A 243,793-nucleotide genomic window follows, 5' to 3' on the forward strand; every position below is an offset into this window, starting at 1 on the left:
ATCACCATGCCAGTGTATGGGGTAAGGCGACCTTGCAGTTAAGCTTCCAAATTATGCGTCCAAAACCATTTTCAGGTTCCTTGACTGTGTTTTCTTGAACAGGTGGTGGAGACACTGCTACATGCTGTGCCAAATGGAACACCGAGGATAAAGTTAGTCATGTTAGCACTGGAGGTGGTGCCAGCTTGGAACTCCTAGAAGGTAGTGTGTGTTTTCCTCCCTCTTCCTTAGATGTCCAGGGGATTAATTTTGCTTGTATGTTTTTTTGTACCTTGGTCATTCTTACAGCTACCCACACACATGATTACTCTTCAAAGACCAGGTGGCTAAAGAAAATCAATGTCATGTTATACTACTGTTTGTTTCTTTAGAATTGTAAAGTTGGAAGGGACCTCAAGGGTCATCTAGTCCAATACCCTTCAATGCAGAAATTTGTATAAAATAATGCAAATACAATACGAATGCATATACAATACAATACAAATAAATCTTAATATTTCAAAAGTATTGATACATTCATTTTCCTGACAAAAAGGCAGCAGATTATTCCCAGTGAAAGACTTGAAAGCAAGAGAGAGCAGGAAGAGCAGTTCCTCCTCTTAAGGTTCTTGGGCAGGGAGGTGGGGCAAGACAAGTAGAGTAGCTGGTGCCTATGATGGTTCCAGCAGACTCCACATAGGGACCATTTTCATGACAGCTGCAGTTTTGCATAATGATGGTGACCAGAAAAAGGTCTATATCTCTCAAGCGCTCGGACTGAGGCCTCCATAAAACCCAGACCCAGGACATAATTTCTGGCCACATGCCTTGACTAAACAAAGGGGTGAAACTAATGTTTACTATGTGTCGTCCCCCCCCCCCCCGGCCAAAAAAAGGCTTATGCACTTAACCAAATTCATTCCCTACTCTTTCGTATGGCTCGCAATTCCAGGACTAAAGAGTTGCCCTCATATTTGCAGCTCTTTAAAAGAGCTGTCTATAATAGAAACAGTTTAGGAAATTGCTTTATATTGAGTCAGACCCTTGATCCATCTTAGCAATGTTTACACTCACTGGCAGTGGCTCCCCAAGATCCCAGCCCCACCTGGAGATGCCACTGGGGGATCAAACATGGGGCCTTTTCCATGCAAAGCAGATGGTTCACCACTGAGCTGGATTACTGTCCCGTGTCGATTTACTCAGTGTTCAATTAGCATTGTCAATGGAAGTTTTTTGTGGGTGCTGTTGTTTCATGAATGACTCTTGGGAGCTTCCTCTGGTAATTAGCTGTTTCTTAATGCATGTACATTTTCCAAACCCTAGTGCCTTCCCCCTAAAAAAGAAAGAGGCGGCACTGTGACTCGTCAGCTGTTGTTACCAAAAGTTATGTTCTGAAAGGGCTTTGTTTCTGTTGCCTAGGAAGTAGTGGAGAAAGGAAAAAATGCAGACCAATAAAAGGAGACCTGCAATGGTATACACACTAAAGGAAGACATTTTGGGAAATGTAGGCTTTGCTAAGTGGCACTAAACTTCAGAGTTTTAAATTGCACCAAACTCCTTTTCCTTAACTGTAGAAGAATTGTTAGGCAGCTTCAGACGGGGGAGAAAGGAATTGGATAAAAAGTCACAGATTGTAGAATTCGTTTAAAAAATAATTTTGTATTGGAGTACATCAAGCAATACAATAAAAATAATGGGTTTTACAAATACAAAAAAGCAGTGCAGTATATCTGGAGGAGACTTAGGTAAATAGAGTACTTAAGGCCATTTGGAAAGCCAAATTTCACAATGTACCATGGAGAGGGAGTCGTGTGTGTCTGTATTCATTGTAAATAAGATAAAAGTGAGTCTAACCTACCTCACAGGGTGGTTGTGAGGATAAAATGGAGAGGGAGGAGAACCATGGATAAAATTATGAACTTTGTTTGGACTGATTTGGACATTAAGGCAGTAGCAAGAAGAAGATCAGAATCCCCCTTCAGATCTTGAAATATGGGTTCCCTCAACAAAATTTAAAATTCGGCTTTGTAATTCGTAATTTATGTGATGTGATTTGATTTGATGTGATTGGCCGGTTAATAAAAATTATTAAAAAAAAAAAAGAGAACCATGGAGGACAGAGGGGATAGAAAGGCAATAAATGCTAACAGTGACCTGCGTTTGTCAAAAGGCCTTGCTCAAAATCTCACTAAGTGGCTTTTAGACCGGCTACTGCTGCCTCATTCTTACCCCCAGCCTGCCCCAGAATGATAATAGGCCTCTTTAAAAGCTTACTCAGAGGGTGCTCATGGAGAGCTTTCAGCACTTGAGGCAATTTTAATACTTTATTATCTGTCCACCTTCAGGACTGTTACTGTGCTTTCTATACAGATCAGCATTTAAAGTTTTTCACAATCCTGACTAATACCCTAGCAGCAAACGTAATGATATTAACTAAGTTGCACAGTGCAAGATGTGTATCAGAAATTCAGAGAAAAAATAAAATAATCTTAGGGTTTTAAGATGCAGCCCCAAGCATATTTATCTGGGAATATGTTTAATTGAATTAAAAGAGGCTTACCTCTGAGAAGTCTGGCACTGGATTACTCCGCTGTTCTGAAAAGAACTGTTTCTGGTTCTATGTGAAAGCACCTGTCAATTAAGCTTTTAAACCTATTTTAGTAGAAAGGTGAAAGTGTTGGCAGAAGTATGGCACGATCCTAACCACATCTACTCAGAAGTAAATCCTGTTGAACTATGTGGGGATTAGGATTGCAGCTTTAGACTGCTGATGGGTTTCAGGCTTTGTAGATGTAACATCTCTGTTAACCTTTATTGGGTACCAATTAATTTCTGGGCAGAATTCAATGTGTGGGTATTTTTCCTTTTCATTAAAAAAACCACTCGTGTTCTGGGTCTTTTGTTCAGCTCAAGAGCTGTATTCTCCTGGACAGCCTTCCAAGGGCCACATGGAAACCATGGGCAGCACCTGAGGCAAAACTGGGTGGAGATATTCATAGAAATTTTGCTTCCGTGCCTTAGGCTAGTTGCTCTACACACACACACACACACACACACACACACACACACACACACACACACTTTCTATCCTCCTTCCAAGAAAACACTGCATTATCAGAGCTCAAAGATACATTAAAGTCAGGCAAAAACTCTGAAGGAGGGTGTGAAGCAGAGGAGTGTAGGTGTGTGGCCTGGGGGAGGGGGATTCCCAAGAGTGAGACGGAGGCTGGGAAGAACGACATTGGGGCCCCTGTCATGTATAATACTATTATTTGTATGCTGCCTTTCACAAAAAGAATCATGCGCAGATCTACAACCACAAAGAAGTATGTCCCAGAATCAACCATCATTAAAATAATCTCATAGCAACATAATAGCAAATATCTATCGATAGCTAAAATAACAAGGGAGCTTGGCAGTTTCACCTTGGTCCTATGAAGACTCCTGTGATGTTGCTTAAAACTTCCAAAGGTGCAGGGGTGTGTGATTCCTTGAACACCAAAACACACACACACTGTAAGTCTCCAATCTGGAGGAAAGGTGGCGTACAGAAAATCTAAAATAAATTATTAAAAATAAACTATATTTTATGCCATAAAATTTAAATATTGCTTGACTGTAAAAAAAGTCAAAAATCTGAAGGCTGTTTACAAAAAAATAAAAACAATTATCAACAATATTTTTCCCCCCATTTAAAACCTTCCACGTTAAAATAACAATAGACTGAAGACAGGTTAAAATACACATCAACTTTCTGAGCATCTGGACAGGCTTGTCTAAACAATGTTTTTAGCAGATGCAAAAAAAAAGTACAGCAAAGACACCTGCCTGATATAAGGCAGTCATGAAAGTGTCAGCCAAAGTCAGTTTCCATGTACCATCCTTTATAGATTCTTTATAGATGTGTTAAAAGATGTTCCATGATGCATCATCTTTATATGTGTTTGTGTCTCTTACGCTTTGCAGGTAAAGTTCTTCCTGGTGTGGCTGCTCTGAGCAACGTGTAGCAGTAGATGGAGAACGTGGGATGAATAAGAGCTCTCCCCTGACATGTTCCTGTGCACAGCCCTTAAAGCAACCACTGCAGCGCTTCTGTATTCATACTGGCAGCAGAGTCAGATAAAGTAACCTGGAAGATTTACAGCAGCGTTAAAATAGCTCTTGTTTGCAGTTTACCTAATGTTGACTGTTGCCCCACCTGAATTTAGTGTTAAATGGTTTTTGTGATATTTAGAGTGGATATATTTATATATTTTTGCCTTCTTACCAAGGCCAAGTTCCCCTACTAGTTGTCAGTACCTCAAAGCAAGTTTCTTTATTCAATCTCAACAGCTTGTTTAGCTACTGCTACTTCTCACCTTTGCACAGTACCACAAGGTGGAGGGAAAATACAGATGTCAACTGCAATGTTAGCTTCTAAATAAATGTTTTGAGATGCAAACAGAGTTGAAAGTGTGTTTCTTCTCCCCCCGCCCCCAACCCCTGGGCTATCATGCACATTATCTTCACACTGTTTTGTGTTATTCTGGTTATTCTTGTATACTTCTATAGTCTTGCTTATATTTCTTACCCTTTGGAGGACATGGTGGGGACGTATGTTAACAACAGGCAAATTATCTAGCACTTGTTTATTTAAGCCTGGCAGATAGATAAAAGACAACCAAAAAAGATGATCTTATTAGTATTGGGAAATTGCAGGTTTGACCCGTTACTAGGACAGCTTGTGCCCTCCAGATATTTGAGACTGCAGAAATCCTGCTGCCACATATTTGCTGGATGCAGGTCTGGCAGCTGGCTTTGGCTGAGGGAAGTTGTAACCTTAAAACATCAGGAGAGCACCAGGTTGGGTGCAACTATTTGAAAGGGCCTCTTACGTCTGCTGTTTGGAGTTTGAATGAATTGCATAGGTACAATTTTCTGTTTTAGACTGGGATGAACTAGAAGAAATATATTTTTATTAGTTTTTCAATTGTATAGAGAGCAAACCAGAACATAAAGTCTACATAAAGAATTCCCCCTCCTCCAAAGCAGAACGGGAGAGCAGGAGCATTAGCACAGTATATAAGATAATTATATATCAATGAGAGGCAAAAATAAATACCAATGCAATAATAAAAGCTGGACCTTGATAGAAGACCTGAAGTCAAGTTATCCTGGTGGTTTCCAACAGGTTTTGTGACAAAATGTGGGCTGGATGAGCTTAACTTTTAGGTGAATTTGTAGCTGGTCAACTGGCCAAACCCAAAGATTGCTCACTAATGGTTCCTCCTCATCCTGGAAAAAAAGGACAAGTGGGATGCTGCAGGGTTCTGTCCTGGTCCTGTTGTTCAGCATCTTTATAAACAACTTAGATTGCAGGTAATGAAGCTATGCTCATACAATTTGCAGATGGCACCAAACTGGAAGGGGTAGCAAATGCCACTGAAGACAGAATCTGGATTCAATATGACCTTAACAGGTTTGAGAGCTGGATGCAAACTAACACAATTTCAGTAGGGACAAATGTAAGGTGCTTCACTTAGGCAGGAAGAACCGGCTGCAGAAATATAAGATGGGGAACACATTGTTTACCAGTAGTACATGTGAAAAGGATTTACGGGTCTTAGTAGACCACAAGCTGAACATGAATGAGATGCAGCAGCAAAAAAAGCTAATGCTACCATCAACAGTGTCCCAATCAAGGGAAGTAAATAGATCTACAGTGGTACCTTGGGTTACATACACTTCGGATTACATACGCTTCAGGTTACAGACTCCGCTAACCCAGAAATAGTACCTCGGGTTAAGAACTTTGCTTCAGGATAAGAACAGAAATCGTGCAGCGGCAGCAGGAGGCCCCATTAGCTAAAGTGGTGCCTCAGGTTAAGAACATTTTCAGGTTAAGAATGGACCTCCAGAATGAATTAAGAACTTAACCCTAGGTACCACTGTATTCTACCTTGGTTAGACCACACCGAGAGTACTGTGTGCAGGTCAGGGTATGACCGTTTAAGAAATAAATATTTAAGTCTGGTGTTTAAGAAGGATATTGACAAGATGGGACATGTGCAGAGGAGAGGTTCAGGAAACCAAGCCTTATGAGGAATGGTTGAGGCCGTTGGGTATGTTTAGCCTGGAGAAGAAACTGAGAGAAGAGATGATAACCACATTCAGATATCTCAAGGGCTGGCTGCTACATGGAAGATGGAATAAGGTTTTCTCTGCTCTGGAGGGTAGGACCCAAACCAATGGATTCAAGTTACAAGAAAGGAGATTTTGACCAAACATTGGGAAGAACTTTCTGACGATAAGTGCTGTTTGATAGTGTCTTAATCCAAGGCTGGATGGCACTCTGTCATGTATGCTTTTGTTGAGAGACCTGCATTTCATCCCTTGAAGTCCCTTTCAACTCTACAATTCTATCATTAAAATAAAGTCCCAGCATAACACAGTAAAAGATTCTGGCCCCACAGCAGACCTAAAAGGCAAAGGTAAAAGTATCCCTGACTGTTAGGTCCAGTCACGGACCACTCTGGGGTTGTGGCACTCATCTGGCTCATCTCTGGTGGGAAGGGAGCTGGTGTTTGTCCGCAGACAGCTTCCAGTTCATGTGGGCAGCATGACTAAGCCACTTCTGGGGAACCAGAGCAGCGTATGGAAACGGCATTTACGTTCCTGCCAAAGCGGTACCTATTTATCTACTTGCAAGCCCAAGAGTGGTTTAGACCACCGCCACCCGCTCTTAATCTCTTAATCCTAAACTTTTAAGATTGCCTTGAGGTTACCCAAAATTTTAGGGTAAAGATCTCAGATAAGTAGGTGGTGTTTTGCACGGTTTAGAATTATTCAGAATTAACAGTTTTCCTAATCCTTAATTTAATATTTGTTTTACTTGTATGAGTTTTATTGTTTTGGATTTGATCATTGGACTAAACTTGCACAGCCTCTGCAATAACGCCCCCCTTTTAAATTTAGTACAGTATAGTATGTATAGTATGTATTGTAAATCTTTCAAAGTGCTCCTAAGTGAGCATGTGACATTTTTTAAACTCTCTATAACAATTATCAGTAGTGGGCTGCAATTTTTAATGCTTATTCAGAGACAAATTATTTAATTTCTTGTTTATGGTGGGAAACAAATAGCTTCTATTCCTTCCTTCCCTGAATTTCCTAAATTTAAATTTATCTGAAATACTATACATGTACTCCTGAATTTGCTTCAAGTCTGAGGGTGTAATTCTCCATGTATTATATTATATTGCATTAGCTTTCCTGATTATAATCTTCTGTCCAGTTGCTCCATGATTCACCCAGAAAATGGCAGTAAAGGACTATATGCCTATATTCTGCCTCAAATTTTATCACTTTACTCCTGTTTTCTGGGTTAGGGTTGCAAATAGATTGTTTCTGGAACCAGTTAACACAGAAATTAGTGCCAAGTTTTCACTATATTCCACTAGATTTCCAGAAGTGCCTTTTATGACACATGAAAGTTCAAATATAATACAGAAATTAACAGTTAGGGAAACTGAATAAATTGCCATACTAATGCAGCCTGAGTTGGAGGATAAAGAAGAACTTGCTATTCACTACTTCAGAGAAAGGCTAAAACATGAAGAGTGCTGATATGAAATAAGGTTTTTGGGGGAAGCAATAGATTGAGAGGAGACGAGAATCCCTTGGGGATACAGGATAAATTCTACACTTTACCAATAACAGGATATAGCCACTGAGAAGTTTGAAGATATTTTCCTGTTACAGGAAATCCAATTATACTCTTTCGGGGGGCGTGTTGAATCTTTGCAGGAGCAGCATAGCTGATTTTTAGTCCAAAGCATGAGCTTTGGACTTAAATGCAAATACATGGCTGAAGTTCAAATAATTGGTCTAGCAATGGAGGTGGCAGTTGGAGAGAAGGCAGAGGAAAGCAAACATTTGGAGTACATTTAATAAGTAACCGAAGATAAAAGGGTTAAAGCAAAGAGTGTTGCACCTTAAAGGCAAACATTACAGAAGCTTTTTGAAAGTTTAAGCCATTGTAAATGTTTTGGTCTATAAGCTGCCTCAAGTCTTAGTCTGTGGCAGCAGAAACAATATATGCTGCTACTCTTACGATGTATAAAGGCTAAGCTTTGAGAACATTAAGTTGTTTGAACAGAACAGAGGAACCTGGCTTGTGCCAAATAAGCACATGGGTCCACCAAGCTCAGAATTGTCAACACAGACTACTAGCAGATACCCCCTCTCCAACATTCCACATGGTATTTATTCCTCTGCTTTGCTTAGGGAAGCTGGAGCTTGTTTTGAACCCAGGCCTTTCTCTGTGCAAAGCCACAGGTTCTACTTTTAGAGCTGATTTGTTAACTGTTTGCATTTCTGTCCCATCATCTTTTCTCCAAGGAGCTCAGTGTGGCATACAGGCAGACCCCCATTTATGCATCATGTTCAATATGTGTGTGACCATGTATATGCACATCACACCGAACCCAAAAGTGACCTTGAAACATCACTAAAGGGGTGGAACAGGGTGTTTGCAGGCTTTTCCAATTGGTTTCAATTGCATGTGATTTCACTGATGTGCATGGTGCCTCAGAACATAACCCCCACATAAATGGGGGGGGGCTGTACATAGTTCTTTCCCCCTCCTCATTTAATTCCCACAACCACCCTGTTGAGATAGGTTAAGCTGAGGGTAAGTGGCTGGCCCAAGGTCACCCAGTGGGCTTCATGGCTGAGGGTCAGGATCTCAACCCTAGTCTCCCAGGTCTGACACTCACTACTATACTGGCTCTCAAGACCAAAAGGGGAGACAGGCGTGAGAGCTTGCATTGCAGCCAAATACTGTATTCAGGTTTTGAGTTTTGAAATGCACTTTAGGCATCAAAAACTGCTGAGATAGAGAGCGCATAACCGCCCTTATAATTTTATCTCCTTTCACCAAACTTTCCATAAATGTTGCAGAAAAGCTGATGTAGCCAGCAGGAGCTGCTGCACAATCAATTTCTGCCCTTGCAGCCCTGCTGCAAGACAGCCACCACTTTCTAGGCTATGAAGTGTGAGATGGTGGTAAGAACCTGTGTCTGCTGGGAGAGCATACATGTCTGGGCTGCAAAACAAGAAAAACCCTTAACCACCTAGAGTTATCGCAATTCACAGGTGCAAACTCAAAAGGGTACGTTTGGGCTGGTTACCTCATACTGGCATCTCCTACTGGGACCTTCTGCATACAAACAGATGATCTGCCACTGGGGTAAGATCCTTCCCAACTATGTTTGATTCTTCAGCTCTTTAGAGCAGTGCTTCCCAAACTTGGGCGTCTCTCTCTCTCTCTCTGCCTTGGGACTACAATTTCCATCACTGCTAGCTAGGGGTGATGGGAGTTGTAGTCCAAAAACAGCTGGAAACCAAAGTTTGAGAAATACTGCTTTAGAGGAAAAGTGGAATAGAAATTTTATAATAAACGCTCTGCAGAAGCAATGCCTCTTACTTTTGTTCTTGAGTGACAGCATTATGCATGTCTGTTCACAAGCAAGTCTTATTGGGTTCAATGATGCTTACTCCCAAATGTGCACAGGATCACACACACTCCATGTGTGCTTAGAGCAGTCTTGTAACAAGAGCCTTCTAGAGACCCTGTGGTGTGGTGTGCCAGCTAGAACTAGACCTCAAAGTGACCTTGGGCCCGTCACTGCCTCTCAGCCTAACCTACCTCACAGGGTTGTTGTGAGGCTAAAATGGAGAGGGAGGAGGGGACCACGTACACCACCTTGAGCTCCTTGGAGGAAAGGTGGGATGCAAATGCAATGAAATTAATAATCATTATCAACATTCTACTGGCCTCCAGATGTTTTGGGTTACAACACCCACAGGCTGATGTGCTTGCTGACAGGGGCTGGTGGGAGTTGTAGTCCATCCAAGACGTCCAAAAGACACCTGGGTTGGTGAAGTCTGCTTTAGAATGCACTTCTGGTAAATAAGAAGTGGGTCCTGGTGGAGGTGCTGCTGCGATGCATCCACTGCCTTGCCATAATCGAGGAGACAGCAAAGGTTGTCCTGGGCAATGGACTACATTTCCCAAGAGCCTTTGCTGCTCACCGTATCTTCTAGCTGCACGCTGAGGATCGTAGCTGAAGTTGGCTGATAAAAGTTAACGAGAGGAAGAGGGCGGCTGCCTGCCCTCGTTAACCATGCTGGCTTCCGAGGGCGAAGGCGCACGGTAAGGTGTATAGGAGGTAGCTAGGCGCCGCGTGGTGGGGGGCTTTGTCCAGCTGCTGCCCTTGCAACAGCCAGTTTCCTGGAAGGGGGAGCTTGTGGGAGTCGGTGAGCTGCCGTGCATGGCTGCTTTGCAACCCCCGTTGCAAGCGGGGTCTGGGGCAGCTGCGGCGGGAAGGGAGCAGGGAGGTTGAACCCGCCGCCTCTAATCCGCCCTCGGAGCGGCTTCGTGGCTGCTGACGAGTAAAACAGAAGGAGCCTGTGTGGGAGTTGGAGAAGGAAGGTTTGCCTGCCTGCTGTGGGGAGAAGTGTTTGGATGGGGCGCAACCTAATGGCAGAGCTTCTGTCCCTGGACTTTCTCCAGGTAGGTCTGGGCCTCTGGGGGACAGCCTTGGTCTGAAACCCTGGAGAGTTTCTGCCGGCCAGTGTATACAATACTGAGCTGGGTGGACAGATTTGATAAAAGGCAGATCGGGGGTAGGGCTAGCTTAGCGCAAGAAGGTCTTGTTTGCATGCAGAAGGCCCCAGATTCAGTCCTTGGCAGCTTCAGGTAGGATTGGGAGAAAAACTCCAGAGAGCCGCTGCCAGTCAGTGCAGGCCATACTGAGCTGGATGGATTAATGGCAGTGCCCGATATCATTCCCGTTCCAACACCTGCTGCACCAAGGCTGGCTGCAAGATCTGCCCGTAAATTATATCTTTAAACCATTTCCTTCAAAACCAAGAAAGGAACGCCCACTTTGCTTTAGCTTTATATTACACCATTAGTGAACATAGTGTAATATTACACCATTAGTGAACATGGAATTTGTATACACACACACACACATACACATATGGTTGCAAGGTCCCTAGGGTTGGAGCAGGTCTGTAGCCAGATATTATTAGTAATATTTTGCAAGGGTAATTGCAGAGCTTTGTTTTTTGTTTTCATTTAAAACTGGCCCATGATGGCTTTTCAAAAAGGCCTGTGGAGCCACATACCACCCGTAGGGGGTGCTACATTTCTATTTGCATTTACCTTTTCCAAGGCATAAAAGTGACAGGATGAGAAGAACCACCTTTAGTTTTGCTTGCCTGCACTTTGTATGTAGGGTTGGATACATGACAGAAGTTTATAAAATCATGCATGGCATGGGGGAAATGGGTAGAGAAAAGTTTTCCTCCGTCTCTCGTAATAACCCTGGTGGGCATACAATGAAGCTGAACGTTGGAAGATTCAGGGGAGTTTAAAGAAAGTACCTCTTCATGCAGCACATAGCGTTAAATTATGGAACTTGCTCCCACAGGAGGCAGTGGTGGCTGCCCGCCAACCTAGATGGCTTTAAAACAGGATTAGAGCGACTCATGGAGGAGAAGGCCATGATGGCTGTGCTCTGCCTCCACAGATGGGAATTGCTTCTGAATACCAGTTGCTGGAAACCACCAGAGGGGAGAATGGCTCATAGGCTTGAATCCTGCTTGTGGGTTTCGCCTTGGGGCATCTGGTTGGCTCCTGTGAGGAGAGGGTCCTGGACTAGATGGGTCATAGGCCTGACCCAGCAGGGCTCTTCTTTTGTGTTGTTATAAATGCTGTGTTTCTGATCACAATAAGCATCTGCATAAGTGGGTCATTCTCTCGGCTTGAATGGGGTTTGAATTCAGCAGAGACTCTCCGAACTTGTTCAAGGAGGCTTCCCTTGTGATAGCAGCACTATCTGTAGAACCAAGAACATCTAGCATGGCCTGTACATGGCCGAAGCAAATTTATGCCTCCTCTGAACTCCTTGTTACCTTCTCTGGTTCCAACAAAGTGACTTTCAAAACAATCAAGAGCCACTTCATGGTACTAATCGTAGGCATCATTATAGCATCATAGTAGCATCATAGCACCATCAATGTACATGACATGTTCTGGGGAAGAGCCACAGCTTAGTGGAAGAGCTTTTCCAATGTGTGCAGAAGGTCCTGCTACCTGACTACCTGACATTTAGAAGACATCTTAAGGCAGCCCTGTTCAGGGAAGTTTTTAATCTGTGATATTTTACTGTACTTTGGTTTCTATGGAAGCCGCCCAGAGTGGCTGGGGAAACCCAGCCAGATGTGCGGGATACAAATAATAAATTATTATTATTATTATTATTATTATTATTATTATTATTAGATCAAATAGCTATCGAGCATTCTGTTCCAGGGATGCGGGTGGCGCTGTGGGTAAAACCTCAGCGCCTAGGACTTGCCGATCGAATGGTCGGCGGTTCGAATCCCCGCGGTGGGGTGAGCTCCTGTCGTTCGGTCCCAGCGCCTGCCAACCTAGCAGTTCGAAAGCACCCCCGGGTGCAAGTAGATAAATGGGGCCACTTACTAGCGGGAAGGTAAACGGCGTTTCCGTGTGCTGCGCTGGTGCTGGCTCCCCAGAGCAGCTTCATCACGCTGGCCACGTGACCCTGAAGTGTCTTCAGACAGCGCTGACCCCCAGCCTCTTAAGCAAGATGGGCACGCAACCCCAGAGTCGGTCAAGACTGGCCCGTACGGGCAGGGGTACCTTTACCTTTACCTTATTCTGTTCCTAAAAGTGCCAGCCAGGCATTTCTGGGAAGCTTACAAGTCTGGCACAAAAACAACCACCTTTTGTGTGGTTTGTCCCCAGGATCATGCCTAGAAAGCGTTGATTTGATCCTGCCATGCTGGCTAAGGTAGATGGGAGCTGACCACCAAATTATCTGGAGGGTATCAGGTTGGAGAAGATCAGTCCAAATCTCCAATAAAGTCATACAAACTACTGAATTTGTTTTCCTTGGACCTAACACAAGGGTGTGTGGAAGGTAGATTGGGATCTGCTGATGGATCTCTTGAGTGATTTATCGTGACACCCAATCATTTTATAAGAGCAACAATGAAACAACTTTTCCCACCTAAGATACAGACGACCACATTTATTTTTTATTTATTTCACTGCATTGCTATCCTGCTTTTTTCTCCAAGGAGCTCAATGTGGCATCCATTGTTCTCACCTTCTTCATATAATACCCACAACAGCCCTGTAGCCCTGTGAGGTAGATTAGGCTGAGAGGCAGCGACAGACACCCCCCCCCCCGCAAGGTCTCCCAGGACCACTGGGAGATTTGAACCCTGTTCTCCTAGGTCTTAGTTCAACATTCTAGTCACGACACCATGCTGGTGTAATGAGGAATGCTAACAGGGGGTGGCCTTTTGTGTCAAAGGGCTGTATAAGTTCAGTTCAGTTCTGGTGCATAAAAATTCCTCAACTCAGAATATGTATTATTCTGCTTATTTATTAGTTGCTTTTCGGGCCAAGAACTCACGAAGCTCAGAGAAGGGAGATAAAGCAACAGAGCATTAGGCAGAACATGGAGTATGGATACAGACAAAGATGTGTATGAGAGAAACCGAACTGGATCACCTAAACTCTCTTTAAGGTAATAGTAACAAATGCACGTGTTTAAGGCTTTGTTGAATGTTAGAGCTGGAGGGGCCAATGAATGGTAACAGAAAGAGAGTTGCATTACTGCAGAGCCACCACCAAGAAGGCCTTGTGTGCTTGCCAGCCTAACTGACTTCAGCACTGTTTTTTCAATCTAACTGTGTGTTTTTTTACACCTGTCTCCAGCTGGTAGATTCTGAGGTTCTAGTATAGGCTGCACATCTATATGGAGAAGTATTTATTGAACTGCTGGGTATTTGAATGGCTCTAGAGATGCAAGCAGGTCATAGGTCTCAGACTTCCTTAATCCCCACCAAGAACCTTGAAGGTAGCATCCAGATGTGCTACAAGATTTTGCAGCTATGTATATTAAAGCCACCTGATAATTGTCTTCACCCACTGGGGAGACAGGAAGAAGAGAATGTAAAAGTGCTTCCCAATGACCTGTATGTGGAGCCTTTATCCTGATTTGTTTGCAGGGAGGTTAGACAGTGTGGTGCTAAGTAAGTGTAGTCCCACACTCTCCAGTGCATTTTTCTGCCACCTTCCTTATCGCAAAATGTCTGATCTTTTAGAGAAGCGGATTTGTTGCACAAGACCTCCCAATCAACTGTAACTGCTGGTACTGTATGTGTTTGCATCCTACCTGAAAATAGTACAGTGTTCTATTATTATCCTGGTTGTCTTTGATATAGACAAATAGGGAGTGGTGTATTGGGAATTTATGGGTTATTTCTGTGACTTTTAATCCATTTTAACAAATGAGCTTGAGTTAATCTCTTGTGGCATGTTTTTGAACTAGTGAAGATTCCCATGCACTTTGCAGCTCCAGGGTTTTTAAGGAGAAAAATTCTGCAGATCCTCTTTTCAGTGGTCTTCACTGTGCAACAAACATCCTTCTATGGAAATTTAATACAGATAGCTGCAGTCTCCTGTTCTTTCACTGACAGAAGACCTTTAGGGTACCCTTTTGTTCAGCACCATCCCTGTTGCACAGCTTCTTAATAACCTGAGATAGCGCTCTTTCCAGCCACATTCCTATGGGAGGCAATGGCAACAAAAAAGGCATTTTGGAGCCTTCCAATTTGTTTGCAGAGTAGCCCTTGTGTTCTCTGTTCTTTCCGTGGACCAGAAGTAACCTTTTGCTCAGTTGTGTAACTTGGCTTGAGAAATGCACTACAATTTAGTGGCTTTTACTAGCTCCTTTCCTGCGCTGTTTCCTGTATTCTGACATTGTAGTGTGATCTATTCATGGAAAATCGCAAGCTTCCTTTATCTGGCAGGCCCTCAAGAGTGTGCTGCTGCAGCTCACGGAGTGGGGGGAGGGAAGGAGGAACATTTGGCAAAGGGAACCTGGGATGTCCTGCTCTTTTCCTTGCTCCTTTCCTGTTCAGCTCAAGTTGTCGTGTCTGGCTTTGTTTGGTTAGAAAACGCAATGCATTCCTGCTCTCCTGAAATTAAAGGAAACTGGTCACACAAGAGCTATTACAGTACAGTACAAGAGAACTGTTTCTAAAAGGGTAAAAGAACCAGTGCCTCTTTTCCAGAACTTCCTAGAGCTGTCTTTCAGTCAGGGCTTTCCTGACCACCACCATCATTTTAACCTAATAATATCTTTACATTACCAGTGGATAGCGAAAAGTTTTTCTCCCTCTCTCATAGCACTAGAACGCGTGGACATCTAATGAAGCTGGATATTAGAAGATTCAGGACACGAATGAAAGAGAGTCATTCTTCATGCAGAGCAGAATTAAACTATGGAACTCTCTCCCAAAGGAGGCACTTAGATGGCTTTAAAAGAGGCTTAGACACATTCATGGGGGAGCATAAGGCTATAGGTAAATAGTAGCCATGAAGACTATGCTCTGCCTCCATGGTCAGAAGCAACAAATGCTTATGAATACCAGTTGCTGGAAACCACAGAAGGGTAGAGGGCTTTCTTGTGGGCTTCCTTTTGGGGAATCTGGTTGGCCACAGTGAGAACAGGATGCTGGACCAGATGTTGACTGGGCCATTGTTGGCTTGATCCAGGAGGTTCTTCTTATGTTCAAAGTTCCCAATTTAAGACCAGGGTATGCATTTGTTACACTGGCCACGTGACCCGGAAGTGTCTCCGGACAGCGCTGGCCCCCGGCCTCTTAAGTGAGATGGGCGCACAACCCTAGAGTCGGACACGACTGGCCCGTACGGGCAGGGGTACCTTTACCTTTTTATGCATTGCAATGATACCAGATTCAACATTCAAATGATCAAAGCTCACAGATTTTCCACCAATCTTCACCAGTGCCTGCATGAGTCATGGTGAACAGACTAAGCCAACCAATTCCCAAAGGCCAAGCAGAACAAGTACATCTTCAATGATTGTTGAGGAAACATTGGTGGGGGAGTCAAGTGTCCCTTCAATGGAAAGGATTTCTACAGCCATAGTGCCTATACAGTATAAGCAAGAAGGCCCTGCTGTGAGCCGCTGCAGAATAAGCTGTAGCAGCCCTCCCAGCAGATCTCAAGGCATGGGTTGACAAATGCTGGTTAGAAACACTCCTTGAAATACCTTGTTCCCCCAGGTTTATCCCAAATTTCATTTTTTCCAGAAAATATGCAAAACACTTTGTACAAAGTTTTGATTGTGCTATTGGTTAACTGTAACCAGTCTGAAATGATCAACCGCTGGAGGTTGTGGACTCTCCTTGCTTGGAGGTTTTTACGTAGAGGTTAGGTGGCCATCTGTCACGGATACTTTAGTTGAGATTCCTGCATTGCAGGGGGTTGGACTAGATGACCCTTGGGATCCCTTCCAACACTACAATTCTGTGATTCTATGATTCCATTGAAGTTGCGCACCACTGGAGGCCTCATGCCCATTTTTCTTTGGCAGGGTGGTGGAACGGGGTATGGCAAATGGCAGTGAAACTTACAGGACATAGTCCACAAATCTGGGGACTTAAATGCAAGTCACCTTTTTCAGTCAAAAGGTTTTCATTTGTGTTACATCAACAAGGAGCCCCCCTCCCTCCAGATTCTCACTGTACTTTGCGTGCGGGATTATTCCCAAACTATTTCGGTTCTTCATGTGTGTTTGTCAAATGCTTTGGTTCTAAGCAACTACCTAAACACTGAATGTGTCATTACTTGCCTCTTCCCTGAGGTGACCCTTCCCCCCCCCACCCCCAATTCTTGATCCTCTGCCCTTTGTTGATTTACCTGCTGAAATGTACCCCAGTTGTGGTTGTTGATGTGTTATATGTACTTTAACATTTTTCTTTATTTAAAACATATCTCAATAAAAAAATAAATTACAGTGGTACCTCGCAAGACGAATGCCTCACAAGACGAAAAACGCGCAAGACGAAAGAGTTTTCCATTTTTTGAGTCGTTCCGCAAGACGAATTTCCCTATGGGCTTGCTTCGCAAGACGAAACGTCTTGCGAGTTCTTGCGAATTTGTTTCCTTTTTCTTAAAGCTGCTAAGCTGTTAATAGCCGCTAAGCCGTTAATAGCCGCTAAGCTGCTAATAGCCGTGCTCCGCAAGACGAAGAGACTCGTGGAATGGATTAATTTTCGTCTTGCGAGGCACCTCTGTACCAACAAACATATCAGCCTGGATTCCTAGCCAGTCAGGGATGGGGAACCTGTGGCCCTTTAGATGTTGGTTGGAATTCAACCCTGATCAGCCTCAGCCACCATGATAAATGGTCAAAGACGATGTAATCTAGCCCAGCAACATGTGGTGAGTCAGAGGTTTCCCACCCCAGGATCAGGCAGAGTGAAGTTGAGGGTCAGGGAAAGGTGTGCCTAAGCTAGACAGCTGTCCTTGGGTGGAGAGGGGCAGACCATGCTGAAGTCTGATACAGCTGCCAGGCAAATTGGCTTCTGCATATGGAATGGAAAGGGCTGGCATCCTGTCGCTCACCACAGAGCACAATGTCTTCAGCCAGTCCTGGTTTTTTGTTAAGAGCAACATCCAAAACTGTCCCATTGGTACATCTCACTAGACCAGTGGTTCCCAAACCTTTTCAGGCCACTCCTCGCCTTTGGTTCCTTAAACCTTGTTCCCAGTGGCCCTTGCATTATTCAGTTTGACCCTGATGGCTGTGGAGGAAGTAAGTGGCGGAGCATGAAAGGTGCTGAAAAGCAAACTTTTTGAGTTTCTTGTCCATGGTCTCTCCCAGCTTCAGAGGCACCATTACAGTTCTTTGCCAAGGGCACAAAGGAGCCTAGGTACACCTCTGATTCTAGTATACTTGGGACTGTAGCTCTGGGAGGGGAATTGGCGGGGAGGGTCTTCTAACAACTGTTCAGTGCCCTTCATAAATTCCATCTCTCAGAATTCTTTGGGGGAAGCCATGATGGTTTAAAGTGGCCTCCTAGTGCTTTAAATGTATGGTGGAAATGTGCCCTTTGTTTCATTTGGGATTGAAAAGGGCACATCATGGGAACTTGACAGGACATGGCAGTGAAGTACTGTGCTGCAGAGTCCTAATTGCAACTCCAATCTTTGCCAGGACTTCACTGTGTGGCCTCAACTGCACTTGGCCACAAGGGGCCTGTCAGTAGGTAATGCTTGCCTACCCGGCAGGGTTGTTTGTAAGAATTGCTGAACTTAATGTGTGTGAATCCGTGCGAGGAAGATGGCTTTGGGTCTTCTGTGTGAGATCCTCTGTGTCCTTGTGGAACTTAATTCTGCGTTAACGCGGGACAAGATCCTGCAGCAAAATCAGGAGCCTTTTGCAAACCCTACTCCGGAGAGGCGCTGCCTGAGACCGGGCTCTTTTGCAACTCTTTCTGCTGCAGAAGCCAGAGATGACAAAAGAACCGTGTCTCGCCTCCCTCCCTCTCCCGCTTCGTCAATGAGCGCGACTGGCAGGCCGGGCAGCCAACGGAAATCTGCAGCTGGGCCGGCTCGGGCCAGTGAGCAGGCGGCGTGTGGCTTTGGGCAGACCTTCCTGCCTGCCTCTCCTTCCAAGCCTTTGGTTTCCAAAGCGGCTGCTGTTGCTTTAAAGTCTTCGGGAGGAGGGCGCGTCCGGAGCGCGCAAAGGCGATGGAGATGGGGCGCTTGGCAAGGCTGCGGCGGCGCTGAGCGCGCTCTCCCTCCTTGGTTGAGGCTCCCCTAGGCAAGCGAGGGGCTGAGTCTCTCCGCTTCCCGGAGGCACTCCGCTCCCACTGCTCCCCCCCCTCCCCGGCCATGTTTCCTCGTTAGCGGGCGGAGCGCTGAACGCCTGCGCGCAAGGGAAGAGCGGCGCTCTGGAGTTTGGCACCAGCAGCAGGCAAGCGAATCTTTCTTGCCGCCCCGGGAACGCGGGGATGGGCCGCCTGCACGCTTCTGCCTGTCCCCCGGGCAGCGGCAGCAGCTCCCGCTGAGACTGTGCAGAAGAAGCGCCCCTTTTCCAGCCTTTTCGCACGCGACAAACTGAGTCGTCGGGACGGACGCCCCTACCACCCCACCCTTGCTTTTCTCCAGCGGCAGCGTTTCCGCCCCTTTGGACCTCCGCCTCCTGTGATGCTGGGACGCGCACAGGTTTGGTTTCTTGGGCAATATATATGTTATATATATTAACCCAACTTTTTGAAAACAAAAGTATATAATTCCTGCATGTTGAAGGCAAAAGGCTGGTGAAGGGGTTTTGCAACTGGGAAATCAAGTTCCTTCCAGTATTCCTTCTCTCTCACGGGCCTGTGTGTGTGCCAGGAATGAAAAGTTATGCACTTTTTGTTTCCCTGCGACAGCAACACCCTTAAGACGAAAGTGGCTTCTCTGGCAATTCGTAATTTTACTTAACATGGGGGAAGATATGCAGGAGCTACCTGGTGTGGAACCTGATGGATTTTTAAAGTTTTAGCCCAGTTAGATTTATCAAGTTATTCTCCAAGTGGGCTTGTCAGTCTTCACTGCCCAATGACAACAATGACAACTAATACTTTATTTTGCCACTCTTAACTTTTTCTGTATTATTTATTTTATTGCATTTACATCCCCCACTTATTTATCCAAGGAGCCAAAGGTGGCACACATAATTCATCCCTTCCTCATTTAATTCCCACAACAACCCTAGATTAGACTGAGACTGGCCCCCAGGGGTCAACCCCAGTGAGCTTCATGGGCAAGTGGAGATTTGAACCCTGGTCTCTCCCAGGTCATGATCCAAGACACTAACCACTACACCACACTGGCCAATATGTAAACTGAACCACATCATCCTTTCTTGCAATAATATTGGGATGGAAAGTAACATTAGTTAAAGGGGCAACTGGATAGTAGAACTTGAGTGCTGATTTTGAATTTGAATTGTTTATCATTAATTCCTGGCTTCCTCTGTTCCAAATCAGTTCCATCTATAATTAAGCAGAGGGCCCAGTTGTTCTTGCCTCTTATACTTCTTCAGAAACTGCTTTCTGTGCTTTGCTGTCAAGCAAACATAAGTGAGCAGTATGACTTTTCAGTACCTCTTTAATGGGCATTCTTTAAGTGGGTGGAAATAGACCCAAGCATATATTTTGGTAGTGCTGTGTGTCAGGTCAATACTGGAGCAGAGCAACCACATTCCTTGCAATTATGTATTATTTCGTCTTCAGTTTTTCCAGTTCATTTTTGTCAACTGTTTTCAAGTACAGATGAAATTAAAGTACAACTGAACAAATAACCAAACACTTCAGGCTTTTCTCCAGAAACACTGATCTAAAGAGTGCACCAAGCCTAAGAGCATGAAACCATATTCACTTGCAATTAGATGTTTTATTTCTTTTGCTAACAGTACTGATCAGCCACAACTCAATGTTCACCTGAAGTAGCACCAATACATTACTTGGCTGTGTATATAGCACACATGGTGCCTGCATACACCATGCTGAGGCAAAGCATGTCTGCCTTTACGTCCTGTGGTTCCATCTCTTATTGCTCCCAGGCTGTGTCACAGGGCAGAGGAGGAATGCCGTGGAACGGGTGCTCCACCCCTCCAGTTAGCTTCTCAGTTTCCCACGGTGGGGTGTGACACAAGCTGGCTCCTTCCAGTGCTGTGCTCCTGGGATTCTTGGACAGGATGGGATTGGAAGGGTCTGGCTGGATGGGCGGGATGGAGGCATGAGCATCCTCATTTGTTTCATGTGGTTTGTGTGCAAATCATTTCGGTTGCAGAATCCAGACTGTTGACCCTTTGCAGAGCCAGTAAACTTCCAGGTCAAGCCTATGTGGTCACTTGCCTCGTCCCATTGATGGTGAAGCAGTGATGGTACCACCTAACTGATACCAGCACTAACGGTGAAGCATTTTACAACTTAAGTCACTGGTTTCCAAAGTGAGTGGTACTGCCCCCAGGAGGTGGTGGGATTACTTAGGGGGCACTAGGAATGCACTGGAGGTGTAAATGACTTATCAGGCTTTGAAAAGCTGGCATCACTTGTTCAAGTTCATCAGTTTTATTGAATTAGTTAAACTCAGTAGTTTTAACTGGATTTTGAATCAATGTGTAATTAGTTGTCACTGTTTGGGATTTCATTGTGTTGCTATCTTCCTTAGTGGCTGCTGTAAACCGCTATTCTGAATAATGCTTTTTATAGGGTAAGGAGCCTTGGGGATGAGCTTATGGAATCAAGGGGGCAGTGGCCCAAATTAATCAATTTTAAACTATGGAAGGTATCCCCAATCAACTGGGAAGCAAAGAAGAAACAAAATGGGTAAAGAGACTGGGTTGTATCTGAAGGCAACCCTGTTTAGGGAAGTTTTTAATGTTTTTAATGCTTTGGGCTGGGTTGTCATCAATATGCTGATGACACCCAGCTTTATCTGTTGATGGATGGCCGCCCTGACTCGGCCCTGGACAACACTGACCAGATGCTTGGAAGCTGTGGCTGGATGGCTGCGTGGGAGCCGGTTGAAGTTAAATCCTTCAAAGACAGAGGTCCTCTGGCTGGGTCAGGATGACATAGGGTTGGGGGGCCAACTCCCATCTCTTGCGGGGGCCCAATTAGTGCCAGCACCTTCTGTCAAGAGCTTGGGTGTAACCTTCGACGCCTCCCTTTCCAGGGAGGCGCAGGTTGCAGCCACAGCAAAGGTGGCATTTTTCTATCTCCGCCGTAGTAAGCAGTTGGCCCCTTACCTTTCTCACCCTGATCTGGCCACAGTGATCCATGTGATGGTCATCTCCAGGCTTGCTCATTGTAACTCGCTCTATTCAGGGTTGACCTTGAAGTTGACCCAGAAACTCCAGCGGGTGCAAAATGCCGCGGTGAGGCTCCTTACGGGGTCCTTGCTGCGGGATCACATTCACCCAGTGCTTTACCAACTGCACTGGCTCCCGGTGGAGTACAGGATCAGGTTTAAGGTGCTGGTTTTGACCTTTAAAGCCCTACGCAACCTAGGACCCATGTACCTATGGGACCGCCTCTCCTGGTATGCCCCGTGGAGGACCTTAAGGTCCACAAATGACAACACTTTGGAGGTCCCAAATCGCAAGGTGGTTAGATTGGTATCAACTGGGGCCAGGGCCTTTTCAGTACGGGCCACGACTTGGTGGAACGCTTTGTCACAAGAGACTAGGGCCCTGCGGGACTTGATATCTTTCCGCAGGGCCTGCAAGACAGAGCTGTTCCGCCTGGCCTTTGGTTTGGACTCAGTCTGACCCTTATGTTTTCCCTCCCCTTACGGTTTTGATCCATGGGCTACTTTTAAAATGAACCTGTATTTTAAATTGTCCCCCCCCCCCATTATGTTTTTATTGTAATTTTACTGGTGTTAGCAGCCCTGAGTCTGGCTCTGGCCGGGGAGGGTGGGGTATAAATAAAATTTATGATGATGATGATGATGATGATGATGTTTTTAATATTATGTTGGGAGCCACCCAGAGTGGCTGGGGAAGCCCAGCCAGATGGGCAGGGTATAAATATATGATGATGATGATCAGTTATACTCAAAGTAGACCCATTAAAAATAACAGGCAGGACTAACAAGTGCATTATTTCCGGTGGGTTTATTCTGAGTAGAACTTGGTTCAATATAACTCATAATTTTTAATGCAGATATTAAAAAATAGAGAGTGGAAGTATCATTGAGAGAACCATTGTCCCTTTTCTCTCCCAGAGGAGGAAACACCTTATAAAAAAAAAATCATTGCTACAACCTGCTTGTATGATCAAAAGCAAAGTATGTAGGCAGAAATATTTTTACACATGCAGATTTGTGTAAACATTTTTTTTAAATGGTGCAAAATTAGCCCTACATAGGCATTGTTAACTGTGTTAAAATCTTTGGTTGGGGCGAGTTCTGCTCCCTGCCCCCAATGTCTCTTCAGCCTCACTTTGATTTTTTCTGATCTTTTGTATTCCACTGAAGTTTACAGCAGGGCTGATACTTCCCTCTCATATCACCCCACATAGGTTAATTTTTAGTGCGGTACGGATAACAGAATGATCTGGTTTGTATATCCTGATAAGCCAAACCATGACTTATTTCGTGTGCAGGCTCCCATAGAGGAGAATGTGGCCTCCCTGCTTTTTTTGCTGCTGTGTTGAATCATAGAATTGGAAGGAGTTAAGCTATGGTTTAGCTTAGTGTGCCACTTAAATCTGGGCTTTTGGTTTAGTTTCCTTAGGTAAAGGTAAAGGTACCCCTGACTGTTAGGTCCATTCGTGGACAACTCTGGGGTTGCGCGCTCATCCTGCTCTTTAGGCCGAGAGAGCCGTTTTTTGTCCGCAGACAGCTTCTGGGTCATGTGGCCAGTATGACTAAGCTGCTTCTGGCGAACCAGAGCAGCGTACGGAAATGCCGTTTACCATCCCGCCAGAGCGGTACCTGTTTATCTACTCGCACTTCGTGCTTTTTGAACTGCTAGGTTGGCAGGATCATGGACCGAACAACAGGAGCTCACCCTGTCATGGGGATTCGAACCGCCGACCTTCTGATCGGCAAACCCTAGGCTCTGTGGTTTAGACCACAGTGCCACCTGCGTGGTGCAACCAAGGCTTATCCTATTGTTTGTGGTTCATGGTTTGTTTTGGAGAACTACATCACAAGTCCAAAGTAAGACCACATACCATGGCTTAGCTCAGTGAGGCATAATGGCAGAACAACCAGAAAGGAATGAAGTGACTGCAGTCTGCTCTCCCTGAGTCCATATACTCATGCTAATCTCATGGTTTGACTTGGTGTGGTGTCTGAATATCAAGTGTGTTTATGACCCTTATGTAGCAGCATGGTAGGCCCTGCAAAGGGATCAGTCTGGGCGTAATACACACTAAATTTATTTCATTTCATAAAATTTACATGCCACTTGATTGTAAACAGCAACCCTCAAAGTGGCTGTTGCATCCAAGATATTTGAGAACTGACATTAACATCTCACTCTTGCTTACAAGACTAAAATGAAACTGCATTGGAATGAACAGATTCCACCTTTGCAGTTCAGTGCAACCCATAAAAGACTTAAACACTGCATGTTCCTGTGAGTTACAAGGCAGGTTGTGCATGAGTTTGACCCATTATTTTTTCTCCCTTCTCTCAGAACAAACAAGTGAAGAACTAGACCAGTGGTTCCCCAACTTCTTTGCACCCCCACCCTGTTGGTTCCATAAACACATCCCCAGAACCCACTACGCAACACATAAAAAGCATTATTCCCCTTGCACAACCCACTAAGGAAGATAATAAATGAAATTCAAAACAATAACCACTAATTGCACTTTAATTCACAATCCTGTTGAAACTGTTTAGTTTAATCAGTTCAAGAAAACTGATGAACTTGATCCAGCGATACCAGCTTTTCAAAATCTGATATTCATTTACACCTCTAATGGCCCCCCTTTGGCCCCCTTGCCTCTTAGAGCCCCCTAGGTTATCCTCCCCAGGGGGCAGTGCTACCCACTTTGGAAACCACTGAGCTAGAGTGCTAGGTTTCGTAGTTGCAAAGATCTCTGATTAAGACAGAAATTAGTTCCTCCTGTTCCATGGTTATGCTAGCATGTGACTAATCAGATCTCTAGAACTGGTGCCATCAGTCCAATCTAATTCTAGTTTAAGGACTTGTTAGATTCAAGTGATGGGGAATAGAGAGTTTGACCCTTTAAAAAATGTAGTTTACCCTCAAAAAAAAATTCACGAAGAGAAAATTGCCCTGAGCACACCTCTCTGCCCAGCAGTACGCATGGGAAATCTCTGGCCCTCCAGTTGTGGTTGGGCTCCAGCCCCCTTTCTCTTGGGCAGTGCTATGGGATAATGGTAGTTAACTACAACTAACATTATGTTGTTGAACTACATCTGGAGCAATGCATGTTCCCCATCTCTGGCCTGCAGCGAGGCTTGAAGGGTGTGTTTGTGTCTACTGTAACATTGAAGTCTGCCAACTGGAGCCAGATGTAATATGGTGACTCAAAAGGTAGAACTAATTGCTTCTTGGCCTGCCTGATCCGCACGCTGGGATGACCTGTATATTTCAAGTACTGTACAACATTTTAATTACTACTTATTTCAGTGTTTCCCAACCTTTTTTGGGCAAAGGCACACTTGTTTGATGAAAAAAATCTCGAGGCACACCACCATTACAGCCCCGTGACGTCAGCGCGCAGCGTCACGCCGGGAGGGACGCACGAAAGTGTAAGTTTCAATTTTTTCCCCTCCCCCTTGCCGGGGAACCTCCAAGCTTTGGGGGTGGGGGGGAGGAGGCAGCAAAGCGAGGCAGGAAGGAGAGCGCGACTTGGCTGGGTGAGCTTTGGCAGGGAATGAGAGCCGCGAGGCGGGCGCTGCGGACGGAGGCGCTGCCCGCCGAGCTCGCAGGCAGCCAGGCAGCCAGACGGCGAGAGCCCCGCGCTGGGCGGCCTCTCCTCGCCGCCGTCCCGCCTCTCGCCGCCCGACTTGCCCGCCTCCCTCCAGGCAACATCTCGCGGCACACCAGGCAACATCTCGCGGCACACTAGTGTGCCGCGGAACAGTGGTTGGGAAACACTGACTTATTTGAATGTAGGAACAAGAGCCCTGCTGGATCAGGCCAGTTGCCCATCTAGTCTACCATCCTGTCCCTGCAGTGCCCAACCAGATGCCCATGGGATACCTGCAAACAGGACCTGACCACAAGAGCACTGTCTCCTCTCCTGTGGTGTCCAGCAACTGGCATTCAGAAGCATTGCTGCCCCCAACTGTGGAGGCAGAGCAGAGCCATCCAGGCTGGTAGCCGTCGGTAGTCCTCTCCTCCATGTATTTATCTAATCCTCTTTTAAAGCCATCCCAAGTTGGTGGCCATCACTGCCTCTGGTGGGAGTGAGTTCCCTAGTTTAACTATGTACTGCATGAAGAAGAACTTCCTCTTATTTTTTCTAAATCTTCCAATATTCAGTTTCATTGGAGGTCCGTGAGCTCTAGATTAAGATTGAGAGAGGGCTGGGATCCCAATCTCCCAGGTCCTAGTCCAACACTCTGAATCACTACACCACATTGGCTCTCTCTCTATGCATAACTACTTGATCCTGATAAGAACAGGAGTGCACACCCAGGTCATATTAGTACTCTTCCTAGACTCAGGAGACTGGGAGGTGTCAACTGGTGAAACATCCCAGGGCAAGCAGGTCAACTCCCAGTATTTGATAGTGCTGGGATGGGCATGTCAAGAGAGTAGGGCCAGGCGATATATCGTCCAAAGCTGGTATGAAGTCCATATTGTGACATCAGTTTCATAATTTTTGACTTGGCAATCATGATGCAGGAAAAACCGTGAAGCCAGTCAATGCCTCTACGTAGCTCCATCCTTACTTCAGACATCGTGATGTATCAGTGTATTGCAATGTATAGCTGGTGATATATCACAGTGTTGAAAACCGGATATCGCCCAGCCCTATTGGAGAGAGATTGTGCAGATGGAGGAAGCTAGACAGCATCTGCAGTGTCCTGACTCAGTCAGTCCCTTTTGAGAGTTTAGTCTTACTGCCATGCCTCTTCTTAGGTAAGGTAATTCGGGGGTAGTTTTATTAATACAGTGGTACATCGGTTTTCGAACAGCTTAGTTCACGAACAACTTGGAGCCCGAACGCTGCAAAACCGGAAGTAGGTGTTCCGGTTTTCGAGCTTTTTTCGGAAGCTGAACATGCTCCGTTTTGAGTCTCCCTGTTGCGCTGCTATTTTGGATCCCCCCATTCTAATTCAAGCCTTCCGTTTCCGTGATTTCCTGTTGCGCTGCTAATTTGTGCCCCCTCCCATTGTAATTCAAGTTCCATTCCCAATTGCAGTGTTCTGTGGTGATATTTGGAGGTTATATTTGGTGCTTTTGTTTTTGCTATTTATTTTGCATTTTTTTGTTTTGAGGCTTTTTCAGTTAATTTGTTTTTGGGACTGCGTGGATCCCAGTTCAGCTACTGATTGATTGATTGATTGATTGAGTGAGTGACTGCGGAAATTGTTAAAATCATAGAATCATAGAGTTGGAATAGACCACAAGGGCCATGAAGTCCAACCCCCTGCCAAGCAGGAAACACCATCAGAGCACTCCTGACATATGGTTGTCAAGCCTCTGCTTAAAGACCTCCAAATAAGGAGACTCCACCACACTCCTTGGCAGCAAATTCCACTGTCAAACAGCTCTTACTGTCAGGAAGTTCTTCCTAATGTTTAGGTGGAATCTTCTTTCTCGTAGTTTGGATCCATTGCTCCGTGTCCACTTCTCTGGAGCAGCAGAAAACAACCTTTCTCCCTCCTCTATATGACATCCTTTTATATATTTGAACATGGCTATCATATCACCCCTTAAACTCCTCTTCTCCAGGCTAAACATGCCCAGCTTCCTTAGCCGTTCCTCATAAGGCATCGTTTCCAGGCCTTTGACCATTTTGGTTGCCCTCCTCTGGACACGTTCCAGTTTCTCAGTGTCCTTCTTGAACTGTGGTGCCCAGAACTGGACACAGTACTCCAGGTGAGGTCTGACCAGAGCAGAATACAGTGGCACTATTACTTCCCTTGATCTAGATGCTATACTCCTATTGATGCAGCCCAGAATTGCATTGGCTTTTTTAGCTGCCGCGTTACACTGTTGGCTCATGTCAAGTTTGTGGTCAACCAAGACTCCTAGATCCTTTTCACATGTACTGCTCTCAAGCTAGGTGTCACCCATCTTGTATTTTTTGCCCAAGTGCAATACTTTACATTTCTCCCTGTTAAAGTTCATCTTGTTTGTTTTGGCCCAGTTCTCTAATCTGTCAAGGTCGTTTTGAAGTGTGATCCTGTCCTCTGGGGTGTTAGCCACCCCTCCCAGTTTGGTGTCATCTGCAAATTTGATCAGGATGCCCTTGAGTCCATCATCCAAGTCGTTGATAAAGATGTTGAATAAGACCGGGCCCAAGACAGAACCCTGTGGCACCCCACTAGTCACTCTTCTCCAGGATGAAGAGGAACCATTGATGAGCACCCTTTGGGTTTGGTCAGTCAGCCAGTTACAAATCCACTGAGTGGTAGCATAGTCAAGACCGCATTTTACCAGCTTCTTTACAAGAATATCATGGGGCACCTTGTTGAATGCCTTGCTGAAATCAAGGTAGGCTACATCCACTGCGTTCCCTTCATCTACCAGGCTTGTAATTCTGTCAAAAAACGAGATCAGGTTAGTCTGACATGACTTATTTTTCAGAAATCCATGCTGACTATTGGTGATCACAGCATTCCTTTCTAGGTGCTCACAGACTGTTTGCTTAATGATCTGCTCCAGAATCTTCCCTGGTATTAATGTCAGACTGACTGGGCGATAATTATTTGGGTCCTCTCTTTTCCCCTTTTTGAAAATAGGGACAACATTTGCCCTCCTCCAGTCTGCCGGGACTTCGCCTGTTCTCCAGGAATTCTCAAAGATGACTGCCAGTGGTTCTGAGATCACATCTGCCAGTTCTTTTAATACTCTTGGATGCAGTTCATCTGGCCCTGGAGACTTGAATACATCTAAACTAGCCAAGTATTCTTGTACTATCCCCTTAGTTATTCTGGGCTGTGTTTCCTCTGCTGAATCATTTGCTCCAAATTCTTCAGGTCGGGCATTGTTTTCTTTATCGGAGAAGACTGAGGCAAAGAAGGCATTGAGGAGTTCAGCCCTTTCTGTGTCCCCTGTTTGCATTTCACCATCTTCTCCTCTGAGTGACCCCACTGTTTCTTTGTTCTTCCTTTTGCTACGGACATACCCATAAAAGCCTTTTTTGTTGCTTTTAACCTCTCTAGCAAGCCTGAGTTCATTCTGTGCTTTGTATCTACATGTGCTGGCTATTTGTTTGAATTCCTCTTTGGTGGTTTCCCCCCTTTTCCATTTTTTGTACACATCCTTTTTAAATCTTAACTCAGTTAAAAGTTCTTTAGATAGCCACCTTGGCTTCTTTAGGCACCTTCCATGTTTCCGTCTCATTGGTATTGCCTGAAGTTGTGCTTTTACTATCTCCCTCTTAACAAACTCCCAGCCATCATGAACTCCCTTTCCTTTTAGTATTACTGTCCATGGGATCTCACCCAGCACTTCCCTAAGTTTTATGAAGTCGGCTTTCTTAAAGTCAAGAAATTGTGTCCTAGTATGCTTGGCTGCTCCTTTCCGCTGTATAGTAAACTTCAGAAGAGCATGATCACTCGCGCTTAATGATCCTTCCACTTCTACCCCACTAACCAGGTCATCAACACTGGTTAGGACCAGATCTAAAATGGCTGTTCCTCTGTTCCTCTTGTTGCTTCTCCCACTTTCTGGCCCTCCAGACTGGAGGAGGGCAAATGTTGTCCCTATTTTCAAAATATTTTCAAAAAAAAAGTATTTTCAAAAAGCCCTCATCCAAACAATGACTATCACCAGTTAAATAAATTGTTTAAATGGTTATTAAGGAAATGATTATTTTTCTCCTTCCAAAAAAGTACAGCAGAAATATTGTCCAAATATAAACAGTTAGCTTATTAAACCTCACCATAATTTCATAATTATCTGTCTATGTATTTCTAATAGTATATCAAATCAGTAATTTTTGATATAACTGTAAAAACTACTCTGAAAATTTATTTTTTCAAAAATGAAACCTTCATATGGTTGTAAATATTAAGATTATACCAGAAACAATCTTTCTGTAAAAAAAAATGATTTAAATCAAGCCTTACTGACTAGTGATTTAAATCGTGATTTAAATTGATTTGATTTAAATCAAATCCACCCTGTACAGTACATTGATTATTGCTTTCATTTTATGGATCAATGGTCTCGTTAGATAGTAAAATTCATGTTAAATTGCTGTTTTAGGGGTTGTTTTTAAAAGTCTGGAACGTATTAATCCGTTTTGCATTACTTTCTATAGGAAAGCACACCTTGGTTTTAGAACAGACTAAGTTTGAGAACCAAGGTACCACTGTGCTGTTTTATCTAGACCGGACCAATTACAATATGTGGCATCAATTTATTAGTATATAATAAAGAGTTATACTACGATAAAGTAAAATTAAAAAGTTCTGCTGTGTGCCCTTTGAAACCCTTTCACATACCCTGGGCAAGGGATACGCACACTACTCATGGGGAGACTGCAACAAGTAATTGATTACTTGAGACAGGGTGTGTATCCTGCTTTTCAGTTCTACAACTTCACGGTGGTGTAAGGGCTGAGTAAAAACTAGGTCACAAATATAAATTTGAAAATTGAGAGTTATGTGACCAAATCCAGCAGAGTCATCAAAGAATCCATTCACCACATTAGGGCCAACCTAAATGCCACCCTGTGCTAATAGTGGCTGAGAACTTGTGTCCCCTGTTCAAACCTTGCCTTTGCCGTCCACTCATTGGGGGCCTTAGTTAAGACTAGGCTCCTGCCCTGTCTTTGACTCACCTGACAGAGCAGCCCTGTGTCTTACTTTACAGAGGTCAGTTCTCTACAAACATTTTGTGTGTGTCTGGCAAGGCTATCTACTGCGAATCCAGTTTAAAGATCACCAAAAGGAGAGATCAGGGAGGCCTGATCCCTAGTTTGCAGCTGGGCATCAGGCTGAGTAAGCAACACAGGTCACCTGTTCACAGCAGAGCTAAGGTGTGTTGCTGCTCAGATCATAGCTATTATTACAAAAATTGTGGGGTTTTTTTGTAATTAGCACATGCAAATTTTATGTAAATCTGCACCCTCTTCTCTTTTTCCCTTTTTGGCGATGTACAAAGGGCCACCCTATCAGCAGGTCATCTACAATAATTATAATATTGGTCTCCCTTACAGAGCAGTTGTCAGGATTAGTGAGATAATATACTGCGAAGCACTTCGGCCATAATAAAAGGGCTTTCAGTGCTAAGCACAATTATCATCTCAGCTGGCATTTCTGCAAAAGTATATTACAGTGGCTGGGACAGGGGAGAGGGGGCATGGATAGGTGGATAAATTTGTGCGCTTATCTAATTTCTGTTCGCACTGCAGCTTGACATTTTCGATCCTTGTTAAAAACGATATGCTAAAAAATGCTCCCCCCCCCCATTAATGCAGATGACATTGATTTGAGCACTAGGCAAACTCACATTGTGATCTCATGTGGTTTTCATTAACTGGGACCCCAGAGCAGAAAGAGAGGCCTGGGCTAAATAAGCAGAGGAATGGCAAAAACCACTCAAATAAATGAAGATGACGTTGAAGCATTCTTGGGATATTTGTGGGATGGGGCTTCTAACAACAGAGAGGAAAGAGCAGGACCCGGATCGCTAAGGAGCAAAGCAAAAGGAATGGAGCTGAACTATAACTCCTAAATTCCTGCTTGTGTTGGGTCACTGGCTCTTGCGATAGGAGTAGAACTGTACTGGGTAGGCTTTTGGGCCTGCCTAGCACTTTCACAATGGGTGTGTAAATATTATCTAGGTTTCCCAAGTGGGCAGCGCTGCCCACTGGGGCATAGGTGTCAACCTTCCCTTTTTTTGCGGGAAATTCCCTTATTCCAGCACTGTTTCCCGCTGCTATCCTGGATTGTTAGATATCCCGTAGACTGACCCCGGAACAGGTGAGGCTGCTGATCCCTTATTTTCAAATCTGAAAGTTGACATCTATGCACTGGGGAGGCAGTGGGATTACGAAGGCGGGGGGCACTAAGAGGCAAGGGTGTGGCGGGGGGGTCCCTGGAGGTGTTAATGACTACCAGAAGTTCATCCGTTTTGTTGAATTAATTTAACAGAATAGTTTTAATTGCATTTTGAATTAAGGTGCAATTCATTGTCTCGGTTTTGAATTTTATTCCTTAGTGGGTCGCTTAGTGAGAACTGCTATTATGAATAATAGGGCGGAGGCGAGTTTATGAAACTGCCTGAAAAGCTTTGGGAACCACCAGGAATCTTTTGCCCAACATGGGGCTCGAACCCATGGCGCAGAGATGAATGGTCTCATGCTCTAGAGAGAGTGAGCTATCTCAAGTCCACTTGGGGTTTCCTGGCTTGGAAAGAGCTTTTAAGCTCTCTGCCTTGCTTGTTGGGCAAGGCCCACTTAGCACACAGGGTCTAGGAGTGCTGGGGAATCTCTCTCTTCCCATCACATGCTAGCCACAGGGGTGGCTCAAAGAGTTTGGGTATACATGAATTTTGTGTATATGCAGAACTCTTGGAATTGAATTCCCCACATCACATGTGATCATACTGTGTTTGGTTCACTTTGGAGAATTTGGCCAAGCAAATTATTATTATTAGATTATTTTTATTTTTATTTCTGTCTGAATGTGTTCTGGTGTTCCAGTTTTGAACTTCAATTGATCACATGGGCTGCGGTTACAGCTTAAACTCCTTTCTTAAAATGGCAAGTGGTTGCTGAAAATGAGCTTTTGCCTTGCATCACCGGGTCATAGGAGCAATTTCCATTATGCCTTTCGCCTGTACGACTCCGTTGCCTTAGGAGCTGGGAAGCTGAGCTCATGCTAAGAATATGTGTATGTCTCCCGCAGTCTCACTTCTTGTTTCTAATTAACAGGAGGTGGTGGTGAGGGTGACTCTCACTCTCTGGAATGAGGATGTGTAATACTGGCCCTTGTCCATGCACCTGCTTGGTGCCACACCTGTGTGATCACCTGAGACACAGTTGGTAGGCAACTGGGATAGGGGTAGCTAAAGCAGCATAATTGTCAATGCGGCCCATTTCTTTGTCACTGTATTTACTTAATTGGAACCAATTGTGTACACTTCAGTATAATTGACTTTTAACTCTAGTTATACAGAAAGCTGAAAAATCGTTTTTTTGTAAACATTCTTCTTAGCCAAGCTTTCCATTCCATGCCTTCCTCCTGGTCATTTCACTCTCCTGTCAACATGCTCCTATTTTTTCTGCTCCACCTCAAGGGTCTTAGTTACTTGAAGAAACCCCAAAGAGTTCCACAGGCTCTGAGTTGGGTCCTTTAGGATTTCTGTCCCCTCTGCTTTTGATCTCTGTTGTTTGCTTATGGGAATTTTTAGTTCTGGGCAGAAGCCACCTTTTGAAGTTTTCATTATGTACTGCACAGCCTGATGACAGTGATGCCTCAGGCTGAACAGGACACTGAGCATTTGTCCTTTTTGCCCAGCCCTTTTCTAATGGATTCACTTTCACAACTCTTCCCCATTTTACTAAAGGGGGGTTCTTTCAGGAATAGCTTTCAGTGTGGTGTACACTCAGAGGTTTACTGCTGGGTTGAGGGCAAAGAAATGCTTCTGATTCTCAGAGACTTCTCATAAGACTGTCAACACAGTTTTCTTCCTCTTGCAACTCAGGTGGATGCTTGTGTGGTGCCTGCATTTTTCAAACATAATGAGAGCCTTCTGAGAATAGTATGAACCTTCCACTGTGAAATAATAGTCTACTAGCCCAAGCCTTTGAGCCCTCTAGTTTTATTTATTATGGCTAACATTGGATTACTCATAGGGGCAGGCCTGCCCTGGTACCCTCCCCGCAAAAGGAGGTGAACTTGTTCTTTCCAATTAGGAATATTTCCCTATTAATTTCTTGGCTGGGCTCTCTTTCCAGGGCAAGTTATTGCAGGTTACACCAAATCTTGTGGCCCACTTTTCTTAGTTTTGCAAGCAGAGGAGAAGCACTTGTATGTGCCTGTTACTGTTTCAGTTGCAGCTGACAATCTGACAAATACCGTCTTTTTCGCTCTATAAGACACACTTTTTCCCTCCTAAAAAGTAAGGGGAAATGTGTGTGCGTCTTATGGAGCGAATGCAGGCTGCGCAGCTATCCCAGAAGCCAGAACAGCAAGAGGGATTGCTGCACAGCGCTCCCTCACGCTGTTCTGGGTTCTTGGGATAGCTGTGTGAAGCCTCCTCAGGGCAGTGGGAGCCTTCATCCCGCTGCCCTGAGGAGGCTTTGCACGGCTATCCCAAGAACCCAGAACAGCGAGAGGGAGGTTCTAGCTTCTGGCTTAGCCCCTCAGTCCCTTCCCCCGTCTCCTGGAAAAGCCCCCGAGCTGCGCTCCCTTTAAAGAGCCACGTGGAGTTCTTGGGGGCTTTTCCCCGAGGAGTGAGAAGGGCAGCCAGTCAGTGATGGGCTGCCCTTCTCCCTCCTCGGGGAAAAGCCTGCAAGCACCGCACACACGCTCCACGTGGCTTGTGAAATGGAGAGCTGAGCAAAGCCTGGGGTGCATACAGGCTCTGCTCAGCGCTTCCTTTAAAGAATATTTTCCTTGCATTCCCCCTCTAAAAACTAGGTGTGTTTTATGGTCAAGTGCATCTTATGGAGCGAAAAATCCAGTAGCTTACAGCACTCTCTGGAAGTAGTATGTGGCATAATTTGCAAGTACTTGATCCCCCATGTGATCACTTACATCTTGCTTATTTCATTCCATATTTTTCAAGTGGCCTTTTTGACATTTGAAGTGTGCACTGCATGGAATTAGGATAATTGAAGCGGTTGTAGGATGAGTTTGTAGCCCTCCAGAGACTGCCCCCCAGGCACTGTGCTCCATTAACAACACCTTTGCTTCAAAAACATGAACCCATTCCTCAAATGCCCTTGATACTCTTCCAGTCCCATGGCAATGGATCATGTCTTCTGGTTTCCATTCCCTAGCTCTGGTTGACGTGACCATCAGACACTCTCTCCCTGTTGATGAGGCACCACTGCAGGTCTAAGCAGGGTGAGATGCCTACAGGGTCTCTGATATGAGGTGAAGGTGCTGTGGCCTGCTTCTTGAGGGCCCCAGCCAGGAAATAACCATGCAAAATGGAGGAAATGGGGTGACAATATATATATAGGAAGGAGAAATAAAGGAAAACACTACATCAGTAAAATGAACAGGTGAGCAAAAATAAGTAAATAAGAATGAAAGAGTAGGATGGTGAATAAAATGGAGGAGAGATAAGATCAGGTTAGGGACTACAAGCTTGTGTGAGGCATGACTTTTAAGCATGTGGGTCATTACACTAAGGAGTACCTTGGACTGATGCAGGCAGGTAAAATTGTGCTGTTGCTGTCGATCGATTGAATATTGCTGGAATTTAGGCTTGCAGAAAATGGTGATGACTTTGGAGGTAATTGATTTTGAACTTGGTCATACAGTCAGGAACCAGTCTTTGTCATCTTAATCATCCCAGTCAGCATGAGAGTGGAATTCCTGGGCATTGTGGCTTATTTGTAAATATTCATTGATTCCACCCATTGAAGTAATCTCCTCTACCACCACCCCTTAAATAGATTTTTAAGATTGAAAACTAGGATCTGTGGAATGTTTTTGGTGACCAAAGTGTACTCTGGAGAACAGAGAAGTGTGTGTCTGTTTAAAACAACAGCATGTGGAACAAGTAAATGGGATTATCCAGTTGACACTGAGAGAATATGGCAGCGAAGAGTCAGGAATAGACTTTCACGTTGTCTAATACAAATAAAACCCCTCTTTCTTTCTAATAAAAAAAATGATTTGGGCTGCTTACAGCTTGGCAGAAGCAATTAACAGTAAGACTTAGGAGCCTTCACTTTAGGATTTGTGGTACCTCAGCAGGCTAGGGGGAGAAAGGTTGGAAAGGTGGAGTCAGATTACTTTGTCACAGCTGCATTCCTCTATTCAGGTACCCCATCTGGCCTGTGTGTGTGTTTCTTTGAAGGTGACTGCATAGAATCCCCACTGCAAAACAGTCTCCTTGCCAAGGTGAACAGCCTGCTCTGACTTGGATACCATAGTTGGTGCTCAGCCTGGGAATGTAACATTGGATGCAGTCATGGGCATGGTAACACGCATGCCTTTGTTCACCTCAACCAATTGCACCTTCTGCGCATTTAACACGCATTCAACCTACACAGTTTCAGCCACATGCGTGCTGGATGAAATTGCACAAAGTGGACAGCTTAAAAGCCGTTTTTGCACCAGGTCTGCTTGGGCTCACCCTGTGTGAAAAGAGGTTTTAAGCTCTTTGCACTACTTTCTGGGCAAGTCCTGCTCAGTGTGCTAGCTCTGGGAATACAGAGAGCTATCTCTCCCCTCCCAAACTAGGCATTGGGGCAGCTCCAGGGGTTTGGGTATATGCGATTTTCATGTATACATAGAACCCTATGAACTGACACCCTGTGTGAGATTCAGTCATACTGTAGTTTAAGTCGGGCTACCTTTGGAAACTTCAAGGAGTTTGCTGATTACAGCCAGTTTTGAGGAGCTTGTGACTCGCTACCTGCCACAGCTACACTGATTCCCAGTCTGTTTTCAGGCCAAAATCCGAAATGGGGGCTATGACCTTTTGAATCATTAATGACTAGGGACCAGGGTTCTTCAAGAACTCTCTTTCCCCTGATGAACTTGTCCTTAAGATTTTCTGGAAAGGCTGCCCTTTGCATCCCACCAGCATCTGAGCAGTGTGTCTGTTTGGGATGTGGGCTCTCTCTGTGGCCATTCCAAGCCTGTGGAACTGTCTTCCTAGTGCAGTGATGGCAAACCTTTTAGAGACCAAGTGCCCAAACTGCAACTCCAAACCCACTTATTTATCGCAAAGTGCCAACACGGCAATTTAACCTGTATATCTCATTTCCCCCCCTGTGTGTTTCATGTTTCTTCTTTATGACTGCTGTTGTAATAAATCATCCTTCATAAAAGTTATTGCATTACATTCTTCATTAAATTTTCTTTCCATTGATATATAATTTTATGGTATAACTCAGTGCTATTTTTCTAAAAAAATGTTTAGGGGTACTCCCATATTGACTCAAGAAAATCACCACTGGGGGAAAAATAAATACAGTTCAAATTGGGAAAAATAAATACAGTGGTACCTCAGTTTTTGAACAGCTTAGTTCTCAAACTACTTGGAACCTGAGCACTTTAAACCCGGAAATGCGTGTTCTGGTTTTGGAACGTTTTTCGGAAGCCGAATGTGCTCTGTTCTGAGTATAACTTCCATTTTGAGTGCCACACTTAATTTTCCTGGTGAGTGAAGGCAGGCTGGGCAGCAAGCAAGCAGGCACCTGCCGCCCACCAGCACTGTGTCCCTCCACTGCCACTGCCACAACAGCAACCACCCTCTCCTCCTGCTCTGGCGGCCCCAGCGCTGAGTGAGGGAAGGCTGGTTCAGCCCTGCTGGGGCAACTGCGCGCGTGCCCACAGAGAGGGCTATGAGTGCCCTCTCTGGCATGCGTGTCATAGGTTCGCCACCACTCTCCTAGTGGGTTCTGCCTGGCCCTCCTTTCTTGTGGTCCTCTGTTGCAAGAGGAGGACTTTTCTTTTACAGCAGATATTTGACCAGCTGCTCTGTTAAGGTTTTAGTCTTTGTATTGCAGTCTGAATCTGTCCCCCGCCCCCGTTTCCCTTGTATTTCCCTTCACTGCTTGTTATTTTAACTATGTTTGTGTTGTGAGTGGCTTTGGGCATTTTTTTAAAAAAAATAGACAGCTGAAGTAAGAATGGTTTTAGTAAGCTCCTTGTAAAACATGCCAGAAAGGTTCTGCTTTTCTGTTGTTCTAAGACTTGGATTTACCTTTGCTGGAATGTTTGTTGGCAGATGTGCTTAGGAAGCCTTTTCCCGGCAGTTGTGCTGGCTGCGGCTGATGGGAATTGCAGTCCAAAACATCTGGGGGGGGCAGCAGAGTGCCAAACACTGGTACATCCCTCTGAAATCTAGCAGGAGGAGATCTGTTTTAGGAAAATAAGAAGAACCTTTGGGTTCAAGGCAGTGTCCCATCTACAGCATCCTCCGCCAACTCATCTTGCTTTATAGCATATCTATAGTTCAGAGTTCCATCATTATTCAGAACAGTTTCTGTAAAGTCTTAAATGAGCCAGGCATTTGCATATTCTGGTGGTGCTGAGTGACTGTCTCCCTCAATATTTGAATAAGAAATAAAACAATGGCATATTGTCATTCAACCTATGTCCTTTAGTTACTGATTTTGTTCCTCACAATTTGCTAGAATGTAGAGAAGGGGTGTCCAACTCAAATGGGTTATGCAACCAAATTACACCCACCCACCCCACCCCATCCCCCCCCACACACACAGAGAGAGTTTTGTAATAAATCCTTGATCAATTTTGGCAGAAGAGTAGGGTGTTAGGAGGACTGGTGAATTGGTCTTCCTCCAAAGACCAAATGCATACAAACAACATGCTCCAAAATCCTTTCACGTTGCAGAAACAGCTGCTGTTATCACATGCTTGCATACACACACGGATGCACTCCTGCCAGCCAAAACAACCCCTGTTGCACAAGGCTCGGCTGCCTGTTCCCATAGCTTTCATTTTTGGTTGCAAGTGACAAATACATAAGAACAGAGGGAGAGCCTGTGGGATCAGACCAATGGCCCATCTAGCCCAGAGACCTCTTCTCACGGTGGTCAACTAAATGCCCCAATGAGAAGTCCACAATCAGGATCTGAGGATAAGAGCACTCTCTGCTGGCTTCTGTAATTATGTAAGAAGAGCCCTTGCTGAATCAGTGGCCCATCTAGTCCAGCATCCTCTTCTCACATGGCCACCCAGATGCCTTGCGGGATCCTCTCTAGCAGGACCTGAGTCATTGGTGGCACTCTGTTCTTTCTGCTGGACTGCTAATAATTTAAGTGCAATGGAGAGAGGCTAATGCAGTTATCATTGGGAGACCAGCCCCCTTGCCCTACAGATAACGTGCCTCTCTAGCATTGAAGTCAGCTCTTTTATTGTCTGGGGTGCTATGGGCCACTGGGGGGGGGTGTCCGGAAAGGCTCTTGTGCGTTACAGTGGACATTCGGGTTGCGAACGTGATCCGTGTGGGATGCACATTCGCAACCCGCAGTGTTCGCAACCCATGCCTGCGATTTGGCACTTCTGCGCATGCGCAAAGCGCAATTTAGCTCTTTTGTTCATGTGCGACCACCGAAACCTGGAAGTAACCCATTCCGGTACTTCAGGTTTCGGCGGTCCGTAACCCAAAAAAACGCAACCTGAAGCATCTGTATTTGTGTCAGCACTGACACTGGCAGCATTCATCTTACTTAGATTGTAATTTTAACGGATTCTGATCTGCTCAGTTTTATTTCCCTTAGGGTCGGAACTTAAGAAGAAAGTGTGCTTCTTTACCTAGAAATAGGTGCTCTTTACTGCACTTCCTTTTGCTTAAAATAATATATTTTTAATGCAGCATTTTAATCAAGCATGTCAGAACTGGATGCAGTGTTGTCAAATGGCCCAGATGAAAGTAGGAATGTTTCCTTAAAAAAAATCCCAACAATTCTTAACTTTATTTTTCAGTTTCTAAAAGTACACGTAACAAACATAAATATGTTATCCCTAACCCCCAATAAACATTCCATGCATATACCATGTAAGTAATGCAGCCAAACATGAAATTTTTAAATAGTTTAGAGTGGATCACATCAGTTAAATGTCTCCGTTGTCTAGAGCGATGATAATGCCAAGGTTGCAGGTTCGATCCCTGTAAGGGACAGCTACATATACCTGCATTGCAGGGGGTTGGACTAGATGATCCTCAGGGTCCCTTCCAACTCTACGATTCTACTCTCTGTCTTAACAGATTTGCCCAGAGGAAGCTGTGGGCAGCTGTGGGTGGGGGGCAGCACTGCCCTTTCCAGCACACTGAATATACATGGGCCAGTGGCCATACAGTTTCAAAATCACCGTTGGCCTTTGTGTTCCTGAGCACGCTAAGATGCTTCATTCATTTCTCTATAAGGGCTGTGTTGCATAGCCTATCTCACCATGCCTCCAGAGTTAAGTTAGTAGCTGTTTTCTAATACTGCCTTATTTAATCAGTTTCCACCATTTCTTGTTTTTCAGAATTTTCTAAAGTGTCAAGGAATTGCCAAGCTAACCCAAATTTCAAGGGACGCTGCTACTCTTGACTAAGGAAGAGGGACTATCGTCATCTCTCATACCAGAACTCCCACTTCATGCTGCAAGAGCCAAGGCTGGAGTCGCCAATTTAAGTTTGTTTTCTAAGGTACATCAAAGGCCTCCACAATCTTTTCCAAGCAAGAAGATAACTGTGGGCAGCTTTCATGTGGCTGTATAAATCTCTGTTGGAAAATGCTTGTATCTTTGCCAACCGCGGTAAGATAGGTTTGACCGCAGGCAGAAGGAGCAGGGGTGAGCCAGGAGCTCTTCACTGCCCTCCCTTACCGGGTTTCAGAGTGAGCTTTTAAAATGCAGTGTCTTGGCATTCTTTTTTACGTATCGCAAAAGTTTATTGCAGTGACACATTTTTAATATCACATTTTTCATAGCATTGTTAATTGGACCCCACAAACAAACAGGATTCAGCTTTAGGAATTGGTGCCGACCACAAGTTATTTGAATAATTAATATTTATAAATACTGGTGTGGGGGTATGTGTTTAACATATTGTTCTAGATTAATATGAAACACTACTTGATATGACAATAATATTTTATGTATTACTTGTGCTAAAGCCATAAACCAATTATAAGAAGGTAGCACCATTATCATTACAGTAGTGTGTAATACTAATTTATTTGCTAAATGGACTGTGCAATTTGTTTTCTAATATTCCCTCTAGCAACAGATCCAGGAGTTGGTTCTTAAAATATTTTCAGGAGCAGTCACAAATAGATGGATCCTCATCAAATTACACACATTCAGCCTATTCATTTTTTACAATATTGTTTTGAAATCTTTCCTAAAATATCCCAGCAGTGTTTTGGCTTTCTTGTGATGATGGTGGCACGGTCCTGTTTGATAAAATTTGTATGGAGGTCAATCCATGAGGTCTCTCAATTATCCCTCTATATATGAAAGATCCAAGGATACTTTGCTGGAGAAGCTGGAGAATGTGATAAACCTACACATGGTTTTAGACAGCTAAGTCGCAGTTGAACTCAGGGACAGAGGCATATCGAGGGTTGTTTGCACCCTTGGCAAGAGGCTGTATCGTTCTCCGCAACCCAAAAACCCCCACTTCTCCCATGTTTGATCTCACCACTTATTGAACATACAATTAAGCTGTAATTATCACTGGCCGTATTTTTTGCATCTCATTCCCATTCAGCTACCATCTTATAAATTTCTCCTTTGTATGCCTTGGGAGGGGAGGGGAGAGAAGATTAATATTTCAACCCATGCCTTCTGGAAATGTGATATTCAAGAGTAACGACAACAGGATTGAGGTTTTATGCCCTTTTCTAAATTTTTCCAGCATTATGATATCCTTTAAGAGATGTGGTGACCAGAATTATAAACAGTATTTCTAGAGCAGTTGCTCCATAGACTTGTATAAAGCTGTTATGATATTGCCAGTTCTGTTTTCAGTCCTTTTCAAAATGATCCCTAAACTTTAATCCCCCCTTTTTTTTACCGCTGCCACAACTGGATCAACATCTTAATTGATCCATCCACTATGACCATAAGATCTCGTTCTTGGTCAGTCACCACCAGCTCAGACCTTAATAACTTATGTAATGTTAGAATCAGCAGGCATCACTTTACACTTGTGATTTAAATTCTCATTCACCCAGTTTAGTTCAACAACAACAACAACAACAACCCTGTACAACTTAATGTCATCAGCAAACTTTGCTGGACTAGATGATCCCATAGCTGTCAACTCTTCCCTTTTTTTAAGGGAAATCCTATTAAGAATAAGGGAATTTCCCTTTAAAAAGGGGAAACGTTGACAGTTATGGATGATCCTCAGGGTCCCTTCCAACTCTATGATTCTGTGATCTCCAGAAAGGACTAGAAAGATGCTGTGTCTCATGCTGCAAACCTAGGTTCAAAAAGCAGACAACATGCATCCAGTAAATCTAACTCACTATCACAGATGGGTAGGACCGGAACGATGAATTAAACCAGAATGGTTTTCTTATCTATTTCAAGATATAAGAATATTTATCCTACTTTCACTCCCCGCTCCATACCAAACACACCATCAGATACACAAAATAAAACTTCAGAATGGGTAGGTATACAGAAAGGTTAAAGGTAAAGGTAAATGACTCCTGGGCAGTTAAGTCCAGTCAAAGGCGACTATTAGATCAGGAAGGGAAACCCAAAAGAAATCTTCCTTTTTCGCCATAATTTCCAGTCTTCTCTCCCCAGCCCCGCATTCCTAGAAAAAAAAGAGATACAGCAGAACCCAAATAAAGGGGGGGGCGTTATTCTGCAGGAAAGCCAGCAAAAATGTTATTATTAGAAGAAATGAAAGCCAAAGCAAGAGAAGAGAGGCACTGCTTTGCTGCTAAAGCCGTTTTGAGAAGCAAAACCAGAACCAATTAGAAACCCCTTAAATAATCAGCCAGCACAGCAAGAGGTCCACAAGTAAAACTTGCAAACCTCAATGGGTCTCACACTGAGAGACTATCTGAAATTCCCCAGAAGATACCATCAGTTGCTACCTGCAAAGTTAGTGATTTAAGGGGTGAAAATCAGCCAGATCTCACCTCCTGCTCCTGGCCCAAGAGAGAAGTAGTCCATTTTACAGCGTAAAAGCAGTTTGTTTGCTTGCTTATGCAAATCATACAACAATTGAAAGTTTTCCTCTTCAGCACAAAAGACTTCCTGGGGAGTGGGCTGAAAGGCTGTCTTTGGCTCTTCTACCCAACCAGAGGAGAGTCCCAAATCTCGCAGCAGGAAATCTCAACTTGGTTGCAAGGGGGTGCTCCTGAGTTGCAGAAAACAGCTAGAAACTGGGGACTTTTTAGTGGCCATGACCTCTGGATCTTTGAAGATTTAATCTTGGATACAAACTCTTAGAAATAATTGCATCCTCTGGAGAGTGTGGATGATTGGTATATTACTTTTAAAAAAATCTTTTTACTGTGTTAGGCATTATTCTCTCTCCTGCTTAGTTTTAAGCTGTTAAATCAGATTGGTTTATTTGTATTGTTTTATACAACCATATACCATTTTTTTGGTATTTATTGATTGATGACATTTCTAATTGTTTCTAGCATACGATCACAGAAATTGCATATAGGCAAGCCTTTGGAACTGCCCCACAAATAGCGAATGAGGGTTAGAGAGAGAGAGAGTTCTCCCAGAGCCTGTGTACAAATTGAGTCTTGCCCAGCAAGCAAGGCGGAGAGCTTAAAATCCGTTTACACTCTGGTTCCTCTTGGGTTACCCAGTGCAAAACAAAGTGTTAAGCTCTCCACCTTGTTTACATTTAATAATCATTTCTATGCTCCTTCTCTACTCCTGCTGCTGCCAGGAAACAAGTCAGAGCCTAGTTCAGTGGTTCCCAAAGGGTAGAGGTGGGATTATGTAAGGGGGTTCTAAGAGGCAAGGGGACAGCAGGAGGCGCTGAGGGTGTAAATGACGCTCAGACTTTGAAAAGCTGCTGTCACTGGATCAGGTTCATCAGTTTGGTTCAGGGGTCAGCAACCTTTTTCAGCCGTGGGCCGGTCCACCGTCCCTCAGACCTTGTGGGCCGGATTATATTTTGAAAAAATGAATGAATGAATGAATTCCTATGCCCCACAAATAACCCAGAGGTGCATTTTAAATAAAAGGACACATTCTACTCATGTAAAAACACGCTGATTCCCAGGCCGGATTGAGAACACGATTGGGTCGCATCTGGCCCCCAGGCCTTAGGTTGCCTACCCGTGGTCTGGTTGGATCAATTAAGCGGAACAGTTTTTGTTGGATTTTGAATAAATGTGCAAGTAACTGATACTGTTCCAAATTTTATTATCTTATTATATTCCTTAGTGGATCATGAAAAACGCTATTCTAAATAACATTCTTTATAAGGTAAGGTTGGTGGGGAATGGGCACCAGCTTATTGGAACCAAGGGGCTGATGGGCCAAAACTGTTAGGGAACCAGTGGGCTAGCTTGTTGCGATGTCCAAACTTGGGCTTTTGGTTTGTTTTTCTCCAAACAAGGAGCAAATAAGGAGCTTACTGCTTGGAAGTTTGCTTTTTCCAAAAGAAACCGCACAGCCATGAACTCTGTCCCTTTTCCTGGCAACATAGCAGGAGTTGTGGCAGGGGGGGGGGAGGGGAGAGAGAGCAAAGTGGGAATTTTTTAGCCATGTCTGAAAATGAGGGGTTTCAACCATGGTTCAACATGATGATGTGAACTTGACAGTATAGACGCTGTCTGTATTTTAGCAATCAAACCTATGGCTAGACTCTTGACGCTCCTTGTGGGAGGTGGCTCTTATTTCAGACCACCTTCTCAGATAAATCCCTTTCTCTGAATTTATTTATTTATTATTTCACAAAATTTAGACATGGCTTGATTATTTAAAAAAAAACAACCCACAACAACCCTTCAACGTAGTTTACAAAGGGAACAAAGCAATAAAATTATCACTAAAAACAGTAAAAAAAAAACTCTTATAAACATAAAAAAGATTAAAGCAGCAATAAATGAAAAACAGATTAAAACGTGTGTCAGCATTCTACATGTCTGCGCAGGTAGGTCTAAACAAAAATGTTTTTACCAGGCACTGGAAAGAGTGCATTGAAGGTGCCTTGCCTGATGTCAATAAGCAGGGAGTTCCAGACTATAGGTCTAGCAACACTAAAAGATTGATTTCTTGCAAATGTGGAACAGGCAGTGCCCGTAATAGTGCTAATGCCACAGATTGAAGCAGTCAGGGTAAGGCAGTCTCAGACAAACTGGTCCCAAGGTGCTAATGGCAATCTTTTTGTTAAGCCCCACTACCTGAATAAGGAAAGGTATGGGGTTTTCTGCCTTCTCCACCTGGACTTCCACCTTTCTCAGCTTAAAATGGAGGCCAACAATCCCCTCTTTTCTTCCCCTCCTTTCCAGGTCACGGGCAGCCTGCGCGCCCCCTTTCGCATTCCACCCCCGAGGCCTCGCAGTTGAGATGAGGAATTCAGACGAGCAAACGGCCACGACAGTTTTACAGCGCCTGCTGCAGGAGCAGCTGCGATATGGGAACCCAAACGACAGCCGCAACCTCCTCGCTTTGCACCACCAAGCTACGGGCAACGCACCCACTTTCGCCAGCAACGGGAGCCCAGGGGCTCCAAGCGAAGGGCTGAGCCCCCAGGACCACCAGGCCGGAGCCCATGTTGCCCGCCAGGAGCCCCAGGGCCAGGAAATACAAATGGACAACAGTGTCATGGAGAAGCAGCTCTCCCCAAGGCTCCAGAACAGTGAAGACCTCCCAACCTATGAGGAAGCGAAAGTCCAGTCCCAGTACTTCAGGGGCCAGCAGCACGCCAGCGTTGGGGCAGCATTTTATGTGACGGGGGTCTCCAACCAGAAGATGAGGACTGAGGGGCGCCCGACAGTCCAGCGTGTGAGCCCTGGGAAGGTCCACCAGGATGAAGGACTCAAGGACCTAAAGCAAGGGCACGTCCGCTCCCTGAGCGAGAGGCTGATGCAGCTGTCTCTGGCCACCAGTGGCGTGAAGGCCCACGCGCCCGTCACAAGCGCCCCGCTCTCCCCACTCTCCTCCCAGCAGACCAATGACTTCTACAAGAACTCTGTGACAGCTCCTCCCCAGCCAAATATGAAAGGGATGGAGCACAGGGGGCCTCCTCCTGAGTACCCCTACAAAAACATGCCCACCCCTCCGATGAGCTGTAAGCAGATGGACCCCGGGCATTTCTACAGCGACCACCGTCTGGGTCAGCAAGGCCGAGCTGACGGGCCACTGATGAGGTACCAGCATCCTCCTGAATATGGATCTTTCAGGTAAGCAGCCTGCCTTTCATGCACGAAACCAAAGAAAGGGAGCAAATCAGCCCAAGGTCCTCAAAGGGCCCAGAATGAGCTACTGTAAGCCCACAACAAACACAGGGCTTATGTTCCAAGGATAACACCTAAAGCTAAAATCGCTTATAATCAAGACACATTGGGTTCAGTGGTGAGCCGGATTGCCAAAGTCATTTTTCCTGGAACCCTGCACTCTGTCCACCCCCTTTTAATTTTTCTTGCAACACACATAACTGCTGATTGTGCACAAGTTAAATGCACATAAGTTGTGGGCTTACTGTATTTTGCTGGCGCTTTTGAGAATTTCTTCTTGGCTTTTTCCTTACCTGTCTGCACAAACCATCCTTGGGAACTTGTGGTATTTTCAGGTGATGTCTCGGTTTTGTACTTTGCTAATGGGAATCAAGAGAAAATAAGGAGCCTGCAGGATGCAGGCCAATGGCCCATCTAGTCCAGCATTCTGTTTTCACAGTGGCCAACCAGATTCTCAAGAGCCCTTTTCCTTACTGTGGTTTCCAGGAACTAGTATTCAGAAGCATTTCTGTCTCTGACACTGGAGGCAAAACATGGCCATCATGGTGGCCAGTAGCCATCCTGATGTGAAATTGGCTTTCCTTAAAAACAGCTGGAGGAACAAGAGGACTTCCTGATAGCTGCACCTGTCACTGAAAAGTGCTGTAGGCAGAAAGGGATGTGAGAGGCCTGACCCTTCCAGGATAGAGGTTACCAGAGTGGTAATTCTCCTGCTGGTGGTTTTGCATAGCAGTTACTGGGCCATCACTCAGGCTAGCAGCAGTCAGCTCAGTCAAGCTTCCCATTCACTTAGATCTGTGCATCAGGCCTTCTTGGTTGCTTCTATTGACTACCAGTGTAGATCTTGTGGCAACCAGAGACCGATATTTTGCTGGTGTTGCACATTTGTTACTCTGGCTCCCTGCTGGAGTATGTTTTAGAGTTTGTTAGAGACTGATATATATAAACAAACACTTGCTCATCTTTTTACCAGCCTCTTGAGTGACATGTTTTCTGTTTGGCATTGTTGCAGGGAGGTTACTATGGGACTGTTGTACAGCATTTGTGTTTTTTTGTGTACTACTGTTTCAGTGTGTTTTTTGTAAACCATCCTGGAATTTGATAACAAAGATCAGTTATATTTGTAAGTTAAGCAGATAACTAAAATAATAGACTGTAGAAAGTTGTGATAGTCAGAGCTGTTGCTCTGTCTATCTCAGTATGGTCTACACTGAGTGGCCGTGGTTCTCCTGGGTGTTGGGCATAAGATACCTAGGGATCCCATTGAGAATTGAACTTGGCACCTTCTTCATGCAGAGCAGACGCTGTACTGCTCAGTTAGCTATGGCTCCTGCTGTGGACGTCTGTGGCTTTCAAACTTACTTCCCCCAGGGCAGAAGTGCCACATCAATTTATTCACTGCAGAATGCTTGCCCATTGCAGAGGATTCGGGGAAATGTTCCAGGGTACCATCTTCCATGACTTCCAACTTTTGGTCTCCATGAACAGATACTACACTCTGCAGCAGGATGCTGTCAGCTCTCTGTGGCTGCTCTTGTGGTGTACTGCATGGTTGAGCAAGGGTTTCGTTGAATATAGTCTGAATTAGAACCTGGTGGTGTGTTCAGCAAGCCCAGCCCTCTCATTAGACAGTGTGAGGCAGATTCTCAGGGGCAGCTGCAGCTCATAGTTCTTGCTCCAGAGCCTCTAGCAACTCCCCTCTGTTGCCACATAGCCTCCTTTTGTCCCGCCACTGCAATTTGGCCTGGTGCCTCAGGGTTGGTGGAGGATGCTCTCCCATTGCTAGTGTTTAAGTAAGATCCATTTGCTAGTCCGGTGGGATTCCAGGACCTGGAAGAGAGCTCCATCTGGCCCAACCTTCAAACCTTTGAGAGCCAGTGTGGCGTAGTGGTTAAAGTTTTGGACTAGGACCTGGGAGGCCAGAGTACAAATCCCCACTTGGCCATGGAGCCCCGGTCACTGCCTCTTATAGCCTAACCTACCTCACAAGATTGTAGTGGGTGTTAAATGAGGAGGGGGATAAGCCATGTGTGCCACCTTTTGCTCGTTGGAGGAAAAAAGAAGGGATCTAAATGTGATATATAAATAAACTATCCTTTCTGTCTTCAAATCTTTATTGTTATGATCAATGTAAGAAGCACACAAAACATATTGTCCAGATATGCTGAGTAGGGTTTAAAATAAAACAATCAGTTCAGTCATTTGTTCATTGCATTTCCATCCTACCTTTTCCTCTTAAAGAGCTCAAGGTGTGGTGTGCATGGCTCTGTCCCTCATTTAATGAGATTCACGCCCAAGTGGGTAGGTGGGTGAGATTTGAGTCCTGGTCTCTTCCAGGTCCTCATCCCCACACTGGCTCTTGCCTTCTTGACAGCAAATAGAATCTCTAAGCATTCTACAGAAGAACAACGCATTAAAACACTGGACATGGGACAAAGTTGCAAGCATCTGTTTGTTTGTTTGTTTGTTTGTTTGTTTACAAAAATAATAATTCAAAATACAGTTAAAATTGACGATTGAGCTGAAATATAACTAAATTGCATTTCAGCATTCCACATATCTAGATAGGCTTGCCTAAACAAAAATTCTTCTAGCCTTCGCCAAAAGGAGTACAGGGAAGGCGCATGCCTGATGTCAGTTGTTGCCTTGACCGTGTACATCCCCCTTGGTATGTGTTCTTGGAGAGGCACTGAGATATCTCTGTCTGTCTGTCTCTCTCTTGTTGTATGGACGCATAGGCGTTTTCCTTCCACATTGGTTCCACACTTGCCTCACTTGCTGAGGGAAGAGTCTGGTGTTCTTGAGTCTATAGGATTCTTGCTGTGCTTTTGGCTCAGGCATTGATGATGGAGCGTTTTTTTTCCAAATCTGGTGCCTCCAAAGATTGGAAATGTAAGCCTAGGCTTACCGGCTGCTTTGTTTCACTGAAGAAACGTGTTCTCCCATCCAGGAGTGACTCCGTTACCTTCTACACTTCACGATACGACATGTGAGTTGTCCCAAATATCAACAAAAGTTCTGTGCATTTTTCAGATTGCAGGTAGACCATTGATGGGGTTTTGCTGGATGAATTCTGTGCTGCTTCTCTGTTTTAAGCTTTGGTTTGCATGCATGATTTAAAATTAGTTGTATAATACCTCTGAATAGAGATTGAAGAGCAGCAGGAAAGGACCCCCCCTCCCTTTCTGATTGTTGGTTGATGTATTCTAAATTTTGTCTTTGCAGAAAAGTTTGCATTGCAGAGGGGGTTCGACTGGATAATCCTTTGGGGGCCTTCCAACTCTTCAATTCTGTGACTCTATGGAATGAGAAATATGATTGCTGCCCAGCTTGGACCAGAATTTATTTATTTGTCCCAGTCAGCAAATTGTGTCCAATATTCTAGCCAGTGGGAATATTAAAAGAGTTTACCTGAGCACATGCAGAGTGCCTTTTCCTCCCATTGAGCAAGGGAGCCACCAGCTGCTACTGCTACTGCTACTGCTGCTGCGCTGACAGTCAGCTTTATTGAACACAGCCAAAGGCATTTCCAGTACAAAAATTATACAGTTTTTAAAGCAATGCATGAATTAAAGGAGATGCATGTTGCAGAAAATCACAGGACCACCATTAGTAGCCATGTGTGCTATCCAGCAAGGGTAACGAAACATTGTGTTAAGATTTATAATACATGATAATTCTTGACAGTGCAAGTTTAGCTACCGAATGTGTAATGTGTTTATCAGCTAGACATTCTGAATACAGCTGAAGAATAGGGGATAAATATCTCTCTTTGGGCTCCAAATGGAAAGGACAGAACAGCAAATTTTATTTCTTACGCAAATTTTATTCCTTAAGACTATATATAATCTTTATTCTCAATAATGAGAATAATATTATTATCCATAGGTGCATAATACTTTTATTTTTATAAATTTTTATTATTTGTAAAAGGAATATTTGTATAAGTTAATACTTTATTATTTCTTTGGACCTGTACTATAGCTTTGCACTTTTGTCCTTCCATGCTGCGGCACTTAATGGCTTAAATTTTTGATTCTTTGTTATGTCTGCACTTCGTTGCAATTATCAAATCAATAAAAGAAAAGCAGATATGCATGGAGATATGCATAATATTTTAGATCTGATTACAACTGAATATCCATATCCATTCTGCAACTGAGATTCCAAGGTGTCTCCTGTCCAAATATGCTGAGGGCATCTGCCAAAACCTAGGTTTTGTAAAAGCTCCGAGGAGCTGTGAATAGAAATAACGGCACCTTGAATGATTGATCTTGATTTTAGGTGTACCAGATGGGGGGGGGGAGCATCAACCACAGATGCTTTGTCTTGATTAACATCATGATCCAAAATCTAGTTCCTAAGAACATGGGGACTAAGATATTTCCGCATGGGGAGATTACAAATCCTTTGTCTATCTTTTATTTAGGGCTGCCATTTATCTGGGGGGGGGGGGATTTTGGATTCTGAGGTTTTCCGTAAAAGAAAAAAGCTCAACAACTTTTTTATTATTATTTTCATTAATTAGTTTATTTTATTTATTGCCTACCCATCATCCTAAGGTCCCAGGGGGGTTTGCAGTAGGAGTACTATTTAATAGATCTCTTACATGGAAGAACTTATTCTGCAGAATTTCCAGCTCAGATTTGGCTCCTATTCCCCAAGCTTATGCCCCACGTAACATTTGTGCTATGATTTTAGCCACAAAGATCTCAAGAGCAGTATCGATTAATTAGCCGCCTTTTGTATGGACCTGGCATGCAGTAATTTAATCGCACCCATAAGAGTTTCTCATCAAGTGGATCTGTTCAAGGGCATGCCCATCTAATGACCACCTGAACTTAGGTGCCTTCTTCCTAAGTCTAATGGCCTTAGTTTTCCTATTGTTTACTGCCAGCTGAGCTTCTTTTACAGAGTTGCCCAAATTTGGTTAATGTTCCTTTAAAGCCTGTTCTGTTCAAGGAGAGCAAGACCAGGTCATCAGCCCAAAGCATTTCAGACAACTCACGATTTCCAATTGAAGGGGGAAAGTAGGAAGGGGAAAGCCATACAATCATACCTCAGGTTGAATGTGCTTCGGGATGAGCGTGTTCGAGTTGCACTCCGCGGCAACCCGAAAGTAACGGAGTGTGTTACTTGCAGGTTTCACCGCTTGCGCATGCGCAGACGCTCAAAATGACGTCATGCGCAGAAGCACCGAAACGTGGCCCGCGCAAATGCGCGGACACGGGTTACGTTTGCTTCTAGATGTGAACGGGGCCCTGGAACGGATCCCATTCGCATCTAGAGGTACCACTGTACCTGGATTTAAATAGTTAATAGTTACTAGAAATTACGCCAAAATATAGCCTTGTTTCATTCCTTGCTTGATAAGAAATGCTCGTGATAAGGCAAATAATTCTCTTGATGTTGTAACTGAATAACCAGAGTATTATTTTATCAATGTTTATGCTATAATCACTCTCTGCTAAATCAAAGGCTGATGAACATGAAAAGTGGCTATAAAAATGAACTTGTTTGGATTGTTGGTGTGTTCACAAATTTGCTGATAAGTCTGGTCTACAGTACTCCTGCCCTGCTTGTTTTGCACAGATTTCCCATTCTTGTAACTTATTTAGTTAACTTATATAGTTTAGAGACTACATCTAAAAGACTGGTAGGTCTGTAGCTCCAAGGCTCTGAGCAATCACTTTTCTTAAGGATTGGATTTACGGGAACGCCATCTTGAAGGAAAGTGACCAGTTGTGTTGCTAAGTTTGCCAGAATTGGAGACCACCAACCAACAGCTAAAGTCATGTCTTCTGCTCTGCTCTGGAAGTCAGTCCTATGAATAATTGCCTAAACCAGATGCCTAACTCTGTGTGAGATCAGGCAGTGAGCCTTCCCGATGCACGGGGTCATCAGAGCTTGAGGCATTCAAACCCACAAAGATGAAAAACATCCTCTCTCCTGGTATGTAGTTGAGCAGCTTTGTAGAAGTCTAGGTCTACTTGCCAAGAAGGTGGTGTCTGGCTCTGAGGAGGGGAAAAAACGCTATTTCACATAGTGTATTTCAAAAGTGGTGAGCACTTTGCTCCTAGGTTCTTTTTTTGCGTAAAAACATAAGTTGGGTTTGTGCTAAGTCAGTAGTTCTGTCAGCGCAAATATTTCTCCTTGCACAGTGGAGCTATCCTACTTCTTCTCTCTTCCCCCCCCCCACCTCCTAAATCTATTCGGGGGTTCCTCCAGTCCTCTGGAGCCAGTGTGGCATAATGGTTAGGGTGTGGGACTGTGACCTGAGAGAGCAGGGTTCAAATCCCCACTCAGCCATGAAGCTCACTGGGTGACTTTGGGCCAGTCAGCATCTCTTGACCTAACCTACCTCACAGGGTTGTTGTGAGGATGAAATGAGGAGGAGGAGGAGAACTATCTACACCACCCTGAGCTCCTTGGAAGGTAAAGGGAGTATATAAATGTAATAAAGAAATAAATAAAATAATGATGCAGGGCAGGGAACATGAGACATAGAGAGGGAGATGCCTTGTTGTGCTAACAGTAGTCCTAGAGCCGATGGGACACTTTAGTTTAGTGGTTCCCCAAGTGGGCAATAGCACATACTCACACCCCAGGGAGTGCTAACTGGCAGGGAGGCGCTGGAGGTTTCAGTGACTGTCAGACTTCGAAAAACTGGTATCACCAGATCAAGTTCATCAGTTTTGTTAAATTAATTAAACTGAATAGTTTCAATTGCATTTTGAATAAATGTGCGATTAATCATTGCTGTTCTGAATTTTCATTGTGTTGTTACCTTCCTTAGTGGAATGTGCAAACTGCTATTCTGAATCATGCTTTTTATAGGGTAGGGGGCATTGGGGCTGAGTTTACAGAGCCAACATTCAAAAGCAGTTCAGGAAGCCTTTGGTTTCTTTCATGCAGGAAAATCAATCCCTGTGTTTTCCTAAATATTCTGCTTTTTGGTTCCTGTTTAGGACCCTTAAATCAGACCACCCTGTGACTCTCAGTGCTGGCTGGAGCTGATGGAGGTTGGAAGGCAACAACTTCAGGAGGGCCACAGGCTCCCCACCCTTCCTTTGATTATTCAAAGACCTGAACCTCTCATGTATTATTTAATCCTTACCCATCTCATCCCAATACAGTATTCTTATTTTTCTGCCCTAACCACCAGAAGACAGGGTGATTAATACATCCTGCACTTCATTTGCAAATAGCATCCCTATAGAATAGCATCCCTGTAATCACCAACTGCCTGCACTTTCTATAAACAATCAAAAGATATCGTTGATTCAAAAGGTTTTCTGTTAGGGTTTTAGTCTTGTTCTAAATGCACTTGCTGTTTTTAACTTGTTTAAATAACTTTGAGACGGTGGTTTAGAAACTGACAGATTGCTCATGATTATCATAATAAAATATACTACTACCACTACTATTGATGATAATAATGTCCTTTCCTAGAGGCTCATTTTCTACGGGAACTTCAACCAACAGACAGCCTTTTGGTGTTAAAGTATACAGTACAGTGGTGCCTCGCAAGACGAAAAGAATCCGTTCTGTGATTCTCTTCGTCTAGCGGTTTTTTCGTCTTGCGAAGCAAGCCCATTGACGGATTAGCGCTTTTAGTGGCTTTTAGCGGCTTATCTGCTGATTGGATCAGCTGATAAGCAGCTTAGCGGCTTAGAAAAAGGGGGGAGGGGGAAAAACCAGCAGGAACTCGCAAGACATTGCCGTCTTGCGAAGCAAGCCCATAGGAAATTCGTTTTGCGAAGCACCTCCAAAACAGAAAACTCTTTCGTCTAGCGGGTTTTCCGTCTTGCGAGGCATTCGTCTTGCGGGGCACCACTGTATTAGAGTTAGAGTTATTTCTTGTCTTGGGGCATTTTTTTCTGCATTGGGGTAGCGCAGTCTCCTCTACTCCCCATGGTCAGATTCACCATATTTTTATTTAAATCATAGCAATCAATTCTAAATCTGTCTCTGTGCTTATAAATCAGCATGCCGATTTAATGCGAAATCTGTATCTTCTGGTGATGCATTTCTTCCTTTTGGGCTGTGAATCCCGTTCTGCATATTTGAATTTAACTATTCACATGACTTCATTTCCCTCTTTTTAAGTTAGGAGAACTTTAGAATGCTTTGTTTGCCAGAAGCAGCTAAAATTCCACTTCTGTAATATGTACAGGGATTCCCCCCTCCCTTCTTTTTAACCTGAATAACCCCCATTGTGAAGACAGTTATAACAGAAAAACAATAAGAAGACTTAAACACATAGTTCCTAACTTGTAATTTGTGGAGGGAGACAATAGCAGCAGCAATGGGGGTGTGGAAGTGAGACTCGGATGGCAATTAATTAATTCAGATTATATTACAGAATGGAAGCAGGGCAGCAGCGGACTAAGAACACCTAAAACTTACAAATAAATTCGTTGCCCTCCAACCAAGAGCTCAGAGCAGCTGAGAGCACTTGTAGGCTGCATACTTTTTGCCATTCAGTTCATTTTCATTGTTGGTTATTACTGTACTAGAGGTTGTTTACAACCAAAATACTAAAAAAAACCCACCACCCCATATTGCCACCCTATAACTACAGTACAGTTGTATTTTATGCTGTGGTTTGGTTCCAGGGGTTCAATATGTGCACAAAAATGTGTACAGTTGTACCTTGGTTTTCAAACAGCTTGGTTCTCAAACGTTTTGGCTCCCGAACGCCGCAAACCCAGACGTGATTGTCCCAGTTTGCAAACTATTTTTGGAACCCAAATGTCTGACGCGGCTTCCGATTGGCTGCAGGAGCTTCCTGTAGCTAATTGGAAGCTGAGCTCTGGTTTTGGAAGTCAAAAGGGCTTCCGGAACATATTCCGTTCGGCTTCCAAGGTATGACTGTATACTCAAACCTCCTCCATATGAGCATCTCAGCTTTCCAGAGTGACTGTGCTGAGAGGGCCCTGCTAATTTGAAATCTCCTGGGATCTCAAGGCAGCCCTGTGAGATCTCATGAGTGCATCCCAGAACCAGTGTGACAAGGAGGGCCTTGTCCCCCGAAACAAAGCTGAGAGCTGAAAGGATATTTTTGCGCCAGGAAAACCTAGTGCAAAAAGAGCTTTGAAGCCCTCCACCTTTAACTTGCAGAATTTCAACCCGTCGGTCTTTAGCTGCGTATGATTGAAGTCACATTACTTCAGTGCCCATAAGATGTACACAAAACATAGCTAAAAGCGAACAGAATCCAGTAATTCATTTTGCATAGGGTACTTTGAAATAATACTGTGCTCACAAAATATCAGCAAATGTGAACGTTACTGTCCCGCAAAGCAACTCCTTAGCATTAATATTAATAATAATAATAATAATAATAAGTATCAGACTTCAGACTAAGAAGACAAAGCTTGCAAAATATGTAGGACAGGGTTCAACTGTTCAAGACAGCAATGAACTGCTAAGCTATTATGTATTTATATTTGGTTCAGGTCAAGCTGATCTTCTCTCGCCGATCTTGCCTAATAAACAGCTGGCTAGTGGTTGTTGTTCCTTCGGCCAATGGACAGGGCAAGACTGTCCTTTCGCCTCCTTTCTGCAGTCCCAGGCCATCTGTCACGGCTATGAATTCAGCAGGGTTGAGTTTGCATATAACACTTAATGTGGTTCCTGACAAATTTAAGGGGAAATACGGACCCTTTTCTCTTTGCTGAAACCACACCCACCTCTTCCTCGTTTACTGTTTGGAGGAGAAATTGAGCCAGTTGTGGTGTGGTAGCTGGAGTGTCGGACTAGGACCTGGGAGACCAGAGTTCAAATCACCAGTTGGCCACGAAGCTTACTGGGTGATCTTGGGCCAGTCACTACTTGTCAGCTGGACCTACCTTGCAGGGTTGCTCTGAGGATAAAATGGGGAGGAGAAAGACTATGCATGTCACCTTGAACTCCTTGGAGGAAAGGTGAGTTATAAATGAGATAATTAGATCAATAATGAATACAATAAACTGTGTCTCGTTCTCCCTCCCTTTTTGGGAGTTGGAGGAGTAGCTTCCATAGACCAGGCCAGGCACTATATGGTTTTGTGGAAGCCTTTATGTTTTTCTGACTAGAACCCTGTGATCCACTAACTTGAACCAGGTTCCACATAGTGGCTTTTACCTGATGCACTTTTATGTGATGTGTGTGCTTTGTGTGTGTGCAGGTGCAGAACATAGATTTAAGGACCAGGGTTCCTTTGGGCATTTGCTTAGCCCACAAATCATGACTAGGTCACAGAATCTGCTACTGCTGCTTAGTCTTTAGATGGTTTGGGCAGGATTTTTGTCAGTTGATCAGTCATTAATGGTTGAGGGTGTGGGGTTTGTTTAGCCTGGAGAAGAGAAAACTGATGTTCTAAGACATGATAGCCATATTCGATTATCTAAACGGCTGTCACATAGGAGATGGAGCCAGCTTGTTTTCTACTGCTACAGGGGGTAGGACACAAACCAGTGGCTTCAAGTTACAAGAAAGGAGATTCCAGCTAAACATCAGGAAGAACTTTCTGACAGTCAGAGCTATTTGATAGTGGGATGGACTTACCTTGGAAAGTAGTAGGCTCCTCTTCTTTGAAGGCTTTCAAGCAGAGGTTGGATGGCCATCTTGTTAAGAGATTCTTTAGCTAGATTCTTGCATTGTAGAGGGTACGACTGGATGATCTTGTGGTCTCTTCTGACTTTGCATCATTCTGTGATTTATTATCCCGTCACAGATCCAGAGCATACAAAGAATGGAAACGTTGAAGATTAATTAAAACATTTCCTTGTTTAAAATTCAGGATTATGCAAAATATAAGATATGCACATATTTAAAATACTATATGATATGGAAAATAAAAACATGAGATACAATTTGCAATTAACGTGAAAGTTTCATCTTCGGAGACCTTTCAGCTGAGAAGCAAACCTTGGTCATTAACGTTGTTATTCTTTTTATCCGCCAAGAAATATTCCATTCCTGGGTCTTGCCAGAGTGTTTCTTCATAAGGGACAAAAGCTTTTTGTTGCTTGGAGATCTGTTGGTAGATCCCAATCTACCTTCTGTCCTGTCCTGCCATATATAGTGGCCATCTTCATGTGTTCTAGTCGCATCTTGTGGTGTTAGGGATAATCCTTGTTAAAGGTACCTCCGTTGTTAATCCTCTTCTTGTTCTTAAGGGAAATTCAAATATATCTTTTTGTAGTGTTTATTTCCCAATAAACTGAGTCCCTTCCTCCAACTCCTTAGAATCTGCATCTCGGAGTGGCAGATGACTGTCATATCTCTCTGGCATGCATAGACGCGTGTAAATGGACATGCATGATCTCAGAATGTCAGATTGCTATTTGCTGTGGACTAGCATACCCAGTACCACCCGTCCCACCCTGCCTGGACAACTGTCTGTCCAGATAAGTAAATTTATTAGACAGATAGACAGTCTTTGAGTAGCATCTCTTCTAGACATAGAATCTCTATTGTGAGATTCAAACCCTCTTGCATGTGATTTTAAAAAATATTTTTAAAAGAACGAACTTAGCAGGGGGCATTTACCAGCACACATTGCTTCAAATCCCACGGTAGGACAGACTGTTCTGAGATAAAATTGAAACCCTCTTAGAATCATAGAGTTGGAAGGGACCCTGAGGATCATCTAGTCCAACCCCCTGCAGTGCAGGAATATGTAGCTGTCCCATGCAGGGATCAAACCTGCAACCTTGCTTTTATTAGCACCACACTCTTGTCAGCTCTAACCAACTGAGCTATCCTGTCTTGCAAGGTCTCTGTTCCCAATGCTGTTTAACATCTCCAAGGGCTTGCAAGGCCTCAGACTTGAATTCTGGTGCTTCACGAGGCACCGGAAGATGTATCAGGGGTCCAGCAATGTGGGTTCTCAGCACCCACAACAAATTTTTGTGGGTTCTCAGGCCCCTGGGGCCCCCTATGGTTGGCACCCCTGACCTGATCCAGCAGGGCTTTTCTTGTGTTAAGCAGACAACATGTTAGCAGGTGATTTCTGGTGTTGGTGACAGAGAGCATCTAACACGTGGGCTGATGTGAGCTGCTCTTGCTAACCAGTTTGTTACCAGGTGAAATTCAAGGTGGTGAGGCTCTGCTTTTAACCTAAGCATTGATTGCTGAAGGTGTGTCTTCTTCCATATGAGACCTTCCCATTCTTTAAGAACTTGCTTAGATTATTTTCTTTGTATGCTGGTGGTCATTGTGGAGAGGGCTTCCTTGATGGCGGCCTACAGATCACAGAACCAGTGACCTATTCATTCATTCATTCATTCATTCATAGCATTTCTACCCTGTTCATTAGCTGAAAGGGCTTCCAGAACTGCTGACGAAAATGAGTAGTAAGGCAGTCTTTGCCCTTAGGTTTACATTCTTAAAGTTAAGGTTCTTGTAATGGACAGCTGGTATGGAGAGTTCAGGTAGCAATTGAGGGAGCACGTATGTCTTTTTCCATACCCTAACGGAACAGCACCCAGCAGATTCAGGGCTGTGTCTCTTCAAAGGAAACTATAAACAAGCTTTTAATGTTTGCCACATCTTTGGGGAGAGGGAATGCTCATTGTCTCCTTTACATAGTTGTATTGATGTTTTCACTGCATATTTTTTTTAAATTATTATTCTCCATCTGGAGACCAGCAAGCAAAATATTTTTTACAAATAAATATAAATGCAGAATGCAGCAGGTAAGAAATTTTTGGGAGGTTCAGGCAGTGAACCTTAACATGAGAACAAAGGTTTTTGCAGTGGGGCACATTGATCACTCTTCTTTTCCCCTTTGGTGTGCTAGAAGGAATTTTCTTAAACCAGCCTCAAAAAAAATTATTTGCTTCTGAAATGGTTATGCTTTCAGGCTAATTTGTATTTGATGGAAGATTGATATACAGTAGCTGGGCCAAACAAGCATCTAATTCTCACTGAGGTTGTCAGTCAGTACCAACTAACTGTACCAATTCAGACTGCACATGAGGGCCCATGTGACTGACATTTCCTCCATGTCAGGAAAAAAGGACAAAGTCTCACACATTAAAAATGAGTTCTCTGGGTTGAAGGCTTTTTACCTGACAGTTAAATCGGCTATGATTAAATGGGCACAGGACATTGGTCATAATATCATGTTTGCTGACTGGGAATGGTTGTGGAACACCGGTATAAAATTTACGGCATGTAATGCCTTAAAGGAAAATATTATGAAAATGATTTACAGGTGGTACATGACCCCAGTCAAGCTAGCAAAGATTTACCATTTGCCTGACAATAAGTGTTGGAAATGTAAAGAATCTGAAGGTACCTTTTATCACCTTTGGTGGACGTGCCCAAAGATTAAGGCCTTCTGGGAAACGATATATAATGAAATGAAAAAGGTACTTAAATGTACTTTCCCTAAGAAACCAGAGGCCTTTCTCTTGGGCATTGTCAGCCAATTGGTGTTAAAGAGAGATAGAAATTTCTTTATGTATGCAACTACAGCAGCAAGAATTCTCATCGCAAAGTATTGGAAGACACAAGATCTACCCACCGTGGAAGAGTGGCAGGTGAAAGTGATGGACTATATGACATTGGCTGAAATGACTGGCAGAATCCGTGATCAGAGGAAAGAGACGGCGGAAGAGGACTGGAAGAAATTTAAAGTCTATCTTAAGAATTATTATAAAATTGAGGAATGTTAAAATGTCGAAGTGTTGAGAGAAAAAGGGATACAGTGACATAAGATTAAGTCAAAGAAAAGAGTAAGAGAATATATATTTGACAAAAATGGTTTAGAAGTTGCTGAAATAATCTAGCAAGTTGGGATGCAGAAAGGGGAGGTATGGGGAAGTCTGAGAAAGGAGGGTCATGGAAAAAAGGTCATGAAATTATACATGTTTGTTTGTCTTTTTATTTGTTTGTATTGTTTAAAAAATGTTGTAAAACCAATAAAAATTTTATAAAAAAAAGAAGGCTTTTTACCTGACCTGCTTCATACGTAGGAACCATTTTTGGTCGGGTACCATTCCATGGGCAGAACTATCACCTGCAATCTGAAGTAGCACAGTGCAGGTTCTAGGACAGACTACAATGCCCACCAGCCCCTGCAGGCCAGACTACAACTCCCACCAGCCCCTGCGGGCTGGACTACAACTCCCATCACCCCCTGCATCATATGGCCAGGCTGTAGAGGCCTTGACCGCACACCCATCTCTGTTCATATGACTTTGTCTCTTTGCCAGATCAGCCCAATGAGCCACTGGTGTTTGTTGGTCTTTGCAGGCAAAACCCAGAGCACCAGCTGCAGCAGAGGCCTCCTCACCACCACAGCCCAACGTCTTCACTCACCTCCTTGGGCTCCATGACGCTCCTGCAGTCGCTGCCTCCCTCCAGGGTATCTCCTTCCCAGCCTCCAAACACTCCTGTCCAAGGAGACCCTTTCTCCCAGCAACGGACCCAGCAGCTCTTTATGCCCAGCCATGTCCACCAGGGAGAGCTTTACCGGCTCTGCCAGCCTGTGGTTGGGCAGCCACAGCAGCATTTCCAGCAGCAGCAGCAGATGCAGATGCAAATGCAGCAGCAACATCATCAGCATCAGCAAGGGGACTCCTACTCGGCCCTCAGCAGGCCCCAGCCGACCCCTTCCCCATACCAGCAGATGCCTGTCGACCCTTTCGCCATTGTCTCCAGGGCCCAGCAGATGGTGGAGATCCTCTCTGATGAGAACAGAGCTTTGCGCCAGGAGCTGGAAGGATGCTATGAGAAAGTAGCCAGGCTCCAAAAGGTAAGAACTGGTGAAACCTCCCCATCCCACCCCCATTTAGTATTTCATTCTTAGGAGTGTAAGAGGTGCCCTTCAGACCGCTGCCCTTCCAAGTCCAGCATCCTGTTCTCACAGCGGCCAACCAGATGCCTGTATGGAATCCGCAGGCCAGGCCTGAGCACAAGAGCCCTCTCCTGTCCTGCAGTTTCCATCAACAGCATTGTTGCCTCTGACCGCGGAGGCCAAGCGCAGCCTCCATCATGGCTAGTAGCCCTTGATAGCTTTATCCTCCATTAATCTGCCCATTCCTCTTTCTAAGCCATCCAAGTTGTCAGCCATCACTGCCTCCCGTGGGAGGGAGTTCCACAGTTTAACTATGCACTGAGTGAAGAAGTACTTTCTTTTATCTGTCCAAAATTCTTCCAACATTCATCTTCATCAGATATCAGCAAGTTCTAGTTTTATGAGGCAGGGAGGAAAACGATTCTCTATCCATTTTCTCCAGGCCATGCATAATTTTATGAACTCCTATTGTTTGGCCTCTTACTCGCCTTTGCTCTGAAGTGAGAAGTCCCAAATGTTGCCACCTTTCCTCATAGGGGAGTGATGGCATTCCTTTCAGCACTTTGATTGCCCTTTTCTGAAGCCGGAGAACACCACAGTTGTTGTATGCAAGCATCTACTGGGAGCACCTTTTTATGTCTTGGTTTAGCCTGCATGTATACTGTTGGACCACATTTGCTTTTACGTACATCTGCTGCTGTCTTGCTTATGGCTTCAGAAGACCCTTGGCTGAGACCTGCTTTGTACAGAGAGAGTCCTGGCTTCAGCCCCCAGCAGCATCTCTAGAGAGGGCTGGGCAAGTCTGGCCTGAATCCTTGGAGAACAACTTCCGGTCAACGTGCATAACACTTGAGCCACGTTGACCAAGAAGGCAGCTTCCTATTGCACATGTCCTAGAAATTGTGGCTTTTGTGAGGGTGTTGAAACACCTCTCGTTGACCCACAAAACTTTGCATTCTTTGGAAAGGTGGAGGAGACTCATTTCATAGAATTGTAGAGTTGGAAGGGACCCTGGGGTCATCTAGTCCAAGCTTCTTGCAATGCAGAATCTCAGCTAAATCCTCCATGACAGATGGCTATCCAACCGCTGCTTAAAAATCTCCAAGGAAGGAGAGTCCACTACATTCTGAGGGAGTCTGTTTCACCATTGAGCAGCTCCTACCACTAGAAAGTTCTTCCTGATGTTTAGTCAGACTCTTGAAGCCATTGGTTCAGGTCCTACTCTCCGGAGCAGGAGAAAACAAGCTTGCTCCATCTTCCATGGGACACCCTTTTAGATGGCTTGTGGGCATCCAGTGAAGCTGAATGTTGGCAGATTCAGGGCAGACAAAAGAAAAGACTTCTACACAGCACAAGCTATGGAGCTTGCTCCCACAGGAGGCAGTGATGGACACCAAATTTGATGGCTTTAACAGAGATTTAGACAAATGGATGGAGGCAAGGGCAATTGATGGCTACTAGCCAGGGTGTCATGCTCTGCCCTCCACAGCTGGAGGCAGTAATGCTTCTGAATACCAGTTGCTGGAAAGCACAGAAGGGGAGAGGGCTCTTGCTTGTGGGCTTCCTTTTGAGGCATCTGGTCGACCACTGTGAGAACAGGATGCTGAACTAGATGGGCCATTGTTCTGATCCATTGGTCAACCTAACTCAGTATTGTCCACACTAACTGGCAGCAACTCTCCAGGATTTCAGACATGGGGTCTCTACCAGTCCTACCTGGAGATGCTGGGGCTTGAATCTGGGACCTTTTGCATGCAAAGCAGATGCTCTGATCATTGAGCTATGGCCCTCCTTCTCCCATCCAATTTTGTCAGGACCAGACCTGCTTGCTTCAGTACCAGAACAGTATCATGTGCCTGTGGCTCACTGAGTGAAAGGTGTTCTGTTTGCAGCATGGTTGTGATCTGCTTTCTTTTGCATGAGGTCTAGTCGTTCATTCCCCCACTACCACCACAAAGCCTATATATGTTCATGGTAAATACTGTTATATAGTGGATAGGTAGGTAGGTAGATAGATGATGATAGATAGATAGATATAGATAGATAGATAGATAGATAGATAGATAGATAGATAGATAGATGATGATAGATAGATAGATAGATAGATAGATGATAGATAGATAGATAGATAGATATAGATAGATAGATGATAGATAGATAGAGAGAGAGATGATAGATAGATAGATGATAGATAGATAGATAGATAGATGATAGATAGATAGATAGATATAGATGATAGAGATAGATAGATAGATAGATAGATGATAGATAGATAGATAGATAGATAGATAGATAGATAGATAGATAGATGATAGATAGATAGATAGATGATAGATAGATAGATAGATAGATAGATAGATAGATAGATAGATATAGATAGATAGATAGATGATAGAGATAGATAGATGATAGATAGATAGATAGATAGATAGATAGATAGATAGATAGATGATAGATAGAAAATGCATGCATAGTTTTCTTTTCTTGTTTGCTCCAGCTGGAAACAGAAATTCAGCAAGTTTCAGAAGCCTACAATAACCTGGAAAAGTCTTCCACAAAGCGGGAGACTCTGGAGAAGACCATGAGGAACAAGCTGGAAGGAGAGATACGAAGGCTGCATGACTTCAATAGAGACCTCAGAGGTAAATTTCTGTTTATACATGAGTTTAAAGCAGGCTTCCCTGGGTTTGGAGTTGCTGGGCTCTAGCTCCCATCAGCCCCTGCCAGCAAAGCCTATAGTCGAGGATGATAGGAGCTGCAGTCCAGGAACACATTATGCCAATGTTGTTTTCTTCTAGGTACAGGTGTTCCAGTTAGAGCCATGGCTACTGTGCAGGCTAATAAAAATCACCTTGGCCACTAAGACTACCAGCATTTCTCTAAACATATGGTTCCAGGAGTGCACACACAGGCATGAAAAAGACATTTAAAATACTCTACGTGTTAGCACTGATAGCTGATGACTGACTAATGTATGTAATTAAGATTAGTACCATGATAGAAAGATTTTTGATTCTAATACCACACTATTTATTTCCCTTGTAAATACAGTGGTGCCCCACAAGACGAATGCCTCGCAAGACAAAAAACCCGCTAGACGAAAGGGTTTTCCGTTTTTCGATCCGCTTCGCAAGACGAATTTCCCTATGGGCTTGCTTCGCAAGACGAAAACGTCTTGCGAGTCTTGCGATTTTTTTCGCTCCCCCCTTTTTCTAAGCCGCTAAGCCGCTAATAGCCGCTAAGTCGCTAAGCCTTTAATAGCCGCTAAACCGCTAATAGCGCTAATCCGCTAAGACCCTAATAGGGTTGCTTCGCAAGACGAAAAAACCGCTAGACGAAGAGACTCGCGGAACGGATTATTTTCGTCTTGCGAGGCACCACTGTAATTTTTATTGGCTTACAAGTCTTAGCACGCCTCCCCTTACAACAGCTCTGTGTAGTAACTTGGACTGGGAAAACATTGGTATCCTGCTTGCCTGCGAAACTTGCTGTATGGCAACTCTGAGGTCTCTGAGAACTCAGTCATTCATTCATTTTATATCCCACCTTCTTTCCCCCACAAGGAGCTCAAGGTGCTATACATGGTTCTTCTCTGGCTCATTTAATCCACACTACAACCCTGTGAGGTTGATTAGATTGAGAGGCAATGACTAGCCCAAAGTCACCCAGTGAGCTTCATGGTTGAGCGGGGATTTGAACCCCAGTCTCCTAGGTCCTAGTCGGACACTCTAACCCCTACTCCACACAGGCACTCTGTTCTGCTGAGAGCATGTGACGAACTCCAGGTTGTCTGATAGGCTTCACAGCTCAAGGGAGATTTCTACCCAAGTGCAGCATTCTCTGTCTTCTGACTCTGTTGTAGCGACACAGATGTTGAATTGTGCCATTGTGGCAGTTTGCCATACCTAAAAGCTCTCTAGCCTATTTTGAGAAATTCTATGCTTAAAACTTTTATTTATTTATAGCTTTTTCTAACTACACCCTTCAGCTGGAAAAGAAGTCTTGGAGGGTGATTTACAGATCAGTTTTTTAAAGAAAGAAAGAAAGAAAGAAAGAAAGAAAGAAAGAAAGACTGTCACTGTCCTCAGGCACACCATCTAAAAGACACAGCAGAAAAGGCAAATGAGTGGGGAAGGAGGAGAAAATAAGCAAACTCAGATACCAGATACCAGAAGAGATCTTCTAATAAGCACCTGAGATATTAGCCCTTCCTCCCCCTTGAACTGTTTATAACAGCTGGTTTCTCAGGTGCTCCAGTAAAGTGACCCTGCACTTCTCCTCCTCTCCCACTGCCACCTCACCACCCCTGGTTGCCTGACAGTCTTCTTAAAATACTGTTGCACTTATTTTTTCAGCCATGAGAAGTAGCCTCCACTGTGGCCAGTAGCCATTGATAGCTTTACCATCTGTGAATTTATCCAGTCATCTTTTATTGCTATCCACCTCACTGCAACTTGGTATCAGCTCCAGCCGGAGCACCAGATTGATTGAGGAAGCTTGGTGTTAGAAAAACGTACAGTATGCTAGCTGCAATTAGCTGTGCGGATTCTGTAAAATGTATTTATCCTCTCCTCTGCAGAGCGTATGGAAACAGCCAACAAGCAGCTTGCGGAGAAGGAAGGCTCTGAGGATAACAAGAAAACCATCTGCCAGCTCTTTGCACAAAGTGAGTCTGAATTTCTCCTTTAATATGGTAGAGGCCTGTTGCAAAGGTGGGGTTGAGGTGACAGCTGTTCAGAAATCACTAGGGCAAACAGTGGGTAGGCTTGGGCATGGCTCAGCATTGCATAAGATGGTGAGATGCTGGGGGTGTCTTAAAAAAAAATTAGGCGCAATCAGTGCTGCTCATAGTGATGAGCAGTTTCTCTTTCCCACCCTTTACTCACTACAGGTCTTGACTTCCACACGTTCACACTTCCCCTGAACATTTATTTTTCTACCCCTTGGTTCTACCCCACCTTACCGCTACCTTTCCTAAATTGCACTGGATATAGTTCTATAGTGCAGAACAAAGTGAGAGATTATAGGACTCTCCCAGCTCTTCCTGGAGATGCCAGCAGGGATTTCTTTTCTGGTTCATTGAACTGATGGTGCAGGCTATGGTTCTTCCCTGGCCAGTGGCTGCTAGGCTGCCTCTGAGCCCAGCCATGATGACGATCACTGAATGCTCGCTGCAAGGGAGTAACTACCGGGGGGCGGGGGACTTTTTCTTTCATGCCTCTGTTTGTGGACTTTCTGGAAGCATCTGACTGGCCATTGTAGGTAGATCCAGGACCTGTTGGGATAAGAATCTAGGAAGACTCCTGCTGGAGCAGACCCAAAGCTCGTCTTGCACCAACATTCATCTTCCTCTGGTTTGCTCCTGAAACATAATTGGTTTTGAAAGGGGAAAATGCTGCAGATACTCCTTAACGCCAGTGCCTGCAATCTTTTTAATTACTGATGGATATTCCAGTGCTAACTGAATGAGATGCACCATCCCATTCCCCATCGGTAGGGTGTGAAAATACTTCACATCTATAGGTTCACTTTTATAACATTTATAAAGAGAGCCCTACCACTAAAATCTCAATGTGAATACAGTGTAAAATTCTGTGTGTGATTATCTTCTGCTTCCATTCTCTCCACACCTGCAAGACTGGCACTGCTTAGCCTGTCTGCTGGCTGGATAAAATCTGGTTCTGTTAACAAAATGACTTGGTGTAATTCCTTAGGCATGGGATGATGCTGCAGCTTGGAATGTGCTTTCTCCTGTGTTGTCAGGGCTGGATGTATTTTATTCAAGAGGTGTGTATTCTGCAGCTGAGTCAGTGTTGGCATCCAACTGGTAGAATGCTGAGAACCACAGCAGCTCCACAAAAAGCAGCACCCTTGGTGAATTCATTCTTCATTTCTGCCGCGCCACCTCATGCCTTAGGCATGCCTGGATTATCCTGTTTGTTTTGTTTTGCTTTTTAACATAGTAACCCGTAAAATGGGTCTTGTTTGGACACCTCACTGCAGAGGTTCCAGATAGTTCATTCTTCGTAGAACACTTCTTGTTGGATTAAAGCAAGCAGTGAATCCATTCCATTTGGGATTCATCTCGTGTGTGTGTGTGTGTGTGCGCGCGCGCGCGCACGCTTGCTTCAGCCAAATCAAAGTCCTTAGTTGAAGTCCAATTTACACAATTCCCTTGTGTGGGGGTAGACTAACTTCTCTCCCTCCAATTACCCAACCCAAATCACACTAGGCATATTGTGTGGAAGTCATCCAAATCCTTGATCACTAGCACGAAATGTTGTTTTTGCACACCAGAATTGACTTTCCTTAATACGAACAAGGAATTGCACAGTTAGGATCTATGTTTGCATGGGTGTTGTCTGTCTCATTTGTAGCAAACTCCACTGTGTAGTTCATGTAGCTAAGGAATGGGGTGAAGGCTGGACTTGACCAAAGCAGTCAGATAATCTTCCTGGAAATTAGGTGTGTGAAATCACTCCTGCTAGCTGTATATTGTCCTTTTCTGTACATGGTGAGGCACTGAATTCGACATCTGCTGCAAGACCTACGGTTTTTGAGGCTGTTAATATATAAAATACAGGTGGACAAACATCAGGCTTGCAGAATCGTAATTTGTTTTTTTACTAGAACTTGAGATCCACCAGTGTCACGGCCTGTCACATGCTTGTAGTAGGGATAAAAGTGTCAGGGGGGAACCATGCCAACTGCCTTGCACTCCTTGGAGGAAAGGTAGAATGAAGAAGGGTGATACGCATTTTAAAAGAAACAGAGATTTTAAATGGATTTCCCAGAAGACAACTCAATCTTTCTCCTTGCCCTTCTGCCCATTTTCTTAAAAAGTTTTCCTTCCACTCCCCTTTTATTCGGACAGACAAAGAAACCCAGAGGGAGAAGGAGAAGCTAGAGATCGAGCTAGCTGGAGTTCGCTCTGCTAATGAGGAACAGAGGAGGCACATTGAAATTCGCGACCAGGCTTTGAACAATGCTCAGGCCAAAGTGGTGAAACTGGAAGAAGAGGTAAGGCCCCATTCCCCAGCGCAGAGGAGCTGCTGGAGGTTCTCGTCACGTGTTCAGTCTGTTTCTTGTTTCACACTTTTGTGTTTGCATTCTGTCATCTACATTCACTTTTAACGGAAAAGCAAAGAAAGTCATATCAAGTTGTGCAGTAGCATAAATGATTCTTATTAATCCATACAAATTATCCAGATGCCCATCATATAATGTCCTGGGGGCAGCACAAAAGCTTTTTTCATCTATCTCAAGAGAGTCATGAAAGAATATAGTTAAAGCTGTATTTCTCAGTTTAGTCATATCTGCAATCTGGAAATTGGACTTAAAAACAAAACATTTTGAAAAGGAAAACCTCCACTGCTTTCATCTCAAATAAGTGAGATCCCAACCAGCATTTGTGCTTAAAGCTCTTGCGAAGGGCCAGGTTGGTGCTTTTCATTCCTCTTGCAAATTAATGTGGATGCTTTTCCATGAATGAGCATCAGTTAAACTTAATAGGATCTGCACTGCTAAAAGGCAGTAAGAATGGAATGTCCTTAAGGATGCCAGCTTGACTGCCGGACCCCCTTTCTTCAAACACTCACTGAGCATTATTAAGGAAACTAAAATCCCTAAAATCCCTTTTCTTTTTTACTGTAATTTTCCAAAACACCATTGTGTGAAGGGTGTTTGAGTTCTGAAAAGGAGAACTAGGCCTATGATTTTAGCACCGACTGGTTATCAAGCTGTTGTAGTGGTTTGGCCAGATCCTTTGTGTGCTTAGTCCACATTTCTGAGCCCGTAATTGTAAATAATTTCCAATCTAGCCTTACGAAAGAGGAAGGATTTTGCCAAGTGGTGTTCTTGGCACATGTAGATAATTGGTGTGTGTGTGTTGTGCACGCTGCTTCTTCGCTTTTCTTGCTCCCTTGACTCTCCTCTGCTTGCTTAACCTTTTCCAGACTCCTTTTTAAGAGGATGATTGGGCATAGTATTGTGAAGGCTGTTTTTATGCAAGTCCAGTTGGGCCTCTGAGCTCGCTTTTGGAAATAAAGTAGGGTGGGGTGGCTTCATTCCTGATGCCCAGATAACAAAATTGGACGGTGGCATGCTTATTCTTCAGTGCGTCTGAGACAGCGGGATTTCAGTCTTTGCGCAGCTGGGTATGTGGGGAATAAAATGGGGAACTATGCTCTCCTCCTTTCTCTGTTTTTTTTCTTTCCATGCTTCCAAAAGTAGCAATGGGGGGCGGGGGGCTTGTAGATGGGGTGGGCTACATGAGCTCATTCTGCAGGTGGGGGAACTGGGCTGGCCAGGGACTGGTGGCTGTTGTGGTCCAGGGTATCTTGGGGTCACCAGGGTGACCAAGGCTGTAAAAGAAAAGAAAGAAACCCTCATGCAATGGAATGCTGGTGCTATTGTGTTTTCAGTACAAATGTTGGAGGATGGTCGCAGCTGCTAGATTATCTGATTTCAGAGCAGCTGCATTAAAAATGTTAAAACCTGCTGGATCAGACCCGTGGCCCACCTAGTACAGCATCCTGTTCTCCTAAACAGTTGCCTGCGGGAAACCAGCACGCAGGATTCAGGCACAAGACCACTCCCTACTCCTGCAGTTTCCAGCAACTCAGAAGCATTCCAGATACTCAGAAGCGTTGCTGCCTCCAGCTGTAGAGGCAGAGCACAGCCATTGTTGCTGGTAGCCCTCTCCTCCTTCATGAATTTGCCCTAATCCCCTTTTAAAGCTGCCTTGGTTGTCTTCCCATCTCCTTTGAAGAGAGGGGTTGTTTTCTGTGTCTGCGCCCTGGAAGTCTTCTCTCACCCAGATTTTAATAGGAGCTAGAGAAGGATTCATCTCTGTTACGAGACAAACATTGCCAAGCGTCTTGGGACTCATTCCCAAACTGTGGCAGCTCTAGAGTTATGGCTGAATGATTGCTTGGAATTTTTGACCCGCTGGGAAGACATCTTGTGCTTTGGGTCACTATGCAGAATATGCACCAAAAGAATTTTTGAAAATAAGGGAAGGTTCCTTGATCAGCATCAACAGGGATAATATGGCCATGGTTTTCTAATTTGCTTTCTTTCCGCCGAATAACTATTGTGGTGATCAAATCCAAGCTGCTAATAGTATTTGTTTCAAAGTATACTTTTCAAATTTTGGTTTTCTCCGATAGTCTGCAGTTGTTGTAGCCAAGCTTTTCCCTTTGTTATATGGGAAGATATGAATTCTGTTTCTTTCATCAAATTCCTTAAAACAAAAAAGAAGATTTTTATTAAAGTTTTTCACAATACAATAAGATAGCCGCTACTATAACTACAAGCAGAACAAGTAGAATATAGATTCCTCTCCCAAAGGCAATTATCAGCCCCCCCCCCCGCCCAACATATCAGTCCCTCTCATCTCTCACCTGGGATCCTTCCTTTCTCCTCCCAGCCACTCACCCTGGGAGGAGGGACAACATTTCCCTGCCTCCCACCCAGGGTCCTCCATGAACCACCCACCACCCACATGAATACTTAATTCCCTGGACCTTAACAAAGGCCCAAGCATAGGATTCCAAAGAAAAAATAAAAAGAAGGAACAGAGAGAGAGAGAGAGAGAGAGCGAAAGAAAGAAAGAAAGAAAGAAAGAAAGAAAGAAAGAAAGAAAGAAGAAAGAAAGAAAGAAAGAAAGAAAGAAAGAAAGAAAGAAAGAAAGAAAGAAAATATTAAAGATAGATAAAACGAGCTTCCAATTTTCCATTTGCCAATTACATTTAAAAGAAATAATCAGTCAGTCCATGATAACTTCCATCTTCTCCACTTTCTGTTAAACAGTATTTCTTTTAAGTCAAAGCCTCTCAGAATCATTCTTTTCTTTTCCCCCACCAAAGTCGAAGTCGGGTTCCCAGATTATTATTATTGGTAAATATCAACTAAGTTTTTTCTTTAATATTAACTTTACCTCCATTAATTCCCACCACCAGTTTCCCCTTTGTTCTTAGAGACAGGAAGTGGCTGTTACAAGTTTTCTGATTGTAAATTTTAATCAGCAGAGAAATCTCTGTAATTTGCATTTTTCTTGTCCCAGAAGTATTTAAGAAAGAGAGGATGCGGGCTTTCTTACCCACAGAGGGTTGTTACGTGGCGTTTGGGCACAGTGTCAGCTCCTCAGCTTGCTGTCTCATTCTGTCACCCATCCAAGCCCCCAGGTGCAGGAAGCAGAGAACAGCCTTGATCAAAGCATTTGAGGTTTCTCCTGTTTGATCACTCTTATCTCCCAAAATGATTTAATAGTCAGACCATCTGTCTTACTATCATCAATCACCACATAGTTATCTTCTGTCAGCGGAACTGATAGAGAAGGTTAGTCCGCTATTCCTTCTCTCGGAAATGCTGGGTGGGGGGGATATCACCAGATCAAATTCCAGTTTCTGTGAAGGCTTTGGGGGTTTTGTGGGGGTTTTTGCAGTGTGTGTGTGTGTGTGATTATTTTACTCCCCGCCTCAAGTGCAATATGGTTGATGTGCTCACCCAAGAATATTCATTTTACTCATCTTTTCCACCATTTATTGCACTTCTATCCCAACGTTCCCTCCAAGGAGCTCAAGGTGGCATACACGGCTCTCCCCCATTTAATCTGCACCAACAACCCTGTTTAATCTGTTTAATCTACCCCATTTAATCTGCACAACAACCCTGTGAGGTAGGTTAGGCTGAAAGGCAGTGATTTGCCCCAAGGTCACCCAGTGAGCTTCATAGCTAATTGTGGGGAACTGAACCCTGGATTCCCAGGTCTTAGTGCAACACTCTATGACTAGGACACCATAGATATAACATGTCTGTCTATAGTCTGTGTGTGTGTGTTTCAAGGGTCCATGCATATGCAGTGCCACAGAAATTGCTGGGTTGTTTTTAAACTGTTTTAAAAAAACAAAAACACTCCATTTTGGTCTGTGAGTAATTTTCCAGAGGTGCTCTTTGAGGGTTATAACTTATTTTAAAATAAGCAAACAGAAAGTGGGAAAGAACTGACCAGATGGGTTTGGCTTGAGTTGCTGTTGAGGCACGGTGGCACTTCGTGACGTCTGGTTTTCAAAGGTTCTGTGCAACAACTCAGCAATGCTCAAAACCCTCCCATTCAGAATACAGGTTTATTCTCTAATCAAAAGATAAGGAAGTACATACATACAAGAGAAGGAACATATAAGAGAAATAAGAGTGTATGGAGAATAGCACTTGCAGAGAAAATAACTCAAGATGTAGCATTATTGAAGGGGGAAAAGAAACCGGAAACTTTCTATGCCAGTTGGTGGCTATTCATTACGTATGTATCCAGAATGCGTTGGCTGCATCAGTACAGATCTGACTTCCTGATTGCTTTCCTTTTGTTAAAGTTATGTTTGTGCGTGTCCTTTCTCCTTCAGGTTTCGGAGACTATAATGATTTGATGCATAAGATCCCTGTTGTAGAAATGGCAAAAATAGATACTAAACAAACACGAGTGATGATCATGCAATAGAATATAAAGGAGGCAGTGGGAGACTTTAGCATTTTTTCTTTGTATGGATATTATCGTGTCCATTTAATGTATATTAATGCAAAATCAATAAAAAGATTTGGAATGAGGAGAGAGAAGTAATGCTGGACCAAAGCACTTGGCTGATGAAATACTTTTCAGCCATAGCAGGCATCTCCTTGAAGCAAAATTATTTCTGCTCTTGGAGAGGCCTGTGATGTTTAGCTGGCTCGAATCAGTCACTTTAGTTGGTTTAAGAAGGGTTTGATCAATTAAAAGTGTGTCTGCAATGAACATCAGTTTACAAAAAAGATAAAACAATAAAATTAACAATACAAAAAATCACCACCCATAATTTAGAATTTTCAGAAAGTTAAAATAACAATAGACTAAGAACAGATTAAAACTTGTCAAGTTTTAATGTCAAGTTTCTAAGCAGTTGGGTAGGCCTATCTGAATAATAATGTTTAGCATGTGCCAAAAAGCACTGTGAAGGCGCCTGCCTGATGTCAATAGGCAGGGAGTTCCAAAGTGCAGGTGCTGCCATACTAAATTGTTTGAATTGTTGTCATCTGCTCTGAGACCTCTTGGTGGTGGTGATGATCATCATTATTAATGATGTTTTGGACTGCAATTCTCATCAGCCCCAGATAGGATAGCTGTGTTCCCATCACCAACCCCACCAACATAGGACTGTCCTGGCTGGGGATGATGGGAACTGTAGTCCAAACCACCTTGCAAACTCTCCAGCTGGTCAGTGGGTGTGAGAACAGAGTCCTGGGCCTTTGACCTGACCCAGCTGGTTCTTCTTGTGTTCTTATAATGTCCTGCATGCAGTGCCTTACCACTGCGCTACAGCCCTTCCCCTGATTGGGGGAGACAGCAAAAGGGTGGTTGCTGCCCTCCCCCTGCTGTGCTTTTGGGATGACTGGGGGGAGGGGGAATCTGGGTTGCTGCTCTTGACGAAGGCTTGCTGGAGCAGGTGCTGTGATGCTTCTGGATGCTGAAGGAGCTTCACCACCTACACTCCCCCCACCCTTTTTTTTCTTTTAGCTGAAGAAGAAGCAGGTTTATGTTGAGAAGGTGGAGAAAATGCAGCAGGCCTTGGTTCAGCTACAGGCAGCCTGCGAGAAGCGCGAACAGCTGGAACACCGACTGCGGACACGGCTGGAGAGGGAACTCGAATCCCTCCGGATGCAGCAGGTAAGAGGATCTTAAGCAGAACTCCACCTTCCAACTGAGTATTGAAAGTGTTGGTGCTGCCCTTTAAAGCCCTAAACGGCCTTGGCCCAGTAAACCTGAAGGAGCGTCTCCACCTCCATCGTTCAGCCCAGACACCAGCTCCGAGGGCCTTCTGGCAGTTCCCTCACTGCGAGAAGCCAAGTTACAGGGAACCAGGCAGAGGGCCTTCTCGGTAGTGGCGCCCACCCTGTGGAATGCCCCCCCCCCCAATCAGATGTCAAGGAAATAAACAACTATCTGACTTTCAGAGCACATCTGAAGGCAGCCCTGTTTAGGGAAGTTTTTAATGTTTGATCTTTTATAATGTTTTTAATATTCTGCTGGGAGCCACCTAGAGTGGCTGGGGCAACCCAGCCAAATGGGCAGGGTATAAATAATAGGAGGAGGAGGAGCTGGGCTTCTGGTTTTTAAAAAGCCCTAGTGAAACTTATTTAACCGACTGCTTTTTTGAAAGGAGGTGAACACACACAGGAACCTAACCCTAACACCACGTCAGCTGCTTCGTCCCTCTAGCTCAGTATTGTTTACATTGACTGGCAGCAGCTCTCCAGCATTTCAGGCAGGGAATCTTTCCCAGCCCTACCTGGAAATGGGATTGAACCCAGGACCTTCTGCATGTGGAGCAGACACTGTGCCACTGGCCCTAGTTAGCGACTCAAGAGTGAGCGTTTGTTTTCTGTTAGGAGACACATCACAGGCGCCTTTCCTTCTGCTGCTTCCTGCACTGTTCATAAAGTGCCTCTCTTATGTAATGAATTTAATGTGTGTCAAAGCAGAGCTTCCAGCTGAACAGTTGTCAGGTTGTCCCACTGCGTGGTTTTCAGTGAGATGTGTGCATTTTTCTTACTAGGGGATAAAAACTGTTCCGTCCAAGTGACCCACAGAACAGCTTGGTCCCACAACTGATAATTAGCACACTTCAAACTTGCCAAGCAATCCAACATTTGGCTGACTTAGGTGAATCATACTTTATTCTCCAGGAAGCCACAGAGTTAGCAAGTGTAATAATAATGTGATCAGTGGGACAGTTGCTCAGTGTCCCTGGCGTAGGCAAATGTGTGACACACCTATGATTTTAAATAACCTTTACTTTCCATAATGACGGAGCTTGCAGGTGGAGAACACTTTTATATTTGCATTTCTTCAATACTTCTAAATGGTATATTTGTATGAATCAATGCCTTATTATCCCTTCTGGAGCTGCACTGTACAGGCTATGATGTCCCATGGTTTTTCTTTATCTTTATTTATATCCCACCTTTTCCCCAGACTGGAAAAGCCAGCTTACATGAATTAAAACAACTCTGATAACATGCAGAAGGCTAAAAACATGAAAGATGATAGTTTAAAAATAATTAAACTGTAATAGAATTAAAGCAATATAAAGACAGGTCTATTGGTAAAGACAGCACAGTCAGTCCCCAAGAGACTGTCAGAATAAAACAGTTTTCACGTGCCAGTGGAAAGACAACAAGGAGGGAGCCAGTCTGCCTTCTCTAGGAAGGGAGTTTCAGAGTCTAGGAGTAGCCACCAATAAGGCCCTCATGGCTTACATTTTCAGTTCATTGTATTCTTTCCCTTTGTATTATGTTTGCACTTTTCAACGAATATTTGTCCTGAAACAAAAAAATAATGTGTTCAGTGGGGATTTCTGATACGGCAGCAGCCTTCATTCTAAGCAGCTTATTGGCTTGTTTTATCATCAGCGCCAGGGGACTTCTCAGCCGGCCAGTGTCTCTGAATACAACGCCACAGCACTTATGGAGCTCCTGCGGGAAAAGGAGGAGCGGATTCTTGCCCTGGAAGCAGACATGACAAAGTGGGAACAGAAGTACCTGGAAGAAAGCGTCATGAGGCAGTTTGCATTGGATGCCGCAGCTACAGTTGCTGCCCAGAGGTAGGAAGTGGAGTTGATAGTACAGAAACCGGGGGAGAGGAAATAGTATCTATAGAGCCCACGTCCCCACAGTGTTTTTATTTATTCATTTCATTTCATTCATGGAGTATGGCTCCGTAGACTGATGTGCAAGTAAGGTGTGTCTGTTTCAAGAGCTGAAGCATATTCTGATGGAAGCCACTGAGGTCACCTGAGCCTCAGACGACAGCAAAGGATGCAGAAGCTGCTTACCCACTCCTTTAGAGAAAGTGTTGTTTTCCACTGCTTTTTAAAATGTTTTTAAAGTTTTTTTTTGCCCCTTTTGTTCTTATTTACTTTAATTCGCTGTTATACTCTTAGTAAAACATATTTAAAAAGAAAAAGAAAAAAAGAGCGGTCAACCTCCAGGATCTCATTATTATGAACCTGGCTTCTAATAAAAGTTTGTGTGCTTTTTCATACAACCACAAGGGCTAGAATTTCTAAATTTCTCAATAAAACTCAATCCTTCAGCCACCGAAACCTTGCGTTGTGTGGCAACATGAGATTCTTCCGATACAGGAGTTTGGCTAGCATTTGGATGAGATTCAGCTCCACTGGTTACACGCAGGAGCTCCGCTGCAATGGGTTCTGTTGGGTAGGGATCCTGCTAACACGCTGCCCAGCTACTAGTCCTGCTTGTTTTTCAGGGACACCACTGTCATCAGCCACTCGCCCAATGCCAGTTATGACACCTCTCTTGAAGCCCGCATCCAGAAGGAAGAGGAGGAGATCCTGATGGCTAACAGGAGATGCCTAGACATGGAGGGAAGGTAAACTGCAACTTGAACATTTTTCTTGTGCTGTTCTTTCGTATCAGTTTTTAAATACATAATTAATTAGGATAGGAAACGTTTCTTCTCTTCACACACACACACACACACACACACACACACACACACACACACCCTTTTTCCTGGAGTCAAAACTGATATGCTGCACAATCCATAGGATTGCAGAAAACCTTTTTTGTGGGAATGATACTTAACACAAGCAGGCTTAGTAGTACAACACCAGAGGAAGAGATTCTGGCTAGCCAGGTGGCTCATCCACTCCCAGGATTGGATAACTTGGTCCATGGAAGAGGAGCATAACTTCTTTGACGTGTGCGCGCATACCCAACTCCCCTCCCTCCCATAAAATTTCTATACTAAATTGTAAAAACAAACAAATCTCAAACCAGTTTACAAAAAGAACAAAAAAACAATAAGATTATCAGTTAAAACAGGTGTTCAAACCATTAAAAAAACACAATTAAAATAAATGATAAGCCAGTTTAAATCACATTTCAGCATTCTGCATATCTGGATAGGCTTGCCTAAACAAAAATCTTTTTAGCAGGTGCTGAAAAAAAATACAAAAATGCACCTGCCTTATGTCAAGAGGCAGGGAGTTCCAAAGTGTGAGTTCTTACAAATGTGGAACAAATGCTGTGTTGCAACTATAACAGTGTAAAATCTAGATATTTCTTGGTTCCTCCTTCCATGCAAACATCTTTTGTGTCCAGCATCAAATTGAATTGCTTTGAACCATGTCTGAACACTGCCTAGCAAGTCTCCTCTTGGAATGTGATTTTTTTTGTATTAAAAAATGCTTCATTTTCAAGAACCTTTATAGTTTCTCTGGCTCTTCTTTCTCTTGTCCCGATTAGAAACCCCACTGAGCTTCAGACATATCTTGCCAATTATATTTATACCAGCGTTAATTAAATTCAGCCACCTTCACATTGTGCATAAATTTGTAACACGTGAAATTTAAGCGTTAGTTGATGAATGCTTATATTAATTTAAAATGATAATCTGATTATTCCTATTCCTATTTGTTCTCTCATCTATTTATTTATCTCTTATCTTTTTGGCTTATTAATAATCGGTTCTTTAACATACAATTGTTGTTTTAATATTCCTTTTTCCTAGGAATTAAGTGGTTGGTTGTTGTTTTTTACGATTTTCATACACATATTAATAAACTGATACTTTGTAGTTATTTATCTCTGTGGATGAATAAAGGACACTGAGAGTAGTTAACATACCATTTCAGGATCAAGAACGTTTATGTTATTTGGAAGGGGGATTAAATTTCTGTTTCCACGTTGGTTAGATTTTTCTTGTTTGTGGTGATAAAATTGTACCTTTTATATTTACAAAACAATAAAAATTATTTAAAGAAAATCTTGCCGACCTGGTGCCCTCCTGATGGTTTCTTGGACCTGAAGTCCCATCAACACCAGGCTTGGTGTAGGCTGTCCTGCACAAATTATCTGGGGTCTTCTTGAGTGTAGCAGGACATCCCTCAGCTCCTTCGCGAGAGCCCATGGGCTGTCAAGCATCCTATTGACAGACCCATGAACTCTGCCCAGTTTTCTTAATATTTGGGAAGAGGGATGCAGTCAGAAAAAGCCCCAGGATCACTGATATATTGATGACTGTCCTTTTGCCCTGTCCTAGGATCAAGACCCTCCATGCTCAAATCATTGAGAAGGATGCCATGATTAAGGTGCTCCAGCAGCGGTCCAGGAAAGAGGCCAGCAAGACTGACCAGCTGTCTTCCATGAGGCCAGCGAAATCCCTGATGTCCATCTCCAACACTGGCTCAGGCTTGCTCTCCCATTCTTCAACACTGAGCAGCACACCCATTCTGGAAGATAAGAGGGAGGACAAGAGCTGGAAGGGCAGCTTAGGTGATTTACACATGTGTTTGTGTGTGTGTTTTCACAAATCATACATGGGCTCTGAGCAGTCCAGTTGACCAGAGATCAAATCCTGCCTTGCAGGACCGGCCCTGTCCTTAGGTAGAATTTAATTTTGACATCGGGGGCATGTATTTTTAGAAATTGTCCCCATGGAAGTGACGGAGAGTCAACTCAAACTGCCGTCTTGATATGACGATGTCACCACCACCACCCCTTGATTTATCGTTGTATTTGAACAATCACTGGAATTTTCTCTCTCTGGTGCCAGTATGTTGACACCAGGCTCAAATACTACACACCTGCGGCAGGGGGTGGGGTGGACACATCTTCCTGCTTTGGGCAGCAAGGAGCATGACTGCCATCAGTGAAACACATACACAGCAACACAAACAAACAAACACATCTTTTCCCACTCTGTACTTCTGGCTGTTCCATTATAATCACTTGCCTAAGGTTGTACTGTTGGAAGTGTGTGTTTGTGTTGTGACCCTCTGGAATGCATACTTCAGTAAGGCTCTTGGCTCTTTTTTATTATTAAAAAACTCTATATTGTCTTAACAGACTGGGTGCTGTGGGATGCTCCCAAGGAGCAGAATATAAGACGAAGCTGGCATCATGCATCTGGTGTGCAACTGCCTTGTCCTTTTTCTCCCCTTCAGGTGTTCTGCTGGGAACAGAATGCCGCTCCGAATCCATTCCTTCCACTCCTTCGCCCATCCTCCCCTCCCCTCCGCTGCTGTTTGCGCACTCCAAGACCGGCAGCCGAGACTGTAGCACTCAGACGGACCGGGGAAGTGAGCAAAGCAAGGTCTCCGCCTCCTCTTCCTCCTCTGCTTTGCCTCCTGTGCAGGGGAGGCTCCCTGCTATGAATCTGACCTACACTTCGGACAAAGCAGGTAATGAGGACTTTCCCCTTGGCTGAGCCAGGACTTAAGAATAATGAACAACAATAATTTAAAAGCTTTCAATGAGTTAAAGTGACATTCTGCCCAGGGGCCATACTGGCTGGGGATGAATGGAGTTGCCATCTAAAATACTTGGAGGGCACAAGGTTGGGGAACAGCTGATCTCACCAATTAAATCACTTAAAGATTGCGGCCCTAGATGGAAGGCATTTTGCTAGATGGAAACAAGAGCTGGAAAAGTATATAGTTGTCAATTGGCTACCACCCCTAGAAACTTACCGTCACACACACACCGCCACCTTTTAAACTTATTTCCTTCTCTTGCTTTATAGATACACCAGTTTTCCATTCCAACACTCTAGAAAGGAAGAACCCAGCTCAGAATTTGGGGCAGGACCTCAACGATGCGGAAATGGTGGAGTATCTCATCTGAAGAAATCAAAAGCTGAAGCAGACTAGCAAGAAGTGTCTCCGTACCCCTCCCCCTGTGAAACTTTTTTTTTTTTTTAAGCAGATCATAGTAAAGGAAGCCAGAGCTTTCTGCTGTTTTGTATATATATATATATTTTCTCAAAGGTATGGGCAGGTTAACTTATATTTTGTTCCAAAATTATTAAAGTAGGTCTGGGGTTTTTTTTTAAGAAGGTTCTTTCCCATACCTTCTTTCTGTTTCTTTAAAAATACTGGATCTGATAGCATCTGGATAAAAATTAAACCAAGCTCCTAAATGCACTAAATTTTTGAAATGTCAGTATTTTTTTTTTGTTATTAAAAACAACAACCCTGTGTTGTAAGGAAAGTAAGGACCTTATTTAGACGTTGACGTCCATAATGCCTTTTTACAAAGCCTGTTACTTCCCAGGTTTCTCTTTTTGCCAGATGATTACATGGTGCTGTCACTTTTGAGTGTCGTTTAAGTGTCCCAAATATTCAGGGGTCCCTGAGAACCATTGTACGTATGGGACTCCAAAGGGTGGGACGACATTTTTTCACGTTCCTTGCCCTCCTTATGAGAGTGTCCGTTTTCACAGAACATTCCAGGACTAGAAAAAAATAAGTTGATTTCCACAATGTGCCTGCACTCGTTATTTGGTTTTTTTAAAAATACATCTTATTGTTCATAGCATTCTGTCCTTTTGTTAGATGCCCCAAGATGTAAGGGGAGTTTTCTGTTTATTTCATATATGTCAAAGGGCTTCCTACCCTTGCAGCAGGATGAGGAATAATGCATCCCATTCAGGATTTCAGTGAACAAGCTGTGAGCCTTTTCTCCATGTTGTTCTGCTGTTCTGTTCCGTTTAAACTGCAGCCATTCAGCTGGCTTGACTGGAGTTACTGCTAAACTAAGCAAGTGGCAGGGTGTGTCACCAGACAGAAACTTGATTTTCTGTGTGGCCGTGCTGGGGAATTTTCCCTAAACCATATTTTTGCCTCTTCCACATGCCTTCTTCGACTATAATCGATTCATTCCAGAAGTTAGCAGCTTTTTCTCTTAAAATAATTGTATATTTTGATGTAAGAATGTAGTGCCTTACTCAAGATAATAGTTACACTGGGGTCCTTTTCTAAATAAAGTAAAGCAACCCTGTAAGTTGAAAACCTTGCATTTTCCTGAAAACTTTCATTAATCTTCTGCACACATTTAGAAATTATAATAGATTCATACCTAAGTTTTCAGGTTTTCATACCCATACATATAGACACACACCTGTAACTTGCATTATTTTGTTTCTTGGGAGCTGACATAAATATTGCAGCACTAGGTAGCAAACTTTGCAGGGATCGATTTCAAACATGCGTTTAAAAGTTTGAAAAATGAATGTGTTTCTGTTGTACATGTTTTTAACAACTGCCAGCACAGATCCCAAAGTTACGTATATTAGAGAAATGAGCAAAAGTGGAGGAGTAACTAGATTATGTCATTCAGAGGCAACAGAAGGAACCCTTGAACAAAATGTAAACTGTGAGTTAAGTTGTGTCCAAAGGGAAGTGCCTTCTGAGCGTGAGTCTAGTCTCCTTTATCCAGGTGCCTCCCATCCTCTGGTAGGTGAGAGAGCATGTTGCATGCAACCTCTCCTTAGCATCTTCAGAAGATAAAGATCTAAAATGGCATAAAGAAAAGTAAAGAATCCATTGTGTCCTATGGTGCCTTTTGAACTTCAGGATAATTTCCCTTTAACAGGGACAAAGCAAGTGATCTTATACCATATAATTATTTGAGAGTGTACTCACCCCAGGCCAGCAGAAGGAGTTCTGGAGGGCTGCAGGTTCGTCCCTAAAATGTTGTGCCAGGCTGGGTAGGAGGAGATTTCTCTATGCACATTTGGGGACATCCTGAATCTGCTGATTTTTTTATTTTTTGCAACTCTGCTGCTGCTGCAAATTAGTCTCATAGCAGCTGGGAGTTATGTGCAAGCAAGTGAAGTTTTCCACTAGTCACCCACTCTTTTCATTATGCTAATTATGGGACTTTGGGAATCTGCCTGGTAATTAGGAAAATTTGTTTTCCTCGCATGTAACTTTTGGCCTGCTGTGGAATTAAGTTGGAAGTTGACACTACTTAGAAGAAGTTATGCTGCGCAACGCTCCTTCTTCTGCTTCTCCTTTCCTCTGTAAAATTTATTGGTACTGGACAAGAGGCAAGACAATATAAAACTGATAACCTTTGTGCTTGAACCAAACGTTAGACTAAGAGTTTTAACACAAACTCGGGTAATAGAAGCTATGCTGTAGATGAGTCTTCCCCAGCTGGGAACACCACATCTCCCATCTTCCCCAGCCTGCATGGCCAGTGGGGAGGGGGGACTGTAGTAGTTCTAAACATCTTGAAGGCACCAGTGGGGAAGTCTATGTGTATATTGTATAGAGGAAGGCTTTGTAGTTTTTCTTACGCGCTGCAGGGGGGTTGGACTAGATGACCCTTAGGGTCACGTCCAATCCTAGGATTCTGAAAGCAAACCAACAGGTGTTGCGTTCCCACCAACCTGATCGCAACACTCCAGGGGTCTTTCCTGCAACTTCTTCCCACTGGGAACAGACCCATTAGACCAGATGATTCAGGAACTGGTTGTAGGGGTGATACCAACATCTTGTGTCTCCAGTCTGTTGGAAGGAGGGAATTTGCAGAGCTCTGAACATGTTGAATGTCTTCGCTTGGTGCCTCTTTCTCTCTATATATATTTCTTCTCCTGCACCAGTATAGGAACGTGTGTATTATTATTTTTTATGTCTAGACTGTAAACCTCATGACAAAGTGTACCTGTACTGTATTTATGGAGAAAATAAAATTGTTTCTGCAAATATGTTTGCTTCAGACTGTTTTTATCGCTTCTACTTTTTCAGTATCCACATCAGAGTTTAGATGGTGGAAACACAGTGGTACCTCTGGTTACATACTTAATTCGTTCCGGAGGTCCGTTCTTAACCTGAAACTGTTCTTAACCTGAAGCACCACTTTAGCTAATGGGGCCTCCTGCTGCTGCCGCACCACCTCCATGTGATTTCTGTTCTCATCCTAAAGCAAAGTTCTTAATCTGAGGTACTATTTCTGGGTTAGCAGAGTCTGAAGCATATGTAACTCGAGGTACCACTGCATTTGCAACAGGGGTGGCTAACTTGAGGCTCTCAGGATTTGAACAGAGGACTCCAAGGGCCTAGTCCAGTGTTTCCCAAACCTTTTGGACTTCAACTCCCATCATCCCTAACTAGCAGGACCAGGGGTCAGGGATGATGGCAATTGTAGTCCAAAAACCAGCTGGAGACCCAGGTTTAGGAAACACTGGCCTAGTCCAGCGTTCTAACCCAGGGGTAGGCGATGTGGTTGCCTGCAGATGTTTTGACTACACCTAACATAAAGAGGGCCATTACTGCTCTCACCACTACATCACAGTGGTTCTTAAGTCCAGTTGTTGGACTCCATCTCCCAGCCGCCATGCCCATTGGTCTGCCCAACAATATCTGCAAAGGTTAGTCACATACTGAGAAAGGTAACACAACAAACCTCAGCGTGTTCTCAGAGATCAATGCAAAAGGCCCACTCTGTCCCCCCCTCACCCCGCAAGCAGCCATTGTTGTTTGTGTTTTTCCTGACAGGGCTGTTGTGCCTTTAGTAGTGCCCTGCCCAAATTGTGTCAGATGACACTTTCGCCTCTTCATGCATTTTAGTGTCAGGAAATCTTGCCTTTTTAATTTCTAGCTATTTGCCTAAAATCAAAGGAGAAAAAACGTCGGCAAGCCTAACCACTGACACACAAAATTGGTAGTGGGGTGACCACCACCTCTCTTGTATTGATTAACGGTGGCCAACAGAGCAAGGCTCTTAACTGCTAGAAATTGGTTAAGTCACCTTTTATGTTGCCTGGTTGATTCTTACCCACTTCGACTTCACTCACTCTTGTGGCCTGACTTGGGTAAGTTGGCAACCTGGATTGCCCAGGTTGCTGCTCACCCCATTCCAATAATCTCTCCCCTTTTGCTGGCAGAGCAAGCGGGGCTTAAGCTCTGCCCCACAGCAGGTCAGGATAAACAATTATTTATCTTTTGTTTCATTTTTTTTACACCATTTGATTGTAAAGGGAGGGAGCCCTCAAAGCCGTTTACAAAAAAAGATAAAATAATAAACTTTATCAACAGGAAGAACCATTGCTATTTTTCTAGAAAAAGAGGTGCTGGAACTCGCCCTGAACACCTCTCTCATTCTCTTATAATGGCAATGGTGCCCACCTGATTTTAGCTCCGGCTTGGGGGGGGGGAACCCGGGGAATAATGAATAACAATGTAAGCCTTTCAAAAAGTTAAAATAACAATAGACTAAAAACAGATTAAAGCTTGCACCAACTTTCTAAGCTTGTCTAAAAATGTTTTTAGCAGGCGCCAAAAGGAATACAGTGAAGGCTCCTGCCTGATGTCAACAGGCAGGGAGTTCCAAAGTGTAGGGGCTGCCACACAAAAGGACGAGTTCCTACAAATGTGGAATGGGTGTCATGGTACCTGTAGTAGCTGTGGAAGTGGGCCAGAGCAAACTACAATTTTTAGCCATTTAAATTATAAGAACAGAATTTCGCTGACTTACAATTGCACCAACCTCCTGCCAGCTGATGTATGTGTTTCTCATTAAAGGTAAAGGTAAAGGGACCCCTGACCATTAGGTCCAGTCGTGGCCGACTCAGGGGTTGCAGCACTCATCTCGCTTTATTGGCTGAGGGAGCCGGCATACAGCTTCTGGGTCATGTGGCCAGCATGGCTAAGCCGCTTCTGGCGAACCAGACCAATGCACGGAAACGCCGTTTACCTTCCCGCCGGAGCAATACCTATTTATCTACTTGCACTTTGGCAAGCTTTCGAACTGCTAGGTGGGCAGGAGCAGGGACCGAGCAACGGGAGCTCACCCCGTCACGGGGATTCAAACTGCCGACCTTCTGATCAGCAAGACCTAGGCTCTGTGGTTTAACTCACAGCGCCACCCACGTAGAATGTCTAAATCAGTTTTTCATTATGTGGTGCTTTCTAGATGATTGGACTACAACTTCCATCAATCACTACAGCTAGGTAGTCCAGGGTGATGGGAATTGTTCAAATCATCAGCAACACGCCAGGATTTCTGGAAGGCTGGTCTCAATAGTAGCTTTGTAGAGGGACGCGGGTGGCTCTGTGGTCTAAACCACTGAGCTTCTTGGGCTTGCCAATCAGAAGGTCGGTAGTTCGAATCCCCACAATGGTAGTTACCGTTCCAGTGGGAAGGTAAACGGCTTAGTCATGCTGGCCACATGACCTGGAAAAACTGTCTGGACAAACGCCAGCTCCCTCGGCCTGTAAAGCGAGATGAGCGCCAGAGTCAGCCTGGACTTAACTGTCAGGGGTCCTTTACCTTTACTAGAGCACTTTAATTGTGCAAGAGGCACAATAGAAGGGCTAACTTCCTCTTCCTCATTGACATGGGCTAAACAGGGACCACACAGCTCACCTTGCCTCTACATCTCTTTGGCTGTGGGGATGATTTTTGCATTGGGATGGGGGCAAAATGAACATTCACACAGCAGAAATAGGTATAATGGAGCAGGCTGGCCCAATGTGTGGTTTACTTGAAACAAGCTCTAACTCCCAAGATGACAGTGGACCTTCAACTTTTGCACCTCCCTTTCCTTTTTTTAAAAAAATGCATTTTTATTGAAGTTATGCACAAAAAACAGACATATATGAAAATACAGAGAAAAAATTACAAAGAAAAAAGAAAAGGAAAAAAGGAAAAACCACACGTCCGAAAAAAGAAAAAGAAAAACACACAATCTGAACTTCCCTCCGTCCTTTTGATAAGTTATCGAATATCTCCTTTCATTACGTATTTGATTTTCAATCTATAGTCTTAAGTTCACTTGCTGGTCGTATTGTTCTAACCCCGTCAATTCACTTTAAGCATTTATTCCAATATATTTCCAAAATTTACTCCAATTTTTCAGAAATTTCTGTTCATCCTGATCTCTTATTTTACCTGTTAGTTTGTCAAGCTCAGCATAATTTACCATTCTAATCTGCCAGTCCTTTATGTTGGGGATGGTTTCCACTTTCCAATATTGTGCTAACATAATTCTCGCTGCTGTGGTGGCGTAGAGGAATATCGTCCTATCTTCCTTTTTAATTTCTTTATCCATCATTCCCAACAGGAAGGCTTCAGGCCTCTTGGGAAAGGTATACTTAAATATTTTTTTAAGTTCATTATAAATTAATTCCCAAAAGCCTTTCACCTTTTTACATGTCCACCATAAATGATATAGGTCACCCTCCACCTCGCCACATTTCCAGCATCTCTTATCCTTTAATCTATACATTTTGGCCAATTTCACAGGGGTGTGGTACCATCTATATAGCATCTTCCAGATATTTTCTCTCAGTGCCATACATGCTGTGAACTTTATGTTACAATTCCAAACTTTTATCCACCTTTCAAAATCAATATTATAACCAAAGTCAATTGCCCATTTAATCATTGCCTCCTTCACCTCCTCATCTTTTGTGTACCACTCTAGTAATATATCATAGATTCTGGACAGGGTTTTATTTTTGCCTTCTATTACTTCTATATTAAATTTTGATTTTTTATCATCAAAACCCGCCTTCCTCTTATCCTCTTTTAGCAAATCATTCACCTGGTGGTATTGCAGCCAACCAGTGAATAAATTTTTTATTTCTTCATAAGGTCTGAGTTTGGGCCCTTGGTCAGTTTTTCTTAACATTTCTTCATAGGTGGCGTTTATCTCCTCCATATTTATTTTCTTAATCGTTAAGGCCTCTATTGGTGAAATCCACCATGGGGTCTTTCTTTCAAGGAGGTTTTTGTTCCTTTCCCATGCTTGATATAATGGTCCCCTAAAAATATGGTCTAAGAAACTCTTGTGGACTTTCACTTTCCCATACCAAAGGTACGAATGCCATCCGTACCAATTATTAAAGCCTTCCAGGTCCAGTAGCTCTCTATTCTCCAGTTTTATCCAATCTTTTACCCAATATATACAAGCCGCTTCATAGTATAAGCTTAGGTCCGGGAGAGAAAAACCCCCTCTTTCTTTTTTGTCTATCAAAATTTTCATTTTTATCCGTGGCCTTTTCCCCTGCCAAATATACTTTGCCAAGGCTCTCTGCCACTCTTTACATTGTTTTAGGCCTTTAAGTATGGGGATGGTTTGAAATAAAAATAACATTCTGGGCAGAATGTTCATTTTAACAACAGCTATCCTCCCCAAAAAGGAGAGTTTCATCCTCCCCCAAATTTCCATGTCTTTCTTTATACTCCTCCAGGTGGCATCGTAATTATCCTTGTATAAATTTATGTTCTTAGCTGTAACCCAGATCCCAAGATATTTCACTTTCTTAGCTACCGCAATTTTAGTCTTTCTTTCTAGATCTATCACTTCTTCCTTTGTTAAATTTTTAACTAACATTTTGGTTTGGTTTTTATTTACCTTAAGTCCTGTCACGGCTCCAAATTCGTCAATTTTTTGTAAAGCTTCTTTTACGCTGTTTTTTGGATCTTCTAAGGTTAGTACAATGTCATCTGCGAAGGCCTTGATTTTGTATTCCCTCTTTCCTACCCTGACTCCTGTGACTTCTGTTGCCCCCCTCAGTCTCTCGTTTAGTATTTCTAATACTGTTATAAACAATAGGGGGGGACAGGGGGCAGCCTTGTCTAGTTCCTTTATATATACTAAAATATTCTGTTGTGGTGTTGTTTATTACCAATTTTGCCTTCTGTTCCTTATATATAGCTTCTATGCCTTTTCTAAATTTCTCTCCCATTCCCATCATTTCCAAACTTTTCTTCAAAAAATCCCACGAGATGTTATCAAACGCTTTCTCAGCATCTATGAATACCAAGGCCGCTTGTCTATCTATGCTCATATCCAAATATTCAATAATGTCTATCAAGTTCCTTACATTGTCCCTTAGTTGTCTCCCTGGGAGGAAGCCCGTTTGATCTTTATGTATTCTGTTGTTCAAAACCTTTTTTAGTCTTTCTGCCATTATATCTGCAAATAGCTTATAATCATTATTTAGTAGTGAAATTGGCCTATAGTTTTTCACTTCCAAAGTATCTGCCTCTTTTTTAGGAATCAAAGTAATATATGCTTCCTTCCAGGTATTCGGGATCCTTCCTTCCTTTAATATATTATTCATCACTTCACCTAACACTGGGGATATTTGGTTACTTAGTGTTTTGTAATATTTGGCTGAGAGCCCATCTGGGCCTGGCACTTTCCCGTTTTTCATCTTTTTTATAGCCTTCTTTATCTCTTCTTGGGTAATTTCCTGGTCTAGTATCTCTTTTTCTTCTTTTGGGATTTGATTTAAATGATGTTCTTGCAAAAACTGCTCTATTTCTTGTTTTGTTTCCTTTCCTCTTTTATATAAGTCCTTATAATATTTTTGAAATATCTTCCTTATTTCTTTTGGCTCTTCCACAATCCTTTCTCCTTCCCTTATCTTACTAATCGTGTTTTGTTTTCTTCTTTCTCTTATTTGCCACGCCAAATATTTGCCTATCTTGTTTGCAGATGGCACTGTGGGTAAAACCTCAGTGCCTAGGACTTGCCGATCGCATGGTCAGCGGTTCAAATCCCCGTGGCGGGGTGAGCTCCCGTCTTTCGGTCCCAGCTCCTGCCCACCTAGCAGTTCGAAAGCACCCCTAAGTGCAAGTAAATAGGTATCGCTTTATAGAGGGAAGGTAAACGGCGTTTCCGTGTGCTGCGCTGGTGCTGGCTCGCCAGAGCAGCTTCGTCACGCTGGCCACGTGACCCGGAAGTGTCTCCGGACAGCGCTGGCCCCTGACCTCTTAAGTGAGATGGGCGCACAACCCTAGAGTCGGACACGACTGGCCCGTACGGGCAGGGGTACCTTTACCTTTACCTTTACCTTCCCTGCAAAAACAGGCTGTCAAGATGTAGGGCAGGTGAGTCCCACACAGCTTTGTGGCTCACATATCGCCCTGGGCCAAAGCTCTGAAACAGGATCCCTTTTCCTCTCAAGGATGCAGCTGCTGCTTAGGGAAATGTTTGCTGACTCCTTTTTGGCAGAGATGAGAAACCTAAATCTAAATCTTTCCTGAAACATTCATGGGGCAACCAAAACATCCTGTGCGTTAGATTCCAGCTTGCAGCTAGAGGAAAGTCCACCACCACAATATTGATGATAAGAAGAAACATAACTTTGGGGTGAAATAACATTCTGTACACATCTGTCATCGAAATTCTCTGCAATAAAACATGAGCCATGAAAGGATTTTGGCTGTTAAAAAGATAAGCTACTTTAAAAGTCAAGGCAATTTCTAGTGCCTTGTCTTATCCATGTAAACCTATTTTAAAATTGAACTTGGCTATGATGGAAGCTTCTGTATAGTGAATCAGAGGTTCATCTAGCTCAATATTGTCTACACTGACTGGCAGCTGCTCTTTTCCAGAGTCTGAAGTCTTGCCCAACCTCATGGAGATTGAACCACTAAGCTTTCAGCCACATGCATTTATCTGTGGATGTATGAACATACATACCTAACCTTTCTACAAAAGTACACAAAGGCACCAAACTGACACACAGTACAGTGGTACCTCAGGTTACATATGGTTCAGGTTACATACAATTCAGGTTACAGACTCCGCTAACCCAGAAATAGTGCTTCAGGTTAAGAACTTTGCTTCAGGATGAGAACAGAAATCGTGCTCCGGTGGCAGCAGGAGGCCCCATTAGCTAAAGTGGTGCTTCAGGTTAAGAACAGTTTCAGGTTAAGTACGGACCTCCAGAACGAATTAAGTACTTAACCCGAGATACCACTGTACAAAGCAAGACACAACTAAAACACAACTAAAGATAGGGCAAAATGCAGCCTAAAAACAAAACTCACAGCAGTGAAGAGCAACAGGGTTTTGTTGTTGTTTTAAAGCAGATCTCAAACACATTTATGGGACATCCTCTTTGGGCCCTGGGACAAGCCAGGAGAACTTTCCAGGGTGCTCCCCATTTCCAGGTTTCACTTCCAGGCTCCCAGCACCACTTGTGTGCATGGTCATGTGCAAATAGAGCATGCATAAATGGGGAGTCGCCTGTATACAAAAAGGAGAATTATTGGGTGCCAAGATTCAAGTTTGGAGCAAGTATTTTTTGGTGTGAGAACTACAGAGATTTAAAGTAAAAAAATATGCAGTATAGTAAGGAAATATAGAATATTAGACCTTTAAAATATCCCCTTGTGAGTTCCAAGGTTCCCCTCTTCCCCTAGCAAAGAAAAATACCACAGGTTTTGTAAGTTAAAAGTGGTTTACTTACAAACTCTCCAAAGGTAAGATTCATGTGCTTATCCATACATCATTCAGAAAAAGTTGCATAGTCAGTGAAACTAGACTTAGTTCCAAAATAGTAACGTTCCTAAATACCGTATTTTTCGCCCCATAAGACGCACCGGCCCATAAGACGCACCTAGATTTTTGGGGGGGGGAAATAAAGGGGAAAAAATTATTTCCCCCCCAGGTGCGCTGCGCTACACCAGGAGCTTGGGGTGTGCGGAGCTCAGCGCGCCCCAAGCTTCTGCGTGCCGGCAAGGTTTCCGCTAGCGTGGGAGAGCCGGGCGCCTCTCCCAGGGCTAGCGGACCCCTGCGCTAATCCAGAAGCTTGGGGCGCGCTGAGGTCAGCGCGCCCCAAGCGCCCCAAGCTTCTGCGTGCCGGCAAGCAGTCCGCTAGCCCTGGGAGAGCCACGGGGCTCTCCCAGGGCTAGCGGATCGCTGCGCTACACCAGGAGCTTGGGGCGTGCTGAGCTCAGTGCGCCCCAAGCTTCTGCGTGCGCGCAAGCAGTCCGCTAGCCTTGGGAGAGCCGCGGGGCTCTCCCAGGGCTAGCGGATCGCTGCACTACACCAGGAGCTTGGGGCGCACTGAGCTCAGCACGCCCCAAGCTTCTAGGTGCGCGCAAGCAGTCCGCTGCCGCCCCAAGCCTCGCGCACCCGGCAGGAGGTCCCACCGGGTGCGCGAGGCTTGGGGCGGCAGCGGACTGCTTGCGCGCACCTAGAAGCTTGGGGCGTGCTGAGCTCAGCGCGCCCCAAGCTTCTAGGTGCGCGCAAGCAGTCCGCTAGCCTTGGGAGAGCCGTGGGGCTCTCCCAGGGCTAGCGGATCGCTGCGCTACACCAGGAGCTTGGGGCGTGCTGAGCTCAGCGCGCCCCAAGCTTCTGCGTGCGTGCAAGCAGTCCGCTAGTCTTGGGAGAGCCGCGGGGCTCTCCCAAGGCTAGCGGATCGCTGCGCTACACCAGGAGCTTGGGGCGTGCTGAGCTCAGCGCGCCCCAAGCTTCTAGGTGTGCGCAAGCAGTCCGCTGCCGCCCCAAGCCTCGCGCACCCGGTGGGACCTCCTGCCGGGTGCGCGAGGCTTGCAGACACTCGCCCGAAGCAGGGGGAGCCCTCCCGAGGGCTCCCCGTGCTTCGGGCGACAGGCTGCCGCCCCAAGCCTCGCACACCCGGTGGGACCTCCTGCCGGGCGCGCGAGGCTTGCAGGCATTCGCCCCATAAGACGCACCCCGATTTCCCCTTCATTTTTGGAGGGGGAAAAGTGCGTCTTATGGGGCGAAAAATACCGTAATCAATATAGGAATTCAAGAGTGGCTTGTGAGAGCCATGAACCTAAGCTGGAACAACCATTTCCATTAATCAAAATCCATTAGAACTATTTTGTTTAGGTAATTCAAAACAATTGATGAACATGATCCAGTGATACCAGCTTTTTAAAATCTTTTGATCTTTTAGGAGTATGATTGCATCTTACACAGGGAATCAGTTCCAAGATTTCCATGTGTCTACAAGAACACATACTTGAACAATCCATATGGGAGCATCTTTACCCTTCTGTAACCTGCATGCTGAGAGGGCCTTTTTGCATTGGGTCTGCTTGGCTTACCAGGTGCAAAATGAGCTTTTGAGCTCTCTGCATTTTGAGCCCTCTCAGCATGACAGCCTGCAATATCTCAGAGTCCACACACTGAGTGGGCCTTGCCTGGTAAGCAAGGCAGAGAGTTGAAAAGCTCTTTCCATAACAGATAAACTCTGTGCAAAAAGAGCTCATAAACTAGGGTTGCCATATGCTAAGGTTACCAGATATTTTTTTTCAATGAATCCAGGGACACTTTTCAACATCCTACTACCGTATTTTTCGCTCTATAAGATGCACCAGACCACAAGATGCACCTAGTTTTTGGAGGAGGAAAACAAGGGGGGGGGGAATCTGAATCCCAGAAGCCAGAACAGTGAGAAGGATCGTTGTTCTGGCTTCGGGGATAGCTGCGCAGCCTCTTCAGGGCAGTGGGATGAAGGCTCCCTGTGCCCTGAAGAGGCTTCGCGCGGCTAAGCCAGAAGCTAGAACAGTGAGAGGGAGCGCTGCGCAGCGATCCCTCTTGCTGTTCTGGCTTCTGGAATAGCTGCGCAGCCTGCATTTGCTCCATAAGACACACACACATTTCCCCTTACTTTTTAGGAGGGGAAAAGTGAGTCTTATAGAGCAAAAAATACGGTAAATAGATGGATTTTGTCAGGGGACTGATCTGGGGACTGTCCCCAGGAAACGGGGACATCTGGTAACCTTACCATATGTCAATATGTCATATCCGGAATACTGCAGTTGGCTTACTGCCGAAGAAAACAGCTGGCTGTAAATTACAAGAATACTAAAGTCATGGTGTTTTCAAGAAACTATAGGACCCATAGATGGTATAATCAGTTGATTGAACAAGTTAAAGTCTTAAAATACTTCGGCCTTATTTTCCAGGCAACAGGGTCATGGGGAGCACTTCAGAAATATGCAAAGCAAAAAGCGTCCCAAAGTGCCAAAATTCTGACACACTTTTTCCATACAAAAGGTGGCAATCACATACCATCAGCACTTGAAGCCCTTAAAACTAAACCCCTAGCAGAGTTATTATATGGGGCTCAGATTTGGACAAGCCCTCACCTTGGATCTACAGAAGCTGCTCAATCTAAATTCCTAAGGCAAAATTCTGTTCCATCCTGTGTTCCAAATATCCAGTAGTAGATAGGTAGCCGTGTTGGTCTGCCATAGTCAAAATAAAAAAATTCCTTCCAGTAGCACCTTAAAGACCAACTAAGTTAGTTCTTGGTATGAGCTTTCGTGTGCATGCACACTTCTTCAGATACACTGTGTATCTGAAGAAGTGTGCATGCACACGAAAGCTCATACCAAGAACTAACTTAGTTGGTCTTTAAGGTGCTACTGGAAGGAATTTTTTTGTGTTCCAAATACTTCATTGTGCTTAGAGGCTAACCTCCCCTCTGTTTAATTACAGATTTGGCGTAGGACATTTAATTATTGGCTTCGTCTAAATTTAAACCCCACTGGTCTACTACCCTTAGTATCACAAGCTTGTCGTGAGAGCGCTTGGACTAAAATTGTCAACCAAAAGCTTTACTTTTCTGGTTTATCACCACAACAGTTATTAATACTGGACTTCAGTAAAGCCAATAATTTAATTAGACAGTGCATATATGATATTGAGTGACAGAATAATCTGGCCACAATAAGGAAATTTTGTCCATGGTATGATTATTTTCCAATTAGTCATTATGACATTTTGGCACCCTATTTGCAAAATTTAACAATTCCAAAATACAGGTGCGCTTTTCACTTTCACACGAAAACTTTCACAACTTTGGGCAAACCAAAAAAAGAGAAAGCTGAACAACTTTTCTATTCAGATTTTCACTGTTCGAAATATGGCAACCCTATTGCAAGCTCCCTGCCTTCCATGTGTGTGTTTGCAACTGCTTAAAGTTTAATGTGCATAGTATGCAATCATACTCTACCCCTCCAGTGCTCCCCTGCCAGCCCCTTGCCTCTTAGTGACCCCCACTCCCAGGTAACCTCACTGCCCCCCAGGGGCAGACAGTGTCATTTGAAACATCATATAAGTACCGGTATCTGTAGGATTCAGCTTTTACTGTAGTAATAAAGCTTGGCTGCACTATGGGGACTGGCACAAAGGGATATTGGATAGCAGCAGAATTCTATACCAACTGTTAGGGGATTGCCTTAGGTCAGTGACGTTGATGATTCGATTTATTAAATCTGCATACCACCCTTTATCTGTAGATCTCGGGGCGGTTCACAACACACAATTACAATATAAAAAACACAAAATATATAATACGAAAACATTGTGTCAACACCAGGATTTAAGATTCTTGATTTATTTAAGATTATAAGATTGTATGATAAGATTACTGTATAATCTTAAACAGTTGTATTATTTTAGAAAAGTGTGTGTCCGTGGCTGTCATGAATGGACCGTGCACTTTAGAATTAAAGTGGAGGCTGGAGGCTGGTGCATCGGGGCAAATGAGGCACTGCCCCATCTCCCCGAGTCTTGATTCCTACAAGCCCACCTCCCTACTTACTTCCAACCAGTCCCAGGGGTGATTAGCCCTCCCCATTAGTCTCAGGGCTCACCCTGACTTTCTTTTCTTGCTGTGTTTCTAGGCACAGTCCCACACTTTAAAGCGTTGTGTCCAATTACTTTTTCTTTTTCTTCCCATTTTGTCCTGCAAAACCTCACTGAATTGGAGCAAATGGCAATCCATGGAGAATCTGAATCACCTGTAGTTCCAATTCCGGACCCTCCAAGTCTCCCTGGAACTGGGAGGTGCTTGAATGTATGCCTCCAGCCCTTAGGACTCTGTGCTCTCAGGCTCCTGGAGCATGTCGTTGGGCGGGTCTGCTTGCCCTTCTGGCTTCTACACCTGATTAGCCTGCCTGTCCTGCTCCTCTCCAAGGCAGCCAGTGTGTCAAGGTGCATAGGAAGCTGCCTTATATGCAATCAGACCATTGGTCCATCTGGCTCAATATCAATGACATGGACCAGCAATGGCTCTTCAGAGTTTCAGGCAGGAGTCTTCTCCTACTCCTACCTGGAGATTCCAGGGATTGAAACTGGGAGTCTCTTCATGCCACGTAGATGCTCTACTGCTGAGCAACATCTGCCTGCCTTGACTCCCCATAACAGGCAGAGGCTGCCAGAGTCTTCATCACCCATTCCTGTGCATTACAAACAGCCCAGGCATCCAAGACAGTTTTAGCCTCCCTTCTTTAACAGTGGAACAAGACTGGCCAAGAGCCCAAGGGCTCAGGGTTAAGGTCAGGCTGACCAGTCAGATCCAGAGAAAAATTCCTTTGGCAGCTGGTTTGTGCAAGCCAGAGCAGACTTCAGAGGTGCTCAGTCCTTTCCTGTTTCCCCCCATCTCCCCTCTTGTTGCTACACTGATTGTTGGCTGAATGTTTCAGGAATGTGACTCTTGGCAGAGAGGTTGTGAGGGGATGATCAGCAGGAAGCAGATTCAGGGTGTCCATGCTTGTGTTCTGTGGTTGGCCATGGTGGGCTCAGCTCATCAATCTTTTTGGCAATCTGGTGCAGGTCTGGGTGCTGTCTGGAAATGCAAAAAGGAATGAAGCTGTCTTAAATATCTAAGTTGTTTAACATTCTGGAAATCCATAGGGGGTGGGAGCATCCTCCTCACTTCCAACCTTTGCCTGGAAGCTTAATGTCTCACCATAGATGGGCAGAGGGACAGACATTTTATTGATCATGGCTTTGCATGGTCTAGGTCTCATCTAGTTCTACAGCGAAATAGTGAGATCCTACATTGAATCACCTACAGCAGGGATCAGCAAACCTATCAGCTGTGGGCCGGTCCACCATCCCTCTGACCTTGTGGGGGGCTGGACTATATTTTTTGGGGGAAATGAACAAATTCCTATGCCCCATAAATAATCCAGAGATGCATTTTAAATAAAAGGACACATTCTACTCATGTAAAAACATGCTGATTCCCAGACCGTCCACAGGCCAGATTGAGAAGGCGATTGGGCTGCATCCGGCTGCCGGGCCTTAGGTTGCCTACCCGTGACCTACAGCATAACCTCATTTTTAAACTTGCTACTTTGGTGTGTGTGTGTGTGCCTGCCCAGCTGCAAAAATAGTGTTGAGGTCAACTTAAGATACCGTATTGGCCCGAATATAAGCCACACCTTTAAAATTGGAGAGGGGAAAAGAAAAATTACCGTATTTTTTGCCCTATAGGATGCACTTTTCCCCCTCAAAAAATGAAGGGGAAATGTGTGTGCGTCCTATGGGGCAAATGCCGGCTTTTCCCACCGGGCTCCCATGGCTTGCGGATAGCTTCCTGAAGCCTGGAGAGCAAGAGGGGTCGGTGCGCACCCCGGGCTTCGGGCAGCTCTCCGCAAGCTGTGGGAGCCCGGCGAGAAGTCACGCCGGGCTCCCATGGCTTGCAGAGAGCTGCCTGCATCCCGAAACCTTGGGTGCGCGCCCCAGGCTTCGGGCAGATATCCACAAGCCTGGGGAGACCGGCGCGACTTCCCGCGGGCTCCCTAGGCATGTGGATAGCAGCCTGTTCTGGGGGCTGGGGTCGGGGGAAGCTCGGGCTTCCCCCGCCCCAGCCCCACGCCGGGGGGGTAATTTTTTTTCTTTATTTCCCCCCCCAAAAAAAACCTAGGTGCACCCTATGGGCCGGTGCGCCCTATGGGGCGAAAAATAGGGTACCCGAATATAAGTCACTCCCTTCCTTGCTGCTCCTGGCTGCATATGGGGGTGGGGAGCCACGCTGCGTTGCTGGCGGCCTTTCCTCTTCCTCGCTCTCTCTCTTCCTGGCCTTGGGGGAGAGGACAGGGGACTGCACGTGGGGAGGGCGACGCTTCACTGCGCTCCTGGCTGAATACCATAAAGTTGCGAATATAAGCCACACTTTAACTTTTCACGGTTGGAATGGGGGGGGGGGGTAGTGAGGCCAATATGGTAGTCATGGCTGCAACATTTGATGTTTGCTGCCCTGGCTTTTTTTTGGAAAGGGTGGGAGGCAAATCTGAGAGCCAATGTGGGATTGTGGTTAGAGCAGGGGTTGTCAACCTGGTCTCTACAGCCCACTAGTGGGCATTTCAGGATTCTAGGTGGGCAGTAGGGGGTTCTATGGCACAAGCTGAATCCTCCTTCTATCGAGCACTGGTGGGCAGTAAGGAAATTTTACCATCAAGAAAGATGCATTAGTGGGTGCTAGGTAATAAAAAAGCTTGACTACCCCTGAGTTAGAGGGGTGGACCTGGGAGAGCAGGGTTCAAATCCCCACTCAGCCATGAAGCTCATTGTGTGTCCTTGGTTCAGTCACTACCTGTTAGCTGAACCTACTTCACAGGATTGTTGTGGGAAAACTAATGAGGGATGGGGAAAATCATGAAAGCCACCTTGGAGGAAAAGGTGGTGTATAAATGTAAAAAAATGTAAGTAAATAATAGTACTTAAGCCTGGCTAGCAGTTGCTGTACTTGTGAGCTTCTAGGGACCACTTTACATGCTACGCACAAATAGAAATGTTGAACAGCGTGGAGACTAGCAGTTTGAAACAGGATGAAGATGACAAGGCAGAGATGAGCGAGGTGGACCACTCCTTTAACCCCCACTTGAGGCAATAGGTCACCCATTTTACAGAAGGAAAATTAGCTAATTTTTCCAAACAGATTTTACCCCAAATATATTACAGTGGTACTGCGGGTTAAGAATTTAATTCGTTCCGGAGGTCCATTCTTAACCTGAAACTGTTCTTAACTTGAAGCACCACTTTAGCTAATGGGGCCTCCCGCTGCTGCCGCCGAGTCACCACTGCGCGATTTCTGTTCTTATCCTGAAGCAAAGTTCTTAACCCGAGGTACTATTTCTGGGTTAGCAGAGTCTGTAACCTGAAGCGTTTGTAACCCGAGGTACCACTGTACACTAAAAACTCAACTGATTTAGGGCAGTGGAGGGTGCTTTTTTGAAAATCCACATCACTTTATGGCACACACTTTCTGCTTATGATACTAGGACCCAAAGTATATTTAGGAGATCGATCCTTATCATCCCACCCCTACAAGTTTTGAAGGGAAAGGACCCAGCAAATGTTTTCAGAACAAAACTGTACTACATATTACCTGATGAGAGCTTGCATTTGCTGAATTGAGCTTAGCAGAGGAAAGCTAGCCTGTCAGTCCAAGGAAGGACAGCAGATGCTTCAAACTGTGCTCTAGTATCTAATCTATGTAGATTAAAGCAAATGAAATGGATGTAGATATAGATAAGGCTTCCAACATGGGATTTGTGAAGGACAGATGTATACAGTACTCAGATTTTAACTATATGCACTCAAAAACTTTTATTTGCACAAATGTAATACAGAGAGCAAGTGCACAGAATGGGACTAGCCAATGTGGTGCCTCCAACTGTTGGACTCCAGCTTCCATCAGCCCTTGCCAGGGTGGTCTATGGACAAGGATGATTGTAGGAGGAAGACCACAGGTCATCCTTGACTCCATCAGTCCTTCCCAGGTGGTCTATGGACAGGGATGATTGTAGGAGGAAGACCACAGTTCATCCATCCAAGGCTTAGTTAGTGAGTCAAGGGCCAGTGATACCATCTTTCTTCTAATCTCTTCTTTTCCAATGATGATTAGATGACAGCAGTCAAGTTAAGAAAAGTGAGCAAAGATGCAAGGGCAGGACTATAGCCACAGGAGGCCTGGCTGGTTTCTCTTTTATAAGAGCATTTTGCTTATAACTCTGAACAAGTCCACCCTCCTCTGCTTTTGCCCTTTCACATTGTCAACATCAGCCTCTCCCAACTTTGTGCTCTCCACATTCAAACCAATCATCTCCAATGAACAAGGCCATAGTCCAAAAACATTGGGAGGGCACCATTTTGGAAAAGGCTGGCCTGCATGTCCCTGTTGATTATAGATTTCCTTTAAGGCATTGAAAATAGCAGCTCCTTGAGGGCTAGGGGACACTTGGTGAGGACAGGGAACACAGGGTTGTTTGTTTGTTATTATGTCCTAACTTGTTGTCTTCATTTCGAAGAGGGGGGAAATAGCAGCTCTTAAAATTATATTGCTATATGGTTCGAGGCAGTGGTTCTCTTTTCTAGGGGTATTCACAGGTATGCAGTACCAGCACCTCTTTTGTTGTTGTTAAAAAGTGTGGCACTTACTGCAACAACTTCATAGTGAGTACCAGCAGCTCTTTTTCTAGCAAAGAAAGCACGGGTACTGGGCAAAACAATCTGCTATCTACAGGAAGTCTACCTTGGATTGCCAGCTTTATAAACTGGGTTGCACTGTAGTTTGGAAGCAGATTTTTTTGGATAGAACAAATTGCTTAAGAACCTAAAAAACCTTGCTGAATCAGGCCAAAGGCCCATCTAGTCCAGCTTGCTGTTCTCACAGTACTCAAGCAGATGCCTCTATGAAAACTACAAGTGGAACCTGAGCACAAGAGCCCTCTCTCCACTTGTGATTCTCAGCAATGGATATGCAGAGGCACATTGTCTCCGACAGTACAGGAAGAATATAGGAAAGCTAACCCTAGCATGAATCCATTTGGCACCCATTTATACAGATACTAGTTAAGTGACGTGGTGCTTTGGGGTTGGCTTTTCATCCAGAAGGTAGAACCTCTTCCTTTTTTCCTTGCTCCCCTTCCCTTTCTTTCTAAATATATTGTAATGGGAAAGAATCCAAAAGTTCACAGGAGTGTTGCATTGCGCACTGTGGCGGCGGCGTGGCACTAATTAAAGAATGTAATTTTGAATGGTGCTTAGCTAGGTGAGAGATTTCTGAACAGAAACAGATTGAATGAAACCAAAATGGGGCCCTTCAAATAAAAATCCACACACAACCAGTCTTGTAATGTTGTGATATAACATTTATAGAGCTGAAGGCACATTCTTGACAAGATTATAACTGTGGCATACCCGCCAAATGTAAAATATTATGCATTAAAAGCAAATATTGCACAAAGTTGTTGGTTTTTTTGTTTTGTTTTACAGAGCGTATCCTGAAAATCAAGACATTACATACAGTCATGGCTTGAACTTGTGATTTTTTCAGCTGAAAATTAAATGCAACCCAATGTGTACTCACAATAGTACTTTGTAGAACCCATAATCAGAGTCCCAAGGAGATGAAAACATTTCTCATTTCCTTAAAAATGCAGGACAGCTTTACAGGAGATTGGGAAAGGCCATTCTTATTGTCACAGGTGACCTACAAATCTGGGCTCACCCAAAACATTTGGAAGGCACCCCAAAAATAATAATGGGTGTGTGCACACTAAGCATGTTAGATTTGCTTACTGAGAAGTTGGGACCAGTGGTCGCAACAAACAAGTGAGCTGTCATGTAACTTGTAAAGCAACCTTCAGTCAATTTTTCAGAAATCCTGGACCTGTGTAAGCCACCAGTGAGTCACCTTTGTACTAAAATACCTACATATTTTATTTTAAAAAAAGCAATGGGAAAATGCTATGTAAGCTTCAACCATCTGCCCAGTTGCAGGAGTACACATACACACATCATGTGAGCATTGAACCACCAATGGAACTGCACTCACTGCATTTTGTTTAGATTATCTTACCTCCTAGTCCACTGGCCTTCAACTGGTAGGTTGGGACCTGCTAGTGGGTGGTGGCCCAATCCAATATGGGTTGCAACAGGAGCACTGCCACCATGCAAAAATATGGCAAAAGATTAAGAAATGGGTCCCCAAATGAATGTTTGGGTTAGAAGTAGGTCCTAGGTCTGAAAAGGTTGGAGAGCCCATCAATACTGCATATTTGCAGCAGATGGATATAAACCAGTGACATCACCAACCCAACTCTTATCTGAAAGCAGTTTTTCATTTTTTAAGAAAACGTAATTGCTTTTAACAGACACACCTAAAAAGAGAGAGATGGGTGTACATTTAACTGAATAAATGTACATGTAGCGCTTTAAAAAACTAACAAGGTAGACATCCAACTTGGCAAAACAGTGAGGGGAGGACAAGACAGATGATTAAATCAGTATTCAGTTTGCCAGCCAGCCAAATGTGATCTAGAGGAAAGGGAAGCCCTGACTTGCATTTATGTCTGGATTTACTTTCTGGATAGTAATTTAAATGAAGCAGACAGCAGAACATCTTGCCTAACAGTGGAGAAGAGCAATAAATAAATCAAATAACATGTAAATGCATAGCTTTTTCTGCAGCTTTTTAAAAATAGCTTTTTTGATATTTTAACACACATGAGTTAACATAAAACTGTAAATAAATGAAATGTGCTCAAGACAGGAAACAAACCATATTTAAAGGCAGAGTACATTTTATCGGACTCACTTGCTAGATCATCACCTTGCCGTGGTGAGTGGGCTTTCACGTTCCTATGACCCTTGTGAGAGAAGCTGTTGGAAGCCTTCGACTCTCAGCAGGGTCACCCAAGGCGGTAAGGTCAAAGGGAAGGAGCTAGGCAAATAAGGATCCAAGAAGTCCACAACGGCAGAACAGGCAGAAGATAACAAGTGGCATGTTACAACAGCTGTGAAGGCGGATGAAGGCTGCAGCAGATAAGAATCTACCAATCGTCATGATACTCATGCCATCGGAATAGAGCCTTACTGCAAAGACTGTGTCATGGTCAGCACACACTGATCTACACACATAAAACAAATTCATGCACAGGCATCTTTCAAAAACCCATCCCAAACCCCCCAAAGTCCCATGGTGATTGGCGATGGTAATGCGGGCAGGACCATGAAATGTGGAAGCCCCTAGTCATAAACCGGCACATAGGCGGTGAATACAGATTCAGTTGTTCTGACTCAAGGAATGAGGCAGTTGAGCAGCTCGGCAGCTGTATCCATGACTGAGCAGCCCTTTTTAGGATCCACTCTGCTCACCCTGAAAAGGGGGAGGGGCTAGAAAATGTGCCCTAGACGTAGTCTACCCTCCTTTTTCCCTGACTGGATTACTGCACCCAGTGGGGTCACCACCCAGAGGTCATAAAAGACAATTGAACTTTGGAAGATGGAATATATGGACTTTGTGGGATAACACAGAAAATGAGCATCCTGAATGCAGCCATCATTGCAAGAGAGCTGCAACGTTTTAACATTGATATTGAAGTGCTTCAAGACTCTCGAAGAGCAGGAGAGGGACAACTGAAGGAAGAAACACATTCTTCTGGAAAGGTCTATCTGAACAAGAATATCAAAAAATGGGGTAGGCTTCACTATCAAAAATGATCTTGTGAAGCTCTTGTCAGAAGTCCCTACCGGCATTAATGAGCGACTGTCAACCATTTGAATAAAGCTCACCAAAAACCAACAGGCTACTATTCTAAGTGCTTATGCACCAACACTGGATGCCAATCAAGACATTAAAGAAAAACATTTACTCTCAACTGGATACCATCCTATCAGAGACACCTAAGTCCTCCTGGGTGATTTTAATGCAAGAGTTGGGCAAGATTTCAATCTGTGGCCTGGGACTATTGGAAAAGGAGGAGTTGGCAACAGCAACCAGAACGGAATCTTACTTTTGACTATATGTGCAGGACACAACCTTGATATTACTCATTTCCGGGTTTGAACTCCTCAGGTTCCAAGTAGTTCAAGAACTAAGCTGTTCAAAAACTGAGGTACCACTGTATTTCCCCCCCAATTTGAACTGTATTTACCCCCCCCCCCGTGGTGATTTTCTTGAGTCAATATGAGAGTACCCCTAAACATTTTTTTAGAAATATAGCACTAAGTTATACCATAAAATTATATATCAATGGAAAGAAAATTTAATGAAGAATGTAATGCAATAACTTTTATGAAGGATTATTTATTACAACAGCAGTCATAAAGAAGAAACATGAAACACACAGAAAAAATGAGATATACAGGTTAAATTGCCGTGTTGGCACTTTGCAATAAATAAATGGGTTTAAGGTTGCAGTTTGGGCACTCGGTCTCTAAAAGGTTTGCTATCACTGTCTTAGACTATGTAATTGTCCAAGCTGAAGATCACTGTGATGTGCTCCTTACCAGAGCTATGACAAGTTCCGACAACTGCTGGACAGATCACCAGTTAATATGCTCCACAACGGCTATCAAGATACCTCAATGCAGGCTTCAAGGAAGGAAACAAAGGTGCAAAGTGAACACTGAAGCTCTTCAAGATCCTATTAAGTGGGATTGCTTCCAAATTACTTTTATGGACCATCTTTTTTTAGAGTTCCCTGATAACAATGAGGAACACTGGACCAAGCTAAAAACATCCATTATTGCAGCCTGTGAACAAACTCCTGGATACCAAACCAAGAAACATCAGGACTGGTTTGATGAGATGGCAGTGAGATTGAACGCATTGTTGACAAGAAAAGGGAGGCCTTTCAGATCTGGCAAAGAGATAGAAACTGTGCCACTAAGAGAAAGAATATTATGAAAATGGTATACAGGTGGTACATGACACCAGTCAAGCTTGCAAAAATCTATCATCTGCCCGATAATAAATGTTGGAAATGTAAAGAAACGGAAGGTACATTCTTTCATCTTTGGTGGACGTGCCCAAGGATTAAGGCTTTCTGGGAGATGATATATAATGAATTGAAAAAGGTATTTAAATATACCTTCTTGAAGAAACCAGAGGCCTTTCTCCTAGGCATAGTCGGCCAATTGGTGCCAAAGAAAGACAGAACTTTTTTTATGTATGCCACAACAGCAGCAAGAATACTCATTGCAAAGTATTGGAAGACACAAGATCTACCCACCCTGGAAGAATGGCAGATGAAGGTGATGGACTATATGGAATTGGCGGAAATGACTGGCAGAATCCGAGACCAGGGAGAAGAGTCGGTGGAAGAAGATTGGAAGAAATTTAAAGACTATCTACAGAAATATTGTAAAATTAATGAATGTTAGAATGATGTTGGATAGAAATTAAGTGGTTTTCAGTTGCAATACTATAAGGGAATATGAAAAATGAATTATTAATAGGTAAAAATTTAACATTACAATATTTTAAGATTAAAGACTAGGATAAACAAAGAGGGTAAGGATTTGCTGAACCAACAAACTGAACTGGAATACAAAAAAGGGAGGCGTGAGGAGGTCCGGGAAATAAGCTAATGAAAAATAAGTAATGGAAAGAATGAGTTGTTTTTAATCATTTTTATTTTGTATTTTCTTATTTTTTTATTTTCACTTTGTAATACTTTGAAAATCTTAATAAATATCTTATAAAATAGAAAAAGAAACTGTGCCACTAAGAAAAAAACCTATGCCAGCACTAAGGCTGAAGTTCACAGAGGAACCAGAAAACTAAATAACACCTGGTGGATAAAAAAAAGCTCAAGAGATCCAGCACCTAGCTGACACTCATTATGCACAAAGTTTCTTTAAAGCCACAAACACCATCTATGGGCCAGTAAATCATGACATATGCCCCTTACACTCAACAGATGGTACTACACTTCTAAAAGATAAAGAAGCTATTCCACTGTGCTGGAAAGAACAATACCAGTATCTCCTTAACCACAACTCCGCCATAGCTGCTGAGGTCTTCTCACAAATTCTGCAAAAACAAATCAGAGATCAGCTTGCAGTATCTCCAAATCTGGGAAAGTTGTGTACAGTTATTAACAAAATGAAAAACAACAAAAACAGCAGACCTGATGGGACACCTGCCAAAGTCTTCAAAGTGGGCGGAATTGAACTTACACAACAACTTCATAAGCTCATCGAAAAAATCTGGGAGAGAGAAGAGATCCCACTTATAAACGCCATCCCCAACTCCACGAAAGATTCCATCAACAGTGTCTCTGAAAAGTTTTACACATCACTTGGGAATACTAGCGAACTAATGCCAGTGCACTGGAAGAAGCAAAGATCACCAGTGTCGAAGCAATGATTCTTCAACATCAACTTTGTTGAACTGGTCATGTTTTGCAGATAGCTCATTATTGTCTTCCAAAGCAATTACTCTATTCCAAACTTTAAAATCGAAAGCATAATGCCGGTGGTCAACAAAAGAGGTTTAAAGACTCTCTCAAGGCAAATCTTTAAAAATGTGGTATAAACACCGACAACTGGGACTGCGACACTGGCCTGCGAGTGCTCCTTTTGGAGAATAGCCTTTACCAAATGTTTCATGGACTTTGAAGACGCTTGAACTCAGGATGAAAGGGAGAAACGTGCTAGGAGGAAGGCACGCTTGGCAAACCCTCACCGTGATCAACTCCCATTTGGAAACCTCTGTCCCCACTGTGGAAGGACATGTGAATCCAGAATTGGCCTCCACAGTCACTTACAGACTCACTGCTAAGACCGTGTTCATGGAAGACAATCTTACTCAGCTACGAGTGATTGCCAAAGAAGAAAGAAGAAGACATTTTATCGGAACACTGTACAGTCAAGACAGTAAAGTAATTTTGGTTCTTTGAATTAAAGCCAAGTATAAGCTATTATTCACAAAGCATCAAGATGAACATTCCAAAAAAGTTTGGCAAATCACACATAGAAAGGGAAGACACACTGGGTGGGCTTCTGCATCAAGTATGTGATAGCAGTACATTTCAAACCACCACAGAATCATAGAATTGTAGGGTTGGAAGTGACCCCAAGGGACCCCCTACAATGTAGATAAAATCTACACACTAACTCTGCTGCTGAGGAAACAGTGCCTTTGGATCCTCTTTCATTTTTTAAAAAATTAGATTTTATTAAAGCTTTTTCATAATACAACTAGATAAAAGAAACTTTAAAAAAAGAGAGAGAAAAGCAGAGTCCTCTGTCAAAGGAAGCTTGTAACTTTTGTCTCACACAGGATGTAGTGAACTCTCCCAGCTCCCACCTGGGAGCTTTCCTTTCTTCTCCCAGTCTCTAACCCTGAGAGTCCAAGGATTACATACACACGAAGGTAGTGGATAATTGGTGGAAGGACCCTGACCAAGAGGCATGGAAAGGAAGACTCTCTGTCTTCCTTTCCATGCCTCTTGGTCAGGGTCCTTCCACCAATTATCCACTACCTTCGTGTGTATGTAATCCTTGGACCCCAATAATGTCCCAGAGCAGAGGAAACCAAAGATGAAAAATAAAGATAGAGAAGAAAGAAGATAAAACACATCCTCTTTCAGATCTTTTCTGTAAGGAAGCCACTAAAATACACTATCCTATTTCTTGGCCAGTAGCCCTTAAGAGGACAGAGAGGAAACCAAATTTAACAGCTGGCAGTGAAACATTATGGATTCTACCTTCTATTTTCTGCCACAAGAGACACAGAGAAGACTGTAAGATTGTTATGACATGATCATGAATGGCAAATGCTAGTAGCTCATCTCCTGCCAAAAGATAGCACCTACTCCCACAACTTATCTTGTGAATGATCAAAGTGATGTGACAGCTGAAATCCTGTAAATGTTTCATCAAAACACGTCACAAATATTTTTCGAAAGGGGAAAGTGCAGATTTGTTCAGCCTCAAAAAACAAAAACATCCACCGTCAACTGATACAGACCCGACTGTGTGGTCCTCCACACCAATTCTCTGGTTTCTCCCTAGCTATAATTCAACTTAGATATGAACCCTTTCAATACAAGCCTTGACATATAACCGTTGCTCCAAAGGAAGAAAACTGTAATACTTCTAGGACAGGCATAGGCAAACTCAGCCCTCCAGAAGTTTTGGGACTACAATTCCCATCCTCCCTAGCTAACAGGACCAGTGGTCAGTGATGATGAGAGTTGTAGTCCCAAAACATCTGGAGGGCTGAGTTTGCCTATGCCTGTTCTAGAATAATACCATTTATCAGACAACAAACAGGAACTAAACTGAGGTATCATATGGGTCAGATTTTCTTGAGGTGGCAGGACAGGAAGTTAATGGCTCTTCACTGCAGGCTTAACGGGCAATGAAACTGCAGAGCAAGTAAAGTGGATATTTATTCAGGCAAGTAAAGGCTCCCAGACTGGCATGCCATTAAAATTTTAAAATATCTGTTTCTCAGAGTAAAGCCATCACCAGCTCTGCTTTAATAGGCTGATTCCATCAGAAAAAATTGGCTGCTCTTTCCAACTAATATTTCAAGCATGCTTTGTGTAAATTACAAGGGAGGGGAGAATATAACTTCAAGGGCAGAACAGTGAGATGCAGAAAAATAAATTTCCAAGATTTCTGTTTCACACAGATCAAACATCAAAAACTATTTTCTGTAACCCCCCCCCCCCAGTATCTTTCCATCATTATTACTATTTTGAAACGCAACATCATTGTGAAAATATTTCATTGAGCTTTCCATTGAGCCACTATTGGGCAGTCAATATGGTGTTCTATGCTCAGTTAAGCTGCAGTCTTACAAACATTTATAGTTTAAAGATTTTTAGAGCCCACGATTTACTTCATTCCAAATACACACATTTTTTCACCACTCTTGCCAGTGGTGTTTGATGGCTGGCACAGGACCCAACACTTGCATCTAATATGCCAGGTGAAAGGGGGCAAATCGACAGGAAGGGGCCCTTGGCCCTTGCTTTTCCTTTGAAGCCAGCCCCACCCCCTTTTCTGGTAAACCCAGTCTCTTGAGTCAAACTGAGGCTGCAGAGGGTGAGTGGCCACATAACTGCCAAGGACAAAGGGCCGGTGCGGGCCAGCTAAGTTCATGATTCCTGAATGTGGGACAGACCTGCACAGGGTGTGTGCCAGAGAGGGTCAGGATTCTGAGTCAGATGATGACTTACTCCCTGGCAGTGGACTTTCACTGATATACTTTCTGTACTCTTATTATCCCATCATGACTTGGGGTGGGAGTGAAACAGCTGCAGTTTGGCTTCATTCCCCCCCTAAGTATGGCTTTAGGAATGGGATTAATGATGACTAAAACTGGTGCATTAATGCCCCTGCAGGTCAAGAACAATAGCCCTGGTGTTTTCTGAACCGTGGTCCTCTCTCTTGCTACTTTAAACACTATAAAAATGCCTCTATTATCAGGTTAAAGGACTCTACAATGTATGTCTTCAACCACTGTTCAAACATCAACATGGCAATATTCACTGCAAAGGATTACAATCTAAGACCTGCTGAACTGTAAACATGGTGAGAAACGTGGGCAAATCTAGCGCCAATCTCTTTAAAAGTTAAATAATATAACAAATGTATATTGTGATGCAGGGAGACGAAACAATAGCTTCCCATCAATGCACTTTGGCTTAGCACTGCCTTCCCAACCCTTACACCCTCGAGATGTTCTGAACTGCAAAACTCCCGACAGACCCAAGCCAGCACAGTCGTAACTGTAGCGGTAGCATTGCGACAACCATGACAATTTTTAGTTGAGCAAAATGGAAAAGAAATTAAAAGTTCCAAGACGAAATTTTGTGATCTGCTCAGAAATAAATAAATAAAGATTGCTCAGGAGCCTTTAAAAAAAAAAACTAAACAAAAAAACCTCATACTCAAAATGCAAGAATGGGAGCTCCCTGAAAGCGCTGAAGGAAAACACATCTTTTTAAACTCTGCAGTTTCAAACATCTCAAACTCACCAGCATACATCTCAGATCACAGATTCATAGAACTGGAAGGAACTGTGAAGGACACCTAGTCCAACCCCCTGCAATGCAGGAATATTTTTGCCCAACATGGGGCTCAAAACCCATGGCCCTGAGATTAAGAGTCTCATGCTCTGCCGACTGAGCCACTCCATCTTTTTGAAGTTACAAAGACACAGACCTTTGAGTAATGAAAAACATCACAAGGCATGGCCCTGACTCCTTGATTCTTTGTGTGGCAGTGGCTGTGGCAAGAGTGGAGCTCCTCTACACACTTGAAAGCACCGTTCTCACCAGTAGCCTCGGGTGAGTGAACTGAATTGTCTATAGCTCTGCAGCTGGGATGGGGAGGAGAAACAAATAACGGGAATTGTTTCATTTTTTTTTCCAAATCATGGGAAAACCTGTGTTGCAATGTTTTCTGAAAAATGCCATTTTACACATAGCAAATTAGGAAGAAATTATAAAGACAACCATTACAAAATAAGGCACATCTGTGTTTAAAAAAAAAAGGAAAGGAAAAAAGAAATCATGGTTTCTATCCTTACTTGTTCACACTCTATAAAATAATGTCGAATTGCATGCAAAGACATGGCCTAGAAACCATGGGCTGGTGACTGCCCTTTCATGATCCCAGCAGCTCAGCAGTGTCTTGCTCTGCACTGGCTTCCAGTGCATACTGTGGCTTGTGAGTGTTGGTTTTGGATAAGCTCTGGCTTGCTAATACTGGCAAAGCACTGCAGAAACTGCCAGGCTCTTGAGTTAGAAGTGATTTTTTTGGGTGGTGGGGATATAATTGCCCTGGTCAACTGAGCAATTGAAATCCAATTCAAAACGATCGGAAACACAGTGCAGCTGGTCAACCTCCAGAATAGATCAGTGCATGAAGAGAGACCAAGTCCACTTCTCAGCAAAAAGAAGACTTTCAGAGAGTTGTGTCATCTTCCTCCCGGGAATCTACAACTAGAAGGGAGTGCTTGTCTGGCTCACTGAGGACTATGCTGCTAAGGGACCGCTTGTCAGAGAAGAGGGAGTTTAAGGAAGCTCGGCTGTAAGTGACAATTCGGTCCATGAGGTTCAGCTTTGGGGATCTTGGTCCAGTTTCATCAATTCCAATGTGGACACTGATTTCGGAAGGGCTCTTCTGCCTCACCTGGCCATGGGTACGCTGTTCATATTTCTCACAGGTGGGTTTCTTATAGCTAAAGGGAAGGGAAAATGCACAAAAATCACCTCTGCATCAGTTTGAAACAGGGTTGCAATTTAATCATTCAGGTAATAATTATTAAAGCTTGTAGTCTGGACTCTGGATGAGAACCTAGAGGCTGAGAGGGAGGGTGTGTCAGAAGGAAGATGAATTTATATTGATTTTTATATATTCATAACTTTGTATTGATGTAACAGTTTTATATGTAACTGTGTGTTTCTGCAATATTTTACTTTAAGTTGTCTTTTTTGTACTCCTCTTAAAGAGATTTTTTAAAAATAAATTAAGAGGTATAGAAATTAAATAATCAATAATCAAATCAAAATGTGCCAGTTTCCTCCCCTGACTGGCTCCAGAGGTGCCCAGCTACAATATCATCCATAACCAGAACAGACCAGGCTGAGGAGCCAGACAGTTCTCTATGTTGCCTGCAATGTCTTTGTGTGAAGGGAGGAAATCCTAACTGGAATGGAAGTGTGGATATAAAGTCTCCTTCTCTTAAAATGCTGTCGCAGGGCTGAGAAGGACAAAGTGGGAATGTGAAAACCATGGTAGTCCAGCAACTAACAATATTTGATCCCCAATTTAACCAAGGATCAAATCTTTAATTAGGCTAACGAGCTTAATCGGCAATAACTGCAAAAACTGGCATTCTCTAAATAGAGTTGTGATGAGGCTGAATGAGACACGCAATGCATTAAAAATACATTATTGAAAGCTCACTGCATTGAACAGCAGTTATGGGGCAGGGGATTCTTCTGGAAAACTGCAGGCACAGGTAAGTCCTACCTGAATTTTGAAAAGGTAGGACAGAACCCAGCTTGCTGCTTATCCTCTTTGGAAGAGCAAATTATTTTTCTCAAAATGCAACCATGGACTTCACAAGCAAGTCATGAAAGTAAGAATGAGAAGCTTGAGGATATTGTGCTTACAATTTTAGCAGCAGAGAAGACAACACAACAGAAACAGAAGAGGCAGCCATTGCTGCAGAGCCCATCCAAGGCTGCAGAACCAAACCAACTGGAAGGAAGACGCCTGGGGAGGGAAATTGGAAATAACTCTACGGGATGTTAAAGAACAAAGTCACAAACATGATTCTGAAATGCATTTAAAAAAATCAAAGCATCTTAAATTAGTGTTTATGTAGGGGACAAAGCAGAGCTGATGGCAAAACCCAAGTATAGGATTTATGGACTTGCAGAGGACCAAGCTAGAGTGTCAATTGTAGAGTTTTGTAACACTGCATATTTAATCAAACAGCTGCACTTAGAACAGTCTGGAAACTGCAGCTGGTCCAAAGCAAGGCCAGCTTGACCATTTATGGTCCATTTACAGTTCCCATCACTTTTTAATTGGTTTTAACCTTTAAACTCATAAATGTGTTGGAACCAGGTTTTCTCTCATGTGTACCTGCCTACTCATTGCTTAAGGCCCTCTTCGGAAGTACAGCTCATGCAAATAACTTTGGGTGATAGGGCAGCATGCAAATGCCAAAAATTAAGCAAGCAAGTAATTCTAATCCAGTTTGTTCAGCCCAGACACTGAGGTCCAGTTCTGAGGGCTGTCTGGAAGTTCCTCATTGCGAGATGTGACGCTACAGGGAACCAGACAGATGGCTTTCTCAGTAATGGCGCCTTCCCCATGGAACACCCGCACCCCATCAGTTGTCAAAGAAATAAACAACTATACAACTTTCAACAGACATCTGAAGGCAGCCCTGTATCAATAAGTTTTTAAAGTCTGAAATGTCAGTATTTTTTAATATTCTGTTGGAAGCTGCTCAGAGTGGCAGGGGGAAACCCAGTCAGATAGGTAGGGTATGTATGTATGAATGAATGAATGAATGAATGAATGAATGAATAAATAAATAAATAAATAAATAAATAAAAACTGGAAAAGCTTCCCTTTTTTCTACCCACTATAATTTGCATGAACATTTAAGAATGTTTGGGTATCAGTTGCAACCCTTAACATTCTTCTTTCTGTGCAACATATTTATATCAACTGCAGCTTTCTTCTTTTTCTCACACACAAATTTCTCCCACATTAAGGAATTGTTAATTGATATATACTTTCAATTAATGTTCCATGGAAGAAGAAAAAAAGCAATATTATACATATTGTCAAAGTCCAGAATCATCACATACCAGCAGCTACAGGAACTCCGACAAGATTGTAAATGAGAGCAAAGACAAAGTTGATTCGTATCCTTTTAACAGTCTTCCGTGATAAATCTATGCTTGCCACCACATCCAACAAATCATTCTGCCAAGTAAGAATTAACAAGACTAGTTACATTGGTGGCATAATTTGTTTTACATTGAATTAAGGGTCTTCACTCTATCCGATCACTTACCCTAATCAAAACCACATCTGCTGCCTCAATGGCCACATCTGTGCCTGTGCCAATGGCAATTCCAACATTAGCCATGGCAAGAGCAGGGGAATCATTGATCCCATCCCCCACCATTGCTACCCGTTTCCCTTCATCCTGCAGTTGCTTTACTTTGGCAACCTTGTGGGAAGGAAGGACTTCAGCAAACACTTTAGTGATGCCAACCTGAAAAAGAAAAGGAAGTCCAAAATCACACCAGAAGATTCCTCAGACACAAAAAAAATACAGCTGTTAAGAATAATGAGATCTGTGGACCTACGAGATTCTCATCTTCGAAAAGCATTCCCCCAACAATGAGTGGCATTGCTTAGAAATATCAAAGCATTATTTACCTCAGTACATCTCAAGCGATCTGATGCTGTAGACCAGCAATCCCTGCCTCCAAATGTCCAGGGACCAGTAGCATATCTGGTCCCTGAAGCATCCCACCCAACCTGAGCTGTGGTGGAGTCACCAGGGACTGGCAGCTGGTGGCTCTCAGAACCTGTGTGTGGACCACCACTTTGAGTAGCACTGATTTAACTGATGCTCCAATGACTGAATAAGTAATTTATTGCATTTTTAAAAACTGAAGGGGGGAACCTTTGGACCTTGTAGGCATTAGGAAAATTGCCTGAAGCAAGGCAAGCCAACATATGGAGCAGCTTACCTGAGAGGCAATAGACCTGGCTGTTTTGCTGTTATCACCAGTCATCAGAACAACTTCTAAACCCATAGCCTTCAAAGTACGGACTGCCAGCTCTGCTTCAGGTTTCACAGTATCAGCAATAGCTACCAAGCCACAGAGTTCTCCTAGACAGACATGAATATGTTTCCATTAATCTTCTTTGTTTTCTGAAGAGAACAGAAAGACTATTTTTCCTCTTTCCTTCACCCCCTTTCTCCTTCCACCCATGGGGCATTGCACAAATTTAAAGATGGGCTGTTCTTCTCACTTTCCAAGGCAGTGATACTGGCTTTCTGGGCAGAAAGCTTCCAGAAAGTTTCTTAAAGCCCTAGAACTATTGGTATTTAGCTTGTCTTGCATGCAGAACACAAAACTTTAAAAGTATGCCACATTACACGCCCTCCTTCCCTTTCTCTCTCTCTCTCTCCCTCTCCAGATCTCAAATAATATTTCTAATAGCCAAACCTATCTGAATCGAGGTTCTGTGGGAATCAATAATGCACATTAAACGTCGCTTAAAAGATATATGCAAATACATTTACTGGCAGCTTTACTTGGAAAGCATTTTAATGGAAGTAACTGTAAATACACACAGGTCCTGCTTTGCAAACAGTTCCTGTGAAACAGTTTGTAAAGCGGGCGCTCACATAGCAAGCTCCATTCCTTCCTAGGGAGAAAACCACAACATGCCCCCAAATTGTTTAAATAAAACCCCGTAAAACCATTAACAACATTACTATAATGAATAAAATCACAAACACTGTTACAATTAAACTACATACCTGTATTTATTCAACAAGAAAGCAACAAAACACAAGCCAAACACAAGTTTTGTGGCACAAAGAGCTGACAAGGGAGGAAGGGAATGGGGATTTTTTGGTGAATGCAATTGTGTATCTGTAAATTTGTCTCTCTGTATATCTGTCTCTCTGACTGTTGTTCGGATATCTGATTCAAGACATTCACTTGGTAATGCTAGGTTACAAATCCTTCATGTGTAGATACCTGAAGACTTGTATAACAAGTGTTTACATACTGGGACCTGTGTGTATTTTAAGACAGAAGTCAATTGAAAATACTTATTTACATTGCTTAATGTTTAAAGGAAAATGACACTGGATAGGATTACTGTACTGCTTTGTGTATATATTTATTATAGGAATAGTCAACAGGGAAAAAGAAGTTAAGAACAATGTTAGACCTGCCAGTTTGACAGGATTTGTAGCCACACATTGGATTATCTATTAATATTATGAAACAATTCATTTTGAGAACTGGAATATTTTAGCATACTGTAAGAACATAAGAAGAACCTGCAGGATCAGACCAATGGCACATCTAGTGCAGCATCCTGTTATCATATTCTGCTCTCATGGTTAGTAGCCTTTTGATACCTGTCTCCCCCACAAATTTGTCTAATTCTCTCTTAGAGCTCTCTTTTATCTGTCTTGAAAATATCTTGCTCCTTATTGCTTGAAGTACAACTTTTTCAGTCACTGTTTACTCCTCAGCTACGTTCTTCCCTGCCTTTTCAATGTATCACACATAAAATCCAATCCTAATCCTCATTATCAAGCTTACCATCCACAGCCACAAGAACAGCAGTGCGACCTCGACGTTCGTGCTCAATCATGGCATTATCAACTTCATTTCTGACAAGCAGACCATTTCTAGACATCCACTCCCGGTTTCCAATTAGAACAGAATACTTGTGGGAACCCCAAGTAGCTGAAAGGAAAATATTACTGCAGTTTCTGAGAAACAGGTGACCTGTTAATTACACACTACTGCTGGTGCATGCTAAGTTTGCAGGAGCATTTACTCATGGCTATTCACGAACATTTATTCACTAGGGATCTATGGCTAGGGACCACAGGTGTGTGGTCAGAATTATCCAGATTATGCACTTGTGCAACAGTGTGCTTACAGCTGAGCTACATGAGCAGCATAGTCACATGGTACAACTTTAGTTGGGACTGTATTACTTCAAGCTGAAGGTAGGGGGAATTGCATGTTTGAAGGCACTCCCAATGTATTCGAGTCTAGTTTTAATCCTGACAAAAGCTTATTTGGGGGTGGGGAGGGAGAAAGATTCAGATACACATCCGACCTGATGTCCAGTAAGAGATGATTCAGTCCAGTGAGAACTGCAACACATGTTTATCCCACTTGGAATGCCTTGCAATACTTTAAATTGATAAAATAAGGGAAATAGTTGACTAAAGAAAACTAAGAGAGAGTGAGAGATGCTGCTCTAGGTAGGAAAATATACTAAACTATGGCTCCACTGAGTTTTGGGCTAGCATACACCCCATTTTTCTCTCTTCCTCATGAAAAGATAGAAAACTGAAAGCTTTCACTTTTGATGCCAAATAAAAGGCAGTTTCCCAATACAGCTGAACTCAAGAAACCAGTTTATAGGAAACCAAAAGCTGGCACTTTCAGTTGTGCTTAAAGGAGGGAAAGAGGTAGTGTATGCACTCAAGGCTTACTTCATCTCATTCTTGTGACACTAAACCACAGTTACATCGGAAGTGGATCAGAATAAAGAAGATCAAGAGGAAATTGCCCCCAGTTCCCCTCAGAGCTTTTACAAGGCACAATTTACCATTGGGCTGGTATTTTACTTTTTTAAAAGCAAAGGAGACCTCAGATCCCACCCTCAGTGAAAGAGAAAGGCTGATGCACCTCTAGCAACAGATGCCAAAACAAGGCTTCTGCTTACATGAAGCACATTTGACAGATTCATCTCAACTTACTTGGCAACTGCTCATCAATAATCAAGGCAGGATGCATAATTTCCTCAATCTTCTCATCCATTTTCACAAGGGCTGAATTCCTGACATTGTTCTCTTCCATGGTCTCACTCCTGCTGCACAACAGGGCTTCAATATTGGTGACTTTACAGCTAATGCCACAGCCAGGGACTACTTGAAAATCAGTACAAGTTCCAAGGGTGTCTGTGCCCAATTGCTAAAGAGAATATATAATCAGATAGTGCTTGGGATTTGGTAAATGCATACTAGACTTTAAAAGTCATTCTGCAAAAGCATATACACACCCAAGATTGTAATGTGAGAAACTGAGCCTTCAGAGTCATTGGCTCAGTCCTGTGGAACACCCTGCCACTAGGGATTCAGCAGGTGCCATCTGTGCCAACTTTTAAATGTGTGAAAACTTTTCTGTTACACCAGGCCTATGAAGGCAATAAGGAGTATACCCCCCACAATGGCCTATTGATACTTGTATTTAATTTCTTTTTTCTTTTAACTAGTTTTAAACTTTTTTGTTTTTATTGTTTTTAAATTGTTGTAAACTGCTGTGATATATCTTTATGATGCAGTGGTATATCAATATTTTTATAAATAAATAATACATAGTAGGTTGAGGGAACAAAAGTACAAAGGAGCTTAAGACTAAAGAGGTGCTAAGAAATAATCACATATTTGTAAGACCTGTAAATAATGAGGCTTTTCAGAAAGCCAAGTGAGGTTTATTAATTTCAGTGGGTCTTCTCTGAGCAGAACTTACGTTATATACAACTCCATAGATTTCTAGACAATTCAGAATTATGTACACAGAGCTGTATTAATTATAATTATTTAAATATAATTCACTAAGTAAAATTAACCAGTTACTAAAAATATACTGTAGTAAATATCATTGTGGTGCCCATTGGCTTACATTGTTATCCCACCCTTGTTCCAAGCAGTTCAGGGTGGCATGCATGATTCTCTCTCCACCCCAACCCTCCCCATTTGATGACATCCTGATAACCATCCTATGAGGCAGATAAAGCTAAAACAGAGCAATTGGGTCAAGGTAACCAAGTGAGCTTCATGTGTTAGTGGATATTTGAACCTCGGTGGCCCCATCCCAGTATGACATGCTGAGAGAGACTGTAGGCGCACATCCCTCTGCTGGTCAGAATATTGCAGCTGCTCCTTTACTTCACAGCATGCTATGAGCTCAAAATCCTATACTCATGAACTCTCACTCCAGAGAGAAATATGATGACAAAGACAACCTTACCATGCCACAACATTTCCAGATAAGGTGTGAATATGTAGCAAATGTGGTTATTTCACTGCATGGCAGGAAAGTTCAGACATGGCTGTTATGTCCCCTACAATTAAGTTGGTACTTGGCAGATAGTTAAGAGGGTGAATCAAGAAATCTCTGTATGTGCTCCTCTACCTGTCTGCAGTATTTGGTAATAGCTGCTCCCAGGGGGTGCTCACTGTTGCTCTCAGCGGTTCCCACTAGTGCCAAAATCTTATTGCGTGGCATCCGATTACTCTCCACTAGGATCTTCACCTGCATCACCACTGGAGTTCCATGGGTGATGGTCCCTGTCTTATCAAATACCACAACCTTAACCTGCAAAAAGAACGCAAACACATTAGAAACCAAGTGTTTTCTGTCCCCCCACCCCCCTTTTTCTTGCAGACTAAAGTCATACAAGCTTTGGGGAAGGATAAATAAATAAATAAATAAATAAATAAATTTTATTTGTATCCCACTCTCCCCAGCCAAAGCCAGGCTCAGAGTGGCTAACATCATATAAATAAAACAATATGCATAGTACAATATACAATATGCAAATAAAATAGCATTCAACATTCATCTAAACAATATAGAATAATATTAAATATCAGCATTTCAAAATTAAACAGAAATCCACTCAACAGTTACAATAAGTAATTTCTGAATCAATAAAGCAACAGCAAACCATGAATGAAGTTAGCCAGATCCTTTTTAGAAACATGACAGTTTGTGGCCAAACTGTAAAGGAAAGTCTGATTTCTTACCTTGTGAGCCATCTCTAGAGGTTCTCCACCTTTGATCAAGATGCCATTTTGTGCTCCTACACCAGTACCCACCATCACAGCTGTTGGGGTTGCTAGTCCCAAAGAACAAGGGCAAGCAATACAAAGCACTGTAATGGAGGCTTGGAAAGCAAAGCGGATTATCACTTCGTCTTTGGAAATGCTCTTATTGTACCCCTATTGACAAACAAACAGTTAGTTGCTTAGGTATGAACAAGGGTTGTTCACAAGAAAAATACAGCTTATTCTAAGGCAGCTTTGACCACTCACTAACTGGCTCACAAATTTATTTTACTGCTTAATTCGAAGTGTGGTGCTGACCTACAAAATTCTGTGTGGCCTGGGCCCCACATATCTATGGGACCACCTCCACTTCAAGGCCAACCTAAATCAATATACAGGTTAAATTTGAAAAATTAGAATATTGTGGAAAAGTTCATTTATTTCAGTAATTCAACTTAAAAGGTGAAACTAATATATGAGATAGACTCATGACACGCAAAGCGAGATATGTCAAGCCTTTATTTGTTATAATTGTGATGATTATGGCATACAGCTGATGAAAACCCCAAATTAACAATCTCAGAAAATTAGAATATTAAATGAAATCAGCAAAACAAGGATTGTAAATAGAGCAATATTGGACCTCTGAGAAGTAGAAGCATGCACATGTACTCAGTACTTGGTTTGGGCCCCTTTTGCAACAATTACTGCCTCAATGCGGCTTGGTATGGATGCTCTCAGTCTGTGGCACTGCTGAGGTGTTATGGAAGACCAGGATGCTTCAATAGCAGCCTTCAGCTCTTCTGCACTGCTCGGTCTCACGTCTCTCATCTTTCTCTTGGCAATACCCCATAGATTCTCTATGCGGTCAGGTCAGGCGAGTTTGCTAGCCAATCAAGCACAGTAATCCCATGGGCATTGAACCAGGTTTTGGTACTTTTGGCAGTGTGGGCAGGTGCCAAGTCCTGCTGGAAAATGAAGTCAGCATCCCCATAAAGCTCATCTGCGGAAGGAAGCACGAAGTGCTCCAAAATCTCCTGGTAGACGGCTGCGTTGACCCTGGACTTAATGAAGCACAGTGGACCAACACCAGCTGATGACATGGCTCCCCAAATCAACACAGACTGTGGAAACTCACACTGGACTTCAAGCATCTGGCATTGTGTGCCTCCCCATTCCTACTCCAGACTCTGGGTCCTTGGTTTCCAAATGAGATGCAAAAGTTGCTCTCATCAGAAAAGAGGACTTGGGACCAGTGAGCAACAGACAAGTTCTTTTTTTCTTTAGCCCAGGTAAGACGCTTCTGACATTGTTTCTTGTTCAGGAGCGGCTTGACAAGAGGAATACGACACTTGAAGCCCATCTCCAGGATCCATCTGTGTGTGGTGGCTCTTGATGAACTAACTCCAGCCTCAGCCCACTCCTTGTGAAAGTCCCCAACACGTTTGAATGGTCTTTTCCTGACAATCCTCTCCAGGCTGCGGTCATCCCTGCTGCTTGTGCACCTTTTTCTTCCACACTTTCCCCTTCCGCATAACTTTCCATCAATGTGCTTCAAGACAGCACTTTGGGAACATCCAACTTCTTCTGCAATTACCTTTTGAAGCTTTCCCTCCTTATGGAGGGTCTCAATGATGGCTTTCTGCACAACTGTCAGGTCAGCAGCCTTCCCCATGATTGTGCTTCCTACTGAACCAGACTGAGACACTATTTAAAGTCTCAGGAACCCATTGCAGGTGTTATGGATTGAATAGCTACTGCACCTTTTCACAATATTCTAATTTTCTGAGATTGTTAATTTGGGGTTTTCATCAGCTGTATGCCATAATCATCACAATTATAACAAATAAAGGCTTTACATATCTCGCTTTGCATGTCATGAGTCTATCTCATATATTAGTTTCACCTTTTAAGTTGAATTACTGAAATAAATGAACTTTTCCATGATATTCTAATTTTTCGAGTTTCACCTATATTTCCAGGTTTCAAGGCTGGGCACTTTCGGTGGCTGGACCTCAACTTGGGAATTTGCTTCTGTGTTTCACTTGACACTTAACTAAGCATGAATCTGGGCGTACTTCCAAAAGCTACACAAGAAGCATTTGTTGAAATTGTATATTGAGCCACCTGGAGTGCTTGGGAAGAGGTAGACTATAAGTACAATTAAATAAAATTTCAAGGTTTAAAATTCTAAAAAGTTGTAATTGCCTCTGCAAACCTACATTTGCCCCTCAGTGCTCATATAGATCATGTAATTAAATCCATTACCCTTTTTAAGGCTAGTAATTCCCGATCATGCCCTCATTAAAAACTGCATGTAAACAGATTGGTCAATTGATAAGCACATCAAGAATAACTGCAAATGTTCCCACCCTACTTCCATGCTTGAAGGGAAAGGGGGCTGCTTGTTTTCACTGGACATGCTTCCAAAAGCAGCACTGGGAGAGAGAAGTGTTCCTCTTTCCCAGGACTCCTCTTTGAGGCAACCCCATGCACTTCAGCGATAAGCAGAAGTGACCTCTCTCTCCACTGGCCAACATGAAGGGAGATCAATCCAGCTTGATTCAGGTGCACGAGAGCTCCCTACAAGAAACTCTTTCTACCTCACCCAACATGCTCAATTTGGCTGGGCTTTGGTGTCCTGGCTTCAAAGCACCGAATCCCCTGGCATCATTTGTGACTGACAGTCTCCTGACTGACAGGTGGATGGCCCTGCAAGGCAGATCTTTATAAGGATCTGGTCTGCTGAGCCAATAAGATTCTCCAGCCCTGCATTACTTCAAAAGACAATGCAGGGAGTTGTCAATAGCATTAAAGGGTTGAAACCTAGAAGTGAAATAAATCTTCCCAAAGAAGAATACCAGACTTACAAGAAAATAGGTTTCCACAATTTCAAAATCGACAAATCCGATCACTATCCAGGCAAAAAGTGTAAGCACAGAAACACCAACAATAAATGGAACGAAGTAGCCACTAAGTTTGTCTGCAAATTGCTGAATTGGAGCCTAAAGCACAGGGAGAGAAAAAGAAAATAAATTCTAGCCATCTTCTCTGAGGCTTGAGGTTGTCTCAGAGATTGTCTATACCAGGGATGTCCAAAAGGTTGATCTACTGGTTGATCCCCGGGAGGTTTTGGTAGATTGCAGTTGATCTCTGGCTCCTCCATCCAGCTCCGCCCTCTAGATTGCTAGAATGGAAGAAGGAGCTCTTGCTGCGAGGCTGACTGTTTCATTAGCGATCTCCCCCCCTCTTTGACCTGAACCCCCCCAAAAGGGGTAGTTCACTGCCAGTTTTTAATTGTGTGAGTAGGCTGCAGTCTTTTGAAAGATGGCCACCCCTGGTCTACACATTTGCCTAGGTAGCAGGCAGTTTCCCATCACTGGCACCTTTGCACTTGTCTCTTTTTCTGCAGTCCTAACAATATATCTTTTTTGCAATGCTTTGGTTGAAAAGCTTCCAAATTACACAAAATGATTTGCTTTACAGTCTGCTTACCAACTGCCGTGATCAGAAAACGTGAGGCCTATAAGGATGGGAATTTTAAGTTGCCTCTCTGCTGAAAACCAATTTGGTACACTAAGTAAGCATGTAATGATGTCAAATTTGATTCATAAATTTGCTATACTGAATCAAAGCTGAAGAAACAGGCTGAAAAACTTTACTTCCTTCCTACTATTGCTTATTGAAAGTACCTTGGATGTCTGTGCTTCTTCCACAAGTTTGACGATCTGGGAGAGAGTAGTGTCACATCCAACATGGGTTGCAGAGATCAGCAGTGATCCATTCTGGTTAATAGAGCCTGCAATGACTGTACTGCCGGGTTTTTTAGTCACAGGCATAGCTTCACCTGCATAAATTGATTTGCCAGCAAAACATTAAGAGACACAATTCTTTGCATTTCCCCCTCTCATCCCCTAGTCTTAATTTTCACTTTGTCTCTTTCCCTTCCTACCCACACCATTAGTTAGTTTCAAGCAGCCGCTGAAATAAATATAACACAGCTTGCCTGTGATGAGTGATTCGTCCACCATAGAATGTCCCTCAATAACACGGCCGTCCACTGGAAATTTGCCTCCTGGAATCACTTTGACAATGTCACCCCGCTGAACCAGCTCAACATCAACTTGCTCTTCACTAAGAGGACACACAAAATTCCTTAGTCTTTATTTATCCACAATTGAAACAAAGCCTTAGCATGTGCAGCTGAATCTGTGCATATTCATGGTTTGACCATAAGCCTTGCCACATCTTTCTCTCCCCCAAATACCAACAATTTAGACCACAAGTTATTTAGGGTGAAGGATTATCTTCTGCTTCTATTTCTCTACAAAATGCCATATATATTGATGGGGCCATGCAAAAATAAAGAGCACAGGGGGAAAATCAATGAACACAACATACTGAAATGTATTCAGGCTGCCTTTCAAAACAAATTATTAAAAAACTACAGTAAAGCAAAATACCTCAAGAGGATGTTGTCTGGGCCTAAAGTAACAATAGTTGCTTCTGTTGCTTGTAGTGAAATCAGTTTTGCAAGGGCTTCTGATGTTTTACCCTATAAAAGCATAGAGCCACATATGTTAAATTCAAAGTACCTCCTAAAAGATCATTGCAAGCAACAAAGTCGTATGCAGCACAAGCCATACTTCTAGCAAATAAATAAGTTCTAAGTAAGTTTACACAAAGCAGTCTTCTGTTATTCTCCTTGGGATGAAGATGGACTTAAGTGTGGGGGAAGCATGCATTCCGAAGTATTTGTCTTGAAAACAGTAAATGTATATTTAACACAATTCTGCCACATACAGAATGGCATACCTGTATTCTCTCTTGGATTCCTACAAGCATCATGTAATTGACAAATAACTGAGCACTAAACTTTTAAGATAATCTTACAAAACTAGCAGCGCCAAGTCTGAAAGTGCTTTAATAAATGCCCCCCTAAATATATGAGCATTTATATTTTTATATTTACCTTCGCCACGTGTTCCAGCCATCGCCCCAATGCAATGAATACAAAGAGCATGGGTGGTGTGTCAAAGAAAGTCACAGGGTTGACTTTTGCCCTCTCAACCATTGCAACCAAAAGAATAACAAAGGAGTAGGCAAATGCAATGGTGGTTGCCAAAACGATCAGCACATCCATATTGGCAGTCTTATGCTTCAGTGCTTTGTAAGCTTGGATGTAGAAATACCAGCCACCAAATAACTGCAAGCACAGCAAAATTCACAATTACATTTTGCACATAAACACACTATTGATAACTATATAAGGACTGGAGATCTGTGAACTGTCATTCTCCTCCTGGGCTCAATTAATTCTCCCTGGTAGGGTGGCTAAGCAAACAGGCAGCAGACTGCCTAGAAAAATCTGATGGACGCTCAGCTATAATAGAGAGGCATTGTTGAAGTGTGGAGCTTATTCTTGCATTTTGTTCCATCCTAATAAAACCTAAAAGGAACAAGCATTAATATTTCAGATTTTTGTCTAGAGGGGTAGCAATACAGTAAAAGTAACTTAGACTACAGGGCCTAATGTGCTTTCAGCTAATAAGAACACAAGAAGATCCTGCTGGGTCAGGCCAATGGTCTATCTAGTCCAGCATCCTATTCTCACAGTGACCAACCAGATGCTTGAGGGAAACCAGCATGCAGAAACTGAGCAAAAGGGCCCTCTTCCCTCATGTAGCTTCCAGCAACTGGTGTCCAGAAGCATTGCTGCCTCCAAATGTGGAAGGAAGAGCAAAGCCTTTCTGGTTAGTAACCATCAATAGCCCTCTCATCCATGAATTTCTCTAACCCTCTTCTAAAAGCATCTACCGTATTTTTCACTCCATAAGACACACTTTTTTCCTCCTAAAACGTATGGGGAAATGTCTGTGCGTCTTATGAAGCGAATGCCGCGGAGGAGGGATGGACAGGAGCCATGGCTCCCCTTCCTTCCCTCCTCCATGGCTAGCTTTAAAGCAAGCAAAGGGAGAGCCGCTTTACAGCAAGGCAGGAGGAGGGACAGACGGCAGCCCCTTCCGCCCTTGCTCCCAGCTGATGGGAGAGCCGTTACAGAGCTCTTCTCCTCCTCTTTTTCCTCCGGTTCCAGCGTTGCCTCTGAGGCGAGGCAAGGCAGCTGCCCGCCACAGGCACGCACAAATGTGAGCTCTCCCTCTCCCTCCCTCCCTTCCCTGCCTCCCTCCCTCTTCCAACTTGAATAATATATGGGGGGGGGGAGGCCAGGTAAGCCCCACCTCACATACCGTAATTCAGCCTTTCTCAACCTGTGGGTCCCCAGATGTTGTTGAACTACAATGCCCATCACCCCTGGGTTTATTAAATAGTTTAGTACAACATTTGATTCAGGATATTTTTTTCTTGTTTTCCTCCTCTAAAACCTAGGTGCGTCTTATGGTCAGATGCATCTTATAGAGCGAAAAATACAGCAGCTCGGTGGCCATCACTGCATCTTGTGGGAGCAGCATACCCCAAGGGATAATATGATGGGGGCTGGATCTAAAATGGGCAGGGCACCCCCTTTTCTTCCCTTATCTCTGTGCCATTCTCCACCCCCAAGCACGCTCAAGAAATTAGGCCGAGGGTTAGCAGCAAGTTTGTCCACCTGCTTTATTCCATATGGTTCATTCAAAGGAATCTTGGCATGAAATTTAAATACTATCACACTAGCATTTGATTTATTTCTACTTGCCTGCACAGGGACACACAACAGAAAGGAGAGCAAATTCATAACAGACAAGCCGGGAAGGATCTGGCGCTCTAAGAACATTGATGAATGATATGCTTCCATTTCTTCTTTGGTCATGTTTGCAACCTTGTGCATGGATGACATCTGGCTGTCTATAACCATCATGTAAATCATCAGTCCCATTACAGGAATGCAGAAAATTAGGCTTACAAGGAAGGATCGTTTCCATCTTAATAAATAAGAGAACAAGATAATAGTGAAGAAATCATAACAACATTGAAAGGAAAGTGCTTCACTATGGAGAAAAAATCATGCATCTAGCACCTTGAGCATGACAGGAAGCATTTAGTAGGGTGTATGGTTCACTTTAATGGAAGGTCTCCCCCAGCCCATCAATGTAAGTTGCAGGTGCAGCAGGAGCCTATGGTTTAAAGACCTCTAGCCCAGGATCCTGATCCAGACTGGCCCTCATGCTGGCAGTCCACTGGGAAAAGAAGAACCAAAGGGAATCTCTTTGCTCAATGCAAATTGCAATTAGGCTGTGTGTACTTTATTGGCTTTAAAGAACATGCGAAGTGCATTTCCACCATTCAAAGACTTTTGGGCGTTGTAGTTTAATCCTCACAGAATTACAATTCCTTTAACTAAATACAGGGCCCTGAATTCATCAAGGGGGAAATGTGCTTTAAAGGTACAGTGTGTACACAGCCAGAGTGAATGAAAGAGAATATTCATGAATCATGGACTGATAGGAACATGCAGCCCATTGAAATGCTTCTGAGGAAATAGAACTCTTTGGAAGAAAAAGATTCCCCACCCCTGCTTTATAACAGAACTGCATTCTGGATTCTCACAGAAGGAATAAAACATCTTGAATGGGATTGGAGCACGAATAAAAGAATACTCACTGCCTTATCTCCTGTTTGTGATCTAAGTGACTAGCAGATCTATCTTTCTTCACGAGCACAGCATTAAATCCTAAATTCTTAAAAAAAAAGTGGGGGAGAGATTTATTGTAGTGTACAAATGTTGCAGACAGTTTTGAAAGCTAGGGAAAAACACATTCAGAGCGCAAGAAAGCAGATACCTCCCACAAATCTGTTTCAAAATGTTAGAGGAGTTTTAACTGTATTTCAGTAAATGATGCAAACATATGACTCAAACACATCATGCTTCCTGAGAATACCATGCAGTTGTCTGGATATCTGCATATCACCTGTGCATATACTGCTAATAATTAACACCTTAAAAACATGGTGCTGTACAATATGCAACATAAAACAATGTACACCCACCTACAGGAAGGTTTTGGCCAATCTAAACCACAGATGGGGATCCTCTAGTCAAACTTGGCCTGCCAGTCATCTCCCTTTGGCCTGCAATCCTGTATGGAGAGGCCATACTCACCTCTCCTAGGCTAAGACCCTACCTGCAGGCTAAGACCCTACCTGCCCGCAGACTGTCTCGCCCGAGTGGTGCATGCTCTAGTTATCTCCCGAATGGACTACTGCAATGCGCTCTACGTGGGGCTACCTTTGAAGGTGACCTGGAAACTGCAATTAATCCAGAATGCAGCAGCTAGACTGGTGACTGGGACTGGCTGCTGGGACCACATAACACGGGTCCTGAGAGATCTTCACTGGCTCCCAGTACGTTTCCGAGCACAATTCAAAGTGTTGGTGCTGACCTTTAAAGCCCTAAATGGCCTCGGTCCTGTACACCTGAAGGAGCCCCCATTGTTCTGCCCGGCCACTGAGGTCCAGTGCCGAGGGCCTTCTGGCAGTTCCCTCATTGCGAGAAGTGAGGTTACAGGGAACCAGACAGAGGGCCTTCTCGGTAGTGTCGCCAGTCCTGTGGAACACCCTCCCTTCAGATGTGAAGGAAATAAACAGCTATCCTATCTTTAAAAGACATCTGAAGGCAGCCCTGTTCAGGGAAGTTTTATTATTTAATGCTTTACTGTTTTTAACATTTGATTGGGAGCCGCCCAGGGTGGCTGGGGAAGCTCAGCCAGATGGGCGGGATATAAATTATTATTATTATTATTATTATTATTATTATTACTACTACTACTACTACTACTACTACTGGTATCTTTACTATCCACAATGGGACCAAGAATCTTCAGCAGCAAAATATGTTCGACTAACATGGTAGTATTTATATGTGAAAAATGAACCAGCAAATTGCTACATTCACAAGACTACTTACCTCTATAATACGTATAATATCTCTTGGGCCAACTATCTCAGGATCATACTTAATATGTGCTTTATTTGTTGCAAGTGCTACAGAGCTATACAGAATCCCTTTTGTTTTCATAAGTGTGGATTCTATTTTATGAACACATGAGGCACATGTCATTCCCCTTACCTGTTAAAACAAAAGTTTATTGTTTGCATAATATTCTTTCTTCAGAGATAATTTTGCATGCATCATAAATAATTAAGTTGATAAGTAATTCCAATCGGAAGATGGCACTGTTCCCAGTCAATGACCCAAAATTGCACTAACTTTATTTTATTGATTCTGTAGCACAACTGTTTCACAGTGTTATTTTAATTTGCATAGTACACCAAGTATTTCAGAAGGAAGGCAGAATACTTTTTTATAAACAGATGAACCTTAAAGTTGTAAATATTTTTTTATTTTACTTTTTATCTTTTATAAACCACTTCAAGGGTTTTTACAATCAAGCAGTGTATAAATGTTGTGAAATAAATAAATAAATAAATAAAGTATAGACGTAAACCTAGCTGGCCAGCAGTTGCTTAATTGTATTATGAATCAGACACACCAAAATAAAATAAAAACTTGAGCTGCCAAGACAGAGGGCTCAATCACACTTACCTCTACCCCCACGCTTTCAAGGCACATATCTGCACTTTAAAGCTTCATGTCCAAGACCATTCCCCCACCACCACCACTTTCCCTAGGAAAACCCGCTCCTTAGCACTGACTTGGAACAAATGGCAACTTGGGTTTTCTGTGAGTTAACTTTGCTCCAATTCTGCAGTCTGGAGTGGGTTTTCATGGAGAAAGTGCCAACAACAACAACAACACTCTGACACAGAGCTTTAAAGGATGGACTTGGCCTAGAAATGTGGCACAAATGGGCATGAGCTCAGACTTCACCTCTCTTAATTCCGCCCCTTCCCCCTTTCTATACTGAAAACTTGATTAAATGTTTGTTGCCCTAACACAAGCTGGCATGGAGGCTGAGTTTAAATTTTAAGAATTAGCTTCACTCCACCCCTGCTACAGTCCTGACAAAAATTGTTCCATAAAAACACCAAGTGTCTCTAGCTAATTGCTGGAGCTAGCCAGGTAGTAATCTCTCTGACATACACTCTCTCACATATGCAAAGGATGAGGAGGTGGGGGAGATAAATTACTCTAAATGCTTTTGGAATCATAGTTACTTACACACAATCTGTAGAGGAATTTTCTTCAATTAACCCTGTTTGTATGAAAAGCTCACTAGGTAAAATGGCTGAGTGTTAAGTGGCATTGATTATTAAATTATTTGCTTACGACAAGTTCCAGGGTGCCATCTCCTTCATCATAGTTCTCCAGAACTGTAGCTCCAAAGCCCAGGTCCCTAATCAATTCCGCTACAGCTGATGGCTGGATGATGGAAGGATTATACCTCACTTCTGCCTTCCCAGCCATTAGAGCAACAAGAACAGAGTGTATTCCTAGAGACACAAGGCCACACAAAGAAACATTACATAAAGAAATTAGGAGTGTAATATACAGTGGTACCCCGCAAGACGAACGCCTCGCGAGACGAAAAACTCGCAAAACGAAAGGTTTTTTCGTTTTCGAGTTGTCTCGCAAGACGAATTTCCCTATGGGCTTGCTTCGCAAAACGAAGCTTGCCCCGGGGACAGCGGGTCTTCTCTTTTGAAGCAAGGGGCTGCGGGGAGATCGCTATCTCCCCGCAGCCCCTTGCTTCAAAAGAGGTCCGGGGGCAGCGGGAAGCGACGCGCTTCTTCCCCGCTTCCCCCGGACGTCTTTTGCAGCAAGGGGCTGCAGGGAGATCGCTATCTCCCCGCAGCCCCTTGCTTCAAAAGAGGTCCGGGGGCAGCGGGAAGCGACGCGCTTCTTCCCCGCTTCCCCCAGACGTCTTTTGCAGCAAGGGGCTGCGGCGAGATCGCTATCTCCCCGCAGCCCCTTGCTTCAAAAGAGGTCCGGGGGCAGCGGGAAGCGACGCGCTTCTTCCCCGCTGCCCCCGGACCTCTTTTGAAGCAAGGGGCTGCGGGGAGATCGCTTCTCCCGGTGCTCCGAAGCCGGGCGGGGGGCAGGGGACACCTCCCGCCGCCGCGGGGACACCTTTTGAAGGCAGGCGGGGGGGAGCAAAGACTTTCGCCCCCCCCACCCGCCTTCAGAAGAGGTCCAGGACCTCTTCTGAAGGCTGGCGGGGGGCAAAAGTCTTTGTCCCCCCTGCCTGCCTTCCCAGGGGCTTTTAAATCGCCCCGGACAGCGGAGAAGTCCTCCGCTGTCCGGGGCGATTTTAAAATGCCGCCCGCCAGCATTTTAAGATCGCCCGGACAGCGGAGAAGTCCTCCGCTGTCCCGGGGTTTTTTAAAATGCTGGGGGTGGGAAGAAAAGCCCTTTCCCCCCCCCCCCAGCCTTCAGAAGAGGTCCGGGGACAGACTGTCCCCGGACCTGGTCTGAAGGCGGTTTCCCTAGGAACGCATTAATTGATTTTCAATGCATTCCTATGGGAAACCGTGCATCGCAAGACGAAAAAACCGCAAGACGAAGAGACTTGCGGAACGAATTAATTTCGTCTTGCGAGGCACCACTGTACAATGGGTTGATCTTGCTCAGCCTTCCGCAATCAGGTAGTCTTCAAATGTTATGGACCGCCACTCCATTGATGACTGGGGTTTCATGGGAGTTGTAATCCAAAACATCTGGGGAGCACGCATTAGGGAAGGCTGAGTTATGCCATATACCTCTATACAGATTAGGTAAGAACAGAAATACTGGAACATTAATAGGCATTATTTGCAACAGCTAAAGTAGCCAATTTATTCACAGAATGTCGTTTGGCTCTAATCTGAATCAAAGCAAAGCAAAGGCTTTGATAGCCACCTTGATTTTTTTAACAGGTAGACAATCTATAAATACTGAAATAGATAAATACCGTATTTTTAGTCCCATAGGACGCTCTGTCCCATAGGACGCACCTAGTTTTTTTGGGGGGTGGAATAAAGGAAATTCCCCCCTTTATTTCCCCCCCCAAACCAGGTCAGGGAACTCCGCCTCCCCGCTGTCCCCCAAGTTTGCGGGGCTGGCGCTGGGGAGAAGCGCGCTTCTCCCCAGCGCCAGCCTCCAAACCAGGTCGAGGAACAGCGGGATGGTGGCGCTGCGCCTCCCCGCTGTCCCCCGAGCTTGTGGGGCTAGCCAATGTCTGCCCGAAGCGCAGGGAGCTCTGCTTCAGCACGCCCCGTGCAGCGGGCTGCTATCCGCAGCGTAGGGAGCCCTGCTGGAACTCCTCTCACTCTCCAAGCTTCAGCGAAAGCCTGTATTCACCCCATAGGACGCACACAGATTTCCCCTTCATTTTTGGAGGGGAAAAAGTGTGTCCTATAGGGCAAAAAATACGGTAACTACTTCTCCACATTCCACTTCACTTCATATATTCAATGTAGATTAAAGTTAGAAAAAAAGTGAATATGGTTTTTGTGCCCATTACAAAGAAAGTATACAATATTGTTTTGTGTGGAAGTTCCCAATGCAGCACCTGTGGAAACCACAGTGTCCTCAGACAACCTCCCTAGCACCCTCCAGTCCGTCTCCTCTTCCCAATTTCTAATGCATTACAGTGGTACCTTCTGGTTACGTACTTAATTCATTCTGGAGGTCCGTTCTTAACCTGAAGCACCACTTTAGCTAATGAGGCCTCCTGCTGCTGCGTGTCACCCTCACGTGATTTCTGTTCTCATCCTGAAGCAAAGTTCTTAACCCGAAGTACTAATTCTGGGTTAGCGGAGTCTGTATCCTGAAGCATACCGTATGTAACCTGAAGTGTATGTAACCCAAGGTACTACTGTACATGTCTTTAGGCACCAGGCAAAAACATTCTTCTTTGGCCATTAAACAATCTATGGCCTTTTAAAAGTGGGAGAGGGGGGAACTGTTATTAAGATTCTTTCTGTGATAGTTTTACTGTTTTTTATTATTATGCTCTGTAAGGTATGCTTTTAATGTTGTACACCGCCATGGGATCTTCAGATAAAGTGTGGCATATAAACTGAATGTATTATAATAATAAACCCCTGCAATGAAGGGGAAAGCTACACAGTCATTGTGCTGCTGTGACAGCAGTGCCTTTGGATCCTCTTTCAGATCTTTTCTGAAAGGCAGCCACTAAAATACACTATCCTATTTCTTGGCCGCTAGCCTTTAAGAGTTCAGAGAGGGAACCAAAACTGATAGCTGGCAGTGGAGCATTATGGATTCCACCTTCTATTTTCTGCCACAAGAGACACAGAGAAGACTGGAAGATTGTTACGTCTTATGATAATGAATGGCTCTTCTCCTGGCACTCACTCCCACAACGTACCACTCCATTCCTTCATCCCTGCTAAAGATGCAAGCCTCATAATTTAAATTGTATAATCAGAATCCCTGAAGGGCCTACATATATGTGTCACCTGAGCTTTAAAAGGTCAGTTTAAGCATCACTAAAATGGTGTCAGGAAACTTAAAACCATTTTACTAATGTATATCTCACCATCTTCTCTCTTTAGATTCCTTTCAATGTTCGCCACACAGGAAGCACATGTCATGCCAGTGACTTGAATGTAGCACTTGGAAGGTGCATTTGCATCCTGGTTATTGTGGATGGGGGAGAGGTTGGAGTGAGCTTCCATTTTGAAGTGTTTATTATCCTGAGATTCTGCCAGCCTTTCCTGTGAGGGCTGAGTTATTAGCACCAAAGGTTCTGTACTTGTGGGACCTGGGAACAGAAAAGAATAATTTTAATGTGTTTGAACAACTGCTGCAACTATGTTAGTCCCAGGGGCATTTGATGCATTCATTTCACATCTGGAGGAGCCAAAAATATCAGCTCTCCCAGTCTACCTTATTTCTAGCTGAGCCCAGAAGATACCTTTGAATTTGAGAAGTAGAAAATAGCAAATCCCATGCTTCCTAATTGGAAAATTACCCTTAGGATATCCTTTCCAGTTAAACAGAAACCATAAGGCATCTCTTCTCTTTAGTAGGCATGCTTGCTTTATGTCGAAACATAAAGGCTAGCAACCACTCACAACACTACAGATATTCTAAGATAATAAGCACGAACACGAAACAATTGTTTGAAGCACATGCTTGTACAGCATACATGTAGAAAGCAAGCATGTAGAGCTGGAAGAGGGGCATCTTCCCAGATCTTTGAAGAGATCAGCAACACTCAATCAGATACACCATTCCATGTGGCATCTTACAGACCTCTTCATTTCAGTGGGGCTACGCAGAACAACATATTGTTGGAATTACACAACGGGGCAGACCTGCCCATCTCCAAATCAGCTGCCTTTAATGACACCCAATATTTCCTTTCCTGTGCCCCCACCCAAAAAAGCTAGGGTGAGTGCCTCCTGGTTAGGCAATTTCAGAATCAGTATTAAGAGATTATAATTACCATGTGGATCTGCACAACCCCCTCCAGAGAAAGCTACCTTTCAAAATAGCAGCTGGATTTGTTCTACAGTGGTGCCCCGCAAGACGAATGCCTCACAAGACGGAAAACTCGCTAGACGAAAGAGTTTTCCGTTTTGGAGGTGCTTCGCAAAACGAATCTCCTATGGGCTTGCTTCGCAAGACGACAATGTCTTGCGAGTTCCTGCTGGTTTCCGCCCCCCCCCCCTTTTTCTAAGCCGCTTATCAGCTGATCCGATCAGCAGATAAGCCACTAAAAGCAGCTAAAAGCCGCTAATAGCGCTAAGCCGCTTATCAGCTGATCCGATCAGCAGATAAGCCGCTAATAGTGCTAATAGCGCTAAGCCGCTTATCAGCTGATCCGATCAGCAGATAAGCCGCTAATAGTGCTAATAGCGCTAAGCCGCTTATCAGCTGATCCGATCAGCAGATAAGCCGCTAATAGTGCTAATAGCGCTAAGCCGCTTATCAGCTGATCCGATCAGCAGATAAGCCACTAATAGCATAAGCTGCTTATCAGCTGATCCGATCAGCAGATAAGCCGCTAAAAGCCTCTAAAAGCCTCTAATAGCGCTAATAGCGCTAATCCGCTAATCCTTCAATGGGCTTGCTTCGCAAGACGAAAAAAACCGCTAGACGAAGAGAATCACAGAACGGATTCTTTTCGTCTTGCGAGGCACCACTGTATAAGCATAATTTAAAGAGCTATCACCTGTTAAGGATGCATCAAAACCCATATCCTCAATGCCATTCCTTAAGTCATCTGGAGAGGTCTGCATGGGGTCATATTCTATAGTCCCAGTATGGTTCAGAAGAGACACATGTATTGCATTCACTCCTGGCTTCTGGGAAATTACTCTCTCAATTGTCTGTACACAAGAATTGCAGGTCATTCCTTCTATATTTATTACGGTAATGCATGTCAAGGGATGGTGAATGGTGCTGTTGACAGCTCTTGGAGATTTCAGCGGAGATTTAGGTGTGTTCAGAAGTGCAGCATTTTCATGTCTGTCAAAAAGGCTGACCTTAAAAGTCTCTGGGGATACTGCTTCTATGGCTCTTCTCAGTGCACTTATGCTGATTAGGCTTGGATTGTACTTTACAATGGCAGATTTTTCCTCTAAAGAAACCGCTATACTAGTTACTGCAGGGAGTGCTGATATGCTGCTTTGAATATTGAAGACACATGAATTGCAGTGCATGCCATCAACTCGGAATGTTATGGTCTTCAAACATTGTGTGTACTCTGGAGATTCTTGCGGAGCTTTTTCTGAGCATTTGGTTTGTGTGTTCTTCAGCCGCTCTACATCAATAGCACCAAGTTTGAGGGGCTTAGGCTGCTTCTTTATCGATGCCATGAAACCAGCAGCTTCTATTTGGTTTTTTATTTCCTCCGATGTGATGAGATGAGGCTGATAAACCACCACAGCTTCCTGATTGTCCAGGGAGACTAGAAGATAAAAGGTGAATTGTTAGTATGTTTCCCTAATGGTGTTTCACCTAAAATCCTGGTTTCCTCCTCCACGTTAGCAGGCCAATCCAACTTCTTGCCCACCTCTGAAAGGTCTGCTGCCACTGGCAAGCCAGGTGGGGAAAGGCTGCAAAATCACAGACACACCAGTGCATAATACAGTGTGCAACACAGACGGGTCACATGCATGCAATGGTGGGGTTTAGCTTTCAAAGTGGGAGGAGCACTGTCCCTATGGGAATGTGATAAACTGTGTCATGCAATTGGGGAAGGAGTTCTGCCACCCTCAAATGAGCCTCTGTCTACTAACATAGCTTTGTCTTCTTTTGCTATTAACACCACTCATTCTACAGCACACAATTGCACCACAACAGAAAATGGAAATTGAATATACTGAACCGGGTGTGAATTAAAGGATATGTAACAAGAAAATAATTATGGAATATTATTTTAACATGTGATCACAGTGGAAAGACTTTAAAGAAAAAGCACAGCTGAAATTTATTACTAATAAAAATAATTGGGAACCCTTCTTGGACTTTTCAAGGGGAAAGGAAATGAATGATTTTGAGAGAGTTGGACTTAAGAGAAATATTAACAGAAAGTGGAGATGGATATTCCCATGAACGTATTAAATAACTTTTTGAAATGAAACTGACAGATGGAAAATCAGAGTACTTTTTATCTCTCTTTATTGCTTCTTTTCTCTTTAAAATTTCCTTTCCTTCTCTTTCCATCCTTCTTTCTGCTTCTTTGTTTTTCTTTTTTCCCTATTTCTTTTGCAGCTGTTTTTGTCTCTTTTTAAATTTAGTTTTCTATATTTTATTGCATTATAAAAAACTTTAGTAAAAATCTTAATACAAAAAGAAAACTTCCTAGGTACAAAATAAAGAAGCTGGCTTCAAAATAGATAGTGTGTGTCTGAAAGCCCCCAGACACATGTCTGATCAGTTTGGAAGCATGGTGGAAAGAGTCTCCTCAGAGGCAGAATAAAGTATAAAGGAATATCTCCTTTGTTACAGAATACCTGCCCAGAGGAGGCAGGGGAAGTGGACACATAAAGGGTCCTCTCTATGAACTCTCTGTGTACTAGCCTGTGCTTGTCCAGCAAAGCATGCATTTGTGATTTGGCTGCAAACTCTACACAGAATAGGGTAAAAGAAAGAGTCCACTCAGTTACCTAGCTGGGTATACCAAATAAAGGGTTGCAATACTGGAAAACTCATGGGAAATGATCAAGCAACATATAAGGCCAGGAAAATCCAAACTCTAATCCGTTTTAATTACCTTTAATTCGTGTGACACCTTGCAGTTTGCCAATCTTTCCTTCAATAGTGCTAGTGCAAGAATGGCAGGTCATCCCCTCTACTTTCATCCTTAATGCAACATCGCTTGTTTGGAATAAATTTGAATCTTCAGACATTCCAGGATTTATTTCATGCACTACATTCTCTGAACTGAATTCTGGCACTATTTGGTTGATCTGCTTGCCATTTATAATAGAGGAGACAAATGTTACAACTACAGACTTTCTGTCAGAAGAGCTTTTCACATCCAAGATGCCCTTGGTTTGCAGGAGGTTGGTACGGATTTCTTCACATGTTAATGCTGATTGAGCTGGTATTGTAAGAAAAATAGTGTCTGCTAAAACAGGTTTAGAGTTTGCATTAGTAAGTGTAGCATCAAATCCCATGTCATCTATAGCTTCTTGTAGTGACTCTGGAGTTTGCTTTTTGGGGTTATAAATAATGGCTGCATTCTTATTTTCCAGTGAAACCTTGAAGGGAAAGCAGAAAAAGAAAAAAAGAAAAAACATGTTAGACAACTTTGCCAAACAAAGATTAAAATCTCAAGGTGGCGTTAACATATCAGGCAGCTTTGTCCTATTATAGTGACACCCTGCACGTGATTCCACTCATCTGAGAAGGAAGTGTAAGACTGTACCTATTAAACCACAAATTAACTTGGATTTATCTGTAAGACAAGATGACTGGCTACAAGATGAGTCACAATAAAAGTGGCCAGATTCTTTCTGAGTATCACGCACATAATACAGTATAAATTTCTCACACAGCACTTTCCAAAGTGCCCTAAGCATACATAACACTCTACATACAGCGAAGATTATACTAATCCCATGTTGCAGTGTCCCTTGCACTGATCAGGCTTGAAATGAAACTCTACAGGTTAAAAGGTTAAAGAGAGAAAGAAATGAGCCGGTATAGACTTAGAATAACTGAACTGTAGAGTTCAAAGGGATCCTGAGAATCACCTAGTAGTCCAACCCCCTGCAATGCAAGAATATCAACTAAAACATCACTGAAAGATAGCTGAACCTTTCCTGAACCAAGGAAAGAGTGTCCACCACCTCCCAAGGGAGTATGTTCCACTGTCAAACAGCTCTTATAAATCCTTTCTTGTAACTTGAATCCCTTTGTTCATGTCCTAGCCTCCAGAGCAGAAGAATACAAGTTTGCTCCATCTTCCATGTGACACCCATTGAGAAGTCTGGAGATGGCTACCATGTCTTCTCTCAGTCTCCTCTTTTCTAAGCTAAACAAACCTAGTTCCCTCAACCATTCCTCATAATGCTTAGTTTCCAGACCCTTTAATATCTTGATGTGTTCGTCAAGTGACTCCCCACTTGTCCAGATTCATGCTCCCTACTGTCGTCCAGCAGGAGTCCAGTCATATCCTGGGTGGCTCATACTTGGAGGAGTGACCCATGTCACTCTGAACATCTCCATCTGTCTTCAGAGTTACCGTTCCCACCCACCCACCTTGTTCTAGTTCACTGATTAGTGTGATGGTTTCAGCAAGAACTATAACATTTACTCTGAATTTCTCTTCCTTCTCCGAGCCCCATGGAACTGAACTTCTGGTGCCTGACCAGCTAATCAAAACCTGTTCTAGGAAAAACAGCCAAATGATGTGAGTGACAAAGAGATCTTTGAAAAAGAGAGGATATATTTCATTTTGAGAAATGTAGCTGTTAACACTGTTTTAAAACTGATCCTGATCCTTTTCAATAGGGATAGAAAAGTCAGGAATTCACTAACTAGGATAGAGAATAAGGAACTGATGAATTAGTAGCAGCAGAAAATAATTTGTACTTCATACACAACCTTGCTGACATCACTAGCTTTTCACATCAGACAGGGCAACTGTCTCAAAATTGGATTTGCTTTCAACAAGCTGAGTTCTTTTCTGACTATTTCAATTTTCCAAAGGGCAAACTGATGCCACTAAAAAGCCAATTACATTAATTCCAAATTTTATTACTTTCCTTAGGCAAAACACAACCAGGAAGCCACTCTTATGATCTAATTACACAAACGTAATCTATTTAACTAACATAGCTTCTCTGCTCTGTGTTTGCCTAAGGTAGAAATGATTGATTTACCTGCAATTATATGTAAGATAACCAAAATACATGCTCTCCGAAACAGCAGTAAACGTATACTATTTCCCCCGTCATTAAGAATAGTATTTCCAAAGTGCACAACTTAATCCCTTAGTGCACAACTTGATCTCTTACAAGAACCCAGATGGTGCTCTTCAAAAAAACTTTAGATGAATTATATCCTGTGAACTGCTTAGCCGAACACGGCCTACCACACCTCATATACCCTTTGATCAGGTAACAATGTGAAAAAAAATACTTACTTTAATATGGTGAACCCCGTTTAGTTTTCCAATATGCTGCTCGATAGTCTGTACACAAGAATTGCATGTCATTCCCTCCACACAAACATCAATTGATCTGGCACCTGATACTGGATCCATTCTATTGACTGCTTCACATTCCTGAAAGTTGTAAAAGAAGAATAACAGATGTGGTATTTGTACTCAGGCAAAAAATGGCCTATGTTAATTTCCGGCCCACTGGACTACTTATCTTACATGAAACTTAACAAAGACCATATGCCACCTGTAAAGACAGGGCTATAGAAATTCTCAAAGTACTTCCATGCATCCACTAAAATTGTCATTATATTTTTAAAAGAGTATTATCAAGTGTGATCTTGTGACCTAACTGCAGAATCCAGTACACATTAATTGGGGATATCCATCTGAAATACTGGATTTCTACCCATCCAAATAGCAGAAGCAGCACAGGAAGGTTTCAGTTATGAAATGCCATGAAGACATCTGGGAAAGGAAGAGTGTGTTGGAGAAAAGCCTATTTTTTACACAGCAAACTTGATGGCTTTATGCAGGCATCCCCACCACTTAGGTGGAGGTTATGTTCCAGGCCCCACTACATATAAATGAAATCACGTAATGTGAGGAGCATCCTCTAATGCCAACTTTTTCCTGCTCTCCAGCTTTCTCTCCCACTCTTTCTCCAATCCAGACCAAAATATCTAGGGTTTAAGCTCTGGGGCCAGTTGGAGGCTGGAGGATGAGCAGGAAAGTGGCTGTAGCCTGCGCTACCCCACACACCAGCTGTAAGCATAGTCTACTCTAAACAAAGCCCCATCACACCTCAGATCCCTTCGGGGCTTCCTCCACCCTCACAGACATCCTCATGGATGTCCAAACCACAAGGGCTCTCCAGCTATCTCCTGCCATTTCCTGGTAGGATTCTATCTATTTATATACCAGCACCAGTGCTGGGGAGACACAGGGGTATGCATACCCCTAAACATTCTGTGAATCTAACTTTGGCCTAACTGAGGGGCAGTAGTTACAGATAGGTAGCCGTGTTGGTCTGCCATAGTCAAAATAAAAAAAAATTCCTTCCAGTAGCACCTTAAAGACCAACTAAGTTAGTTCTTGGTATGAGCTTTCGTGTGCAATCTCCCAGGACATTCTATACAAGATCTCAAAGTAGCTGTTTTACTACAAAGGAATTTCAGAAATAGACTGGAAAGAGAAGCTGCTGAATTGCAACTCATTACCAAACTTAAAACCATGGAGAGACCTGGTTTGAACAAAGACATTGGATTCTTATCCCATTATACATGACCAAGCCATTTCTCACCTTCTCACCCTTTGCCTTTTCCTGTAAGACCTATTACAGTCGTTAAGAGTCGTCAACAGGCTCATCTCAGCTATCTGCCAATCTCCCATTCCCACCACCCTTCTGAGTAATACCCCTCCCCACCTTCTCACTATATAGAAGGATCTGGCAACTTCTGTTTCAGTGTATCTGAAGAAGTGTGCATGCACACGAAAGCTCATGCCAAGAACTAACTTAGTTGGTCTTTAAGGTGCTACTGGAAGGAATTTTTTTATTTTGAGGGGCAGTATTTCAACATGAGTAAGAAAATGAGAGTACCCCTAAACATTTTTTGGGGGGGCAAGCACTGACCAGCAACATGTATATACATGGTCATGTGTGAGTGGGGAGGTGCCTGTACATTATGCTGTGGACAAGAACCGCAGTCCAACTTTTTTTTTATGTCAAGGGCAGACACACAGTAGGGGGGGGGGGATCCACTGCTGTATTTTTCTAAGCCAGGCACTCCAACCTGAGGCTCAGGAGCCCTGCTGGGGTGATACACTGACAACCTCATGCACACTTTTTTGGGATTTACTCCATCTTGGGCAGGTTCAATAATGGCTTTGACTTCACCCAATCTGCTGTTATCAGGGTGTATGACACACTGGGACAGGGTAGATGGAAGGCGTAAAGGGATACGTAATGTAGGGAGGGGCAGTCAAATCCTTTATGATGCTACCCAGCAGGTCTGATGTAGAAGGCAAAATAAAGGGTGTGCACATGGATTGGTCACAAAGGCTGATAATGAGGCCAAACTTAGATTCACAAAATGTTTAGGGGTATGCAAAGGCTGGGCCAGAAGCAGTGTTAGAAACTCAAATATATGTTAGGCACCAAATGGCTCCTTAGACCAAGGTTGCAGTCACCAAAATGAAATGTCTAGTTGCCATTTGGGAGTAAGACGGCTCTAAAGTCTTATTTTTTAAAAATGATGGATTGACTGTGATTAACAGATGTATTAGTATACGTCTGGGGTGGGATGAGCGAAGACAAGCTACAACAATTAATTCTAACATTGTTCACTACACCTGCTCCGGCTGCAGAAAAAAAGCATTTTGGTTCCTGAAATTCATTCTGATTGTGCAGATAAAATATAACTGACAGAACTCTACTGGATGTAGTATTAGTGTGTGAAAACAATCAAGATCCAAAGATCCCCAGGCATGAACCTCCGGGTGGTGGAGACGTCAGACGCCACCCTGGCACCCAGGCATCTTCATATGGTCTCAAGTGGCCGATAGTAAGGTGCAAAATGCACTTGGCGCATTTCAAAAACTGACCAGAAGGTCTGGTTGGTCCATGCAGATGCCAGGCTATTGGTTCATGCAGCACTCCTCCTGATTGATTGAGTCGTATTTGGAGTGAGGATCCCCCCACTTCACCTTATGTAGTGAGGGGTTATACCCTGAATTTGAACTTTATGCAAAACACATTTTACTCAGGTGGGATTCCATCTGCAGCCTCTGTACACCCAGCATCTATTATCAGCAAATGTTTTCATCAGAGGGCCAGTTCACTGTCCGTCAGATCTTGTGGGGGGCCAGACTATTTTTTTTTTGGGGGGGGGGGGAGAAATGAAAGAATTCCTATGCCCCACAAATAACCCAGAGATGCATTTTAAATAAAAGCACACATTCTACTCATGTAAAAACACCAGGCAGGCCCCACAAATAACCCAGAGATGCATTTTAAATAAAAGGACACATTCTACTCATGTGAAACACGCTGATTCCCGGACTGTCCGCAGGCCGAATTTAGAAGGTGATTGGACCAGACCCGGCCCCCGGGCCTTAGTCTGCCTACCCATGAGATAGGGAGCTGTTCCACAGAGTTTGCATTGTGGATTTGTCCCACGAGCTCCACTGCTTTTGTCCAGAAATTGTTATCTTTTTGCCAGTCATGCAACTGGAAGTGGGACCCCTTCCCAGATGTATACTGAGTTCCCATTTGCTGCATGCAGTGAGCCATTGGAGGCTGCTACTCTGTGTGTCTATGGCTCCCACCTTGTTGCTTCCCCAGCACCTTCCTCTGCCTGCTTGTCTGTCCATGGAGCTACATGGGTGTTGGGTGGGCTTCCAAATGTCAAGTTCTAGAATATAAGATCCTTGGAGTTAATTTTTTGGAGGTATGGAGATGGGACAGAACTTCATAAAATATCATGTACATTGATCAAGATGCATAATCAAACAAAGCATTGCTTGCATTCAGTAATTTTTCCAAATAAACACATAAACTAAAAGAATACCCTAACAAAAATGTCAGGTGCATATAGGCAAGATTTTCCATAATGGAAACCACCACTATGTCACAGGCCATTATGTGATGCTTTAAATATATACCTTTCTGCGACAAGCAACCTGCGATTTCATTCAGACTATTTTATCCAAAGGTAAATAAAGGCCGGGGGAAGTAGAGTACATGGTATTGTCACTAATAAGCACTGCAACCTGTACTTGGTCCAAAAATATCCAACAGCAAAAAGGATGGCAGGCCTACAATTGTACCATCTGTGTGCACAAATCCCTGGAAGATTGACCCAAACAACAAATGTGGAATAATACAATTATCTCTGCAATTCAAATGTGACCAAGCCCTTGTTTACATAAATTCCAAACAGATAGAATGAGGTCATTAGGAAAACAGGTAATTAAAGCCTTCCTTTCATGCTGACAATATCATCATCTTTGGAGAAACTGGGATACTGTATAAGGAATGAACAATTAATTCAAATTGTATAAATTTCCAGAATAAAAAATGGACATATAGCCCGCATATATAACTACCCTCTACATAATATTCCTGAAGAGTTCACAAGATGTTTGGCAATTTGTAAATTAACACTTGATCAGATCAAAATAGAGAGTTTGCTATTAAATTGGAGTACAGTGGTACCTCGGGTTACATACGCTTCAGGTTACATACGCTTCAGGTTACAGACTCCGCTAACCCAGAAATAGTGCTTCAGGTTAAGAACTTTGCTTCAGGATAAGAACAGATATTACCTGAAGTGTATGTAACCTGAGGTACCACTGTATTCAGTTTGGGGGTAACACAAAACACAGGTTTTGCACCACAAAACTTTGGCATCAGTTTGGAGGGGATCCAAAATTTCAAGGTTACATGTTAATGAAGCTTTTTTACTTCCCAAAATCTCTTGAAAAACCCTAAACACAAAAAATGTACAAAACAAGGGGTTTTAGAATTTCATATTCACCTGCTGCTAATTTTACACCTTATGGTATAAAAGCTCTGTTTGTCACATAACAATTTCAATAAAGATTATTACCCTATTACAAATACAGACACAGAAAAAGAAGTTTAGGTGGCAGTTAAGTAGCAGGTGCAAATCAACTTTAACAAAAGATGGTTTTCACGTAACTAAGTTCAAATAATAGATAAAAGGGGATTTGGCTAAGATGCATTTCCCACCCTATTATGCTCTTTACCTTCTTTTAGAAGATTGCTGTAACAACTGTAATTTGCACAGGTTGAGATGTTTTCTGTAAATACTAGTTCAACTACATTTTAACCTGATTAATAATATCATGCTATATTAAACCACAATGGTATGAAGATTAAGTAGTCAATGTGATCTTCACAGCCCCTAAGAATAGTTGAAATCCGTCTGTCTCGGGAGACCATGGAGGAGTGCGCCTTTGGGGGTGAAGTCAAACTTTTGGAAGGTTACAGCACCTGCTGTGGCTGTAGAGACTGATATAGGGGTGACCTGTTTTGTTACAGCTGAGGCAGATGAAGGTGTCCAGTTGTGCTGCTGCAGATGAACCATGGCATTTCTGCTCTCTGTTCCAAGTGGCCATTCCTCCTCTGGTCACTGCTATAGATGTAAAACCTGACCATCTGTTTCCAGGAACTGTGTCATCTGAAAACAAAATCTCTTGGATAAGGATCCGCAACACTTTTGTCTTGGCGCAGAGACATGCCAGGTTGAACAGACCCCCATTGCTCCAAAGGCATAGGAGACTACCAGGGAGAAGTATTTGCCAAAAAGAGTTGGGGCAAGAACACAACCCTGTTTCACACCTCTCTATATAGGGAAGGTGTCCGGGAATGAGCAGTAATGTATTACATAATGTTAAGAAAATAAACCTTGTTTTTTCAGTGAATAACTAGCTAAAATATGACTTGAATCTAAACACAGAACTTCAAACTTGGGAATGTAAACAAAAACGCAACACTAGCTCAAAAAGAAAAAAATGGTGTAAAATTGCAGAAAGCTTAGCTTGAAGCTTCACTGTTAACTCTGTGTTGCTGGACAAAAGCAGAGAGCTTGCCTGTGAATGCACAAATGCGGAAGTTAATTTGCTTACAGCTCAGCTTCCCTGAACTTAGCACTCTGAACTTCCCTCCTTGCCAGTCAGTTCTAAGCACTGACACCCACTGAGTTCAGATAAGCCAACCAAAGTTTAAATTCTTGGCTTGGCATACACTGGCGGGAGTCCAAAAACTTGCCATAGGTTCACACCCATGATACAATTGCAGATGAGCAAAGATTTTTATTTTTATGTTCTCTTTCATTAGCACACTTCCGAAGGCCCAATTTACTTTTAAAACTCAACTAAGTTTCAAAGTATGTCTTGTGAAATGGCACAAGGGACTGGTGTTTTGGAAATATAATCTAATGCCCTCATGGGCACAAAAAGTTAGTTGTACAGTTCTCTGCATCCTGTCCTTTATCTACACAATTTACATTTACATTTTTGTGCATCATGAAATTAAGCAAGTCCTGTCAGATATACTTTAAGTTTAATAAACGTGTAACCTGCTTGTTAAAAAAAATTATTCACAAAGAAGCATAAAAAATAGGAAACAAAGCACATGGAAGACAAATACAATTTAAAACTTATGACCCCCAAAGTTCTCAGTTAGTGTTATCTTTTAACTAAAGAGATGGAATAGCTCATCAACTGCTGTTTTTCATTCAAAGAGCCTGAAATGATGAATTGAGGGAGGCTAGTCTCTCCAACTTTCACACTACACTCTCATGACAAAGCAGTATACAACGCCCCTTTGTTCTCTCCAGCACTAGAAGAAACCACTATAGAGAGCTACTTTACATTTTTTAACATTAGGCAGCAGAGAGCAGAGTCAAGGCAGTACATGGATATAGTGTTAATAAGAGGTTTAAATATTCTCCCAAAGTAAGGAACTGAAGACAAGAACATCTTGGTTATGTGTAAAGAAGTCACCATAATCACTTAGATGACATCACCAATGCACAAGGCAAATAAAAGCAACTTAGTAGTGTTTAACAAAAACACACAATTCTCTGGTCTTCTTTTGCAACAAGACCTACAAAGAACCCATAAGAATCAAACAAACTACTAAAATATGGTTATTTTTAAATCTCTTCTTATAGGACACACACACATCCAGGCACAACTACTTTGCTATTTTCTTGCATTTCTAAAGCCCTCTGTGTAAACCTAAGGAACTGTTATCTGAAGCTGGGAAAGCTTTTTGTTTTGGGGGGAGATTTTAAGAAAATAAATATGGGGGGGGGAGAGAAAGGGATGCAGGGAGATTACGAGGTAATGCAGAAAGATATGGGCTGCAAGTTAATGAAAGGACGAGCTACCCCCGGGGGCTCCCCGATTGCTCCTCAAGTCACCCCAGGGTGCCACAGCCCACTGGTTGCAAACCACTGGTCCAGCAGATTATACTCCATGCCTTGCTCTGTGTTCTCACCTTGGTGGGTCACACAAGTTGTGCAATGTTGGGTGGCCACTTCACACATGAACAAACCAGGATGAATTGAAGAATTAGTTGTTGTTTTTTAATTCCACATGCACAACGGGCATAACATTTCCATGTTTCAAAAATATGCACTGATTCATAATCTAAATAATGATGGGAACTATAGCCACTCTTGGCTGTAGATAGGCAGCTACACCTCAACAGTGGCTTGCTCTGGACACTTAGTAAATTCATGATGGAGACAGTATTTGAATACTAGGCATTATAATACAGCAATTAACTTACATATTATTTTCAATACTTGTATTCTGCAAACCTGCAACTTGCACAGGGGTTATGTTCTGAAGACTGCACCTAAAGCCAAAATCGTGTGCTGTCAAAACACAATGGGCGCAGTAGCATGTGGTACAGTATTGCCAAAGTCTTTTTTCTCAGAGTCTGCCCCCTTTTCTCCCTCTTAATTTTTTTTGCCAAGCACAAAAAGCTGAATGTGCACAAGTTAAATGCACATAAGTTGCAAGTATACTTTGCTGCCTTTCTTCAAGGCACAGAAGTATCATTTAAAGTACAAATACTTCTAAAATAAGAAAAAAGCCAATAAAACTAATAATCTCTGGCCATTTGTGGTCTCCAAATAGTACATAAACTCTCTGGTTTGGGTCTTTTCTCCTTTGCCTTCCTCTCAGGGAAAAATGATTCAATAACATATGACCTTCCTTTTTAAAAATAACAATAGGAATGTTTGCTATCAGTTCTAGGACCTAACCAAATATTTCTACATATAAATGTTTCTTGTTATGCTTAACTGATGCCTTTGTTCACTTCACTAATGATGAATAAGGCATTTGTATGCCAAGCTGGTACACCAAATATATTTTAGTTAATTACTCACCTAATTTATCAGTATAGGTGTGTTTTTGTGATATGAAGGAAGTGCAAAGCACACCTATAGCTTCATACATATCACCTGCCAGCCATTGTTGGAAGGAAAAGCCACATACAGTATTGTCTTCTTCTGTTGTTAGTCACACGCCAGAATTTTTTTTTAAAAGCCCCAGAATATAGCATGTACTCCATTATTCTCACCAAACAGTCAGCTAAAGGTTTAGCTAATAATTAAATTGGATAATTAAATAACCAGTGTTAGAAACTCAAGATATATAAGCTAGGCACCTAATTGCTCCTTAAACCTGGGACTCAGCTACATTAGTCCAAAAAACTCCAGATGGTGTTGGAGAGCAAAACAAAATATTTCTTTGTGATTTTCCATAGTGTTTTCCCCTTTTGTTATAACCATTTAATTTCTAACTTATTTATAGCATTTTCTTTCTGCTTGTAGATCCACCCCCCGTTACAGTCACAAAAATGGAATGTTTAGTTGCCATTTTTGGGCAAGACAGCTCTAAAGTTTCATTTTTCAAATGATGGACTGACTGTAATTGATTCTCACTTAAGCATCTGGCTAGTTCAGATGACAACCTTGTGCTAGGTTAAGAACTTTGAAAACTTAAAGTAGAAAAATTGCTTTATCCAGAGACAGCCAACATATATATTGACCTATTCCTACCTCTTTTTCTTAATGGTGACACAGCCCATTCATAAGACATAAGAACATTCTTTACAACTGTGAGCAAGGCAGTGGGGGTAGAGTAAGTGAGGACAAGGTACAACAATTACCGGTAACTCTAACATTGTTCACTACACCTGCTCAGGCTGCAGAGAAAAAGCATTTTGGTTCCTGAAATCCATTCTGATTGTGAAGATAAAATATAACTGACAGAATTCTACTGGATGTACTATTAGTGTGTGAAAACAATCAAGATCCAAAGATCCCCAGGCATGAACCTCCCAGGTGGTGGAGACGTCAGGCGCCACCCTGGCACCCAGGCATCTTCATATGGTCTCAAGTGGCTGGTAAAGGGAAAGGTCCAGTCGTGGACGACTCTGGGGTTGCGGCGCTCATCTCGCTTTATTGGCTGAGGGAGCCGGCGTACAGCTTCCGGGTCATGCGGCCAGCATGACTAAGCCGCTTCTGGCGAACCAGAGCAGCACACAGAAACGCCGTTTACTTTCCCGCCGGAGCAGTACCTATTTATCTACTTGCACTTTGACGTGCTTTCGAACTGCTAGGTTGGCAGGAGTGGCTGATAGTCAGTGGCTGGAAGTTATAATGCAATATCAGGAGGGTTGCCTACCCTGCCCTAAATCCTGTCTTTCTGTATAATGCTTTATTGCATCCCTGTGCTTTTTACTGCTTTTTTAGTAGTATGTATTGATGAGGTTATTATATAGTTTGTAACACCTAATGGTATTTAAGTGTCTCTGTCCACAGATTTCATGTAGCATTAATAGGACCTTTCTCCATATTACATTCAGTGACTAAAGTAAGGACACTAGCCTAACATATAATTATTTAAAGCTCTCAGAGCATCTCACAACAAAAAAGTGACACATTGAAGTTCAATAAAAATAAAAAAGTGTTTTAAAAAGCAAGCAAAAGAGTAAAAACATATGAAACAAATGAAAAGCCTAGGAAATTAAAAAAGGTATCCACCTAACATTGAAATGACACCATGGAGGTCCCAGGTGAGCATTCCTGGGGAGGGCATTCCACAGTTAAGAGCGTCACAGTATGTTCTCTTCTGTAGCCACCTTCCACACTTCACTTTGTGGGGGCACTTGATTCATAGCCTCTGCATCAACTGGGCTTGGAAATAGGCTGGACTGTGCTGAAGTGAAGATGGTGAAGCACCAGCATACTGTAACTGAAGTTTCTGAATCATTTTGAAAGTAGCCGTATGTATAATGCATTGGAGTAGCCCAAATGGGAAGTTACCAGCTGAAAGATAACATGAAAGGTTATCACTGAACACATAGGGTTGCAGCTGGTGAAGCAGCCAAAACTGATAAAGACACTCTTGTACACAAACATTACTTCTGCCTCTAGTGACAGGTGGATCAATAGCCTAGAGGTGCTTATCTTGGCTTATTAAGCCGAGATGATACCTGAACTGTTTGGGGAAAGGTAAAGGTAAAGGACCCTGGACGGTTAAGTCCAGTCGAATTTGACTATAGGGTGTGGCACTCACTTCTGCTTTCAAACAAGGGAACTGGCATTTGTCCGCAGATAGCTTCATGTGGCCAGCATGACTAACCCACTTCTGGCACACAGAACACCATGACGAGCACCTTCCCACCACAGCGGTACCTATTTAACTACACACACTGGTATGATTTCAAACTGCTAGGTTGGCAGGAGCTCGATCAGCAAGCCCAAGGGCACCCTGATGGCGCCAGAAGTGGCTAACAATCTAACTTTAGCATGTCTGAAAAGCGGGGTGCATAGATATACTGTGCACTTTCTAGGAATAGCTACTTATATAAAGTTTAGTATAATTTTTATTTCAGATCTACCTAGTATTGTGTCCATTCCAGTTGCCAAATCTGATGTTTATTGTATTCATTCATTACATTATCAATGTTATGAAACTATTTCTAAAATCAGAAAAGTTTAGTAGTAGTGGAAAATGTTGCATCACATACAACTTTACTGACAGCCAGGAAGCCCCTTTCGATTATACATAAAGGGGAAGGAGGATGTCTGGTGTATATAGGAAGCAGTTATGGCTAACAACTTGGATGGCTTTAAAAAAAGATGAGGAAAATTCATTAGGAATAAGGCTATCAATGACTACTAGTCATGATGGCTATGCTCTGCCTCCACTGTCTGAGGTGGTAATGCTTTTTAATAGCAATTGCTGGAAACCACAGGAGAGAAAGAGGGCTCTTGTGCCTGAGTCCTGCTTGCAGGTTTTTCACTGGAATCTATTTGGCCACTATGAGAATAGGTACATTGGAACAGATGAACCATTGCCCTGTTCCAGCAGGCTCTTCTTTTGTTCTTATATGGCTCAATCAGTTATGGACTTTACACGGAAAAACAATTCACTGCAATCACTGCACGTTCATGTAAGGCACCAATCTTAACTTCACTAACCACTATATTCATCATTTGAGTCGTCTATTACAGATATCACTTCCATTAAAAAAAAAAGTTGTGCGAGTATTTTATACTATTTTACTCTAAAAGAAAGTATGCCTTGGCTCATCACCCTAAATTACAAGTAGAAAGATCAGTTCTCCACTTGTATAAGATATTATCAGAATAAGATCTGGATCTCATTAATAATGATTCATTACCACCATTTCTAAACCAACAGAACATGCATATACTAAACTGTACCATTATAAAGAACAAAAGTAGTTCAGCTTGTTTTTTAAATGCAACTGTAGCAAAATAAAGTGTCCCTATAATTACCTTAATAAGGTCTAGTGACCTGTTTACTGTGTAGGATTTGATCAAAATATTATGCAATTACATATGAAAGGAAGAATCTACTCTACCAGCTTTCCTCCCTTCAAAGCCACTCACACGTATGTCAAAAAGAGAAGAATCATTTAGTGATTCCATGTTTAGTGTTTGTATATTTATGAAATTTTAAAGTGGTTGATTTGATTGTTGTACATTACTTTGACACTTACATGAAAGGGCATTTACATAAAGCTTTTAAACAAAAAAGTGAGAAGAAACTGAAACAGCTTTAATCAGCCTTCCTGAACTTTTTCTGACCACCTGTCATACATACATATATATTTCCTACCTTAATTAGTACACACTTATAGGTTCAGTTTAACGACAGCATTTTCCTACTGCATTATACTTAATGCATTTATCACATCCAATATTATGTTGAAAGAAGAAACAGTTGAAGGACTATAATTATATTTGCACAAAAATGGATGAGGATAGTTTTAAAAGAGAAAAGGATGGAAAATAAATGCGAAAGGAAAAAAACACTAGTGGGAAGCAGTGATTGAAAGAGTAGTTAGAATTTTGTTTGCACATTAATTTATCACAGAAAACAGGAACCAAAGAGCAATTTCAGACCACTCCAATCCTATTCTGTCCCCATCCTCCCATAAATCAGCAGACTTAGTCACCTATTCCTTATCACAAACTGCCTTGGAAACACCTCTCAGTTACAAAAACAGCTTGTCATGTGGAATGAGAGATTGCTATTTGAGAAACATAAGTCCAAAATTGCCCCAACTCCTGAGGCTTGTGGAACTAGTTGTAGTCCATGGGATCCTGGCCCATGCTCCATCCCATGCAATCATCTCTGTTTACATAGTTTTGGCACCATTATCCCTCAGATGTTCATCAAAAGTTCACACTGTTTTGCACAAAACAAGAAACACCAAGTCCACAATGTCCCACATTATTGTCCTCTGGGAACAAGCTAAACACCTTGAGAAGACAAGTAACTAGCCCTAATATGACAGATTTCAGAAGGCTGATTCAATAGAGGGAGTAAACTTGACCTGTTCATTACATGAAGCAGCATCAGCATCCCACTGATCAAGGGGCTTTTACCCTGTGTTCTTCTATATGCTAGCTCTCCTTGGTAAACCACCTCAATGCTAACAAGGGACTAAAACAAAAGCAAAAACTTTTGCACATCACAAACATGTATTTCCAAACACACCAAATCAGGGGAGAGCATCTGGCCCCATCCTCTGGCCAAGGTGGGCAGACATCTCTAAAACCCAGGCACAAGATACCAGACAGAATGAAACCTCCACAGGTGGGGCATATCTGCAGCGGGCCTCGCATCCACAAGCAGAATCAAATGCTTTTCAGGAAGGTCGACTTTAAAGACAGACACACTCAGCAGCTACATCAGCATTAATTAATGAACTAAAAGATGCCTCTTGAGGGACATATTCTGGCTCTCGCTTGCTCTCCCTTTAAGAATAAATAAATAAAAATGTCTAAGTGAGTGGATGGTGCATTAATTAAGTTTGCTTAACAGGAAATTTTAAAAAGATTGTTTGTTCTTTAAACAAAGGAAGAGATCCCTGCCCCAAGAGGCTTGCAATCCAGAAAGCTACTCTCCACAACAGGCGCTGTGGGAAGATGACGGAGAGGGAAGCCAAGCCGACCAAGAGAGCTCTTGAGCCAGTGCAGAGTGCTTCCCCATGCCGCCCACCGACTCCAGCACGCTAGTCCTTCCACGGAGGGGTCGATTGCGGTTACACACCCAGCAGTCTCCGCTCAAGAGAATAAGGAAGCTGGAGGAAAGGGGGGGGGTGGATGCGTTTCATCTGTTATACTTATAATATTTATTCATTCGCAGCCCACCTTTTCCACCTCCAAGGAGCTCGAAGGGGTCCACATCGCTCTTCCCCCTTCCTCGTTTTGTCCTCACAACAACCCTGCTAGGTAGCCTGAGGAGCGATTTACCTCAGGCGCCAGCGAGGGGTGTCTCGTTCGTTCTTTCTTCCGTCTGCCGGCCTCTCACGTGGCAGGAGGGCGCTCCTCTCCGCCCGAACAGGCTCCTTACCTGGCCGGATTTCTGCCCCTCAAGAGGCGCCGGCCGACCGCAAACAGCGCGGCGGACTCTTTCCCCTCCTGTTTCCCTAAGTTCCCCCCGCCCCCTTGAGGCTTGGCCCCGCCCCTCCCAACGACGGTTGCTACACACTTTGCGCTGTCATCGCGCTCGTCGTTTCCCTCTTTCCGCCCCGCCTGTAAAGCAAAAGGAATCACGTGGAAGAGAACGGATGATCATGTGACAGGGAAGATGACGCTAGGCGACATGATGCCCCGCCTCAATAACCTCTAAGGCAGAGCTGTAGGTATAGACTTAGAGCCCGTTAAAGGAACCCGCTGCTGGACTCCAAATTCCCATCAGCCCCAGCCAGCAAGGGCGAATAGCTGAAGGGCGGTGGGAGCTGTAGTCCAACCACACTGTAATCCAACCTTCGTTTCTCACGCCTGGTCTAAAAGGAAGGCTGGAAGTGTGCAGAGGCAGCTTTGCAGGGGGGAGGGCTCAGTTTAGAGAAAAGGAAAATTGATGCAGAAAAGTTTTTCCCCTTCTCATAATAATATAAATAATAAATGATAGGAATCCAATAGAGCTGAATGATGGAAAATCCAGGACGGAATAAAAGAAAGTACCTCTTCATGTAGCGCAGTTAAACTGTGGAACTCACCCCCACAGGAGACAGCGAAGGCCACCAACTTGGAATAGCTTTGAAAGAGGATTAGACAAGTTGATGGGAGGATAAGGCCATAGATAGCTACCGGCCATGAGGGATGTATTCTTTGTCCACTAATATCAAAGGCAGTAATGCTTCTGAATTCTGGTTCCTGGAAGCCACAGGAGTGTTGCCCTTGTGCTCAGGTCCTGCTTTCTGGCCTCCCACAGGTAGATTACTAGATTAGATGAGCTATTGGCCTGTTCCAGCAGGGTGCCTTTGGACAGATGCTTAAAAGCCTGCCTGAGGAACTGACACTTTGCCATGGGCCCAGGCATGAGGGAGTTTGTTCTTAACATATTATGGTTTGGGTGACATTGCCAAGAACAGCCCTTTGTTATGCAATGATTTAATACAAACTTCAGTGCACTTCAATAAAGCTAGTATCTAATCCTTTTAGAACTGCTTTAACTTGTTTTAGGATGTGGATATAACTGTTGCAAATTGCACTTTAGAAATGTCCCTTTAACAAAAAAAGAAAGCATCCTTGTGCTTATGGCAGTGGCCTTATGGAGCATGTTCCAGTGTTATGTTATCCCCTTTTCTGTAGATGAATCTAAAATTTTAAGACCCAGCTGATGAGGGGAAAGATGCTATTGTCTTGAGTTGCAGAGCTGTAACTGTCTACCAGTTTCTTGCAGCAGTCTAAAGTTATAAGTTATAGTCTAAAGCAGTCTAAACGTAATAGTCAATTTTCTTGTTTCTCACAGTGTTAACATGAAAAGTTGGTGTGCTACACTATATACTGCATACTTTATTCAATCAATAAAAGGCTGAAAGACTGGCAATCACATATTTAACTACACTAGATGTCAATTATACATCTATACCAGGAGGCAGCCATTCCAACATTTAGTTTTAATTTTCCAATCCATCAGATAACAAACCTATTTTTTAAATTAGACATTATTCCAGAAAAAAATTAATACTTTTTTCCAGGTAAAGGGGGTTGCTATGGGCAACCCAGTAGCTTCCATCACTGCCTGTTTACATATGACTGAGCTTAAGAATACCATAAATTCTACCATAACCCCTTTAACAAGTATTTCAGATATTATGGGAGATGTTTTCCAAGGTGTCTTTGTTTTTTTGTTGGATTAACTCAATTAACGATAATGTCAAGTTTGCATATCATATGTATCTAAAGAAAATTCCATTCTTGGATGTCTTTGTGTAACAGGGTATACTAAGCCTTCGGACAAAAATTCATTGTTACATCATTCTAAAAATTACCCCAAACATCTAAAGAACAACCTATCATATGGACAGTTTCTATATTAAGAGAGAAACTGTACATCATAACAGTTTATAGGCTGATCAATTCTCTCTGGATTTAAACAAGGGCTTCCCAAAACAGGTGGTTCTTGAGTCCTGATTAAAAGCTGACAATATCAGCAGAGAGAACAAGCTGGTCATCGCAAACACGCTTTTCCAACAACACAAGAGACGACTCTACACATGGACATCACCAGATGGGCAGCATCGAAATCAGATCGATTATATTCTCTGCAGCCAAAGATGGAGAAGCTCTATACAGTCAGCAAAAACAAGACCTGGAGCTGACTGTGGCTCAGATCATCAGCTTCTTATAGCAAAATTCAAGCTTAAACTGAAGAAAGTAGGAAAAACCACTGGGCCAGAAGATACAATCTAAGTCAAATCCCTTACGAATACACAGTGGAAGTGAGGAAGAGGTTTAAGGATTTAGATTTGGTGGACAGAGTGCCTGAAGAACTATGGATGGAGGCTCATAACATTATACAGGAGGCAGCAACTAAAACCATCCCATTGAAAAGGAAATGCAAGAAAGCAAAGTGGCTATCCAACGAGGGCTTACAAATAGCGGGGGAGAGAAGGCAAGCAAAATGTGAGGGAGATAGTGAAAGATACAGGAAATTGAATGCAGATTTCCAAAAAATAGCAAGGAGAGACAAGAAGGCCTTCCTAAACGAGCAATGCAAAGAAATAGAGGAAAACAATAGAAAGGGAAAAACCAGAGATCTGTTCAAGAAAATTGGAGATATGAAAGGAACATTTCGTACAAAGATTACCATAATAAAAGACAAAAGTGGAAAGGACCTAACAGAAGCAGAAGACATCAAGAAGAGGTGGCAAGAATACACAGAGGAATTATACCAGAAAGATATGGATGTCTCATACACCCCAGGTAGTGCGGTTGCTGACCTTGAGCCAGACATCCTGGAGAGTGAAGTCAAATGGGCCTTAGAAAGCACTGCTAATAACAAGGCCAGTGGAAGTGATGATATTCCAGCTGAACTATTTAAAATGTTAAACGATGATGCTGTTAAGGTGCTACACTCAATATGCTAGCAAATTTGGAAAACTCAGCAGTGGCCAGAGGATTGGAGAAGATCAGTCTACATCCCAATCCCAAAGAAGGGCAGTGCCAAAGAATGCTCCAACTACCGCACAATTGCACTCATTTTGCACGCTGGCAAGGTTATGCTTAAAATTCTACAAGGCAGGCTTAAGCAGTATGTGGACCGAGAACTCCCAGAAGTGCAAGCTGGATTTCGAAGGGGCAGAGGAACCAGAGACCAAATTGCAAACATGCGCTGGATTATGGAAAAAGCTAGAGAGTTCCAGAAAGACATCTACTTCTGCTTCATTGACTATGCAAAAGCCTTTGACTGTGTCGACCACAGCAAACTATGGCAAGTTCTTAAAGAAATGGGAGTGCCTGATCACCTCATCTGTCTCCTGAGAAATCTCTATGTGGGACAAGAAGCTACAGTTAGAACTGGATATGGAACAACTGACTGGTTCAAAATTGGGAAAGGAGTACGACAAGGCTGTATATTGTCTCCCTGCTTATTTAACTTATATGCAGAATTCATCATGAGAAAGGCTGGGCTGGATGAATCCCAAGCCGGAATTAAGATCGTCGGAAGAAATATCAACAACCTCAGATATGCAGATGACACAACCTTGATGGCAGAAAGTGAGGAGAAATTAAAGAACCTTTTAATGAGGGTGAAAGAGGAGAGCGCAAAATATGGTCTGAAGCTCAACATCAAAAAAACGAAGATCATGGCCACTGGGCCCATCACCTCCTGGGAAATAGAAGAGGAAGAAATGGAGGCAGTGAGAGATTTTACTTTCTTGGGCTCCATGATCACTGCAGATGGTGACAGCAGTCACAAAATAAAAAAACGCCTGCTCCTTGGGAGAAAGGCGATGGCAAACCTAGACAGCATCTTAAAAAGCAGAGACATCACCTTGCCAACAAAGGTCCGTTTAGTTAAAGCCATGGTTTTCCCAGTAGTGATGAGCTGGACCGTAAAGAAGGCTGATCGCCGAAGAATTGATACTTTTGAATTATGGTGCTGGAGGAGACTCTTGAGAGTCCCATGGACTGCAAGAAGATAAAACGCATCCATTCTTAAGGAAATTTGCCCTGAGTGCTCACTGGAAGGACAGATCGTGAAGCTGAGGCTCCAATACTTCGGCCACCTCATGAGAAGAGAAGACTCCCTGGAAAAGACCCTGATGTTGGGAAAGATGGAGGGCACAAGGAGAAGGGGGCGACAGAGGACGTGATGGTTGGACAGTGTTCTTGAAGATACAAACATGAGTCTGACCAAACTGCGGGAAGTAGTGGAAGACAGGAGTGCCTGGCGTGCTCTGGTCCATGGAGTCACGAAGAGTCGGACACGACTAAACGACTAAACAAATATCAGCAGACATTCATTGTTTGCAGCTCAGTCTGTTACCAAAACACAGATAATTCTAGTCCTTTGAATTAAACTATTTCAATGACATAATATAAAATACTTACCAGAGTGCCACAGAGCCCACCTTGCAGCATTTCACATAATTTGGCAGATATATTTTCATGTGTATATTTTGCATATGACATCTCAGTTACCTTAAACACTTTAAGTGTGGTTACTGTACATGCTGTTCTCAAAGTTTAGAAATTAAATAAAATTTTAACCCTATTGATAAAGCAATATGTTAATATCATTTACCAATTGTAACTCTATGCATGTTGTGTGCATGTTCATGTGTATTTTATTGTGTCCAGATACCAATGGCGGAAAAGTTGGTGAAGTTATTCTAATCCATGAAGAACATCATGTCAAACATGTATGTCACATTCTGCCTCCAATTGTTTTGGGACTGGCTCTTTTTTAGTTTCATAAGCACAATACTCTACTGGCACAATACATTTTAACAATTCAGTTTAGTAATCTGTACTACCAAAGTACTCTTTTCTACCTAGCTATAAGGGACAAAATTAATGGAACAAAGCCAATAATTTTAATGTTTAAATGCATTTATTAAATCACAGATAACTGTGCCCTCTACAAGGCATCGTATTAGTATATTCCAATAAAAGCTCCAGCGAACCCATGGCTGCTCCCAACTTTTCAGCAGAGGATTTAACCCAGCATCTCTACTCCTCTCTCCATTCTTTTGGGGTAATTCGACCAACAGGAGACAAATTCCATTCTATCCCTGTTTGTGTTACAACCTGCAAGTAACAGTAAAGAATCAACAGTCAAGCACAGTGAAATCTTACTTTCCAACAGCTGCAACTACAACTTAGAAGTTTTAAGCCAGATCCTCAAAGGCAAACCAGCTGAATGTACCTTTCTCAGCAACACCCATTATATTTTTTCTCTTTGTAATGAGACAATGTGCACGTACCATCAGTGAAACAATGAAAAAATAACCAATGGCCCCTTAAGTTCTCTTGAAGCGTTCTGATCTGGATTTATCCAATGTAATTTTTAAAAAGGGTATTCTATACATATGGTACATAGCAACATAGTGTTATATATTGTTAAGCAGTGACAGGTGTTTTCTTCAGAGAGCGAGACATGTCTCTCTGAAGCTATAAACCTCCTGTACTTTGGTGTAACCCTCAACACCACTCAACCAGCTGCACAAACAGAAGGCATGAAGCTTAACTGTAAAATTGTTTTGTGTAAATTAAGGACCAGTTATACATCAGTTTCCACAGACCAAACTTCAATATGTCAAGGCAGAACTCAAGTTCCGGCAGCTTACTATTTCTTCATTCCACTGATGTCCTAGTTCTGAATAACCTTAACCACCATATATTAATTAAATCTAGCTCCCAATCTAAGACTTTATAATCTATTTGGCACACATGTCTTCTTAGTCTTCTTAGTTGCAGCATCCACCCTGTGGAGCTTCTACTGAAGACTACGCTGTCCTCTTCCTCATTAGCCTGCCTCTGACTGGTGAAGGCTAACCGAGATATGATTTTTAAAATGTTGCTTAGCTGTTTCCCCTCATTTCATCTGGTTTTCATGAGGCCAAAAAGTGGATTGTCGATTCTGCTCTTGTGCTGCTGAAATTATTCATATTACAGAATCTGTGTCCTGAACTTTTAACTATTATGCTGCTCGGAGGGCCCTCCTTTGGCATAAAAGTGGCTTATAAATTTTAATTAAAAAACCCCTTAGTGAAACTTATTTTTTAATGTTGCACTTTAAAGGCAAGTCTGTCCTGCAAAATCTTTTAAGTGTCATACCACCACTGCAGTACATCAACCTTGGGATGCTAAGCAATGAGAGTAACCATACAGTGGTACCTCGGGTTAAGTACTTAATTCGTTCCAGAGGTCCATTCTTAACCTGAAACTGTTCTTAACCTGAAGCACCACTTTAGCTAATGGGGCCTCTCGCTGCCGCTGTGCAGCCGGAGCACGATTTCTGTTCTCATCCTGAAGCCAAGTTCTTAACCCGAGGTACTATTTCTGGGTTAGAGGAGTCTGTAACCTGAAGCGTATGTAATCTGAGGTACCACTGTATTTTCTTCTTAATGGCAGAATAGGAAAATATTTTACACAACTTCTCGGGATTTCTTAAAGAGCTGTGATGATGCTTTCATTTGTTAATTTTTTAAAATTAAATTTCATCCACATATAGCCTGACCTATGGCTTTTCCAGAAGGAATTGTTACTTCCAATTGACAGAGCTAAATGCAAAGCTTAAATACTTACATAGCTCCAAATGGAGACACAAAACAGAGCCCCACCAAGTAAAATCAAGTTGCCAAATTTGTCATGAAAATCAGGCCCATGTTTGTGGTGAACTTGTCTTGCCGCAGTACGCTGCACGCCACGAGCTAAAACACAAGATGAAACCTTTAGTTAAGAACCTCTTTTACTATGTGATGACTTGTGCATTAAATAGGAAAGAACTACAACCTCCACCACAGGTACTTTCAAACCATTTGAATATTACAGTGTATATATATGGCTGCAACAAAAACAACTTGGCAAATTGTGAAGTTGCATGACTTGTTTGCAATGGGATCCACTCGTTCAGACACACTCCACTTTGTGATCAATGGGAAACTAAGTCCACCATCCGATGCATTTCCATACCCACACACTTTGCACTTTATTATCTCTGTCCCTCTCTCTGCAGGAAAAGAGAGCCTCTTCTATAGCCAAGCTATTGAAAGCCATCAGAACCCACATTTCAGAACTCACAGCCTCTCATTCCCATTGGATTTGTTGCGGTAACACTTGACTCAGGGTTTTTTTGTATTTTTAATGCTCCCCACTTAGGGTACTACACACTGGATTTACACCGGCTATTAGAATTTAGAATGAAATTTCTGAAAAATCTGAAAAGCTCTGAATGAAATCTTCTGAAAAATCTAAGTTGGAGACGGAGTTGTTGGATACTAAAGGTAAAAATTTGTCTAAAATGTATAAATTATTGCTGGAGTGGCATACAAAAGATGAACAAGTTAAATCTGTGATGATAGATTGGGCAAGAGATCTAGGACATAACATAATGCTTAACGATTGGGAAAGACTGTGGAAGAAAGGGGTTAAGTTCACCGCATGTACTGTGTTAAAGGAAAATATAATGAAAATGATGTATAGATGGTATTCGACCCCTGTTAAACCAGCTAAGATTTATCATAACTGTAATAACTTATGTTGGAAATGTAAAGAAAAAGAAGGAACTTTTTATCACAAGTGGTGGACCTGCCCCAAGGTAAAAGACTTCTGAGAAAAGATTTATAATTAATTGGAAAAAACGTAGACTTGGTTGGCATGCATATTTATGGCATAATAAAGCAAAAATCCATAAAGGATTTGGAAACCACATATTTCGAAGATCTCTAATAGAAATATGGGATAGATATAAAAATCTATTAGAATGAAAAACACCACATTGGTTATCCCCATTAGAAGCAATGAGTGTGAAAAAGATCAATATGTGTGGAAATTGGATAACTTGCGGGAGATTAATACAAAAAAAAGGAAGTAAATGGAAGATGAAACCATATGAGGAAGTTAAATATGTAAATGATTGGCTACACTATCATCAGGTTAATGAAATGTTTAAACAGGACTTTAAAGAAAAAGGGTTTGAAGTTTGAAGTTGAGATATTAAGCAATAAATATAAAATTTTGTCTAAAATGTATCAATTGCTGCTTGAATGGCATTTGAAGGATGAGGAGGTAAAGTTGGTTATGATTCATTGGGCTAAAGATATTGGGTATAATATACAGCTGAGCGATTGGGGAAAATTATGGAAGGAAGGCTTAAAGTTTACTGCATGCAATGCTTTAAAAGAAAATGTGATGAAAATGATGTATAGATGGTATATTACACCTGTTAAATTGGCTAAAATGTATAAGGTAAGCAACAAATGTTGGAAATGTAAAGAAAAAGGAACATTTTATCATATGTGGTGGGAATGTAAAAACGTGAAAAACTTCTGGGAAATGATATATAATGAGATGAAAAAAAATGTTGAAATATACATTTATTAAGAAACCAGAAGCATTTTTACTGGGCATTGTAGGAGATGATATAAACAGAAAGGACTGTAAGCTGTTTTTATATGCAATGACGGCAGCAAGAATATTATTGGCACAAAAATAGAAGCAAGAAGAATTACCGACGAAAGAAGATTGGAGGATGAAATTGATGGTCTATGCAGAATTAGAACAGCTAACAGGAAGAATTCGAAACAGCGGGACCAGAGATTCACAGAAGATTGGTGTAAAATTATGGACTATTTGAAAAGTAATTGTGACGACCAGATTACATTTGTGGGTTTGCAAGAAGTTTTGTGAGGTGAATAATTTGAATTAATGCATAACTGGATAAAAAGGGAGACATTAGTTAAGATAATTAAAGGCAACATGAATTTAAGTAATGCAGAAGAAATGATAAAAATGGGGGATCATCAGAGGTGTTGATGGAAGTCCAAAAAGATTGTATAAAATGTGAAATGTTGTGGTATGCATGATAATTAATATGTTTAAAAATTAATGAAAGAAAGAAAGAAAGAAAGAAAGAAAGAAAGAAAGAAAGAAAGAAATATACATTTATAAAGAAACCAGAAGCCTTTCTTCTTGGAATAATTGGTCGGGAATTGCCCAAGAAAGATGTTAAATTATTTTTGTATGCCACAACTGCTGCTCCAATTTTACTAGCTAAAAAGTGGAAAACGCAAGAATTACCAACTGTGGAAGAATGGCAGATGAAGATGATGGATTTTTTGGAGCTAGCCGACCTAACCAGAAGAGTCTGCGACCAGAAGGAGGAGGAGTATCAGGAAGAATGGACTAAATTTAATGATTAGTTAGTTAAATTTGTTAAGTTAAATTAATTTGAAACAGCTTGCAGGAATTAGATTGGCTTAGGATTTTATATAAGTTAAGTGTTGAATTAATATGTTTAATTTCAAATTGAAAAGATATAAGGAAGTTAAACGACTAAGTTAAGTTTATAAGAACTCTGATTTGGAAAACCATTAAAAAGATATACATTTTAATCCAACCAAGGGGAAGCGAGGAAGTCACTTAACAATGTTAATAAGTATAACTTTAATAAGGTTATGATTTATGTTTGTTTGTTTGTTTGGTTGGTTGGTTTATAATTTTGTGAAAATTAGTAAACATTTTGGGGGGGAAACCAGAATGAAATCTCTAATTATTTTACTGTTCTGACATCACTATTCAGAATTCCTACATACTTACTAAAGTAGTTTAGGGTAGCTGGATGAATTTGCCAAATACAAAATGTTTTCACAGGAGGCCAACAAAGGTCTCCAACATTTGAAACAAATATCACTTTCAAAAGTTTGCATGGGTAAGAAGTTCTACTTTGAATGTGTCATTCTCTAAAATTCCAAGAGAAAGAAATATATACTCAACGACCCAATCCTATCAAGTTACAATCTTTATTTTCAATGGGGCATCCTCACACATTACTGTGCTTTCTCCATACAAGAATGAAATTGAAAGATTACTATTTATTAAGCTCTAATTGCTGGTTGTCCTAGGACTCCATAAACAAAGTCAAATGCGCTATGGCCTCTGCCCCCAACCAGGTAACCTGGGACTCCCAGAAAATGCACTATGGCACAGACAATTGCAACCCCATCGATTTGCCAGTGAATAAGCAGCCAATTCAGTGCTTGCTCTCCTCTTCTTTTCCCAGTCACCTTGTACTATTAGGTTATTATCTTGATGTAGGAGCCATCTCATCTTTTAAAATGAATACAGTGCTTAGAAAGTGTTACTTTTGTGTGTTTTAAAACACCCTTCTTTTGTAATAATAAAGAAGGACAGCTGGAATCCCAAATGCCTGCAAGTAAGGATGAGAAAGACCTCTGCCTTGAATCCCTGGAGTGCTACTGCCAGTAAATGAACACAATCCTGGGCTAGTTGCGGAGAAAGCCTCTTTCTCCTGGGTCAATGGAAAAACGAGAATACATCATCTCCTTTACAGCTGGCAATGCAAAGCGCCGTCTCCATTAAAACTGCTGCAGTGTCTCCGTCTCGCCCTCCTCTTACATCCATCTCTAGAAGAGGGAGCCGGCAAAGCTGGATCTTATTCGCCACGTGCGATGCTCGGGATGGCCATTTAACGAACTGAGGTTCTGCCCCACCCCAACATAACGGCTCCCCGCACCCAGCATAAATCCTGGCTACATGAAAGCGCTGCATTGCCGTCTCCCTTTAGCAGCAGCACCCCCCCCCCCAAAAAAAAACCCCACACCTCTACCAACATAGCTGTTTGGAGCTTCAGCCTATACAGGTAGTCCTGGGTGCCACCTCCCGCAGGACCCTCGCAGCTCAGCAACTGGCGCTGCCAAGTGAGGTCCGTCTAGGCAGCACAGAGCACAGCAGATGGCGAGGCAGGAGGGCCCTAAACGCGAGACCCCGGCGCCGAGCACGGCCTTAGCAAAGGAGACCCCGGCCACTATGGAGAAGTCGGAGGAGGGTTGCCTCTGTCCGCCGCCACCCAACGCCGCGCGGAGGACGGAGGGCCGACCTTCCCCTTTACACTCACCCGCGAAGCGCAGAGCTCCCCTTGCCAAAGGAAAAAACATGTCTCAGCCTCAGGATCGGACTCAGCCCCTCAGAGTTCCTCTCCCGGAGTCCTTGACAAGCACAGGTGAAGAGCACAATGGCCGTCGCCGTGCAAGGCGTGACCTGCGCATGTGCCCCCCCGCCTTCCGAGAAGAGCATGCTGGGAAATATAGTATGGCTGGAAGAATTGCCGAGGGACCCAACCCGGCACCCCCAGTTCTTTTGGGAGTGGTGGGTGGGAAAGAGTAGCTTGTGGCTGGCCTGCCTCTGGCCGGTCTCGGGGTCTGTGGGTTCAGGAAAGGATCGGGAGCGAGGGAAGCCGAGACCTATTGCCTCGGCGAGGTTGAGAGTCCCTTTGCGTGCCTCTTCCCCGCAGTGTCAGGATGGCCGAGTGGTCTAAGGCGCCAGACTCAAGGCGGATGCATAGAGTTGCCTTCCCGCGAGCGGGGCTGGGTGTTCTGGTCTCTGTATAGAGGCGTGGGTTCGAATCCCACTTCTGACACATCCTTTTTTATTTTTTTGTTCCGTTGCATTTTGTTTCATTTTTACTAAAAAAGAAAACCCATTGCACAAAGCACAGCGGGCTGGAGGAGTTGTTGCTTCGCCGCCGCTTTCCTTAGTTCTTGCTCCAGGAAAGCTGTTACCCTCCAGGTCTCCCTGACGGTTCAGTGGCGGCTGCTGCTTTTCTTTTTTCTTTTAAATATCTGTTCGTTCGGGTCTTCCATTAAATACTGACATGACAGGCAATGTAAAACAATAGTAGCACAAAACCTGTACACAAACAGATGCGTGGATGGGTGGCGACTATTGCCATTCACGCGTAATTCCTTTGCACTGGGATCATTTGCGGCAAAAATAGAATGATTATAAATTAATAGTTAAATGGCAACGAAGGAACAATACTGCGCTCTCTCTTTCTCTCTCTCTTTAAAGCATTGCGAGTGTTATCGTCATCAGCGCCAAGAATGCAACTCAAAAAGTGATTTAGGGAACTCAAACGGGCAAGGGTGACAAACAGGGTTCGAAGTCCACATTATGATAACCGTTTCATAAAATGTTATCTTACAAATTTCCCCGTTTGGGAAAAACCGTATAACCAGCCAGTGTTTCTTAGTGCTTCCGCTGCCTCCTGCAAGGGGCAGCGAGCGACTCACAAGAGCAGGGCGTAGCAGCCCATAAGCGGGACTGGGTAAAAGGCGGATCCAAATGATTTTAAACGGATCCTCATGAGTTCATATGATTTTTTCATTCAAATTAAAGAAAACCACCATGATACTAGTCTGTAGGCAGCATCAAAAAAAATCATGCATCCACTGTTTCGTGAGGCCGCAATGGCGCAAAAACATGGTTAAAAAACACGGTTCCTCATGATTTTTGCACTAGATGGCTCTGGCTTAAAGGCGGATCTACACGGATCCTCATGGATCCTCCACTTTTTAAAAAATAACTCCCAACAAATCCAGTGTCAAATCACATCTGGAAAGCACGCCTACAGACTGGAGTATAAAAAACGTGGATCCAACACTAAGCCACACTGCAGCACCACAAAAACATGGATCCTCATGAATTCATATGATTTTTATATTGAAATAAAATAAAAGCATCATGATACTCTGCACCACGTGTCTGTAGGCAGAACCTAGAAAAATCACGCACCCACTGTTTCGTGGTACCGCAATGGCACAAAAACACGGTTAAAAAACACGGATCCTCATGATTTTTGCACTAGATCAGCCCAAAGTCACCATCAGATCAAATATCATGGCCATGGTCACAGCCTGCACAACAAAAATCACGGATCCACAACTTCCTGGCGACACCGTGGCCCAAAAACGTGGTTTTGAAGCATGGATCCTTACACTTTTTGCACTGGGCCACCCCAAACCCACCGTCAAATCCTGCACCACAAAAAACTCGGATCCACAGCTTCATGGCCATACCATGGCCCCAAAACATGGTTTTGAAGCCCGGATCCTCATGGATCCTCACGCTTTTTGCATTGGGCCAACCCAAACTCACTGCCAAATCACACATCATAGCCAGGGACATAACCTGCACCACAAAAATCACGTATTCACGGCTTCCTGGCAACTCCATAGCCCAAAAACATGGTTTCAAAGCATGGATCCTCATGGATCCTCACACTTTTTGCATTGCACCACCCCTAACTCATAGTCAAAACACACATCATAGCCAGAGGCACAGCCTGCACCACAAAAATCATGAGTTGCACCACAAAAATCACAAAAATGCCCTTAGCAGCACTGTTAACATCACCACTGGATCATTATTATTAGAGCTGAGAGGAGAATGTACGACTATATATTGTACCAAGATATGGTTCATCTTCAAGAACAGATCAAATACATACAGAAGTATTAAAGAGGAGAAAAAGTATGAAACTGCTTACATACTGTCAGCTAATATCCAGATTCAAGAAAGACTGTATGGCAAACAGTTAAATCGGTGAAAAGCCAGAATTTGAGTCCATCATAACAGAGGTCTACCTTTTGGGTAAAATTTATAAACTATTACTCAAATATGACACCAAGCCTGAACAAGCAAAACCTTATATGACAAAATGGATGCAAAAATTTTAAGAGCAGTTTACAGTGGAACAATGAGAACAATTATGAATAAAGGAATAAAATTCACTGCAAGTTAAGCCCTAAAACAAAATTGGTACAGTGGAACCTTGGGTTGCAGACATAACCCGTGATGGAGGCATGTCTACAACCCAGAGCGTTCTCATCCTGAAGCTGCGCCTCTGCACAGGCGTTGGCGCAATTTGGCGCTTCTGCGCATGCGCGAGCGGTGAAACCCAGAAGTAACCCGTTCCGGTACTTCCAGGTTTCCCGCAGTCCAGAACCCCAAAATACGTAACCTGAAGCAGCCGTAACATGAGGTATGGAGGTATGACTGTACAAAAATGTTCTTTCAATGCTATATAACTTTGAAAGATATACAGAAGATGAATAATGAAATGAATGGACATTGCTGGAAATGTCATAGACCTCAAGGAACCTTCTTCCATTTATGGTGGATCTGTGAAAAAACCAAAAAGTTTTGGAGGAAAGTTCATTTCGAAATGAAAAAATGTAAAAAATAAGCAAAATTTGCATTGGACCCCAAAACTATGCCATTGGGAATGACTCCTTCAGCTACTGTATTGTGAAATTGTCAGTGGAACTATTTAGTTATATGACCACAGCAGTCAGAGTGTGTTGGCTAACATATGGAAATCTGACATATGTCCTGAGATAGATGCATGGAAAGAGAAACTATCAGAATATGCAGTAATGGCAAACCTCACAAATTTAGTAAATGATAGACTCATGGCAGAACATAAAAAATCTTGGAATCTTTATAATTTGTATACAACTTAAGTAACAAAATGAACATCTGTATGGATTTGTATAATAGACCTTAGATTACAAAAATATTTCCTGTTTAAAAATAGAAGCTTTGTGTGTATATGATAAAGAAAGAAATATATAGTAGAAGAAATCTTGTCTGTCTGATCTAGAAATGAAATCATATTTTTAAATAATTTTTGCTTTAGATTTTTATAATCATATATGGTATTTCTCCAATAGCGAACGACCTAGAATTAGAAATACGGTAATATTTAGTACACTAACCTTACGGAAATTAGCCCTGAGTGCTCACTGGAAGGACAGATTGTGAAGCTGAGGCTCCAATACTTTGGCCACCTCATGAGAAGAGAAGACTCCCTAGAAAAGACCCTGATGCTGGGAAAGATGGACGGCACAAGGAGAAGGGGACGACAGAGGACGAGATGGTTGGACAGTGTTCTCGAAGCTACAAACATGAGTCTGACCAAACTGCGGGAGGCAGTGGAAGACAGGAGGGCCTGGCGTGCTCTGAGTTTTGCTGCTTAGCAAGAGATTTGGGGAGGTTGCTACTGTTCTTCACTGTGATAAGATTACACACTGAGTACTGTGCAAGCAAGTCAGCCAGGCCATAGCATGAGTACCTGCCAGCAATCTCATCGTAGGTCACCTCCTATGGAGCATCAGGCAGGTGAAGTCACTAACATCCATGAAAAAATATACCTAAGGCGAATTCTGGGACTCCAGAATCCACAGATACCTGCACAGTCTCTAGCTCAGGTGTGGGGAACCTCTGGCCCTCTAGATGTTGTTGAACTCCTGCTTGCTGGAGTTGACATGAGTTGCAGTCTAGCAAGAGCTGGGGTGGCCAAAGGCTCCCCACACCTCACCAGAGGAAAAGGATTCTGCATATGCTCAGGAGCACATTTGCCCTGCGGTCTTTGAAATGCTACATCCTCCTTGGAGATCAAGGATTTCTGTGCATGCTCCAGGACACTCAGCCAAGGTGCCAGAATTTTGGTCAGCCCAAAGGTAGCTGCTGCACTCTTTAGACACAACATCTGCTGAAATTGTTGATAAATTTGCACTGGCTTCCTCGCCCTTTGGGACTATCTGAGGTGGGGACTGGAACAGGCCTGCCTCCTTGAGGACTTGTTAATTTATTTTAGCGCTCCTTTGGAAACAAACAGGTATGTGCTCTTTGCGACTGGGCATGTTTCCAAATGTGAATTATGCAGAAAAACAACAGACTGCGAAGCATTCGTGTGCCCCATGTACCCATGGCTCTAGAATTCATGTGCTCCCATGCCAGAGAGGTTCTATGAGGTCAGTTTCACTGCTGAGCGAATTTGATGTTTCCTTTCCCCACTTAGGCCAGACAGGTCCTCCACGTGTCTGCCTTTAATGTTATGGCCCACCATTAAACTTGCATGCACCACAAAATGTGCCACCCACATAGAAAGAGCAGGCTGCATTTACCCTTTTCTCTCCCAATTTGAGTTCCACCTGAAAATTATGTGGCAGAAGTTACAAATGCTTGCAAATCCATGCCCCTGCTTAATTCACAGAGTGCAGAAGGGTAGTGATATTATTAAGCCCCCCCCCCCCGCAGCAAATGTAGAAAAAGAGAGCCACCAAGCACCTTAGAAACAAATGGATTTATCGTGGCAGAGCCAGTTGTAGGGCTAGAGCAGGCATCCCCAAACTTGGCCCTCCAGCTGTTTTGGGACTACAACCCCCATCATCCCTAGCTAACAGGACCAGTGGTCAGGGATGATGGGAATTGTAGTCCCAAAACAGCTGGAGGGTCGAGTTTGGGGATGTCTGGGCTAGAGAGTTTGGGATTAGAGCATTCTGCATATCTGATAAAAAGCACAAATCCACAGCGTTCCCCCCCTCCCATCAATCGGTGGGGAATTTGATGCCCCTCCCCCCTTCAGCCTCCAAAATGGGTGGGGTTGCAGAGAAACAAATTTCTGGGCTTAATACAAAGCTTAATAGAAATGATAAATGGAGATGAGATGAAATGGAATTACAAACAATACAGAATGTATGCAGAAAAGGGGAAATAGAAAATTGAATATATGGTAATTCACACAAAATCCAGTAAAATATGACGGATTGAATGATTAGCAACTGGATATGATTTGCATGCTGATTAGCAAATGGCAAGCACTGGCAAAGCAAGAAAAGGGACTAACATATTCAATAATATTTTTTTTATTAATTTTCAATTTCAATCCAATAATAGCCTCATTATAACGATACCAAACTATAATACAATTACTAACACTTATTGTTCAAATACAAAATTATATACTGGTAATTTAGGCGGCCTCCCGTGTGCTAGAATTGATGGTTGATTATTTTATTTCTGCGTTCCAAGATCTTATGACCAGATCATTCTGGTTAAAAAAATAATCCCTTATACAACTGCAATATTCACTCCATAAATAATAAAGGATGGGGAAGAGTCAGCTCTAAGTCTCCATCGTAAACCTTTTGCAAAATAGAGTTTCCCTCCCCCCCTTTTTTTACACACACAGTTCTCTTTGATGTTATCTTCCATATCTATAATATGGATCAGCCTTGGTTTCTAACTGCCTCAACCGTTCCTCATAAGGCTTGGTTTCCAGACCCTTCATCATCCTGGTCACCCTCCTCTGCTCACTTTCCAGCTGCTCAATATCTTTCTTCAACTAGCCTGCACTGACCAGCAGCAGCTCTCCAGGGTTTCGGAGGGGGGGACATTCCCAGCCCCCCCCCCAAGATGCCGCCCAGGATGGAAGACCTGCATGCCAAGCAGATGGTCCAATCCTGCGCTATGGAGATGCCTAGCCTGCTTGGAAGGATGTGGGGCTGGTCTCCCTTTGGGAATGGGGCTGCAGGAAGAAGAATGTGAAGTGAAGATGCAGCCCAGCTGCAGGTGGAACAGCAGGTTCCTCCGAGTTCTGACAGAGGAGCATCACCACTCAGGAGGGGCCAGGTGGGGCCAGGTCCTGGGGGGTGGTTGCCACGGTGACTAGTGTGGGAATGTTCAGAGATGCAGGAGAGGATATATTGTCTGATAATACCCAGTGTGGTGCAGTGGTTAAGAGCGGTAGTCTCGTAATCTGGGGAACCGGGTTCGCATCTCCGCTCCTCCCCATGCAGCTGCTGGGTGACCTTGAGCCAGTCACACTTCTTTGAAGTCTCTCAGCCCCACTCACCTCACAGAGTGTTTGTTGTGGGGGAGGAGGGGAAAGGAGAATGTTAGCCGCTTTGAGACTCCTTAAAGGGAGTGAAAGGCAGGATATCAAATCCAAACTCCCCTTCTTCTTCTTCTTCTTCTTTCCAACTTGTGTTAACAAGATTGCAATTTTAGCAGAGTGACATTCCCCCTTTTAAACTTGCAGCGGATACGTTTGTTCAGGCTTGCTAAAGCCTCTATAATAACTGTTCTGGTATTTTCCCCTTATTCCCTCATAAAAGATAAGACACGACACAGTCTTCTACAAAAGTATAAAAAGGTTTACTCACATATCATTCTGTACACAATCGGATCCCAGAAGGCAGACTTAGCTTAGAAAAGTCACATACACTTGGAAACTATTCCATAAGAAGACAGTCCCTTTGTCCTCTCTGGCTGGAGCCAAGAGGGCATCTTTGGCTAAGCAGATGTTGCTTCTTTGATGCATGTAGTGAAAGAGAGAGAGATGGCTGCCTTGCCCTGTGCTTTTCTCATTACCTGCACAGGTGAGGCCACATCCACCTCTAGTCACATGCAGAGGAAGTCTGTCCCAACCCAGAAGGAAACAGGAAGTTTACCTGCTGGCTGGACAAACATAACTCCCCATGTGTAAACATGTTCACTCTAGGAATGTTGTACTTGACTGCTCTTGTGTTTCACATCCCACAACAAGGACCCACCCTCCTTTGTGACATCTCTTGCTTCTCCTTTAAAAGCCACTGACTTGCAGGTGGCCATTGTGGGTTAGTGAGGAGAGGTCAGAGGAGAGAGGAGGTGGTGGCGGTTGGTAGAGAGTAGGCGGAGGATTAGTGAATTGTTCTTTTTTCGTTTTCTTATTTTGATTTCATTTATTACTTTTATTTGATTTATTTTTATTTTATTCTTTTCTTTTAACACTTTTATTTATTTTATTTTTTGTTCTTTGCTTTAATATTTTTGTTTTTTGTTTTTTGTGCACATCTGTGCATATTCTGTATATATTCTGTATATTTTTATTTTTTACATAGAGGAGTAGTTAGGGTTAAGCGTAGGGTTAGGGCGGGGTTAGGTATAGACTTAGGGCAGGGCTTGGGGTTGGGGTCAGATTTAGGCTTGGGTGGGCATTTCAGATAGTTAGTTACTTTAGATAGGAGGGTGGGATCTTTAGTGGACGACATGGGCAGGCTGTAAGTAGCATCACTTTCTCTTCATTTTCGGGGTGGGGGGGTGAGTCTGTTTCCCAGCCAAGTTGTCCTGGCCAAGTCCCCAATCCATGTAGGTTGGATCCACTTGTGTCCTTGAGATGGCTTCATGTCCTGCACTCAGAGACCAGGGGGGCAGTGATTATCACCCAGGCAGAAGGGTTGCTGTGTACGCGGTCTCATGCTTCAGGGATGATGACTGCCCCTAGTCATGTCCCAAGTGCCTTTCTTTGGTAGCCATCTTTCTTCTGGGCAGAACAGCATTGGAATGGTGTCAATCCGATGTTGGATTGCTTTTATATGAATATTTGAACCTTTTCCCGCTGCAAGAGTAGGTGAGTACTATGACCAGATATCTTCTTCTTCTTCTTCTTCTTCTTCTTCTTCTTCTTCTTCTTCTTCTTCTTCTTCTTCTTCTTCTTCCTCTTCTTCCTCTTCTTCCTCTTCTTCCTCTTCTTCTTCTTCTATCACTCGTAGCCGAGTAAGATTGACTTCCATGAACAGTGAGTTTTAACCGTGAGTCTATAAGTGATTGTGGAGGCCAATTCTGGATCCACACGTCCTTCCACAGTGGGGACATAGTTTTCTGGGCGGGAGTTGATCACAGTGAGGGTTTGCCAAGCGTGCCTTCCTCTTAGCTCGTTTCTCCCTTGCATCCTGAGTTCAAGCGTCTTCAAAGCCCATGACACCTTTGGTAAAGGCTGTTCTCCTATTGGAGCACTCGCAGGCCAGTGTTTCCCAGCCATTGGACATGACCAGTCCAACAAAGTTGGTGTTGAAGAGTCATTGCTTCAACACTGGTGATCTTTGCTTCTTCCAGGACACTGGTATTAGTTCGCCTGCCTTCCCAAAGGCAGTGTCACATTTTTCGGAGATACCGTTGATGGAATCTTTCAAGGAGTTGGAGATAGCGTTTATAAGTGATCCATGTTTCACAAGCATACAGCTGGGTTGGTAGTGCAAGAGCCTAGACTGAAACTTAAAAGACTAGTTTCAATGGACCAAGAATGGTTTTCATGGCTGGTTCTGACTTTCCCCTTTTCTCAGTGGGAATTCCTACTCGTAGAGCAGAGGCCACGGCTGGTCAGCAGCTACAGTGCCTGTGTGCTTTGTTCTGTTGTTGTTGTTGTTTAGTCGTTTAGTTGTGTCCGACTCTTTGTGACCCCATGGTTTTGACTTCCCTTCACGGCTCTTTCTTCTTCTTCGTCACACACTTGCAGAATCCAACCCAGCATTCAAACTCTCTTCTTTGTTTTCCTGCAGGAACTGAAGAGGCACTTCCGGCTTCTGCTGGGCAGTCTCCTTATGGAAGCCCCCAACCCTGGCACCCTCCTCCACCTTCTCAGTGTAAGTGTCCCGATGGCATCAGGGGTGGTTTTAGGGTTGCCCCCCCCGTCCCTTACCCAATGGACTGTCCCATTTCTGGGGCACAGAGCCTGTTTGGCCCCCAGTTTGATCCAAACCCTCATGGTCCAGAAGTGCCAGGGACTCTGTGGTGGGGGCAGTGGGGGCCGCTTTGGCCCAGACTGGCCCCTGACTCTGAGACGCTCTTTCCTCCTGCAGGACCTCCGAGGATACGCCCTGGGGGAAAATGGGGAGGCTCAAGAACTAGCGGCCAGCAGCATTTCCTTGCTGCTGGCCGTTGCCCGGAAATACCCCAACCTCAGAGTAAGTACCTTGCCTTCTGCTATTCATTTCTTTGGTTACTTCCATCCCCCCAAGATCACATCCCCAAGTGATCTTTAGTGCAGATGATGTGGGGTGTGTCCCTGGGAGCCAGGATGAGGCCAGAGGCTTTTCCTGCCTCCTTTCCTGCTGCTGCCCACATATTCTGCCTATTATGTGCATCCCATGATAGCCTTTCCCTGAATATGCCATCAGCAGCACAACCTTCCTTTTGGGGAACCTCTTCATCCCGTCCTCCACCTCCTCCCCACTGGTCTTGAACCATTTCGTTTCATGCCCGTTTTCCTCCTGCTTTCCAACTTCTTCCACTGCCGCCTCTATGTTGCTGCAGCTGCTCTTCAGCCTCCTGGCTTGGTTGCCAGCCGCGGTGCTTAGCTCCTTGGCCATTGCAAAGCACTAGAAGAGATCATCCGAAAGCTAACTAAGTCCTTCATTTAAAGGGCACGTCAGCCATAGAAACCTTCTTTACACAGATATTGAATCGATCACTCAAAATCAACTTACAAAATACAATTCTCTTAAAGCAACCAAGCAAGTAAATCCAAAAGGAGCTGCTGGGGGTTTTGGCGCAGTAATATTTGGAGAGATACAGATCACCCAGCACAGACAGGGTACCTGCAGCATCCAGATGTTAAGACTATAAACCCCCGTCAGCCCCAGCCAGCAGAGCCAATGGTCAGGGGTGGGTGCTATTATTTCATTTCATTTGTGAATCGCTTTCCATGAAGCATGATGAATTGGGAGTAGAACAAGATCCAGATCCAGAGGGCCACAGATTCCCCATCCCAGCACTAAAGAAGCAACTCTAGAATCCTCACCAGATTCTAGATCAGAATTACCAGAGAATATATCCCTTTTGGCTTTGTAAGTTTCCACATGCAAGCCTAAATTCTGTAAGGGTAGAAATCAAATCTTCCAAGCTAGCATTGGCTGTAGCAAACTCCAACAACATCAAGCCTTTATCATTAACCATCATTTCAATGTGCTATTTGGAACAGGTAAATTTGGGAGAGACAAAATGGTTTCAGGACTTTTTCTGTGAGCTTCAGGCATGTGGTTTGTGTTTGTGTGTGTGTGTGTGCTTGGTACATTTATGAACATTTATTTTATATATGTACAACCTTAAAGTTCTTATAACAATAATAATATTTGATATTATAATATTAATGATATAATAAGATAATGATAATAATTATTATTTTATTTATACCTCACCCATCTGACTAAGGCTGCCGGAGCCACTCTGGACGGCTTCCAACAAAAATAAAAACATAAGAAAACATTACATACTTCCCTATACAGGGCTGCCTTCTACAGGTTGCATAGTTACTTGATCTTCTTGGCTCCAGGATCGCACAACTCCATGCCCTCACAATGTTTCTCTCAGGGACAACAAACCACACCCTCCAACATTTCTCCGATGGAAATAGGGGCATCCTGAGGAAAAGCGGGACTTTCTGGGATCAAATCAGAAACCAGAATTGATTCTGTAAATCCAGGACTGTCCCTGGAAAGTAGAGACAAAAACCACGGTTTTGGGCCATGGAGTTTCCAGGAAGCCGTGGATCCGAGTTTTTTGTGGTGCAGGCTGTGTCGCTGGACATGATGTGTGATTTGACAGTGAGTTAGGGGTGGCCCAATGCAAAAAGTATGAGGATCCGTGCTTCAGAACCTCGTTTTTGGGCCATGATATGGCCAGGAAGCCGTGGATCCTAGATTTTTGTGGTGCAGGTTATGCCCATGGGCATGATATGTAATTTGATGGTGAGTTTGGGTTGGCCAAATGCAAAAAGCATGAGGATCCATGGGGATCCATGCTTCAAAACCATGGGCATAGCATGCGCCACAAAAATCACGGACCCACGGCTTTCTGGCAACACCGTGGCCCAAAAATGTGGTACTGAACCATGGGTGCTCATGGATCCTCAGGGTTTTTGCATTGGACCACCCCAAACTCACTGTCACATCACACATTATAGCCAGGGGCACAGCCTGCACCACAAAAAACTCGAACCCACAGCTTCCTGGCCATACCACAGCCCCAAAGCGTGATTTTGAAGCACGGATCCTGCACCACAAAAAACACGGATCCATACATTGGCCCAAAAACATGTTTTCAGAGCACGGATCCTCATGGATCCTCACACTTTTTACATTGGGGCTAACTCACCATCAAATCACACGTCATGTTCATGGGCACAGCCTGAACCACACAAAAATTGGATCCACGGCTTCCTGGAAACTCCATGGCCCAAAAAGGATCTGAAGTAAGGATCCTCATGGATCCTCATTCTTTTTGCACTGGGGCAACCATAACTCACCATCACATCACACATCACAGCCAGGGAGCACAGCCTGCACCAAAAAAACTCGGATCCACGGCTTCCTGGCAACTCCATGGCCCAAAACATGGTTTCGAAGCACGTATCCTCATGGATCCTCAGGGTTTTTGCATTAGGGCACCCCAAACTCACCGTCAAATCACACATCATGTTCATGGGCACAGCCTGCACCACAAAAACACGGATCCATGTCTTCCTGGCAACACTGTGAGCCCAAAACATAGTTCTGAAGCAAAGATCCTCATGTATCCTCAGAGTTTTTGCATTGGGGAACCCCAAATTCACCCTTTATTTAACCACGGATCTGACCACAAAAATATGGATCTAAAAATCATGGCCCTGGCCAGATGCTACCCTGGATATATTGGCCAATTTTTAGGTGGTTGTGCTGGGATGGAGGAAACGGAGTCGGCTGCATCTCAATCCACTAAAGATGAGGGTGCAATGGCTGGGCCAGAATGATTTCATTTCGGTTTGCCAGCTCCCAGATCTTGACGGGGCGCAATAGTCACCTGTAGCCGCCATCAGGAGTCCCGGTGTGATCCTGGACACTTCTGTCTCTATAGAGGTACTGGTCACAAATGTAGCCACACTGGCATTTTTAAATCCATGCCAGGTTAGGTGATTGGTACCGTACCTGTCCCTTTCTAACCTCGCCATGGTGATCCATGCAGCAGTCACCTGCACACTAGACTACGTTAACTTGCTCTACACCTGAACCGGGGAAGGCAGGGTATAAATGCGATAAACAGATGATAGATAGATAGATAGATAGATAGATAGATAGATAGATAGATAGATAGATAGATAGATAGAGATAGATGATAGATAGATAGATAGATAGATAGATGATAGATAGATAGATAGATAGATAGATAGAGATAAAAACACAGGGCTTCCCATGGGACTGCTAGAAATGGTCTAAAATGCAGATGCATGAGTTCTGACTGGGACTTTGTGGAGAGCCCACATTCAGTTGGTTGTTCATCAGCTGGATTGGCTCCAGGTGGAGTATTGAATCAGGTTCAGGGTTGTGGTGCTAACCTTTAAAGCCTTAAACAGTCTGTGACCTTTCTTATCTGTGGGAATTATCTTCCACTACACCCTCCAAAGAGTGTGATGCTCATCTAACAGCAACCTACTGGTGGTCCCTGGCCCAAAACATATCCAGCTGTCCTCAACCAGAGCCAGAGCCTTTTTGATGGAACACTTTGCCTAATGAGACCAGGGCTCAGTTCTCTCACTCACTGGATCATCACCTTGTCATGGTGAGTGGGATTGCACATTCCTATGGCCCTTGTGAGCAAAGCCATCAGGAATCTCGTACTCCCAGCAGGGTCACCCAAGATGGTAAGGTCAAAGGGAATGAAATATACTCGGAGTCCTGTAGTGATTTCATGCTCTTTATTGCAGCTTGTAAAACAGTGATTGAATTTCCCTCCCAAACCTCAGGCTTTTATATAGATTATTTACACAATGAGTCTCGTCTGATTGACTGATTCTGCTTTCCTCCTGGAGCCTGATTGGCCTTTTCCTGCAGGCCAATCAGTTGTTGCATTCTACGGTCCTACCAGCCCAATAGGCTGATTAACTTCCTCCTGGAGCCTGATTGGTCTTTTCCTGCAAGCTGATCAGTTGTTGCATTCTAGGATCCTACTATTGTTCTAGGATCCAAGCTTAGTACATAACACCCCTCCCCTCTAAGTTCCCGTTGCACCCAGAAGGTTAGCATTCGTAGTCGTTGAGGTGTGCCGGTCACCTAAGTATGCGTTGTGGTCTTGGGTGTCTCTCAGTAGGGGTTCCTGGTTCTGGCTCTTGTTCCGGGGCTGCCAGCTGTGATGGGGCCGTTGGGTTGGGCGCTGCTGGTCCACTCGGTCATGGTTCTGGTTCCTGTGGCTGCTCTGCCTCGGGGGTCACTACTGGACTTCCTAGTTCTGCCTCCCTTACCCACTCCTCCTGCTCTATGGGCCTCACCTTTCTGCTATTCCCTTGGGATTCCTCTGTCCAGCCCTCCTCACAGTTTCCCCCGGGAATCGTCACCGTAGTTGATCGCAGTGGGGGCACCAAGCTTGCCCCCCCACCGTTAGCACCTCGTACGGCACGGGGCCAGTCGCCCTTGTTACTTTGGCGGGTACCCATGCTGAGCCCACCCCGAAGTTCTTTGCGTACACTGGGTCGTGGGGCTGGAAGGTCCAGGGGTTCCTACCTTCCCCCACTGCTGCCTCGTCATGGGCCCTATCAGGGTGAAGTCTTGTGAGATGCTGGCCCATGAGTAGTTCCACTGGGCTCTGGCCGGTCATTGTGCTGGGGGTGCTATGCTGGGCTAAGAGAAATGAAGCGAGGCAGTAATCCCAATCCCCTTGCATCATGCGGCGAAGGGCGTCCTTGGTGGTCCACACCATATGCTCTGCTTGGCCGTTGGTGGCGGGGTGGAACAGCGCTGATCGTGTGTGGCGGATGGCATTTTGTGTTGCGAAAGTATGGAACTCCTCTGACGTGAATGCTGTTCCATTGTTCAAGACAAGGGTGTCAGGGAGCCCATGGGTTGCGAACAGCCTACGTAGTACTCGGATGGCCGCAGCCATGGAAGTGCACAGTACCTGGGCGGCCTCCAGCCATTTAGAGTATGAATCCACCACTACAAAGAATGTCCACATGCAGGTGGGACCACGGTGCTTGGGCAGACTCCCAGGGTTGGATGGCGGCCCTTGGAGGATCTGGGCAGGACTCCTGGCAGGTCTGGCAGTATTTAACCCAGGCCTCTATCTCCCCATGGATTCCTGGCCACCACACATAGCTCCCTGCAAGGGCCTTCATTCTCACTACCCCTGGGTGTGTTTTGTGTAGGGCTATGAGGACCATTTGGCACACAGGCTGGGGAATGACCACCCTTCCTCCCCATAACAGGCACCCCTTGTGGGCTGACAGTTCGTGTTTATGGGTCGTATAGCCCACAAATTCCGACCCAGGTTTGCTACTGGGCCATCCCAAGCACACCCAGTCCAGGACCCAGGAGATGACCCTGTCCTTCATGGAGTGGCATGCTACTTCAGGCGCATGAATGGGGCGGTCAGGAAACTGTTCCATGCTCATGACCTCATGTGCGGGTGCTGGGTTGGGGCCAGTCTCAAGTAGTGACAGTCTGCTGATAGCGTCTGCGTGGCCCATCGCCTTCCTGGGCTGGTGGACCAGTGTATATTGGTAGCTGGTGAGGAAAATCGACCACCTGAGGATGCAGGGTGACAGTACTTGAGGGGTCTGCTTCTCAGGGGCGAATAAGCCAAGCAGCGGGTTGTGGTCGGTCACGACGGTAAAGGGGCGCCCATACAAGAAATTGTGAAATTTCTTTACTCCCTTCACGACTGCCAGGCCCTCTTGGTCTATTTGCAAATAGTTCCTCTCAGCTCTGGAGAGGGTCTGGGACAAGTAAGCCACCGGCACCTCTCTTTCATCCGGAAGTTGGTGGCACAGGTGTCTTCCAAAAACCCAACCCAAACCCCAAAAGTGCCATGGCGATCGGCAAATGGTAACGGGGGCAGGATCATGAAATCTGGAAGCCCCTAGTCATGAACCAGCACATGGGCGGTGGATACATATTCAGTCACTCTGACCCAAGGAACGAGGCAGTTGAGCAGCTCAGCAGTTGTATCCATGACTGAGCAGCCGTTTTTAGGATCTACTCTGCTCACCCTGAAAAGGGGGAGGGGCTAGAAAATGTGCCCTAGACGTAGTCTACCCCCCTTTTTCCCTGACTGGATTACTGCACCCAGTGGGGTCACCACCCAGAGGTCATGAAAGACAATTGAACTTTGGAAGATGAACTATATGGACTTTGTGGGATAACACAGAAAATGAGCATCCTGAATGCAGAACTGTCATCATTGCAAGAGAGCTGCAACGTTTTAACATTGACATTGCAGCGCTTCAAGACTCTCGAAGAGCAGGCAAGGGACAACTGAAGGAAGAAAAAGGAGGCTACACATTCTTCTGGAAAGCTCTATCTGAACAAGAACATCGAATACATGGGGAAGGCTTCACTATAAAAAACGACCTTGTGAAGCTCCTGTCAGAAGTCCCTACCGGCATTAATGAGCAACTCTCAACCCTTTGAATAAAGCTCACCAAAAACCAACAGGCTACTATTCTAAGTGCTTATGCACCAACACTGGATGCCAGTGAAGACATTAAAGAAAAACATTTACTCTCAACTGGATACCATCCTATCAGAGACACCTAAGTCCTCCTGGGTGATTTTAATGCAAGAGTTGGGCAAGATTTCAATCTGTGGCCTGGGACTATTGGAAAAGGAGGAGTTGGCAACAGCAACCAGAACGGAATCTTACTTTTGACTATATGTGCAGCACACAACCTTGATATTACTCATTTCTGGATTTGAACTCCTCAGGTTCCAAGTAGTTCAAGAACTAAGCTGTTTGAAAACTGAGGTACCACTGTATTTATTTTTCCCAGTTTGAACTGAATAGCACAGATTAATGAAGAATGTAATGCGATAACTTTTTTGAAGGATGATTTATTACAACAGCAGTCATAAAGAAGAAACATGAAACACACAGAAAAAAATGAGATATACAGGTTAAATTGCCGTGTTGGCACTTTGCGATAAATAAGTGGGTTTGGGGTTGCAGTTTGGGTACTCGGTCTCTAAAAGGTTCGCCATCACTGTCTTAGACTATGTAATTGTCCAAGCTGAAGATCACTGTGATGTGCTCCTTACCAGAGCTATGACAAGTTCCGACAACAACTGGACAGATCACCAATTAATACACTCCACGATGGCTATCAAGATACCTCAATGCAGGCTTCAAGGAAGGAAACAAAGGTGCATTAATGAGCGACTCTCAACCCTTTGAATAAAGCTCACAAAAAACCAACAGGCTACTATTATAAGCGCTTATGCACGAACACTGGATGCCAATGAAGACATTAAATAAAATTTTTACTCTCAGATTGATACCATCCTATCAGAGACGCCTAAGGAAGATAAAATTATCCTCCTGGGTGATTGCAAGAGTTGGGCGAGATTTTGATTTGTGGCCTGGGACTATTGGGAAAGAAGGAGTTGGCAACAGCAACCAGAACAGAATCTTACTTTTGACAATATGTGCAGCGCACAACCTTGTTATTACCAACACACTCTTTTGACAGAAAAATAAATTAGAAACTTCATGGAGGGATCCTTGGTCAAACCACTGGCACCTCTTAGACTATGTTATTGTCCATGCTAAAGATTGACGTGATGTGCTTCTTACCAGAGCACCGATGACTACTGGACAGATCACTGACTAATATGCTCCATGATGGCTATCAAGGATGTAGTGATCAGATGGGATTACAATGAGGAATTATAAAATATACATCAAGCCATTGTGTCCACGATGAATGCATTGTGTTGACTGGGTTTGATATATTGACAATAATTTCTGATAAACTTAACATAAGCTTCTACATTTATGCAATTTTTCCTCTACTGTCCATTTCTCTTGCTTGACAAGTCATGTACTGCAGGCAGGCATCCAGGGTCATCAAAGACAGTGGGCAGTTTCTTTTGATGTAACTTTTCTGATAAGTTACATCTGATAAGATAACATTTTAGGATGTTAATCTTAGGGCCAGGAAACAGATCTCACCAGAAGGCTGTCTTCCTGGCTATCCTCATTATCATGTATATTGCTTGTTTATGACCTCAGGGGTTGCCAAATGCACTCCTTTGTAGTTCTGTTTTGTTTACCCCAGAAATATTTGTGCTTAATTAGTTTTGGTAGTTTAACTTTGTCCCCATGTGGGGTTTGTCGAAATGCTCAGAAGAAATCTGATTGGTTCTTACGAACACTCTGTAAAAAGTTCTTTTGTGAATAAAACGACCTGGGCCAGGGGGTGGAGAGACAGATTATTATACGCACCCTTCCCAGAGTCTTGCTGGTTCAAGCCTCTGTGTGTATTGTTATTAATCAGACTTCAATCCTTCCTTTACTTTGAGAACGCCTCAAGGATTATACCTCAATGCAGGCTTCAATGAAGGAAACCAAGGCACAAAATGAACACTCAAGCCCTTCAAGATCCCATTAAGCGGGATTGCTTCCAAACAACTCTTAAGGACCATCTGCATTCAGAATTCCCTGATAACAATGAGGAACACTGGGCCAAGCTAAAAACATCCATTATTGGTGTTATGTATTGAAGTTCTCACCCTGGGCCAGCAGGGGGATACTGTAGATAGTTATGCAAATGAAGGATTGAAAAGTGACGTTCAGTGATTGGATAGTTTTGTATGCAAATGAAGGATCAAAAAGTGACGTTCAGTGATTGGATAGTTTTAGGAAATGGCAACAGTTACATTGTTCTGGAGCTCTATATAAGCAGGCTGACTGAGCCCCTCAGCTCAGTTCTGTTCTGGCATCTGAATAAAGAAGAGCTGTTTGAAGAATCGCTGTGTCGTCTGATATGTTTGCCCACAACTTAACAATTGCAGCCTGTGAACAAACTATTGGATACCAAACCAAGAAACACCAGGACTGGTTTGATGAGAATGACAGTGAGATTGAACACATGATTGACAAGAAAATGAAGGCATTTCAGATCTGGCAAAGAGATAGAAACTATGCCATTAAGGAAAAAAACCTATGCCAATGCTAAGGCTGAAGTTCAAAGAAGAACCAGAGAACTAAAAAACACCTGGTGGATAAAAAAAAAAAGCCTCAAGAGATCCAGCACTTAGCTGACACTCATGATGCACAGAGTTTCTTTAAAGCCACAAAGACCATCTATGGACCAATAAATCATGGCATATTCCCCCTGTGCTCAGCAGATGGCACCACACTTCTAAAAGATAAAGAAGCTATTGAACTCCTCTGGAAAGGACACTACCAACATCTCCTTAACTGCAACTCTCCCATAGCTGCTGAGGTCCTCTCACAAATTCTGCAACAGCAAGTTAGAGATGAGCTTGCAGTATCTCCAAATCTGGGAGAGTTGTGTACAGCTATTAACCAAGTGAAAAACAACAAAGCCAGTGGACCTGATGGGATACCTGCTGAAATCTTCAAAGTGGATGGAATTGAACTTACACAACAACTTCACAAGCTCATTGAAAAAATCTGGAGGAGAGAAGCGATCCCAGCAGACTTCAGGGATGCCGAAATTATCAATCTCTTTAAAAAAGGTGACAGAACTGATTGCGGAAACGATCGAGGCATCTCTCTATTAGATGCAGCTGGCAAAATTCTTGTAAGGATCTTAGCAAACTGTCTCTTAACAATATCCGAGGTGACCCTTCCTGAATCCCAAAATGGTTTTCGGCCTTCTAGGGGGACAGTGGACATGATTTTCACCACTCGACAACTTCAGGAAAAATGCAGAGAGCAAAACCAACCCCTGTATATGGTGTTTATTGACCTGACTAAGGCTTTCGTAAATCGTAATGCACTGTGGACTGTCCTTCTGAAAATTGGCTGCCCAAATGAATTTGTAAACATCTTTTGGCTCCTCCATGATAACATGACAGCAACAATCGCAGATAACAATGGCTCTCAAATTGAACCATTCACAGTGGGATCAGGTGTTAAACAGGGTTGTGTTATTGCCCCAACTCTATTCATTATTTTCATTGCCATGATCCTACACTTTGTTGAAGGGAAACTCCTCACTGGGGTAGAAATCATATATCAAACAGATGGAAAGAAGGCTCTTCAATCTGAGCAGGCTGAAAGCAAAGAGTAAGGTTACCGTAACTTCCGTCATAGAGCTTCAGTATGCTGATGACAACATAGTGTGTGCACGCTCAGAGGATGACCTCCAAACCATCCTAAATATCTTCACAGAAGCTTACAAAAAGCTTGGCCTGTCGCTCAACATCCAAAAAAACCAAAGTGCTGCACCGACAAGTACAAAATAACCCCTCTGCAGAGCCACAAATCCAACTCAATGGTGTAACGTTGGAAAATGTCGATCACTTCTCCTACCCAGGCAGTTATCTTTCCACAAGGGTCAACACTGATGCCGAAATCCAGCATCGCCTGAGCTCTGCGAGTGCGGCTTTCTCCCGATTGAAGTACAGAGTGTTTGAGGACCAGGACATTTGCAGGGAAACCCAAATGCTTGTTTACATAGCTATCATACTACCAACCTTACTGTATGCTTGTGAAACATGGACCACTTACAAATGCCATCTCCAACTTCTCAAAAGATTCCATCAACGGTGTCTCTGAAAAATCTTACACATCACTTGGGAAGACAGGTGAACTGGATGAAGCAAAGATCACCAGTGTTGAAGCAATGATTCTTCAGCATCAACTTTGTTGGACTGGTCATGTTTTGCAGATGCCTGATGATCATCTTCCAAAGCAACTACTCTATTCCGAACTTAAAAATGGAAAGCGTAATGCTGGTGGTCAGCAAAAGAGGTTTAAAGACTGTCTCAAGGCAAATCTAAAAAAATGTAGTATAAAAACTGACAACTGGGAAACACTGGCCTGCGAGCGCTACAGTTGGAGAACAGCCTTTAGCAAAGGTGTCATGGACTTTGAAGACACTCAAACTCAGCACGCAAGGGAGAAACGTGCTAAGAGGAAGGCACGCTTGGCAAATCCACACCGTGATCAACTCCCGCCCGGAAACCAATGTCCCCACTGTGGAAGGTCATGTGGGTCCAGAACTGGCCTCCACAGTGACTTACGGACTCATTGTTAAAACCGTGTTTATGGAAAAAAATCTTACTCTGCTACGAGTGATCGAAGAAGAAGAAGATCTGTTTTGTAGAGCTTGTAAGACTGAGTTGTTTCACCAGTCCTAAGTTGAGGGCAGCAATGGTTTTATGTTTACCTTTCCTTCCCCTCCCCTTTTTATTTTCTTCTCACTATTTCCCTCTTCCTGTTGGTCCTTTCCCTCTTCCCCTTTTATCCTTACCCTTACTGGGCTAGTAGCTGGTAATCAGGGTGCTTCAGTTATTGGAGTCAAATTGTCTTTTAATCTGTTTTATTGAATTTCTGATGTTGTACACTGCTCTGAGCCCACTTTGGTGAGGAGAGCAGCTTTAAAATCTAGTAATAATGATAATTATTGTTTTTTAAAAATAGGCCAGGGCGAAGGCTGAAGCCCATTCTCCCCTTTCACTGTGGTACCAATCCAAATTTGGCCCCTGTGGTGCTTTTCCCACAAGGAGGTCACAACTGCTGCCCTGCTGCAAGTCCCTGTGGCAATCTTGTGTTTCACAGTCTCATTTTGCCCTTAGAACTGGTGGCATACTTGCATTCTTTTGCAATGCTAGAATATTGCTTTTCCTCAATTGCCTTATAACAGGATTAAGTGGTGGTTGCACCTGATTTTTAATGTGATGTTATATGCCTCAGAAACATTTGATAATTCCCATTCCCACAGGCCACGAGATATACTTAATCAAAAGAGATCCCCTTCCATCAACAATCCTTGCACTTGCCCCTTTTTGATTGTCTGCACTGGGAGGGTGCAGAGGACGCGCACTCACCTGCCGCAAGGGTAAGTGCGTAATGAGCCACTGTTTTTTCTTTTTAAAAAAAAAAAAAAAATTATTGCATTTTTTTCCAGGTATAAATGTGCAGTCAGATATAAAGTGAAGTAACAAGAAAAGAAAAAAGAAAAGAAGAATAAAAGAAATCCATCTTTCCAATACATTTTTTCGTAACCAACCGGACTTCCCCACGTCTCCCTCACCCTGCATTCTTTACAATAAAGATATCAGCAAATTAGTACCTTGTTTCATGTGTTATTTATACTTTCATATAGTTATATTTTGGGTTTAAAATACTTATTATTAATTTACTTTACCCTAATATAAATATAATGTTATTTTAAACTTTGGTCCTTTCATAATTATAACTTAATTTCCAATATCCCAGATCTTATTGCTGGAGCTAGATTTTCCAAGTCATGCAAATTCTTAACATTCGTATAACTTATAATGTTTTTGTAAATAGTCCTTAATTTTTTTCCAATCCTCCTCCATTGTCTCTTCTCCCAAGTCTCGGATTCTGCCAGTCATTTCGGCCAGTTCCATGTAGTCCATCAATTGCGTCTGCCATTCTTCCAGTGTGGGCAAATCTTGTGTCTTCCAATGCTTTGCCATAAGTATTCTTGCTGCTGTTGTTGCATACATAAAAAACGTTCTATCCTTCTTTGACACTTTCTGGCCGACAATGCCCAAGAGGAAGGCCTCTGGTTTCTTGGTAAAGGTATACCTAAATACCTTTTTTAGCTCATTATAGATCATTTCCCAGAAGGCCTTCACCCTCGGACAAGTCCACCAGAGGTGAAAGAATGTCCCTTCAGCCTCCTTACATTTCCAACATTTGTTATCAGACAGGTGATATATTTTTGCAAGCTTGACTGGGGTCATGTACCACCTATATATCATTTTCATAATGTTTTCCTTTAAGGCATTACATGCCGTAAATTTCATTCCGGTGGTCCATAACCTTTCCCAGTCCTCAAACATAATGTTATACCCAATGTCCTGCGCCCATTTTATCATGGCTGATTTGACTGTCTCATCCTGTGTATTCCATTTAAGCAACAAGTTATACATTCTCGAAAGTACCTTAGTCTTTGGTTCAAGCAGTTCTGTTTCTAACTTCGATTTTTCCACCTGGAATCCAATTTTCTTGTCCATTTTAAAAACCTCTTGAATTTGAGCATAATGAAACCAATCTCGCACCTTGCTCTTTAATTTGTCCAGGCTCTGCAGCCTCCAGTTATCTCCAATTTTTTCTATTATTTCCCAATATTTCGGCCAGCCGGCTTCCATATTGGGGTTTATCCGGGCCTTAGCCTCCATTGGTGATACCCACCTTGGGGTCTTGTTTTCTAGTAAGTCCTTATATTTAGTCCAGACAATAAATAATGCTTTTCTGACAATATGGTTTTTAAACATTTTGTGAACCTTAACCTTGTCGTACCACAGATATGCATGCCACCCAAAAGCATTGTTGAACCCTTCCAGATCTAGGACATCGGTGTTTTCTAATAAAAACCAATCTTTCATCCAGCAGAAGGCTGCAGCTTCATAATATAACCTTAAGTCCGGCAGGGCAAATCCCCCTCTTTCTTTTGCATCTGTTAATATTTTAAATTTTATCCTGGGCTTTTTGCCCTGCCAGACAAACTTAGAAATATCTTTCTGCCACTTTCCAAAGCATTCCACCCTGTCCACAATCTGTAGGGTTTGAAACAAAAACAACATCTTTGGCAATACATTCATTTTTACAGCAGCAATTCTACCCAACAAGGAAAGTTTCAGTCTTGACCAAGTTTCTAAATCCTTTTTAACTTCTAACCAGCATTTTTCATAATTATCCTTAAATAAATTCAAATTTTTGGAGGACAAATTGACCCCCAGGTATTTCACTTTTTTAACCACATTTAATTCTGTTTCCTTCTGAAACTCATCTGTTTCTAAAGGTGTCAAGTTTTTCCCCAAAACCTTGGTTTTTTGCTTGTTCAACTTAAATCCCGCCACCCGACCAAACTCATGAATCAATTCTAAAACTCTTTTTGTACTAGATTCTGGCTCCTGTAATGTTAAAACCAAATCATCTGCAAAAGCTTTCAATTTATATTGTTTCACTCCGACCTGTATTCCTTGTACCAACCGATCCTCTCTAATCATACTCAATAGCACCTCCAGGACTGAAATGAATAAAAGAGGGGATAAGGGGCACCCCTGACGTGTTCCTTTTTCGATTTTAAACTCTTCTGTCACCACATTGTTCACTATCAATTTAGCTTTTTGCTCTGAATAGATTGCTTCTATACCATTTTCAAACCCCCGTCCCACTCCCATCCCTTCCAAATTTTTCTTCATAAACTTCCAAGAGATGTTGTCAAAGGCCTTCTCCGCGTCAATAAAAATTACCGTATTTTTCGGACTATTGGACGCACCGGTCCATAGGACGCACCTAGATTGGGGGGGGGGAAATAAAGGCAAAAAAAATTTATCCCCCCCCCCGCCAGGCGCGGGGCTGGGGCGGGGAAGCCCGAGCTTCCCCCACCCCCAGAACGGGACCCAGAGCCATGCTTTGGCATCGCTCTGGGAACTTGCGGGGCTGGGGGAGGAGGAAGCCTTCCGCCAGCCTCCAAACCATGTCGGGAGACAGCGGGATGGCGCGCTGCGCCTCTCCCGCTGTCCCCCGAGCTTGTGGGGCTGGCGGTGGGGCTCTCCTGAAGCCGGGAGGTTGTGGGGATGGTGGGGGGGGAGAAGCAGGCTTGCTTCTCCCTCCCCCAGCCTCCCGATCAGGTCGGGGAAAAGCGGGATAGCGGAGCGCCGCCATCCCGCTTTCCCCCGACCTGATCTGGAGGTTGTGGGGATGTGGGGGGGGGGAGAAGCAGGCTTGCTTCTCCCTCCCCCAGCCTCCCGATCAGGTCGGGGAAAAGCGGGATAGCGGAGCGCCGCCATCCCGCTTTCCCCCGACCTGATCTGGAGGTTGTGGGGATGTGGGGGGGAGAAGCAGGCTTGCTTCTCCCCCCGCCAGCCTCCCGATCAGGTCGGGGAAAAGCGGGATAGCGGAGCGCCGCCATCCCGCTTTTCCACGACCTGATCTGGAGGTTGTGGGGCTGGTGGGGGGGAGAAGCAGGCTTGCTTCTCCCTCCCCCAGCCTCCCGATCAGGTCGGGGAAAAGCGGGATAGCGGAGCGCCGCCATCCCGCTTTTCCACGACCTGATTTGGAGGTTGTGGGGCTGGTGGGGGGGAGAAGCAGGCTTGCTTCTCCCTCCCCCAGCCTCCCGATCAGGTCGGGGAAAAGCGGGATAGCGGAGCGCCGCCATCCCGCTTTTCCACGACCTGATCTGGAGGTTGTGGGGCTGGTGGGGGGGAGAAGCAGGCTTGCTTCTCCCTCCCCCAGCCTCCCGATCAGGTCGGGGAAAAGCGGGATAGCGGAGCGCCGCCATCCCGCTTTTCCACGACCTGATCTGGAGGTTGTGGGGCTGGTGGGGGGGAGAAGCAGGCTTGCTTCTCCCTCCCCCAGCCTCCCGATCAGGTCGGGGGAAAGCGGGATAGCGGAGCGCCGCCATCCCGCTTTTCCCCGACCTGATCTGGAGGTTGTGGGGATGTGGGGGGGGAGAAGCAGGCTTGCTTCTCTCCCCGCCAGCCTCCCGATCAGGTCGGGGAAAAGCGGGATAGCGGAGCGCCGCCATCCCGCTTTTCCACGACCTGATCTGGAGGTTGTGGGGCTGGTGGGGGGGAGAAGCAGGCTTGCTTCTCCCCCCGCCAGCCTCCAGATCAGGTCGGGGAATAGCGGGGTGGCGGCTCTGCGCCTCCCCGCTGTCCCCAGCTTTTGGGTGCAGGCTGCTGCCCGCAAGCCTTGCGAGCCCGCGGTACATCCCGCCGGGCTTGCAAGACTTGGGATAGCTTCCTGAAGCCTGGAGAGCGAGAGGGGTCGGTGCGCACGGACCCCTCTCGCTCTCCAGGCTTCAGCAAAAGCCTGCATTCGCACCATAGGACGCACACACATTTCCCCTTCATTTTTGGAGGGGAAAAAGTGCGTCCTATAGTGCGAAAAATACGGTAACACTGCTTTGGTGTTGATGTTAGTTTGCAAGAGTTCCAAAATGTCAATAATGTTCCTAGTGTTATCAAACAAATGTCTGCCTGGGAGAAAGCCTGCCTGGTCCTTGTGAATTACTTCATTTAACACTCTTTTAAGCCTGCTTGCCAAAATGTCTGCAAAAATTTTGTAATCCACATTTAGGAGTGAGATGGGACGGTAGTTCTTTAGTTGGGTCTTTTCAGTTTCCAGTTTAGGAATCAATGTGATGAAAGCTTCTTTCCACATTTCCGGTGCCTTCTTCCCCTCCATAATCTGGTTACAAACCTCCATTAATGGTTGTATCAAGTAATCTTTTAAAGTCTTATAATACTTGGAGGTAAGTCCATCTGGGCCTGGAGATTTGCCAAGTTGCATATTCTGAATGGCACCCTCAATTTCCTGTTGTGTTATTCTGTAATTCAAGATTGTTCTCTTTTCTTGAGATAGTTTTGGTAATCCGTTAGCTTTTAGAAATTGATCTATCTCAGTCACTTCCTGAGGCCCTTGCTGTTTTTTCAAACATGTGCATTCCATAGCTTCCCTGCAAAAGGAAGTCCAGCTTGCCAACATTTTGGAGTTCCTTGAGAAGGGTTACAAGCACCTGCATGAGGGTAAGCTGTTAGACATGATATGCTTGGACTTCCAAAGGGGTTTTTGATTAGAAACCTCACCAGACTACTGAGAGTAATCTTACCAGCCATGGGACCAAAGATTGGGCCCACGGGGGATTACAAATTGGTCAAGCAACAGGAAGTTGGAAGAAATGGGCAGTTCTCCCAGTGAAAGAGAGTGAGCAGTTGGGTCCCACAAGGATCATTTATTCATGTATGATCTGGAATTAGTGCTGAGGAGTATAGTGGCTATGTTGGCAAACCAAATTCCATGCTGGAGACTATTGAAAAAGGAACTGGATATGAAATGGTCAGTATTGTAATGTCCCTGTACAGTTCTATAGTGTGGTCCCATTTGGAATACCGCGTACAGTTTTGGAATAGCTGGGGGAAATGCAGAAGAGGGTGTTCTCACTCTGTGTGGGATGGTCGTTCTCTTCCATGGAGTGTGTGGCATAGGGAGGGATGCATAGTGATGGAGATGGCAGACACATTCCTTGCCAGTCTGATCAGCCAAATCAACCCTGGTGATCAACAGGGTGATAGATGTGGCAACCAGATTGCTCTTACATCTAGAATTGGGCAACCAAAGAATAAAGGAGTAACAGTGCTTTTCCTTTGAGAAAAGGCTGAAGAGCTTGGAAATGTTCAGTCTATAAAAGGTGATTAAGTGGGGAGCAGACATGATAGAGGTTTAAAAAATTAAGAATATAAAGTGGATAGAGAGAACTTTTTGTCCCCCTCCCATAATACTGACCTGAGAGGCAACCAGCGAAAGGAAATACCACTTTACTCCAAGAGAGATTAAACTGTGGAGTTAACTGCATGGACATTTAGTGATGGCCACAGGAAAAAAATAAAAATATTATTGGGACAAAAATTCTGGCCCACTGGTCTTATGCACCCCTTTAGAATTAACTTTGGGAAATTATTCCAATAAAAGAGACCATTCCAATATAGAGAGCTTTCTTAGTGACATTATTGAGCAATTGCACAGAAAGGTAGAGACACAGCATTAAAGCCGATCATTTAACATTTTCCTGTATAATTTTATATACATTTGTGTCAAGAGAAAGGCGAAATGGATAGAACTAGCAAGATACACACAGGTGAAGGGAGAACTGAGAAAATCAGAACTATACAGTGGTACCTCGGATTAAGAACTTAATTCGTTCTGGAGGTCCGTTCTTAACCTGAAACTGTTCTTTTTTTTTAATGATATTTTATTGAATTTTAACAAGAAAAAAGGTTACAAAAAACATCAACAAAAAGACATAACAACAAATGATAAAGAAAATAAACACCAGAAAAACCCCAAAACCAAAAATTCCACATAAAAGCGGGAACAAAAAAATGAAAAAAATGAAAAATACAGATAAAAATCCCTCCCTTCAATTTCTATCATTCTTTTACTTATTTTCCTCTCACCTCCCTCTTTGTATTCCATTTAAAAATTTATTCAGCAAATTCGTACCCTCTTATCTTACCCTTAATTATATGTCCTCATATGATATTACTTCATATTTTCATTTATAATCAAACCATTCTTACCAATTCTTATTTCACCTTATTACTCAGCCACTTCATTTTTTACATTAATTTCATTAATTTTATCTTATCCTCAGATCTCTAAAAATTCTGAAATTTTAACCATATTTAACCTTTCTGCAAAAGCCAATTACTTCCTTTCCAACATCTCTTAGTATTTCCTTAGTATTACACTAATTCCATAAATATAGATTAATTACAAAAAACATTTCTCATTCTAAGTTTATCCAACATCCTTTTTCCTGGTTTCGGGTGATGTCAGTCCTTATGTCATCATATCCTCATCAGTCAGGTGTTCTAATGTCTAAAGCTCTCAAGTTACTTCCAAGCCCCCCCTGCGAGTTTTCTTGTTTTTGCTTATGGTTGCATACATCCTTGTTCCCTGTTGGATTCTTTTGCATTTTCTTCTCTTTCTCTTTGGGGAGCCGATCATCAGGGAATTCCGTACAGTAATATTCTTCATTTCCTTTTATCCAATTACCCCATTCCCCGGTGTTGCACCCCCCCAGTATTTAGTTTATAATCCAAAGAGTAGTTGTTCCAAACAACTTTCACAGTCCCACCAGAGATAGGAATTTTCTTAAATCCAAAATTCAACCAGTGTCCTCCAAATTCCATCTCCCAGTGTTGCAGCTTTTGGTCATGTAGGACTTGAATTCTCTGTGTCTTTTGAGATACATTCACAATCTCTTCCATCTTTCTCTGCCCTTGCACTTGCTCTGTTAAGCCAGTTTCCTGGGTAGATTGTTGTGCAGTTTCTGTAACTGCATTTCCCATTGGCACCTCTTTGCTGACTGCAGCTGTTATGTAGTCCAACTTTTGATTCATCAGAGACACTTTCTCATCCAGCTGTCACAGCCCATCATATATTTTGTCCAGGGCAGATAAAACTTCCTCTCTAATCATTTCTGTCAAGGTTGGGGAGGGGAGCTGGTCCCACAGTCTATTTTTCCCAGTTACTATGTTCTCTTTATAAGTTGACACAGACACACTGGTAGACTTCCTCTAGGGGGTGTAGTTACTTTTTAGCATCCATTTTTAAAATGTATCCAACAAGGAAGAAAGGAATTACTTTCGATTTTCCGATATTTTATTTCCTTTCAATATAGAACAAACAGGCAGAAAGCAGCGTTGGAATTATTTTTTCCCTTTCCCCTTTTCCATATTCAAATTGTAAGCATCACCGACAGTTTCTTTCCTGTCATTCCGTCCCCAGGTTAGGGACAATGGAGACTTACTTTCTTAACTCACTTACTGCAGGATTAGAAAGTCAAAATTTTCCCCCTTTCCTTCTGCTGTCTAGGGGGATTTGGTAGTAAAGATGCAGGAAATTTCAGGCTTTCAATTTATCCGGCTTTTAGCTTGAAAAATCTTTGCTTTAATCTTTATACAAAGAACGGGAGGTGGACTTCCTGTTTGCGCCTTCCCGTCTCGGGTCAAATTCAAAGGTATATTTTTAATCCAAAGTTTCAATTGTCCTACTCACGGGTTGTTGTTTAAAATCCGAATTGTCACAGGAAAAAGGACGGCGCTTCGCTCCGCAGAAGTAGCGATTGACTCTCAGCACCGCGCCAACCCCCGTCTCACTCCGGAGCCCTTTGGAGGGTTCCTTTGCCGAACAGGGGGAGGGCGCAAAAGGGTCCCCGCTTCGCTGCAGCGGTAGACCCGATTTCTGTGGAGCTATCTCCCTCTGAGTCAGAGGGAATCCGCCATTGTCGGAGGCGCCGCCTCCGGAAGTCCGAAGATTCTTTTGTAAGTGTTATGTACAGTGGTACCTCGGGTTAAGTACTTAATTTGTTCCAGAGGTCCGTTCTTAACCTGAAACTGTTCTTAACCTGAAGCACCACTTTAGTTAATGGGGCCTCCTGCTGCCGCCGTGCTGCGAGAGCACAATTTCTGTTCTCATCCTGAAGCAAAGTTCTTAACCAGAGGTACTATTTCTGCGTTAGCACAGTCTGTAACCTGAAGCGTCTGTAACCCGAGGTACCACTGTAATTTAAACATTCACTTAACTGTCACAAAGATCAAATATGCACAACTTTCTTTTGCAGAAGTCACCCTGCAATTAACTATCAGCCTCATTCAGTCTTCTCCTCTGTCTGTCCACATGCTCATCATATGGAGACCTGAAAGCATAATGCAGAGAAATTTTATATGCTGAACTTACATCCTTCATTCCTCCTTTCATAACAACTTTTCCTAAACATTTGTCCTATCTTTTAGGAAGATATTTCAGGCTTCAGGTGCCATCATAACACTAATGTTTCAAAAATGATAGCAGGGCATTATTGACAACTGGAAAAGGCACTTCAGGTTTGGTGTGGTGGTTATGAGTGGTGGACTCATAATCTGGTGAGCCGGGTTCACTTCCCCCTCCTCCACATGCAGCTGCTGGGTGACCTTGGGCTGGTCACAGTTCTCTCTGAAGTTTCTCAGCCCCACCCACCTCACAGGGTGTCTGTTGTGGGGGAGGAAGGGAAAGGCGATTGTAAGATGCTTTGAGATTCCTTAAAGGGACTGAAAGGCGGTGTATCAAGTCCAAACCCTTCAGGCTGCTATTATTGCACTAAGATACACAGTGGGACCAACAGATACTTCACTTGGACTGCACTCTTCCCCAAAACATCATATCAAGGACTGGAAAAAAACAACTGCATCATGCTTAGATCACAAGATGATGCAGGTGTTCCCCCAAAACCATCCACAGTTGGGTGGCTAAAATGGACACAAACATTGAAATGAGACAGCCACTGTAGCATCAGAGTGGAGTTAACAAAAGAAAAGATGATCCTTTGGGGGAGGGCTAATTGAATCTGCCCCCCTTTCCACGCATCTACCTGTGAAGATGTTGGTGTGCTGGCAATCAAAAAATGTGTGGGGAGGTGAAACAAAGATTTTTCTTAGCTATACATGCAGGGAGGGAGCAAAACTCCAGTAGAATTGTGCCAGCATGTCAGTAGGCTTACCTCAGCCCAAACTGGCTCCTGTGTAGGTCTGTGAGGCCCTCATTTCATTTATAGTCCCCTTTCTCCCCAGTGGGCACTCCAAAAGAAACACATCCTTCTCCTGACTTCTACTTGGTACTCACACCATGCCACCAGTTCTAGTGGCGCATCCAGCACCTCAGGGGCTCCCCTTGATTGCTTATGAGAAGAACTGGCTCAGCATTCCATACAAAATGTTGTTGTACCTGCTGTTTGCTACAGAGACTGAAGATTCCTTCCCCCAGGTTTTGCCCTGCTCAAGAACTAGTTAAGCACTTCCATGCCCCATTCATTTAAACTGCAGAATAAACCTGGCCCTTCCATGAATCCGATTGAAATCTATAACATTATTTGGTTGTGTCTCAGCATATTTATGGGAAATATCACTATTACAAAGAGTTTGGACTTGATATTCCGCCTTTCACTCTCTTTAAAGGTAAAGGTACCCCTGCCCGTACGGGCCAGTCTTTCCAGACTCTAGGGTTATGCGCTCATCTCACTCTATAGGCCGGGAGCCAGCGCTGTCCGCAGACACTTCCGGGTCACGTGGCCAGCGTGACGAAGCTGCTCCGGCGAACCAGCACCAGAGCAGCACACGGAAACACTGTTTACCTTCCCGCTATAAAGCGGTCCCTATTTATCTACTTGCACCCGGGGGTGCTTTCGAACTGCTAGGTTGGCAGGTGCTGGGACCGAATGACGGGAGCGCACCCCACCGCGGGGATTCGAACCACCAACCATGCGATCGGCAAGTCCTAGGCGCTGAGGTTTTACCCACAGCGCCACCCGCGTCCCCGCACTCTCTTTAAGGAGTCTCAAAGCAGCTAACAATCTCCTTTCCCTTCCTCCCCCACAACAGACACCCTGTGAGGAGCTGCATGTGGAGGAGCAGGGAAGCGAACCCAGCTCATCAGATTACGAGTCCACCGCTCTTAACCACTACACCACGCTGGCTCAAAGGCTAATAAATGCCAGCTATACATAACCTTTAGCTTAAAAAATAGCAACAATATCTATCTAATGGAACAGTGCAGTGTACTAGCTAGTGTCATAGAATCATAAAATAATAGAGCTGGAAGAGACCACAATGGTCATCTAGTCCAACCCCCTGCCATGCTGGAACACACAAGCAAAGCATTCCTGACAGATGGCCAGCCGGCCTCCACTTAAAAATCTCCAAAGAAGGAGACTCCACCACTCTCCGAGGTGGCATATTCCACTGTCCAACAGCCCTTACTGTCAGAAAGTCCTTCTTAATGTTTAGGTGGAATCTCTTTTCCCATAGTTTGAATCCATTTGAGAGCCAGTGTGGTGTAGTGGTTAAGAGCGGTAGTCACGTAATCTGGGAAACCGGGTTCGTGTCTCCGCTCCTCCACATGCAGCTGCTGGGTGACCTTGGGCCAGTCACACTTCTCTGAAGTCTCTCAGCCCCACTCACCTCACAGAGTGTCTGTTGTGGGGGAGGAAGGGAAAGGAGAATGTTAGCCGCTTTGAGACTCCTGAAGGGGAGTGAAAGGCGGGATATCAAATCCAAACTCCCCTTCTTCTTCTTCTTCATTATTCTGCATCCTAGTCTCTAGAACAGCAGAAATCAAGCTTGCTCCCTCTTCAACATGACATCCCTTCAAATATTTAAACATGGCTATCATGTAATTCCTTAATCTTCTCTTCTCTAGATTAAACAAATCCAGCTCCCTAAGTCTCTCCTCATAGGGCTTGGATTCCAGACCTTTTACATTTTGGTCACCCTCCTCTGGACATGCTCCAGCTTGACAATATCCTTCTTCAACTGTGGTGCCCAGAACTGGACACAGTATTTCAGGTGTGGTCTGACCAACCAGAATAGCGTGGGAGCATTCCTTCGCTTGATCTAGACACTATACAGTGGTACCTTGGGTTAAGTACTTAATTCGTTCCGGAGGTCCGTACTTAACCTGAAACTGTTCTTAACCTGAAGCACCACTTTAGCTAATGGGGCCTCCTGCTGCTGCCGCGCCGCCGGAACCCGATTTCTGTTCTTATCCTGAAGCACTATTTCTAGGTTAGCGGAGTGTGTAACCTGAAGCGTATGTAACCTGAAGTGTATGTAACCTGAGGTACCACTGTACTCCTATTGATGCAGCCCAGAATCGCATTGGCGTTCTTAGCTGCCACATCACACTGTTGACTCATGTTCAGCTTGTGGCCGACTAAGACTCCCAGATCCTTTACACAGGTACTGTTGTCAAGCCAAGTGTCCCCCATCTCTACATTTGATTTTTTCTACCCAGGTGTTGCACCTTACATTTCTCCCTATTGAACTCCCTATGGTTGGTTTTGGCCCAGCTCTCTAGGCTATTCAGGTCATTTTGAGTTCTGACCTTCTCCTCTGGGGTATTAGCAACCCCTCCCAGTTTGGTTTCATTTGCAAATTTGATCAGCATGCCCTCTATTACATCATCCAAATCATTTATAAAAATATTGAATAGCACCAGGCCCAGGACAGAACCTTGTGGAACCCCACTAGTCATTTCTTTCCCGGATGAAGATGAGCCACTGATGAGCACTCTTTGGGTTCAGCCCGTCAACCAATTACAAATCCACTTAACTGTAGCTTTGTCTAGCCCACATTTTACTAGCTTTTTTGCAATAATATCATGGGGACCTTTTCAAAGGCCTTACTGAAGTCAAGGTAAGCTGGTACAAGGGAAAGCAGGATTGTAATTACTGTAAAAATTACTGACCACTTTGGATCAGCAGTCTCAACCTAACCCACTACATGGGGAGAGCCACGTATTTCTTTGGAAGGCAGGTGGAATATAGTGTGATATACTGACAGCTGTTTTAAAAGATATAGCTGTAACTTAAAATCCAGTATCAGAATAAAATAAAAATGATGGTCCCTGTGTGGATAGTCAAGTCTGCATGATGGAGCCACCTCCAGTGACAATATTTACCCACTCTGGAGGAATGGCAGATGAAGTTGATGGACTATATGGAATTGGCGGAAATGACTGGCAGAATCCGAGACCAGGGAGAAGAGTCGGTGGAAGAAGATTGGAAGAAATTTAAAGATTATCTACAGAAATACTGTAAAATTAATGAATGTTAGAAAGATGTTGGAATGAAGTTACATGGCTTTAGCAGAATTGTTATAAAGAATTAAGTACAATAGATGGTAAATGGATTACAGGGAAAAATAAGGTTTGAATGTGTTAAGATAAATTATAGGACAGAAAATTGAGGAAGATGGAAGATGGAAAGGATTTGCTGAAACAATTATTTGAAGTGGAATACAAAAAAGGGAGGTGTGAGGAGGTCGCTGAAACAAGTAAATGGAAGATAAGAATATTGAAAATACTGGGTGTGTTTTTAATTGTTTTTGTCTTGTTTTGTTATGTATATGAAGTGTTTTTATTTTTGTATTGTATTGTATTGCTTTGTTATGTTTAATTCCTTTTCTTTTCTTTTTGTAACATTTAAATTTTCAATAAATATTATTAAAAGAAAAAAAAAGAGGATCCATGCTTCAAAACCACGTTTTTGAGCCATTGTATGACCAGGAAGCCGTGGATCCTAGTTTTTTGTGGTGCAGGCTGTGCCCCTGGCTGTGATGTGTGATTTGACAGTGAGTTTGCGGTGGCCTGCAAATGCAAAAAGCGCGAGGATCTACGAGGATCTGTGTTTCGAAACCACGTTTTTGGGCCATGGTATGGCCAGGAAGCCGTGAATCTGAGGTTTTTGTGGTGCAGGCTATGCCCATGGCCATGATGTTCTATCTGATGGTGACTTCGGGCTGATCTAGTGCAAAAATCATGAGGATACATGAGGATCCTTGTTTTTTAACCATGTTCTTGCACCATTGCGCCCCCACTTAAACAGTGGATGCATGATTTTTTTGATGCTGCCTACAGACTAAAACATGGTCTACAGTATCATGGTGGTTTTATTTATATTTGAATGAAAAAAATCATATGAATTCATTTTAAATCATCTGGATCTGCCTTTTACCCAGTCCCCCCGATATGCTTCTTTTGATTCTGCAGCGAGTCCTGGCTTGCTTGCAAGACGTGGCGCATGTAGACTATTTGAATGTCAATGCCCACCAACTTTGGAGGGGTGGTCCCCTCAAATATTTTATTGTGGGGGGGGGGGGCAAATGGACCTTGGCCCCTAGGAACTATCTCCTATGCAAATAGGTGGCTTGTGTTATTTGGTTCATAGCTCAGAAATTGTCATTGTGGGTCGGCTGGTTTTTCCCCCTGGGTATGCATTTATTGTATCAAAATGTGATTTCTGTGGATAAAGTTTCCACTCCTTTATCGCCACAAATCCCATCTGCTTATCTGTGGCTTGTGAAATGGGTTGGTTGGTTTGGCAAGCTTGGAAGTAGGTGTGTGATGCCCAACTATTGTTTTTTCCTGAAATGCTGTTTATTACCCAGAATGTGCTTTGGGGTGTGTGGAAACTTCATGGCTTATGGTATTTGTCATCCCCATCCTGCCCAGCTTGTGGAAAGTTGGTGTAGCATTTTTTTTCAAATAGGTTCTGGGCATGAAGAGGCTAATAAATCTATTATGACCTTAGAAGTATTGCCAACTGCCTCTAACAAGACACCACAGCCTTTTGAATCAGTTTTATTTGTAAAGGAGCTGTTCCCTTCCTGGTTTTACACCATTAGAATAAAGTGTGCTTAAAAGCAGCTCAGAAATGTTCTTATAAATTGGGTGCGGGAAATCTGTGGCACTCCAGCCTTTGTTGGTCTCCCAACTCCCACCACCCTGAACCATCAGCCTTGCTGGTTGAGACCAATGGGAACAAGGCAAAGGTTCCCCACTTTTTCTAAATAAAACGAAAATGCATTCAAGTTGGTTTTGCTTATGAGTAAATAAGCATCTTATTGAGCTGTAACACTGTGCACATTACCTGGGAACAGGGCTGGCTGAAAACGTTTTGGAACCTTAAAGGTAAAGGTAAAGGGACCCCTGACCATTAGGTCCAGTCATGACCGACTCTGGAGTTGCGGCGCTCATCTCGCTTTATTGGCTGAGGGAGCCACCGTATAGCTTCATGTGGCCAGCATAACTAAGCCGTTTCTGGCGAACCAGAGCAACGCACGGAAACGCCATTTACCTTCCCGCCGGAGTGGTACCTATTTATCTACTTGCACTTTGACGTGCTTTTGAACTGCTAGGTTGGCAGGAGCAGGGACCGAGCAACGGGAGCTCACCCCGTCGCAGGGATTCAAACCGCCTACCTTCTGATCGGCAAGTCCTAGGCTCTCTGGGTTTTAGGAGTGTCACAAAGTGGCACCCCCCCATTTCCGTGACCTGGAAAAGAGGTGAATGAAGATCTATATCAGGAACAAAGAGAAAAATAAAGCTCTACATCAGAATCCACTGCCCCTGTGGATCCTGCTGCCTGAAGCAGTTGCCTCACCTTGCCTCATGGGCCCTACCTAGGAGTAATGGTTGGTTGGCATCTCTCTGTCTCAGGGGACAATGGAAGAGTACACCTTTGGGGTTAGAGTCAAACCCTAATTCATTTAAATGGGGCTTACATCTGAATAACGTTGCATACTTGCATTGGTTTGCAAGTGTTCAGAGTGCTCCACGTAAGCTATTTTATGGCAGACCACCAAGTTTTCATCCTTTACACTTATACGTCTGAAGGGATGCTGATAGTACTAACATCCCAACACCCTCTTTTTACTGTGGCCAACCAGATACCCAAAGGGGCAACCCACAAGCAAAGCACAATAGTGCCCTCCCCTTCTGCAGCTTCCAGAACATGGTAAAACTCTGTTCCCACGTGCTTTCTACACAAAATAAAAAATAAAATGGGAATGCCAGAAGCTGCTGTCTGCTGGGCAGTTTGCAGGTGATGGAAGAACTGGTTTCCCCCTGACATTAAACAAAGGCAATATTGCAGTCACTACCACCAGAGGGCAGCAGAGCCTGCACAGTGCAGCCTGTGCAGATTTAAAATCAACAGCACAACCCTATACAACATGGGTAGGCAAACGAAGGCCCAGGGGCCGGATCTGGACCTATCGCCTTCTAAATCTGGCCCACGGATGGTCCGGGAATCAGTGTGTTTTCACATGAGTAGAAAGTGTGCTTTTATTTAGAAGGCATCTCTGGGTTATTTGTGGGGCATAGGTATTCGTTCATTCCCCCACCCCACCCCAAAATACAGTGGTGCCCCGCAAGACGAATGCCTCGCAAGACGAAAAACCCGCTAGACGAAAGGGTTTTCCATTTTTCGATGCGCTTTGCAAGACGAATTTCCCTATGGGCTTGCTTCGCAAGACGAAAACGTCTTGCGAGTCTTGCGATTTTTTTTGCTCCCCCCCCTTTTTCTAAGCCGCTAAGCCACTAATAGCCCTTTAGCCGCTAAGCTGCTAAGCCTTTAATAGCCGCTAATCCACTAAACCGCTAATAGGGTTGCTTCGCAAGACGAAAAAACCGCTAGATGAAGAGACTCGCGGAACGGATTATTTTCGTCTTGCGAGGCACCACTGTATAGTCTGGCCCACCACATGGTCTGAGGGATGGTGGACCGGCCCCCTGCTGAAAAAGTTTGCTAACCTCTGCACAAGTTACTCAGAGATTCCACTGAGTTCAATGGAGGTTGCTCCCATTTAAGTGTATAGATGACTGCCACCTTAGTGGCTAATCTCTCCCTGCCTTCTTTTGTTGGCATCCGTCTGTCTCGGGAGACAATGGAGGAGTGCGCCTTTGGGAGTGAGGTTAAGCTGTTGGACAGTGGCAGTAGCTGCTGTGGCAGTAAATACCGAAGCAGCACAGTCATGATTTGTTGCAGCTGGGAAAGAAGAAAGCTGCTGCAGATGCCCCATGCTGCTTCATCTCTCTATGAGCCACCCAGCGGTCATTCCTCCTCTAGTCACTGCTATGGATGCACAATTTGACTGTCTCCAGACACTATGGTCATCTGCAAAGGATTCCCACACATGTTGCCAACCTTCATGTCATGATTGTAGACATTTTTGTAACACAGAGTTGGCCTGTGTTGGAAGCCAGTTCCTCATAGATAACACCCTTGGGGATCCTGACATCCTCCATTCTGTGGATGTTATGTACTAAGCTTGGATCCTAGAACAATAGGCAAGTAGGATTCTAGAATGCAACAACTGATTGGCTTGCAGGAAAAGACCAATCAGGCTCCAGGAGGAAGTTAATCAGCCAATCAGACGGGACTCATTGTGTAAATAATGTATATGAAAGCCTGAGGGTTTTTTTTGGGGGGGGTGGCAATTCAATCACTGTTGTACAAGCTGCAATAAAGAGCATGAAATCACTGCAGGACTCTGAGTATATTTCAGTGGATATGACCAAGCCAGCACAGATGTTGCTGAGACAGGAGTGTGAACATGCTGGGAATGTGGGCTTGGGAGGGAACATCTTTGTTTAAGACTCTGTCCTGCCATGTGATGCCCAAAATACTCGTAACACAGCGCACATGGAAAGCATTGAGGCTTTGTTCCTGGTAAGTTGCCCACAACTCACTTCCATAAAGCAGCGTGCTCAACACGCAAGCCTGGTAGACCTTCATCTAGGTATTGGTAATTAGCACCACATTTTCCCAAACCCTTTTGGAGAGGCGAGCCTTTGCTGTAGCTGCCTTGCCAATTCAATTGTCTAGCTCAGCATCAATGGAGAGGCTGCTAATTACGGTGGGACCCAGGTAGACAAATTTGTCTACCTCCTTAAGTGGGTGGTCACCAATGCTTAAGACCAAGGTGTAAGTAAGGCTGAACTCCCTACAAGCTTGGATGGGGGCGCAAAATGTCTGATGAACCTCTATAATAATAAAAAATAAATAAGTTCAGGAAACCGAGCTCAGGTTGGCTAACAACAAATTTAAAACACTTAATTGATGCTACAAAAAAACCAGCGTAAAATACGGTATAAAGCGTAAATAACAAATCAAAAATCAAAAATAAATTTAGGGGGGAAATCCATCCAATAAACATTAGATGATCACCAGGGTTAGCTGGCTAAATTAGTCTCACTTGGGCCAGAGAGGAGAACAGGGGAGAACCAGCTGTGGGATCCCAGAGCGGGCAATCTTCACAAAAAGGGGAGGGGGAGGGAAGGAAGGGGAACAAAAGATCAGACCAGGTTCAAATTGAAAGCCAGGTGGAATAGCTCTGTCTTACAGGTCCTGCAGAAAGAAGTTAAATCCTGCAGGGCCCTGGTCTCATAGGACAGAGCGTTCCACCAGGTCGGAGCCATCACTGAGAAGGCCCTGGCCCTGGTGGAGGATAATCTGACTTCCTTAGGGCCCAGGACCTCTAAACTATGATTATTCATGGACTTTAAGGTCCTCTGCAGGGCATACCAGGAGAGGCAGTCCCGTAAGTACGAGGGCCCTGAGCCATAAAGGGTTTTAAAGGTCAAACCCAACACCTTAAACCTGATCCGATACTCCACCGGGAGCCAGTGCAACTGGTAAAGCACTAAGTGAGGAGCCTCGCTGCAGCATTCTGCACCAGCTGGAGTTTCTGGATCAGTTTCAAGGGCAGCCCCGTGTAGCGTGAATTACAGTAGTCAAGCCTGGTGGTGATCGTCACATGGATCACTGTGGCCAGGCTGGGGCGGTAAAGGTAAGGGACCAGCTGCTTAATGCGGTGAAGTTGGAAAAATGTCGCCATAGCTGTTGCTGTAACCTGCGCCTCCACGGAAAGGGAGGCATCAAGGATTACACCCAAACTCTTAACGGAAGGCACTGGCACTAATTGGGCCCCCACAAGAGAAGGGAGTTGGTCCCTCATCCCCATACCATCCCAACCCAGCCAGAGGACCTCTGTCTTCGAAGGATTTAGTTTCAATCAGCTCCCACAAAACAATCCAGCCACAGCTATCAAGCATCTGGTCAGTGTGTCCGGGGTCGAGTCGGTGTGGCCATCCATCAGCAGATAGAGCTGAGTGTCATCAGCATATTGGTGACAGCCCAGCCCAAAGCACTGGACAATCTGGGCAAGGGGGCTTCCTGGGAGTGTGCTGTCAAGGCTGTGCCATCTGCAAACAACTTCTCTCAGATAAGGATCCACCACACTTTTATCTTGGCTCTGAGATGTACCAGTTTGTTTCTCCTTGAATGGATGTTTACACTATCTTCAGTTGAACTGAAGGCATATGAGAGCAACATGGAGAACAATATGCCAAAGAGAGTTGGGGCAAGAACAGAGCCCTGTTTCACACTGTCCTTTATAGGGAAGATGTCTGAAGATGAACTGTCATTAGATGGTGCTGTGCATTTTCTCGTGAAAGGACACAATAATCTTGTGAAATTTAAGACAGGTGGTAACTGACCAGTGACCAGTGAGACACACCACTGGCCACCAATTAAGGCAACTCATAGTGCTTGTACCTTACTCCAATCAGAGTGAGCTTATAAATCAAAATGGATGCTTCCCTCATTGTTTTTGCTCCATTTTCAGCACAGCACTAAAGTGATTTCCCTGTGGCTCAAGCCTGGGCAGTGTGTATCAAGGTCCTAGACTGCCCAGAAAAACAAGACCTCCTTCTTGGCTTCAATGATGTGGTCCAAAGGAAAGCAGAGCAATGCATTTGGCACCAACTTGGCTGCAGGAGTTGCCAGAAAGAGGCATACAAGGCGCCAGCCAACTGTTTTACAGGTGTCTTAGGGATGCCACTAACGATTTGTGTAGGGTTTACTTCTCCCGAAGATGTCCCACAAGGCAGGGGAGATTTAGGATGAGAGTTTTCCTTCTCCTAGATCGGCTACCTTCTCAGGTTGGCAAGCCGCTTCTGCCTCTCACTTCCCTCCATATCTTGTGCAGAAACCAGCTTCTTGACCATTGGACCCACTGTTAGTCTCATCTTCTCAGTCTGCTGCCTTCTTTACCGTATGAAAACTTAAGTGATGTCATAAGCAGCAGACCAGATATATCAAATACCTGAAAGTCCCTCTTTTCCTGCAGACCTCTGTGGGTGTTAAGATCAGCAGAGAGAGTCCACCTGGCAGTTCCTCTGCCCTCAGAGGCTGGGGGGTGGGGGAAAGCACCTTCATGGCATGGCCTCTGGAGGATGCTGAAGAGGCAACTATTTACCCTGGCCTTTCCACATTTGACGTGTCCAGTGCTTTTTTTCTACAAAAAATGTTTAGGAGTACTCTTATTTTCCTACTCATATTGAAATACTGCCCGTCAATGTGGCCAGACTTAGATTCACAAAATGTTTAGGGGTATGCGTACCCCTGTGTACCCCCAGGAAAAAAGCACTGGACGTGTGTATTTTGTTCACACCCCTCACTTCTGCGATCATATGTTATTTTAAACTGCATTTAATACTATGTTTTAGTATTAATGCATTGTTTTAATTGTAAGGTAAAAAGGTAAAGGACCCCTGAATGGTTAAGTCCAGTCAAAGGTGATTATGGGGTTGCAGTGCTCATCTCGATTTCAGGCCGAGAGACCCGGCATTTGTTCATAGACAGCTTTCTGGGTCATGACTAAACTGCTTCTGGCGCAATGAAACACTGTGACGGGAACTGGAGCACACGGAAACACCATTTACCTTCCCGCCACAGTAGTACCTATTTATCTACTTGCACTGCCATGCTTTTGAGCTGCTAGGTTGACAAGAACTGGAATAGAGCAACATGAGCTTACCCTGTCACCTTCTGATAGGGAATCCCAAGAGGCTCAGTGGTTTACACCACAGAGCCACCCGTGTAACACTCTCTCTCTCTCTCTCTCTCTCTCTCTCTCTCTCTCTCTCTCTCTCTCACACACACACACACACACACACACCCTGGGACTTTGGGTTAAGGGCAGAAGATATGTTGTAATAATAACTGCAACAACTGTGACTATTATTCTCCTACCTAGCAACTAGGTAAGGTTGGGAGAGAGAAAGACCTACCCATTTGTTCTTAAGTAATATAATAATAATATACATAATTTTTTAAAAATGGGGTTTAAAAAATAAATCTCTCATTTATTGCTGGCACCCTATATCTCTCAATAGAACCTCCTAGCAATATCCTGCACTGGGCTATTGCAATCAAGTCCATTGTTATAATTATAGTAAATCATGCCTACGGGTGTTTATGCAAACATGATAAATGTCCTGGAAACCAAGTCTTATGATGAACCATTGACGGAACTGGCTGTTTAGTCTGGAGAAGAGAAGACTGAGATGAGATAGGATTGCATTTTATAAATGTCTCAAGGGCTGTCACGTGGAAGATGGAGCAAGCTTTTTTTCTCCTGCTGGGGAGGGTAGGACTTGAACTGATAGGTTCAAGTTATAAGAAAGGAGATTCTGACTAAATATCAGGAAGAACTTTCTGACAGTAAGAGCAGTTCAACAGTGGAATGGTCTCCCTCAAGCGTGTGTGGACTCTCCTTCATTGGAGGCTGTTAAGCAGAGTTTGGATGGCCGTCTGTCAGGGATGCTTTAGCTGAGATTCCTGCATTTGCACGGGGTTGGCAAGATGCCCCTTGGGGTCCCTTCCAATTCTATGATTCTGTGAATATACAGGGTTCCCAGGTACATCACTTTGATCATCTGCAGGAACGTCCCTGGTCATTCTGCAAGGTTCATTTGACAACAACAAGAAACCAAGCCTTAGTCAGATGGTGGGGTATTTGCTCCACTGCCAGAGATTCAGCAGGCACCTTCTTTTTCTTCTTCTTCTTTAAAAAAATATTTTTTATTGATTTTCTGTTCTCATAACAATTATTCAATATCAGCATTTAATATCCATTTTCTAGTGTCCCGTGTCCGCCACTGACTTCCACCAACTTCCATTTCTGGTTTGTTACACCAAATGTTATATTCTGCTGTTTATATATAATGTTCTGTTACCACTAGTATTTCTTGTTCTCTGTAAATAAAGTTGTAAATGTTTATTTAAATCCTGCCTACATGGGTTTTTTGTTTTGTTTCTGCAACTATGTTGTAAAGGGTTCCCATTCTTTTCCAAAGTCACTATAGTCCTTTTCACACAGTTTGTCCGTTAACTTTGCCAGTTCTGCACAGTTCATCAATTTTTCTTGCTATTGCTCCTTGGATGGTATTTCTCCAGTCTTCCAGTTTTGTGCTATTAGAATTCTTGCTGCCATAGTAGCATTTTGGGGGGGACAGGAGGTGGGCAGGTGTGGAGGACTTCCTGGTCCTGAATGGGGTAACTGTGCCCCTGAAGGACAAGGTGTGGGAGTCATTTTGGACTTATAGCTGTCCATGGAGGCACAGGTCAATTCTGTGTCCAGGGCAGCTGTCTACCAGCTCCATCTGGTATGCAGGCTGAGACCCTACCTGTCCGTGGACTACCTCACCAGAGTGGTGCATGTTCTGGTTATCTCCCACATGGCCTACTGCAATGTGCTTTATGTGGGGCTACCTTTGAAGGTGACCCAGAAACTACAATTAATCCAGAATGTGGCAGCTAGACTGGTGACTGGGAGCGGCCGCTGAGACCACATAACACTGGTCTTGAAAGACCTACATTGGCTCCCAGTACATTTCCAAGCACAATTCAAAGTGTTGGTCTTGACCTTTAAAACCCCAAATGGCCTTGGTCCAGTATATCTGAAGGAGCGTCTCCACCCCCATCGTTCTACCCAGACACTGAGGCCCAGCACCGAGGGCCTTCTGGCGGTTCCCTCACTGCGAGAAGCCAAGTTACAGGGAACCAAGCAGAGGGCCTTCTCGGTAGTGGTGCCCACCCTGTGGAACGCCCTCCCACCAGATGTCAAAGAGAAGAACAACTACCAGACTTTTAGAAGACATCTGAAGGCAGCCCTGTTTAGGGAAGCTTTTAATGTTTGATGCATTACTGTATTTTAATATTTTGTTGGAAGCTGCCCAGAGTGGCTGGGGAAGCCCAGCCAGATGGGCAGGGTAGAAATAAGTTGTTGTTGTTGTTGTCATCTGTTTTTCATCTTTTATTTTGGGGAGATTGCTACTTTTTATATATTCTTCCATCAGTGTCTTCTTTTCAGTTCCATTTTTATAAAGATCTTCTGTAAAGTACTTACAGTGGTGCCTTGCAAGACGAAATTAATTCGTTCCGCGAATTTTTTCGTCTAGCGAATTTTTCGTCTTGCGAAGCACGGTTTCCCATAGGAATGCATTGAAAATCAATTAATGCGTTCCTATAGTCAAAAAAAGTCCAAACAAAGCCAAATTTGGTACAACAAGAGTTTATTAAGTGCTCTTTAAAGTCACACATACTGTAAAGAGCATTTCAAAATTCAAACCCAGAATTTTTTTTTAAAAAACAGCAGAGTGGCCCAATGGTCACAGAAAATCATAAAAATGCAGGAAAAAAAACCACAAGCTTCCAGATTCTTGCAAACCCCTCCCCAACTGTTCCCCCAGCCACTCAGCACACAGAAATTCAAATCCAGATTTTTTTTAAAAAAAACAGCAGAGTGGCCCAATGGTCACAGAAAATCATAAAAATGCAGAAAAAAACCACAAGCTTCCAGATTCTTGCAAACCCCTTCCCAACACCAAGTCCTTGAATTCCAAACACCCCAACCCAAAATCCAAACCCCCCCCCCAAAAGTTTTAAAAGCTTAACTTACCAAATGGCTGCAAAAGAAGTTTTGGAAAAGCTTCAAAAATCACAAAAATCTTTAAAAACCTCAAAAAAGGCTACTATGTACACTGCGTCCTATGAGTTGCTCCTCGAAGTCAAGTCGCAACTGTATTAAGGGTGTTAAGAAAAAGGAAACAAACTTGCAAGACGTTTTTGTCTTGCAAAGCAAGCCCATAGGGAAATTCGTCTTGCGAAGAAGCAGCTCAAAAACGGAAAACCCTTTCGTCTAGCGAGTTTTCCGTCTTGCGAGGCATTCGTCTTGCGGGGCACCACTGTAATGAAGGCTTCCCTTATTTCCTTTGGTTTGTCAGTGACCTTCAGCAGGCACCTTCTGACATAACCTTCAAATGCCTGTTGAAAGCTTTTCTATTCCACCAGGTCTGTGCAGGCAATTAAGAACACATCTTTCCACAATAGTTAATTGATGCCTGGTTTTATTTTTATGGTTCTTATGATAATTTTATGTATTATTGAAAACTGCTTTGATATTTTTCTTTGAAACAGCAGTATATAAATATTTGCTTGTATTTGAATAATATTTGAATAAATATTTGAATAATAATAACATATACAGTCATCCCTCGGGTTGAATGTGCTTCAGGTTGAGCGCTTTCGGGTTGCGCTCCGCGGCAACCCAGAAGTAACGGAGCATGTTACTTCTGGGTTTCTCCGCATGCGCACACGCTCAAAATGACATCATGTGCATGCACGGAAGTGGCAAAACTCAACCTGCGCATGCACAGACGCGCCATCACGTCTTACATTCTGTTCAGGATGCAAACGGGTCTCTGGAACAGATCCCCTTCGCATCCTGAGGTACCACTGTAAGGCTAAGCCAGACTGTTGATCCGTCTTGTTCGATACTGTCTGCACAGATTTGGCAGCACATACCCTGCCCCCCACAGGCCCAGTTTTCCCAATTTTCCAAGGACAGTCCTGGAATTACAAAAGCCAACCTGGCTTCTGATTTGATCCTGGAATGGCCCTATTTCTCTCTCCAGCAGAACCACAGCAAAGGGATGTTTGTGTGTGTTGGGTATTTTGCCCTAGGTGATGTCTCCAGAGGGGCACTATTGAGGCTCCTAGCCTGGGGGGCGGGGAATGCGCATAGTGGGGTTGGAGGGTATGTGTTTTTCTTTCTTTCTTTCTTTCTTTCTTTCTTTCTTTCTTTCTTTCTTTTCAGTCCTGTATTTATTTTTTATTATTGATTTCATTTTACATGTTAGTTGCCATAAATTTTGAACACTATACATTACATATATAATACAGTAGTATATATACAGATTCCCCACATCTAACTCTAAACCCTATACTCAACTCACCATTTACCCAAATACCCATGTGACTTCATCTGCTCCACTTCCCAGTAGGGAGGAGTTGCGGTGGAACGCATGGCCATCCACTCCCCACCGGGGGCAGGGGACTTTGTCTCCCATTGCCTGGGGGATCCCGGCCACATCAGAGCCTGGCCAGCCAATCCGCTGGCTGGGGGGGCGTGGCCGGGACAGTTTAAATGGAGGAGCGAGCCAGAGGACTTCCTCTTTGGCTCACTTCCTCAATTTGCAGGTTAGGCACTGGCCTTGCTATGGACTTTGGTTAGTCACCTTGGTTGTCCGAGGGGCCTGGTAGGAATTTTTCCACTTGGCAAACTGGCACTGGCCACTTTTTTGCCTATCTCGTAGCAATCATCACAACTTTGTTAGGGTTGCGGTTAGGCATTGTTTGACCTTGTGGGGGGGAGGGGAGGTGTGGCCATCACCTGCCCCTGCATGCTTAAGGGTATTCCGTGAAAGGAATCCGGGGGTGTTGATTTTGTCCAAAGCTCGGCTAGGGGCTAGGGCCTTGACACGACCCCAACGGAAACACCAGGGGCAGCTCGAGTTGGTTCGCATCGACAGGGCTCCCACTACCGGTTACTGGACTTCCTGCACAGTGCTCTGGAGTCAGATATAGTCAGGTCCAATCAATCCCTAAGCCAATACCGCTCACATTCTGTAATTCAATAAAGTTGTGGCCAAAATTTGCCCAATAACATAAACCTAACATCTGTGTCCTTGTGTGATTTTCCCCCCAACGAGGGGGTCGCTGTGGGGTCTCGACACGCAACTTCATTCACATGCATGATATCATTCTTGCTACCTTAAAACTCTAACATTGTCTTCATAAATATTCATCACATTACTCAATCCTCTATTTTAAATTCATTACATCTTAGGTTAATGTACTCAATCAGTACTTCTCCAAACATTTCTATTGAAATACAGTCATATCTCTTGTTACATTAGCTTCAGGTTACGTCTTTTCAGGTTGCGTCCCTCGGCGACCCGGAAGTACTGGAAAGGGTTACTTCTGGGTTTCGCCGCTCGCGCATGCACAGACGCACAAAATGACGTCGCGCGCATGTGCAGAAGCGGTGAATCGCGACCCGCGCATACGCAGACGCGTGTTGCGTTCGCAGACACAGGTTGCGAACGGGGCTCCAGAACGGATCCCTTTCGCAACCAGAGGTACCACTGTAATTTTGTACAATATATTCTTCGACACACTTCCATTCCTTTCTTAATTTTTGTTTTGATTGCATTATGATTGTCGCTGTCATCTTGGCTAATTCCATATATTGGTGAAATTTAATTTGCCACTCTGACAGTGAAGGAGGCTCCTCACTCTTCCAATTTTTGGCCACCAGTATTCTAGCAGCCGTTGTTGCGTAGAAAAATATTCTAACCTTGTCTTTGGGAATATTGTCTGAAACTAGACCAAGAAGAAATGCTTCAGGTCTTTTTTGAAAGGTTATTTTAAAGATTTTTTTAATTCCTCATAAATATTATTCCAGAAGGTCTTTATCTTTACATAATTCCACCAAATATGAAATAATAATAATAATAATTTATTATTTATACCCTGCCCATCTGGCTGAGTTTCCCCAGCCACTCTGGGTGGCTTGTTTTTATAGTGAGCCTTCAGCCTTTTTACATCTCCAACATGAATTTGTGGGTAGTTTATAAATTTTAGCCAGTTTGACCGGGGTCATATACCACCTATAATTCATCTTCATGATATTTTCTTTAATAGTAAAGTTTATATTGTATTTCCATAACCTTTCCCATCTCTCAAATCAAATTGCATAGCCCAGATCTTGTCCCCATTTTATCAAGAATTCCTTGGTTTGCTCATCTTTTAATTCCTTTAATTTAATCTTTTAATTTAGTTGGTAATACTGGAGCCAGCTAGTGCAATATACTTTTAGTTCTTCATACGATTTAAGTTTTAACTGTCCTCCCTCCTCTTCTATCAATTGTCTATATGTGGTTCTAATTTTGCCCATATTTTTCTTTTTAATTGAGAGTATTTCAAATTGGGCCGCCCACCAAGGGATTTTAGGTTCCAAAAGCCTATGATGTTTCCTCCAGACTTTAATTAATGGATTCCTAATAATTCACCATTAATTCTAAAAGTTTTTTTAACACTCTCTTTTCGGCCTTCCAGTGTCAGGAGTAAGTCATCTGCAAATGCATGACGTTTATAAGATATGTACCCCAGAGCAATCCCTTTTATGCTCTCATCTAGTCTTATATCTTGATTAAGTGTTTCTAAAGTTAAAATGAACAAGAGCAGGGAGAGTGGGCACCCTTGCCTTGTTCCCCTTTCAATCTTGAAGGTCTCTGACATGTCAGAATTAAGCTGATCATTAATTCTAATTAATTCTGGTGTGTGTTTTTCTTTTTGTAAATCTACCACAGAATAAAGTAAAATCGAGATTAAGGGGTTTTCTGAGGACTGAGGAGGGTGTGTGTGCTGTGTGCCCCATTGGTGCAGTGGTGCTGGTGGGACTGCTCTTTGGGGGTGGGGGACACAAAAAATAAGGGGGTTGAGGTGGGTTAGGTGTGGGGAGATAGCTCAGTCAGTAGGTCATGAAACTTTCAATCTCAGGGTTGCAGGTTCGAGACCCACATGGGATGAAAGATTCCTGCATTGCAGGGGGTTGAACCAGATAGGCCTTGTAGTCTCTTCCAGCTCTACATTTCTATGATTCTACCTTCTCCATGTGAAGCAGAGGCTCAGCCACTGAGCAAACATGTTTATATGCATCTACTGGTGTCCAGATCTCATGAGCTTAGCTCAGGGGTAGGCAACCTAAGGCCTGGGGGCTGGATGCAGCCCAATCACCTTCTAAACCTGGCCTGTAGACGGTCCGGGAATCAGCATGTTTTTACATGCGTAGAAGGTGTCCTTTTATTTAAAATGCATCTCTGGGTTATTTGTGGGGGCTGCCTGGTGTTTTTACAAGAGTAGAATGTGTGCTTTTATTTAAAATGCACCTCTGGGTTATTTGCGGGGCCTGCCTGGTGTTTTTACATGAGTAGAATGTGTGCTTTTATTTAAAATGCATTGCTGGGTTATTTGTGGGGCATAGGAATTCGTTCATCCCCCCCTCCCAAAAAAAATATATTGTCCGACCCACCACATGGTCTGAGGGATGGTGGACTGGCCCACAGCTGAAAAAGGTTGCTGACCCCTGTCTTAGATAGAAGAAAGGGTCTCTGAAACTCAGCAGAGTGCATCTTTAATAACCAGAAGGCATCCCTCCCTTTTCTAGGGTTTCCTCTGCCATATCAGCAACTTCAGGCCTTTCCAGATGCCTGGCAAAATGTGAGCTTTGTTTGCAATTCTGCAGCTTCCAATACCTTCTTGTTTAACATTCCTCACTCCAAATAAAGCTTTATTGTAGTTCTATCTTGTGTGAAGTTCCTTTACAATAATCACCGTCCAATTCCAGTTCTGAAGGTTTTCTCTCTGTAGAGTTGGAAGGGATCCCTAAGGCCATCTAGTCCAACCCTCTGCAATGCAGGATGGCCATCCAACCTCTCCCTAAAATCCTCCAATGAAGGAGAGTCTGTATTGTTCAACTATTGCTCAAACATGGATTTTAAAAATGTACTCTCCTTGTATATTTATTCCTTTCTATTCCATAAAAATAGTAGCAGTAGTTGCAATACTTGGCAGCCAGCGTTGAGCATGTCTTCCTATTTGTGGCCATGAACATGTATAAGCATGTGCATTACTCCTGGATTCAGTCACCTTTTATTTTCTAGCTCTAATCTACAGTAGCACACTAGTAATGGACAATACTACAACCAGGTGTCTGAAAAATAAGGTTTTTTTAAAACAGTTTTGTTAACAAAATTAATAATAATAGAAAATTGAATATTGGAAGCATCTTAGGTTTTTGGCTTATTTGGAGGCAGCAAACATCTTGGGTTAGGCCACACCCCTGTTGGCAGCCATTTTGTGACTGGTGCCCTTGGCACCTTTTCAAAATTCAGAATGTGTCCACAGACCCAAAAAAGTTGGGAGACGCTGCCCTATGCATAGCCATTTGACACTTTGGGAGTGGGCAGTCAGGGGAGGAAGCAAAAAGGTGAATACATCAAATCCCCTCCTAGTAGACAGAACAATTAATGGAGATTTCCTGGCTGGGAACATAACAGATACATGGATATTGGAAGGCAAGTTAGCTGTGAATTAGGGCACCCACCCAACCCAACAGGCACAGCAGAGGTCTTCTGTGCTATCCCCTGCTGCATGTTTGTTGATGGTGGCAGCCCCTGGGGCCAGCCATGAACAGGTGTGGGCAGGCTGGGGCTCAAGTCAAGCACTTTCAGCAGAACTCTCTGCAGGTTAACTCGGAAAGAGGCCCCACTGTGTCCATAAGAAGAAGCTTTTGGATCAGGCCAGTAGTCCATCTAGTTCAGCATCCTGTTCTCACAGTGGCCAACCAGATGCCCACAAACAGGACCTGAGCACAGCCACTTCCCCCTCCTGCTATTTCCAGCAACTGGTATTCAAAAGCAGTACTGCCTCTGACCATGGAAGTAGAGCACAGCCATCATGGCTAGTAGCCACCGATAGCTGTATTCTCTGGGAATTTGTCCAACCCTGTTTCAAAGCCATCTAAGGTGGCCTTCACTGACTCCTCTAGACGTGAGCTCCATATATCATGTGAAGACGTAGTTTCTTTTATCTGTCCTGAATCTCCCAACATTCTGCTTCATTCATTGTCCACGACTTTTACTGTTAAGACAGAGGGGGAAATAACCTTTCTGTACCCATGTTCTCCATGCCATGCACAATTTTGAAACCTCAGTTGGGTTGCCATGTTAGGAAAGGGTGCACAGAGGGCATCCTTACAGAACTACACTGGCTCCCCGATTTTTTTCTAGGCACAGTGTAATTTTGTGCAGAAATGCAGCCCCAATGACATTGTTGCAGAGGTAGGATGTTTCCCTCCTTTTATATTCAGGAATTATGTACTTGTGTTCTTTCATAGAAAGACGTTTCTATACTATGTATCATGAAAATGTGTGAATGTGCATGTCTTGTGGAGAAGGTTGCTTGTTCTTAGGATAAACAATGAAACAGGAATATAAAAGTAGGAAGTTGCACTGGCTGGCAGTAGCTCTCCAGGATTCTCAGACAGTGTCTTTTCTTTTCTTTCTTTCTTTCTTTCTTTCTTTCTTTCTTTCTTTCTCAGCCCTACATGGAGATGCCAAGGATTGAACCCAGGACTTTCTGCGTGCAAAGCAGAACTACTGAATTACATGCCTTCCCCTAAACTTGGGATGTTTGCGTGCTCTGCTGCATATAACAGGCACGTGGGAGTATCCCTCTCCTTTAGAAATGTTGCCGATTGAAGCAACTAGCCTATTAGTGAAACAGGGTTATGGAAATGAAGAGATATCGAAGCAAGCTGGCAGTCAAAACAACAGGTGCCTCAAACGTTTGAAGGAACACTCAAGAGGAAAAATATTTGCTGTCCTATTAAGTGGGCTGCCAAGATTGTTAATTTGGGACCTACTTGTTAGACCTAAAAGTGCATTTTATCAAGCAATTGTGGTACATTTCATAAAAGAGGAACAATGTAGGATCCAAATGGATCACACTAAGGATCCAAATGGATTACATTGGGCCAGGCCGTGCTGTGCAGCTTACAAGTTTTATACTAGCTTTATGCCTTCTGCAGAGGCTTCTTGAACTTTTGCGCACTTCTTTCCAGTTTTTGATAAGGCACTTGGAAACCTTGGCACTGCGATTAAAGGGAAAGCAGCCCGGCCACTGCGTCTAAACAAAAAGAGGGGGTACAAATTGTTTTGGAGAACCAACAGTGGAAGCACGCCAAAGTTTACTGAGGGAGATACTGATGATACGGAAGGGGCACTGATGCTGATTCCACTGCCGCTCCAGATGGCTTATGATCTTTCATAGGCTACATTTGTCTAGGTCCACCCACATAGATAGTGAAATTGGTTGGAAGTTTCAGTAGAAAGGTCCAACTCCCTAGTCCTGTTACTGGTGTGGGTAGTCTTTGGTCTACTTTTCAAAGTTTCTCCTGGCTTGCTCATATTGGCTTCACTATGTGTAGAATTCCTCGAGCTTTGGGTGAGTGCATTGAGATTGGTAACTATGTTTTTTTTTTAATTGACCTGATATACTAGGGGCTGGGTGAAATAGGGGGAGAGAGATAAGAGTTGTATTATTTACTTTGATTAATCACTTTGGCAATGCTACTTTCATGGTTTTGTAGAGTTGGAAGGGGTCATCTAGTGCAACCCCTTGCAATGCTTGTCCGTGTGAGAAATGCAAACAGATGGATGAAGCTTTCTTCCTCTTTCCATTGCAGAAATTCAGGTGCAGCAAGCTGACCCAATTCTAGAGGTTAGTGTCTGTGGGAGCAGGAGTGAAGACCTGTGCCCCTTGGCTCTGCTCCCTTGCTTCTGCTCCCCCCAATCTCAGGAAAATGCCTATTTTAGGTTTCTGTCCCCTGGAGCACCCCATTTTGCCCCCATGGCTTTCACAGTTCTGTAGTCTAGGAAAGTCCTTTCCTGATTGAAAGCCTGACTTTCTCCACATTCAGGGTCTTTCTGGGGATGATCTTTTCCTCTTCTGTGTGGCCTTCACCTGTGAAAAAGCCTATAATGAGGGTGAGGATAGAGTGGAGTATAATAAAGATGCTGTGTCCATGGTCATTTTGGTAAGTGAGGTTCAGGATGAAAAATCCAGTGGGGAGGTGGGCAGAAGGGGTGGGGTGGTGGTTTGGGAAACACTCTGGGCAAGGGAAGTTTGTGGGTCTGGCAAAGAAGAAGAATGTGCAGGCATTTGGGACAGGCATTCCAACTGCAATTGAAGTCAACCCCTGAGTCTGGGGCTGGAGCAGCCCCCCTGAATTCCATGGGGAACTGACTTTGCTCTTCTGCTCTTTGAACTCTTCTCAGGACATCATGGGGAGATGGACCCAGTTTCCGAATCCTGTGAGAATACTGAAGAGGGGAATGGAAGATATTATCTGCCTCACGTATGTTGTTGGCACTGTTTGTGTGTGTGTGTCTATCCATGGTAATTGGGTATTAGAAGTGGTGTGTGTGTGTGTGTGTGTGTGTGTGTGTGTGAGAGAGAGAGAGAGAGAGAGAGAGAGAGAGAGAGAGAGAGAGAGAGAGAGATGCTTGAGGAAAGGGCAGCCAGCAGTTGGCAGTATAGGGCAATGGAAGTTTCTTTTTTTTGAAAAAGAAAGAAGTCTTGATTTATGACTTTTATGCTTCCAGGGCTAGGTGTATCTCTCGCCCCCCCCCCCCATCTCATCCCTTCCTTGAAGGAAGCTGGAACTTGATGGGTCAATAGGGAGCTGTCTGGAATGGAGGGGGCTATTTACTCAGTGGGTCATGGAGGTCTCAAATTGTGGGGCTCTGTCTCAAGAGCCCTGATCCAACGGGGTCAGTCTGTGGGTCAGGCATGGTCCTGATTCTGGAACCTGGCTTGGTGTCTGCTCCCTCTGCCTCCAGTGCTAATGACCTGGGGGAAGCCAGCTGACCCCTTCTGAACTTAGTTTGAGACACAGCCCAGACGTCTGCTGGGCGGTGGTGGAGGGGGGCAACATTTCAGAAGAAAAAGATATAAGAAGGGCATGAGAGGGGCTTAAAGCTCGCAACACCCCTGGAAACCACCCACAGGTCTTTGGAAAACTCATCATGTTGTTTCTTGCTTCATCATGACAGTTTCATGAAACCTCCATTTATGCAAAGTAAGAAATCGGCCATCATCCATGGGATGCTTTTTCCAATTGCTCACACTTATGGACTAAATAATGCTGAAAAGGAGGTAAAGTCTTTGTAGCTTTGATCGTTACTCTTGAGTTTTGACTTCTGGTTCAATTTATCTCCTGAAAGTTTTGCACCATCTTTTCATTTCTTACTATTTTTTTTAGTGAGGGAGTAAGCTTAGTTGCACAAACAATGTTTTTGGTTTCACTGGTTTCCAGCTATTACACACAAGGATTTTTTAAATATCATCTCCAATCAGAAAGTGCATTTTGCCTCATTTTGTCAGTGAGCGAAAACTTAGTCTCATTTGAAGCTGGCATTTGTCTCTATTCTGCCAGTTTGCTTCAGTACCACCCTTATCCAATGCTAAAAATCTGTTAACTATTCTCACCCCCCATGTCTTTCCACATCATCTCCTCCTGTGAATCTGTGAATCCACCTCTGTGAAAATGGTTTTCACCACCAGGCTCTCAAGCAGCTGTTTCATGCAATGGTGAGGCGCCTGCTGACTGAGGACCCAACCGCTCAGTGCCTAAGAACCCTCTTGGAAGTAAGTGTGTTGGTGGGACGAGGGTATTGATTCAATTCAGCAGAGCCTGCTGGCATAAAAGCTTGATCAGGCAGCATCACAAACCAAGAACATGGGTGTCCCCTGACACGCTGGGGAAGGGCAGGCCACTCAGACCCTTGTCAAGGCCCTTTCTTCAGTCTCCACCTGGGTGCAGCAGCCGGGGGGGGAGCAAATTTGGGGCTGGGTAACTTGGGAGAAAGTAGTTCTTTTTTGCTGTTTGGAACAATGAGCAAAGAATCTCCCTCAGATAGTGGGGGAGACTTCTCGGTGGAAGCGGTAGCTTGCCTCTCTAGCCGAAACCAGCCCCTAAACTAAGGTCCTTTTTCCTCCCACAGGCACTGGCTTATTATTTCACCTTAGGGAACGCAGCAGAAAAGGATATGGCTACCAGCAGCACCCGCGCTTTGCTGGAACATGCACTGAGATTCATTAACCTGACTGTAAGTACTCTATTTTATGGCCCAGAGAGGTTTCTCAAGGTGGCTTACTGAAATATACTCAGAGTCCTACAGTGATTTCATGCTCTTTATTGCAGCTTGTAAAACAGTGATTGATTTCTGCCCCAAACCTCAGGATTTTATATAGATTATTTACACAATGAGTCCCGTCTGACTGGCTGATTCTGCTTCCCTCCTGGAGCCTGATTGGTCTTTTCCTGCAAGCCAATCAGTTGTTGCATTCTAGGCTCCTATTTGCCTATTGTTCTAGGATCCAAGCTTAGTACAGTGGTACCTCGGGTTACATATGCTTCAGGTTACATACACTGCAGGTTACAGACTCCGCTAACCCAGAAATAGTACCTCAGGTTAAGAACTTTGCTTCAGGATGAGAACAGAAATTGTGTTGCGGCGGCGCGGTGGCAACAGGAGGCCCCATTAGCTAAAGTGGTGCTTAAGGTTAAGAACAGTTTCAGGTTAAGAACGGACCTCCGGAACAAATTAAGTACTTAACCCGAGGTACCACTGTACTGGCACAAAGTAGCACTCTCAATGAAAGTGATATCCAAGCTTGGTGTCAGACAGAGAAATAATGTGGTCTCCCAGTATGTCCAGGATTATTCAGGTGGTATTTTGTGCTCTTCTTTGGTGTTGCCCTTTGGCCTCCGCCTACTAGGCAGCAGAGCCCACAGAGGTCCTAGGAGGCAAGGGAGTGAGGTAAAAAAAGGACCTGATTCAGGCTTTTCTTGACTTTACAGGCTGAGGCCATAAACAGCGTTCTTCCCCAGCAGTTCTCTGCACTGTTCCAAAGCATCAGAGAAGGCAAGTTGTCCATTCTGCAAGCACTAAACAAACCCACAGGGCTCACTCTCCACCCCAAAGCCATCCTTGGCAGCCTAACTGGGGTCTGAGGAGGGCTCACTTATTTGCTGTAGCACACCTGGTTCCTGTAACACAGCTCAGTTTGAAATCCCAGCCCTGCCTCAAAGCCCCCAAGCAAGGTGGAGAGTGAACAGCTGTTCCCAGATGCTATGGGAATGCTGGCTCCAAGTGGTGGACCCCCAATGGTCTGGCAATGGGGATGGGGATGTTGGGGGTGGGTAGCAGCCCCACTGGGCTTTGCCAGGGCATGGGAGGGGGCATTACCTGTCTAAGAATGCCTGGTGATGAGTCTGGGCCTGGTTGTAAGGAAGACTCACTTTTCTTATCTTCTTTTCCATCCAGCGGACATCCAGCCTGGAGTTGTGGATGTGTTCCCAGTACTGAATTACGAAGAATGAATCCTCTTCATAAACCAGATTGATGTGTGTGGTCAGAGATAAAGGAGGGATCATTGTCTGATGTTATAATAATAATAATAATAATAATAATAATAATAATAAATTTTATTTATATCCTGCCCTCCCCAGCTGAAGCCGGGCTCAGGGCGGCTAGCAACAATAAAACAGTACAACAGTATCTGGTGGATTTTCCCATTTTAAATAAAAAACCAATTTTGTTCTAAGCTTACATTTGTGATTTCTGTTCCATCACTTTACTTGCACCCCTGTGCTGTGGTTTGGAGGTTTCAGAAGAGACACTGCTGGCAACTTCTGAGGGTGATTTAGATCAAGTAAAAGGCCACTCAAGATGCCTCCCCAGTTGCTGCTTTGATTTTTTTTTTTTTTAAGAAATCCTGGAGCATCCATATCATCATGTGTGCCTACTTGAATAAGAGATTGTCTTTCCCAGGCTTCCTCAACCTCAGCCCTCCAGATGTTTTTGGCCTGCAACTCCCATGATCCCTAGCTAGCAGGACCAGTGGTCAGGGATTATGGGAATTGTAGTCTCAAAACATCTGGAGGGCCAAGGCTGAGGAAGCCTGGTCTTTCCTCTCCGTATGAGCAGCAGAACACTGTTCCACAGTGATGCCACCTGGACAGGAGTTGGGGAAGCAGAACGGTCAGGAGGGCAGGTGGCACAGCACACTGCGAAGCTTTGATGGGAAGAATCTGGCCTTTTTAAAGTCAGCAGGTTCAGACTTCCTCATCAGTACTTCTCTGGACTTGGGGGGGAAAGATGCAGCCGTGAAAAGCTGCAGAACAGGCAGAAGTATAGCAGGTGAAGGGTTTTTCTTGGGCGCGGTGGTGAGAAGACCTGGCCTGTTATGTGGCCCTGAAGGTACAATAGCCCTGCCAAGGAAATTATGTATGGTAACATGAGATGCTGAGCAAGAATACTTGAAAGCACTCAAATGGTTTATATTTTGACAAGGTTGCCTAAAATATGTGCCTGTGTCCTGTAAGAGAGAGAGAAAGAGAGAGAGGTGAGAGAGAGGAAGGGCTGGGTGGGGGAAAAGGCAGGCAGCCACACAGGAAGATCCAAGGACCTGTTCTGTTGTCCCTTCTGGAACTTGCTCCGCTGGGAAGAATTCCTGGCATTAATATGGTATGATTTTATTACTTATGCTAACAATTTTGTACATGATATTGTTCCTCCTGCAGCTTTCAGATAGATGTGATTAATCTTTTAGAATACTATCTGTATACATTATCATCATCATCACCATCCATTATCATTATTATTCTGCAGTCAATTTTTAATTCACTGAGCATCCATAAGTGTATACGAGGCTTATGCACACTTGCTCTTGTCCTGCTGCTTTTCCCTGTGGAAAACTACTCTTTAGTGCTCAACTGGGGAAAACAGCAATACTGGTTTTCCCTGGATTGCCATTTTTTCCAATCTATCACTAAAAAATTAGTTTTCCCTTGGAAAAGGAGCAGGGCAAGGAGGAAACTATATGGACCTGTGCTTTCTAGGCATAGCACAAGCCGACATGTGGATGAGTTCTAAGTGAGGAATGAAAAGGGAGGAGAGTAAGGGCTTACCCACACTTACGTTTCTTCCTATCTTTCCAGGCATGGTCTGCATGTTCTAGCATGTCATTTTTATTTATTTATTTTTGGTCTGGAGCTGTCTCTGTGAAAACCTACACTTTAAACTTCAATCTGAGCACATGTCAATCCACAGAAAACCCGAATTGTCATTTGCTTTAATTCAGATTTAAAGAGCAGATATTGATGGGGAAAGCTCGGTGCAAAAAGCCCACTCAGATACAGAGTGTTAAAGCATGAACCTCTGTTAAAAAGTGGGGGGGGGGGGTAGATATTGTTAGTTACAAGTTTAATGTTTTTGGTGCAGATTGTCCCTTTGGAGCACCAGGGGGATTCCTTTACCAAAGGAGTTTATCATCACAAGCATGCATGCACACACACACACACACCTCATTTCCATTCTAATCATTCCAATCTGTGAGCAGCCTCACCCGCCCCCCTCATTTGGGCCTTGAGGAATGGCCATAGGAAGCCCCCTCTGGCTTCAGCATTGAGGTCAGCGAGTGCTATGGGGCCCTAGTGAAAGTAGCCTCTCCTTTGTTTCCTGCATGGGTAAAATAAATGTGCAACTGTAAATGTTTTTATATTTGTGGTAATCAATCAGAGGATAATTTTATTGTTGTTAAAGATAGAATTCTGCGTTTTGCCAGGGAGATTTAGAACTTCAAGCTTCTTTTATGCTTTTATCCATTTTGCTTTTACATCACTTTGTTCAGATTCTTATACATTTCATTTCAGTTCAATATTTGTTAAAAGACGGACAATATTTCCTTTTCAATGACATTTTGTGAAAATTCAGGGTCTCAAGTTTGTGTTGTAGTTTATCAAGTCTGAGTTAACTTCCATTTCTGTAGTACACATTTAAAGCTCTGGGATACCATTTTAAACAGTTGTGGCTGCCCCAAAACATCCTTGAAACTGTAGTTTATTAAGGTTGATGTGAGAATTATTAGGATACGCCTATTCGTTTCACAGAGTTACAATTTCCAGAGTTCCCTGGAAAGTGGGAAGAGGAATGGATTGGTAAATAACTGGTTCTAGAGAAAGTTACTCTGTGAGGAGGATAAGGGGTTTCCTAACAACTCTCAGGACCCTTAACGAACTACAGTTCCCAGGATATGAGCCACTCCTAGGTACCTTCAGCATCCCCAATAAAATATTTGAGAGAGCAGGACCACCTCAAAGTTGATGGGCATCACCATTCAAATGGGTGGGTGGGTGTGGTGTCATGTGATTTGTTATGTGGGGTGGGGTTTACCTGCTCCCCCTCCCCAATATTTTATTCAAGTTGGCACCTCTGGTACCCAGGATACTTTTGGGGGCAGCCATCACTGTTTAAAATGGTCTGAGAAGTTGCCTTGATACTGGCAATTTTTCCTAACGTGTTTGTTTTGGGATTCAGGTAACAGGGATAAAAGTAATGTGGTCGTGTTCTGAGATAATGATGGGAGTTTAAGAACACAATAGGAGTCCACTGGACCCAAGAGTCTAGGGTTCAAATCCCGACTCGGCCATAAAGCTCACAGGATGACTTTTGGCCAGGTCTTGGGCTCTCGGCCTCCTTTACCTCATAGAGTTATTGTGAGTACCACCATGTGCACTACCTTGAGTTCCTTGGAGGAAAGGTGGGGCTTCCATGTAATGAAAAATACAACACCAAAAAAGACCCCTCGGAGCACAAAAAACATTTTTGAAAAAGATGCATGGAGGTGGTGAATGTAGGTGAGCACCCAGGTGAAGAGAAAATGTACATCCATCATACAAGGAAGCCCACGCATTAAAATGAAAAGGCAAGAACATTACAACTACTGGAATTTATAATACACAATGGCAAATGAGGAGCCACCAGGTAGCCAGCCATACAGGCGTGTTCCAAGTTGGTGCTGTAAACTGAATCCCAGTTGCAGCCTACCTTATTTCCTTCCATGCCTCTGAGGGATGCAAGATTGGAGAGGGGGAGGACTATGGGGGAGCCTCGATCTTCCTGCCTTGATTTCTTTGTGAGAAATAAATGAATGGGTGGGCCAAGGATTGTGCAGCTGCTTGAAGGTGACCCTGGCAGAGAGAGCTGGCCTGGAGCCCAGAGGCCATTGGGCCAGTCCTTGGCCAGGCTCCGACCACACAATTTGCTGTGGAATCCTGTGAAATGTTTCCTTTCCCATCAGACCAGTTCAATTAACTGTCTCCTTCAAAGGACTTTCTTTGATCCGCAGAGGTCAGAAAATATTGCTATCTCTTTTGGCTCAGTTTAAAATCTGAGGAAGGTATTCTGCCTCCCCTATTTCACATGGGGGGGTGTTTTGCCAGATGCTGCTGAAAGTAAACTTAGGGAAGAACTACTTTTTTCCTTTAAAAATGTTTAGGGGTACTCTCATTTTCTTGCTTGTATTGAAATACTGCCCCTCAATGAGGCCAAACTTAGATTCACACATGTTTAGGGGTATGCGTACCCCTGCCTCCCCCCCCAAAAAAAAGCACTGGGGAAGAGAGAGGAGACATCTTTAAGCCTTGTGTCCCGTCCCCCTCCCCAACCTTCCAGCCAATTTTTAAATATGCTCCTTGGTTATTTGACCCTTCTAAACCCAATGTTAGCTGTTATGTGAGCCAAAATCTTTCCTAGGGAGTTTTCTGATAAATTTTCTGAGTTGCCACAACCACTCAAAATATTCAAGAAAATTGCCCCCTTCCCCGAATATCGCTACCCACAAATCGAATGTGGAATTCTGGGAGTTCAGTTTTCACTTAGCCCTAAAATACACACCCCTTCTGTGCAAGGTTCACACCTGAACCTTTGGGTGCTCCCTTCCTTGGGTGCATTTCCAGTACCTGGAGTTGGTTTCCCAAATCCCAACTCCTATCAACCCCAGACAACAGGCCTGAGAGTGAGGAATAAGGGGAAGGAGGGGAGTTGGGATCCAGCAGCAACATCTATAAGCAGGGCCAGATTTAGATGAAGAGAGGCCCTAGGCTGCTCCACTTTGAGTCCCCTCCCCATCCCCCACCCTCACGCCAAGAAGAAAATGGAAGAGTGTTATAAACAAAATTGAGTGAAGCCAAGGATGGGCATTTAAAATTCTGCAGTTCTCAATTTCTCCTCTAAAGGACATAAGATGTTATTGTTAAATATCATGTTGATTTTTTAAAATGCATAAAATTAACACTGAAAAACTTTTGCAATTGCTGGACTTTGTAAACCTTTTTTGGAATAAGCATTATTTTTTAGGAAAATGAAGTTGTAATGTTATTCTTAAAAAAACACCTTGAGTTTACAAATTATATTGCCTGGGAAGTGTAAATAATATGACCATGATTACCTGACATTGGGGCACTTTTAGAATCTACTTTATGTTGTCATTAAAAAGTCAGTTTTAAAATACATATTAAGAAGTAAACTACAACCATCAATACAATAAGACTAAAATGTTTTCCCCCTAGCCTTCCTCATAGCAAAATCATACAAAACTTCATGAATATTTGTTTGTCTAAGTTGGTCACTTTCAATGTACAGAATGCTCAGTGCGGACAACCTCTCTTGAGACATTGTGGCCCTTAATTAATTTTTAATTCTTTTGAGTCTTGAAAAACTCCTCTCTCCTGAGCAGTTAGTGACCATAAGGCTAAGAAATAGCTGCACAATTGCTTCCACATTAGGAAAGGCCATATGAATTTTGTTCTTGTATATAATTTGATAAAGGTCTGTATGAGACAGAGAATGCTCTGCTCTAGGCCTATGGCTTTGTGTCATGTACAGGTGAAAGTGCAAAAGTTCATCAAGACGTTTCAGGTCAGTATCTTCTGGGTATGCTTCCATCAACAGTTCCAAACCCTGCTGAATTTCTTGCTTAGATGTTGTCAAATTAGCAAGAATGGCAAACAATTGTGCAACATCACTGTACACAGTATTTCTTCTTTTTAAATTGGCTTCAAGTGCATCTAATATAGGAATAAAGGATTTTATCCTAAACTTATCTCTTGAAGAAAGTGCATCTAAGGCATCAGGTGCACTTCTGTCATTTATCTGCCATTCCCTCACTCTTTGTCTCCTTGTTTTGTAGTTGACATTTGGCAAAGGTGGCTTTTGCTTGTTCTCAAGCTCATCAAAATCAACCCTAATTTTCCTTTTAAAATCCAGAAGTGAACTGTACAAACTTGCACAAGAACTCAATAACAGGTCTGATTTCTGAAGGGCTTTGCTGACCTTGTGAAAATGACCTAGCACACTAAAATATACTCAGAGTCGCAAAGTGATTTCATGCTCTTTATTCAGCTCATAGTGGTGAGGAGGAATGAATGAAAGTCCCCTCAAAGTATCTGCTTTATATACATTATTTACACAATGGGCTGCACATGATTGGTTAATTCTGGAATTCTACTGCAAGCCAATCAGGTTGTGGATTCACTTATATCTGGAGCATGATTGGGTGGTTCCTGCCAACCAATCATACTGCTGCATTGTTCTTGGACCAATCAGACTGCTGCATTCTGAATCCTATTGTTCTAGGACCAACCAGACTGCTGCAATTTGGATCCTATTGTTCTAGGACCAATCAGACTGCTGCAGTTTGGATCCTATTCAACTCAGTACATAACACACACGGTCCAAAAATGCAGCGCAAACACAGGTTCCAGTTCTTACATTTTCTGCAAAAGAAAGCTTGGGGCCTGGTTTTCCCTTCCCATTAACGTCAGAGTCAGGATGAGGTCCAGTTACCAACCTGTAGCCTGGCCTCCTGCCTTCTACAGGTAGTTCTGGATCCCTCCGTGGATCCCTTCCCACTGCTGCCTTCCCTGATCCCCAAGGCCTCTCTCTGCCTGTGGGCAATCTGCAGGGCATGCTGCAGGCACCAACAGGGCTCTGTGAAGTGTGAAAGATAGACTTCTCTACCTGGGAGGGGTGAGGCCAGTGCCAGTCACATGTGCCTGCCTTGCTCTGTTCAAGCCAAGGAGGAGGGAAGGAATGGAAGGGACTTGGGAGACCTTGCTTGCCTGGTCTATCTGCCCCATGCGGCCCCCCACTCACACTCTCCCACTGATTAAAGTGCAGTATGTACCACTACTGACCTGAACCTTGAGCTGGGGAAGGCTGTACAGCTGGTTGTTGACTCTCTGGGCCTGCTGGCTCTGGATTCTGAGATGGAAAATTCTGGGGTGCGAGGATACTCATCAGGGCGGTTAGCAGAAGAAGGAAGTTCCAGCCAAATACAGGAGCAAAATAGCGGTCAGTAGAGTGACAGTAGAGTGACCGTACTTTATTATTGCACAACAGGTCTCCACACAGAGTAAGAACCCCGAACATGGGTTACAAGCTCTTTGAAGACCTTCCCTCCCTACCAGGAATACATTTCCAGAACCATCATTCATACATCGCTGACACATCAACATGATGTCACAAGGAGGGAGGGGAGTCGTGAGGTTGCCCAAGTTCATCAACTTGCCTCAGTTCTCACATCAAGTTCTTAACACCATAAGTTCCCGCTACCTAAATAACAATAAAACTATCTATAACAATAAAACTATCTGGCCTTCCTGAGGATGGGCTATGGGAACACCTGGCCTCAGGAAACCCATCAACAGATGTTCATTGTTCCCCTCAAGGGAGGGGTGCTCTGTACTTGACTGTATATCCCAAGGATTATGGAGGAGGGTGGTATCCAAGTTGAGTACGTGACCTCTCCCTTTGAGGATTATGGAGGAAGATGATGTCCAAGTCCACCTTTCCTTTTGAAGCAAAACGTCATTGAAATAGGAAAATTGGTTATGGCATTGATTTTATGTGATTTTCAAAGGTTAGGAGTCCAGCATGGTCAAGTACAAAGGGATACAATTCTGACACTTCCTTGAAACAATGCAACAGGTTTGCCAATAGAAACCAGAAGGGATAAAATTTGCCAGCCTTCTCCATTAACAGTGCAAAGACTGGGGTTTTGAGGGAGGAGAGGTGTTGAGCGGTGACAAAAATGATTGCCAATAAGTGCCCCCCTTTATTTCTCCCCTTTTATTTCCATAACAGTCATTGAGTCTGTACTTTGAATAGTGACACCAGGGACCCAGAAGTGGCAGCGCTTGTCAGCCCAACCCCTGCACAGCCTCATCCGGGCTGGCCTTAAGGCAATTGGAGCAATTGGGCCAAATTGGGCCCCACAGTTGCCCTGACCTCGCATGAAGTCTTGGGTTTGCAATTTTGGGAGAGGGGAGACTGCAGCACTGGGGAGTGGGCTGGCTGGGGAGGTCCCCTAGATTTAGAGGCCCAAGTTGCCCTGCCCTCGCATGAATCTTGGGTTTGCAATTTTGGAGAGTGAAGACTGGGGAGCTGGGGAGCGGGCTGGCTGGCGAGGTCCCCTAAATTTAATAATAATAATAATAATAATAATAATAATAATAATAATAATAATAATTTTTATTTATACCCCGCCCTCCCCAGCCAAGGCCGGGCTCAGGGCGGCTAACAAGCAATAATAAAAACAATTTGAATGATTACAACTTAAAAACAAAATTAAAATATGGAAACATCAAAATATTAAAATGTAGCCTCATCGCAGGAGGAGAAAGGAAAAGAAAAAAGAGAGGGAAGGAGGGAATAAAATTGGCTCCAAGCCAAAGGCCAGGCGGAACAACTCTGTCTTACAGGCCCTGCGGAAAGAAATCAGATCCTGCAGGGCCCTGGTCTCATGAGTCAGAGCGTTCCACCAGGCCGGAGCCAGAGTTGAAAAGGCCCTGGCTCTGGTTGAAGCTAATCTAACTTCCTTAGGGCCCGGGACCACTAGAATGTTTATGGACCTTGAGGCTCTCCGTGGGGCATACCGGGAGAGGCGGTCCCGTAGGTATGAGGGTCCTAGGCCGTGAAGGGCTTTAAAGGTCAAAAGCAGCACCTTAAATCTGACCCTGTACTCTACCGGGAGCCAGTGCAGCTGGAAAAGCACTGGGTGAATATGCTCCCATGGCAGATACACCCCATGAGGAGCCTCGCTGCAGCATTCTGCACCTGCTGGAGTTTCTGGGACAGCTTCAAGGGCAGCCCTGCGTAGAGCGAATTACAGTAGTCAAGCCTGGAGATGACCGTCACATGGATCACTGTGGCCAGGTCAGGGCGGGAAAGGTAAGGGACCAATTGCTTGATGCGGCGAAGGTGGAAAAATGTCACCTTGGCTGTTGCTGTAACCTGCGCTTCCATGGAAAGGGAAGCATCAAGGATTACACCCAAACTCTTAAAGGAAGGCAATGGCGCTAATTGGGCCCCCGCAAGACAAGGGAGTTGGACCCTCATCCCCATGCCATCTCGACCCAGCCATAGGACCTCTGTCTTCGAAGGATTTAGTTTGAATCAGCTCCCACGAAACCATCCAGCCACAGCTTCCAAGCATCTGGTCAGTGTGTTCAGGGCCGAGTCGGTGTGGCCATCCATGAGCAGATAGAGCTGAGTGTCACTAGCATATTGGTGACAGCCCAGCCCAAAGCTCCGGATAATCTGGGCAAGGGGACGCATAAAGATGGTAAAAAGCATCGGGGAGAGATTGCGCCCTGCGGCACTGCACACACCAAGGAGTGGCGCGACATTTCCCTCCCTAGCGCCACCCTCTGTCCCCGACCAGAGATAAAAGAGCACAGCCAGTTATGGGCTATGCCCTGTATCCCCACTTCAGCGAGGCAGTGGTCCAGAAGATCATGATCGAACACGTCAAAGGCTGCTGACAAATCTAAAAGGATCAGCAGTCCTGACCCGCCTCGATCCAGTTGTCTATGGAGATCATCTGTTAGGGCAACCAGAGCTGTCTCGGTCCCGAAACGAGGAGGTTTTAGAGGCTTTTATGATTGCCTGGCTTTCAGTTTATTGTTTATTAGAAAATTGCATTTTAATATTAAATTGCATTTTATTCCTTTTTGAATATGGTGGTATAAACATGTTTTACATAAATAGGTAAAATGATCAATGCAAGTTTTAATCTACTTTTACTTTTACTCTATTGCTATTTTAACTTTTAAAAAGTCTTACACTATTATTGCTGTTAATTATTCCTAATTATTCCTACAAGAAAGAAGATTCCACCTAAACATTAGGAAGAACTTCCTGACAGTAAGAGCTGTTCGACAGTGGAATTTGCTGCCAAGGAGTGTGGTGGAGTCTCCTAGTTTGGAGGTCTTTAAGCAGAGGCTTGACAACCATATGTCAGGAGTGCTCTGATGGTGTTTCCTGCTTGGCAGGGGGTTGGACTCGATGGCCCTTGTGGTCTCTTCCAACTCTATGATTCTATGATTCTATTGATAATTTTATTGTTTTATAATTTTCGTAAACCAGTTTCGCGGTATTTTAGTTTGAAAAACGGTGCATAAATTTTATGAAATAAATAATCGTTAATAATTAATAAACAGCTTGTCTTTTAAATTTGACGCATCCCTCTAACCCCTCCCTGTTACCCCTCCCTTTGGGGGCCGCTGAGCGCAAAGTCCTCCCGTCTGGCGCAGAACCCAGAGACAGGCTGTGCGGGCTGCCTGTCAGTCCGCACGAAGTCCGCCCAACCGGTCTCTGGCGGCCAATCATATCGCAACAGCTTACCCCATTCTCATTTGTCAACGGGAGTCTGACGCGTCCTTCCTACTCCCCCCGTCCCTCCTCCCCTCCCGAACTCCTTTCTCCTCCACTTCCAGTCCAAAAAGTAAAAGTTCGGGTAGGGGCGGAGACTTAGTGAAAGAGGAAGAAGTGCAGGGGACCAATAGCTAGGCAGCGGAAGTTTCTTTCACCCAATCCGGTACTGGCCCGACGCGCGGCCTGGCCTATGGGCGCCGGGCTGCCCGTGAGTGGCTTTTCTGCCTGTCGCTGAAGGAAGGGAGGCCGGTTCAGTCATGGCGGCGTTTCTGAGGGTTCTGGCTCTGGCTTTCTTGGCCGTGCTGGCCGGCTCCGGCGTCGGAGGGCAGAAGAAGAAGGAGGTGAGTGGGGCTGGCTGGAGGAGGGCCGATGCGATCGCGATCCAGGCGCGGAGGAGGAGAGGGAGAGGGGCACACCGAGGTCATCCAACCGCCCACCTTTCTTACTCTCAGGGCCCAACTTACGGAGGCTCGCCAACAACTGTTTGCTAGGCCCGCAGTTATCCTAGGAAGAGCTGTGTGTGTGTGATGGACTACAGGGTTGCCGAGCATGTGCAGAGTGCCACCGCCGCCCCGGCGCGCGCCTCAAGCACTTTGCATCGCTTAATCGCCGCTCGTCTCTCCCACTGCAGTCCTGTGGGAGTCTTCGCCCCCCTCAGGCTGCTGCTGCTAAGTTGCCGCCGCAGAGAGTTCCTTGGTGGAGAGATGGATTCATAACAAGGGATGACGATGATGAAGATTATAATGAATGAAAAAGTTGTTGGCTGCGCCTTCAGCTGCTGCCAGTTACACTGCAATAGAATACGTTTCGCCTAATTTATGCACGACCAGGCTGCAGCTATAGGCGCAAGCGAATTAGTGCCGCCAGATTTTAGCAAGAGATACCTAGAAGAGGGTGCGTTTTCCTGTCACGTAAGGTAAACGACGGGCGCTGCCTGCGCTTGAGGAGGAGGAGGATCCGACGGTTATGACTCTTAGTCAGGCAGTAAATGGCAGATGATGAGGGAGAGAACTGAGAATGGGGCAGCATCTAAGGGTGCCTTGGCATGTCTATGCAGACCGTATGTTGTGTGGCCAAGTTCATGGAATCAAAGGCTTGTTGCTGGTTGCATTATCTGAATGCTGTGAACAAGACTAGTGTACTCCATATAATCTGGACATCTTCCGTAGCCTCTGACCACAGGCTGATGGGAGTTGTAGTCTGTCAACATCTGTAGGACACGAAGTTACAAGGCAGCACTGAGGAAGTGAATATTCACCTTGATTTATCAATGCTAGTTGCTGTAAAGAAATGGTACTAGGAAGGAGATGAAATGATAACATACTGGAAAGGCTAAAGAGAAGACATAAGTATTCCATTCTCTGTCTCCCAACACAGCTTAGGAGCTGGGTCTGATTCTGGGATCATGCAGCTAATACATTATTATTATTTAAATGTCATACATGGTTGTTCAGATTAAGCTGTAGTAGCTTAGACTCCTAGTAGAAGACTTGTTTAACAGAAACTGTTTTCTTCTTTCCAATTTTATATTTTAGATGGTTCTTTCAGAAAAAGTGAACCAGCTGATGGAATGGGCTAGCAAACGGTCGGTAATTCGACTGAACGGTGATAAATTTCGTCGTCTTATAAAGGCACCACCAAGAAACTACTCTGTGATTGTTATGTTCACTGCGCTTCAGCCTCACAGACAATGTGTTGTGTGCAAGTATGGATTTAAATTACTTGAAAATTCATTATTACAGAAAACCTTGTATGCTTTTTGTGTCACAGTATTTCTCCTTTGTTTTATCCTTTTTACTTCAAACTTATTCTGTTGTACTCAAGGGGAAAGCACCATGCTAGCATTCAAAAAATCAGGTGTACCAAAAGATTGTTGAAGTAGCAATTAATCATTGTGATATTTTGAAAATAATTCTTTTAGAAATGATATAAAGTCATACACAGGGAGTTGCTTTTTAAGTTAAAAGTACTATACCTGCTTCTTACAAAGAGAATTTGACAGAAAGAATGTTCAAACAATTCATGTAGGTATTGTGCTTGCTAAACCTTATTCAAGCACCTGATTCACAGACCATCATCTTTAATTGACTTAGCATTTGGCATCAGAGACTTAAATTCTACCTGCGCACCTCTGAAGTGCCAACCGTAACTGGTTTAGCATTTAGCATTAAAGATTTAAATTCTACTTACTCACACCTGGAGTGCCATCTGTTCTCAAATTATAAAAATATTCTCAAAGAAATGCTCATTGACATGAGGGATCCAGCTAAAGACATTATTTATTGGTACTACATTAGCTGAGACTGAGGGATGTGGGTCTTTGAATCCTACTATATAAAAGGCTTTCTCCAAAGAAAGCAAAATTGCAACTTTGTGGGAACGCCAGGAAGTATATGCATCCCTGTCAGTTCAGATGCTGTTCTTTTGTAGTGGTGACTTGTGGCTGCATGATCATTGCTGCTGTTCAGGTTTCTTCTTACAGCTAGTGTGAAAGTGTGGGCTTACGTTCTTCTGATGGGCTAAATGCTTTTAAATCTTGACATGGTTAGATGCTTGAACAGCACTTTCTTACATTTTTGTAGGCAAGCTGATGAAGAATATCAGATTCTGGCAAACTCATGGCGGTACTCAAGTGCATTCACAAACAGGATCTTTTTTGCCATGGTTGATTTCGATGAAGGCTCTGATGTATTTCAAATGGTAATGTGCTTCTTGCGTAGTTATACTTGTGGAGTAGGATTAAGAAAAAGATGTGCATTACTGTTTTGTTTTTAAAAACGGTTTACACTTACTGGGGCATCAGTAACATAAACATACTTAATATTACTCTAATATTTAGGATTGCACATTAAGTAATAACTTGCTTCTTCAGAGCATTTCAAACTAAGTGGAGTGGGAGGGAAGAAATAAGTTTTTCTGGTAACCTGTAGTACAACTACTGGTATTTATGTGAGGCAGTGGAGTTTGCAACATAGACCTATGTGTCTTGGTTCACAAGTTATGCCTGGATAACTTCAGAATCTGAGCTCCATTTCAGAGCATGGATTTTAGGTAGCAGCTCAACAGACAATTTGAGTGACAGTACATTTCTTTGTGTTTCTTAAAAAATACAGCTCAATATGAACTCTGCTCCAACCTTCATTAATTTCCCACCAAAAGGGAAACCGAAAAAAGGTGACACATACGAACTGCAAGTACGAGGTTTTGCTGCTGAACAGCTAGCCCGTTGGGTTGCTGATAGAACTGATGTCAATGTAAGTAAAGGCCAGACTTCAACTTCTATGCAGTGTTTTGCTTCTAACTGTAATATAAAGAAATATATTATTGTTCTGTTGCCTCAAATAGCAGGTCTGCCACACGAAGAGAACAAGTTCATGAGCACTTGTCCATCTTTTCCACCGTATGCATACACTCAATACAATTATTTCTTTTAAACCAGAACAGTTTACTTAATCTTATTTTGGTGCTCTATTAAATCATGTTTTCCATGGTGGATGGAGAAAGGGTCGGTGGGTTGAACTGTTAGATATTTTTATGGAGAGGCAATTTTGTTGTTTCCTGTGCTTCCCAGTTGTCATGAGCATCCTGGTAAAACTGCTAGTGATTGGAGTGTCTTTTTAAAAATACTTCTGGTATATTCTCATGTCACTTTTCAAATTATTTTCAGGGCATTCTAAAATCCAGCAACAACCCTTTGCTATGGTTTTTGTATTATTTTTGCAGCTTAATCCTATCCTTAATCCTATATTATCTGGGAGTAAGGCCACTGTGTTCGGTGGGAATTGTTTCCACATAAGTGTGCATGTAATAAATGCAGCTTTAAATTGTTTAAAGGTTCTTATTAGAGATCTGTGGGCATCTGCACCATTTACCTGTAAGGTAAGATTGACTGCAACTTGGAGCAGGAATACCTCAGTGGTACATCTCGGTACATCTTCATTGTGGTCTAGTATACTCCGTGCTATTTCTGAGGTTTTGTACACAAGATGAAACATTTTCTTTTTAAAGCAGATGTTTTTGTAATGTGCTTCCTGGCTATAGTTTAATTGTAACCTACTTTGAGGTAGCTTATGAGAACAACAGAGTGTAATGTAATTAAAATATTGAAATTATTTGTATACTTCAGTGTTACTTCTCAAAAGCAATTTTCCGTATGGAACACTTTAGATTTTTTTTTTTGGAAGTTGAAGTAGCTTTGCTGCATTCTCAAAAACTTACCTATCCCTCTAGTAGTAAAACTGTTCAGGAATTATTGGTGCCTATATATTTTTGTACAGAATTCTTCCAGTTTGCTTTAATGTGCAAACTGTTTTTGACTTTCATAGATCCGTGTGATAAGGCCTCCAAACTATGCTGGGCCCTTGATGTTGGGGCTGCTCCTCACTGTTATTGGTGGCCTTGTGTACTTAAGAAGAAGCAACCTGGATTTTCTGTATAACAAGACAGGCTGGGCTTTTGCTGCTTTGGTGAGCAAATTATGTTGTAACCACTTTGTTTCCTCTTTTCTCCCCAGGATCCCTCTCCCAACCTTCCTCATCACTTGGCCTATTCTTTGCATGCATCTACTGTGATCTGGCTGTATTGTTTTTCAGTTTAAAAAACAGATTGTCATTCTGGTTTTTAGTAACAGTTTCTTTTCCACTGATTCAGATTGAAGGGCTGCTGTATCTTGTGCCCCATTCCTGTCAGCATCGCCCTTGAGCCAGTGCCACCAACTGGACTCATCCACTTCAGCCACGACTGGGCTAGGCAAGCTGGGTAGCACTTCCAGAGACCACCTTCTGCACAGGAACAGGTCAAAGTGCTGTGGACTCACAGCTTAGAGTTGTGAGCACCGGATTCACTCCAACAAGAAGACAGTCGTCGTACAGCAGAGTATAGCAGAGTATAGCAGAGCATAAACGACTCGGAGAGCAGCTCTGTAGAATATCTTCTTTATTCTATCTACAACTATAATACACAACTATATACAGAGCTAAATGAGGTCTAAACGAAAAATGCTGAACTGCACCGAGTGTCTGCAGCTGCTCTTAGCAGCAACCTTATCTATACACACGATCTCTCTCTAACACTCAGTTTCTCTCTCTCTCTTTGATGTGAGGCTGGAGCGGAATTAAGTAGAGAGCAGAAACCGCCCCCTCCTCTCTGGAGAATCAGCAGAGAACATCAGCAGATTCTTGGATATGGGAAGGGTGAAATCTCCTCAATTCCAGGGGAGTATTAGCAAACAGGGTGGCTTTGGATCCTGAAGATCCACTGCCATTTCTAGAAAATCCCTTCTTGTTCTCTCAGAGTTCTGATATCAGAGTGATAATGGCTGTGGACCTTTCTGCAGCTTCATAAAGCAGGTATATGAGGTCAGATCTTCTTGTCTGAGGTTGAACCTCTCTGTCCTTTGAGAGGGAAATCAGGAGAATACTATTCTTCCCCCACTCCCACCCCTAAGATTGTGGCAAAATGTTTTTTGTTTGCTTGTTTGTAAATTGTTTTGAGTTTACATTTTAAAGGAAATAAAATAGCTTCATTCCCTTAGTGGGAGCTCTTTTATTTGAGGAAACATGCAGTTGTGAAATTACTGTTTTCTGTTGGATTAAAAAAAGGGTTTTAATTGCTTTGCTTGGGGCATGTTCAGTATTAGCAGCCACTTGTGGACAGGATGCTCTTGGCTATGTCACATGATTGTGTAATATTCAATCATGATGTGGGCATAAATGAAATATAAACTCGTTTTGAGGATTCAACTAGGACACAGGCTCAGAATATATTTGAAATTTAAAGCTGTGGGGAAATAGTGGGAACAAATTAATGATCAGTATTGTTTGAGGTCACTTAAAAGGTGAGCAATGTTTGAATCAGGGATGTCTTTCTTGGTGCTTACAAGTTTACTGATTTCTCAACATGTTGTTTCCAGTGTTTCGTTCTGGCAATGACATCAGGGCAAATGTGGAATCACATCAGAGGGCCACCATATGCTCATAAGAATCCCCATACAGGTCAAGTGGTAAGTGATCGTTTAAAAAACAAACAAACATCAAAACTCCAGTATAACTTTTTAAATATGTTAACATGTCTTTCAGCATATACTCCCCTTCCAAGTTCATTTGTAAAAATCTAAAACACATGAAAATACAACCCCCATCCCATAAAAGCAGCAGCTACTAAGTATTTTTTCATGTGTCAAAGTGTCAAACAACTCAACCACAGACTTCAATTAATGTTTCTCGAGAGGCTTTCTAAGGACCAGCAGAGTGTCTCTCTGGTTCCAAAGAGTTCCAGAGATTCCCACCCTGGGAGAAAGCACTATTCCTTGCACTCACACAATTTAATAGCTCTTGCTTGATGGACCAGAGAGCAGGGCTCCTGCTTGGGCAGGCTCATGCAGGTATAGGTGGCCCTTTAGACAACATAGTCACCAACGATGTAGGGTTCTAAAGGCCACAACCAGCTTTGAATTGAGTCCAGAAGCAGAGGGGTTGTCAGTGTAACTGATACAGGATAGGTGTATTCAGAACAGGAGGTACAGAATATGTAACAGATACAGAACAGGAGTATTCAGAATAGGTGATACATTTTTTACTGAAGTGTGTAGATTATTGTAGCTAGTATACATTTCTCTCCTCCTGAATCTTTTTTTGCCACACTCTGCCTGTTAAAGAGGTCCCTAATTAGGCATATTTCTTCCTTCAATTTATTTTTAAAGGTTCTGTCTTTCATACCTGTAGGCCTCTTAAATGTGAAACTGAGAGTTTCTAGGCTGTGCTAGCAGTGAAAAGAATGTGGTTATTTTAAGCAACACTTCATTGCTTTCGGATTCTCACAAACTGTTGGTCACAGTAATGCTTCTAAATCTCGCATTTTCAGTTTTAAAAATATATACGTTTTTGCCTCCTATTTACTTTCACTACATACTGTTCAATTCAAAATTTATGTATCCTGTATTTGTTTGTATTCAACTTGGTTTTGCTCAGAGTTGACCCACTGAAATTAAGGAACATGATTAAATTATGCCCATTAATTTCAATGAGTAAGACTGAGTTCAGTGCCACCCCATGTTTAGTAAAAGTGCAGAAGCACATTGAATTGAGTTTTCTGTTTGAAAACTTGCAAAGGTTTAACATGGGGACCTTCTTTATAAGTCTGCTTTAAACCTTGATCAGGAGAGTTCTGTAGTTATTTTGGCACATGGCTTGCAATCGGAGCTCCTGCATGAAGCAGGATTGCCCTCTGTCTCCCCTGTGTTTTGTGCTGGCCCAGATGTTTAGCAAGTTGCTGCAAGTTTTAATCTGCCACCACATCTCTACTTATTAAGATTCATACCAAGAATGATTGAAGACTGGAATTTTTTTAAATTGGCAAAACCTGATTCTAACATTTATACATATATACAATGAAAGCCTTGTTTGCCACACAGAGTATTATTTCAATTGACTTCACAAGGGGGTGAGACAGTACGTAATATTGGATGGCGTTACACCATGTGACCTCTGCACAGTGATATCATGAACTGGCTGGCTGAAGGGGAGTCGTGGGTTGCACCAGCCGGGGAACCCCCAATGGAAACCCCAGAGCAGGAAGGCTCAGAGCCAGGGGATTGGTGGTGGGATGCTGAGGAGAGGTCAGGGGGAGAGGCTTGGAAGGAAGGCCTGGATGTTGAAGGTGCAACAGGGTTTAGTGAGTAGGAAGTGTTGGTGACAGGGAGCAGTTCAGACTCCGAGGCTGAAGCAGAGGATGGGGGTCAAGAGGCTGCTGAAGAATCCAGGGACTCTCCCTCTCCTGCTGCGACAAGCTCCCCTCCTTCTTGGTCTCCAAGCGCCGATACTTGCTGAGTTGTATAAAGTTAAACTGACTAAAGAGTTAACTTCACTAACAATGAAGCCTTGCGTCTTTCGTATTGACTTGCATCTGACTCTGGCCCTGACAAGTATGAAGTATGATCACATCTTGTTATGTTCCAGGGACAGAACAAAAACATATATATCCGAACACCCCTGGAACCTCCCCTGCATGAGCAATTTTACCTCCCAGAACTGGTGCACTGAACAGGTCTTGCCCCCACAAACAAGGCAGAGAGCTTTTATGCTCTCCTACTTGCTCTGGGAGGCTCTCTTGTTGCTTCTGGGAGGCTCTCACAAGATCTGAGTTCCCACAAGATCTTGTGAGAGCCTCCCAGAGCTTGGTAAGCAAGGTGGAGAGCTTAAAAGCTATTTGTGTGCCAGGAAAACCCAGAACAGAAGGAGCTTTTAAGCTCTCCAACTTGCATGCAATTAATTTGCAAGCTTACAACTTGCCAGCTTTCAGCTACAGAGGTTGAAATTGTGCTAGTTAATTGTGTGCAAGATGTGATCATACGGTATTACTAGTAATCCAGGGATTGGACCAGCTGTGTGGATACAAATCAAATGTATTGCGAATTGTAGTTCCTATAGGAAAAATCCATTTAGGCAGTTTTGTAAAAATGCTTATTCAGACATAAAAAATCCGTTTTTGGCATCTTATTTTTGGATTTGGAGGTGGTGGTACACTCCAATTTTCTCACTGGCGTTTCATCTGGTTAGAGAAAAAACCCAAGGAACTTCTATAATCTTTGGTTTGTACTCTTATTTCTTAGTTCAACAAAGGAACATGGATATAGGCCTCTGAAAACACATAGAAAGGCATTTTAATATAATTAGACAGGGACCAATCGACCCATATGCTCATTTTCAATGGGTATCATTGGGGCACTTTGTATGGTAGGGGGAAGAGGTATAATTTTATTTTAAGTTAATTTCTTATTTATGCAAAACCGATAAACATTTTTTTAAAAAACAACTTCAGAAGCCAAACACTGATAGTAAATTCATCTGAATACACTTAAATGGAAGTTGCACACTTCTTAAAGGAGGATATGGAGTGTGTGTTAGAAAGACCAGTAACCTTTTTAGTTGGGTCCTGTTGCTCCTTTGCATATCTTAGGGAGAAAGTGAAACTTCATTTCTTGGAAGCAAATCTTTTATTCAGTTTTGTTAGTTGTCGTCTTTAAAGTGCATATATGCATTTCATAAACCAACTGGATAGATTTCCCTTTTGCTGGGAGGTATGGTATTTTGTGTTATGGCTCCAACTTCTGGTCAAGGCAGGTGCAAACGCTTTGGAAAAAGGCTATAACAACCATGATGCTCCAGTAAGCAGTGGTTCCCAGGGGGTCTGTGGCACCATTCACATAACAAAAAGTACTATAGAGAGAGCAAAATTTTCAAAAGTAGGGGTCCATGGCTTGGCTTTTGAAACAAAAGGGGTCCACAGAACTTAAGTAATTGGGAACCACTAGTTCGCTCCTCTCTTGGTCAGATTAGGTACAATTGCTTCTCTCCGACTCTCTCTTTGGCTCTTGGGTAGATGGAATTGCTGAAAGAGTGCTCTTCCTTGCTTTTTGAGATTGTTATAGGTGACAGTAACATCACAGTCTCTAGCCTAGGAGGACTGGGCTATTGCCTTTGTAGGTTAAAGCCAGCATTTTAAATGTAGAAAGCAATCGCTGTTACACATCCTGAAATGTTGTAGTTCCTGGCAGGAGATGGACCATCGCATGGAGTATTAGCTGACCTGAGAAGGCAGGTACCACAGTAATATGCTCTGGGAATAACTACTGATTGGAACAGTTTTGCAGTCAGTAGAATCCCTTTTAAGCAAGTCTGGAGACTGAGTGAACCTGGCTTTTCATCCCCATGTAGATATGTGTGTGAGCATGTGCAAATTTAGATCAGGAATCTTATAATCAAATATGAAATAATCAAAACTGCATAATTTTTTTAACCCTTTTCTTGCAGAGCTATATCCATGGGAGCAGTCAAGCCCAATTTGTTGCTGAAACACACATTGTTCTGTTGTTTAGTATCCTTCTTAACAACAAATACTTAAGCTTGAAAGCCTTTCAACCAGATCTAGCCAAAGTTTCCTGGGGTTTGCATCGGTGACTTTGCAACCTTCTAAAGAAATCATTGATCAGATCAAGCAAGTAGTTGCTGAATTCTGATGCCAGTCAGGTGTGGTTATCTGAATGGAAAGCCATTGTAACTGCTAGATTTTCATATAGGTAGTAGCCAACTACGTTAAGAGTAGACTCAGTGAAATGAATACTGTAGATCTAAATGTGTGTCCATTATTTTCAGTGGCTCCTCTCTCAGTAGGATTGCTGTTATTTTTAAGGACAGACATGCTTAGGATGTTTGTACTTTTACCTCTTGTTATAAACGTTCCTGGGGGTTATCTGTATAAGTTTAAGCTTTTAATTGTAACTTCGAAGTGCCACAGACTGTGCATTTCCCTCTCTATGCTTCTTGAGTTTGTTTCTGTTAGTAAAAACTGAAAATGGCATTGCTTGTGAAGTGGGTTGTAATCCATGAAAGCTTTTGACTCAATAAGTTTGTCTTTATAAACTCCTTTGAATTATTTGATTTGGTTAACATTGTGTAACTTATGCTGCCTGCCCCATCCCTAATTCAGTGATTTCCCCCTCCAGCTCCCCTCACTGCTGTCTCTTGCTTCCAATTGTGCATAAAAGATAACAAGTCAGGTGGGGTGGGCAGGAATCTAGCAAGGTTTTGAGAATGCAGAGACCTAAAACATAATGACTCTTACCCTTCCTCCTTTTTTCTGTAGTTCAACCCAGAATGCTAGGACAAGGTTGCTGAGTTCAAACTTGGCTCAGTCTTGCAAACTCTGCAACTACAGCAAAAGTTAGGATTTTTCTAAATGCATAGCATTAAGAAACTGGTTAGGAATGTGCCGTACTTTTGTTCAGCCTGTTGAAGTGGTTTAGCCTTAAACAGCTTTCTCAGATGCTGGTGTTACTCTTGGGATGGTGCTCCTGCATGAAGCTGCAACTTCTGACCTAGAGGTAATGAAGAGAAAAAGTAAGTACCAGATTTCGCTTCACCTGGCAGGGATGGTAATGTTGGGTTGCAGCGCCATCTTCTGGTCAATCCTGACACCACAGCATCCTTCCTTCCTTCCTTCCTTCCTTCCTTCCTTCCTTCCTTCCTGTGCCTGGAATGCAGTGTGCTTGTATTTTTAAACAGGGAATGCCAGGATGCGAAAAGCAGGTGTTGTCAGTAAGAATAGGTTTGTTACTTATTGCTGGTTTTCTAAGTTGTATGGCCTCTTTTGCTCCTTTTGAGAGTTTTCTCACAAATTAATTTAGTTGGAACTGCAGTTAGACAATCTGCGTGGGTGGTGCTGTGGTCTAAACCACTGAGCCTAGGGCTTGCCGATCAGGTTGGCGGTTCGAATCCCCACAATGGGGTGAGCTCCCGTTGTTCAGTCCCAGCTCCTGCCCACCTAGCAGTTCGAAAGCACGTCAAAGTGCAAGTAGATAAATAGGTACCGCTCCAGTGGGAAGGTAAACGGCATTTCTGTGAGCTGCTCTGGTTTGCCAGAAGTGGCTTAGTCATGCTGGTCACATGACCCGGAAGCTGTCTTCGGACAAATGCCGTCTCCCTCGGCCTATAGAATGAGATGAGCGTGCAACCCCAGAGTCGTCCGCAACTGGACCCTAACAGTCAGGGGTACCTTTACCTTTAAGCATTCTTTAAATTTCAGTTTCATGATTGATTATTTTCATGCTGTTTTGGCAAGCTGACTTCATTTTGTGATTTATTTCCTGCAGTAATGTGTATGGCTGGCATCGGTTTGGTGGTCTTGTTCTTCAGTTGGCTGCTGTCAATATTTAGATCTAAGTACCATGGCTATCCATACAGGTATGTATTTTTTGCTATTTAAAATCCCTTTATCCCAATAAATATCTTTTTAATAGTATTTTGACATCGAGTTTCCCTGGGAAAAAATTGCATAGTTTGTTTGTTTGGATAGTTCCAAACTATTAATAATACTTAGAGAACACTGAACATGGTGTCACTTTTTTCCTTAATGATGTGTTATGAAGTAACACTAATGTCTCAACAAATGAAACTGATCTGTAGAAAACATGACTTGAAAAAAGAGACATTGCACATACTTTAGTAAACCAAGAAATCTTTAATAAAAAATACATTTAAATAAATAAAATGATGTTTTATGAAGAATATGAATTAGACTGATTTTTTTAAAACAAGCAAGTTAGAAGATAAATAAATCAGATCAAGGGATGCAAGCATGGCCATTCAGAATGCACAATGCAGTACATCACAGGGTTAAAACCACAGGGGGGGAATCTTTGTTTTATAACCAGACAAAAGACTACCTTTTCTGTTTTGTGATTAAAGAAAAAACATACTTTGTAACTTGGGAAGTATTTGGACAAGTCTCTAAAATATGCTAGGCCTACATGCGGTATACAAATGGCATGCACAGGTTCCTGCTTGCAGAGAGATTGTCTAAGTGGGACTTGGAGGGAGAGGACCCTGAGCTAAGAAATCATCAGCTGCTGTTCTGTTGGCATGTTTTCTGTCACACTTCCCAAATGATGCCAACTAAAATTTAAATGCAGCATATTCTGATGCCAAGTACATTTTACATTTTTCTAAAATCAGTGGGTGTTCAATTTGAGTCTTTAGGATTTGTGAGCAATAATTGCTTATTTTGATTTGGTAACCTAAAAAGTGTGTGTTCTCTCTCTCTCTCTCTCTCTCTCTCTTAGCTTCCTAATGAGCTAAAGAATGTTGCATCTCTGCTGTTTTCCTGAAGCGTGAAATATGTGGACCATGCTACCTCCATTTGAAATGAATAGGAATGAGACTGTTGCACACCAAACCAAAGATGTCAAGTGCCTTGACAATTTGCCCTAAAAGTCATGGGGAGTACAGTGGTACCTCGGGTTAAGTACTTAATTCGTTCCGGAGGTCCGTTCTTAACCTGAAACTGTTCTTAACTTGAAGCACCACTTTAGCTCATGGGGCCTCCTGCTGCTGCCGCGCTGCCGGAGCACAATTTCTGTTCTCATCCTGAAGCAAAGTTCTTAACCTGAGGTATTATTTCTGGGTTAGCGGAGTCTATAACCTGAAGCGTATGTAACCCGAGGTACCACTGTATTAAGATACATGCTCTTTTCACCATTTAATTTAAGTCTAGTATAATTTTGCATCTGGGTTCCTTGTTTCTGATTAGTTTAAAAGAAAACTAAATTTTAATTGTCAGGCGACAGTCCAAAGACCCTCTTTTAGGCAGATGTTAGTGCCTCTGTGTTATGCATAGAGACACCCTGATAATCACAGTTACCATCACTTGTAGCTTCATGAACTACTGGACTTATTCATAGTTCCGCTGCGTTTCAGGGTGGCTTTTAGCGGGGGGAGGGGGAGCACAGGGAGGGCTGTTTTGACAATGGAGGTGCCCCAAAACAGTACAGTGTGCATGTGCAGCTTTCCATGCAGTCTTTTGGGCTGTGGCTTTAACTGTTATATACACTGCATTGTGTTTCTGGCACCTACGAGAACTTTACATTTTGCCCATATTTTTCTCCCCCTATTGCAAAGGACTCATTGCAGATGCATTCAGTAGGTCCCTCTTTGTAAGGCAGATGTTCAGCTTCCAAGTGATCTGATTCTATGTTGGGCAAAAGATTCCTGCATTGCAGGGGGTTGGACTAGATGATCGTTATGGTCCCTTCCAATTCTATGATTCTGTGATGACATTTTTAACCTCGGTTTCTGTGCAACATGTTCCAATGCAGAGCCAACTGGGAAGAGAAGTTGACTTTTTTTTTTTTTTTAAGTACATAACTTGAAAGTGACTTCCATAAGCCTTTCTCTCTCTCTCTCTCTCAAACCCTGGGAGTATCTTTCAGTAATACTGCTGTCATAATTATGAGGGGGGCCCGGTTGCATTCATTCGCGTTGTAATCTACACTAGAACTCCTTCAGTACAGTGCATCGTCCTCTTACTCCATGCACAGTTCAAATGCTCATGACTACCAGAAAGTGTTTTCTGATGTTGAAACTGTCATGTGGGCTTGTAGCCCCAGCAGACCTTTGTTCAATAAAGAAGCATCCTCAACAATTTGTGTTTAAAGGTGCACAGCCCGTATCTGATTCTCTGTGCAGAGCAGCCTGCTGTATACACATTCACCAGCCAGACAAAGTCAGTGTGGTCAGCCTTGATAGTACCAATTCACTATTGTGTTAGTCTCCCAAACAAGTGAATGGCACTGTTAAAGCTATTCATATTGCCAACTTGCTATGGGCTGAAAATAAGATCCTGTTCCAGTATGTTAATGGCATGCCTACTGCTCTAGGTGCTGTGTGTGTGTGTGTGTCATGCACAGAACTCTTCAGTGCATTTGACACTTGACTCACAGAGCAGTTTTCACATGGAAGCCTGTCTCTAGGAGTTGATTTCCATTGCCAGTTTGGGGCAACATCTCTTAAATCTGAACATATTGCATGCAGAATGCAGGGCAAAGCATCAAACATGTCTGTGCTTTTGCCATTGCCTTGTAATAATATTTCACTGCTTTTCTTTACCTCTGAATGCAGTGGAAAGGTGTGGGGTGAGAGAGGGAAGATCCCAATATGTATAATGAATCTTAGTTGGTGATTGTAAGCTTTATAAGAAAGCCTCTGTTTCTTCTGCTTTTGCTGCTTTCCCCAGCTCCTTCCATGTTCAATGAAAATGATCTGCTTGGTTCTCATCCTGCAGTCCATGAGGATACTAGGAACTGGATCTAGAAGGAATTTTAAAAGGATTCTAGGAACTGTATTAATTTGGAACTTCTGCTTCTTGGCTTGATAACACTGTCTCCTTCAAGGCAGGCCTAATGCTGGGTGTGATTGATGACATAGAACAAGAAAAACATAGTGCTTTTTCTCGAAGGGAGTGGGTATGGGGAAGGTAAAGGAAATTATGTTTCTCATTAAAAGTTGAATTAGAGGTAACTACTACTATACTGAACAAAATAGTTTTCTCTTATGCAAATTTGCTATATTTAATTATATTTCAAGTGCCTTAACACCATTAGTCTATTTTTTGATATTGACTCCATAAATATTTTTAAAAATGCATTTTTATACAGCTCACAGCATTCAGTTGTAGCATGGATATTGAAAGGACTACAATGGATTTTGAACAACTTTCAATAAATATTTTACCTACCCCTGCTGTTGTGTTTCTGAACTTTATCACATCTCTAAAACATCATTTGTGGACTACAGTCCACTGTGATGTTTCCCCCTCTGCAAGCCTCAGCTTGCTCCAAAGGCTGCATTTTGATAGAAAGATTTTTAGGTGCATTTGACTGAGATGATCTATATCATAAGTGGCCATCATCTAGCTCTATCACATTTGACTTTGACAAGCAATGTCTGCAGCAGTGAGAACATTGTTAGTAGTAACACTATCCAGGACTTCATTCTGGAAAGGTCTGCAGAGTGATCATCCCACTTGCACATTGTACCATAAGATGCACCTAGTTTTTAGAGGAGGGAAACAAGAAACAAGAAAGCAACGCAAAGCCTCTTGAGTGAAGAGGCAGGAGCGCTTCAGCTGCGCTCAAGAGGCTTTGCATGGCTATCCCTGAAGCCAAGAAAGCAAGAGGAATTGGTGCGCACCGATCCCTCTTGCTCTCCTGGCTTCAGTGATAGCTGCACAGCCTGCATTTGCTCCGTAAGACGCACACACATTTCCCCTTACTTTTTAGAGGGGGAAAGTGTGTCTTACGGAGCGAAAAATACGTTATTTATCGTTTGTTTATTTGATCTATATGCTACCCTTTATTGAAAGGTCCTAGGGCATTGTACAACATTAAGAACAAACTTTTCACAGTGTAATAATAAAAACATAATACAGAGGATAATTATACACAGCATAATCATCATCATCATCATAACAGCCATAGTCCCCGCATTTAATAGACCATAGATTGAGAGGCTTTCCCTCGTATTCTCCTACAGTAGTTGAGCAGAGTGGAGGGATCACTAACACCAAGCCCTGGTAGCAGCAAGGCCCCTGAAGTCAGCTGTCGCCTGACTGTTGGGATTCCTGTCTGCTAACTTCCAGCAACAACAAAACCCAAAGCCTTCATTGAACAGCATAAGGGATGGAGTGGGTTCCTACCAACCCACTTTGGGAACCACTGTGCTAACCACTTCTAAAGCGCTTCTCTGCCTTTGACAGTTGCAGAAGATGTGGTGTCCCTGCTACGTCTTCATGCTACACAGCTTCCATCTGTTGCATAACCATGTGGCTTGCAGAGAATCCTATCTAGAACACGCAAGTTGACAACCTATCTAGCCTTAGGAACTTCTGACCACTGGCCATGTGGAAAGCTGCACCACTACGGCCTCCCCAGGGAATGTTGTTGGCATCTGTCATGAGCAGGGGTCTGCAACCTAAGGTTCACTGGCCACAAGCAGCCCACGGGGGTCGTTTAAACAGTCCCCTAGCTGCCTGCTTGGCGAGTCCCTGTGTGCTGCACTAAACCAGCACAGTGCAAGGACTCGCTTTTGTAGTGCTGGAAATTGCGCATGCGCAGACGCCGGAAATCATGGGTATGCGTGCTCATGCTCTGGCCCACAGACGGATCTCCGCTAGAGTGAACTGGCCCAGGCAAGGTAAACCTTGCCGAGCCCTGGTCTTGAGATACAATGGAAGAGTGCTTCTTTGGGGGTAAAGTCAAGGCAGTTGGAGAGTCACAGCACCTGACATGGCTGTAGAGACTGATACAGGAGAGGAAGGTTTTATTGCAGATGATGGCATCCGTTTTTGCTGAAAGACCACCTGAATATATGCTACCCACTGGCTTGTCCTGGGCTGGAAGGACCATATGATAACTTTTCATCTCAGTTGTGTTTTGTTCAAGCAAATAAGGTCTTCCAGGGCTCTGGCCTATCTTGTTTTTCTGACCATGCTGTTTGGTCATGATTCACTGCAGGCTGTTTCCAACAGCTCAGCCCTGGGAAGAAGCATAGGGATTGTTTGCAGCAATTACATTTTGTAAATGTCAAGGTTGAGCTAAGCAGGTGTCTGAAGCGCATCCGAAACAAGGGATGCAACACAGCTTCAGCTGAGCCAGGAAAGCCTTGTTGCTCAGGCAAAGCCCCAGACTCAACAGCGTATTTCTGTAGCACCTTCCTGTTGGAGAGGGTCCCCAAAGGTGGTCCAGAGCCCCAAAGAAGTGCATTGCTGGGATCATGTAACAAGCAAAAGACCCCTCCTGTGCATAGCTAACCAAATACGAGCCCCAACACCGATGACGCCTTTCCAGCCATTAATGATATTGTCAGCCTAACACTGCTTTAAAGTTCCTTATCAAGGAAGTATAAAGATCAAATACGGGGAAAATAATCCATCTGGTATATTTCAATGAAGAAAAAGCTTACCTGTGCCTGATGATGTCCTGGAACATTTAGTACTTGCAAGGACGCTGGAGAACAGTGTGTGTGCTCACCAAACACCCTTCCAAGGACAGATAATACTAGAGCTGTTACAAGTGCTGCTTGCTATATCTTAAGAGCATTGGGGTACCTTTTTCAGCCGGAGGGCTGC

General features: G+C 43.6%; 6 protein-coding genes and 2 long non-coding RNA genes across 16 annotated transcripts in view; 5 read left to right on the forward strand and 3 right to left on the reverse strand.

The window, feature by feature from the left end:
• Nucleotides 1-4,420, forward strand: part of PGK1 (phosphoglycerate kinase 1) — a 24,058-nt gene extending 19,638 nt beyond the window's left edge. Inside the window, exons 10-11 of the mRNA XM_081179519.1 lie at nt 103-201; nt 3,946-4,420. Of these exons, the coding sequence (XP_081035645.1) occupies nt 103-201; nt 3,946-3,986 (140 nt within the window). The 3' untranslated portion in view covers nt 3,987-4,420. The remainder of the gene's footprint in view (nt 1-102; nt 202-3,945) is intronic.
• A 5,616-nt stretch (nt 4,421-10,036) lies between these two features.
• AMOT (angiomotin) lies at nt 10,037-81,989 on the forward strand. 5 transcript variants are annotated; one of them, XM_081178701.1, is made up of 14 exons: nt 10,065-10,174; nt 13,452-13,589; nt 39,737-39,899; nt 44,698-45,591; nt 59,896-60,397; nt 62,937-63,081; nt 65,019-65,105; nt 67,314-67,459; nt 72,987-73,136; nt 74,882-75,072; nt 75,741-75,863; nt 77,538-77,770; nt 78,442-78,678; nt 79,020-81,989. In XM_081178701.1, the coding sequence occupies exons 4-14, from the start codon at nt 44,756-44,758 to the stop codon at nt 79,118-79,120; spliced, it is 2,751 nt and encodes a 916-aa protein (XP_081034827.1). In that variant the 5' UTR covers nt 10,065-10,174; nt 13,452-13,589; nt 39,737-39,899; nt 44,698-44,755; the 3' UTR covers nt 79,121-81,989. The 5 variants fall into 5 exon arrangements, with proteins under 5 accessions (XP_081034828.1, XP_081034827.1, XP_081034826.1 ...); XM_081178702.1 differs by lacking the exon at nt 13,452-13,589 and having other exon boundaries at nt 10,037-10,174; XM_081178700.1 differs by lacking the exons at nt 10,065-10,174; nt 13,452-13,589 and adding an exon at nt 18,604-19,108.
• Nucleotides 74,129-77,531, reverse strand: LOC308578524. Its single transcript, XR_014003984.1, has 2 exons — nt 77,272-77,531; nt 74,129-74,791 (listed from the first exon to the last, which is right to left on the reverse strand). It is a non-coding gene; the product is annotated as an uncharacterized lncRNA (long non-coding RNA).
• Nucleotides 81,990-95,755: 13,766 nt separating the features above from the next.
• On the forward strand, nt 95,756-100,183 carry LOC308578522. Its single transcript, XR_014003982.1, has 2 exons — nt 95,756-97,508; nt 97,580-100,183. It is a non-coding gene; the product is annotated as an uncharacterized lncRNA (long non-coding RNA).
• A 4,843-nt stretch (nt 100,184-105,026) lies between these two features.
• Nucleotides 105,027-149,725, reverse strand: ATP7A (ATPase copper transporting alpha). Of its 5 annotated transcripts, none has more exons than XM_081178660.1 (24): nt 149,555-149,725; nt 139,539-139,624; nt 136,194-136,334; nt 133,815-134,304; nt 131,769-132,506; nt 130,128-130,352; nt 126,914-127,077; nt 125,591-125,752; nt 124,288-124,364; nt 123,383-123,608; nt 121,661-121,894; nt 121,152-121,243; nt 120,695-120,822; nt 120,381-120,535; nt 119,559-119,693; nt 116,668-116,862; nt 116,054-116,236; nt 114,616-114,829; nt 113,438-113,584; nt 111,839-111,981; nt 111,151-111,354; nt 110,942-111,059; nt 109,727-109,829; nt 105,027-108,789 (listed from the first exon to the last, which is right to left on the reverse strand). In XM_081178660.1, exons 2-24 carry the CDS (start codon nt 139,581-139,583, stop codon nt 108,513-108,515), a joined length of 4,596 nt encoding a protein of 1,531 aa, XP_081034786.1. In that variant the 5' UTR covers nt 139,584-139,624; nt 149,555-149,725; the 3' UTR covers nt 105,027-108,512. The 5 variants fall into 5 exon arrangements, with proteins under 5 accessions (XP_081034786.1, XP_081034785.1, XP_081034788.1 ...); XM_081178659.1 differs by having other exon boundaries at nt 149,453-149,725; XM_081178662.1 differs by lacking the exon at nt 139,539-139,624.
• A 4,905-nt stretch (nt 149,726-154,630) lies between these two features.
• COX7B (cytochrome c oxidase subunit 7B) lies at nt 154,631-160,837 on the reverse strand. The gene is made up of 3 exons (XM_081179900.1): nt 160,677-160,837; nt 156,347-156,471; nt 154,631-154,846 (listed from the first exon to the last, which is right to left on the reverse strand). The coding sequence occupies exons 1-3, from the start codon at nt 160,714-160,716 to the stop codon at nt 154,769-154,771; spliced, it is 243 nt and encodes an 80-aa protein (XP_081036026.1). The 5' UTR covers nt 160,717-160,837; the 3' UTR covers nt 154,631-154,768.
• Nucleotides 160,838-169,815: 8,978 nt separating this feature from the next.
• On the forward strand, nt 169,816-215,790 carry LOC308578693 (uncharacterized protein; the record flags this gene model as incomplete). Its single annotated transcript, XM_081179165.1, has 8 exons — nt 169,816-170,127; nt 212,458-212,492; nt 212,692-212,808; nt 213,050-213,129; nt 213,827-213,929; nt 214,338-214,421; nt 214,778-214,882; nt 215,638-215,790. Exons 1-8 carry the CDS (start codon nt 169,866-169,868, stop codon nt 215,788-215,790), a joined length of 939 nt encoding a protein of 312 aa, XP_081035291.1. The 5' UTR covers nt 169,816-169,865.
• A 10,746-nt stretch (nt 215,791-226,536) lies between these two features.
• On the forward strand, nt 226,537-241,406 carry MAGT1 (magnesium transporter 1). The gene is made up of 10 exons (XM_081178852.1): nt 226,537-226,677; nt 227,872-228,041; nt 228,919-229,036; nt 229,450-229,590; nt 230,662-230,802; nt 232,248-232,337; nt 236,146-236,209; nt 237,157-237,231; nt 237,984-238,074; nt 238,953-241,406. Exons 1-10 carry the CDS (start codon nt 226,594-226,596, stop codon nt 238,966-238,968), a joined length of 990 nt encoding a protein of 329 aa, XP_081034978.1. The 5' UTR covers nt 226,537-226,593; the 3' UTR covers nt 238,969-241,406.
• Nucleotides 241,407-243,793: the final 2,387 nt, after the last annotated feature.

The sequence above is a fragment of the Podarcis bocagei genome, assembly GCF_964188305.1.
Source record: "Podarcis bocagei genome assembly, chromosome: Z".
Lineage (NCBI taxonomy): Eukaryota > Metazoa > Chordata > Lepidosauria > Squamata > Lacertidae > Podarcis > Podarcis bocagei.

What these genes read in the sequence shown, in the direction of transcription:
- MAGT1 (XM_081178852.1), top strand. Translation starts at nt 226,594, where the DNA reads ATGGCGGCGTTTCTGAGGGTTCTGGCTCTGGCTTTCTTGGCCGTGCTG. An exon ending in CTGATAGAACTGATGTCAAT is followed by an intron (nt 229,591 to 230,661) that starts GTAAGTAAAGGC and finishes TGACTTTCATAG; the next exon opens with ATCCGTGTGATAAGGCCTCC. An exon ending in ATCCCCATACAGGTCAAGTG is followed by an intron (nt 232,338 to 236,145) that starts GTAAGTGATCGT and finishes CTTTTCTTGCAG; the next exon opens with AGCTATATCCATGGGAGCAG.
- AMOT (XM_081178702.1), top strand. Translation starts at nt 44,756, where the DNA reads ATGAGGAATTCAGACGAGCAAACGGCCACGACAGTTTTACAGCGCCTG. An exon ending in CTGCCAGCTCTTTGCACAAA is followed by an intron (nt 65,106 to 67,313) that starts GTGAGTCTGAAT and finishes TTATTCGGACAG; the next exon opens with ACAAAGAAACCCAGAGGGAG. An exon ending in GAGCTGGAAGGGCAGCTTAG is followed by an intron (nt 77,771 to 78,441) that starts GTGATTTACACA and finishes TCTCCCCTTCAG; the next exon opens with GTGTTCTGCTGGGAACAGAA.
- COX7B (XM_081179900.1), bottom strand. Translation starts at nt 160,716, where the DNA reads ATGTTTTTTCCTTTGGCAAGGGGAGCTCTGCGCTTCGCGG. An exon ending in GGGAGCTCTGCGCTTCGCGG is followed by an intron (nt 156,472 to 160,676) that starts GTGAGTGTAAAG and finishes CTTGTGTTTTAG; the next exon opens with CTCGTGGCGTGCAGCGTACT. An exon ending in GTGTCTCCATTTGGAGCTAT is followed by an intron (nt 154,847 to 156,346) that starts GTAAGTATTTAA and finishes TGTTACTTGCAG; the next exon opens with GTTGTAACACAAACAGGGAT.
- ATP7A (XM_081178660.1), bottom strand. Translation starts at nt 139,583, where the DNA reads ATGGACAGACAAGCAGGCAGAGGAAGGTGCTGGGGAAGCAACAAG. An exon ending in TTTTGATGCATCCTTAACAG is followed by an intron (nt 130,353 to 131,768) that starts GTGATAGCTCTT and finishes TTCTGTTCCCAG; the next exon opens with GTCCCACAAGTACAGAACCT. An exon ending in ATATTATACGTATTATAGAG is followed by an intron (nt 124,365 to 125,590) that starts GTAAGTAGTCTT and finishes TTTTTTTTTAAG; the next exon opens with AATTTAGGATTTAATGCTGT.